This window comes from Podarcis gaigeae, assembly GCF_964106915.1.
Source record: "Podarcis gaigeae genome assembly, chromosome: 7".
Classification (NCBI taxonomy): Eukaryota; Metazoa; Chordata; class Lepidosauria; order Squamata; family Lacertidae; genus Podarcis; species Podarcis gaigeae.
The window spans coordinates 11543046-11803276 of record NC_139683.1 but is presented as its reverse complement, the minus strand read 5'-3'; the positions used below and the strand labels follow the sequence as shown (position 1 = coordinate 11803276).

The 260231-nt window shown below is 45.8% G+C and overlaps 1 protein-coding gene and 1 long non-coding RNA gene across 3 annotated transcripts; one reads left to right on the top strand and one right to left on the bottom strand.

Annotated features, from left to right (window-relative positions):
• Window positions 1-107810: 107810 nt before the first annotated feature.
• Window positions 107811-244926, bottom strand: ADCY8 (adenylate cyclase 8). Of its 2 annotated transcripts, XM_083749011.1 has the most exons (18): window positions 243139-244926; window positions 202770-202919; window positions 198124-198254; window positions 193862-193973; window positions 178623-178750; window positions 175162-175320; window positions 165073-165343; window positions 156341-156538; window positions 147480-147580; window positions 144186-144387; window positions 140567-140656; window positions 137941-138113; window positions 132668-132749; window positions 127495-127653; window positions 124930-125076; window positions 113958-114050; window positions 112866-112980; window positions 107811-108398 (listed from the first exon to the last, which is right to left on the bottom strand). In XM_083749011.1, the coding sequence occupies exons 1-18, from the start codon at window positions 244009-244011 to the stop codon at window positions 107911-107913; spliced, it is 3672 nt and encodes a 1223-aa protein (XP_083605137.1). In that variant the 5' UTR covers window positions 244012-244926; the 3' UTR covers window positions 107811-107910. The 2 variants fall into 2 exon arrangements, with proteins under 2 accessions (XP_083605137.1, XP_083605138.1); XM_083749012.1 differs by lacking the exon at window positions 156341-156538.
• LOC310849347 lies at window positions 243269-245648 on the top strand. Its single transcript, XR_014566883.1, has 2 exons — window positions 243269-243375; window positions 244920-245648. It is a non-coding gene; the product is annotated as an uncharacterized lncRNA (long non-coding RNA).
• The last annotated feature ends 14583 nt before the right edge of the window (window positions 245649-260231 follow it).

Here is a 260231-nt window from a genome sequence, read left to right as displayed (position 1 = left end):
TTATTTTCTTTTTTTGTAGTTTTTAAAAGTAATAAATATTATTTAAAAAATAATAATAATTAGTTTCTGGGTCACCTTCAAAGGTAGCCCCATGTAAAGCACATTGCAGTAGTTCAAGCGGGAGATAACTAGAGCATGAACCACTCTGGCAAGACAGTCTGTGGGCAGGTAGGGTCTCAGCCTGCGTACCAGGTGGAGCTGGTAGACAGCTTCCCTGGACACAGAATTAACCTGCGCCTCATGGACAGCTGTTAGTCCAAAATGACTCCCAGGCTGTGCACCTGGTCCTTCAGGGGCACAGGTACCCCATTCAGGACCAGGGAGTCCCCCACACCAGCCCACCCCCTGTCCCCCCAAAACAGTACTTCTGTCTTGTCAGAATGCAACCTCAATCTGTTAGCCGCCATCCATCCTCCAACCGCCTCCAGGCACTCACACAGGACCTTCACCGCTTTCACTGGTTCTGATTTGATAGAGAGGTAGAGCTTCCAGGAACGTTTATCTGTTTCTTAAAGAATGCTTTCCTAACATGGTGCACCAAAACATTCTTAGTTTCACCAAGTTTCACTTTAACTCTTCTTAATGCTTTCTTCCTAAAAAGCTCATTGTCTATTTCCTGCCATTAACCATTCATTCATTCCTCACATTTACAATGCATTTTCCTGTCGCTCTACTAACTGCACAAAGTAAGGTTCTCTTTCAAAGTGGATGTGTTCTGCTTGGGTGGACAAAGCAATTTAATTCACTTTTGTGGCATGAAACCTAATATTTCCTGCTATGCACTTGAATCCCTCCTGCACAACACTGACACAGCCTGGAAGGGACCCCTTGATCTGCTTCTCTTCACCATCGAAACCTGCTTGATCTCCTTTGCTTCTTGCTCTCAAACAGAAAGCCTTGAGACTGTAGACAGAAGAAGCACCCATAGCTCCCACCGCCTGCTTGCTGATTGGCTCTCTCTGCCTGGCAAGCAAGCCAATAGCAGTGAGGAGGAAGAGAAGGAGCAACTTCCTGGAGTCATGGCAGGGAGGAGCAGGAGGCAAAAGGTTCACTGGGTTTTGCTCTGCCTCTTCTCTTTGCCTGTCCATCATTTATTACAAGCTTTGCCTACCGGTACCTATTGAATGCAAGCTGCCTTCAATTTATTCCATTTCATGGTGATTCATGACATTATATTCGAGCTTCTGCACTATGTTACAACCACTTCTGGAACTATAGTAGAATACCATGGAACTCTAGTGAAATATAGCGCAATTTCCACATTATTTGAAACATTTCCCCCCGCCCCCCCCCGGAAGCCAATACCATGGAAACGAGCGCTAAACTTGCATTCTTCATCAGATGAAGGACCCGCCCTTCACCCTAAGGACCCAGGGTGTGTGTGTGTGTTACAACATTAAAACACAAGATTAAAAACAATTTGAAATGCAACATTAAAAACAATTTAAAGCAACTAAATAGCTTTAGAAATGGCTTTTACCTGCTGTGAAAGCTCAAATGCAATGCAGACCATAATAGGGAAAATGGAATAAACTCTGGTGTGAATGTAGCCAGTCTCTATGTTGTTTTGAGACAAGACACCCTTGTTTTCAGGTGCTTTGCAGAACTAAGCTCCATCTTGGAGCTGCGTGTATTTTTAGACTGTATACCTGCAGGCAGAGTTGGCTGGTTTTAATTTTGCTTTGTGCCTCACCTAGGTTCTTAGGCCCTTAAGAAACTGCTGCGAACCCAGAGCTAGGACTCAACTTCCCAGACGATTGCATCAGCTGATCCTTCTTAATGTGTAGCTTGGCATCGTGGTCTTCCAAGGAGTTGAACCTCAAATGTTTCAGTCCCACCTCTCAGCTAATTGCAATGGCCGCAATCCAAGGCAGAGTTAAGCACGCATAAGCCCGTCAATTTCAATGGGCTTAAGCGTGCTCAAGTCTGCCTTGGATCGTGGCCAACGTCTGCTTCTGCCATCGAGCTATTTTCTCCTCCCGCCCATCTGCTGTTTCCGTCTTCAGGCCAAGCCAGGAAGAGAGCCAACATCATTAGCTACTCCTTTGCAGATCAGCGGGGAAGCAATCCCAGAAATCACAGCGGTAGAGATTTTGTGCCACAAAGAATTGGCATTCGGCTAAACTGATCTAAGGCGCAGGGCTGCGAAGGCATTGATACATTTATATTTTAAAAGCCATTAGGAAGATATGCAAGGAGGAAGTCCAGGAAAGGAGCATCTAGGGAAGTTCGGTTGATACAAAGCATCTCTCGGGTGTTTCCAGAGGGCTTGAAAACATTTTTCAAAGAATCAGAATCCCTTGCTGTACAGAGCAAACAACAGGATGGTCCTGGGAACTGAACTTTGACCCAACAGTCTGCTGTTACAGCTACTTTGGATGCTGATGTTGCCATTCCTTTCTTTTTGCCTCCAGCTGGGTTAGATCCCAGTTGGAAATGTAAGTTATCTCCACACTGGAAAAGGAATGGGGGAGAAATATGCTTGTAATATGTAACTCCCTCTAATAGAAAACTCAAGTGCTGAGTGCCAATGGCTATGTAACTAAAACAGGGCTACTGAGAAATACAGTGGTACCTCGGGTTACAGACGCTTCAGGTTACAGATGCTTCAGGTTACAGACACCGCTAACCCAGAAATAGTACCTCGGGTTAAGAACTTTGCTTCAGGATCAGAACAGAAATTGCATGGCGGCGGCGCGGCAGCAGTGGGAGAACCCATTAGCTATAATAATAATAATTATTATTATTATTATTATTATAATTAGACTGGCGGCTCCCAGTCAAGTGTTAAAAACAGTACAGCTTTAATATTAAAATTTCCCTGAACAGGGCTGACTTCAGATGTCTTTTAAAGATAGGATAGCTGCTTATTTCCTTCACATCTGAAGGGAGGGTGTTCCACAGGGTGGGCACCACTACCGAGAAGGCCCTCTGTCTGGTTCCCTGTAACCTCACTTCTCACAATCAGGGAACTGCCAGAAGGCCCTCAGTGCTGGACCTCAGTGTCTAGGCTGAACGATGGGGGTGGAGATGCTCCTACAGGTATACAGGACCGAGGCCAAGACTAAAGTGGTACTTCAGGTTAAGAACAGTTTCAGGTTAAGAACAGACCTCTAAAACAAACTACCGTAAATTTCGCTCTATAACACGCAGATTTTTTCTCCTAAAAAGGAAGGGGAAATGTCTGTGCGTGTTATAGAGCGAATGTGTGGTCCCTGGAGCCGAAAAATCAAGCAAAAATCAAATCGCGGGGCTGCACGCTGCACAGAGAAGCGAAACTTGAAAAGAGGAAGCGGCTGCTTTCCTGCATTCTGCCTCAGGGTCTTACTGCCCACCCTTCTCTGTTTCCTTGCTGTGTTTGCTGAAACGGAACAAAGAGCAGGGAAAGCCCCTCCCCTCCAGGCAAGCTCCGGTGCTGCTGGGGGAGAGGGAGAGAGAGGGGGGGAGGGAGGGAGGGAGGGAGGGAGGGAGAGAGAGAGAGAGAGAGAGAGAGAGAGAGAGAGAGAGAGAGAGAGATGGCTGGCTGGCTTGGGTGGGGGAAAACTTTTGCCTTCCTTTCCTCCCTACCCCTCTCCTGCATTCTTAGCCAGCTGCTTCTCTGCACACCCCTCTCCTGCTCCTTGTCCCTTCTGTGTTTTTCCTTCCCTCCCCACTTAAAATGTGGTTACAAAGCATAGATCCTCAGGATCTTTGCATTGGGTCACCCCAAATTCACCATCAGATCACATAGCATGTCCATGGCTACAGCCTGCCCCCCCAAAATCACGCACCCACTGTTGCCTGGGGCTGCAATGGTGCAGAAATGTGGTTAAAAAGCATGGATCCACATGGATCCTCAGGATCTTTGCATTGGGTCACCCCAAATTCACCATCAGATCACATAGCATGTCCATGGCTACAGCCTGCACCAAAAAAATCACGCACCCACTGTTGCCTGGGGCTGCAATGGTGCAAAAACGTGGTTAAAAAGCATGGATCCACAGGGATTCTCAGGATCCTTGCATTGGGTCACCCCAAATTCACCATCAGATCACATAGCATGTCCATGGCTACAGCCTGCCCCCCCAAAATCACGCACCCACTGTTGCATGGGGCTGCAATGGTGCAAAAACGTGGTTAAAAAGCATAGATCCACAGGGATTCTCAGGATCTTTGCATTGGGTCACCCCAAATTCACCATCAGATCACATAGCATGTCCATGGCTACAGCCTGCACCAAAAAATCACGCACCCACTGTTGCCTGGGGCTGCAGTGGTGCAAAAATGTGGTTAAAAAGCATGGATCCACAGGGATTCTCAGGATCCTTGCATTGGGTCACCCCAAATTCACCATCAGATCACATAGCATGTCCATGGCTACAGCCTGCCCCCCCAAAATCACGCACCCACTGTTGCATGGGGCTGCAATGGTGCAAAAACGTGGTTAAAAAGCATAGATCCACAGGGATTCTCAGGATCTTTGCATTGGGTCACCCCAAATTCAACATCAGATCACATAGCATGTCCATGGCTACAGCCTGCACCAAAAAAATCACGCACCCACTGTTGCCTGGGGCTGCAATGGTGCAAAAACGTGGTTACAGAGCATGGATCCACAGGGATTCTCAGGATCTTTGCATTGGGTCATCCCAAATTCACCATCAGATCACATGTCTGTGGCCACAGCATGAAGCCCAAAAATGATACATCCACTGTTTCATTCAGAATGTTTTTTCCCTTGTTTTCCTCCTCTAAAAACAATGTGCGTGTTATGGTCAGGTGCGTGTTATAGAGCGAAAAATACGGTAAGTTCTTAACCCAAGGTACCACTGTATGGGGGAGCCATTGATATGCTTGAGGGGACCCTAAGCTTTGCAGAAGTATAGTGGGTTGTGGGGGAAATGAACTAAAACCAAACCCTAAACAGCACTATCTTATTATCAGTGGACATAGGAAGCTTAGGGTCTTTTGGGGAGGGGGGTGGAGCAGAAATCCTGATGGTGCGATGGAACATCTTGGTTTGCTCCCCGTAACATTTTGTTGAAGTTCCCACTTGTCTAGACCTATACTGCATTGGTACGGAGACTCTTTTCTTCAGTGCCTGTGCAATATAGACAGACTGCATCTTTCTTGGCAGCTTTCAGAGGCAAGTGGGAAGGTATCAATGAATCCTGTCATTCTGTAGCAAGTTGCATCTGATATGTGGGAAAGGAGGAATAGGAGAAAGAAGCTGCGCGTTTGCCAATGTCTTGAGGTTATGTGCTGCAGAGGAAGGCTCTTGGAGGTAACTGTTCTTCGTGGGAGCGCTACCATCATCTGCAAGTACAGCTGCCTCTTGGAAGTTGTTAGAATTCCTGCTCGATGATTGCAGTCATGGGATTGTTGTCTATCACATGATGGTGTATGTTTTGACTCCACAGAGTGGAAAGTGATGGAGACAGGATGTTTATGTTACAGTGTTTCGTGAAGTGGGACTATTGTCCTTTGTTCTTTTTCTCTTTGCTGTCTGATGCTAGAGAGAGAGGGAGCCATGTTGCACTGCTCCGTGTGTCTTCATATGTAAATAAAGTAGATTAGCCAAAATGCTGAGTTGCTGAGGTCTGTTATGCAAGCTGCGAAGACTCTGCGGATCCCTAAGTGTGCCGATGTCTGTTGGCATCGGTCGCTGTGATGTTCGGGCAGAAGAAAGCTTTTGAAGCTTCCGAACGATCTACCAAGAGGGAGGGAACATGCCAGTCGGGCATGTGTCTCTGCCAGGGTCCTACTTGAGTGAAGGACAAGCTCTTGACAGAAGCTACCAATAGACAAGCAACCTTCTACCCTTTCTGGGATGCAAGCCTAGGCAGTGTATATGGAGGCCCTGGGCTGCCCAACTGACAAGATCCCCTCCCAGCCTTGCTGATGTGGTCCAAAGGAAAGCAGAGCAAGACGTTTGGCACCAGCTTGGCTGTAGGAGTTGCCTGAAGGGGGCATACAATATGCCACCCAACCATCTTAGGGAATCCACTCCAGATTTGTGTCGGGTTTACTCCTTAGTCTTTTCTGCTCCTGAAGACGTCCCACAAGGCAGTAGGTACTGATTGTTTCTCAGGGTTTAATCCTGAAGTCTTTCTCACAGATGAGTACAGCCACAAGGCAGTGGAGACTTAGGATCAGAGTTTTCCTTCTCCCTTCCAAACTTAGAAAACAAACTTGAAAGCCTGATTAACTTCACCTACACTTAGGGTTGCCATATACCCCAAAGTGAAAACCCAGACAAAAAAAAAATACATTTTCGAATGCTTTTTTTGTTGTTGGCATTTTTAAATTTTTTAAAAAACATACCCCCCCTTGGCATTTTGCTGATTCTGCGAAAATCCATGCGGACACCAAAATGCTGCCTGATTCCCGGATACGTCTGGGAGAATCCAGATGTTTGGCAGCCCTACCTACACAAGATTGTGTTCTTGGTGCAGTTGCTCAAGGGTTGGAGATTCTTGGGCAGCTTCTGAGAAATTCCTAAGCATCATCCTGAGCTGCAGCATCATGCAGATCTTTTTATTATTATTTGACGCTTATATTTTAGTTTTTCTATTTCTGGCACCTACGAGGGGAATTCTAATTATTTAGACTTACCCAACATCAACCTACAAAGTCATTTTCCTTCCAGCTAATCATCTCATCCGTCCTCGTAAACAGACATAAATTTAGACAAGACTTCAACTAACCTCATCTGTTCCTAAAGTACTTGATTCTATGCCCCTTTTTCATTCACTTTTTTTTTTAATGGCTATTAACTGGAACATTGGCAGCAATCCATTCTCCCCAATGACATCATTGGATGAGATCATCTCTCACTTGCTAGTTACAGTTCATCAGACTCATTGAAAAATAGGATCAGACTCTAAATGGGAAGAAAGACAACAAAAGATAAAGTAGTGGATAGAATATTAGATTTGAATCCAGGATTAAGGCCCTTATGGGTTTGTTTCCATCATCCGGTTATCCAAGGTATATTTCCCCTTAATATGGAGTATCAATTGACAGATATGGTGGATAATAGTCATTAATAGACCAATCTTTTATGTTGGGTGTAGGGAAACAGGAGCTCTCTAGATCGATGTTGCCTAAACCGTTTTGGTTGTTGTGGACCAGTTGGATGCAGAGGAATGAAGGGAGGAACCAGCTGGGGAACCCCCAAGGCAAGAAGGCTCAGAGCCAGGGAAGTGGTGGTGAGACAACAGTAAGTGGAGGATGAGAAGACTGGGAAGAGGAAGTGTTGGAAGATGAAGAGGTAACACAGATTAGTGAGCTGGGAGAGTCTGTGGCAGAGAAAAGTCCAGAATAAGAGGCAGAAGCTGACACAGGAAAGGAGGGAGGCCAAGAGGCAGAGATGATTCAGGCTGGTGAAAAATTACAGGCGTCTCTCCCTCCTTCTGCATCAGGTTCCCCTCCCTGCTAGTCTCGCAGAACCAGAAGAGGCATGAAAAGGGCAGAGAAGATGTTGGCTGCATGCAGGCCCAGTCTCTGATTGCTTTGGAAAACCCAAGCAATGCCTGACATGCCGCCAAGTCTGTGCAGATGATGTTTTTGCTAATAAAGACTTGACTCCAATTTACATGGTGTGATTTACTGCTGGCTCACTCCTGACATCGGGCTACCACCTCCTTGGTTCCAAAAAACTCATCCCAGTGCCCCCCACCCTATAAAAAGCATTATTCAAAACAGTGGTTTGCACAGCCCACTAAGGAAGATTGCACAGCAAAATTCAGAACAGTAACAATTAATTGCACCTTCATTCAAAATCAAATTTAAACCATTTAGTTAAATTAATTCAACAAAGTTGATCAACTTGATTCGGTGGTACCAGCTTTTCAGAGCACAATAACCTATTGAGCAAGAGTCTTAGATAACACAATTAGTTAACGGGTACACAAAATTCTTAATGCAATGAATAGGCTGGATGAAGTGATTCCAGCGTCCCGGTTTCTGGGTTTGAAGTCATTTAGCAGGAGTTTTAAATTGCCATCTCCACTGCTCCCTTAAGGAAACCCACCATCCCACCCACTTTGGAAACCACTGCCTTAGGCCTTATTGGACGACCGCTCTCATCAGCCCCAGCCAGCACGGCCAACGATCAGGAATGATGGGAGTTGTGGCAAAGCAACATCTGGAGAGCCAAAGGTTTCCCATCCCTGTTTTATGTAATCATCTTTTTTTAAGCCAACTAATAAACTCCATAAGGTCCAAAGCAGGAAAGCAAATCAAAAAAATTCAGAAGTGAGCAAGACAAAATTGGCAGCTGGGATTAAGAAGACAAAAGCCTCTGCCAAAGAAGCAAGCAAGTCGCAATGCCAGCCTATGTGTGTTTTCCGAGAAGCAAATGCCATTGCGTTCAACTAGGCTCACTCCCAGATAAGTGCATGTTAGGACTGCAGCTGCTGTAGCCCAAATGTGCAGAGGCCTGCTGAGAGTAAGCCCCATTATTTCTGGCTGAACATGCCTAGGACAGTGCTATTGAGCCAGGAACAAAGCACCAGCCAGATAATGAAGGTCAGAGCAGGATACTCTCAGGAAGCAGAAGAGCAAGATTAGAGAACTTGTAAAAGGGTAAAAGGGACGCGGGTGGCACTGTGGGTTAAACCACAGAGCCCAGGACTTGCAGATCAGAAGGTTGGCGGTTCGAATCCCCGCGACGGGGTGAGCTCCCGTTGCTTGGTCCCTGCTCCTGCCAACCTAGCAGTTCGAAAACACGTCAAAGTGCAAGTAGATAAATAGGTACCGCTCCAGCAGGAAGGTAAACGGTGTTTCCGTTTGCTGCTCTGGTTTGCCAGAAGCGGCTTAGTCATGCTGGCCACCTGAACCGGAAGCTGTACACCGGCTCCGTTGGCCAATAAAGCGAGATGAGCGCCGCAACTCCAGAGTTGGCCACGACTGGACCTAATGGTCAGGGTTCCCTGACCATTTACCTAAAAGGGTAAAAGAGTATTGGGAAATGATCCATAATGAATTGATATATTTTTTAAAATACTCCCCCCCCCAACCAGAGTCTTTCCAGGGTGGTGGTATCATCAACATCAGCCGAAAGTTCACCCCCCCTTCCTTCCTGCTCTCCCTCCATCATCCTGACATTCGCCACAAGTGCAGCAAAATTGCTATAAAGCAAGAACTCAGTGGGCCTGGAAGGAAAGCCTTCGGCCACAAAGCACAGCCACTGCCGAAAAATGCTGGAGGACAATGCAAACGACTCTGGGGTTTTACTTGGTGCACGGACGAGAAAATGGCAAACCTCCCCGCTGAAGCATCTGTATCTGGCTGCGTGCAGAAAACTCGATTACACAAGCCCTCCGCTGATTAGACTGCAATTGCAAACACATTTACCGTATTTTCCCCTCTATAACACGCAGATTTTTTCTCCTAAAAAGGAAGGGGAAATGTCTGTGCGTGTTATTGAGCGAATGTGTGGTCCCTGGAGCCGAAAAATCAGGCAAAAATCAAATCGCGCTTCACGGAGAAGGGAAAACTGAAAAGAGGAAGCAGCTGCTTTCCTGCATTCTGCCTCAGGGTCTTACTGCCCACCCTCCTCTGTTTCGTTGCTCTGTTTGCTGAAACGGAACAAAGAGCAGGGAAAGCCCCTCCCCTCCAGGCAAGCAGAGGGGAAAGCAGAGTGCTCCGGTGCTGCTGGGGGAGAGGGAGAGAGAGAGGGGAAGGGAGAGAGAGAAGGGGGGGGGGGGAGAGAGAGAGAGAGAGAGAGAGAGAGAGAGAGAGAGATATGGCTTGGGTGGGGGGAAACTTTTGCCTTTCTTTCCTCCCTCCCATTAAATCCCTCTCCTGCATTCTTAGCCAGCTGTTTCTCTGCACACCCCTCTCATGTCCCTTCTTTGTTTTTCCTTCGCTCCCCACTTAAAATGTGGTTACAAAGCATAGATCCACATGGATCCTCAGGATCTTTGCATTGGGTCACCCCAAATTCACCATCAGATCAAATAGCATGTCCATGGCTACAGCCTGCACCAGAAAAATCACGCACCCACTGTTGCCTGGGGCTGCAATGGTGCAAAAATGTGGTTACAAAGCATGGATCCACAGGAATTCTCAGGATTTTTGCATTGGGTCACCCCAAATTCACCATCAGATCACATGTCTGTGGCCACAGCATGAAGCACAAAAATGATACATCCACTGTTTCATTCAGAATGTTTTTCCCCTTGTTTTCCTCCTCTAAAAACAATGTGCGTGTTATGGTCAGGTGCGTGTTATAGAGCGAAAAATACGGTACTTGGAAGGGGGCCTTATTGAAATCCAAAGTCTTCTCCACCACTCTTTCCCCCAAATCACAGTGCTGAGAATCTGGCTATATTTCTAATTACCTTGCCACCTCCTTTTTCTACACTTGCAGGGCCTCTCCAGTTCTATATCGAGGAAGGTATCTTCAAGAGTCTGAAGAGGCTAAAAGGCAACGCCAGAATGTAAATGTACAAATGTTTGCATTATTTACAAATGCAGAGTGTTTCTGATGGGCTTCAGAGTGGCACAGTTTGCAGAATGCGGCACCACTTTAAGATTCCATCTTTCAGGCTACCGAAGTTGCAATATGCTCCTGGCAAGCAGTTTGAGACGCTGTAGAGACCGCAGAATTGTTGCAGCACTATATATTCAAGAACTGCAGGAGCCAGCCAATGTATCCATCATTATCACCTGTGGGCAGAGGATCCCACAACAGAAATAACAACAACAACAACAACAACAACAACAACAACAACAACAACAACAATTTATTATTTATACCCTGCCCTCCCCAGCCAAGGCCGGGCTCAGAGCGGCTTACAAGCAATAATAAAAACAAGTTGAATGATTACAACTTAAAAACAAAATTAAAATACAACATTAAAATATTTAAACATTAAAATATTAAAATATAACCTCATCGTAGGAGGAGAAGGAAGGAAAGGAAAAAAGAAAGAGAGGGAGGGAATCAAATTGGCTCCAAGCCAAAGGCCAGGCGGAACAACTCCGTCTTACAGGCCCTGTGGAAAGAAATCAGATCCTGCAGGGCCCTGGTCTCATGAGGCAGAGAGTTCCACCAGGCCAGAGTTGAAAAGGCCCTGGCTCTGGTTGAAGCCAATCTAACTTCCTTAGGGCCCGGGACCACTAGGGTGTTGCTATTTATGGACCTTAAGGTCCTCCGTGGGGCATACCAGGAGAGGCGGTCCCGGAAGTACGAGGGTCCTAGGCCGTGAAGGGCTTTAAAGGTCAAAAGCAGCACCTTAAATGTGACCCTGTACTCCACCGGGAGCCAGTGCAGCTGGTAAAGCACTGGGTGAATATGCTCCCATGGCAGAGACCCCGTGAGGAGCCTCGCTGCAGCATTCTGCACCCGCTGGAGTTTCTGGGTCAGCTTCAAGGGCAGCCCTGCGTAGAGCGAATTACAGTAGTCAAGCCTGGAGATGACCATTGCATGGATCACTGTGGCCAGGTCGGGGCGGGAAAGGTAAGGGACCAACTGCTTGATGTGGTGAAGGTGGAAAAATGTCGCCTTGGCTGGGGAAATAATTCAGGAAACCTTACACAAATCCAGAATGGAGTCCTTAAGATGGTTGGATGGTGCCTTGTACACCTCCTTCTGGCAACTTCTGCATCCAGGCTGGTGCCAAACGTATTGCTCATCTTTGGAGCACATCAGCAAGGCTGAAGGGGGGGGGGGCTCTTGTCTGGATGACTCAGGACCTCCATGCACACTGTCCAGGCTTGTGCCTTGGGGAGGTCACTTTGCAATGGTTTGACTTGGCCCCCAAAGGTGGTGAAGATGGATGCCAGCAACAAACAGTATGATGATATCTCTTCTGGCCAGGGGAAGGCAAAGTTCCAAGACCAGAAGCCAATCCATGCAAGCCAAGACCAAAGATCAGGAAACGCAGTCCTGGGCCAGTCCAAGTAAGCCAAGATAGGAGTTCAGCAGTCAGGATACAGTCCAGAGCAGGATTCCTCAACCTTGGCCCTCCAGATGTTTTTGACTTACAACTCCCATAATCCCTAGCTAGCAGGACCAGTGGTCAGATGTTTTTGACTTACAACTCCCATGATCCCTAGCTAGCAGGACCAGTGGTCAGGGATGATGGGAATTGTAGTCTCAAACATCTGGAGGGCTGACGTTGAGGAAGCCTGGTCCAGAGTCAAAGTAGAAACCCATGAAGGTACAAAGAGAATCCCAGGTGAGGTCCCTCAACATGGGCAGTTGAGCAGACACAGCTCTGCTTTCTTCTTATACTATGCCTGCTGATTGCAGCATCTGGGCTTGATGAGGCAAGTGACCCTCACCTGCTCTCAACTTGCCCCAGCTGAGGAATCGCATGCCTCCTTCCCCACCTGGCCACCTAGTGAACGAGGCTGCAGGCCCTGGTCTGTGTCTGCTTCTTGGAGTGCCCCACTTGCTGTTCCCTATGTCTTAGGACCTGCTGTGTTCATGGGGGTGGGGGCCACTCTGGCGAGGGTTCCTGTTGCTTGGCTTCCTGTGCACTAGCCCCTGCCCCCTCATCATCCATGAGTATTGTCTACAACAACCTCTTCTTCCCCAGTGTGCTCCCTTGTGTCCCACTCCCAGCTGCACCTCTCGCCAGGATCTTCTTCCTTCTCCCAGAAATCCTGTCAGTTCATGATGGGGGAAGGAAAGAAAGGCACATGCCCTTCCTAAAGGATCTCCATCTACTTACTTTCTTTGGCAACATATCACCTGTACTTGACCATTTATTATATGTGTGGGAATGTTAAGGAGTGTAGGAAAGGATATATTGAATAAATATTATTCTTCCTTCACTCACACTAGTGAGTGATGTAGCAGAGCAAATTCCCCTCAATATAGCAGGAAGCTAGTTTGCAGATCCATTTTGAATTTCCTATTAAGTTTATTCCTGGTGTCCTCTCTTAAAAGAATAAAGACACAAGAGTCTTTCTGAGTAAAGTAACAAAAAGTTTACTCACATTTCAGTTCATGATATGATCCTTGAAAGGCATGCTTTTCTTAGTAGTTACATAATAAACAGAGTGTGAGTTCATCTCACATGGAGACTGAACTCATGCGCTGCTGGCTGAGGGCCAGCAGACAGCAAAATTACATTAAGAGAACAAAATGGCTGCAGAAGAGCAGCATGGCAGCAAGAAAGAGATGAGAGCAAGAGAGAGATCAAGAAAGAGGAGAATGGCTGTGTGACTTGGCTCTTTTATGGAGTCAGCCAGAGCCATGTCCATCTCCCAGGTTACATTCCGCTCCTCCACATGCAGCTGCTGGGTGACCTTGGGCCAGTCACACTTCTCTGGAGTCTCTCAGCCCCACTCACCTCACAGAGTGTTTGTTGTGGGGGAGGAAGGGAAAGGAGAATGTTAGCCGCTTTGAGACTCCTGAAGGGGAGTGAAAGGCGGGATATCAAATCCAAACTCTTCTTCTTCTTCTTCTTCTACATGCAGGGGGAGGATGCTCCAGACCAGTGGAAAAGGAAGTTACACTGACTGGATGCCCCCCTGCCTGTGTCCACTCTAGGGAAATCAGGAATGCTGCATTTGACTGTACTAACAGATTACATCCCACAGAATGACTGCCTGTTCTTTCAACAGAAGGGGTTCCTCAGGGATAAATTGACCATCCCACCCAACCTCTTTAGTAAAAGGTAAAGGGACCCCTGACCATTAGGTCCAGTCGTGGCCGACTCTGGGGTTGCGGCGCTCATCTCTCTTTATTGGCCAAGGGAGCCAGCATACAGCTTCCGGGTCATGTGGCCGGCATGACTAAGCCGCTTCTGGCAAACCAGAGCACCGCACAGAAACGCTGTTTACCTTCCTGCCGGAGCGGTACCTATTTATCTACTTGCACTTTGACATGCTTTCGAACTGCTAGGTTGGCAGGAGCAGGGACCGAGCAAAGGGAGCTCACCCTGTCATGGGGATTCTGATCAGCAAGTCCTAGGCTCTGTGGTTTAACCCACAGTGCCACCCGCGTCCCTTACCTCTTTAGTAGCCTCTTTCTTTACAACCAAAGGTACAGGGCTGGAAGAGTACCCCCAAACTCATTTAGTCCAACCAGAGTGTTACGGCCATGGATTCACTGAATTGGTGGGGCTGAGGTTCATGAGAGCTGCAGTCCCTCTGGAGGGCACCAGGTTGGGAAAGGCTGATCTAGCTGAATCCCAGGCATTTACAGCTCTGTAGGAACATAGGAACATAGTTAAAGCTATGTAGGAACATAGTTAAAGCTATGGTTTTCCCAGTAGCGATGTAAGGAAGTGAGAGCTGGACCATAAAGAAGGCTGGTTGCCAAAGAATTGATGATATGAGTTATGGTGCTGGAGGAGACTCTTGAGAGTCCCATGGACTGCAAGAAGATCAAACCTATCCATTCCTAAGGAAATCAGCCCTGAGTGCTCACTGGAAGGACAGATCGTGAAGCTGAGGCTCCAATACTTTGGCCACCTCATGAGAAGAGAAGACTCCCTGGAAAAGACCCTGATGTTGGGAAAGATGGAGGGCACAAGGAGAAGGGGACGACAGAGGACGAGCTGGTTGGACAGTGTTCTTGAAGCTACAAACATGAATTTGACCAAACTGTGGGAGGCAGTGGAAAACAGGAGGGCCTGGCGTGCTGGGGTCTATGGAGTCACGAAGAGTCAGACACGACTAAACGACTAAACAACAACAACAACAGGAACATAGGAATCTGCCTTACATGGAGTCAGTCCATTGGTGCATCTAGCTCTGTTTCCCTGCATTTACTGGCAGAAGCTCTCTAGGTGAAAACCTAGAGAAGGATCTTCTCCAGGAAGGCACCAGAAAATGCCAGGAATGGAATCTGGGACCACCTGCATTCAGTGCAGCTGCTCTGCCACTGAGTATCAGCTCTTGGCCAGCTGCAGTTCTTCCTTCTCCCTATAACAAATCTCTCTTTCTCTCTCTCCCTTGAAGGAAGCTCAATGTTTTAAAAATAAAAACACAGCTTGGTAAGCAGCCAGCGACAAACGTTTGTGCAGGTATCAATCTTCCTCACCCTGCCCGTTTTCACAGCATAGGTGATCTGAGCCAACAAACGTTAATCAAGCTAAGTGCTCCGTCTCCATCATCGTTCTTTGCCTTTTTCACCCTTCCTCTCTCTCAACCCATTTAGCCAGAACAAAGGTGAAAAGTTAAAATAGCAGAGTTATGTTGTAGCCGCCCTGAGCAGTGCATCTGGCAGGGGTTGATAGATGGGATGTGGCTTTTTTATTGTTGTTGCCCCGGTTACATCATTCCGGTTTTAACATGAAGCAACTCAGCTTCAACATCTACCATTGATCTCAAGGGTCAATCACACCTCTTAAAGGTCAGCCTCACAGTTTGCCTACACTGAAATTGGTGGTGGACAAAAATGTCCAGTTCAGTTCTTTAGGTTTACAAATTTTCCAGTCTTAAACCCACTATTAACTCAACATTTCCGCTGCAATCTGCAAAACATAATAATTTTCTTTTGTGAAACTTTGTCACCATGTTAGAGTGAAACCTATTTTTATTCATTCTTTTATGCCTGATGCATTTGCCTCACTCTGTCTAATTCTAGGGCTGGCCCTGGCAATGAACAGGATATGTACTCAATGTAGTACAGGACTCACTGTGTCAACCAGCCCAGACCCTGCGATCATCATCCGAGGTCCTTCTTCGTGAGAGGTCCAGAGGGTACAACACAAGAACAGGCCTTTTCTGCGGTGGCTCCCCATTTGTGGAATGCTCTCCCCAGGGAGGCTTGCCTGACACCTTCATTATACATCTTTAGGTGCCTGGCAAAAACGTTCCTCTTCAAGCCAGGTCATGGACTGATTAACGTTCTATGTCCTTTTAAATATATGTGAGTTTTTTGGGAGGGATGGTTATGATTTTGTTTTTGTTTTTATTCTGTGTTTCTATTTTGAATTTTTATGCTGTGAACCATCCTGAGATCTTCAGTACAGTGGTACCTCGCGATTTACCGCTTCTGCGCATGCGCCTGATGTAATTTTGAGTGTCTGCGCATGCGCAAGCGGCGAAACCTGGAAGTAACCCTTTCTGGTACTTCTGGTCACCGCAGGACGCAGCCTGAAAAGAGGTAACCTGAACCAAACGTAAGAAGAGGTATGACTGTATATAAATTTAATAAAGGAAAGGAAAAGTCATTTTTTGTTATTGTTGTTCCTAAAGCTCTCTCAACATCAAAAAAACGAAGATCATGGCCACTGGTCCCATCACCTCCTGGCAAATAGAAGGGGAAGAAATGGAGGCAGTGAGAGATTTTACTTTCTTGGGCTCCATGATCACTGCAGATGGTGACAGCAGTCACAAAATTAAAAGACGCCTGCTCCTTGGGAGAAAGGCGATGGCAAACCTAGACAGCATCTTAAAAAGCAGAGACATCAACTTGCCAACAAAGGGCCATATAGTGAAAGCCATGGTTTTCCCAGTAGTGATGTATGGAAGTGAAAGCTGGACCATAAAGAAGGCTGATCGCCAAAGAATTGATGCTTTTGAATTGTGGTGCTGGAGGAGACTCTTGAGAGATCCATAGACTGCAAGAAGATCAAACGCATCCATTCTTAAGGAAATTAGCCCTGAGTGCTCACTGGAAGGACAGATAGTGAAGCTGAGGCTCCAAGACTTTGGCCACCTCATGAGAAGAGAAGACTCCCTGGAAAAGACCCTGATGTTGGGAAAGATGGAGGGCACAAGGAGAAGGGGACGACAGAGGACGAGATGGTTGGACAGTGTTCTCGAAGCTACCAGCATGAGTTTGACCAAACTGCGGGAGGCAGTGGAATACAGGTGTGCCTGGCGTGCCCTGGTCCATGGGGTCACGAAGAGTCGGACACGACTAAATGACTGAAGAAGAAGAAGAAGAAGAAGAAGAAGAAGAAGCAATTAGCATTGACCATGGGACTTGTCTGTTCACATAGGTGAACATCACCAGTGCAAAAGGGAAAATTGCCACGGTTAAGTCTGATTTGGAGGATTCTGCTGAACTCCAGATTCTAAGCATATTACTTGCTGTGAAGCCCAATGGGATCAATTGGCTACTTCACATTAAGCAAGGCTACGGATCAAGCTGACAAGTGGGTTTCTCTTAAGTGTTCATTATTTGCCTAGACGATACCCCTTTGTAACTGATGTGTCATTAGAGAAATGTGCCTTGCTCACCACCACCACCCCTTGAGATGCTCACTGTAGATAGATGCTGAGGCTGGCTCATTTAAATTTTAATTTCCTGCGAGTCGCTGATCTCAGCAAGGCAATCCTTGAAGCTGGAACAATTTGCATCTTCTTCTCCCATCTCTAGGTTAGTTGAAGCTACAGCAAGGGAGGCGCGGGGAATAAAAAATAGCGAATTGATCCAATATTCATGCAGGCACGCCCCCTTTTCTGCTGAGATGCTGGCTCTCTCCAGCAGAGTAACCTCAGCAGGTTCTGCAAAATCAATTGGTTTGTGCAGCAAGGAGCCCCAAAGCCTCTCCTTACGCCCAGAGATGTTAAGTTGCATCAGGAGCACAAACTGGAGCAGACTCAGGCTGCATACAGATAGGCTTTAATCCTGCCTCACTAGCAAATGCCCCCCCCCCGAACGTTTGCAGTTGGGTGCTTCCTTCTTCCTTCCTCTGAAGAGCTTCCTTCGAATGGGCCCAGTTGGAGAGGTTTGAATTTAAATGAAGTGCAGTCATTGCAGCAGAAGCCTTTTAGAGCCAGAGCTGGAACTTCAAGATGCATGAAGGACTGGTAACTGCTGTTCAGAGGGCAATACCTGGGAGCTCTTGGTTCATTTATCGGCAGGAAGAGGATATACTTCTAATTTTTCCCCTGCTGGGTATTTAACAAATGCTTCCCCTCTGGGTTGTACCTTCCTTACAAGGAGTCTAGATCTCAGTTTGCTGTTCTAATGGGATTAAGGTGTGGGCATAGAACATACATTATAGACTCAGCTGGGCCCTCTAAGTAACTGCGTGTTTCTAAGTCTTAAACCAGGGGTCAGCAATTTTTTTTTCAGCAGGGGGCCGGACCACTGTCCCTCAGACCTTGTGGAGGGGGGCTGGACTATATTTTGAAAAAGAAAAGAATGAATTCCTGTGCCCCACAAATAACCCAGAGATGCATTTTAAATAAAAGCACACATTCTACTCATGTAAAAACACACTGATTCCCGGACCGTCCACAGGCCGCATTAAGAAGGCGATTGGGTCAGATCCAGACCCCGGTCCTTAGTTTGCCTATCCATGTCATAAACCCGTCTTTTCCCATGAACTGGGGATTCCGCCCCCCCCCCGACTGCCACACTCCTGCTATTCCCAAAGTCAAGGGCAGTTGAGACACCTGACCAAAAGAATTGTTGTTACAGCTAATATTTACAATAATTACAGCAGAAGTATGAAATGCATGGTTTTCCTCTTCCCTCATCATCCATTTATCCTTTTGTGTGGTGCCTTTTAGATTGGTATGGGGAACCCATTCTTTCCTTGGCCCACATGCGGATGGTGGGTGGACCCAAAGGCAAAAGTGAGCAGAGCAATAAATACAAGTGTTTACCTTTGAACCATAGGCTAGTTCCAACTCATTCACACACACCCTCCCTATTCTCCATTCGGACAAGTTAGAAGCATTATCAGGGTCCAAGACACAATCTACTCAGGCAAAAACACTCAAGGAGGATGTAAGGCATTGTTAGGGAGGGGCGTGGCTTGGGGAAAGAGGGTGTGGCCTGGAAAAGAGGGTGTGGCTTGGGGGTCAGAGAGAGAGATGCCTGGAGGACTGTGTTTGGTCCCCATATCTGAGGTTCCCCCACACCTGTTTTAGGTAGTTCTTGCCCTAATATATGGCTCATTATTGACCTTATGGGAGCCTTTCTTGGCATGAGAGTACAGTAAAAATGCTTACTGTATTTTTCGCTCTATAAGACGCACCAGACCACAAGACGCACCTAGTTTTTGGAGGAGGAAAAAAAGAAAAAAAAATTCTGTGAAAGCAGCAATCCCTCTTGCTGTTCTGGCTTCTGGGTTAGCTGCGCAGCCTGCACTCGCTCCATAAGACACACACACACTTCCCCTTACTTTTTAGGAGGCAAAAAGTGAGTCTTATAGAGCAAAAAATACAGTAAATAAAATGCCAAGAGGATCAAAATAGGGGAAAGGGCCAACTTGAACTTGCCCTTACTTTTTTTTTAAAAAAACCATATATATTTTATTTCCGATTTTTCCATGTTACAACATTCAACAATAATTCTACACAAATCAAATAATGTTTTCTGCGACTTGCCCTTACTTGGCAGTAGAGATCATTTTCTGAATTGGCTGCTCAAGTAATGAAGTGGATTCTGATCAACGCAATGAAATCACCTCCAGGACCTGCTCTCAATTCTTAAATTCATCCACTACTAAGCCAGTCTTCTCTGGGTGGTTTTGGACTACAACTCCTATCATATTGACTAGGGTTGGTGGGATTCACAACACAACATATCAGGAGTCAGACCAGCAAGTCTCACTAGCCCGGTGGGACTTTCTCTCCCACTCCTGGCCCCATGCACCCTGCAAATAGGCTCTGAGGATGGGTGAGGAGAACCCCCAAAATAGCAAAGGGGAGGAGTGGTTTCACCTGGAAAGCTGAAATAATAGAACAATAACAAGAGCCCAGTGTTGGATTTCTCCCCTGGAGGGCACCAGTTTGACAAAGGTTATACTAAACCCTCTTCTAACAGTGTTAGACGATATCTCGATTTGTAGTTGCCAGCAGCTCAGCACATCGAAAGAAACACTGTCCAAGAACAAACTGAAAAAGACTTCTCATTGTTGGTCCACTATCTGAACTCAGGTCTCCTAACGTTACAAGGCAGTCCAGGACAACCTCCATACAACTGGGATTCATGGAATGGAATATCCTCCAAAGCAAAATCATTCTACACAGACATCTAAGATATCAGACGATTGGGCTAGAACTCATCACCCGACATAAATCCCTAGCACATCATGTTTGGTGTTTCATGAAACCAATCCTATTCAGCTTCAGAGAGAGAATTACATTGGTACCTCTGGTTACGTACTTAATTCGTTCTGGAGGTCTGTTCTAGGTTGAAACTGTTCTTAACCTGAAGCACCACTTTAGCTAATGGGGCCTCCCACTGTTGCCGCACAATTTCTGTTCTCATCCTGAAGCAAAGTTCTTAACCCGAGGTACTATTTCTGGGTTAGCGGAGTCTGTAATCTGAAGCGTCTGTAACCTGAGGTACCACTGTATATTGGTTCTCTTTTGGATACAATTTCAAAAAAACCTTCCTGAGTAATATACATGATTGCTCATGGGGAAAAACAGCTGAAATATTTACAATATATTCAACTTCTTTTATCAGAGTTCGTATCATTTTTCTTTTAAAAAATATCCCATTACCCATCCTGCTGCAAGCATTAAGAACAGAAAAAGACCCCTGCAGGATCAGGCCCATGCCCCAACTAGTCCAGCATTCTGTTCTCACAGTGGCCAACTAGGTGCCATCAAGAGAAACCCAAAAGCAGAACCCAAGCTCAGGAACAGGGGTCAGCAAAACTTTTTCAGCAGAGGACCGGTCCACTGTCACTCAGACCTTGTGGGGGGGGGGCAGACTATATTTTGAAAATATATATATGAACAAATTCCTATGCCCCACAAATAACCCAGAGATGCATTTTAAATAAAAGCACACATTCTACTCATCTAAAAACACGCTGATTCCCAGACCGTCCACGGGCCAGATTTAGAAGGCGATTGGGCCGCATCCAGCCCCCGGGCCTTAGTTTGCCTACCCATGCTCAAGAACATTTGCCTCTTCTGTGGCTTCCAGCAACTGGTATTCAGAAGCATTGCTGCAACTGGCAGTTGGCGGGAGAGAATAGCTAGCACATCATGGCTAGCACAGCCACCAAAAGCCTTTATCCCTACACGAATCTGTCTAATCCCCTTTTATAGCCATCCACGCTGGTGTCACACGGTGCCATAAACGTGGCACTTTGGAAGAAGATTGGAAAAAAATTAAAGTATATCTTCAAAAATATTGTAAAATTAAGGACTGTTAGAAAGATGTTGGAAAAAGAAAATTAGGTGGTTTTGGTAGAAATGATATAAAGGATTAAGTAAAAATGAGTTGATGAAATTGATGAAAGAAAGGACGTTAACTATAAATATATTAAATTAAATTATTTAAATGAAAATAAGGTTGGAAGGATTTGCTGAAAAAACGATTTGAACTAGAATACAAAATTGGGAGGTGTGAGGAGGTCAAGGAAATAAGTAAAGGAAGAAAGTTATGTAAAGGTTTAATCTGCTCTTTTTCTTTTTTAAGTGAATGTATTTTTATTTTTTATTTCTTTTTTCTTTGTTGTTGTATTCTTTTTTTTGTATTTTGTATTATTTTCTTTTTTCTTTTTGTAACTCTTAAACTCTGAATAAATATTATATATATATAAAAAATAAACGTGGCACTTTGCAGCATAAGCACGAATGGGATTCCAAATCTGTGAACTCCCACAGGAAGGGGAGAAACAGAGAGGGGGGAGTGGAAAGGCAACAGGAACAGGAGACAGGTTATAGGTTTAAATTGTAAACAAACGCAGCGCCAAAACCTTTGCATTTTGACTGTCCTCTAAGAAGCGTCTGTTTCAAACACGACTCTGGATTGTTATTAGTTTCCCCCCTTCTTTTTAAAAAAAGAGCTCCTTGACTGAATTGTCATTTCACACTGGGTGAGAGTCACCAGAGGACTTGGAAGCCAGGCAGTGCTCAAAAATGCAAAACATTGACGTTTCCCTTCCCACTTCTAATAAAACCATTTCCCAGCTAGAGACTTACTTTACGCAGGTGCCAGGATCCAGCATCCCCTTGGCTTCTAGCTTGATGCAATGCATCACGATCTCCTCACATCCAGGGTACCAGAAACCAGCAGCCTTTGTCTCAGAACCAACACACTCGCTTGCAGGATGGGTGTTTTAGATTTGGGGGTGGGGGGGTGGGCGGAATACCACCCACCCACCCACCCACTGCATCATGGCTTGGTTTCAAGTTCTCTGTGGTTCAGATCCCGTGTTCTCCAGGCTCCTTGGAAGCTTCTGTAGCAGCCTTCCCAGACATGCTCCCTCCAGATGTTTTGACTGTGCTGTCTGTGGCTGACGAGAGCTGTCCTTCAAAATATGTGGAGGGCACCAGGTTGGGGAAAGCTGCTCAAAGCAAGGGTATGGGTGCTTTTCTAGGACTGAGGGATACATTCCCTTCTGAGCAACCCTCTAGGGATGGCCTGTCTCATTTTGCCACCTGAGGTGAACCTGTGCATTCAAGTATCTCCTCACATGCCATGGTCCTAACAAAAATTGACCCCACAAAGCTGCTATTTGCACAGAGGACAGCTTCCATTGGCACCAACAAGAGATTTCCTCCTAGTGTAAATAGCATCTTTAAAGCCCTATAGGGCCTAGGACCCTCGTACCTACAGGACCGCCTCTCCTGGTATGTCCCATGGAGGACCTTACGGTCTTCAAACCAAAACATCTTGGAGGTCCCGGGCCACAGGGAGGTTAGGCTGGCCTCAACCAGACCCAGGGCTTTTTCGGCTGTGGCTCCAATCTGGTGGAATGCTCTGTCACAAGAGACTAGGGCCCTGCGGGACTTGACATCTTTCCGCAGGGCCTGCAAGACAGAGCTGTTCCACCAGGCCTTTGGCCAGGGCACAGCCTGACCCCCTCCTTTGGCAAGCCTCACAGAACTCTAGCCCAATGGTTGCCATTAATTTTTTTGAATTGATTTTATAATGATTTTAGGATGTTGTGTTATTTTACTGTTGTTAGCCGCTCTGAGCCCGGCTTCGTTTGGGGAGGGTGGGATATAAATAAAATTTATTATTATTATTATTATTATTATTATTATTATTATTATTATCTTCAAATAAGTGACTTTCACTAGGACTGGATAGTTCAATCAGAAGAGCATGAGACTTTTCTGATATTCCAGAGTTGTGGGTTTGAACCCCATCTTGGGGTTTGAACCCCATGTTGGGTGAAAGATTCCTGCATTGCAGGGGGTTGGACTAGATTACTCTCATGATCCCTTTCAACTTTACAATTCTATGATTCTATGACTATAAAGGAAGAGGAAATGAAAGTGTTAAATCTCTCCTCTCCCCCCTCCCCCCCCCGGTTGTAACCTGGCAGTTGCTCTTTGCATTTTGTCTTTGTCTTATATGGAATTCAACTTCAAATTTAGCTAGGACCTAAATTACTACAGTGACATGCAATTGCATTTGAAAAATTATCAAAAGAAGGGTGGAAACGGATGAAATTCTTATGAGAGGGGTGCAGGGATTTTGTTGCGCTTAGCGAATATACGGGGTGGTTGGGCATGTTGATTTTTTTCATTCTACTATCCCATTTCTTTGGTAGTCTGCACTCTGCAGCCTTCCTGGGTGCCTTGGCTTCCTGGGAAACCTAGGCCATGGGCTGTCCCATAAAGGCAGGAATGCTGCATATCCTGGCAGCTTGGGAGGCTGCAGATAGTTGGAGAAACGTTTAATTGGAGTGGGGTGGAGCCCCACAATAACCACAGGCATTAATCGGTGATAAATTAAGGTGCGCCCGCTAGAAAGCATAAATAAACTCCTCGAGAAAGAGGCAGAAAAATGCAAGTGTCTTTTGCAGGTGGACAAGGCCATCTTACCCATAGGCGCTAGGGGTGTGGGGCACCTGGGTGCCGGGTTTTCAGGGGCACCAGGGACTGGCCAACCTGGGGGGGAGGGGGGCCGGGCGGATCTTTGCATCCCAGCGCCGCATATGCTTAAGACAGCCCTGCAGTTGGAAAAAGATTTTGAGAAATTGGAGGACAGGTTTCAGCACAGCACTTGTAATTAGCAGATTATCGTGTTTTGCACCATGCTATGAAAAACATCGCCTGCTGATTCTTGCAGATCAACCCTGTTAAAGGCACAGCAACAAGGCAGACTGCACTCTGTCTGCCCTCTGTTCTAAGTTGACAACCCTGACATTGCCATGATAAGATATATATTTTAAATGCAAGGGCTCCGTCATTCAAGCAGTCCGCAGCATGTCTGTAAAAAATACAGTTAGAATGTGTGGTGATCACACAGGGTCCCCAGACGTTTAATGTTCTATCCCTGTGCCACCACTGTGCTCGCTTCCCAGCTGCCACCAACCCGTTACTCTCGAGTAAAACACTGAGTCCAGACAGTTGTTAAAATTGAACCAAATAAACAAGTTTATTTTATAAGCATTAAACTGTATGGTTTCTCAGATAATATTCCTGTCAGTTTCTTAACTTTAGTTTCTTTACCGGCCTATACCTTCCTAATACCTTCTGACTGATTATACCAACTGTTTGACTGACCCTCTTAACAGATTTTCTCACTCTCCCACATCAGACTAGCTCAACCCACAGACTTATCCTCTCTGTCTCTTCTAACTCCAGACTGTCTTCTCAACCACCCTAACTCTAACTCCTCCCCTTGGGTTCCCCTTGGTTAGTCATTTTACAATTAGTTAACCCTTTCCTTATGAACCCAGTATGATGTCATTCACCTAGGAGGGCAAACGCCACAGAATGATACAACACCTAGCATACATTAACATTGTTATAACAGGCAGGAAAATGGCGGTCCCTTGGCAATCGTTGATTGGTCTGCAAACCTGTGATATGGCCTTCTTGGTGGTGATTCCCATTTATGTAATGCCCTCCCAGGTGAGGTGCGTCTGTCTCATTATTGACTTTCAGGAGAAATTTAAAAACATTCCTTTTTACCCAGACATTTGACAGCTGATACATACTGGCCACAGCAACCTTAAACTTACTAACTATGAGAGAATTTGTTTGCTTTTAAATGTTTTTAGACATTCCAAGTGCCTTAAAATGTTTTTTGAGTGTTTTAAAATTATTTCAAAATCGGTTTTGTTTTATTTTAAATTGTGGCGTTTTAATATATGGATGTTTGTCACCCTTTGGGAGGAAGGGCGGAAATTTTTTTGTTTTTTAAAAAAATACATTTAAAAATTACTGGTTTCTATGCAGAACATTCTTCCATTCCTTGTGAAAATTTGCCAGCATGTTTCCTCTAACTTACACACATTTTAAAAGCAATTTCCCATATATAACGCATTTTATTTTTTTGAAAAACTAATATATGCATGGTTGCAGATGCTTCCCTTATATGCACAATGCACACTTGGTTGAAGAACTGCATTACAAAATCTGGAGAAGTGAGAATTTCAAAGGCTTGCTGCATTTCGGTTCGTTTACGAAACTTCAAATCTGGGAGTTTCACATTAAAAGGTGAACCAGAACAAATTCTGCCCCTATGCCTAGCTGGCTGGCATTCTTGGTTAAAAAGCAGTAACAGTTAGCTATTGAGGCTTTTCATTTCCGGAGCCCTGTTTGCAGGAAAGGGTCTATGTTCTGTCATCATTTTTCCTTGCGTGGTGGCACTGGGCTCTTTTACTAATGAGGATGAGGTCAAAGAGGCCTTCGTCCTTGGAGGGGAGATGGATTCTGAGCAAGCTCTTTGTAGCTGTTTGAAAGAGCTCTGCGGCCGAGTCCTGAATTTTAAGTGTTGAAAGTTGAAACTTGCCATACAAACGCACACAAAACACACACTCAGATGCACTGCCAGCCTCTTCATTTATACAGCAAGCTCTTGTTAGGAGACACAGCGAAGGAACAGCAACAAATGCTCTTAAAGTCCCCTGTCATGCATTAAAATGCTTTAATTCTCACCACATTCAAGAGCAGGCCTTTTGTGTTCAAAAATATTCCTCTCCCAGCACCCTAAAGCACTCCCCTCTGCCCAAATTTGAAATGCTTTCCTCTGTAATAAACAAAAATCTGCCCTTATTCTCTTATGGGGAACACAAGAGCCCTTATAGAGTGCTTTGTAGGTTCTCCATCGGTCAGAGAAAATAACAGAGGCCAACCAGAGAATGTTGAGAAGCAAAGCAGCTCGTAAGCTGATCTTTATTGATCTGTTGCAACAGGGTGCTCCCCTCACACGCAGGAAAGGAGGAGGAACCCCGAACAAAAGTGTGCCTGCCCTTATATAGACATTTTAAATTCCCTCCCTGGAATCCAAGACCACCCCCAGAAACATCATACCTACATCACAAAAGGGGTGTAGCTCAAGACCACCACCCCAGATACATCATACCTACATCACAGAAAGGGCGGTCTACAGCAGAAATCTGAGTGCTTTCTTTACCTCCTGGCTGCCAGGTTACCTGTTTAATGGTCACTTGATTGGATACCCTGGGGAGCCTGGCCAGTCTTTTGTAATGACCAATACTTAGTTCCTGAGCCAGGTCACAGGCTCACACCCTATTCATACACAGACATACCCTTAAGACAGGATTTGTGAACGAAAAGACAATGGGGAGGCTTTTCCATTTTCCTTGGACATTGCAGAGAAATATTTGAGGTCAATTTGGGAGGGACAAAATGGTTTCAGGACTTTTTCTGTGGGGTTTCAGACATGTGGTTTATATATGCAGTTATGAACATTTAATACATACAGCAGTACCTCTAGATATGAATGGAATCTGTTCCGGAGCCCCGTTCGCATCTAGAAACAAACGTAACTAGCGATGGCATGTCTGCGCATGTGCACGTCGCTTTTCACTGCTTCTGCACATGAGCATGACATCATTTTGATCATGCGCAAGTGGCGAAACCCGGAAATTGCGGAGCGCAACTCGAACACGCTCAACCAGAAACGCATTCAACCCGAGGTATGACTGTGTGTGTGTGTGTGTATTAGAGACATCACCTTGCCAACAAAGGTCCTTATAGTAAAAGCTATGGTTTCCCAGTAGTGATGTATGGAAGTGAGAGCTGGACCATAAAGAAGGCTGATCGCCGAAGAATTGATGCTTTTGAATTATGGTGCTGGAGGAGACTCTTGAGAGTCCCATGGACTGCAAGAAGAACAAACCTCTCCATTCTTAAGGAAATCAGCCCTGAGTGCTCACTGGAAGGACAGATCCTGAAGCTGAGGCTCCAATACTCATGAGAAGAGAAGACTCCCTGGAAAAGACCCTGATGTTGGGAAAGATGGAGGGCACAAGGAGAAGGGGATGACAGAGGACAAGATGGTTGGATAGTGTTCTCGAAGCTACCAGCATGAGTTTGACCAAACTGCGGGAGGCAGTGGAAGACAGGAGTGCCTGGCGTGCTCTGGTCCATGGGGTCACGAAGAGTCGGACACGACTAAACGACTAAACAACAACAACAAATATATATATATATATGGCCTTAACTTTTTTATTTCACCTCCATTCTATCATTCTGTCTAACTCTCTTGAAAGTTCCAGATCAAGATTAGCAACGGGGTGGGTCGGATGTATTGCCCCTCCAAAAACAGCCTCATTGCTGAACGATCACATCCTTTCCTGCCACTATTTACGTTAAACAACAACAGCAACCCTCTGAGATAAGAGAGTACCTTCCCCATTGTCTTGCTTGCAAACATTTTTGAAAGCCTTTTGCGAAGTTGACACATTCCAGGGAGACTCACTAATTAATTTGTGAAGCGGTGGAAAACATTGTTTGCTACAAAGAACCCAGAGAACCACATTCTCTCCGGGCTCCTCCACACACCCTGTTTGCTTAGCATTCATCCTGATCCGCTTGCACAAAGCTCATGCAGATGTTAGACGATGCCAGGTCTCTAGTGAGCGTTCATTCTGATTTTGTTTTCGGTGATGCGCCAATGAGCATTAATGCTGATTTGCTTGTGGGACATTTACACATCTCCCCAACAATCATACGCTAATTCGACACCTCAGTGCCTTTCCCTGTCACTTTCAAACTACAAAAGTCTTTTTATATATAAAAAAGTGGATTAGTTGTTCCAGGGCAACGGAGCAATTTAACCCACTTTCATTGAACAAACCTAAGTTTCTGGTATGGGCTTGAAACCTTCAAAGCAGTGACAGTCTGGAGACCCCCCCTTCCCCTTCCCTGCTCAACCAGTTGAACTTACTGACATTCAATGAAGCTGAATGGTAGGAGTTCTGGGCAGCAAAATTTCAGAAGGATATCGACAAGCTGGAATGGATGCAGACAGTGCCGGATTTATGTATAAGCTAAACGAACTATAGCTTAGGGCCCCACTCTCTTGGGGGCCCCAAAATAATTAAAGAAAAAAACTGTGGACGTACATTTCCAAAATACAGTGGTACCTCAGGTTACATACGCTTCAGGTTATATACACTTCAGGTTACAGCCTCTGCTAACCCAGAAACAGTGCTTCAGGTTAAGAACTTTGCTTCAGGATAAGAACAGAAATCGGGCTCCACAGCGCGGCAGCAGCAGGAGGCCCCATTAGCTAAAGTGGTGCTTAAGGTAAGAACAGTTTCAGGTTAAGAACAGACCTCCAGAACGAATTAAACCTGAGTGTTAGGGAAAAATCTAGGTGCGAGGCTGCTCAGTCACCCAGCTCGTCGGGCAGAGCCCGCGGGTCCCCGTGGAATAAAGGAAGGAGTCCAGCCAACCGGAGCAAATAGCTGTAGACCAAAGTTTATTGTGCAGTAGGTTCAAAGAGCAAATTTTCAACCCTGAGGATGGGGTGACAAAGACTTTTAAACTTTCCCACCATATCCCAGAATACAGTTCGTACAGCATCATTGCTACATCACTGACATGTCACAAAAGGGGAAGGGTAGACAGGGGTTACACTAGTTCAACCTTGGAAAACATGTCCAGACAAGTCCTTGGTACAAGATTAGCATAAGCAGACACGACAGGGCAAGACTCAGGTATAAGATTAGCATAGACAAATATGTCTTAAGTATCCACCACCCAAAAGTACAATAGAAGTTCCTTTGCATGTCTGGAGCCTGAGGCGAGTCCGGTGATGAGATTTGGCTTCCTTTGGCTAACAATGAGCCCAGCAATTGTCACCTATGAGAACTTCCTGGAGTCCTTTTGCAAGGGGAAAATAGCTTTGGAATGGGGGGAACTGGGAAAGGAGATGATTCTATATTATTTTTAAAGCTAGGTGACTTCCCTGAGCTTTCAAGTTGAAAGGATATATTCAGGCATAATATTTGTAATATTTAACTTTAAAGATGTGCCCCCCCTAATTTCCGTAACACTGAGGTACCACTGTATAAGATAAAAAACAAATAAAACCTACATATAGCAACAGTGTTTTGTGTTGTGTAGGCTCCTATGATGTATTATGTTATGTGCAAATGGCTTTAGATACCTATTAGGTCCATAAATCACCATATAGCATATATTCAACACAAAAACAGCGACGATTTGTTGTTGACAAAGGACAGCTAGACATATAAAGGGCCTCATTACCTTCAGTAGCTTAGGGCCTCATTAAGCCTAAATCCTGTCACGGCTAAAACTTGGCCGCTGTTTCTTTAATGCTAAAAGAATTAAGTCAGTATGAGTCAGTGGCCTACAATGACTCATGCAACCTTTAACCAAATTGTACCTGTATATATAGAGTGGTCAATGTTGGTGTTGGGTGTGGGTTGGTTGGATGGTAGAAAGCTGGTTGCGTTTGGTGTGTGTAAAAGCTGTTGGTCGTGGTTGGAGAAGAAGACTTTTTAAGATAAAAGCAGAAATACTCTGCAAGAATACTCTTTCTCAAAGACTCTTTTGTGCCAACTAAGGTCTGAGGACTACTAAGACTCTTGAGAGTCCCATGGACTGCAAGAAGATCAAACTGATCCATTCTGAAGGAAATCAGCCCTGAGTGCTCACTGGAAGGACAGATCCTGAAGCTGAGGCTCCAATACTTTGGCCACCTCATGAAAAGAGAAGACTCCCTGGAAAAGACCCTGATGTTGGGAAAGATCAGGAGAAGGGGACGACAGAGGACGAGATGGTTGGACAGTGTTCTTGAAGCTACCGACTTGAGTTTGACCAAACTGTGGGAGGCAGTGGAAGACAGGAGTGCCTGGCATGCTCTGGTCCATGGGGTCACGAAGAGTCGGACACGACTAAATGACTAAACAACAACTACAAAGGTCTGAGGACTAGGCAAAGGAGTAAAAAGGAGGTCAGAACACTTTCCCTTTTCAAACACTGACAAATCCGCCCCTGGATGCAGAGGAGGGCAACCAAGATGGTTGAGGGTCTGGAATGGTTAGGGAAATTAGGTGAAGTCAACCAGCGATGGCTGCTGTGACCAGGAGGCGGGAGGAGAGGGACATTGCCCAGAGCTTTGCCGCTTACTTTCTTTTCTGCCATCCCTTCTCCCTCCCTCCCACCCGGCCTCCCATATCACCATCCTTGACTTGGCACCCCCAATATTTTCCTTAAGCTGGCACCACCAACTTCAAGCATCTCCTGTGAAATTGGACCAGCGCTTGGACAGGGCCTGAGAGCATCAAAGTGAAAAGCAAGATTGCTGAGCAAGCCACCTTTCTTCCACTCATCCACAAAATGGGAGCAGCTCGCAAGGGGGCCGCTGGCATTTCTTATCACCAAACCAATGGGCACCCTGGTGATTTTTCAGCCTGTGAACACCTAGCCCTTAATTTCACGTAAGTGAGGTTGGTTAATTGAAAAGCATTTCTCTCCCCGTGCAAAACCCAATGAATTACAGCTAATGGGGCACTGTGGAGCATTTGTTTCAAATAATATATGTTTATCTTCCTCTGTTGTTCTAAGCGCTTTAGAAAGGAAATTGCTTTTTGTTGTTGTTGGGAATTATTTTCCAATTAGCCAGCCCTGATTCTTAATCTCTGTGTGATTCCACTGGAACTGCTGTGAATCTCCCCCCCCCCACTTAAAAAAAAGGAGAAAGTTTCAGGGCTGATCCATCAATCGCTCCAGACACACACAGCTTCTGTTCTTCTCCCAGGGGAAGGCGGTGTAGAGATAACCATCACAGCTTTCGCCAGGACATGCCAGATCCCGCAATAACACAAGCATTGCTATCGGGTTCGGCATGTTCTCCTAAATTGAATTTTAATGGCAGCAGATTTGTGGTTTTAATGGCACAGCATCTCTCCCCTGGCTGGAAGGAAAACAATCTTTCTGTTGTATTCAGGCACAGTGAATTAACTGTGTGCTGCGTGCTTTAGACTCCATCTTTTCTGCCTGCCCTTGGCCTGGGGAGAAACTGATGCAGGCCTGCGTCAAGAGCCCTGCCAGGGATTTGCACAGAACACCGTTAATAATAGAGTCAAGTTAGCCAACATGTGCAGCCTATGAATTCAGTTGTTAAGGCTCAACACACCACACCGCCTTGCGACTGTAAACAGAGAATCTGTATTGGAGCTGGATCTGGAATGAAGGTGACATACCCTCCAACATTCTGAAACAAAAGCCAGGAAGCCATTTTCTTGGATGCCATTTTTCCTTTTTTCTTTATTGCAGTCATTTTGGTTGCCATGATTTCAGACCCTCCAAGTGCCCCTGTTTTCCAGGGACAGTCCTGGATTTACAGAAGCCATCCCAGTTTCTGATTTGATCAAGGGATGTTCTGCTTTTCCATAGGACGTCCCCATTTCCCTCAGATAAATGTTGGAGGGTAAAGGTAAAAAAAGGTGAAGGACTCTGGACCGATAAGTCCAGTCAAAGGCGACTATGGGGTTGCAGCGCTCATCTCGCTTTCAGGCCGAGGGAGCCAGCGTTTGTCCCCAGACATCTTTTTGGGTCAAGTGGCCAGCAGGACTAAACCGTGTCTGGCACAACGGGGCACTGTGATGGAAGCCAGAGCTCACAGAAACGCCGTTTACGTTCCTGCCATAGCAGTATCTATTTATCTATTTTCACTGGTGTGCTTTCGAACTGCTAGGTTGGCAAAAGCTGGGACAGAGCAACAGGAGCTCACTCCGTCATGGGGATTCGAACTGCTGACCTTCTGATCAGAAAGCCCAAGAGGCTCAGTGGTTTAGAGCACTGCACCACCCTTGTCCCATCTTGGAGAGTATGGAGTTATCCAACCCCCAAGAGAAAGAGATAAGTAACTATACAACCTTTAAGGTAAAGGTAAAGGGACCCCTGACCATTAGGTCCAGTCGTGACCGACTCTGGGGTTGTGGCGCTCATCTCACTTTGTTGGCTGAGGGAGCCGGCGTACAGCTTCTGGGTCATGTGGACAGCATGACAAAGCCGCTTCTGGCGAACCAGAGCAGCGCACAGAAACGCCGTTTACCTTCCCGCTGGAGCGGTACCTATTTATCTACTTGCACTGGCGTGCTTTCAAACTGCTAGGTTGGCAGGAGCTGGGACCAAGCAATGGGAGCTCACCCCAGCACGGGGATTTGTACCGCCAACCTTCTGATCAGCAAGTCCTAGGCTCTGTGGTTTAATCCACAGTGCCACCCGCGTCCCATACAACCTGTAGAAGGCATCTAAAAGGCAGCCCTTTGCAGGGAAGTTTTTTTTTTAAAAAAATGTTTAATGCTTAATCTCAGATGGGCAGGGTATAAATAGGAAATAATACCAATACTAATGATGATAATAATTGAATAGGACATCCCTAGGTTCATCGGAGAAATATTGGAGGGTATGTGATCTCACACAATTTCACACTTTGATTCCCTCTTCCCAAAAAGTGGCACAGTGCCCCAAAGTGTGCTATGAAGGGGAGGAATTCACACTGTGGAATCGTGTAAGATCACAGCACTGCAGTTGTTCCCTTGCAATAAAAAATGGGATGTCCCAGTTTTTCCAGGACACTTGCGGGGTATAAAGTGACTTGGGGGAGTTTGGGTTATGGGTTTTAGGTGCTGTATGACCGACATGAAATCTCAAGGTTTGCTTGGCTCCCTCTAGGTGACTGGTAAAGGGCCTGAATCTCCAGGTGGGTAAGAGTGCCTTTCATAAGACAAAATGATAAAGAAGACTTTGCATGCAGCTTACAGGCTGGCTGCAAATTACAACACAGGTGAGCTAGGGAATCCATCCTCCTCCCCTCCCCATTGCAACCCATCTCCAGGGGCCTGCCCCTAGAGCTCAGGTTTGGGGCCTGAAAACCTACTGGTAGGACTCATTAGTTGAATCCTGCTCCAGATTGCTCCAGATTTTGCAAATAACAAATGTAATAAATACCCCCCAACAGTGGTGTATGAAGGGAGGGGGCTGTGCTGGGCCCAGGGGTAAACCCGAGCAACGCGGTCCAGTTCTGGTCCAGTCCTGAATCCAGGAATTCCACAAGGAGACAGTCCGACAAGGTCAAGGCAAGAAACCAGGCTAGGGCAGGCACAGTATCTCAGGCAGGTTCTAGCATACAGCAATGTAACTCCCACAACCTGGGGCAGGGTCCGACAGCCTTTTATCTTTGTCGGGGTAGTGGCCAGTCCTGATCCCCCGGTGACTCACCTCCCTGTCTTGCCCAAAGGCGAGCACTCCTCCTGCGAGGACTCAGGTCTCTCCTTCTCTCAGACCTTGGTCTCTGCAGCTCGGGAGACGTCGGTGGGTTACTAGACCTCCTCTGACCCAATCGGTAGTGGAGCAGCTGTAAGTGATGGCCCAGCTGGAGGCAACCAGGTAATCCCTGCATCTGGAGCCAGGGCAGGCTCAGCTGACTCGGCCCAGCTGGTGCTTGTTGCAGGGGAACCTGTGCAGACTGGGGCTCTTCAGAATCCAGCCCCACACTTGGTCCAGATGCCACCTGAGGCAAAGGATCCGGTGTGGACTGAGGCTCCTCTGGTTCCGAGTCCGAGCCTGAGTCCCAGGCCATCACCGGGGCGGAGGGGGTGGTATGCCCTGGGTGCCACCCCAGGGTATGTGTGTGACAAGATGGGCTGCTGCCTCCCCCCAGCTGTGGAGCAGTGAAGGGCGTGCGTGCAGTCACTTTGGGCGCCGCTCACACGGCGTCCATATGGGCTGTCGCGCATGTGTCCGATCGGGCTGCTGGGCAGTTTGCCCCGCCCCTTGGCATACCACCCTGGGTGACGGAGAAGGTTCCTCCGCCACTGCCCCCCCAAAACCATACACCCCCAAACAAAACCCACAACACACAGCTTAAGCCTCTCTCATCAAATCAGGCTCACCGTTTTGTTGATTGCAAGTCAAAACTCCAGACTTTTTTTTCTTTTTTCAAAAAACTTTATTCCATTGCTATTACTTTGCAAAAGTTCTAGCGGCGGTTCATAGAATCATAGAATCATAGAATCATAGAATCATAGAGTTGGAAGAGACCACAAGGGCCACCTGTCTCCTTGATCCTTGCCCATCCTGGCTGATAAAAGCGAGCCGGGAAGGGCTGGGCGATGGGCTTTGCGGGGTGGTGAATGCTTCCCTCTGTGAGGGAGCCTTCCCAGACCCGCTGAAAGAGGCGGTTATTAAACCGCTTCTTAAAAAAACATCTTTAGACCCGGCCAATTTGGCCAACTATCGCCCAGTCTCAAATCTGCCATTCTTGGGCAAGGTGATTGAGCGGGTGGTTGCTGAACAACTCCAAGCACGCCTGGAAGAAACGGACCATTTGGATCCCTTCCAATCGGGATTCAGGCCTCACCATGGGACTGAAACTGCCTTGGTCGCGCTGGTTGATGATCTCCGGCGGGCTAGGGACAAAGGTGAGAGCTGTTTCCTAGTTCTGCTGGATCTCTCAGCGGCCTTTGACACCATCGACCATAACATCCTTCTGGACCGTCTAGAGGGGCTGGGAGCTGGGGGCACTGTCATACAGTGGTTCCGCTCCTTCCTCCTGGGCCGTGTCCAGAAAGTGGTGGTGGGGGGTGAGTGTTCAGACCCCTGGGCTCTCACTTGTGGAGTGCCTCAGGGTTCTGTCCTCTCCCCCATGCTTTTTAATATCTATATGAAGCCGCTGGGAGAGATCATCAGGGGGTTTGGACTGGGTGTTCATCAGTATGCAGATGACACCCAGCTCTACCTCTCCTTTAAATCAGAACCAGTGAAGGCGGTGAAGGTCCTGTGTGAGTGCCTGGAGGCGGTTGGAGGTTGGATGGCGGCTAACAGATTGAGGTTGAATCCTGACAAGACAGAAGTACTGTTTTTGGGGGACAGGAGGCGGGCAGGTGTGGAGGATTCCCTGGTCCTGAATGGGGTAACTGTGCCCCTGAAGGACCAGGTGCGCAGCCTGGGAGTCATTTTGGACTCACAGCTGTCCATGGAGGCGCAGATTAACTCTGTGTCCAGGGCAGCTGTCTACCAGCTCCACCTGGTACGCAGGCTAAGACCCTACCTCCCCGCGGACTGTCTCGCCAGAGTGGTGCATGCTCTAGTTATCTCACGCTTGTACTACTCCAACGCGCTCTACGTGGGGCTACCTTTGAAGGTGACCCGGAAACTGCAATTAATCCAGAATGCGGCAGCTAGACTGGTGACTGGGAGTGGCCGCCGGGACCACATAACACCGGTTCTGAGAGATCTGCATTGGCTCCCAGTACGTTTCCGAGCACGATTCAAAGTGTTGGTGCTGACCTTTAAAGCCCTAAACGGCCTCGGCCCTGTATACCTGAAGGAGCGTCTCCACCCCCATCGTTCAGCCCGGACTCTGAGATCCAGCGCCGAGGGCCTTCTGGCGGTTCCCTCATTGCGAGAAGTGAGGCTACAGGGAACCAGACAGAGGGCCTTCTCGGTAGCGGCGCCCGCCCTGTGGAACGCCCTCCCATCAGATGTCAAAGAGATAAAGAATTACCTGACGTTCAGAAGACATCTTAAGGCAGCCCTGTTCAGGGAAGTTTTTAATATGTAATGCTGTACGGTTTTTAACACTGATTGGGAGCCGCCCAGAGTGGCTGGGGAAAACTCAGCCAGATGGGCGGGGTATAAATAATAAATTATTATTATTATTATTATTATTATTATTATTATTATTATTATCGAGTCCAACCCCCTGCCAAGCAGGAAACACCATCAGAGCACTCCTGACATATGGTTGTCAAGCCTCTGCTTAAAGACCTCCAAAGAAGGAAACTCCACCACACTCCTTGGCAGCAAATTCCACTGTCGAACAGCTCTTACTGCCAGGAAGTTCTTCCTAATGTTTAGGTGGAATCTTCTTTCTTGTAGTTTGGATCCATTGCTCCGTGTCCGCTTCTCTGGAGCAGCAGAAAACAACCTTTCTCCCTCCTCTATGTGACATCCTTTTATATATTTGAACATGGCTATCATATCACCCCTTAACCTCCTCTTCTCCAGGCTAAACATGCCCAGCTCCCTTAGCCGTTCCTCATAAGGCATCGTTTCCAGGTCTTTGACCATTTTGGTTGCCCTCCTCTGGACACGTTCCAGTTTGTCAGGTTCCTATAGAAAGCCCTGCATTTCCCTGAGGCTGAATCACTGAAAGGAAACTTATAGGAGCAGTGGGGTATTTGGGAAGGCGCTTCCAAACGACAGCTATTGAGTCATTGGAAGCCGTTTCCGGTGCAGGAACCACAGCTGGGGAATGAGGACTCTTTTCCACGCAGAAATAATGTGGGCAAAAAAAGAAAAGAAAAAGGGGGAAAGAAAGAGGATGACTCAGCACTTGGAACTCCTCCCTGCTCAGGATATCAAAGTCAAGGGAAAACTGAACTGGAGGGAGTCTGTGGCATTTTGCCGCTTATGCAGATGGCAGAACGCAGGGAGGGACAAGGGACTTAGCTAAGGAACGGAAAAAGTATTGGCTCCAGGCAACGGCTAAACCGAAATTACTGGGTTTTCTCTTTTCCTGAAAAAAGAAAGAAAGAAGGTACCAGTTTCTTCTCATGTTTTAAAATGCATCATGGTGCCTCTCATCACACACCCATTTCTCCAGTCCTCCCAGCCAAAGGGTGGATCTAAATTGTGCCACGCAATCGTGTTAATATGGATTTCAAGGCCACATGCAGGCCACATTGCATTTAAAGCAGGAGCACACCACTTTAAACAGTCATGGCTTCACAGAGTCACAAAGCTGGAAGGGACCCCAAGCCCAATCCAGTCCAATAATATTATTATATTATTATATTATTTATACCCCGCCCATCCGGCTGGGTTTCCCTAGCCGCTCTGTGCGGCTTCCAAATAAAGATTAAAAATACATTAAAACATCAGTCATTAAAAACTTCCCTAAACAGGGCTACCTTCAGATGTCTTCTAAATGTTAAATAGTTGTTTATTTCTTTGACATCTGATGGGAGGGTATTCTACAGGGTGGGTATCACCACTGAGAAGGTCCTCTGCCTGATTCCCTGTAACCTCACTTCTTGCAGTGAAGTAACCACCAGAAGGCCCTCAGAGCTGAACCTCACGATGGGGGTGGAGATGCTCCTTTAGGTATACTGGACTGAGGCTGTTTAGGGCTTTAAAGGTCAGCACCAACACTTTGAATTTTGCTCAGAAACATACTGGGAGTGGTCTCGTCGGCTGCTCCCAGTTGCCAGTCTAGCTGCCACATTCTGGTCCAACCCACTGCAATGCCGGAATATTTTGCCCAATGCAGAGATTGAACCCATGGCCCTGAGATTAAGAGTCCTATGCTCCACCAACTGATCTATCCAGCAAATGGAAATGTAGTCTGTTCAAGGTTCTAAGAGTTGTTGTTGTTTAGTCGTTTAGTCATGTCCGACTCTTCGTGACCCCATGGACGAGAGCACGCCAGGCACTCCTGTCTTCCACTGCCTCCCGCAGTTTGGTCAAACTCATGCTGGTAGCTTCGCGAACACTGTCCAACCATCTTGTCCCCTTCTCCTTGTGCCCTCCGTCTTTTCCAGGGAGTTTTCTCTTCTCATGAGGTGGCCAAAGTATTGGAGCCTCACCTTTAGGATCTGTCCTTCCAGTGAGCACTCAGGGCTGATTTCCTTAAGGATGGATGGGTTTGATCTTCTTGCAGTCCATGGGACTCTCAAGAGTCTCCTCCAGCACCATAATTCTAAAGCATCAATTCTTCGGCGATCAGCCTTCTTTATGGTCCAGCTCTCACTTCCATACATCACTACTGGGAAAACCATAGCTTTTACTATACGGACGTTTGTTGGCAAGGTGATGTCTCTGCTTTTTAAGAAGCTGTCTAGGTTTGTCATTGCTTTTCTCCCAAGAAGCAGGCGCCTCTCAATTTAGTGACTGCTGTCACCATCTGCAGTGATCATGGAGCCCAAGAAAGTAAAATCTCTCACTGCCTCCATTTCTTCCCCTTCTATTTGCCAGGAGGTGATGGGCCCAGTGGGCATGATCTTAGTTTTTTTGATGTTGAGCTTCAGACCATATTTACTGGAGTGGCTTGCCGGTTCCTGCTCCAGGTGGATCACGTTTAGTCAAAACTCTCCCCTATGACCTGTCCATCTTGGGTGACCCTGCGCAGCATAGCTCATAGCTTCTCTGAGTTATCTAAGCCCCTTCGCCACGACAAGGCAGTGATCCATGAAGGAGCTGAGAATTGTTAAGAGGTCCCTATTCCTTTCCTAGAACTGCAGTTCCCACTGTGGTTTAAAAGTCAACATCTCTTCCCAGGGAACTCTGGAATTGTTGCTCTGTGAGGGGGACAGCAGCCTTGACAAACTACAACTCCCAGGATTCATTGGGAAGAAGCCATTGCAGTTTCAAGTGCTATCAGCTGGTATTTCCTTAAAATAAAATAAAACGAATGACGAGAAAGAGAGAGTAAAATATTGTCTCTAATTTGCTTAAGAACAGTTGGCATATTAAATCACAACGTTTTGCCTTTTCTCTCCTCCTGCTTGGTTGTGCTTGGTCTCGTTCCAAGCCGGCTTCCTCTTTCTCCCTGCGTGGGCTGCTTGCTCCATTTACTCCCTGGCTGTCCTTGTCCTTCGGCTGCTTCCTCGTCGCATAATAACAGCTTATGGGGATCTATCATAAAGCAAATTACCAGCTGTGGGGTACAGTTGCTCAGCTGCGAAAGGATGGAAACTTCCTAACTGCTCTCGTTACCTGCAAGCGTTTAAAAATCTGAAGGAACCAAAACCACCAGCAGCAAACTGACCACATAAGGTGGGTGCAGCCCCACAAGTGTCTCTGTTTTCCAAGGACAGTCCTGAATTTACAGAAGCCGTCCTGGGTTCAATCCCAGAATGTCCTGCTTTCCTTAGGACACCCATTTTCATTGGAGAAATGTTAGAGGGTATGAGTTAAGTGACCCCAGAGCCAAGGAGAATTTTGCACTGTGAAATTCAGAGAAGGGTGAGTTTCAAAGAATGGCAGCAACTTGGTTCATATACTGTTCTGGAAAGTACAATGGTACCTCCAGTTAGGTACTTAATTCATTCCGGAGGTCCGTTCATAACCTGAAACTGTCCTCAACCTGAATCACCACTTTAGCTAATGGGGCCTCCGGCTGCCACCACGCCGCAAGAGCATGATTTCTGTTCTCATCCTGAAGCAAAGTTCTTAACCCGAGGTACTATTTCTGGGTTAGCGGAGTCTGTAACCTGAAGCATATGTAACCCAAGGTACCACTGTATGAGCCTTCAATGGAAACTGAATCAAATTTCTACCTAGCTATGTAGGAGAAGGGACGCGGGTGGCGCTGTGGTCTAAACCACTGAGCCTCTGGGCTTGCTGATCGGAAGGTCGGTAGTTGGAATCCCCGTGACAGGCTGAGCTCCTGTTGCTCGGTCCCTGCTCCTGCCCACCTAGCAGTTTAAAAGCACACCAAAGTACATAAATAGGTACCACTCTGGCAGGAAGGTAAATGGCATTTCTGTGCACTGGTTCAGAAACCAAAGTGCAGCTTCTGATTGGCTGCAGGAAGCTCGAAGAGTCAGACACGACTAAATGACTAAACAACAACAACAAACTACAACTCCCTGGAAGCATGACTGCTTAAATGCATTTTAAATGTACTTATAGTGTGAATGTGGCTTCAATCTACTTTTCTCCTTGTCCCTTCTGAGATATACAAAGGGAAAACTGAGGCTCAGAAGGAGGAAGCTGATGAGCAGGACCACCTCCTGGGCTGGTAGAAGGTGGCAGGCAGGTGAGGGCTGGCTGAGGGCAGACTGAGGTTGGCAGGGATGTGCCCCTCTCAACCCAACAGACCCGCCTCCCCTGCTTTTGGAGAAGCGTCATTGGTTCATTGGAAGTAATGGGCACATGCTTCCATCACTGTCCCACTGAAATGAAGCAGACTTCAGCAAAAGGAGGTTGGCTGGTGTATAACTCTTATTCATGGTGGTGATATATCTTGGAAGCGAGTGAGACTTTTGCAAGAAAAAGAAGAAAAGAACCTTGAACTCCAGCCTTGGATTTGGACATGTGGAGAATGAGGAGAGGAATAATGGGGATGGAGGAAGGGGAGAGATTCTGCTATTTAAGGTATTCAGCAGCTAGTAAGTGTGCCTGTGTGAGCAGTTGCTGGTTAATCCTTCAAAGCTAGAAGTTAGGACAGGCTTTTTTTTGTAAGCACTCATCTGCCTGGCATCTTCGGACACTTAATCCATAAATTACAATCGCATGCTTGTAGCCAAATTGCATCCTTTAAAGTGTCTCCTCCCGCAAGGCACAAGAGCACAGCTTCGCTTATCTTCCGGGTCATCTGCGTTTTGCTAATTTTATCCTTTGAAAAGGAGAGATGGACCTGGAAGGGGGCGCTTCAAAGGAAGGAATCTAGTTAGACTCGATCCTGCATTTTAATCACCCCATTTCCAGCTCACAGAACAAGCCTCCGTGTTTTGCCCTTGGAAATTCTTGCTGTGCTGTTTGCAAAATGCAGTGTGTGTGTGTGTGTGTGTGTGTGTGTGTGTGTGTGTGTATCTTGAGAAAATTGCAGGCTGTGGACAAATGCTCTAGGGCCTTGTCGAGGCTGAAGGCTAGCCAAAAATAAATAAATAGCTGCTTCCTAGCAAGACCTTTTCAGATAGTGGCATTTTGCGGCTTCCCACTTCCACGGGCAGTAGGAGCTCAGAAGTTCCAGGGGCCGTCTTCAACACAGTCATTTCCTTGTGATGAGAGAGCACTGGAGTCTTTTGGTGCTGCTGTAACATCTGCTAGTTTACAAATGTGCAAACTGAGCAGGAGCTAAGCTGGAAGGTCCATATACCTGCATGTGTTTTGTGATTTAGCAGTATATAAATAAGGGACGTGGGTGGCACTGTGGGTTAAACCACAGAGCCTAGGACTTGCCGATCAGAAGGTCAGCGGTTCGAATCCTGCCCACCTAGCAGTTCTAAAGCACGTCAAAGTGCAAGTAGATAAATAGGTACTGCTCTGGTGGGAATGTAATCAGCGTTTCCGTGCGCTGCTCTGGTTCGCCAGAAGCGGCTTAGTCATGCTGGCCACATGACCTGGAAGCTGTACGCCGGCTCCCTCGGCCAATAAAGCAAGATGAGCACCGCAACCCCAGAATCAGCCATGACTGAACCTAATGGTCAGGGGTCCCTTTACCTTTAGTATATAAATACTTTTATAAATAAATAAGCAAAGCACCTTCCAGCATCCCCAGATCAGCTACAGAGGGTTTGTGTGTGTGTGGATTCAGAACATATTTAGGGTGTGCAGGAGGAGATGGTCCCATTGCACAAGGAGAAATCATAGAATTGTAGAGTTGGAAAGAATGTCTCTAATCCAACTCCCTGCAATGCAGGAATCTCAACGAAAGCATCCACGACAGATGGCCATCCGACCTATGCTTAAAAACCTTCAATGAAAGAGAACCTGCCACTTAACTAAGGGAGTTTATTTATTTCAAATCAGTTCTTTATTTCAAATATTTCTGACTCATCTCTCCATCACAAGGTTGCCCGAGCTGGCTAATAACAATGATGATGATGACGATAATGATAATAAAATAATAAAATAAATTATTTATACCCCACCCTCCCCAGCCAAGGCCAGGCTCAGGGCGGCTAACAACCAATAATAAAAACAAGTTGAATGAATACAACTTAAAAAACAAGATTAAAATACAACATTACAACATTAAAATGCAGCCTCTTCACAGGAGGAGAAAAGAAAAAAGAAAGAGGGGGAGGGAATCAAATTGACTCCAAGCCAAAGGCCAGGCGGAACAACTCTGTCTTACAGGCCCTGTGGAAAGAAATCAGATCCTGCAGGGCCCTGGTCTCATGAGGCAGAGCGTTCCACCAGGCCAGAGCCAGTGTTGAAAAGGCCCTGGCTCTGGTTGAGGCTAATCTGACTTCCTTAGGGCCCGGGACCTCTAGGGTGTTGCTATTTATGCACCATAAGGTCCTCTGTGGGGCATACCAGGAGAGGTGGTCCCATAGGTACGAGGGTCCTATAAGTCTCATTTCGCCAAATCTCTAGTTTTCCAGTTTTCAGCAGGTATTGCTCCCAAGCTCTCCAATGCAGAGTCACAACCATATTGTCTGGAAACCTGAAAGGAATACGATATTCTAAAAAGAAAAAAAAGGGGAGTTCTGGATACAGAGCCATGTCCTACGCAGTTTCTTTGCTGCAATGGAATCATAGCATAGAGACATACCCCAGCCCCATGGCCCAGGAAGGAGAAAGTGAGGTGGGGGGCCGTGAGGCGCAATGCACTACCTTCCCAGCTATTAAACATGAAAGCAAGAAGTCTCTGTTTCGTTTGGCAGCAGTGACCAGAACAGCTAGTAACTCATTGACTGGCAGGCTTAACTGGGTTGGCAGCTCGACTGCTCAAATTCTACACACGAGCAGCAAATAAATCCTAGGGCCAAGTCTGGCATGCTCTCAAAACTCAGGGGGTGGTGGTAAATTCTTGAGCAAGTCATTTTCTCCCAGAGTATCCTTTCAGCAGCTGGATGGGGGATCTAAGTGGCTTGGGAGGCTATTCTGAGCTTGACAGACACCCAGAGCAAAAGGCTGCAGCACCCCAGAGGGGTTTGCAAAGCCCGGGTTTATTATCTCCTTTCCTTTTCCTGCTTCCAGAGCCCGGTCATATGCACAGAAATGAACGTGCCCTAAGGCAAAATTTAGCTTCCCTTTCCAAGGGTGCTTCCAGACTATTTTGTGGGTGGGATTTGATTGCACGCCAGCAAGTTCGACTTGCAAAATTCAAGTTTCATTTGGCAACTGTGCACAATAATAATAATCAGAATTTTTGCTGTAAAAAAATGATGGGGACATGCTCTGGAAAAGGTGCAATAGCAATTGCTTGATTATTATAACCTATTTTATTATTTGTTTGTTTGTTTATGATTATTATTTATTAAATTTGATGTGACATTGCATGACCTCCCCACAAACAAATCAGAATGAATGCACAATAAGTAGTTGACATCATCTAATTTTCCCCAAAACTAACTGATCAGGAAGACTCTTCAACCAGGTCATCTGGAAATGAGCTAAGCCTGATATTGCACAATTCATTTCGTCCCACCAACTCTGCTACAAAGATGTCAGCAGTCATGAGATTAAGGCTGGCAACATCAACTCTGCTGTGTGGCAATCCTTCACAAATGACCGCAGTGCCTGGTCGTGCATCCATTGCAGTGACCAGAAGAGGGTGTTCCACAGGGTGGGCGCCACTACCGAGAAGGCCCTGTTCCCTGCAACCTCACTTCTTGCAGTGAAGGAGCCACCAAAAGGCCATCAGAGCTGGACCTCAGTGTCCGGGCTGAACGATGGGGTTGGAGACGTTCCTTCAGGTATACAGGAGGACTGAGGCCGTTTAGGGCTTTAAAGATCAGACCAACACTTTGAATTGTGCTCGGATACGTACTGGGAGCCAGTGAAGATCCTTTAGGACCAGTGTTTTATAGTCCCAGCAACCGCTCCCACTCACCAGTCTGGAATCTGCATTCTGGATTAGTTGTAGTTTCTGAGTCACCTTCAAAGCTAGCCCCACGTAGAGAGTGTGGACCTGACATCCCTTTCAAGTAGAAAAGGATACTTTACCGCTTCTTCCAGTCAAAACTCACACCAACCAGCCCCACAAGGAGAAATCCCTTATCTGAAAATAACCACCTGCCTCTGACTATGGCTAATTTTTGAATGGCAAAGCAGAGCGATAAATCCCAAAGAAGGGCATGCATGCATGATGGGAGACTTCCAACCTTTTGAATAATGAGCAGATTATTTAGGATAGATGCATCTCAATAATAGATGTGTCTAATACAGCCTAAAGGACAGAGCGGGCATTCGGGCAATATTCTATCCCGCCTGAATTTAAAGCACCACTTAGAGCCATCAGGGGGTTAGAACCATAGAGAGCCCATTACAAGTCTTTTTCTGGCTTCCGGCCAATGCCTTTCCTCTGCTGCTGTTCTCAATGTAGTTACCTCTAAGCATACGCAAGGGAGAATGAAAATGGGATGAGCGCTAAGGGCAGGGGGAACCCCCTACAGAAATAATGTGATTTCATGGTTCACGCAAAGGGGACTTCTATACACTCCGAACATCCGAACACGGATATTATGCTATAACTGAATTAACTTCAGTTAATTTCATTGCACGTGGGTTGTACATTGATAATAAAGGTATTATTATTACTATTATTAACTGAAACACAAATTGCACTCATTGACATCTGTGTGTGCTGCAAGATGCTTTAGCATTTGCAGTGGTACCTCAGATTACAGACGCTTCAGGTTACAGACTCCGCTAACCCAGAAATATTACCTCAGGTTAAGAACTTTGCTTCAGGATGAGAACAGAAATCGTGTTCTGGCGGCACGGCAGCAGCAGGAGGCCCCATTAGCTAAAGTGGTGCTTCAGGGTAAGAACAGTTTCAGGTTAAGTACGGACCTCCGGAATGAATTACCGTAAGTACTTAACCTGAGGTACCACTGTATGTGCACATATTTACCTGCCAAATTCACCCACTCATCTACTCAAAGGTTTACTTCATCACCTCCGACATTTCTCTGATGAAAATAGGGACCATCCTCTTCTACGTCGGGGAAGCTTCTCCTGCATTTGATCTCAGCGCACACATAAACGTGTGCTTATGAAGTAGACAGTGTAACTGGAAGGACCGATCGTGAAGCTGAGGCTCCAAGACTTTGGCCACCTCATGAGAAGAGACGACTCCCTGGAAAAGACCCTGATGTTGGGAAAGACTGAGGGCACAAGAAGAAGGGGGCAAGAGAGGACGAGATGGTTGGACAGTGTTCTCGAAGCTACAAACATGAGTCTGACCAAACTGCAGGAGGCAGTGGAAGACAGGAGTGCCTGGTGTGCTCTGGTCCATGGGGTCACGAAGAGTCGGACACGACTAAACGACTAAGCAACAACAACAGACAGTGTAAGGCTCCATTTGCAATAAAGGAATAAGCACTCCACACACTTCCTAAGAAATGGCCGGCTGCGGAAGCATAGCAGCGAAAGAATTTAAAGTGGACTGGTGACCTTTCCCTTCAAAATTATAGAAAGGGCTTTGTATGTGAGCTTTACCATTTCCTACATTTGGCTCAGGTGTTTTATTTTCAGGATAAACAGGACTCTGTTTTTGCACCCACACAAACCATTATTAATCGCTATCTAAGACATGGAGGAAAAAGGAAAAGTGGGGCATTCCAGGGTCAAGTCAAAACCAGGACAGCTTCTGTAAGTCCAGGACTGTCCCTGGAAAATCGGGACACTTGGAGGGTATGTTATTTGTCTCAGAGGGAGCTACCAAGTGCAGTTTGATGCATCTGAATTGGCCAGGCTTGATATACTCTTCTGAATGTTTTTCTCACTGATATGAAAGCATTGATGCCACCAGGACTGGAGTTTTGGGCAGAAGTCGAGGGCCCCACTCAGCAGAACGAACAGGAAGGGTCCCTGAGTGCAGCTGGGCTGTGGAAAGGGTGAAATAAGTGAATAAGCCTGTTACCATTAAATGCCAAAGTTCATATATCCATGGAATATCTGCACAGCTAGAACATATTTGGACAATATTCACTATGTTTGTATGTACTGAGACCCCCCCTCAGTTGGCTTGACAGACGATCAGGGATTAAACATGAGTCATTATGCCTGATAGCATAATGGGTCACGAAAACAAGATGTTTTCATGCATGGGGCTTAAATCATTTTCCGCATTTCCTGTTTTGGCAACGTGGACGAGATGTGCTGCTTGCTTCCTGCCAGCTCGCTGGAGTTCGCTGGTGCTCCCTAGTGGCTTGGCAATGGGAAATGCGCAAGAGGTCTTCCAGCATCTAACCTTCTTTGACCGACATGAAAAAGTTAAGCTGGCATCTCCCACCCATGTGTCTACGCTGCTTTGAGATGCGTTGCCAAACCACTTGCTCTGGGGTGGGACTGCCTTGGCAAATACAGGACACAAATCCATCGTTCACGGTCCAGCCAGCCTTGCCTGGAAGGTCATAAGAAGAGTTGGGACTGAGTTTAGAAGTTTATTCTCAAGCAAAAACATCTCAGGAATTTTGTGGGAAGCCAAAAGAGTTTTGATAAGGTTTGCAAAATTCCTAAGGACTGGGCTGGAAGGCTTTGCAACAGCCTTAAATTGCGCCAGATTCTGCCCAAAGCAAAATTGGAGGTTCCCGCTTGAGCTAAACATCTGTGGAATTTTGAGGGAAATGTAAAGTCTCTTGATAAGGCCACCATAGTAAGTTAAAGACTAAAGGTAAAGAACCCCTGGATGGTTAATCCAGACAAAGGTGACTATGGGGTTGCGGCACTCATCTCACTTTCAGGCTGAGGGAGTGGGCGTTTATCCACAGACAGCTTTCCCGGTCATGTGGCCAGCACGACTAAACTGATTCTGGTGCAACGGGACACTGTGATGGAAGCCAAAGAGCACAGAAATGCCATTTACCTTCCCTCTGCAGTGGTACCTATTTATCTATTTACACTGGCGTGCTTTCGAACTGCTAGGTTGGCAGGAGCCGGGACAGAGCAACGGGAGCTCACCCCGTTGTGGGGATTCGAACCACCAACCTTCTGATCGGCAAGCCCAAGAGGCTCAGTGGTTTAGACCACAGCGCCACCCGCCACCGTAGTGCAGGGGTTGCGCTCATAGTTACAGAACAGAAAGTTGGGCACTTGAAAGCTGGCGTTCCCATCCTGACAACCATGTGAAATAATCTATCCGGAATGGTTTCCTTTGCCCAGCCATGGACATCTGGGTCTCCTGAGTTGTTCCAAATATACCCGCTGAGCCGCATCAGGAACTGAAGGCATTGTCCTTGTGTAGAATCATTCTTTGTCAGCTGTCAGAGGCAGGAAAATCAACGTGACAGATACATCCTCTGGCTCGGCTGAAAACTGTGAGTCACTTTAGTAATCCAGCTTAAAGTGATGGACGACTTTCCAGTTCTGCCGTAAGGCAGAGTTGGCTGACGCAGATACTTCCTTCTCGGAGAGCAGAGAAAGAGGCAGGGCTGGAATCTGCTACCCTATGTGATGCCCAATGACCCTATCCTGATAAAAACTGCTTGGACTCTGACATTAATGGAGTGGTGGGCTATACCACTAGGGCAGGGTTTCCCAAACTTCGGTCTCCATCTGTTTTTGGACTACAATCCCCATCATCCCTGACCATCAGGGATGATGGGAGTTGTAGTCCCCCCAAAAAACAGACCCAAATTTGGCAGACCCTGCTCTAAGGGAACCAAATAGAAGCCCATAGCAGATGCAAAGCTAGGAGAAGACTGCTGAATTAGGCCAATACGCCACATACTCCCAATGGCTTCAAATTACAAGGAAGGAGATTCCGGCTGAAGATCAGGAAGAACTTTCTGACAAAAAGAGCTGTTCAGCAGTGGAATGGACTCCCTGAGGAGATTGTGAGCTCTCTTTCCTTGGAGGTTTATAAGCAGTGGTTGGATGGCCACCTGTCATGGATGCTTCAGTTGAGAATCCTGCACTACAGGGGGCAGGATTAGGCCCTTAGGATCCCTTCCAACCCGACAATTCTATCATTATGATTTGTTCATATCTCATGTGGGTTCCATCATGGTGTCATGGAACCCACCAGTCAGAAAGCTGGACAAGAACTTTATTGCTTTTCCTCAAGAAGAGCAACAGGAAACTTTGTAGTGCCACCTAGTGTGCAAAAATATGATGACACTACCTGCCTAGAGTTAGCCTTGCCATCCAGACCTGAACCTCTTTAGGTGCCCCCATTCACCCCAAGCCTTGAGGCTATATCATATGTCCTGAGGCATGTTTTATAAAACTGAAAAGCCCTCAAAGCTGTAACTTTTCCTTATGATGAGGCTGCTCTTTAATAAATGAAAATGACACCCTCTCGATGCATATGACTCTGCTTTTTAAATACGGTATATAAGGAGAAAGGAAGGAAAGAATCCTATTTATTGTTAGGGCAGGGTTTCCCAACACTGGGTCTCCAGCTGTTTTTGGACTACAACTCCCATCATCCCTAGCTAGCAGGACCAGTGGTCAGGGATGATGGGATTTGTAGTTCAAAAACAGCTGGAGACCCAAGGTTGGGAAACACTGTGTTAGGGAATGGGTAGAGGATTCAACGTTCAGGAGGCTAGGAAATAATTTTATTTTCTTTCTCCTGCAAGAACAGGGTCCTCTTGACTCCACCCAGATAAAATTAAGTCCAGTGCCACCTAGTGTCTAACTACAGAATGACACCACCTACACGTTTATTTATTTAATAATTATTTTTTTACGGCGACCTTTCAGTTCACAAAATGAGCTCATGGCTATCATATGGTGACTTGCAAGCAACCACCCTGTTCCAACATTCGTTAGTACTGACAGGTGTGCTGGTTGGCTATTCCCCTCCCCCACCTTTTTAAACCTGCTATGTGGTTTCTATCTTTAATTTATATTTCTTTTGATATATCTGAACACTTTAGGACAAAAAAAATCCTCCTCTTTGAGCTTGGTGGCAGCAGCACCGGCAGAAGAAACTGGGACGTTCCCGGATCAAATCAGAAGCTGGGGTGGCTTTTGTGATTTTGGGACTGTCCCTGGAAAATAGGGGCACTGAAGGATACAATAGGTGCCAAGACAACTGGTAGTTGCTTGACAACTCCCTGATCCTTTAATATGTGTGTGTGTGTGTGTGTGTGTGTGTGTACACACTGTTGTGCCAAGTTACCCTAACTCAAGGTTTGACTTAGCGTATCACCTGACCCTATTGAGAGTGTATTGACTTATGGTCTCTGTGTGTGGTTTGGGAGCTGCACGGTCAGGGAGAAAACAATGCTGTCCAGGGTTGTAAAGACTGCGGAGAGAATAATTGGGTGCACTCTTCCCACCTTGGATCAAATCTATGCTTCCAGGTGCCATACGAAAGCTGCAGAGATAGCGCAGGATAGTGCGCACCCCGGAAATGATCTCTTTCAGCTTCTGCCTTCTGGAAGAAGGTACTGGGTTATAAAGACGAGGACTGTTTATAAAGACGAGAAACAGTTTCTATCCAAATGTGATTTTGGTTTTAAACGCAGTGTAAGGTAGTCTCTGGAAGGGATGTGGGTGGCACTGTGGGTTAAACCACAGAGCCTAGGACTTGCCTATCAGAAGGTTGGTGGTTCGAATCCCCACGATGGGGTGAGCTCCCGTTGCTCGGTCCCTGCTCCTGCCAACCTAGCAGTTCAAAAGCACGCCAGTGCAAGTAGATAAATAGGTACCACTCCAGCAGGAAGGTAAATGGCGTTTCCGTGTGCTGCTCTGGTTTGCCAGAAGCGGCTTATTCATGTTGGCCACATGAGCTGTATGCCGGCTCCCTTGGCCAATAAAGCGAGATGAGCGCCGCAACCCCAGAGTCTGTCACAACTGGACCTAATGGTCAGGGGTCCCTTTACCTTTTAAGGTAGTCTCTATGGGAGCATATTGTATTTAATTATGGGGTATCAGAGTTTTTAGGGGGTTAACCAGGCTGGGATAGCTGGGATAGCAGGCTTGTTGGTTTTTGAATGTCTGATGTAGATTTTTTCAATTTCGTTGTTCTGTATGGGACAATGACAATAAAGATTACCGTATTGTATCAAATCGTATCGACTTGCGGCAAAGTTGTTTCTGGCGAACCCTCGCACCAGACCCTACCTGGGATCTGCCTTTTGCATCTTGCTTTGCCCGCATCTCGTGACTGCCCCTGCTCTTGTACCTTGGCTCTCCACAATTATTCAGGTGGTGCTTCCCCCTTCGTGGCTGATTTCCGCGCCAAGGAAAGCCGAATTGTTGCACTTGAGGCTGTTGTTTCAAAGGCTGGAGCAGAGCCAGAGAAGGGAAAGAAATTGGCAGCCTTTCCCCCCATCGTAGCACATGATGGGGCTTTCGAACTGGTCATTACCACCCAGAGAGACGGAGCTGGCAGTTGGTACCACAGCGCGCAGGCTGAATTACAGAACCAGGGTGAACAGAACTAGCGTGGAAAGTGACGGCGCGCAGACCACCTACATGCTTGCTGGACTGGAGAATGTTATGCTTCAGGCGCTCTGAAAGCTGCCTGGTTGCCATATGTCGGCTGAGTATTCCCTTCCACAGAACGGCCTAGGTAATCCAACAGCCTGGGCCCAGCTCATATTTCATCTCGGGCTGCTGCTGTGTTTATAAGAAACAGAACTAAAGCAATGGCTCGATGTCGGAGGATGATAGATAGCTTTTTTTGCTGAAGGAGCACGGAGGAAAATACGGCTTCCTGGCAGGTGACTGCATCCTTTTCGGCGATTTCCACTCTGGTAGTGAGCCGAGAGAGCAGCCCTGTCTGAGTTTTCCATTTAGGAAAGGGGTTGGGCGCACGCCAGCTCTTTCAAAACGCCTGCCCTCTGCGCAAAGAGCCCACAGCGCAAGGAAAGCATTTCCTAAAGCCCTTTAAAATGGAATATTGCTTGCAAGTACACGCCGTTCTCTGCAGCGAGCTTGTCTTTCAGAAGGACATTCCTGGATCTCCACCAGGAGAGAGACAAAGCAAAATCTTTAGTTCGGGGGAAAGCAACAACAAACCTCAACTTTAAAAAAAGGAGAAGGGGCAAGTTCCGAACTGTCTGCGAGGGCAGCTGGCTAAATTATCTGATTTACAAATGCAAAAACAAACAAACCCCTCTAGCATTACAAGTTCCTTAAGGCACATATTCGGAGGCAGCTAAGTCCTAACAGCCAGAAGCAGGGATTTTAATTAACTCAGGGCCAAGCCACGTGGTTTGGAGAATCAAATGGTGCAGGTCTAGAACAGGGGTCAGCAAACTTTTTCAGCAGGGTTCTGGTCCACTGTCCCTCAGACCATGTGGAGGGCCGGACTGTATTTTGGGGAAAAAAATAAAATGAACGAATTCCTATGCCCCACAAATAACCCAGAGATGCATTTTAAATAAAAGGACACATTCTACTCATGTAAAAACACACAGATTCCTGGTGTTATGTACTGAGGTTCTCACCCTGGGCCAGCAGGAGGATACTGTAGATAGTTTTCACCCAGGTCCACATATGCAAATAAGGGGTTGAAAGTGACGTTCTGTGATTGGATAGTTACAGAAAGTGGTTACAGTTGCATTGTACTGGAGCTCTATATAAGCAGGCTGGCTGAACCCTTCAGTTCAGTTCTGTTCTGGCCTGTGAATAAACAAGAGCTGTTTGAAGAATCGCTGTGTCGTCTGATATGTTCATCCACAACTTAACACCCAGACCGCCGCAGGCCGGATTTAGAAGGCGATTGGGCCGAATCCGGCCCCTGGGCCTTAGTTTGCCTACCCATGCTCTAGAAGTACATCACTTCAGACTACAGGTGTGGGTGCTGCGTTTTTTAAACACCTCTCCATTGTTATCATTTTTAAAGCAAACTCTAGCACACGGGTCTTCAACTGGTGATTCACTAAGGACCCACAATCACATCATGGCCTGATCTAAGGTGGGTCGCAGTACTGGGGTTTCAACTTCTTCGCATGCAATTTTGGGGTGAAAGTGGTTCACATGTCAGAAACGGCTGGAAACTTCTGCTCCAGCACATTAGAAAGTTGGTATGCCAGGGGGAAACCTCTTTCCTGAGCGTGATAGTTTTCCATGTGTGTAAACCTTTACAGTCGTGCCTTGGTTGTCAAATGCCTTGGTACTCATCCATTTTGGCTCCCAAACGCCACAAACCCGGAAGTGAGTGTTCTGGTTTGTGAACATTTTCTGGAAGCCGGACATCCGACGTGGCTTCCGCGGCTTTCAGTTTAGTTCAGGAAGCTCCTGCAGCCAATCGGAAGCTGCACCTCGGTTGTCGAACATTTTCGGAAGTCGAACGGACTTCCGGAATGGATTCCGTTCGACAACCAAGGCACGACTGTATTGATGTATTCCTTGGGCAACATTCAAACATCCCTGCCTGTACCCAGCAATCTAAATCCAGCCAGGTCTCGGGTTCAACCCCTGGCATTTCTAGGTAGGGCTGGGGAATAACTCCCTGAAACCCTGGAAGGCTGCTGCCAGCCAGTGTAGGCAATATGGAGCAAGGTGGAAGCCATAGTTGTTGTTGTTTAGTCATTTAGTCGTGTCCGACTCTTCATGACCCCATGGACCAGAGCATGCCAGGCACTCCTGTCTTCCACTGCCTCCCGCAGTTTAGTCAAACTCATGCTGGTAGCTCCGAGAACACTGTCCAACCATCTCGTCCTCTGTCGTCCCCTTCTCCTTGTGCCCTCCATCTTTCTCAACATCAGGGTCTTTTCCAGGGAGTCTTCTCTTCTCATGAGGTGGCCAAAGTATTGGAGCCTCAGCTTCAGGATCTGTCCTTCCAGTGAGCACTCAGGGCTGATTTCCTTCAGAATGGATAGGTTTGATCTTCTTGCAGTCCATGGGACTCTCAAGAGTCTCCTCCAGCACCATAATTCAAAAGCATCCATTCTTCGGCGATCAGCCTTCTTTATGGTCCAGCTCTCACTTCCATACATCACTACTGGGAAAACCATAGCTTTAACTATATGGACCTTTGTTGGCAAGGTGATGTCTCTGCTTTTTAAGATGCTGTCATTGCTTTTCTCCCAAGAAGCAGACATCTTAATTTCGTGACTGCTGTCACCATCTGCAGTGATCATGGATCCCAGGAAAGTTAAATCTCTCGCTGCCTCCATTTCTTCCCCTTCTATTTGCCAGGATGTGATGGGACCAGTGGCCATGATCTTGGTTTTTTTGATATTGAGCTTTAGACCATATTTTGCGCTCTCCTCTTTTACCCTCATTAAAAGGTTCTTTAATTCCTCCTCACTTTCTGCCATCAAGGTTGTGTCATCTGCATATCTGAGGTTGTTGATATTTCTTCCGGCAATCTTAATTCCGGCTTGGGATTCATCCAGCCCAGCCTTTCGCATGATGAATTCTGCATATAAGTTAAATAAGCAGGGAGACAATATACAGCCTTGTCGTACTCCTTTCCCAATTTTGAACCAATCAGTTCTTCCATGTCCAGTTCTAACTGTAGCTTCTTGTCCCACATAGGGAAGTCATAGTACTGTTACACAAATTGATGCAGCAGATCCTAGTGCTACTTTATGTAAGCCCCCCCCGATTTCCTTCCCTACACCACCCACTGTATTTAAGACTTTGCTTTCTTCTGAGCCCATTTCTCTTTTTTCCCTTCCAAAGTTTATATATCTATTTTTATTTAAAAAATGCTTCTGGCTGACATGAAAAAAGATAAAACTGTAAGCTGGGAAAGAACGCTGTTCTTCCCTTCCTGCTAGATATTTCTAGATCTCCAGAAATACTTTTCTGAGGTTCAGACTTCAGCCACAGAGCTTGGCCACAGCACACCAGGGGTTTGGAATGCACAAGCTGAGACAGCTCTTTAATTTTCAAAACAGAAATGTAGGCAATCGTTACATAAAGCAGCCTAGATTACCCTCCCTCCTCCCCTTCAGGAGATTTGTCTTTCAGTGGAAAAAGGCTGAGTCATTTTTGCCTGAAAAATCACTTTGCTGGGTGAGATTATTCCTTTGCTGTTGCTGGCTTTGCTTATTTATTTTTAGTGCTAACGCTTGTTTAATTTATTTTTTTAAAAAGAGAAGAAAAAACCGTGCATGCCACCAACTGAGGAAATGCAATTTTTCTTCAGAGGGTTGTGAGTTGCTCTGATGATTTTAGCAAGCAGCTGGAATGGTGACAACACAAAGTCAGAATTCACAAAGGAAAGCATTCATTGTTGTGGAGGAGAAAGGCTAGGCATCAGTTGTGGCCCACGATTCCTCTCTGTCTGGCCCCCAGAACCCTTCACAGTTGTTATGTACTGAATTGAATAGGATCCAAACTGCAGCAGTCTGATTGGTCCTAGAACAATAGGATCCAAAAGGCAGCAGTCTGATTGGTCTTAGAACAATGCAGCAGTATGATTGGTTGGCAGGAACCACCCAGTCATGCTCCAGATAGAAGTGAATCCACAACCTGATTGGCTTACAGTAGAATTCCAGAATTAGCCAATCATGGGCAGCCCATTGTGTAAATAATGTATATAAAGCAGATACTTTGAGGGGACTTTCATTCATTCCTCTTCACCACTATGAGCTGAATAAAGAGCATGAAATCACTTTGTGACTCTGAGTATATTTCAACGGTCAAACCCCTTCTCCCCTGACAGCACACCTTGCTCTGTGTCTTAGATGGTCCATTGGCCTAATCCAGAAAGCTAATGTTCTTATAACTCCCAAGGGAAACTTTTACAGCAGCAATTATGGTGGTATCAGTTTTGCAGTCCCAGTTAGAATTCCCACCATTTCCAGATAGAGCAGGGGAAGTTAAAACAGAAGGTGCCAAAATCTTCCACAAGACTGGACTGGTTACACCAGAGGCTCAGTTTCTTGCTGCTGTCAAATGCACCTCACCAACTTGGGGAGCAAATCCTGGAGGAGGAGAAGAAGAAGAGTTTGGATTTGATATTCCGCTTTATCACTACCTGAAGGAGTCTCAAAGTGGCTAACATTCTCCTTTCCCTTCCTCCTCAACAACAAACACCCTGTGAGGTGAGTGGGGCTGAGAGACTTCAGAGAAGTGTGACTGGCCCAAGGTCACCCAGCAGCTGCATGTGGAGGAGCGGAGACGCGAACCCGGTTCCCCAGATTACGAGTCTACCGCTCTTGACCATTACACCACGCTGGCCACTGCCACTACAGAGTGGCAGCTTTCCCCAACCTTGCGCCCTCCAGATGTTCTGAGCTACATCTCCCATCACCCCAGACAGAACGCCCAGTGGCCAGGGATTTGGGAAATTTAGTCTAACAGAATCTGGAGGGCACTACGTTGGGTGAGATGGATAAAGTGAGCTAGATGGATTGGTTAAGTACAGCAGGGGAGCGGAATAAAAATCTGTTTTCTTTTTACTGCCAGCAAAAAACAAAACAATGGCTTTTGTTTAATATTTAAGACGAAACACAGTCTTATTGTTTCTGTTTGCTGCTTAATATTTTATGGTTAACTTTGGGGTGTGTGTGGAAAAGGGGAGGAATATTTAACTGTTCTGGCTGTTACCTTGGGTCCCGTTATGCATTTTGAGATGGCTCTGATACACACACATTCAATAGGCATTCTTGGGCCTTCAGCTTTCTATGGGGAAGCAGCTACAGAAATGATGATGATGATGATGATGAAGTTATTTATTCCCCACCCATCTGGCTGGGTTTCCCCAGCTACTCTGGGCAGCTCCCAACAGAATATTAAAAACATAATAAAACATCAAACATTAAAAACTTCCCTAAACAGGGCTGCCTTCAGATGTCTTCTAAAAGTCAGGTAGTTGTTTATTTCCTTGACATCTGACGGGAGGGTGTTCCACAGGGCGGGTGCCACTACCGAGAAGGCCCTCTGCCTGGTTCCCTGTAACCCCACTTCTTGCAGGGAGGGAAGTGCCAGGAGGCCCTCGGAGCTGGATGTCCAGGCTGAACGACAGGGGTGGAGACACTCCTTCAGGCCTGCCATGGCAGCTTCTGAATTCAATACAAGAAAATTGGGGTGGCAAAAAAACTGAAGAAGAAACTTTGCCATAATCCTTTGGAGGTGCTCACTGGAAGCAGCGGTGGAGCTAGCCGCTCAGGCACCCGCAGCGTGATCTGCCTGTGGGGCGATCGGCGCGGCGGTGATCCGCCCAGGGGGATTTTGTCTCCACCCTTTTGGATGACACCTGGTGCGGACCACCCCCTGCCCCTCCTTCCTACGCCCCTGACTGGAAGCTGTCAGAAGCTGCTTTCTGAAGGGCTGGAAGTCAGTCAGAACAAATGATAACAGCAATAGTGTAAGCAAGGCCATCGGCACCTTTAGGCAGAGTGTGCTGGTCCTGGGGGCTAACCGAGAGGCGAGGTCCGAGGTCTGAGTCCAGTCCAAGGTCAAGGGTGCGGTATGGAGGCTGCCCATCAAAGCTGTGGCTGGGTCCAAGGCAGGGAGTCGGGTGGGGTCAGGAACTCTGGCAGAAGAGCAGACAGGGTGCAGGCAGGAACAGGCTACCAACAACATTGCTCCCACAACCTGGGACTGGGGCTGACTGGCTTTTATCTGCCCTGAGGCATAGGGTGGCCCCGGTGACTCGCCTCTCCTGACTTGGAGGCGAGCACTCCTCCTGTGGGAACTTAGTTCCCTCCACCTCTCTGCCCTGAGCCTCTGCAGCTCAGGAGAGGCTGGAGGGTCACCAGACCCAGAGGCAACCTCAGCTTCCTCTGGCGGGGCTGAGAGTGGAGCAACTGCAGGCAATGGGTCCTCCATCAGGAGCCAGAGCAGACCCAGCTGGTGCCTGCACCTGAGGATCCAGCACAGGTGAGGACCCTTCAGGCTCATGCCCCAGCCCCGGCTCAGCTGGTTCTGGAGGCAGGGACTCCTGTGCAGGCTGGGATTCCTCAGGTTCAGCCTCCGAGTCCGAGTCCCAGGCCATCACACTGTTTATGCAAGAGGACTTCCCTTCTAGGGCTGCTATTTTTCTAGAAAAAGAGGTGCCGGAACTCACCACAAATGAGGCCCACCTGAGAGGTGCCAGAACTGAGTTCTGGCAAGTTCTGGCTGGAAAAAAAGCCTTGTTTCCTTTTGCAACCCACACCCTCCCTAAAACTGCTCCGGAGAACTGGGGGCACTGATGGACGAAGATGGGGGGGGGGACAGAAGCGGTCCGTCCTGGATGCTATCGGGGGGGGGGTTGCCATCATGGCCACCCCCGGGACGCACACTGCTTGCTGCGCACCCCCGTGATGCTCGCCGCGCATTGCGCCACACATTGCGCACACTTTCGATGCATGCCATGCCTCCCGCGATGCGCGCCATGCACCCTGCACCCCGCGGCGTGCTCCAGCCACCCCCCTGCCTGTTTGCCGCCGTGGGTGCCAGAGCCTGACGCTCCGCCACTGGCACGGGAAACCCCTAGAACACATTTAAGGTTCAACTGCCACTCCAGTCTGTTTCTGTTTTGGAATGTATTTCAATTAATTGGCTGTGATTTTATGTAAACTGTGCTATTTTTACTGTTGTTAGCCGCCCTGAGCCCTGCTTTGGCTAGGGAGGGAGGGATATAAATAAAATTTTTATTTATTTATTTAGTTGTTGTTGTTATTTTATTATTTGCTTGGAATTAAGGGGGGGCATCATCTTGTCCTTGAGTAGAAGCAGCAAAGTGCCCTGCCTAAGAAAGCTGTGTTCTGGAAAGCAAAGAATTTCTCAAAGCATTTTCCTCTCTCTTAAAAAACCCCTGATGGTTTGTTTCCAGCTTGGGTTAATCAATGCCTCAGGTTTTATTATACTGGACTCGTTTCCTCCTTCATTAACTTCCCTCCCCATCAGTCCTCTAGGTGTGCATATTCTGGCACTGAAGTGAGACTGAAAATAATCAGAATTTTTGCTGACTCGTTCATTCGAGTAGGTGCATGATGTGATTTTGCACATCCGGCGCTTTTATTCTGGCAGGTGTGCTTGGCTGCTGGATGACTGCTCTCCTCCTTGAACACCGTGATGGGGTCTTAGATCTCTCTGGCTTCAATATCAGTCACTACAGCAAACCCCCCCCCCCCACCAACGCTAACTGCAAGATTAGCAATCGCAGGAATTGCTCAACATTACATTATGGGCACGTGACATCATTATCTCGTTGGCTGCCAGCCATTCCCTCCTTGTGGAGCAATGCAGAGTTCTTACTTCTTGTTCATATTGGCTGGCAAGGTCAGGAAAATCAATGGGAAAATATGCGACTTTCAGAGACAGCCGAACCTGAAAGCCATCTTCAGGTGTGTTGTGTATTGAGTCAAAGGATTTTATATCTGTATTATTATTGTCTGTATTTGCATTAGGGTAAAGTAACTGCCTTTTGGTTCCAGAGGGTACAGCTACTATTGGTTCATTTAAGCTGCTGTATTTGGATCCTCTGTGTTATTGGTTGCCTCCAAAAGGCAGGACTGTGATTGCCTGATATTGTTCCCTCCAAAATGTATCCTTTCTAGCTAGTTCCCTGTCCCTATAAATGTAGCTCTTCCCTCCTCAGGCCCCAGTCTTGTTGCTTTAATAAAGAAGTGTTACTAGAGAACTGTCTCCAGCATATTATGTCAAGAGAGCTGAAATCTCAAACCCCACGTCACAACAAGGTGCGCTTGCTATCGATGAGCTAATGTAACTTTGAGAGGCAGCCCCTTCACCATTTTCACATCGCAGCTAATATTGGTTGATGTGCAAGCAACGGAGCCTTGAATCTACCCTTTCCCCAGGTCTGCATTTAGCAATGTTTGAAAAAAATAAGAATCGGTTTATGCTATTTATGTTGGAGAGGGAAACTACGTTCAAAGCTGTAAGCAACTACAAAGCACGAAGGAACAGGAGGAAGAGGAAATCATGAGTTACAGATGATACACAGTCGATATAAGAACTTACAAAGAGCATTGCTGGATCAGACCAATGGTTCATCTTGTCAAATCCTGACACACGCACGGTGAGGCCGTGAAGCCTACAATTTCACCTCCTCCAAAGGGCAGAAGTGGCTTTATCACAGCTTAAAGCCTCCAGAGTTCACAGGCTAGCAGCAGCGTCATACTACAGAAAATGGCCACGGTGGGTTAAAGCTGAAGGTCACCTTTTACATCATTATAAGGTTCAGAGCCACAGTTTTCACGGTAACTCTTCTGAAAAAAGAAAAGAACTGGGGTTAAGGTTTCTGTCGTTATCACAGAACACATCCAGATCCATCGTAGCAGCGAATGTAATCAATAGAGACGAGAGATGAATTAATAAATCAGCTGGTGTTCTCCTCCATACTTATGCAGATGACACCCAGCTCTACCTCTCCTTTAAATCAGAACCAGTGAAGGCGGTGAAGGTCCTGTGTGAGTGCCTGGAGGCGGTTGGAGGTTGGATGACGGCTAACAGATTGAGGTTGAATCCTGACAAGACAGAAGTACTGTTTTTGGGGGACAGGAGGCGGGCAGGTGTGGAGGATTCCCTGGTCCTGAATCAGGTAACTGTGCCCTTGAAGGACCAGGTGCACAGCCTGGGAGTCATTTTGGACTCACAGCTGTCCATGGAGGCGCAGGTTAACTCTGTGTCCAGGGCAGCTGTCTACCATCTCCACCTGGTACGCAGGCTAAGACCCTACCTCCCCGCGGACTGTCTCGCCAGAGTGGTGCATGCTCTAGTTATCTCACGCTTGGACTACTGCAACGCGCTCTATGTGGGGCTACCTTTGAAGGTGACCCGGAAACTGCAATTAATCCAGAACGCGGCAGCTAGACTGGTGACTGGGAGTGGCCGCCGGGACCACATAACACCGGTTCTGAGAGATCTGCATTGGCTCCCAGTACGTTTCCGAGCACGATTCAAAGTGTTGGTGCTGACCTTTAAAGCCCTAAACGGCCTCGGTCCTGTATACCTGAAGGAGCGTCTCCACCCCCATCGTTCAGCCCGGACACTGAGATCCAGCGCCGAGGGCCTTCTGACGGTTCCCTCATTGCGAGAAGTGAGGCTACAGGGAACCAGACAGAGGGCCTTCTCGGTAGTGGCGCCCGCCCTGTGGAACGCCCTCCCATCAGATGTCAAAGAGATAAAGAATTACCTGACATTCAGAAGACATCTTAAGGCAGCCCTGTTCAGGGAAGTTTTTAATATGTAATGCTGTACTGTTTTTAACACTGATTAGGAGCCGCCCAGAGTGGCTGGGGAAACTCAGCCAGATGGGCGGGGTATAAATAATAAATTATTATTATTATTATTATTATTATTATTATTATTATTATTAAGGAGTATTTTTTTAAAAACAAACAAACAAACCCTCCACAGCATAAAGTATTCATTTGATCTGGATCCAACACAGAATATGTTATTGTGGGCACTGCTGAAATGCTTGCAGGAAGCTCTCCAGCTCTTAATGTCTGGAGTAGCTGAGTCTTGATTTTATATTGCCTTTATGGCAATGTTTGGCAGGCCTTCGATGTCTTAATTAGCTCCATTGTATACAGCATTCATCCTCTGTGCTGTCATTCTCATGACAGATAAATGGGGATCTGCTTAGAGAAACTCCCACAGTGGGGCCAGGGATGTACAGAGGAATTAATCCCAGTCCGTCCCATTTCCATGTGCATTCTTTAAAGAAGAAATCTTCGAAAATCTGTAGGGAAATAGGAATCCAGATGAAAACCAGCGTTTCGAAAAGCAAAAAACAACAACTAAGAACAACAATGTGCAAAGCAGTCTGTGCTCCAAGAGATTTGCAAAATGGCTCCTTTCCATTCTCGGAAGTGGCTGAGAAGCTGTTTTGCCTTCTACACCCCTGGCATCTCCAAGTAGGGCTGGGAATGTCTCCAGTCTGATTTTCTGGTCCATCGGTGTGGACATTTATGAGCTAGATGGAGCTTCCCTGCCATCTAAGGTGTCCAGCATGGAGAGTCCTCTCCTCCCCCCGGTAACTTCACAGACAAGAATTAACGAACAGTTTACATTTTGTTGTCCTTTTTATTCAGTCATCTGGTTGCAAGCGAAAATCCACATCTCTCCACAAGGAGAGCACTTGGCTACGCTAAACCCTCCGCCTTCCGTCCCCCGCAACATCCTGGGCACCAATGGGCATTTCCTCCTCCTCTTTGCATTCTTTGTTCTCTAATACGGACGGATCTCCTAGTTTGTGGGGAGGGAGGATCCCCCACATTCTCTAATGAAATCTCTGCTATCTGTTCCCTCCCTTCTGTTTCTCTTGACATTATCTCACAGCTAGGTAACTCCTGTCTAAGCTGCTGGAAGTTGAGCAGTTGAGGGAGTGGTGCAGAAAGAACAACTTACTCCTTAACTTAAAGAAAACAAAAGAGATTATTGTGGACTTTAGGAAATGTAAATTGAATATTCAGCCACTTATTGTTGAGGGGAAGTGTGTGGAACAGGTTTCGGTGTTTCGATTTCTGGGAATGGAGTTGAGAGATGACCTAACCTGGAGAGAAAACAGCAAAGACCTGATGAAGAGAGCACAGCAGAGGTTATATTTTCTTTTTTTTTTTTTTTTTAAAGATATTTATTAAAGTTTTCAAGAAATTATATAAAGTAAAAACAAAAAAAGGAAAATAACAGAAAAAGCAATAAGACATACATACATACAAAACATATACAATAACAAGTATAATTTCAATCCCTTATATTCATATGACTTACTTTCCCGACCTCCTCATACCTCCCCTCTCTGTATTCCAATCTCTAATTAAATCAATTCAGCAAATCCTTCCCCTAATTTCTGTTTAATTTTTGATCTTTCTTTTCTTAATTACATAATCATTACAGCTAAAAACCCCTTAATTTCTAAATCAACATCGTTCTAACATTCAATAATCTTACAATGTTTCTTAAGATAGTCCTTAAATTTCTTCCAATCTTCTTCTGCCGTCTCTTTTCCCTGGTCTCGGATTCTGTCGGTCATTTCTGCCAGTCCCATATAGTCTATAACCTTCATCTGCCATTCTTCCACGGTGGGTAAATCTTCTGTCTTCCAATACTTTGCGATAAGTATTCTTGCTGCTGTAGTAGCATACATAAAAAATGTTCTATCCTTCTTTGACACCAATTGGCCAACCATACCCAGGAGAAAGGCCTCTGGTTTCTTTAAAAAGGTATATTTAAGTACCTTTTTCATTTCGTTATAAATCATTTCCCAGAAAGCCTTAATCCTTGGGCATGTCCACCAAAGGTGAAAGAATGTACCTTCATTCTCTTTACATTTCCAGCACTTATTATCAGGCAAGTGGAAATTTTTGCAAGCTTGACTGGGGTAATGTACCACCTATAAATCATTTTCATAATACTTTCTTTCTTTTCTTTCATAATATTTTCTTCATATTGCATGCCGTAAATTTCATACCGGTGGTCCACAGAGAATCCTCTGTGTGTGTGATTTGGGAACTGCACGGCCAGGGAAAAACAATGCTGTCCAAGGTTGTAAAGACTGAGGAGAGAATAATTGGGTGCACTCTTCCCACCTTGGATCAAATCTGGTGTTATGTACTGAGTTGAATAGGATCCAAATTGCAGCAGTCTGATTGGTCTGCAGGAGCTACCCAATCCAACTCCAGGTGGAAGTGAATCCACAACCTGATTGGCCTACAGGAGAATCCCAGAATTAGCCAATCACGTGGGGCCCATTGTGTAAATAATGTATATAAAGCAGATACTTTGAGGGGACTTCCATTCCTCCTCACTACTATGAGCTGAATAAAGAGCATGAAATCCACACTAGACTCCGAGTATATTTCATCTATGCTTCCAAGTGCCATAAGAAAGCTGCAGAGATAGTGCAAGGATAGTGCGCACACCGGAAATAATCTCTTTCAGTTTTGGAAGACATGTCCAGCTGAATTTAAACCCATCACAAACTAAAATAGGAGAGGATATTGTCCTTCCGATGTAGGACAAGTCAAGGCCATTGAACATGTCTTCCTCTACTGCCCATTTTATGCAGCAACCCATAACAAATGTTTAAGCCCCATGCTGAAGGAGAGGTTAAATTGTTCTGACTCCTACAGGGTTTCCTTTTTATTGAATAGCTGTGGGCATGACAGAATGGATAAAGTAGCAGAATACCTGAGGAACACCATGAAACTGTTGAAGTTTCCTGCTCCATGATTGCAGTCATGGGATTGTTGTCTATCACATGACGGTGTATGTTTTGACTCCACAGAGTGGGAAGTGACGGAAACAGGATGTTTGTGTTACTGTGTTCCATAAAGTGGGACTATTGTCCTTTGTTCTTTCTCTCTTTGCTGTCTGATGCTAGAGAGACAGGGAGCCATGTTGCAGTGCTCCGTGTGTGTTTATAAGTAAATAAAGTAGATTAGTCAAAATGCTGAGTTGCTGAGTTCTGTTACGCAAGCTGCAAAGACTCTGTGGATTCCTAAGTGTGCCGATGTCTGTGGGCATCAGTTGCTGTGATGTTCGGGCAGAAGAAAGCTTTTGAAGCTCCTGAATGATCGACCAGGAGGGAGAGAACATGCCAGTTGGGCATGTGTCTCTGCCAGGGTCCTAATCGAGTGTAGGACAAGCTCCTGACAGAAACTACATTGTCATAAGACTCGAGTAGTACCTTTTAACCTTCTTAGGTCTGTATAGTTTTATCTCAAAGCATCTCCTCCTGTGAACAGATGCCAATTCTATGCTTAGATTCATCTATTCCTGTCTTCTCTGTATGCCAGTAAAGGTTGATTGATTGATTGATTGAAGTGAAAATTGCTTAAAAAGGGAATGGATATTTCAATGGACGAAAATGCACTTTGTGCCAAAAACTTCCTCATGTGGTAGGTCGTTCTGTGGTTAGCCCTAATCAGCCCTAATTTGTGGGCAAGCGCAAGCTATAAAAGTGACAGCCATGGGCTGTTCTTGCTGTCTTGCCCCTGATAAAGAGAACTCCCTCCTCAAAGCACCCTCACCCCCAAATCAGATCTAGGAGCTGAGCATGCGACAACGTCCAGGCCAGGTGTTCTGATTTTTCAAGATGTGGCCTGGATGTTGCTGAAGAGCTAGGCAATGAATTATCATTCTAAGGTGCACACAAATTTAAATACCCAAACTTATTTCCCCCCCACATCTGAAATAACACCTTCTATTTTTAATTCAGTATGAACTGCCCAGATACTGCTGACATGTCTGGGTGAGATATTCATCTTCCTTCCCAGAGCTTGCCTCGAGACAAATTCCCCTGCGCTGAGCAAACGTGACATAAATCTTCTTTATATCCAGTTTTGTGGGCACTCTTTGCCGTTTTACAGCTTTGCAGCTTGGGCAGTACGCCTTTCAGTCATTTTACCTGCAAGGTGTGTGTTACAGATAGGTAGCCGTGTTGGTCTGCCATAGTCAAATAAAAAAAAAATTCCTTCCAGTAGCACCTTAAAGACCAACTAAGTTAGTTCTTGGTATGAGCTTTCGTGTGCATGCACACTTTCGTGTGCACGCACACAGTGTATCTGAAGAAGTGTGCATGCACATGAAAGCTCATACCAAGAACTAACTTAGTTGGTCTTTAAGGTGCTACTGGAAGGAATTTTTTTTGTTTCGGTATGTGTGTGTGTGTGAATGGATACATTATACCCAATGCATAGGTCTGGAAAAACGCAGGCAGTTGCCCCAGACTGAATCAGACCGTTGGTCCACCGAGCTCAATATCATTTGGTTTGCTGTAGCTCGCAGGGCAGCATCTTAAAAAGCAGAGACATCACCTTGCCGACAAAGGTCTGTATAGTTAAAGCTATGGTTTTCCCAGTAGCGATGTACGGAAGTGAGAGCTGGACCATAAAGAAGGCTGATCGCCAAAGAATTGATGCTTTTGAATTATGGTGCTGGAGGAGACTCTTGAGAGTCCCATGGAGGACTGCAAGAAGATCAAACCGATCCATTCTGAAGGAAATCAGCCCTGAGTGCTCACTGGAAGGACGGACCCTGAAGCTGAGGCTCCAATACTTTGGCCACCTCATGAGAAGAGAAGACTCCATGGAAAAGACCCTGATGTTCAGAAAGATGGAGGGCACAAGGAGAAGGGGACGACAGAGGACGAGATGGCTGGCCAGTGTTCTCGAAGCCACCAGCATGAGTTTGACCAAACTGTGGGAGGCAGTGGAAGACAGGAGTGCCTGGCGTGCTCTGATCCATGGGGTAACGAAGAGTCAGACATGACTAAAAGACTAAACAACAACAACAAGCTCATAGGGGCTTCAGACAGAGTTTTCCTCCAGCTGGAGATGCAGGAACTGAACCTAGAACCTTCTGTGTCCAATGTAGGCGTTGTACCACTGAGTTATGGGTCTTCCCCATGGTGTAAGGGGGGGGGGGGACAAGGTATTTGAGGTTTTATGAGGACCCCGTGCTCATGGCACTGCACTCCTGTTCAGCATCATTTGCTGAACAGCATTCAGTTGACCTTCGTTTGTCTGAACACACACCTGCATATGTATTTATTCAAAGAGGTGATTAACAGCTGAGCCGCTGTGTTTTTAGCCGTTTCTGCTGTTAATGACTGTTTTCGTCTGTGGCTTCATATTGTTTCTTCTTGTTTTCATGCACTGTTGTTTCCTTTTTCTCCCAGCCTTTGTAAGCAGCTCTGCGGGCCCATTGAGCAGAAGAGCTTGGCAAATATTAACAACAACCGCGGCATCAAACAATAGAGGCTGAGATGACCGATGTGTTCAGCTCTCCCTGTCTGCTCATCACATCATTAACCCTACTTTTTATGTTGGTTTCCTGGATAACTTATGCAACAAAGAAAAAGAAAAAAGGGTGACAGAGAATAAGAAACTTTGTAGAGTTGGAAGGGACCATGAGGGTCATCTAGTCCAACCCCCTGCAATGCAGTAATATTTTGTCCAAAGTGGAGTTTGATCCCTGGAGGGGAGAGCTGGATATAGTAATAGTAATAATAATAATAATAATAATAATAATAATAATAATAATTCTACCCCACCCATTTGGCTAGGTTTCTCCAGCCACTCTGGGAGGCTTCCAACAAAATATTATTATTGTTGTTGTTGTTGTTGTTGTTATTGTTGTTGTTGTTATTGTTGTTGTTGTTGTTGTTATTATTATTATTATTATTATTATTATTATTATTATTAATATACCGCCCTATACCCAGGGGTCTCAGGGCGGTTCACAGAATAAAATTAAGATATAAAACCATAAAATACCTCATAAAAATAAAAATCAACCACCCAATAGCCTCCCCCCCATTTATTTTTTTTAAAGGGCATAGGATGTAAATCAGATCAACCAAAGGCCTGGTTAAAAAGGAACGTTTTTGCCTGGTGCCTAAAGATGTATAATGAAGGCGACAGGCAAACTTCCCTGGGGAGAGCATTCCACAGACAGGGAGCCACTGCAGAGAAGGCCCTGGTCTCGTGTTGCCACTCTTTGGACTTCCCGAGGAAGAGGCACACAAAGGAGGGCCTCAGAAGATGATCTCGGGATCTGGGTAGGTTCATATGGACAGAGGCGGTCCTTGAGGTATTGTGGTCCTGAGATGTTTAAGGCTTTACAGGTCAAAATCAGCACAAAATCAGAGAAGGGCAACACCTGAGAGACTTCAGTTTTGTGTTTCCCCACCTCCTACCTCTTAGGTTTTTAGCTGGGAGCTAAAGGGCTTTTGACCATCAGATGAGTCAGAAGAACATAAGACAAGGTCTGCTGAATCAGTCCAAAGACCAGCATTGAGTCCAGCACCCTGTTCTCACAGATGCCTGTGGGAAACCTGCAAACAGGTCCCAAGCACAATACCCTGTTCAAGTTAGCATCTACGATTACCACACATCCCTTGCTCAAAACATCGGAACGTTTTTCGTGCTGTTATTGATGGAAATCCCTGGTGCTGGTACAGTGGTACCTCGGGTTACATACTGTCAGGGGCTCAGGAGCAGAGGCACAGGGGAGAGAGGAAATGGAGAGCGAAGGGGAAGAATCTGAGGGCAGCGTAGGGGAGTATGATAGTGGCACGAGAGATTCCATGAGCTTCTCCAGCCAATCAGAAGATTCCCAGAGGGGGGCGCCGAGGGCCAGGGCAAGGGGGGTCCCAGGGGGGATGCACCAGAAGCAAGGGTCAGCGGGGACTCCCAAAGCAGCAGCGGGAGATCAGGACCAGTTCCCCCACCAGAGGGAAGAGTCCCATGTATCAGGGCCAGCATCTCCTCCAGCAGGGAGAGAAGATGAGTCAGGGCTTACCACGCCTCTATCGGAGAGTGAGGGAACGGAGGGGAAGTCAGGTCCAGCTAGCCTCCCCGAAGGGGGAAGCAGTGACAGGAGCAGTGTAACAGTCAGGAGGAAGGTTGCCGGCTGGGCGCGCGCGCCAAGTTCGAATGTACAGGCGCGCGGGACAGCAGAAAACCCGGATTGGGAACCAGGTCCTAAAGCCCGCCGGAGGCGGGGGGAAGACTCAGGGGACTCGGCGTCAGAAGAGTCTAGAAAGGGGAAGACCCTAGCGGACAGGCGGACCCAGAGGAGGAAAGAGCAAAGGAAGAGGTGGAGCAAGGCTAGAGTCTTAAACTGGTGTCTGGGGGGAGGAGATTCAGACGGAGCTTCAGCGGTCTAGAGTTTGAGACGTAGAGCTGCGCGCCACGGCTTTGAAATCGAAACTGAACTTCAATAAAGACTTTTGTATATAACAACGAACTGGCGTTGGTCCTTTGTGAGCTGGGACCTCGGGCAGCTCTGCCACATATGCTTCAGGTTACATACGCTTCAGGTTACAGACTCCGCTAACCCAGAAATATTGCTTCAGGTTAAGAACTTTGCTTCAGGATGAGAACAGAAATTGTGCTCTGGCGGCGTGGCAGCAGCAGGAGGCCCCATTAGCTAAAGTGGTGCTTCAGGTTAAGAACAGTTTCAGGTTAAGTACGGACCTCTGAACAAATTGAGTACTTAACCCGAGGTACCACTGTATTGTCCATTTAACGGAGCCTTACGACCTTCAACCAGTGATGGTAATTGCTTATTGCATGACGGAGGCTCCGCCATTCATAACCACAGACCTTCAGCAACAAAGAAATAGCCATTTCTCTGTGCTTATGTTGCATTCCTCAGTTTATCTCATAAGCATGACAGGTGCTTTGCGATAAAACTCAGCTACATACAGAATTGTTGCCATTTTCTATCCATTTATCATATGGGACAATATCTCGGAAAACATGTGCGAGCACTTTCCGCTTTGGGTTGACGTGCTGGAGGTAGGAAGAAGATATATGTCTGGAAGCCAACGAAAGAAAGCTGATGCAATCAACATAAATTCTGGGGTTCTGGTTGCCTCAGCTCAAAAAGGATATTGTAGAGTAGGAAAAGGTTCAGAAAAGGGGCAACTTCCCTATGAAGAATGCTTACCACATTTGAAAGCCTCAACGGTACTTATGTATGTGACCACTTTGGCAAGAATACTCTATGCACAGAAATGGAAGAAGAACACCTTCAAAGGAAGATGGTTGATGAAAACCTTGGAATACAGTGGTACCTCTGGTTACGTACTTAATTCATTCTGGAGGTCCATTCTTAACCTGAAACTGTTCTTAACCTGGAGCACCACTTTAGCTAATAGGGCTTCCCGCTGCCGCCATGCCGCCGGAGCACAATTTCTGTTCACATCCTGAGGTAAAGTTCTTAACACAAGGTACTATTTCTGGGTTAGCGGAGTCTGTAGCCTGAAGCGTCTGTAACCCGAGGTACCACTGTATGCAGAAATGTTGACATTGACAGCAGTGATAAGAGACACAAATTTAGAATCTTTTAAAGAAGACTGGAAACCCTTTTCCTGAAATCCACTCAACCTGGAGGGTAGGACTTGAAACCTCCAAGTTACAAGAAAGTCAATTCCAGCTAAGCAGACAATAAAAGAAGTTTGACAGTGGAACAGACTCCCTCAGGAGGTGGTGGGTTCTCCTTCCTTGGAGGTTTTTAAGCAGAGGTTGGATGGCCATCTTATCAGGGATGCTTTAGTTGAAATTCCTGCATTGCAGGGGGATGAACTAGATCAGGGGTTGGCAACTTGCGGCCCATGGGCCGGATGCGGACCACGAAGACCATTTTACCGGCCCACAAGCTGCCCCCAAATCGAGCAGCCTGCTTAGAAAGTCCCCCCACGTGCACGGGGACTCGCCAAGCAGCAGCCGAAATCATATCTGCGCACGTGCAGATACCGGAAATCGCATCTGCGCATGGCCAGAGGCCGAAAATCGCACCTGCGCAGGCGCGATTTCCGGCATCTGGCCATGCGCAGAAACAATTTCCGGCGTCATGCTGCGCCAGCCCGGCCCATGGACGATCTCCACGGGAGTGGTCCAGCCCATGGCCGGTAAGCCTTGCTGACCCCTGGACTAGATGACTCTCAGGTCCCTTCCAAGATTTTATGATTCTATGAACCACCTTGGATAGACATGAATACTTTTTAAATTCTGCATCTCATACTTACCAGTCCTTTCTCCCCAGTGAGTCCCACTCACTTTTCTGCCTAGACAAAGGAAGTTCCTCCGCTGCATTTAATATTTCATTTCGTGTATGCATCGGAGCCTTTCTCTGACTGATGGCTTTAATATTCATCATTCTCGCCTTTGCATATCTTTTGTCTTAGCTGGTCCACGTGGGACTTGTGTCAGGTGGCAGCAATTTCTCTCTTTGATACAGCTGTTGTTAAGTGACAGGACTTAATAAGATTTGATGAGTGGGTTTCATTTGTTTCAAAGAGCAACGGTGTGGTGATCGACTGCGCTCCCATTTCAACACCTCTGTTGGGTGGAGCGCATGTAAGATCTAATATTTAGGCTACTGGCATGATGGAGGGCTCCGTCCCTCAGAAGGGTATGAATTACTCCTTCTTCTCTTCTTAAAGCATTCTCCTTTTCATCCTATCCAAATACAGCTGATTTCTAAGAGATTAATCACTGGTTTTATTTGCACTTAATGGGAAGCAGAGTGAACGGCTATAGCAGGCTGTCAGCATCAAGTATCTCAGATGCCTTCTAGGGTCTCTGATGAAACATGGCCAGCTCCATGGGGACATTGGTTTCCAGGCGGGAGTTGATCATGGTGTGGATTTGCCAAGCGTGCCTTCCTCTTAGCACGTTTCTCCCTTGCGTCCTGAGTTCAAGTATCTCCAAAGCCCATGACACCTTTGGCAAAGGCTGTTCTCCAACTGGAGCGCTCACAGGCCAGTGTTTCCCAGTTGTCAGTGTTTATACTACATTTTTAAAAAGATTTGCCTTGAGACCTCTTTTGGATGTTGAGCGATAGGCCAAGCTTTTCGTAAGCTTCTGCAAAGATATTTAGGATGGTTTGAGGTCATCCTCTGAGCGTGCACACACTACATTGCCATCAGCATACTGAAGCTCTATGACAGAAGTTATGGTAACCTTACTCTTTGCTTTCAGCCTGCTCAATCTCCTTCATTATACCTTTCCCAGCTCTTTAAGGTCCTTTTTTGAGATCTCAGGCAGGCAGGGTCTCACAGGAAGGGATGTAAGAAGAGAAGAAGAAGAGTTTGGGTTTGATATCCCGCTTTATCACTACCCGAAGGAGTCTCAAAGCGGCTGACATTCTCCTTTACCTTCCTCCCCCACAACAAACACTCTGTGAGGTGAGTGGGGCTGAGAGACTTCAGAGAAGTATGACTAGCCCAAGGTCACCCAGCAGCTGCATGTGGAGGAGCGGAGATGCGAACCCAGTTCCCCAGATTACGAATCTAGCACTCTTAACCACTACACCACACTGGCTCTTGGTGTGGCCATGCAGAATGAAGGTCCCATATTCAATCCAGGTAAGGCTGACAGAGTCTCCTGCCCAAAATCCTGGAGAGCTGTTGCCAGCCAGTGTAGACAATAATGAGCTAGATGAACCAATGGTCTGATTTAGTATAAGGCAGCTTATGTTGTTCAGTGTTCCAGGCAGTCCTCTCCTGATCCCTCTAACCCAGCACCTTCTTCATGCTACCTGCGATAGCTCAGCTGTTACAGCATGAGGCTGTTAATCTTAGGGCTGTGGGTTCAAGTCCCACATTGGGTGAAAGATTCCTGCATTGCAGGGGGTTGGACTAGATGACCCTCATGGTCCCTTCCAACTCTACAATTATATGATTCTGTGTGATGACCTTCTCCTGGATCTCACAGCATCTATCTAGTTGGGTGGGTCTAGACTTGAAACAAAGAAATATAGCTTGCAGCGAAGTTTACGGTAGAACCTCTTGCCACCATCCATTGTGGGCATCTTGGCAGCTCCACAGAACATGGAATTCTTTGCCCCATACAGAATTTCACATCAACAAAGAACCGTGAGATGAACCTTCCCCCTCTTGCAGCTTCGGAGGTTTGTTTTAGATGTGAGACAAACACATAAACGGAAATACAATGGAATTGGCTTTGGTCCGGCCAATAAAAGGATGTCCGTGGCCTAAAAATTGCACACCGACTGCTTTTGGCTGCTCTCCCAGGACTGCTCTTCACAGCACACCCACAGCATTAGCGATTCCTGTAGAGACTCCATTTTTATTTCCTTGCACATAGTTGCATAGACTTCAACTCCACAAGCTCTGCCAGGGCACCTTCTGTGTCCACAAGGGTGACCGACTCCTGGTCTGCACTCAGCTTCCATGAGGCATCTGCCTCGGGCAGCTGAAACTAAGTGTCCTGGAGCAGCAACAAATTGTCATGCAAATTATTATTGCTGTGTATTTCCCTGCCTCCTCCCTACAAGACACGATGCTGAGACGAAGGAGGACAAAGTGGACAGCCAGGGCCACACCTTGCACTGATGTCAGGTGTGTGACAGGTGTTCATGGCTACTAATGAAAACACTTAGTGTGCTCCTGATTGTGCATTGGCAAAGGAAAGCAAGCTTTGGCTTTCCTGCCCATCAGCTGATGCTCAGTCACTCCAAAGTCTCAGGTGTTTTAAAGTACCACACAGGGCAATTTGCAAACTGTGTGCTGCTTTGACGTCCCAACCTCAGGACGTTGAGGCTGTCAGGGCATCGTTGAGATGTCAGGTGACTGACAGCTGGGCGGGTGGCAAATGATGGGCAGAGCTAACTAATTTCAGTGTTGTTACCATCCTCCTCTCTGCTGAGTCCTCCAAGGAGAAGAGCCAAGGAGGAGGAAGCTGGCAAGCAGGACCCCTCCCTTGTGTGCTTGGGTAAGCAAGATGGCTGACAAGTGGGGGCTGACTGAGAGCAGACTTGGGTTGGTGGGGCAGTACCCCATTTTCACCAATGGGCCAGCTCCCACTGAAGGTAACCTTGCTCAAATCATGGACCGCTTATAAACGCCATCTCCAACTCCTCGAAAGATTCCATCAGCGGTGTCTCTGAAAAATTTTACACATCACTTGGGAAGACGGGCAAACTAATACCAGTGTACAGGAAGAAGCAAAGATCACCAGTGTCAAAGCATTGATTCTTCAACATCAACTTCGTCGGACTGGTCATGTTGTGCAGATGCCTGATGATCGTCTTCCAAAGCAACTACTCTACTCCAAACTTAAAAACGGAAAGCGTAATGCTGGTGGTCAACAAAAGAGGTTTAAAGACTGCCTCAAGGCAAATCTTTAAACATGTAGTATAAACACTGACAACTGGGAAACACTGGCCTGTGTGCGCTCCAGTTGGAGAACAGCCTTTACCAAAGGTGTCATGGGCTTTGAAGACACTTGAACTCAGGACACAAGGGAGAAACGTGCTAAGAGGAAGGCACGCTTGGCAAATCCACACCATGTTCAACTCCCGCCCGGAAACCAATGTCCCCACTGTGGAAGGATGTGTGGATCCAGAATTGGCCTCCACAATCACTTACGGACTCATTGTTAAAACCGTGTTTATGGAAGACAATCTTACTCGACTACGAGTGATCGCCAAAGAAGAAGAATGAAGGAGAACCAAAATGTTTGGGGAGTTTGGGTGGAGCAACTACAAGGAAAGGGTAGGACATTTGGGGCTTTTTTAGTTTAGATGAAAGGTGAGTGGGGAGGGGACATAGGAGAGGTGTATAAAATATGCATGGTGTAGAAAAAAATGGGTCTCCCTCTCCCATAATATTAGAACCTGGAGTCACCTAATGAAGGCAATTGCCCCCACACCTGGTTTGTGGCCTTCACACAGGCATCTGGTGGGCCACTGTGAGAATGCTAGACGTATTAATATTGCACAGCATGAAGCAATTGGATGCTTAAAGTTGCCTCCTTTTGGAATAAAAATTACCCAGACTTGTAAGTATTCTTCAAAGCTTTACTAACCAAACCTTATTCAAAACAGGTACAAAAGGATCCATGATACTTCTGAAGGTTTTATAAATCCTATGCCTATTCAAACATAGGTTCTTCTTCTTACATTATGATTAGAGCAAAAATACAAGCTCCATGTCTCCCATAGCCTGCATTAGCTTGCATCTAGCCTAAGAGCTGTGCAGCTCCTGTAGAGGCATCTTATTATATCCCTTTCTCACTGTGGTTGGGGAAAAAAGACAAAGGCAATGGCAAATTTGCAATTTAATACCTTACTTGCATGATCTAAGGTTAAACACTTACACGAGAGCTAGCAGAGAATCACAACAGTCAACTCAGCTAAATGCTCAGAGAGCTTCTTTCTAGCTTAGTATACTCCAATGGAGTTTTCCGATGTTAAATCCTTAGCAACATATATACAGGCATTCTCTGTTTTGGTGTGCAATTAAACAATTATACTTGACAAAATGGGCTGTTAGTCTGATCCAGCAGAACTCTCCTCATGGAGTGATTTATTTATTTGTTGCATTTATATCTCACCTTCTCCAAGGAGCTTAATGTGGCTTACATGGTTCTCTCCCTTCTCACTGAATCTCCACAACAACCCTGTGAGGTCGATTAGACCGAAAGGCAGTGACTGGCTCAGGGTCACCCAGTGAGCTTCATGGTCCAGTGGGGATTTGAACCCTGGTCCCCCAGGTCCAGGTCCGACACTCTAACCACTACACCACACTGGTTTTCCTGTCTTCCATGGACTCCTGCAGTTTGGTCAGACTCATGCTGGTAGCTTCGAGAATACTGTCCAACCATCTCGTCCTCTGTCGTCCCCTTCTCCTTGTGCCCTCCATCTTCCCCAAAATCAGGGTCTTTTCCAAGGATTCTTCTCTTCTCATGAGGTGGCCAAAGTATTGGAGCCTCAGCTTCACGATCTGACCTTCCAGTGAGGACTCAGGGCTGATTTCCTTCAGAATGGATAGGTTTGATCTTCTTGCAGTCCATGGGACTTTAGTACCACCTAAATCGGTCCATAGTTTCTACTGTGTTCGCCAAATGGAGAAATTTCAAAATATTGCTTAGCAAAAACAAAACTCATTCAGCCTGACTTCTGAGATTCCTCTTGCCAGCATCGTCAAGCAGCAATTGTCACAATGCATTGGGTTATTTTGGGGTAGTTGGGTTAAATCTTCAAGCCACAGCAGAGAAAGACATTTTCTTTGCTGCACAAAGAGTGAGCTGGGATTTGCGTGTGTTTTTCGTGGCAAGTACACTAAATCCACCAAGCTACTTTTGGAAATGTTTTCTGTTGTTCTTGGGGAAGAAAAGAGGAGGAAAAGCCTGGCTTTTCTATCAAAGTTGGAGAATAATGGAGCTAATCAGGCCAGGGAGCCAATTTTGAATTTGGTGCTACGTTCTTGCATTGGGGGAAGGTGTTGAAAGATACACCGGAAAGTGGTCTTGTCTTTGAAGCAGAACCAATGCATTAGCAATTTTCCACTGTTCTGTTATTTTAATTCAGGAACTAGTAGTGCATGGGTCTATTGATACAACACAGCAGGAAAACAGGAACATGATATGTTCATACCCATTATTATATCAATAATAATAATAATAATAATAATAATAATAATAATAATAATTTGACATTATTAGTTAGAACTCAAAGCAACTTAGAAAAAAATAGCACATGCATGAAAACTAACTTAAAACTGAAACAGAGTGAAAGATGTAAACACATCCGTATTCATAAATATGTCAGGACTAAGACATCCCGCCCATTGGAACAAGTAATTAAAGGCTAAATGCCTGGCAGAAAAGATAAAGGTAAAGGTAAAGGTACCCCTGCCCGTACGGGCCAGTCTTGCCAGACTCTGGGGTTGTGCGCCCATCTCACTCAAGAGGCCAGGGGCCAGCGCTGTCCGGAGACACTTCCGGGTCACGTGGCCAGCGTGACATCGCTGCTCTGGCGAGCCAGAGCTGCACATGGAAACGCCGTTTACCTTCCCGCTGGTAAGCGGTCCCTATTTATCTACTTGCACCCGGAGGTGCTTTTTCTTATGTTTCTTATGTTGACACCACCTGCACATCCCTCAGATGTTGAATGCAGGTTCCGGTTTGGTTTATCTAAGATATTATGAATGCGTACATTCAAAGGTGCAACTTCATAGAAGCAGCACCATGCCTCCGACTCTCATGTTTGTAAGGGCAGTGAGCAAAATCACTAAATAACAATGAGCAAACCCTACTTGTCCTACAGGGAGGCAACCCCAAGACCCAATCCCCTCACAAACACACACACACACACACAGTGGTACCTTGGGTTACATACGCTTCAGGTTACATACGCTTCAGGTTACAGACTCCGCTAAGCCAGAAATAGTACCTCGGGTTAAGAACTTTGCTTCAGGATGAGAACAGAAATTGTGCTCCAACGGCGTACGGCAGCAGCAGGAGGCCCCATTAGCTAAAGTGGTGCTTCAGGTTAAGAACAGTTTCAGGTTAAAAATGGACCTCTGGAACAAATTAAGTACTTAACCCGAGGTACCACTGTATACACGCGCGCGCACACACACACACACACAGAATGGGATGTACACGACCTTCTACCCTTCACAACCTCCAAACAGATTGATATCCAGATAGCTTGAGAGATAAACTTGATCAATCTGTATAGAGTTCATCTATAATAGGGGTCAGCAAACTTTTTCAGCAGGGGGCCTGTCCACTGTCCCTCAGACATTGTGGGGACCGGACTATATTTTGAAAAGGAAGAAAGAATTCCTATGCCCCCCAAATAACCCAGAGATGCATTTTAAATAAAAGGACACATTCTACTCATGTAAAAACACGCTGATTCCTGGACCGTCTGTGGGCCGGATTTAGAATGCGACTGGGCCACATCCGGCCCCTGGACCTTAGGTTGCCTGCCCATGATCTAGAGCTTCTCCATCCATACTAGACAGTGGATACACCTTTAAGCTTATATTTGAATGAACTCTGAGCAAAAGGTTTGTTCTCTTGGCTCTGTTCGACAATCAGATTTGGAACAGGCTTGGTGTAGTGCATCTAGGTTCTAAATTCTGTGGTCTTCCCAAATTCACTTCCCAACACAGGGAGTGCTACAGGAGGGGCGACCGAAGCTGGTGTTTTCCCTCGGTGATGGAGAGGATGAGCTGGCAATCTGTTGACTGAGGAGTCCTTTGCGAGGTACAAATGGACCTGATAGGTATTCTAGGGGCTGAGATACAAGCATAGTACATAATGGCCTGACTTGCTTTGGAACCAGAGTGTTGCCTGCAAACCAGAAAAAGTCCTTTCAGATAATTAGTTTCTGGAGATGTTGTCACTGATGCAGATAAGCACGGTTTCTCCTTTGCAATGTAATTGAAGTTGAAAAGGTGGCAGCGTGGAGCTTACCTTTTTCCTTACCTTCATTAGTCCTAGAGAATTAACTGCTCAAACAGCACCAGTCATATGTTTATGGAGAATTCGGCAGCGGATCTTTGCAAAATACCCAAAGCCACTGCAGCAATGATGAGCTCATTCCAAACAACCCTGTGGAACCTGGCTCTGGCTGTAATTAATTGCTCTCATAGCAGCAAACCTGACGGCTGATTTTTCCCTTGACTCTGAGATGCACGAGACCTCAGAAAAGTCATGCTGTGGGAATGAAGAGAAAGTCCTGCTCACCTGGATATGGTAACTGCCTGTCAACATAATGTAACTACCAAACTTTTAGAATACATGTGAAGGCAGCCCTGCTTAGGGAAGCTTCTAATGTGTAATAGGTTATTGTATTTTAGTATTGTGTTGGAAGCCACCCAGAGTGGCTGGGGAAACCCAGTCAGATGGGTGGGGTATAAATAAATTATTATTATTATTATTATTATTATTATTATTATTATTATTTACTCATCAGGGTTGTATTCAGTAGGGTTGCCGTACGTCTGGAACTTCCTGGACACAGATGGGATTAGGTAGTCAGAAACTGTGTCTGGGCAGAAATCACAGAAATGTCTGGGAAAATCCAGACGTACGGCAAAATAATAATAATAATAATAATAATAATAATAATAATAATAATAATAATAATTCCCCACCCCCCCCAGTTTTGGCAGATGCCCAATTTTCACTGAAGCACCCCCTAAAAATGCTCCCTTTTCAGTGGTTAAAATGGCAGCGCCCACTGGTGGCTGCCTTAAAAAACAAATCCTGTCTATATGGCAGGTTTAAAGAAATAAAGCATTTAAAGAGGAACGCCCCACCCCCATAAAGACACATTATACTAGGCGGAGAAAGAGGTGGTAGCCATTTCTACCCCACCAGAGTGCATTGCATCCTGGGAGAAAAGGATGTCAGCTACCAGCCAAGCAGAATTGTGGGGGAGCCCTGGGATATCTCTCCCCCCCCCAAATTTAACACCTTTTACCAGTGAAAGCTGCCAAAATCTCTCTCCCCCCCCCCCAATTTCATGGGTTTCAGCCGAACCGGAAGGGTCCTTCCCAGCCACAGACTCTCAGCTTCCAGCCAGGTCACCTGCTTACTGCTTGTGCATGTTATACAAGAGGGGTTCACGGCTATTTCTGCTGGCTGCTTTTCAGTTTTCTGGAACAGACAATGAAATTCTGCCACTCAGTAGTACCGGCAAGAGAGATTCATGTGCGTAAGCAACCCCTCCATCATGCCTGGATTCCGATTTACGAAGCACATCGCATCACAATGCTTGTAGGCAGTGGCGTAGCGTGGGGGGTGCAGGGGGGCCCGGCCGCACCGGCCGCAACATCTGGGGGTTAGGGTTAGGGGGCGCAAATCCACGGGTTAGGGGGTGCAAATTACTTGCCTTGCCCCGGGTGCTGACAACCCACGCTACACCACTGCTTGTAGGAGCCGTAAAGAATTGGGCGGATGCTTTTGAGGTGTGTGTGTTTTGCCAGTGATGAAGCATAATGATTCCGAGGACCTCCGCTCATCGCTCGCGATGTTGCCAAAATTGAGAGCGCAAGATTAATAACTTGGCTGAATGATCACCAGGGAGGTTGCAGTAGAGTATTTCCTGCATCAGCAGTTAGGTGTGTCCCTTCCAAGCCTATGATTCTTTCAAAACTGAATCTGTTACAGATGTGGGTCATGGAGACCTGGCCCATGCTCACTACTAGGTTACCAACTCTCGGGAAATGATTATTCTGGGGACAAACTCCAAGTGAGGTCTATGCCACGGGATCACATTCATCCAGTGCTTTACCAACTGCACTGGCTCCCAGTGGAGTACAGGGTCAGGTTTAAGGTGCTGGTTTTGACCTTTAAAGCCCTATGTGGTCTAGGACCCACGTACCTACGGGACCGTCTCTCCTGGTATGCCCCGCGGAGGACATTGAGGTCCACAAATGACAACACTTTGGAGGTCCCGAGCCTCAAGGATGTTAGATTGGTTTCAACTAGGGCCAGGGCCTTTTCAGCACTGGCCCCGACTTGGTGGAACGCTCTGTCACAAAAGACTAGGGCCCTGTGGGACTTGACATCTTTCCGCAGGGCCCGCAAGACAGAGCTGTTCCACCTGGCCTTTGGTTTGGACTCGGTCTGACCCTTATGTTTCCCTCCCCTTATGGTCTTGATTTATCAGCTACTTTAAAATGAGGCTGCATTTTAAATTGAATTTTAACCTGTATTTTAAATTTTTCCCCTCCCCCCCCCTTTCCTCCTATTCTGTTTTTACTGTGATTTTATTGGTGTTAGCTGCCTTGAGCCTGGCTCTGACCAGGGAGGGTGGGGTATAAATAAAAATTATTATTATTATTATTATTATTATTATTATTATTATTATTATTATTATTATGTTTTTGGGGTGGGCTTCTGGGCAAAGAGTATCTAGGTGGACCAAGGTGTGAAGCAACACACACTTTGCTTTTCTGTCAAATACCCCAGAGATTTTGTGCATAGATCTGCCCTGACAATAGCAGCTTTGCTTCATGCTGGTTAAAATTGTGCAGCGTTTTGGATGCTTCTGCTGTAAAGAAATCCAGAACGAGTGACCTCTTGTGGCAGAATGCACACATAGCAGGTGAGCCCAAAGTTCATCCAGAATTTGAGCATTCATCCCAGAAGTTTGGAAGCTGCTCTGCAGCACCATTGGGGAAATAAAAACCTCCACTGATTTATTTAGGCTGAGGGCTCCTCCAGACATCCTTTTAAAATTTTGCATTCATGACTATTTGTGCTCACAATGGGATTGGGGTGGTTATACTATTGCACATTCAATACTTGCGCCTGCAAAGGTTTTGAGCTGAAGCTACTGCTTCGCTTCTGATCGGTGCATGTCTCATAAAGGTAAAGGGACTCCTGACCATTAGGTCCAGTCACGGATGACTCCGGGGTTGCGGCACTCATCTCGCTTTATTGGCCGAGGGAGCCGGCGTACAGCTTCCAGGTCATGTGGCCAGCATGACTAAGCTGCTTCTGGCGAACCAGAGCAGCACACGGAAATGCCGTTTACTTTCCCGCTGGAGTGGTACCTATTTATCTACTTGCACTTTGACGTGCTTTCGAGCTGCTAGGTGGGCAGGAGCAGGGACCGAGCAACGGGAGATCAACCCATCGCGGGGATTCGAACTGCCGACCTTCTGATCAGCAAGCCCTAGGCTCAGCATACCATGAATGTTCCCGGTGTGTGTGTGTGTGTGCAGCCCCACTTCTATTGCTGTAGTGCAAAGAGTTCCTTCTGAACAGCGGTGATGGAATAAGAATGGGGAAGCATCTCAGAGAAACTGCTAAAAAGGAATGATATGTGGATAGTTCAGCATAAACTGATGTGCTATTTTGTTGCATCAATGGTATGCTGCAGAAGGCACAAGTCTGGAGGGACCCTAGCAGTGCCCTCCCTTCTTAAGGTTTGGACCTGGATCAGACATACCTTCAAATAGAGGACCGCCCACTGTAAAGGAGGCCACAAGGCCACTCTCTTTGTTCTTCCACCTTCCCTGCCTATTTGCCCATCCAGCTCAGGGCGTCTCCCCTGCCTGGCAGCAGTTCTCTAGTACCTTGGGCAGAAGGCCCTTCTCACCAGGTGCTCCCTGAACTTCTCAGGTGGAGACATCAGGAATAATAATAATAATAATAATAATAATAATAATAATAATAATAATTTATTTGTACCCCGCCCATCTGGCTGGGCTTCCCCAGCCACTCTGGGCGACTTCCACAGAAACCAAAAATACACTAAAATGTCACACATTAAAAACTTCCTGTCTTCTGAATGTCAGGTAGTTGTTTATTGCTTTGACATCTGATGGGAGGGCGTTCCACAGGGCGGGCGCCACTACTGAGAAGGCCCTCTGCCTGGTTCCCTGTAGCTTTGCTTCTTGCCATGAGGGAACTGCTAGAAGGCCCTCAGTGCTGGACCTCAGCGTCCGGGCAGAACGATGGGGGTGGAGATGCTCCTTCAGGTATACTGGGCCGAGGCCGTTTAGGGCTTTAAAGGTCAACACCAACACTTTGAATTGTGCTCGGAAACGTACTGGGAGCCAATGTAGGTCTTTCAAGACCGGTGTCATGTGGTCTCGGTGGCCGCCCCTAGTCACCAGTCTAGCTTTCGCATTTTGGATTAGTTGTAGTTTCCGGGTCACCTTCAAAGGTAGCCCCATGTAGAGCGCATTGCAGTAGTCCAAGCAGGAGATAACTAGAGCATGCACTACTCTAGTGAGACAGTCCACAGGCTGAACCTGGGACCGTCTGCCTGCAAAGCAGAGACGGAGCTCTGCAACTGAGCCAATGGGTCCATTTCCCATTAAATGTGTGACGCTGAGCTACCTAGACGCAACCAAGCAAAGGGTGCGATATCATTGAGATGAGTTGTTTTCCTTCTGTCAGATGATGTGCTTGGATGGGACGCAGTTCTAATTCCGGCTGCAGGCGATTAGTCTGGACTGTCTGCATTAAGGGAGCCTAGTTAAGGGATCCTTATATAACCTTAGCAGCTTTGATGTGGCTATGGTTTATTTATATCAGCTTGCTCTTTGTGAATAATAATTGCTGCTCCAGAGAGCATTTTGCAGCTTGCGGAACTTTCTCTTTCCTGTTCTTGTTTGCCCTTCGGAAACCGAGACAGTGGGGCAGTGGAGAGATGGACTGTTTGCTTGAGCTAGGCTTTGTTAAAAGGTTCCGGGAACAACTTCAGAGTGACAACAGCAGGTATCTCCCTCCTGGCTCGCTGGCTCGCTGTCCATTGGCCAAGGCTCTGAACAATACAGCCAATCACTGAAGAAGCTCACAGCAGGCTGTTCCCTTCTGAGGATGCATCAATGATGTCCAGAATGACCTTTTCTGTTCTCTTCTGTATATTTTTAGTGGCTCTTCCCGACGGCGCTTGGGATGTGTTTATAGATGAATTTCATAGAATTGTAGAACCGTCAAGTTGGAAGGGACCGCAAATGTCATCTAGTTCAAACCCCTGCAACTCAGCCCTGACAGACGGCCCCCCAACTTCTGCTGAAAAGCCTCCAATCTGATGACTCCCTGCTAGGTAAAATGATTGAAGGGGGAAGCAAGACCCAAGTTAGTTTTACCAAAAAAGGAGGTGTAAGGGGCACAGCGTTTCTGAATGCCATAGGGAGAGTAGCCCTGAGAATGTCAGTGCAGGCATCAGATGCTGGGGTCTTGGTTGTCTTCCCATCTTGGTTGGAGGGACTTTGCGGGTGGAAACTTTATACATGTAACTCTGCTCTTTAAGCTCACACCCGTTCACCCAAATGCATGCCCAGGGACTGGAGAATGTGAGTGTTCAGGGTAGATCAGAGGCACAACCCAGCAAACACAATACCATAGTCACAACCTCATTCCCTCCAACATTTCTCTGATGAAAATAGGGACATCCCATTCCATAATAATAATAATAATAATAATAATAATAATAATAAATATCCCACCCATCTGAATGGGTTGCCCCAGCCACTCTGGGCAGCTTCCAACATATATAAAAACACAATAAAACATTAAATGTTTTTTAAAAAACTTCCCCACACAGGGCTGCCGTCAGATGAATTCTAAAGGTTGTATAGTTACTGTGATGAACTATGGGGCTACTTGTGTGTAAGCGCTTGCACTCTTAGAGTTTAGTAATCAGTTTCAAAACTGTCCCTCTCCGTGCAGCCATCGGTGCATGGCTGCCTTAATCGCTGGCAGAATCCGTCAGTGGGCGTTTCCGGAATTTCCTCCAACATAAGAGTTCTTTGACAGAAACTCTACGCCTAGATTCTGTACGTGACAGCTTCCTGCGCAAAGTGGGTGTCCCAAGAGGAGGTCCTGAGCTCTCCCCGCTGTTCTCACTGGAAGCGTCTCGGAGCTGTTCCTCCGACTCTGTTTCTGCTGAAACTCCCCCTCTCCCCCTGCTGGTTCCCTCCTCAGCATCCGAGGGTCTCCCAGCATCCTGGAGCCCCTCCACCACTTGGAGCTCCGATGGCAGTTCCCTGACAATTACTTATCTCCTTGGTTCAGAGGTTGCTTAACTCCATACCCTCCAACATGCATCCAGTGAAAATAGGGACGTCCTAAGGAAAAATGGGACATTCCAGGATCAAATCAGAAACTGTGACAGTTTCTGTAAATCTGGGACTGTCCTTGGAGGGTCTGCAACCTTTGACTTAGCTCTGTGGTTGCATTCCACTATCAAAAGTATTCACCGTGCTATCCCTTCTTCAGTTTTGCTACAATACATTTAAAAAGAGAGGTCAGAATCTGATGTTATTGTCTTTGCTATAGCCATGGGTAGGCAAACTAAGGCCCGGGAGCCAGATCCAGCCCAATCGGCTTCTAAATCCAGCCCGTGGACGGTCTGGGAATCAGCGTGTTTTTACATGAGTAGATTGTACCCTTTTATTTAAAATGCATCTCTGGGTTATTTGTGGGGCCTGCCTGGTGTTTTTATATGAGTAGAATGTGTTCTTTTATTTAAAATGCATCTCTGGGTTATTTGTGGGGCATAGGAATTTGTTCATCTCCCCCCCCCCCAATATAGTCTCCCCCTCCAAGGTCTGAGGGACAGTGGACTGGCTCCCTGCTGAAAAAGTTTGGTGACCCCTGCAGTATAGGTCTTGCTTTCTCCTACATAGGCAGGTAGAAATTTGATTCAGTTTCCATTGAAAGGTGAGCTCACACTTTGCAGACCAATATATGAACAAAGATGCCGCCATTCTTCGAAATTCACCCTACTCTGAATTTTGCAGTGCAGCTCCCTGGGAAAGTAATTTGTACGGAAATGCATATACTTCAGCAAAGCTTACATGCAAATCCATGCATTGTTGAAGAGGAGATTTAGCCTTGATGACAGGTAAACACGAAGGAACTTATCCAGGTCTGGTTGGCCTTGCTAAGTCACATCATGCACGGAAATGACACGTCCCTAAGGGCAGAGATTGGCTTGGGAGCCTTGTTGGCGATGCTTTTATTAGAATACCCAGAGTTACATAAACGTATGCTTGCAGTTCATTGTGTTCGGTGTTAGGTAATGTATAAGAATAGTGACAAAGGGACCTCACAGGACCAAGGTCTCTGCATGAAATGCTATGAATTACCTGCACACTGAATCAGCACTTGCATAACTCCACAAGAACCACACTTCCCTTGCCCTCTAATCCAACAGAGCCCAAAGTTCTGTTATGAAACATGGTGAAGCAATGAACAAATCCATGGAAAAAATCCCAGTGGATTGCAGTATCTGCTGTGGCACAAAGAGACCTAGTGGCCATTCTTAGAGGACTCCCTTATAAGTCCAGGCTGATAATGATATTGTTAGACCCTTGGGACAGTGGACAACTTGCTGCTTTAGGATATGCCATGGCTGGGCTTTTACTGTGTAGAAGGGCTCTGTTCCCTCACTTTTATGTGAAATTTGCATGTTGTCATAACCATTACCTCTGCCAATTAGTTTTTGGGCCCTGTTCAAAGTGCTAGTGCTGACCAAAAAGCCTTACACAGCTCAGGACCTTCATACCTTAAGGACTCCCTCTCCCCCTACGAACTGACCTGGACCCTGCACTTGTCATCCAAGGTCCTTCTCCAAACCCTCCCCCTACACGAGAGGTTTCGAGGGTGGCAGCACAGAATGGGCCTTTTCTGTGGTGTTTCCCCATCTGTGGAACGCTCTCCCCAGAGAAACGTGCATGGTGCTATCATTACAGGTCTTTAGGTGCCAGGAAAAAACAACAACATTCCTCTTGATCCAGGCCTTTGGCCATTAAATACAGTGGTATTTACAGACTCTGCTAACCCAGAAATAGTACCTCAGGTTAAGAACTTTGCTTCAGGATGAGAACAGAAATCATGCGGCGGCAGCGTGGCGGCAGCGGGAGGCCCCATTAGCTAAAGTGGTCTTCAGGTTAAGAACAGTTTCATGTTAAGAACGGACCTCCAAAACGAATTAAGTTCTTAACCCGAGGTACCACTGTAATATGTGGCGTGTTAAAGGTCTGTGTATGGGGGGGGGGGTGTTATTATGATTATTTTTCGTATTATGCTGTTTATTACTTTGCTTTGTTTTATGTTTTCATTGTGATGCTCTGTAAAATATGTTTTTTAATGTTGTATACTGACCTGAGAGCTTTTGATAAAGGGTGGTATATAAATTGAACTCATCATCATCATCATCATCATCATCATCATCACCATCAAATAATATACTCCCCACGCCTCATTTAGCTTCTGTCCCCCCCGTCCCTGAGCTCAGAAAATTCAACTCTTTATATACAAAAAACCCCATATTGAAACAATTGGGTTTATTCATCCATTTTTTAGATTTATATTCTGCCCTTCTTCATAAGATCTGAGAGCAGTTCACAGAATAAAATACAGGATAAATACAAGTAATAACTAAAATTAAACAGCAACTGCTTCCCACAGACACATTTAAAAGGCTGTAGAGTATTAGTGAGCCAAAGGCCTGGTTGAAGAGGAATGCTTTTCCCGGTGCCTAAAGATATATAATGAAAGTGCCAGGTGAACTTCCCTGGGGAGCGCATTCCACAGACGGGGAGGCACTGCAGAGAAGGGCCTCAGAGGTGTGGGATGTGGTACATAAGAAGCAGTCAAGTACAACATCCTTGGTTTTCCTAGAGTGGACATGCCGGGGAATGTTTGGTCCAGCCAGTCGAAAAGTTCCTGTTTCCTCCTGGCTGGAGCATCCTTCCTTTGCATGTGACTGAATGTGGGCAGGATCTTACCTGTCCAGGTAACAAAAGGACAAGACACACAGCACGTTCACTCTCTTTTTGACTTCCTCTGTCGGAGCAGCTTTTTAGCTAGAAATGGCTTCCCGCCAACAGGACACTGGGATTATCCCCATATAGGATAGGGCCACATATACATAACTAAGTCTGCCTTCAGGGATCCCACTGTGAACTGATGTGAGTAAACTTCTTTTATATACCTTAAACAAGACTGTGGCATGTTTATTCTTTTAAGGGGGATATAAGGGAACTTACCAGGAACCTAATAGTAAGAGGCTTACACAAGCCTGCAACCAGCTATCCACTGTGCGTTTGAAAGGGGAAGTTAGGAAGGATTTTAATAAACAACATATCCTCTCCTGCCTCCCTGAACATTCCCACAACACAGAGCCTGGGGTGGTTTATATGGGGAGAGACAGTCCTTGAGTTATTGAAGGATTTGCCCAGATGTAGATTACAGGTTTCATGGTGTTGTTCAGTAGTTTTCTTGGCCAGGTATGGTGTGCGTAGGTTGCTCTGGTCATTTCTGTGAGATCACTGGAAGAGCCTTCAGGTGAAAGGCCTCTTTAATCCAGCAGTCTGCTTTCATAGTGGCCTGCTAGATATCTATGGGACACCCACAAGCAACACCTGAGTGCAACTGCACATCTCCCCCTTGTGATTCTCTGTCAATGGAATGTTTAGATTGGTTAGGAACTGGGGATCGTTTGGCGCCAACAGAGACGAGCTTCACCTGAAGTAATAAGATCTTGCTGGCCGTTAACACAGAAAAAGGTTGTCAAGTGGCTTTTAAGATGGGTTCTGAGGAAAGCCTTACAGGGGAGCAGGTAGTTCAGGATGACTCATCCCTTAGAGATGCCGGAACAAATGCTTCAGGTCAGCTAGGGTAGAACTTGAGGATGAGCAGGTAGAAACAAATGGTAGCAGATAAAGGAAGGAAATCACACAGAGGGAAGACATAAGGAGAGGGATGAGAGGGATGCAACCTGCAGTTTATCCACCACGAGCTACAATTCCCAGCGCCCTTAACAAACTGCAGTTCCCAAGAATCTTTTGGGGGAAGTCACAGTGCTTTAGATGTGCACACAGCCCTGACATGGATCAAACAGTCCTTCAAACAGAGGATACCATCCAAAAGAAGACTGTGTTCTGATAGCCCTTCAAACAGAGGACTATAGGATTCACGGCCACCCTGTAGTTTGGGATGAGGGGCACTGGAGTCCAACACATCTGGAAAGCCACAGGTTTCTCATCCCTGGTCCCCATCCTTCCATGATTTGGACACACACACACACACACACACACACACACACAATGTCATGAAGGCAGTCAAAATCCAAGGTGTCTTTTGTTCATAGAGAAAACAAAACAAGAACCCCCTATGTCCTATTTGGAGAGAGAATGAAGGCAGGATCTTAGGCAAATGCCTGAGCTCTTTGGGTGCATTCGCTGCTGCGATACTTTCCCGAATTTGGATTGCAAGCAAATGATGTGTCTTTGAAAGCCCGTGGGAAGGGGGAAATAGGCCAGGATGTAAGAAGACATGCCCCCTGCGGTTCTCTTTCTCCTTGGCTCCAAAGGGTGGCGAGTGAGAGTCTTCCGAAGCAATGATTCAGGTGGCCTTAACCAACCAAGGCTTTGCTAAACGATGACATAACAGTGGCATGTTCATCTCTCCTGCAGTCCTCAGGATAATGGCCAGGACTGTCACAACGCATGTTCTAAAAATACTGGATCTGATCTCCCAGCTCCTTTGAGGAGACAGAAAAATTCCACTGCGGGAAGCAAGAGAAGAGAGTTGGATATCATCAAAAGAGGTTGGCTGAACGTTGCCCGTGTACTCTGGCTCCCCACGTCGCTGGCAGATCATTTGCTGATTTTCGGATGCAAATCAAAAGGCAGGACGAACTAATTTGTCCTTCCTGAAGGTGGGTGTAGATGAAAGAAACAAAACAAAACAAAAGGCTCCCAGATTCTGCTGCCTCCTCATTTATGCAAACTTTGATCTCCTATCTTTTATCCATTATTTTAATGTTGTATTTTATTTTTGTTTTTAAGTTGTAATCATTCATCTTGTTTTTATTATTGCTTGTAAGCCGCTCTGAGCCCGGCCTTGGCTGGGGAGGGCGGGGTATAAATAAAAAATTATTATTATTATTATTATTATTATTATTATTATTATTATTATTATTATCTGCCTTCTGATGCCCAAAGGCACAATCTACCAAGTGCTATTCCTCTACCGCTTAACTTCCATTTGCTTCAACGCAGCTGGAAAGTCTGCAACCTGAAAATCGCACCCAAAAAGTTTCCTTCCCTGGTTGGAACACCTACACACACACACACACACACACACACAAACACACATGTGTGCTTTTATAATCATCACCTGCTTTTCCTCCACAGAGCTCAGGGTGACATGATAATGATAATGATAATGATAATGATAATGATAATGATAATGATAATGATAATGATAATGATAATAATAATAATAATAATAATAATAAATAATAATAATAATAATAATAATAATAATAATAATAATAATAATAATTTATTATGTATACGCTGCCCATCTGACTGGGTTTCCCCAGCCACTCTGGGCAGCTCCCAACAGAATATTAAAAAGATCAAACCTCCCTAAACAGGGCTGCCTTCAGATGTCTTCTAAAAGTCAGATAGTCATTTATTTCCTTAACATCTGATGGGAGGGTGTTGCCATTACCTAGAAGGCCTTCTGCCTGGTTCCCTGTAACCTCCCTGTAACCTCACTTCTCTCAGGGAGGGAACCGCCAGAAGGCCCTTGGAGCTGGACCTCAACGTCCGGGCTGGATGATGGGGGTGGAGATGCTCCTTCAGGTATACTCTGCTGAGGCCATTTAGGGCTTTAAAGGTCAGCACCAACACTTTGAATTGTACTTGGAAACGTACTGGGAGCCAATGCATGGTTGAGTGAGGACTTGAACCTTGGCCTCCCAGGTCCCAGTCCACTTCACATCAGCATACAACCGGAAACAGTTCCTTGTTTTCCATCATGTATGGCTTAGTGTTTAAGGGATCCAGGAAGTCCCTGGATCAAATTTCTTCTCTGCTATTGACTCAATGGAAGTCCTTTGCCAGGTAAGGAACTTCTCAGTTTCTCAGTCTTGTCCTTATCCCATCCATTAACACAGCTAGGGATGGGGGAAGAGATTTGGCTTGGTTTGCATTTTAACCTGAATTTACCTAAATCTAGTTACAGATAGGTAGCCGTGTTGGTCTGCCATAGTCAAAACAAAAAAAATTCCTTCCAGTAGCACCTTAAAGACCAACTAAGTCTTTTATACCAAGAACTAACTTAGTTGGTCTTTAAGGTGCTACTGGAAGGAATTTTTTTTTTTGTTTTTACCTAAATCTGCACTCCTTGAGACAATATGCAAACCAAAACACAGCTGTCATTCAACATATAGTATTCTGTGCATTTTTGGACAGTTTTCCACCCCCACAAAAAAACCCCACCACCACATCCCTGTGTGTATTAGAGGAAAGTGTGTACATGAAAGCACATATTAGTGCAAACAGCATACAAATTTTCCTTGCGTTAGGACAGTCTCAGGACCCACTTTTAAACCAAAACATGCATTTGGGGACCCATTTCTTAATGTGGGTACTGTTTGTGCTGTGAATGAATTCAGCCTGGAGGGAATGAGAAAGACCAAAAGTGGCAGATCCATCCAACCCCACCAGCAGTATCATCCATATTCCTTCATCCAAACTTTTAAGTGAGGAAAACTTGTCAATAGTATCAAGAAGCTTTCCTTCCTACAGTGAATGATAAAGGTACAAGTAAAGGGACCCCTGACCATTAGGTCCAGTCGTGGCCAACTCTGGGGTTGCGGCGCTCATCTCACTTTATTGGCCGAGGGAGCCGGCGTACAGCTTCCAGATCATGTGGCCAGCATGACTAAGCCGCTTCTGGCAAACCAGAGCAGCGCACGGAAACGCTGTTTACCTTCCCGCAGGAGTGGTACCTATTTATCTACTCGCACTTTAACATGCTTTCGAACTGCTAGGTTGGCAGGAGCAGGGACCAAGCAACGGGAGCTCACCCCATTGTGGGGATTTGAACCACCAACCTTCTGACTGGAAAGCCTGAGACTCTGTGGTTTAACCCACAGCACCACCCGTGTCCCACAACGAATGATAGCTTTCCAAAAAGCATCCATGCTGAAGTTTTGGGATGCAAACGTGTTTACATTGAGCCTGTTCATTATCAATTGACTAATCAGTTTAAAAGTTAATGATTGTGCGAGGGCCAGGGCGGCAGCTGGCTTTGGCCCAGCCAGATGTAAATACTGGATGCAAAGGACTAAATTTCCCTCTCCCCTCTGAACCAGGGTAGTACTGTAGAATAATAATATTGTAGAGTTGGAAGGAATCTCAAGGGTTATCTAGTCCAATCTCCTGCAATGGTCCTGATTAGATTTGCCACCCATGGCTGCTATTTATTTATTTACTTTAACAGTGAGAGAACAGATTGCAATTCCAGTTTTGCCCTGTGTGCAGCTTCCCCCTGGATCGAGATGCCATAGTAAGGAAAGCTTTACCTGACCAACGTCTGCCTGTCAGATAGTCAGCAATAGCACAGGAGTCCGTCCATGGAAGAGAGAGAGAGAAAAAAGGAGATGTCAATCCTAATCTGAAAAGGGAGGGGAAATGGAATGGAAAGTTCCACAACAAAACTAGTTTGCCATCTCTGAAAAATCACAGCAGCATTTAACATTCTTCAGAGACGGCAGATGTCAAGGTATTCTCTGAGAACAGGTGTGCTTTTGAAACATGCTTTTGAAAGCAGACTTTTGCGTCGGAACAATTTCTCCGCATCCTCTAAACCCTGCAGAAACCATCGCAGATGGAAATAGCTGCAGATGTGCTTTTGCAAATGGCAGCTGGCTGCCTCTCCACCCCTAACCCTCTCTCACTGTCCTAGGTACAATATCAATTATGGTCATTGTTGATATTTAATTGGAAGGATTTCATTTATATTTTTTTTTAAAAGAATGATAAAAAGGGGGGGGGACCGCGAATTAAAAGAAAAACACTCAATTACATTTCCATACACCTATACAAATGTTGGGACGCGGGTGGTGCTGTGGGTTAAACCACAGAGCCTAGGACTTGCCGATCAGAAGGTCGGCGGTTTGAATCTCCACGACGGGGTGAGCTCCTGTTGCTCGGTCCCTGCTCCTGCCAGCCTAGCAGTTCGAAAGCACGTCAAAGTGCAAGTAGATAAATAGGTACCACTCCGGCAGGAAGGTAAATGGTGTTTCCGTGTACTGCTCTGGTTTGCCAGAAGTGGCTTAGTCATGCTGGTCACATGACCTGGAAGCTGTATGCCGGCTCCGTCGGCCAATAAAGCGAGATGAGCGCCGCAACCCCAGAGTCACAACTGGACCTAATGGTCAGGGGTTCCTTTACCTTTATACAAATGTTACAAATCAATACCTTTATCAATAACCTAATATATTCTCTTTAAAGTCACTCCAAATATAATTGTACTTATCCAAAGAAAATCTGCATCTACAAGCAGTCCGTTCATATGTTGCTAATATTATCATGTTGCCAAGCCATGGATTAAGGGAAATCATATCTATGTTCTTCCAATTCATCAGTTTCAGCCTCTTAGCCACCATTACGGCACGTAGAATCTATTTTTGCTGTCCCATTAATTTAGATCTGCCAACACACAGCTAAAAAAACGTGTTGACACTTCTTTCAGGGGTGCCAACACCTTCAGTAGCTAAGGGTGGATAAGAGGCTGGTCTTCAGAATACATTTCCCCATATTTTTCTAAAAATTCCCAGGCAGCTAAACTACCTAGCAGGCTTAAGTCTCTTATTACAAACAAATGAAGCTCTTGGAGGAGACTTTTGCCTTTCAATTTAAGAGGTGCAACAGGTTTTCAGCATTCAACTTTTTCCCCTGGGCAGGTATGTGTAAATCTGCAATAAAATGCAAGGGGCGGAGGAAATAACCCTCCTCTTCATAATTCCAGAGAAGATCTTAATCTGTCCCATATGAAGCAGAGAGGCAAAGTAACTGAAGTTTTCTTGATTGGATAGGAAGGAGGTTAATTGCTGTGGAGTCTTTTTGTGTGTGAGTCGCTGGCTCTGCAGATGGCTGGAGTGAGTGTCTGAACAATACAGTGGTACCTTGGTTCTCAAACTTAATCCGTTCCGGTGTTACGATATAGAAGCAATGCAGCTGCAAGCTGCTAGCTTGAAAACATCACATGATGGAATGTTGGGACTGCTCCGTGGGAAACAGAGGGACAGTCAATTCACAGTGTGAAGCACCGGAATTAGCTCAGAGTGTAATATGAGCTCTTCCTCTTGTTCCAGTACAGGAAGTGTTTGTCACTCGACTGCTGGAGCTTGAAGAGAGCAGTCATGTTTTCTGTACTGCTGCAAAGACAGAAATAAAGGCATGTAAAAACGTTACTGTCTATCTCTTTCCCCTGCTGGGGGGGCAGGAAAGAGGGGGGGTGTTCTTCTCACGCTGAGAAGAATCGCCTATCGCGACCTAGCCTGAATCTTGCTGGGGAATGCAGACAGGGAGGTCAACAGGAGATCAAGCCGGGTGCCTGGAGAGTTGCCAGTTACTACTGATATAGGCTTGAATTCCGACACCAAGCCTATTCCAAAACCAAAGGGTTCCAAAACCAAGGCATGCTTTCCCATAGAAAGTAATGCAAAATGGATAAATCCGTTCCAGACAACAACAACAATTTATTATTTATACCTCACCCATCTGGCTGGGTTTCCCCAGCCACTCTGGGAGGCAACCAACAGAGTATTAAAATACAGTGGTCTGTTAAACATTAAAAGCTTCTCTAAAGAGGGCTGCCTTCAGATGTCTTCTAAAAGTCTGGTAGTTGTTTATTGCTTTGACATCTGGTGGGAGGGCGTTCCACAGGGCAGGTGCCACTACCGAGAAGGCCCTCTGCCTGGTTCCTTGTAACCTCACTTCTCACAGGGAGGGAACCACCAGAAGGCCCTCAGCACTGGACCTTAGTGTCTGGGCTGAACGATGGGGGTGGAGATGCTCCTTCAGCTGAGGCTGTTTTGGACTGAGGCCGTTTAGGGCTTTAAAGGTCAGCACCAATACTTTGAATTGTGCTTGGAAACGTACTGGGAGCCAGTGTAGGTTTTTCAAGACCAGTGTTATGTGGTCTAGGCGGCTGCTCCCAGTCACCAGTCTAGCTGCTGCATTCTGGATTAGTTTTAGTTTCCGGGTCACCTTCAAACCCCCACAACAGCAATTTAACAGGAATTTCACTACCTAACAAGACCATTGATCCATAAAATGAAAGCAATAATCAATGCAAAAAGGTAAAGGGACCCCTGACCAATGTACTGTACTATAAAATAAATAAGACAGTACTGTAGATGATAAAAACTAAAATTATTAATTTTTTTCTTACATGCACTGATGATAGTCCTTGTTTGGATGGAAGGCTTTTATCCATTTCTGCAATCACATGATCAATCAATCAATCAGTAGCTGAACTGGGTTCCACACAGTCACAAAAACAAGTCACAAAAATGACGTCACAAGTCAGTCCCATAAAATGAAGAACAAATCACAGTCAAAAAAAGCCGCACAAACAAACACACACACAAAAGCAAAAACGAAAGCTCCAAATATCACCTCTATGTTGCGTGGGTGCTCGGGACTCAGCAGCCGACAGACTCAACAGGAAGCCTCTGTTTAGCAGCGGGGAACTCAATTTACAAACTGAACACACTCAACAGAAAACAGAACATGTTCAGCTTCCAAGGCAAAGTTCACAAACCGGAACACCTACTTCCAGGTTTGCGGCGTTCTATTTCCAAGTTGTTCATAAACCAAGCTGTTCTAAAACCAGGGTACCACTGTACTCTCTAGACAACTTACCTTTTTTGCAGCTTTCGAACCTTCGGAGAAGGAGAGATGACTTTGTATCTTCTTAACTTTTGTAATGTAGTATGTTGAGGAGCGCCACCCAATGTCTGCAGATGTAGTTTTTAGAGGAGGAAAACAAGAAAAAAAAAATTCTAAACAAAATAGTGGATATATGATTTTTGCGGTTCATGCTGTGGCCACAGACATGTGATCTGACAGTGAGTTTGGAGTAGCCCAATGCAAAAATCCTGAGGATCCATGTGGATCCATGCTTTGTAACCATGGAGGAGGGAAGGAAGGGGAACCATGGATCCTCTGCTCACGACTGCAGCAGATCCCACCCGCCACACGCAGGCATTCGCTCCATAACACGCACAGACATTTCCCCTTACTTTCTAGGAGGAAAAAAGTGAGTGTTATGGTGCAAAAAATACGGTAAGTACTTAACCCGAGGTACCACTGTATCTGATTTAGAGTTCGTACTGTAGTCATTTTGTCGGGAACGCCACAAGATGGCAGTCAAGGAAAATCTAAAGCACACACAAATAGGGCATCTGAGGATATAGAGCTTCCCAGCTGTGATTAAGAAGCTGAAAATAGTGATGTGTGAGAATCTGGCACACTTCTAAAAAGCCACCTGGCGAGAAAGGAATCCATATATATATAAAAGGGCATTCTCAAGCTGTCGTGAGTTTATGGGCAGCTTAATATAATTGAACGTATGATGTTGCTTCATCCAGAGTTAGTCCTTGGCTCTGGATTAGCTCTGCAAGGTATCAGGCAGAGGCCTTCAAACTGAAGATGCTGGATCATAGAACTGTAGAGTTGGAAGGGACCCCGAGGGTCATCTAGTCCAACCCCACACAATGCAGGATTCTCAGCTAAAGCACCCATGAAAAGATGGCCATCCAACCTCTGGTGAACAACCTCCAAGGAAGGAAAGCCCAAAACAGTGGCATGCGGTCCATGGACTAGTGGGCCTAGCCTAGTCCCCTTAATGTTCCCGGCAGGACTTTTCTGTGTACCTGCTTAGTCAGTGTCTCCAGGCTCATTGTATGTGTGTGCATGTCTGTCTGTCTGTCTGTCTGTCTGTCTGTCTGTCTGTCTCTGTCTGATTACCTCCATAAAGGCTGCAAAACTCTACAAGTCACATGAGTAGAAAGCAGCTGCTTCAGGCAAAACTGTGGTCCCTTCTCCATTTTTATTTTTAAGGAAGAGCTGTCAGAAAGCCTGAAGAGCCTATGGGGTGGGGGACAAGATCTCTGCAACCATAATATCCTCCCTCCCTCCTCTCCTTCAGCCACTGTGTTTGTGTGTGTGTGTTTTGAAAGTGTTACGGAAATTACGGGGGGGGGGCACATCTTTAAAGTTGTGAAATGTTACAAATATTATGCATAAATGTACCCTTTTGACTAGCAGCACAGGGAAGTTACCTAGCTTTAAAAATCATATAAAATCAACTCCTTTGCCAGTTTCCTTCATTCCACCGCCAATTTGCTTCATTGGCCAAGGACTTGGAAACCACTTGGTCCCCGCCATAATCCCTCAAGCGGGAGGTCACATACTCACAGGAAGGTACTCATAGGTGTCAATCGCTGGGCAAAGGCACTCCTCCGGACTTGCCCAGGTGGCAGACTATGCAAACCAAAGTTCTGTTGTCCCTTTGTAGTAGGTACTTCCCAATACATATCCTGTATCTGTCCATTGCCCCAACACATTGCTCCTATGTTAATCCCCTTTTCTGATGTAGCAATGATGTAGTGATGATGCTTAATGAACTGTATGCTGGGATAAGATGAGGCATCTGATCAAGGCCTGTATTTTAAAATGAGCTTAAAGATTTGCAAATGTTTCATGCCAGGCAGAAAACCAGCTGGTTAAGTACTTTCCCCCCCAGTTGTTTATCTTTCTGCTCTCCTGGACAAGGGCCCCCCTGTTTTATAGCAGTAGCAGGAGACAGGTTTCTCAAAGTTGTAAAAGGGAAATACAGGCTGGGAGCAAAGGTTACACTGACCCTACATATTACAGAATACAATCAAGCTGCAAAGAGTTGGTAAATAGTAAGATTTATTGTTTAACAAAAATTTAATACCATGAGCCATCTGTTTTAGCCATCTATTTTGGAATGTAGGGGCAACAGGGAAAAAGGGGCAAAAGGTGATCTGGTAATTAAGGTGCCTTGTTGAGGCAAATGTAAGATATATGGCTACTTGTTTGCCATTTATAGATATAGAAGGAAATATAGCTCTTTGCTCCCATAAAAGGTTATGATTGGTTCTAGCAAACAGCCAATAGGAATTTCAACCAGGCTGATTGGACAGAGGCAGCCAAAGGAGGAGCAAGGGGACTGGGCTGAGGAAATATAAGTGCTGGCCATCAGGGCTGGAGTGGGCAGAGCTTTGGTAACCATATACCACTGTGTCTCTCATTTATTTGTCTGACAAATAAATTATTATTTTAATTTCTCTATTGCTGCGTTGGATATCTCATTCCAGCTAAGCGTTAACCACAAGCAGGGTGCTACAAACATAGAAACTTTTAAAAGTCCTTGTCACCTCATCCTTGGGGTTCAAAATTCCTCTTTGACCTGTTGCACGGTAACTTTGGTCTACAGCTATTTGCTCCGGTTGGTGGCTGGACTCCTTCCTTTATTCCGCAGGGACCCACGGGCTCTGCCCAATGAGCTGGGTGACTGAGCACCTAGATTTTTCCATTTAAAAAGCATGGTGCTTTAATAAGAGAAACCCCCAGCCAGAACCTGAAGGATCAGCAGCAACATGCAACAGCCCACAACAACAGGTATCTATTTAGGTATCTAGAACCTAAACAGCTGCACACCAAACTGGGGAAGAACCCCACACAATTTAAGTGTTCCTTGAGGAAAGTAAAGTAGGCAGAAAAGGGAAAAGGAAACAAATGCATAAACTGTTGCAACACCCTTATAGTGAAGTGTTGCTGCAGCTCTTCTTTCTACAAAGGCTTTGACAAGTAGGCCTTTAATGGTGAAGTGGGAGTTCTGTTGTCTAGGCAAACAGGCACTAAGTGCCGCTCTCAGTTATTCAAGGCTTGTGAGATAATGAAGGAATCAATCAGATCTATATAAGGGTGACACAACATAGATAAATAGCCTCGAAACTGTGGGGGCTCTTTTTCATCTTCTGGGAATCTGGGAGGAAAATAGACTCTTGAAGACAGGAAACTCTCTTTACAGAGACTTACCACACAACTGACAGGTGGAAATAATTAAGTGCATTTTACCCAAACGAAGCAGCATGCATGCATGAAAATAGGTAAACCCAGTGCTCCCCCCCCCGAAAAAAAATGTTTAGGGGTACTCTCCATAGCTGTCAACTTTCAGATTTGAAAATAAGGGATCAGCAGCCTCGAAAATAAGGGATCAGCAGCCTCACCTGTCCCGGGGACAGTCTACAGCATATCTAACAATCCGGGATAGCAGCAGGAAACAATGGAAAACGGCGCTGGAATAAGGGAATTTCCCGCAAAAAAAGGAAAGGTTGACAGCTATGGTACTCTCATTTTCCTACTCATATTGAAATACTTCTGCTCAATGAGGCCAAACTTAGATTCACAAAATGTTTAGGGGAATGCTTACTCCTGCGTCGTCGTCCCCGAAAAAAGCACTGGGTAAGCCTGCAGTCTGAAAGAGTCCACGTCCAGCAGTATACTATCATGTTGTTGTTTAGTCGTGCCCGACTCTTTGTGACCCCATGGACCAGAGCACGCCAGGCACTCCTGTCTTCCACTGCCTCCCGCAGCTTGGTCAAGCTATCATACCCTCCAACATTTCTCCGATCAACATAGGGATGTCCCATTCCATAATGATAATTTTACTATTTATGCCCCACACAACTTATTGTGTTGCCTCAGCCACTCTGGGCAGCTTCCAATGTATATAAAAACAATGAAACATTAAACAAACCTCCCTATACAAGATTACCTTCAGACGGCTTGCGGGTCGGATAACTCCATACCCTCCAACATTTCTCCATACAGGGGATATGTACTGGAGATACAAAAGAAGAACAAACAAACTGTTTTGCATTCTAAAAATACATGGTCTTCAGGGGGACAGGTGATGCCAAAGGATTTGGGGGATGTGAAGTCCCCTCTCTCCTAAATGCAACCTGTCAGCTGACAGTGAAGGTGAGAGAAGGGGGAGAGAGATGCGTTAGTTTGGCAGCAGGAAAAGAGGACTCTATATTTTCACTGTTTGATGATGAAAGATGAGAGGCCAGAAGCAGCCTCTGGGGCTCACTTGTTGATGCAAAAGTTATTATGGCTGTCACTCTGAAGCTCTGGCTTCCGAATGTGAAAAGTGTTTGGTGTCTGAATTTCTGGTTCCCTGTGCAAACATTTCACAGCTCTGTTGCTAAGGGGGAAAGTTAACTTTCGGGAACTTGAAATTACTGAATTTGGTGAGAGCTGTGCTCTGAATGTTTTTTGGAAGCCTTGTCTTGTAGAGTCAGCAATGCTGATGATAAATATTATATGGTTATGTCATTATATATAAATATATATATATTTACTTTTCTGGTAAATCTCTTAGGAGTGAGGTTTTGGTTCTGCAAAGCAATAAACACTTCTCATTTGAGAGGAGACTGAGAGGAGATATGATAGCCACCTTTAAAGATCTCAGTGGCTGCCACATGGAAGATGGAGCAAGCTTGTTTTCTCCTGCTCTGGAAAGGAGGACTTAAACCAAGTTATAAGAAACGAGATTCCGGCTAAACACCAGGAAAAACTTTCTGACAGTAAGAGCTGCTAGACAGTCAAACACTCTCCTTCCTTGGAGGTTTTTAAGCAAAGGTTGGATAGTCATCTGTCATGGATGTTTCAGCTGAGAGTCCTGAAATGCAGAGTGTTGGAATAGATGACCCTTTGGGATCTATGATGTTGGGAAACTGTGTACGTGCAGCTACTCACACAGAGTCAATTAAGGTTTGGCAGACAACCAGAAGGCAATCTGAAGGAGTAAGTCTGCCTGGTGATAACAGAGACGTGGAGACCGCTCCCTGATTGGTCAAGCTCTCTCAAAGGAGTGATAATTGGTCTACTAACTGTTAGTTCAGAAGTTCGTGAGTTCAGAGTTCAGTCTGTCAGTGTAAGAGTTGTGTGAGAGAGAGCTAGCAAAAGATCTGTGTTCTGTTCCTGTAAATAGTCCACTGTATATAATAAACACCTAACTACTAACTACTAGTTCCTGGTTCCTGCTTCATCTATCCTGTCTGCAGCCAAGTTGCCAATTGATTCTGCGTGTACTCTGCTAGGTCTGGCTAAAGTCCTGCAACTAGTCGGAAAGTTGCGAAACACCAATAGGTTTTGCCAATAGTAAGAGCTGCTAAACAGTCAAACACTCTCCTTACTTGTAAGTTTTTAAGCAAAGGTTGGATAGTCATCTGTCATGGATGCTTTATCTGAGAGTCCTGCAATGCAGAGGGTTGAAATAGATGACCCTTTGGGATCTATGATTCTATTATTCTAATTTACCTGCTTAATAATAATAGTGTTACAAGCCACCCCAATTTTTGCCATGTGATAGCAAGATCCTAGGGATCTTGGCCCTTGACCAGGGTTTGTGCTCCTTTGAAGTGAGGCACTGTGGAGACTGCAGTGTCTTTAATAAATATGGTTTATTCACACATATTTACACTGTGGTTTTATGGAGTCAAAGTTCACAGCATTTACATCTGAAGAGGGGCTCTTCCTTCCCAGCAGCACAGTATTGAATTCAGAGGCATCCTAAGTGCCATCCCTATGTTTCTCTGTAACAGCATGCTTCTGCCAGCCAGCATTGCAGCTGCCTATCAAATCCTGCATCAAGTTCTGCCCCCTTCCTCCTCCTCCTTCCCAGCAGCCTTTGCAGAAAACAACTTTTCCCCTTCTGCTTGCAGCCTCCCGCCCACACCAGTCACCCTGGTTACCTCTGTTTCTCAAACCCATTGCAAAAGCATCTCCCCCCTGCTGCTCTGTTGCATACATCAGGCCAATGGTAGTCCTATCCCAAAAGCTACTGGGCAGAGGGTCTTATACTTGGCCAAAGGCTTACCCTTATCAAACAACCAGGCCATTGTCAGTGAGCCTTTGCCAGGCTGGCCTCAAGAGGAAGCTAGCTGGTCTCCAGTTTCCAACCCTTACTAAATTCACGAGTTTATGTGTTTGCTCAAATTCTATCCCTTTGCTGAATGTAGAGATTATTGGGGGGTCTGCTCCCCACCAATCTCATAACATCAATAATGTTGTTGTTGTTGTTTAGTTGTTTAGTCGTGTCTGACTCTTCGTGACCCCATGGACCAGAGCACGCCAGGCACTCCTGTCTTCCACTGCCTCCCGCAGTTTGGTCAGACTCATGTTTGTAGCTTCGAGAACACTGTCCAACCATCTCATCCTCTGTCGTCCCCTTCTCCTTGTGCCCTCCATCTTTCCCAACATCAGGGTCTTTTCCAGGGAGTCTTCTCTTCTCATGAGGTGGCCAAAGTATTGGAGCCTCAGCTTCGGGAACTGTCCTTCCACTGAGCACTCAGGGCTGATTTCCTTAAGAATGGATACGTTTGATCTTTTTGCAGTCCATGGGACTCTCAAGAGCCTCCTCCAGCACCAGAATTCAAAACATCAATAATCTAACATCAAACATCATAATTCAAAACATCAATAATAATAAATTGCAATTATATAGTGCATTTTAAGCATTCAGAACACCTCACCTGTGTACCTAAATCAGCTCTGTCAGACAGTCCTGCATTATTCTTACCAGAGACTGTGATTGCCTAGTCAACGGGGAAGAGAGTCAATTGAAATTTGGACTAGGGAACTCTTTCTTTAAGATTCATACACTGATTGCTGGTTTGCACATGCACTTATATATCATTTGGTTTGATCGTTGCTCATGTAATGACTGGCATTCGGATGAACGGCACTGAAAACCCCTGCCTCAGGGGTTAGATGTTCCACCTGCGGTGTGTTATCTAGGACAGGGCTATCTTAAGCATATCCGCCCCCCATTTCCCAGAGTTTTTTTAGGGAGGACGGCACTGCCGGCGGGGCGGAGGAGGCGGGCAATGGCTGGAGGGCGGCTTCTCTGGTGGGGAGGAGGCGAAGGCTGGATGCAGGGCCTCCCAGCTCAGCTGGATGCTTTGTGCCACAGTGGCCACGACAGATGGAGGCTCCGGGTGTGGCACTGCTTCGGCGTGGCATGGCTGAGGCAGGCGAGGGCGGTGAGCTGATGCCGGGAGGCACTGCTTCCAGCCACCACCTCTTTCCTGGCACCCTCTAGAACTTGGCACCCTGGCTCCCTGTTTCACTAACTTCTATGGGTAAGATGCCACTGATCTAGGATGGACAATTCACACACCCATGAACCCTCACTTGATATTGACTTCCTTCCTTTATTTACCACATCCCACTTTTCCTCCAAAGAGCTCCAGGTGGCATCAGTGGGGCCAACTCCCTGGGGCCCTGGGTGCCCTAGCACCCACAAAATTCCCCATGAAGGGGCCAGGCACCCAAAAATATCAGTGCCAGAGTACACTGCATGGCACCCATGACCCTGGGCACTCATGGTTGTGGGGCCAAGATGGCACTCCTGCCAGGTGGCACACATAGTTCTCCCCCTCCCCATTTTATCCCCACAACATGGTACTCTGTCAGGAGCTCAGCCTACACTCAAGTAGGACCCAGGCAGAGACACATGCCCGACTGGCATGTTCTCTCCCTCCTGGTCGATCGTTCAGGAGCTTCAAAAGCTTTCTTCAGCCTGAACATCACAGCGACTGATGTCAACAGACATCGGCACACTTAGGGATCTGCAGAGTCTGCGCAGTTCACATGACAGGCCTCAGCAACTCAGCATTTTGGCTAATCTACTTTATTTACATGTAAACACACATGGAGCACTGCAACATGGCTCCCTCTCTCTCTAGCATCAGACAGGAAAGAGAAAAAGAACAAAGGACAAAAATCCCACTTCACGGAACACAGTAACACAAACATCCTGTTTCCGTCACTTCCCACTTTGTGGAGTCAAAACACACACCGTCATGTGATAGACAACAATCCCATGACTGCAATCATGGAGCAGGAATTCTAACATACTCATGGTAACCCAGTGTGATTGAGCACTGGTCTCCCACATGCTAGCCTGATATTGGTCTGTCTTCCAGGCTTGAAGGCATCTCCAGACCCTCCAAATGTCCCTATTTTCCAGGGACAGTCCAGGATTTACAGAATCCATCTCGGTTTCTGATTTGATCCTGGGATGTCCCACTTTTCCTCAGGACGTCCCGATTTTCATTGGAGAAATGTTGAAAGGTATGGAGTTATGTGACCCTGACCCCCAAGCCAAGGAGATAAGTAAGTACAGTACACAAGCTTTAGAAGGCATATGAAGGCAGCCTTGTATAGGGAAGTGTTGTTTTTTTTAACATTCAATGTTTTATTAGGTTTTTGTATATGTTGGAAGCCACCCAGAGTGGCTGGGGCAACCCAGTCAGGTGGGCGGGGTATGAATAATAAAATGCTGCTGCTGCTGGAATAGGACACCCCTATTTTCTGTTGTTGCTGTTGTTGTTGTTGCTGCTGCTGCTGTTGTTTTACAAATTTATTTATTTGGTTTTTCAAATTACAGATTTAACAGAGATATATCTGTTGGCTTTTTGCAGTATAGTAGCGCTGCAGAGAGCTTGCTGGGGAGACCATGCATTAAAAAAGGGGACTCAAAAATAACTCAAACAAGGTTTTAATAAGAAGAACAAAAACTCCTTTTACACTAAATACATTAACAAACAAACCAGACCCAACCACCAACCCATCCCCCAGGGTAATGGGAGAGCTAGGTGCTGCTCCTTATATACTACACCCAAATGCTGACACACCTTAATCAAATACAACTCAGCAGCACCTGCTATGTTTCACAGCTGTAAAGCTGGGTCTCGTTATCTTGCTCTGGCCCTTCCTCTGGCCCCTTAAAGACATACACATCGGGTGGAACAATGATGAACCTTTACATTTAAAGAAACCATTCAACAATATCAAACATAAATAATAAAAACAGGATTCCAAGGAATCTCCTGGACTTCCATCCTCCTGTATGTGGGTTCTATTATTAATCATTTCCTCCTGCATCTTTTATGATACTCCATATCCTTTACCTCTTCCATTATGTCCAGGATTCAACCTTAAACTACAAGTGATATTCCAGTCCTACTAATGATTTAACTGTTTACAATGGTCTTAAGATAAGTTATAAATTTTCCCCATTCCTTATTAAAATTTTGGTCTTCCTGATTTTTTTTACTCTTCTGGCCATTTTAGCCATTTCAGCATAGTCCATTAACTTCATCTGCCATTTTTCTCTGGTAGGAACGTCATCTTCTTTCCACCTCTTAGCCAGTAACATCCATGCAGCTGTGGTCACATACATCAATAGTCTTTTCTGCTCCTTTGGGATTTCGGCAACTAGAATTCCTAAAAGGAAGGCTTCAGGCTTTTTAACAAAGGTTGTTTCAAACATTTTTTTTCAACTCATCACATATCATTTCCCAAAATCCTTTTACTACCTTACAATTCCACCACATATGATAATAGGTGCCTTCTTTTCCCTTACATTTCCAGCATTCATTAAAGCATGTTTTATACATTTTTGCTAATTTACTAGGAGTAAATAACTAGGATTCCCTATTTTCACTGGAGAGGTGTTGGAGGGTACGCATCTCCGGACCCAGCAAATGCATCCTTATGTTCTGAGCGCATCTTAGGTTTAGCTGTTACAGGATTACTGTAATTAAGGCAATTAAGTGGCCATGGAGACTGACAGCACCACCTTCGCTGGAATTTCACTTCCTTCCTTCCTTCTTGAAGAAGGCAAGGCAAAACAAATGTGATTTATGTTGTGTGTTGAGATGATAACCTATTAATAATTCAAAGTAGTGGAGGCTTTTCGGCTGCTTCGCCCTGTTTCATCCATCAATAAAATATCCCGCCTCCATTGTTTGGCGGCTGCTGCTAAGCCTAGGGAAATATTAGGAGTTAGAAAAGGCAGCATCTGTCTTGAGACGGAAGCAGGCAGCCAATGCGGATCAGAAATTTGGAGGGGGAGATGAGGCCCCGAAGGGAAATAAATTCCCTTTTCCTCCTAATTAGTCTTCATCTAAAGCACAGGAAAGGCATTTTGACTTCTGTGCTGCTGTTGCATGATGCAGTTATTTCAGAACAGCCCGCCCGACTTCTAAAAATAAATCTCTCTCAAATTCCAGAGTGTGACTCTCAATTTGTGTCAAACCAAAAGCACTGGAACTATGTGTGTGTGTGTAAAGGTTAAGGAACCCCTGACCATTAGGTCCAGTCGTGGACGACTCTGGGGTTGTGGTACTTATCTTGCTCTATAGGCCGAGGGAGCCGGCGTTTGTCTGCCAGACAGCTTCTGGGTCATGTGGCCAGCATAACTAAGCTGCTTATGGTGAACCAGAGCAGCACACAGAAACGCCGTTTACCTTCCCGCCGGTGAGGTACCTATTTATCTACTTGCACTTTGACGTGCCTTCAAACTGCTAGGTGGGGAGGAGCTGGGACTGAGCAATGGGAGCTCACCCCATCGTGGGGATTCGAATCACCGATCTTCTGATTGGCAAGCCCTAGGCTCCGTGGTTTAGACTACAGCACACCCGTGTCCCGTGTGTGTGTGTGTGTGTGTGTGTAGCCCTGTGCAAACTTCCATTCTATGTAGAACTGAATATGCATATATTGTACAGTGGTACCTCGGGTTAAGTACTTAATTCGTTCTGGAGGTCCCTTCTTAACTTGAAACTGTTCTTAACCTGAAGCACCACTTTAGCTAATGGGGCCTCCTGCTGCCGCCGCGCTTCCGGAGCACGATTTCTGTTCTCATCCTGAAGCAAAGTTCTTAACCCGAGGTACTATTTCTGGGTTAGTGGAGTCTGTAACCTGAAGCGTCTGTAACCCGAGGTACCACTGTACTACCAACCTTATTGTATGCTAGTGAAACGTGGACCGCTTATAAACACCATCTCCAACTCCACAAAGTGGCTTGCTTAGCATCCTCATTTTGCATCCTTAGGCACCAGGCAAAAACCAGACCTTTGGTCTTTTCAATGCGTTTGTGGGAGAGAGGTTATTGCTTTGTTTCTGTTTCATTGTGTACCGTATTTTTCCCCTGACCCCAGCCCCCAGAACAGGCTGCTATCTGCAAGCCTTGGGAGCCCAGCAGGAACTCCAGCGGGCTCCCAAGGCTTGCGGATAGCTTCCTGAAGCCTGGAAAGTGAGAGGGGTTGGTGCGCACCGACCCTTCTCGCTCTCCAGGCTTCATCGAAAGCCTGCATTCGCCCCATAGGACACACACACATTTCCCCTTCATTTTTGGAGGGGAAAATGTGCCTCCTATAGGGTGAAAAACACAGTATTTTGTGTTCTCATTTTTTGTTACTATGTTGTGAACCACCCTGCGATCTTCAGATGAAGGGTGGTATAAAATTTTAATAAATAAGAATAAGAATAAATGACCTGAGACTCAACCAGATCTGAGCTAGCTAGCTGGACCAATTTAAGACAGTTCTGTATAATCACGAAGAAATTTTCTCCCCGTGAAATCATCCCATGAAACAATTTTCACTTGCCTGTCTCCTTTCCACAAGGAGAGCGTCTCCTTTTTAAAAATCCCCCCTCCAGCGCTTTCTCTCTCAAGGTGAAGTGGGGCTGAATCTCCTCTTCTTTAAGCTGAAGGCAGATCTGCTTAGAAGTTCTTCAAAGGCGCGATACGCTGTAAATCGGCAAGCCTGCCAACCCGTCAACATTAGCATATTTATTAGGCAGCCCCGGCTACCTCCAGCAGAATGAGAGCTGCTAGGTCAGGAGGAGCAAGCGTGAGGAGCATTCTCAAGGCAAGCTCCCGCCGTGCGGATTCAGAGTGGGCTGTTCCACACCATGGATCTGGATAAATGTAAGGTAAAAAATAGGGACGTAGGTGGCGCTCTGGTGTAAACCACTGAGCCTTGGGCTTGCTGATCAGAAGGTTGGTGGTTTGAATCCCCACGATGGTGTGAGCTCCCGTTGCTCCGCCCCTGCTCCTGCCAACCTAGCAGTTCGAAAGCACGTCAAAGTAGATAAATAGGTACCGCTCCAGCGGGAGGGTAAATGGTGTTTCCGTGTGCTGCTCTGGTTTTGCCTAAGTGGCTTAGTCATGCTGGCCACATGACCCGGAAAAACTGTCTGCGGACAAACGCCGGCTCCCTCAGCTAGTAAAGCAAGATGAGTGCTGTAACCCCAGAGTGGTTTGTGACTGGACCTAACTGTTAGGGGTCCTTTACCTTTTTTAAAAAAAGATAAAAAAATGGGTAAAGGACCCCTGGACAGTTAAGTACAGTCAAAGGTGACTCTGGGGTTGTGGTGCTCATCTTGCTTTCAGGCTGAGGGAGTGGGCGTTTGTTCGTAGACATCTTTCTGGGTCATGTGGCCAGCATGACTAAACTGCTTCTGGTGCAACCAGACACCGTGACGGAAACCAGAGCGCACGGAAACATGGCTTACCTTCCCGCCACAGGCTACTGCCCAGCAAGAACTGGAGTATTTCGGGGGAAGTTTTGTTGGGAGTTTTTGCTGTTGTTACTGATATTAACTGGTACTACTGATAGTAACTTTTTGTATCTTTATTTTTATGCGGAAATTGTTTCATTTGGTTATGTAGTTTTTAATGTGTTTTATTTATTTTTGGCTACTTTGCTATGTATGTAATCATGTAAATCTTTTCATATTGTAAGCCGCCTTGAGCATTGCTTTAAGTGTGGAAAGGTGGCATACAAATACAAAATGATGATGATGATGATGATGGTACCTATTTATCTACTTGCACTGGTGTGCTTTTGAACTGCTAGGTTGGCAGGAGCTGGGACAAAGCAAAGGGAGCTCACCCTGTTGCCGGGATTCAAACTCCAACCTTCTGATCAGCAAGCCCAAGAGTCTCAGTGGTTTAGACCATAGTGCCACCTGCATCCCTAAACCCCACTTAGGAGCGGTGGAATACAAGAAGCTGCAGTAGTGGCTGGCAGGGCAGGCTGATGACACTTCCTTGACCACCTTGCAGTGGAGTCACAGATGTTTAGGTGGAGAATTAAGGACAAAGTGGTGGGGAGGTCAGCACAGGGCAAAGGAACTCTGCTGGTGCACTTGCATGGTGCTGATGCCATGGACTGGCTGGATGCAGAAGAACGGTGGGAGGTACCAGCTGGGGAGTCCCCAAGGGAAGAAGTCTCAGAGCCCAGGGATTGGTGGTGGGATGATGATGAGTGGTCAGAGGGAGAAAGAAGCCTGGGAGGAAGCTGAAGCAGTGACAGGGTTTAGTGAACAGGGAGAATCTGTGGCAGAAGCAGAAGCAGGAGAGAAGGGAGGCCAAGGTGCCTTCCCCTCCTGACGTGACAAGCTCTCCTCTCTGGTCTCCCAGAACCAAGAGAGGCATGAAGAAGGAAGAGCAAAGGCTGGTGTAGTCTCAGCTTGCTTAGAAAGGACCTTGGGGAGAAGGAGATTTAGGCAGTTGTGAGAAGGTGGGGACCTTCAGTCTCCACAACATAGGGGCAAGACCTACCGAGGAGAGTTGCTGTGCTCATTGGGCTTGGCACTCTTGAGCCGATTATATTTCTCTAATAAAGAGCTAACTTCTCTCAGTGTGATTTATTGCTGACCTGTTCCTGTCGGCTTACCTCCTACCAACTCGCCTTTCTTGGTAAGCAGCCCAAGAACATAAAAAGAGTCCCACAGGATCCGACCAGTCACTTATCTAGTTCAGCATCCTGTTCTCACAGCGGCCGACCAGATGTCTATGGGGAAACTTCAAAGAAGGACTTGACCACAAGAGCGCTCTCCTCACCTGTGTTTCCCGGTGACTGGCCTTCAGAGGCACCCTGCCTCCAACAGTGCAAGGTAGAACATTGCCACCTTATAGCCGGTTTCAGCTGCTTCATCTTTGCACGCGAACAACACGCTGAAAGAGAGTGGAAGTGTTATGTACTGAGTGGAATAGGATTCAGAATGCAGCAGCCTGATTGGTCCTAGAACAATAGGATCCAGAATGCAGCAGTCTGATTGGTCCACAGGAGCCAACCAATCCAGCTCCAGGTCGAAATGAATCCGCGACTTGATTGGCCTACAGGAGAATCCCAGAATTAGCCAATCACGTGGGGCCCACTGTGTAAATAATGTATATAAAGCAGACATTCTGGGGGAACTTCCATTCCTCCTGAACACTATGAGCTGAATAAAGAGCATGAAATCCACTCTTGACTCCGAGTATTGTAGGGATATCGCCGAGTGGACAGTGGGGTCCGGAGGGAGCATACTTTCCACCAGCAGGCAGCCACAGTCTGCCTGCACATGTGACCCTGGGGTGCAGGAAAACGCCCCCTCAGACAAGCCACGGCTGTCGGAACATCGTCCCCTGTGTCTGACCTTTCTCAGCAGTGTCCTGTCTGTAACCTTTTGTCCCTGAGACTATTTGTCTCCATTTGTCATACACTGTGCAAGGGGAAAATGACGCTGTGGAACAGGTGCCAAAATAGCTTTGTACCACCCCACGATCTCGGGACGGAAGATGTGTAAAGGTCACAGCCCAAAGTGTATTTGCCTGGCTTGCATATTTGTCTCAATAAAAGGAGGCTCCACAGGAATGGTGGTAGCTCGCTTCGGACCACCTGTGCGCAGCTCACATGATGATCAACACCTGTCTTGGGCCTTCACTTCAGAGTATATTTCAGGAAGGTTTGTGTGCGTCTCTGTGCATGCCTGTGTCTAAAAATAAGCAAACAAAGCAGCCCCGATCTTAAAAAAAATTAAACCATATTTTTATTTATATATTTATTTTTTTTCATATAGAAAAAGAAATTAAAAAATGAAGAGGACGACGAAGAAAAAATGCAGGCCTATGGCAGTTCAGTCTTGTCAGCCCCCTCCGCTTGGGCCGCGGATTCCGATCCTCCGGAAGTGAGCAAAGTCCTCCGGTTGTAGTGTCCTTTGATGATGCCGGAATTGTTGTTCTCGTTCAAGATCTGCTTCTGCTTCTGCCTGTTGAGGGACTGCACCAGCCCCAACACGACAGCCGCCAAGGAATACTGCCCCGTCAGTTTTCTCGGTTGCAAGGTCAAAGGGTTTGGCTGTACTCTTCCCAGAAGAAAATAGGTCTTGATCTTCCCTTCTTGTTCGCTGATGCCCTTGACGTAGATCTCCCCCCGGTAGTCGAAGGCAAACCCCCGGTCCTTGAGGATGAGATACGTTTCCTCGGGCACCTGCATTCGGCCGCTAATGCCGGTGCTATCCATTCGGCTTGCTAAGTTGACTGTTTTGCCCCAGATGTCGTACTGGGGTTTCTTAGCACCAATGACGCCCGCGACGACAGAGCCATGGCTGATCCCTAGGAAGGGGAAAAGAGAAAAGATCAGGCTAGAAGAATAGTCATGCTAGTCTGCTGCAGCACAAACAACAAAGAAGGACTGTTTTTGGATCTAACATGGCTGGGGTACCAGATATACTGGGGTCAGTATATCAGAAGGAGCGTCTCGACCCCCATCGTTCTGCCCGGACATTGAGGTACAGCTCTGAGGGCCTTCTGGTGGTTCCCTCATTGCGAGAAGCCAAGTTACAGGGAATCAGGCAGAGGGCCTTCTTGGTGGTGGCACCCGCCCTGTGGAATGCCCTCCCATCAGATGTCAAAGAGAACAACTACTACCAGATTTTTAGAAGACATCTGAAAGCAGCCTTGTTTAGGGAAGCTTTTAATGTTTGATGCATTACTGTATTTTAATATTTTGTTGGAAGTCGCCCAGAGTGGCTGGGGAAGTCCAGCCAAATGGGCGGGGAATGAATGAATGAATGAATGAATGAATGAATGAATCAATCAATCAATCAATCAATCAATCAATTTTTCACCGCAGTAATCACATTCCCCTTCATAGGTCAGCCTTGCTTACTTGCAGGATAGACTTAACCCATCCATGTCTGCAGAACTGCCTCATAATACAGTCATATCTTGGATCCCAAACGCTTTGCGAGTCGGAAGTTTTGGCTCCCGAATGCCACAAAGTGACTGTTCCAGTTTGCAAACATTCTTTGGAACCCGAACGTCTGACGGGGCTTCTTTTTTGTGTGTGTCCTTTTATTTAAAATGCATCTCTGGGTTATTTGTGAGACATAGGAATTTGTTCATTCCCCCCCCCCCAAAAAAATATAATCCGGCCCCCCACAAAGTCTGAGGGACAGTGGACCGGCCCTCTGCTTTTTTTTTTCTGGTGGGAAAAGTCACTTTATTGAGGCTTTCTTTGCTTATACATTGTGAGGAGGTAAAAAAATAAATAAATCTGAAAGGAATGGTTTGGATGATCCTTCCGGTCCAATTCTCTCCCATTCTTAGGGTGAAAGATATCAGTAGATCCTCCTTTTTCCAAGTTCTATTTTGTTAGACAAAGATCATTTGTGGAAACAGACTTTGTGACTGAATTTGTTGACTGTATAATAGTATTTGTTAAACTGTATCAAATTTGATTTCTTAAGAATACAGTAGTAGTAAAATTGTGATTAAAGGTGCAGTGCAGTACAGGTTTGCAGGAGAATACTGATAAGGTGAAAGTGTCGCACCCCTGCCAGTAAAGTACTTTATTCAGAGTCGCTTCTATCAGACTCAACTTTACTATACTGTATTCTGTTTTTTTAAAAAATATTTTTTATTAAGGATTTTCTTGTTTTACAGAAGTGTAGTGCCTCGTTTTCTTCTTCTTCTTCTTCTTCTTCTTCTTCTTCTTCTTCTTCTTCCATGTAACGTTTTTACAAATCCGTTTCATTTGTTGAGGCATTAGGGGGAGAAGAAAAAAGAAAGAAAAAAGAAAGGGGGGTGGGGAGAGGGAAGATGGATGGGGGTGGGGTCGGGTGGCAGTGTTTCTATTATGTTTAATGTATGTAGAGTTTGGTGTCAGCGTTGCTTGTGTTGTTCACTTGTGTTCCTTTGGTGGTGAGAGAGGTTGGGGTTGGCTTAGGGTGTGATTGTTTGCTTGTGATTGGCTGTGGTGATCTTTGTTTTCGTGTGTGAGTGAGGTGGGTGGGTGTTTTGGATCAGGTTAGCCATATTGATTTGTATGCTGTTGGTGGATTATTGTCATTGTCCGGTTGGGCTGTGTATGTGATAAAGGGGAACCATACCGGGGTGAAGACGCCTTCTTCTGTTTGTCCCCGTGTCAGTTTCAGTTTATTAGTTAATTTTTCTAGTAGGGCTGTTTCCCATACTATTTGGTACCATTGGTCCATGCTTACTCCTGACAGGTCTCTCCAGTGTCTGGTTATGATGTTTCTGGCTGCTGAGAGCAGGTGGGTTATGAGTTCTTTGTGGTGTAAATGGGCATTGTTGTCTTGGAAGATGTTTAGTAGGGCCAATTCTGGGGTGATGTCTATTACTTGCTTAGTTATTTTACATATTTCTTGTATGGCTGTTGTCCAGAATAGTTGAATTTTGGGACACTCCCACCACATGTGGAGGTATGTGCCTGTGGAGGTGCACCCTCTCCAGCATTTTGGCGAGGTTCCTGGGTGTATTAGCGCTAGTTTCCTTGGTGTTAGGTACCACCTGTAGGTGAGTTTCAGTGTGAGTTCTTTTCTTTTCGTTGATATGGATTTAAAGGGGGGTTTAGACCACATTCTGGTCCATTGAGTGGGGTTAATCTCATAGCCTATGTCATTCTCCCATTGTTTTTTGATTGTGTCTAGGGGATTTGCGGGATTTTGGAGTAGTATTTTGTATATTGCGGATACCGTCCCTTTACCGTTTCCCTTTGTTGTTAGGAGGAGGTTTTTGAAGGTTGTCAGGGGCCTAGTTGCTGCTGATTTTACTGTTGGGTTGTTTAAGAAGGCATGTAGTTGGTGTTGTGTTAACCAGGTCATTTGGGTGTCTTCTAGTTTGTCTTGTATTTCTTGTGTTGACAAGGGTTTGTTATTTTTATAAAAGTCTATTAGGCGATATAAGCCTTTCGTTCGCCAGGTTTTTGTCTGGAGGTTTTGTGCTGCATGGTAGAATAATGGGTGGTACGCCAGGGGGATTAGTGGGGATGGGGTTGGGTTATAGTTTCCCTATTTGTGTTTTCCATGCTTTGAGCATGGTCTGTGTGTACCTGTTAAGTGTTGTGGGAATTTTCTTTAGTTTGTTTGGGAGGAGTGGGTATGTTGTGGTGCAGGTGTTTTCAATTGTGTCCCTCTCTAGGTGTACCCATTGTTTTGTCTCATCTTCTAGTATATATGGGATTATATGGCGTATTTGGTTGGCATTGTAATATGCTTCTATGTTGGGGATTCCCCATCCTCCTTCTGAGGTGGGGAGGTGCAGGTATTTGGGGCTTATTCTTGGTTTTTTATGTGAGAAGATGAAAGAGTGTAGTTTTCTCTGCCAACTGCGAAGTTGGGTTGAGGGGATCCAGATTGGGAGGGTTTGGAATAGGTAGGTTAGCTTTGGGAGTGTGATCATTTTGATCATGGCTATTTTGTCTGAGAGAGTGAAATTCATGTTATTCCATCTCTTTAGGTCTTTGTTAATTTGTCGCCACAGGGGCTTGTAGTTGTGGAGGTACAATTTATTGAGGTTTCTGGTTATTTGTACCCCTAGGTATCTGAACTTGGTGTGGCAAAGTTTTATTTTGGTGACCTTCGTGAGTTCTTTTTGGGTGTGAGGAGGGGTGTTGAAGCACATAGCTTCTGACTTTGTAAAATTTACCTGTAGGCCCGACACCATTGCAAATGTGTTGAGTTCTCTGATTAGGGAGGTTGCTGTGCTTATGGGGTCTGGTGTTGTGACCATTAGGTCATCTGCAAAGAGCCCTAATTTATAGGTTCTGCCTTTTATTTCCACTCCCTTGATGTCTGTGGCTGCTCGGATACGGAATGCTAAGGGTTCCAGAGCTTCCTGCAGCCAATCAGAAGCCGTGCTTTGGTTTCCAAACCATGCGCTCTGGCACTCGTCTGGTTGCAGCAGTAGCAGTTTAGTCATGCTGGCCACCCGACCTAGAAAGCTTAAGAACTTAATTCATTCTGGAGGTCCGTTGTTAACCTGAAACTGTTCTTAACCTGCTAATGGGGCATCTCGCTGCCGCCGCATGATTTCTGTTCTCATCCTGAGGTAAAGTTCTTAACCTCAGGTACTATTTCTGGGTTAGTGGAGTCTGTAACCTGAAGCGTCTGTAACCCGAGGTAGTACTGTATATGGACAAATGACATCTCCCTTGGCCTGAAAATCAAGATGAGCACCAAACCCCATAGTCACCTTTCACTGGAGTCCAGGGGTCATTTACCTTTACCTCTACCTGGCTTTAGGCACTAGGCCTGTTGACAGACTAACTCTGTGCTACAGAGATGTCAGCAAACATGACATAGCAACATCAACACACTATGTGGGAATCCCTTGCAGATGACCACACTGTCTAGAAACAGACAAGTTGTGCATCCACAGCCATGACCAGAGGAGGAATGACCGCTGGGAGGGATGCAGAGGGAAGTAATGCCATTGTGCATTTACACCAGCAGAACCAGATGCTTTCGTCTGTCCCCAGGTGCTGCAGCCTTCCAACAGTTTGACTTCACACCCAAAGGTGCACTCCTGCAATGTACCTGAGACAAATGGATGGCAGCTCCTAGCTCCCAGGATTATATTGCACATGGCTTCAGCGTAGAGATGCTTGCAAAGGCTTTCTCATTTCCTCCAGGGAAGAATCAGCCTCAAGCCTTCAAAGAGAAGCCCGTGCAGTGGTACCTTTTCTACTGATGTGAAGCCTACTCACCTGGGAGCGGTAGATGCACCTGAAACTCTACATTCGGGTGACTAATGTTAAAGGGCTCAGCCCATACATACCAATGCGGAGTTCAAAGTTGTTGAACGAATGCTTGTTGATCTCTTGGATGCTTTCGTTCAGCGCTATGGAGAAATCCGCTAGGGCACATAAGTGCCCCCATTTATCTTCACATTGCTGGGGAGGGAATGAAAAGAAGAAAATCCATTGCACAAGTCAGGCATATAAAACCAGTCCTGAGATGACCTGCATTGGCTCCCAGTACATTTCCAAGCACAATTTAAAGTGTTGGTGCTGAGCTTTAAAGCCCTAAACGGCCTCGGTCCTGTATACCTGAAGGAGCGTCTCCACCCCCATTGTTCAGCCCGGACACTGAGGTCCAGCTCCGAGGGCCTTCTGGAGGTTCCCTCCCTGTGAGAAGTGAGGTTACAGGGAACCAGGCAGAGGGCCTTCTCAGTAGTGGCACCTGCCCTGTAAAACGTCCTCCCTTCAGATGTCAAGGAAATAAACAACTATCTGACTTTCAGAAGACATCTGAAGGCAGCCCTCTTTAGGCAAGTTTTAAATGTTTGAAGTTTTATCGTGTTTTTAATATTCTGTTGGGAGCCACCCAGAGTGGTTGGGAGGCCTGGCCAGATGGGCGGGGTATACATAATAAATTATTATTATTATTATTATTATTATTATTATTATTATTAGGCATAGGTCAGCTGCCCTCCACTCACATTTCATACAATTGGGATCTTACTCCCTGTCCCACTAGAGATTAATTTTATTTTTCACTTGTTTTATTTAACAGAATTTGTCTGCCACTTAATTGCAAATAAACACCCAGAGAAAAGATTTCTATATCACCAGGCCTCTGGCTGATTAACATTCTAAAGCCTTTTACATGTAATTTGTGGGAGGGGTTTTTAAAATTTATTTTTAATGCAGTTTGTGTGTGTGTGTGTGTGTGTATTTGCACACATACACACACCAATATTGTTCAACCAGCATGTAGGCCATGACAGGTGAGAACAAATGTCTGTTTTGTTCCAGGAAATGCCACACTGCATATATTTAAAAGCGACTCCAATGTCCTGTACTTTAGACTATGACAAGTGCATTAGAAAATACAAGCTCTCTTTGTTAGGCAACAGAAAACTCCTTACCTGCTTTTCAGGTGACAACCCGGACACGGCCATGTAGGTGCTGCCAATGGTTTTGATTTTTTCAATATCTTGAAACCTTTCTTCACCTAGCAACTAACAAAGAAGAGAGTTCATTGAATCACGTTTTATTGGATGCACAGCTCCCAAACGGTTTTTTATTTTTATTTTTCATCACTTGCGATTTGGAAGGTGTCAATTCAGTGGCACTTTGCAGAAGGGCTAATGACCTGTGGTTTGTTTTTTTAAAAAAAGCATAACTGATAGGAAACATTTAAGAATGTTTCAATCCATGGATGGAATAATATGCTGCAACTCGCCAGGTTTGCCCCAGTATGTGATTATCTGAATATGCATTTATGCAGTTGCGGATGGGACAGAATGAAGATGTTGGCATTTTTGTGTTAATATTTGTGCATTTCCACACACCTGCACTACCAGAGAAGCTGAACTGGCCTTCCTTCCCTGGCAGACTGAGGAGGTTGTAACTCTCTGCTATTTACACAGAACATTTGTATCCTGACCCCATAACCAGAGTTCTCTGGGCACCGAACCATGGAATTGGCAGCATGCAACCCAAGCATATTAACACAAATACAGCATAAAACAAAATGACCCAAAAAACCCTGTTTAGGCCATAACATCATGTTGGAAGATTGGGAAAGGTTACGGGAAATTGATTTAAAATTCACAGATTGTTCTCTGTTGAAAGAAAACTATATGGAAATGATGTATAGATGGTATATGACACCAGTTCAGTTAGGAAGAATGTATAAAACAGGTTCAAATCTGTGTTGGAAATGCAAGGAAAAAGAAGGGACTTTTTATCATACGTGGTGGGATTGTAGTAAAATTTTAAAAAATTGGGAAATGATGTATGATGAGTTGAAGAAAATGTTCCAATGCTTTCTTGTTAGGGATTGTAGGAAAAGACCTGCCAAGGAAATTTAAAAACATATTCATGTACGCGACAACGGCGGCAAGAGTCTTAATAGCACAAGGATGGAAGAATGAGGAAATCCTGACTAAAGAACTGTGGCAAGAGAAACTGATGGATTATGCGGAATTGGCAAAACTGACACATAAACTGCGACTTTAAAGAAGAATGGGAACATTTTACGAAGTACTTAAAGAAACAACTAAATGAACTGGACTCCTTGGCAGGTATTGAATAAACATTCACAAACTCTTTATTGGTAATATACCGATAGACAAATTGAGGATCTTTACAACTTTATAACATGCAGAGAATAATATGTGCTGAGAAACCAGAGAGAGGAGCTGAGGGAAGTCTGGGTGGGGTGGGGTGGAAGGGGGGGGTCTTCTTTTTAGGGGAGGGGGAGGGGAAAATGGGGGGGAATGAGGATGATGTATCTTTGATGAATTGTTATGTCAAAATTCCTAATAAAAAATACTTATACCCCGCCCCCTGTTTTTGCACAAACCAGCTTACCCTAGCGACTGTTTCCTGACATGAGCCACACCATATTCCTTTCCCACTGTAATGGAAAACCTCTCCCAGCAACCAGTTGTGCTAGCAGAAGGGTTTCTATACATTTTATTGGTTTTTTTGACATATAATTTCCAACAGTCATATAACATAACTTTTCATCTTATACAATGTTTTAGGCTTCCATCAACGCCTCTGATGATTTTTGTTCTTTATCACTTATTCTGCATTTCTTAATTTCACCATTACTCTTAATTGTCATTACCGGTGACTAATAATTCTCCTCATAGTCTTCCCTGCAATATTTCGAATAATCCTCCTTACAAAACTTCTTGCAGTCCTACTAGTGTAATCTGTTCAGTGCAATTACTTTCCAAATAGTTCGTATATTTACTCCAATCTTCTAAGAATCTCTGATCCTGCAGGTTTTGAATCCTTCCAGTTAATTTATCAAGTTCTGCATAGTCCATCAATTTCATCCTGCATTCTTCTTTTGTCGGTAATTCTTCTTGCTTCCATTTTTGTGCCAATAATATTCTTGCTGCCGTCATTGCATATAAAAACAACTTACAATCCTGTCTATTAATCCCATCACCTACATTGCCAAGTAAAAATGCTTCTGGTTTCTTGACAAATGCATATTTCAACATATTTTTCATCTCATTATATATCATTTCCTAAGTCCTGTTTCATATTTTAACTATCATTTTAGTTTTCTTTTTCTTCAATTAAAACCTGCTACATGTCCGAATTGTTCTATCTCTTCTAATACTTCCTTGGCACTAATTAATGGTTCTTCTATTGTTAATACCAAGTCATCAGCAAAGGCTTTCACTTTATGTTCCTATCATAGCAGAGGGGTTTCTGGCTTGAGTTCTGTAGGGATTCAAGCTTCTCAGATGCCACCTCCCATGTTTGGGAAAAACGCAACGCAACACTCTGATTTCGCATGAAGTGAAAGATTGCATTTTTATGACTCTCTCGATCAGTTTGTCATCTCTGCACCCAACAGCAATTGATGACTAGATAGCACGCTGTTTGCCACACACTCTGTAAATCCAAACTGTGCTTCAAAATCTTCTGTTGGCATGATACTGCAGTCCTGTCTACGCTCAAGGTCACTGCAGCCGTGCCCAGAATACAGGACCTGGGCTTCTTAAAGTGTGCTTTACAGAACGGCACAAATCTACAGACTGCTTGGAAACTTGACATGCCCTGCAAATGAGGCTTAATTCCCCCCCATCATCATCATCATCATTATTATTAATAATAATAATAAATGTTGCAATGACCGTAATCTGCATTTTGCACCTGGATAATAGATGCCGTGTAAAGCAGTTTGATTTCACACTCCCTGCACACAAATCTTTGCAGGATCGAAAGGAGTGAGAAATGATCCCTGTAATGAGGGGAAAACTTAAAGCATTTCATGACAATATCGATATTGGTATTACCTGCACTGCGGGAGAGAGGAGGAAATGGAGCAATTAAGATTGGATGGGATAAGCTCAACAGATAAATGAGAGCAAAACTGTGACTGTGTGCGAGTTTGAGAGAGAGGGTGCGAAGAAAGGGAGGGAGAGGAATCACACTGTTTGATTCTTAAGAAAGCCACCTCTGCCCTAAGGAGGAGGTGGGGTTGTGGGCTCCATGGCCCCTCCACGCACATGGTGGGTGGAGGCCAACCCCCATGCGATTGGGGAGATTCCCGGCCACGTCACCCCCTGGCCAGCCAATCGGCTGGCTCAGGGGTGTGGCCTGCCCTATAAAGGCAGGATGCGGCCGGAGATCTCCCTCTTTGCTGCCGGTCAGCTGTTCCTGCTTTTCCCACCCTCCCGCCCTATAAGTTTTTTCGTTCCTTGACCTTGCTATGGACCTTGGTTGGTCGCCGTTGAGGGGCCTGGTAGGAATTTTTCCACTTGGCAAATTGGCACCAGCCACTTGGTTTTCGCCTACCTCGTAGCAAATCGCCACAACTTTCTGGGTATTGGCGGTTAGGCATTGGTATTGTTCTATAGATGGAAGACGGGTGGTAGCGCCATCACCTGCCGCACATATTGAAGGGTAGTCCGGTAAAGGATTCTGGGGGGGGGGGGGGGGCGTGGCCTTGTCCGAAGCCTAAGGAGGTGAGGGCCTAAGGCACACCCCCTAGTGGTCACCCCGGGGGGAGTTCCTAGTTGACGTGCATCAGCAGGTCTCCCCCTACTGGTGGTTAACCCTTCCCGGACTTCGAGCAGACGGGCTGAAGTCAGATATAGTCAGTTAGGACCAATGCCTAAGCCAATACCGCTCATCACCTGTAACCAATAATGTTGTGGCCCCTTTTTTAGTCCATTGACCTTAATAATTGTGTCATGTGCGATTATATTCACCGGGGGGGGGGGGGGGGGAGGGCTCGCCATGCAAATATAAGCCCAGCTGGATCAGGCCAAAGTCCCATATGGTTGAGCATCCTTATCTCACAGTGGCCAGCAGGATATCTATGGGAAGTTCACAAGCAGGACCTGGGTGCAACAACCATCTCCCATTTGTTTTGGAAGCAGCAAATGATTCTGGATATAAGTTGCTGGAAACTGCAGGAGGGGAGGGTGGGTTTGTGCTTGGGTCCTATTTGCTGGTTCCCTGTTGGCATCAGGGGACGCGGGTGGCGCCGTGGGTTGTTGTTGTTTTTTTTTAAAAGAGATACAGAAAAAAGAAAGGAAAAAGCGAACAAAGAAAAAAAAGGAAAATTTAAAAAAGGAAAAATATTCACCTTTTAAGCCTTATTTTCAATGACATATTTCCATGACTTCCCCACACCTCCCCTTCTTGTATTCCAATTCCATTTATTTAATTCAACAAGTTCTTATCCCCAATTTTGACCTTATTATATTTAGTTCATTATTATATTTAGTTCATTTTGTATAACCAATTCTACCTTATAGTCCTCATTCTTTATACATTAAAATCTTTTTCTAAGATCGACCCCTGTTCTCTTCCACGATTTCCCCATTTTTATACTCATAACAAAACAAAATAAAATAAAAGGAAGAATAAATCAAAATATAGTTATACACCCTTTGGATTTCCAAACTCCCCCCCACTTTCCCGGTTTCAATCCCCAATGTTTATCAGTCTATCTGCTCTCAGCCTGGAGACCTTACATCCAAGGCTCTCAATTCTCTCTCAGTTCCTCTTTGCCAGTTTTTTTTGGTAGTCCTTTATGTAAAACCTCAAATCTCGGAGAAGCCCTGTCTCGATAATGTCCATTTTTCTTCCAGCCAGGCCTCTATATTCATAAGTGGAGCTCAAATCTTGTTTCTTAATCCTTTTGAATCTAAATGTCCCAAAAGCTCCAACTTCCTTCTTGATCAAATTTGTAATCCATAGGTCTTCAGGTCTCCACATAGGGAGGTCTCTCCGTTCTTCATTTTCCAATTCAAACCAAATTTTCATCATCCAGTTCTTATTTTCCTTCATGTCCTTCCTGCCAGGCCTCTGGCCTTCCTTAGCCTTCTGCAGCATTGTAGCTCCTCCTTCATTTCCCTCCAGATCATCATATATCTCTTGTTCCACTTTCTCAGATTTATCAAATTTCTTTTCCTGCTCAGCTGCAAAGACTTTTATTTCTGCTACAGGGGCTTTTTGTTCAGCAACAAAGACTTGAGTCAAGTCCCTTCCAGTTTCAGTGAAATTATTTACTATTTCATTCATTGTAATTACCCTCGTAGCCAAAATATCACTCTGTTCTCGAAGCTTTCCCAGGAGATAAAAAGTCCTGTTCAGCTCAATGAGTATTTTTCCACTTGCAGCCATTCTTGCAGTGTCCCAAAACCCCCTCTAGAGGGATTATGGTTACTTACTATCCTTCTAGTTCCAGTCCCAAAGTCAAAATAACTTGTTTCTCTTTATTTTCAACAGTTTATATCCGAATTGTAACAAATCCAACTGGCAAAGGCAGCAGAAACAATGTTTCTTTTTATTCCCCAACTTTGTCAAAGTCCTCTGTATCTTTTCAACAGGCTCTCTCGAGGATCACTCCCGGGTCCCGGGGGGTTACACTTCAGCTCTCAGAATCAACTCTTATCCTCCAGCAAAATTATTTGTACTGTCCAATCGTGAAATTAATTACTTTTATCCAGTAAAGGAGAAGATATTCTCTCAACCTTAGTTAATTAGTCCTTGCTTTAAGTTGTTTACAAGGCGGGGAGACGGACTTCCTTTTTGCGTCTTCCCCGATCGTGCCAAATTCAAAAAGAAGATTTATCTTTTTAGTCCAAATTCCATATTACTCACGGGTTGTTGCTTTTGATTCAGATGTTCAAAGGAAAAAGTCAGCGCTCTCCGTCCATGGCATGCGGCTTCACTCAGCAGGGGAAGCAGAGGGCTCTCAGCACCATGCCACTCCCCGTCCCCCGTTCCGTAGCCTTTAAAAAGGCTCCTTCGCGGGTCGGGGGGCGCAAATGGTGCCCACCGAGTCACCAAGTCCACAGGCTTCTGCGCCTGTGGTTTTTTAGGGTCCCCGCGTCGCTGCCGCGGCAGAACCCGACCCCTGCTGAGCAGATTCCCTCCGGAGATCGGAGGGAGCCCGCCATTAGGCGATGGCGCTAACCCGGAAGTCCCCTGGTGCTGTGGGTTAAACCACAGAGCCTAGGACTTGCTGATCAGAAGGTTGGCGGTTCGAATCAGGGTGAGCTCCCGTTGCTCGGTCCCTGCTCCTGCCAACCTAGCAGTTCGAAAGCACGTCAAAGTGCAAGTAGATAAATAGGTACCGCTCTGGCGGGAAGGTAAACGGTGTTTCCGTGCGCTGCTCTGGTTCTCCAGAAGCGGCTTAGTCATGCTGGCCACATGGCCCGGAAGCTGTACACCGGCTCCCTTGGCCAATAAAGCGAGATGAGTGCCACAACCCCAGAGTCATCTGCGACTGGACCTAATGGTCAGGGGTTCCTTTACCTTTACCTTGTTGGCATCAGGGCGGCTGCTGTGAGTAGAAGATGCTGGCTTAGATGGACCACTGGCTTTACCCCCCCCCATACTATCCTTATCTTCTTATTGGCTCAGGAACATAAGGCCAGACACTTCATTCGCTGTGCGAGGTCACAGCTGCGGCACTTAATTGAACTGTCTCAGCTCCTTTCCTGCTGAAAGAGGCTTCTGGTGGAAGTCAATCAACTGTGTTTCCAAATCAAAAACAGATTAACAACTGGCAAAGGACTGCATCACCTCCTCTTGCTTCCCAAAGTGATCGTTATATATACCTAACGATGTCCGGAGTCGCCCCTAATTGGATCCTTTATAAATTAAGCGGTCAGTGCAAGAATAGAAGGTTAAGTTTCTCAATGAGACTGATGCTTTCTGACTTTCTTGGCTCCATGGGAAAATCCTAGCCAGTGTTGCGCTTATGTGCTGTTGCAGGAATTTTTGTATAGGTTGGGGGGAAGGGGTTTGCCCCTCCAGCAGATATCATGCACATGCAGCCCACTACCAAAACCAGCACAATCGCTTTTGTGATTTGTCCCCACAAAACACTTCGTCACAGTTTCTTCTTATCTATTCAAAGGGCCTTTGCTGCACGATACCAAATGTAAGAATTCACTGATCAATGCATCTATGTACTGGCTCACTGGGAAAACTTCAGAAATTCGTAGACATGTGAGCTCAGCTACTCAGCAGCCCCTCTGCCTGAGTGATAATTCTTGGCATCCTGATACCTGAGTGCCAGACAGGTAGCCATTCCAGAAATAACAAACCCAGATGAAGACAAAAGCGTGTGATTAACTTGGCTGGGAAACAGGGAAATGTAAATTTTTTTTTGTTACACTTGATGGGTGTTTGGTGGAGGGCAAGGAGAACCATGGGGCAGGGTCCAGGATGCTCAGATTACTGCCCCTAGACCTCCCCTTTCATGATGTAATCATGATGTATTAGTGATGTAGTTTGGGGGAGTGTAACATGGGGATTAGCAGCTAATAAAAGTTTGGGGGCTCTTTTGTTCGGGGTTTCCATCTTGTTCCACTTTGTGGCAGGTGGGAGTCCTGTCGCGACAGTCTTCAATAAAGACTAAGCCTACTGGCTGCTGTTTTGCTCTGGTATTCCTGGCTGGTGTCCTTATATTTTTGTCCAAGGGAGCCCTCAGATTTCTCCATTAACAGTGCTCAAATGGAATAAGGGCCAGATCAGGACCAGGTAATTTGAGAAGTCACCCTACCCCTTAAATATCCAGTAGGCAGCTGCCTTCTTCAAGAGATATTCTTCTTGAAGTCCCCCCAAAATATCTGAGATATAAGGGGAGGACATTGTCTGTACCCCCTCTTGAAACATTTGAAGTTGTTTTTGTCTTAGGTTTAAAAACAATGCAAAATGAACACTATTTCCAGTTGTTCTTTGCACTGTTTAAAAGAACTATTTTAGCTGTTTTTGTTATATGTTCGCATTTCACCTTAAAGCACATGTAAAACGCATTTCATGATTATTTAATATAATTACTAATATTGTTGGATATGACGGGACCTGCTTCGTTTTGAAAGCGTGCTGTTTTGCTCCAGCTGCAGCATGAAAAACAAAGCCATTAATAAATACACCGATAGCTTGGACAGGAACTTGGGCATAAAATTGAGTTTTTATATCGATGGACACAGTGGGAGAGGATTGCCGGCAGTGTTTGAAAAGCTGAACACCTCTTTGAAATGTCTCTGAGCTGCATTACAACACAAGCTATTGAACGTTCCCGTCTTAAAGGCTACCTCTGTCATGCCCTCGGCTTGTCGATCTATACAGATTTGTACAATTGCTCAAAATGTCACCTTGAAATGAGGGGGGGGGGGGAGAGTCAGAGTTTCAGGGAGCATTATTTCCTTCAGCTTGAAATGGCAAGCTGGCAAAGATGGCCAGGTAGAGGCTCCAGAGTGTGAAGAGCCAAGCTGGAACAACCATCCCATCTCTACTGTCTGAAATGGCTCGCTGGCTTTCCCGAGGAATTGCACTTTGAAGTACCGGTAGCTGGCACGCTTGTTCCTTGATACATCCTTTGATCTGCATTTCCTGACATTTGTGCACATGTAACCAAGACACAGACAGCATCTTAAAAAGCACAGACATCACCTTGCCAACAAAGGTCCGTATAGTTAAAGCTATGGTTTTCCCAGTATTGATGTATGGAAGTGAGAGCTGGACCATAAAGAAGGCTGATCGGCTAAGAATTGATGCTTTTGAATTATGGTGCTGGAGGAGACTCTTGAGAGTCCCATGGACTGCAAGAAGATCAAACCTCTCACTGGAAGGACAGATCCTGAAGCTGAGGCTCCAATACTTTGGCCACCTCATGGGAAGAGAAGACTCCCTGGAAAAGACCCTGATGTTGGGAAAGATGGAGGGCACAAGGAGAAGGGGACGACAGAGGACGAGATGGTTGGACAGTGTTCTCGAAGCTACCAGCATGAGTTTGACCAAACTTCGGGAGGCTGTGGAAGACAGGAGTGCCTGGCGTGCTCTGGCCCATGGGGTCACGAAGAGTTGGACATGACTAAACGACTAAACAACAACAACAACCAAGACACACAGCAGCCCAGAATCCATGAGGGGGAGCCCAATGAGAGAGAAACTCAAAAAATGCAACAAAAGTTGGTGAAATGCAACAACGGAGACCTAGCAGAAGTTTTATCTCAGGACTCCGAGGCACAAACTGTATTTTGAGAAGCACTGCCATATGCCAGCACTGGACACCTGTGTCATTTCAAGCACAGGGAAGACATATTGCAGAAATGAGGAGCCTGGGGCCTGGGAAGCAAATGTGGCCCCTTAGCTCTCTCTATCTGGCCCCTAGGAGGGCCCCAGGCCACATAACCTCTCCCTGGGCCACATCGCTCCCTGCCCTGCTTCTGTCCTGGATAGAATTCACCCTTCAGCTCTTCTGATGCTCAGAGCCGTCTTTCCCATACGGCTTAGTGGTTCGTTGCGCCAGGGCGCCGGCCTCTCAGGGGTGCCCCAGTGAGTGGGGGAGCTGCGCGTCTTTGCTGCCAGCCTCCCCTTTCCCTGCACACCTGCCAGCTGCTCCCCGTCAAACATATGGCTGGCGGGCATGTAGCTTCCCTCCCAAGCCTTTCCCGCAGCAGCATGGGGGAGAGTTGCGCACCCCCTCCCATGGCTGGCAGTGTACAACTTCACCCCTCCCCACTATCTGTGGTAATTTGGGGGTGCAGAGCGGATATTTGCACCCCGGCGCCGCATCTGCTAAATATGGCCCTGCTGATGCTTCTTACTAGCCTGGATGGAAGGCAGAGAGGGGCATGTATGGAAACTAGCCAATTGCACATGGTGAAATTTACATTTGTTGCTCTGCCCACTTCTATCCCTGTCCACTACTGATCCGTGGCCCCTGCAGAGATGCCGGGAAGGGAATGTGGCCCTTGGTATGCCAAAGAGTCATCTCCCTTGCCTCATTGTTACCAGAATAAGCAGTTGTGTTGGGTGCTATATACACTGAGGGGGGGGGGAGTATTTGATCCCCTGCTAAATTTGCCCATTTGCCCTCTGACGAAGAAATGACCAGTATATAATTTTAATGGTAGGTTTATTGTAGCTGTGTGAGAGAGAATAACAACAGGAAAAAGCCCAGAAACCCAGAAGACAAAAGTCAGGGTTTTCCTGTTGTTATTCTGTCTCTCACAGCTACGGTCAAATACTTCCCCCCCGACTGTATATATATATACAGTAGCACCTCGGCTTACGTTGCCCTCGGGTAACGTAAACTTCAGGTTGTGAAAGTGGCAAACCCGGAAGAGTTTTGGCGCGTGTGCATGTGCAGAAGCACTCTACCATACCGCGTGTATATGCGCCGAAGCAAGTGGAGATACCACTGTATATATTTACATCACTGGAGTCTGGCAGCCAAAGGTTAGGCTATGTGTCAGGGATTCTTTAGTTGTGATTTCTGCACTGCAGGGGGTTGGTCTAGAGGACCTTTGGGGGCTCCCTTCCATCTCTACAATTTTATTTCAAATTAATATACAGACTTTCACGACTATGAGTCTCCTGCTTGCATGTTTTTTCTTCTGGCTGTCCCTCTCACATATCCTTCTCCTACGGCTTCTTTTCCAACCTTCGCTTCCCAAATATCCCAGCTTCCCTTGCTGTTCTGTTTTCTTGGGCTTTTCTTGGACTTTTTCTTTCCTCTGCCCTTCTGTCTGTTCCGTGGGACGCACGCGACTGAGCCAATGGCAACGGGAGTCCTTTCGGAGGAGAGCAGCTGAGCCAATCGGAGTGAGGAAATCTTTCACCTGCCTTCTGTGCCACCGGGGCAGCTCAGCCAATCATTGCCCGAGAACTCATTATCAACCCCCGCCTCCCCAAACCCCCTCAGCACATTACCATATAGATTGAAATAAAAGCAGCAGAAATCACTGCATGGAGGTTAAACTAATGTAATGACTGAGCTGGTGCAAATGCCAGGCCTCCCGACCCTGACTGCCTGTTTCCTTAAATTTCATTCCACTGTGCGCGCGCGCGCACACACACGCCCAAAAACGCCATCAAGGGCTGCGAAATTACCTCATCGAAGTCTGCAATGATTTCGTTCAGCAGACGCAGACATTCCACTCCTTGGTTGTTCATTTCAGTCTGGGAATAGAAGTCGGCAAAGCCCGGGATGGAAGCAAACATGACGCCGACAGCATCGTAGGACTGAGAATACAGTTCCTAGGGATAAACGAAGAGCAAAAAGACAGAGAGGCGAAAAATGCACATCAGTGACATATTGTAGGTAGCAGACTGAAGGGGGCGGGCAGTGAGTTTCTTTGCCCGCAATTAACACGCCATAGAGTGTTAAGCAAGAGGAATGTCTTGTGAGCAAGAGGAATGTCTTGTGAGCAACAGGTGTCTGATACTTGCTCATCAATTAACCCTAGAGGTAGATCAATAATAATAATAATAATAATAATAATAATAATAATAATAATAATAATATCTTTATTGTCATTGCCCCCTCTCGGGGACAACGAAATTACTTGGCTGCTCCATCCACCCAGGTAGGGCACTCCACACAAAATCAAAACAACTATAAAAACACTAATTAAAACAATACAGTATAATACAGCAAGGAAGATTAGATGACTTTCAAAGTCCAGGCTTCCCATTCAGGACCGAGATCGCTCTGGAGAAGAAGCTGTTCTGAAGACGGCTCGTTCTTGTCTTCATCGTCCTGTATCTCTGTCCCGACGGCAGGAGCTCGAAGAGACAGTGACCAGGATGCGATGGATCTTTTACTATGTCCAGTGCCTCCCTATGGCACCTTGTGGCATAAATCTGCTCTAAGGTGGAGAGTGGGCAGCCAACAATGCTCTCTGCTGCCTTAACAACTCTGCACAAATACTCTGCACAGAGTATTTATACTCTGGGCAGCTTCCAACAAAATATTAAAAAGTAGTAGTTCCCAGACTTGACATATACATACACTGGACCACTTGAAAATTGCAGAGGTTCTTGGCTGACCACTTAATTGTTTTTCTGCCTGTTGTAGTAATGTGCTGTGCTAGAAGCTGTATGATTGCTAGCTATACTTTTGCCACTGCGAGACAAGTGGCCCACACATGCAGGCTCTTGCTTGTATCAAGTGGCCTTGCTATATTGGTGGCTTCTAAATAAATTAAACACATCTTACATACATTAAACCTTGCAGCCCTTTCATGGCAGCCAAAGCCAGTTGCCAGAGGCCAGCCTTGCATACTAGGGATAGATTTAAACAGCTATAAGAAACACTCTGAATACGCTCTGCCAAAACAACAACAACAAAAAAAAACCGTTGTAAAGCTCACCATTGAAAATATAATTGAGTTGTGATTTCAGCTCACAGCGCCATCTGGAGTCACAGTGTTACAACGCATTTATAACACTGTGTAATGGTTGTAAGGGGTTACTTGTGCGTAAGTTGCCTGCTAGTTGTGTCCGATTGCCTGGTTCACCATGCCTTGGCTGACAGCCCACACTCCGTGGCCGGTCAGTCGCTTGCAGAATCTGTCAGTGGGCGTTTCTTGAACCTTTTCCAGCATAAGAGCTGTTTGACCCCAAGTCTCCTCCTATTTTCCCTGCGCGGAACTCGTCTGCGCAAGTAAGGGGAAGGCAGGGGTGTGCCAGCGCTCTCTCCACTAGTCTCTGATGCAGGGTCTTGGAGACCAGTCTCCAATTCCTCCATCTCCCTCCCTTCTCTACTGGTGTTGCGCTGAATTCCTTCTCCCCTGCTGGTTCCCTCTCCGGCATCGCTCTGGAGCCCTGCCTCCGCCTCTCGCTCTCATGTCAGTTCCCTGACACTGTATTTTGACTAATGCGGCTGAGTTCTTCATCTACCATTATATATCATGGAATCATAAAATCGTAGATCCCAAGGGACATTGAGCCCAACCCCCTGCAGTGCAGGAATTTCAACTAAACAGCATCCAGATGTCAAGGAAATAAACAAGTACCTGACTTTTAGAAGACATCTGAAGGCAGCCCTGTTTAGGGCAGTTTTTAATGTTTGTTTTATTGCGTTGTTAATATTCTGTTGGGAGCCCCCCACTAGCTTAGGGATTATGCATGAAAAAGTGTTCACTCTTCCATTCCCCTTTCCTGGAGAGCACTGAAGCTCACATATTACATAGATGAGCATTTTCTGCATTAAAGCACGAAAAAGCCAGTGAGCTGATTCACAAATCTTCAGCAGGCATGATAATGAAAGAGGCTGAGAGAGAGAGAAAAGGGATTATTATGCTGAGAGATCAGAGTCTGAAAATAACAGGCATAAATGGCAAACTATGCAGAGAGTGCTCTCTGCACAGCAAGAACAGATGTAGTTTAGCATAACAATGGCCTGGTTCCCAAGTCGCATTAAACCATAGTTCAAAACAAACTATGGGTTGAATGTTCTTGGGTCACCTGGCTAACATATTTGCCCTGCGCATGCCCCTCAATTTGCAGGCGATGAAAATAAGGCAGGGGGCATTTTATTGCCCTTTTCAGCAGCTTGTCTCTTCAGCAGCAGGAATTTCACTAGCTGTGAAGGCAATCACAAGAGAAGTCCCAACTGTACAAGATTTTAAAACAGATGAAACCAGGTGAAACCAGAGCCAAAATATTACATACTTCATTATCTCGGTCCTTTTCCAAGAAGTGACGGGCAACGTGGCTCGGAAGGATATTGCGCAGCATGTTTTCGTTGTGCTCTCTTAACTCCTTCATCTCGTTGATTTCTTCTTTGGCTTGGCCACGCCACAGGAAGTCCAACCTGGCTGTGTATTCAAGCTGTAGAGGTGAGGAGAGGAAGGGGAAATGAATTAAATGTTAAGCCACTTAGGGTTTTAATTACATGAGCCAATGCATGTAAGTCAGGCACCGTGAATCAGACACCAGTCTCACTTGGAGATGGGCCTTCCCTTCCCCATTTCATCCTCACAACAGCCCTGTGAGGTAGGTTAGGTAGGGTTGCCATATTTTGAAGAACAAAAAAGAGAACACATTTGCCAACTTCTACTTTTAACTGCAGGTCACTGACGACTCTCATTTCAATACCCCTACAAATACGTAGGCTATAGAAGTTGGGATATATTGCTGGTAGCAATGTTCTTAACTTTCAACAAAATAATAATAACAATAATAATACATATTTCTCCCTCACTTGCCACATGAAAATATTTGGCCCCCTGTTCCCTTCTTTGTGAACACAAACGTGCACAGAACAATTGATTAAACTCTTTAAAATGTACATTCCATTCATTAAAAACAGCGAGGAGTCGGAGTGCAACGTGTGGGGCTTTAAAAATTGTTTTTATTAAATATACAGTGGTACCTTGGTTGACAACCTTAATCCGTTCCGGAAGTCTGTTCTTAAACTAAAGCGTTCTTAAACCAAGGCATGCTTTCCCATAGCAGCGGGGGACTCAATTTACAAATGGAAAACTCAACAGGAAGCGAAACATGTTCTTATTCCAAGGCAAAGTTCACAAACCAAAACACCTACTTTTGCAGCGTTCTTAATCCAAGTTGTTCACAAACTAAGCTGTTCTTAAACCAAGGCACCACTGTAAGTGTGTGTGTGTGTGTGTGTGTGTCTGTGTGTGTGGACAAAGCTCCTAGCCAAGATGGCTCTGTTCTGCCTCCATAGTCTGAATACCAGTTGCTGGAAGCTACAGGAGAGTAGAGTGCGTTTATGCTCGAGTTCTGGCTATGGGTGTCCTACAAGCATTTCGTTGGCCAATGTGAGAACAGGATGCTGTACTAGATGGGACATTGACCTGCTCCAGCAGATCCTCTTCTCAGCTGATGCCCTATTTATGCAGAGAGGCCTCATTTATGTGGGTACCTGCCATGGCAGGATTGGGGGTCCTGTGGCGCTGTGGGTTAAACCACAGAGCCTAGGACTTATTGATCAGAAGGTCGGCGGTTCGAATCCCCGCAACGGGGTGAGCTCCCATTGCTCGGCCCCTGCTCCTGCCAACCTAGCAGTTCGAAAGCACGTCAAAGTGCAAGTAGATAAAATAGGTACCGCTCTGGCGGGAAGGTAAACGGCGTTTCCGTGCGCTGCTCTGGTTCGCCAGAAGCGGCTTAGTCATGCTGGCCACATGACCCGGAAGCTCTACGCCGGCTCCCTCGGCCAGTAAAGCGAGATGAGCACCGCAACCTCAGAGTCGGCCACGACTGGACCTAATGGTCAGGGGTCCCTTTACAACATGCATGTATAATAACCAGTGTTATATCTGAACATTCCACACCAGCTTTGAAAATACACGTGCTCCAGACCACTCAGGGGACAAGGTAAAAAAAGGAATGGGATTGCTTTAAAAACTGCCTGACAAAATATGGTTTCAAAAACAATACTTGGTTGTGCTTAGATTAATCTCACAGATATAATGGGGGGGGGGGGAAACTGATGTTAATAAATGAATACAGAATATTTGTCACTTAAGTGCTGAAGCCGCAAAGAGATAGAGGGAAGTCAACTAAGATAGCAGGGATTCAAACTAGTTTTCCAGGACAGAAAGAAAGTGATTGTAAAGAAAGAAAGGAAAGAAGGATCACAAATGTATTTCTTTCTGAGAACCTGGCTTATAGAATATTCAAACTATTGTTTGTACCCTTTGAACAATTTTGGTTTCTGGACTAATTCTTTTTCTTCTTTTTATTTATAATTTCCCCCCTTTTTCTTTTTTTCTTTTTCTTTAATTTTTATTTTTATTTTTGGATACTTGGATGTAATGTTAAATTCATGCTTTCCATGTAATTTTTTTAAAGCGCAACGAGGATAACTTTAAAAAAGAAAAAAGAAAATACACTTGCTCTGCCCTTGTTTAAACTGATGTTTACTTGCTTTCCTTATTTCTTTCTTTTTTTGCACGGAACAAATACTCATAGCAGATTGATGGGCTGCCTTTCCTTTTAATGCTGTTTTAACGTAACTCTGAAAGCCAGAGCGCAATGAAATCATTGTAAGGGCATATTGTATTCAGCTCCAGAAATCGTTGCTTTTATGTTGCGTCAAGTCTCTGCTCCAAAAACATCTGATTTATACTAATGCCAAAGACGGCTAATGGAACTCTTTTTTTTATGATTGTTATTTCAAATTTAGGGCTTAGCAGAACTCATCCTCCAGACATATTGACTATGTGAGATATGTATCTAGGAGAAACCTTATTAGGAGCAAACAGTCTTGTCTTGGGAAAACCTGAAATGACCAAATTAAGTTAAAGGCATGCCTGCTTAGCGTTCGGATTGGGCCTTGAACAAAAAGGAGAGGAGAAGCGGACTCTTCATAAAGAATTGCTGGTGGACTATAGCTCAAGAATGGGAAGTATTTGATGCTTGCTTGCTGTTAATCCCCATTGGTGCAGGGTTTGCTAGAACTTTATTCTAGCAAAATACAGGACAGGGAGGGTTGGCTGGGAGACATTCCCCACCCCACTCCAAATCTGGTGCTGAAATGACTTCAAAGCAATCCATTACAATCTACTGCAGCCTAGCTGAATGGTCCTTCTGGAATTTGCCACGCACACACATACTCATGAGTTTGTAAATCTCTCTGTGCCTAAAAACCCAGAGCTTAAATATATGACCTTTCACACACCTTTCACACACATGCATTTGGAAAGGATCCCTAACTTGGCAGAGAGAGAGAGAGAGAGAGAGAGAGATCTGAAATACAGGACAAAACTCTATCAATACAGGATGTAGCATTTTATGTAGAAATACAGGACAATCTTGTTATACAGGGCAGGTGGCAACCCTACGGCACTGTGGATTACAGTCATATCTCGGGATGAATACACTTCAGCTTAAATATTTGTGGGTTGTGCTCCGTGGCGACCCGGAAGTAATGGGGTGCGTTACTTCCGGGTTTCACCGCTCGCGCATGCGCAGACGCTCAAAATGACATCATGCGCATGCGCGGAAGCAACAAAATGTGACCTGCGCACGCGCAGACGCACAGTCATGTCTTACGTTTGCTTCAGGATGTGAACGGGGCTCCAGAACGGATACCGTTCGCATCCAGAGGTACCACTGTATTGGATTATGGATATGATTCGGCTCTTGCTGTCCCAAGCACTTGCTAACCTTCACCTTCCAGAAAGAACACTTTCTGGATCACAGAATGGCTTGCAGGCACATGGCACAGCTCAGCATCTGAAGCTCAGAGCCGTCTTGAGACTGAAAAATGCCTGGATGGGTGATTGTATAGCACAGTCCTCTTCAACATGCTACCTTCCCGATGTTGTTGGACTACAACTCTCATCATCCTTGATCATGGCTGGGGCTGATGGGTCTTACAGTCCAACAATATCTGAACTAGGCATGATGATCTAGGAGACCCGGCCCCCGAGCTGTTTTACATAACGTCAGCTCCACAACAACAACATGCATGTGATTTAGAACAGAAAAAGCAGCCAGAGGGGAAAGTATCAAGAAGACTATCTTCCTAATTGTCCTTAAGCATAGTGCTTCATCCTTTCCCACAAGAGGGAATGGTCACCACCCATTAGCGCAGGGGCTGCTAATTCTTTTAGGCTCCTGGGCACATTTGGATTTTTGACATTTGGATGCCACTCTCTGGAAGGACAGATCATGAAGCTGAGGCTCCAGTACTCATGAGAAGAGAAGACTCCCTGGAAAAGACCCTGATGTTGGGAAAGATGGAGGGCACAAGGAGAAGGGGACGACAGAGGACGAGATGGTTGGACAGTGTTCTCGAAGCTACCAGCATGAGTTTGACCAAACTGCGGGGGCAGTGAAGACAGGAGTGCCTGGCTTGCTCTGGTCCATGGGGTCACAAAGAGTCGGACATGACTAAACAACTAAACAACAACAACTCTCTGGTCACTTCTCTTCTTTCTCTCCAAGACCAGCCCTTCCAAGGGAAAAGAGGGAGAGAGAAACACACACATGCACACACTTCCAAGGGATCTGGAAAGATGCTAGATTTAAGTAGAATTCATCTGAGTCTTGGCAAGCACATAGATCTGAAACAGGAAGTGGGGAAGAGTGTCAGTCTTCTAACTTCCTCCTTCACCTCTACGCACTTTTCAAGGGAGAGGAAAGCAACCGGCATCACAACTTCATGACCAAGGAGGCAGTGTGTGTGGGTTGTGGGCACCACACCCCTGCCTTAACAAAGTGATGCAAACACAGACACCACTGGGATAAATTACCCTGTCTCTGCTGAACTCAACATCTGGGGCACAGATAACCCCCCCAAATTGTGTCTCACAATAAAGTCTATTTACATCCACCTCTGCTTTGGGATTTGATTAATTTGGAATGTGTTGCAACACTTCCAGGTCGAAGGAGCACCGGAAATAGCTTGCGCGCATGTGCAAGCATTATTTTCGGTGCACATCCGGGTCGGAGAAGGCCTGCGCACATGCGCGCAAGCTATTTCCAATGCTCCTCCAACCCAGAAGTGCGCTGGAAATAGTGTGTGCGCACGCATATGGGCACTCATTCCCCCGCGCTCTGGCCCATTGCGCGATCGACACTTGAGACAATGGCCCGAGACACAGTAAGTTTGCTGACCCCTGACCTAGATTATAGAGAGAGAAATAGAGAGAGAACAAAACTGCATAGAGAAATATACTTTTTCTCCCTAATCAGTCTTTCTTTAAGGTTAATTAGACATCCAATTATTGAAGGTCATAAAATTCTCCTGGTTGATATTTCATTATTCGCTCCAAATGGCAGCCATTAGTCGGAAGGTAATTGCTAAGGAGCCACTGTGGATATTTTGCACTTTTGGGGGAAATGTGAAATAAAGAATAACCCTTTGCCTTACCTGTTGGCCGTGGTAAAATACAGCAAGCAGAAACATGGCCATGAGGAGCAAGGAGGCTTCCTTTGTCCCCAAAAAGTCTGTGCTAGAAAAAAGGTGGGGGAAAAAAGAAAGAGTAGGAATCGCAAAGGTTCAAATACAAAGAAATTAAATAAAAGACCCGCCTTGTAGGGTCCATGTGCAGGGAAAAGGTTAACCTTTATCACAGTGAAAGCATCTATCTTGAACTAAGGCTGCCTGGGCCAAACCCACTGTCCAGATTAACTGCATAGTGTGAAGCTATTATTAGTTATTAAATTTGTATCCCACACTTCAGCTGAAGATTACAGGCCAGTCGGCAATATAAAAATACAAAATTAGAACACAAAATGCATAATAAAACCAAACAACACCTCCAAACACAGGGGAGCCCAATTCTTACTGGGAAGGCAGCATGCAAAGCTAATCTCTTCATTCCTCCACTGTGGCTAGAACAGAGATTCCTGCACAGTGCTCGATTTACGTATAAGCTAAACAAGCTATAGCATAGGGCCCCACTCTCTTGGGGGTCCCCAAAAAATTAAAGGGAAAAACCTGGATGTACATTTCCAAAATATAAGATAAAAAACTAATAAAACAAAACCTACATACAGCAACAGTGTTTTGTGTTGTGTAGGCTCCTATGGTGTAAGCAATGGGCCCCGCCTGCTAGCCTGCTCTCTAAAATATCACTGGTTTGCTCATTTCTATATATAGGGTGCCTATATTCTGCATGGACTGATTGCATGGCAACATGGGCAAATGGCTTGAGATACCTATGAGGTCCATAAATTACCATATAGCAAATATTCAACACAAAAAACAGAGACAATTTGTTGTTGACAAAGGACAGCCAGACATATAAAGAGCCCCATTGCCTTCAGTAGCTTAGGGCCTCATCAAACCTAAATCTGGCCCTGCTCCTGCACTAGGTATGCATAGGAGCTTTAGGGGATAAACTCTCACTGGTGCCATTATAGCATTTAATCCCCAAACCTCTAAGTGGTTGGCATCAAATGTCCTATCAATATTAAAGTAGGGTTACCAGATGTTATGTACTGAAGTTCTCACCCTGGGCCAGCAGGGGGATACTGTAGATAATTTTCACTTAGGTCCACATATGCAAATAAGGGATTGAAAGTGACGTTCAGTGATTGGATAGTTACAGAAAATGGTTACAGTTGCATGGTAGTGGAGCTCTATATAAGCAGGCTGGCTGAACCCTTCAGTTCTGTTCTGACCCGTGAATAAACAAGAGCTGTTTGAAGAATTGCTGTGTCGTCTGATATGTTCACCCTCTATTTAACACCAGACATCCCCGTTTCCCGGGGACACTCCCCAGATTTGCGAATAAGTCCCTAGACAAATTCCATCCCTGGAATGTCCCCAGATTTCATGTAATGTCCCCGGGAAACGCAGCAGTGGCAGTCTCAGCAGCCCGGAGCAGTTGGCTCTGGCTGGCTTCAGGAGCTGCACGGAAGTCCCGATATGATGGTGGTGCAGGGGGTCTAAGATGCAGTTTCTGGGCTGCCTCCACCCTCCCTCCGAAAGGCAGTGTGAAGCCTCACTTCCCAGCTGAGGGATCCCTGCCCCCTCCTGCTTGCACACAAGTAGGAATGGGATTGGGGCTTGATATGTACCGAGTTGAATAGGATCCAAAATGCAGTGGTCTGATTGGTCCTAGAACAATAGGATTCAGAATACAGCAGTCTGATTGCTCCTAGAACAATAGGATTCAGAATGCAGCAGTCTGGTTGCTCCTAGAACAATAGGATTCAGAATGCAGCAGTCGGATTGGTCCTAGAACAATAGGATTCAGAATGCAGCAGTCGGATGGTCCACTGGAGCCACCCAATCCAGCTCCAGGTAGAAGTGAATCCATAATCTGATTGGCTTACAGGAGAATCCCAGAATTAGCCAATCACGTGGGGCCCATTGTATAAATAATGTATATAAAGCAGACATTTCGGGGGAACTTCCATTCCTCCTCACTACTATGAGCTGAATAAAGAGCATGAAATCCACACTCGACTCCGAGTATATTTCAGGGCTGCTCCGATGGAAAGGGAGGCATTGCGCCTCATCACTGCCACTGCTCTTGGCCCTCCTTCTCCACATTCCCCATGCCTGACCCACTGCACACAGCTTCCCCACCACCAACACCGAAGAACTCAGGGGATGCCCAGGCTCATGGAGAAAGGCGATAGAAGCCTTGGAGGGAGGGGAAATGTGGCGGTTGAGGACAAGGCAACGGTGGCCCCTCTGCCACCGCCATCGCTGCAGCATCAACATCCCGAATGTGGAGTGATTAATTAATTAATTAACTAAAGTGTCCCTGGATTCATTGAAAAAAAATCTGGTAAAGGTAAAGGGACCCCTGACCATTAGGTCCAGTCGTGACCGACTCTGGGGTTGCGGCGCTCATCTTGCTTTATTGGCCGAGGGCGCCGGCGTACAGCTTCCGGGTCATGTGGCCAGCATGATTAAGTCACTTCTGGCGAACCAGAGCAGCGCACGGATATGCTGTTTACCTTCCCATTGGAGCGGTACCTATTTATCTACTTGCACTTTGACATGCTTTTGAACTGCTAGGTGGGCAGGAGCAGGGACCGAGCAATGGGAGCTCACCCCGTCGCGGGGATTTGATCCGCCGACCTTCTGATCGGCAAGTCCTAGGCTCTGTGGTTTAACCCACAGCGCCACCCGCGTCCCACGGATTCACTGAAAAAAAACCTGGTAACCTTATATTAAAGGCCCCAGGTAGTTCTATGCAGGACTCTAAAATTCTTGTGCATGAGTGTTTCATTGACAGTCACACTCCAACATGGGTTTTGTAGTCTTCAGTTCCTCAGGAGGCTGTGTTTGTGAGGCTCCTACCTGTGAGAGGGGTAGGGGAGTAAGGATTGCAGGGGGATGTGAAGAGATAAGCCTCCCCTTCCTACACATTGCCTTCCCAATAAGAATTGGGTTCCCTTCTGCTTGTGATTATTTCAGGAAAAGCAAGGCCTGAAGCTGCCTGCTACATAATTAAGGCAATTTCTCGTTCTGCCCTAACTTTTCTGCGTTCAGAAAAGTGAGAGAGGGAGGGAAATACAGCTTTAGCTTCTCTCAGACATTCACACCTGATGCCTGCACCCCATCCTCATTTCCATGCGACAGCCTAGCCGGCAACTGACAAGAGAGCTGCATTTTTTGACAGTAATAGGAGTAAAAGATTGACACCTCAAACCATCCGTGGTATTGCTTTCCTATTTGTGGATCCATAATAAGGACACCCTCTTTCATTTCTGATGAATCCGTTTCCCAGCTGATGAGATATTCCCAGCACCACTAAGGAATTATCTTGTCTAGATATGAGATGACTCGGGTAAGACTCTCTATTTCTCAAGGCTATTTTTATTTTCGATATTTGAAGAAACGAAAGGATGTTGTGTAAGGATCTGTTTATATACCCAGCAGAAATGGCAAAGCTTCCCCCCCCCTTCCCCTGAACTGCAGCACTTCAGTCAGCACAATATGTTCACGAGTGCTGGAGAGGGTCAGGGGGAATTCCAGACTTGAAAAGACCCTGGTAGAGAAAATCCCTGAGTGTAGAAAGCTAGCTTACCAGGGATAAACCCAAGTTGAGCCCTTCTCCCTGACATGCTAGATTTCCAATAGCAGGAAGTTTGGGGCAAGGGAAGCAGTCAAAGCAAGGGCTTCCCATCTTGATCGTCTGCAGTAGTTTCCTCCAGAAAAGGTTGAATGTAGAAACTAGTGCTAAGTCATGACAATGGGAAAAGTAAAAAAAATGGAGTGTATAGTCATGGACCAAAAAACAAATGGACCAAAAAACAAATGAATCATGTAACATGAAAAAGAGATGTCTCAGAGAAAAGAAAATTGCCTTTCCCCCCTAAGGCCCCAAAATACTATTTATTTTATTTTATTTTATTTTGGAGGTGGGGAGCAAATCTAGTCCAACATACTTACAAGATTGTTACTGTCTTGATGAATACTTTATGTAATTAGTAACAAATTTGGCAGGTTTGCTCCTAACGCCATCCATTTACATGGAGCTTTGATCTGACACAGCAAAACAAATTTTAAGTTTCTTAAGCCAGGAGGCTCAACTCCTGATTGAAATCCACCGCAAAGTGTAAATATTCCCAAGCATGATTTGCATGTTGTTCCCCAAAGTTGTTGCAGATCCCTCAATTCCGCTTTCAGTAGTTGGGAGACAAACTCATGCCAAGGTACAAAGGCCTGTTCTTGGATCTGTTGCAAAGTACACTGCCCAAACTGTACCGTATACTGAAACACAGGAAACTACCTTAAACCAAGTCATCCTGCTGGTCTATCTAGCTCAGTACTGTCTACACGGACAGGCAGCAGCTATGAAGCTTTTCCAGCCCTAACTGGACATGCCAGGGACTGAACCCAGGACATTCTGCATTCAAAACCTGTGCTCTGGTGTGTTATGGAGGTGAAATAAAAAAAATTAAGGTCTTATATATATAATAAATGTTCATAAATGTACCAAGCAAACACGTACATAAATATATAAACCACATGTCTGAAGCAGCACAGGAAAACAGCCCTGAAACCATTTTGACTCCCAAACTGACCAAATGATTTATCTGCAAGGTCAAGGGAAATGGAAAAGCCTCCCCATTGCCTTTTCATTCACAAATCCTGTCTTAAGGGTATGTCTGTGTATGAATAGGGTGAGCCTGTGACCTGTATTTATCATTACAAAAGACTGGCCAGGCTCCCCAGGGTATCCAATCAAGTTAGCATTAACAGGTAACCTGCCAGACAGGAGGTAAACAACGCACTCAGATTTCTGCTATAGACCGCCTTTTCTGTGATGTAGGTATGATGTGTCTGGGGGGTGGTCTTGAGCTACACCCCTTCTGTGATGGATGTATGATGTTTCTGGGGGTGGTCTTGGACTCCAGGCATGGCAATTTAAAATGTCTATATAAGGGCGGGCACACCTTGGTTCGGGGTCCTCCTCTTGCGTGTGAAGGGGACACCCTGTTGCAACAGTTCAATAAAGATCAGGCTTACTAGCTGCTTTGCTTCTCAGTATTCCCTGGTTGGCCTCTGTTGTTTTCTCCAACCGATAGAGAACCTACAAAGGACTCTATAAGGGCTCTTGTGTCCCCCATAAGGGAATAAGGGCAGATTTCAGTCTATTATAGAGGGAAGAGGGGTAATTCAATGTCATCAAAGATCCCGGGCTGCAAGCATTTAAAGCTGTGTTAAACACTTACTCTCCATTGTGATTGATGTCGTCGTATCGCAGGAACAGCGAAGCGTAAATGGTCTCTGTCAGGAAGCAGTAGATGGCAATCATAATGAGCAGCACCGCGAGCTTGAGGACGGAATTGAGACGGAGGAACACGGCGCAGGTCACCATCGCCAGGATTCCGGTGAAGACGAAATACTTTGGAAAGGAGATTGGGATAGGAATTTGTTTCAGCTTCCAGCGCTCATGAATCTGCATTTCGTTCCCCCCAACTCTGGCTGTCTATTTCCAGGCTGCTACTGTTGGCCATACTTGCAGCCTGGGTTGGAAAGCCCTCTGGGAAGGATTCTTCATTAAATTATCTTTCTGTTGATATATAATTTTATGGTATTACTCTGAAAAAAACCTGGTGTTATGAGCCATCAAGCCTCAGAAATACACTTTTTCCAAAAAGTTTCCACAATTTTGGCCACTGGTGTAGAATTGTAGCCTCTGATCATTATCACATGTCTGTATATCACCTGTCTGCATATATGGTCACTCAGCTCCACTTTGGACTTTGTGAGGCAGGTTACCCAGGTTACTGGGCTACCCAGTGAGCTTGACGGCTGATACTTCCCTACTCAAAGGCCAATAGTCTATTAAACCACACTGGTTCCAATCAGTAAGGAGGCAGTCCTATAGCAAGATCTGCAGTTTGGACATGGCAGAACTTTGGTTGAGCTTGAGCTGGGGCCTGTGTAAGTCCCCAGTGTGGTGTAGTGGTTAAGAGCGGTAGACTCATAATCTGGTGAACCGGGTTCGATTCCCCGCTCCTTCACATGCAGCTGCTGGGTGACCTTGGGCCAGTCACACTTCTCTGAAGTCTCTCAGCCCCACTGACCTCACAGAGTGTTTGTTGTGGGGGAGGAAGGGAAAGAAGAATGTTAGCCGCTTTGAGGCTCCTTTGGGTAGTGATAAAGCAGGATATCAAATCCAAACTCTTCTTCTTCTTCCCCCCAAAGTGGTGTTCTGAGACTTAAGCTGGATCCTAACTCTGTTCAGCTCAGCCACGCGACCTGAGGGTAAAAGGTGGTGCAAGCCAACCTCTATTTTAAAGGCCTGCTTTGTGTCTGACAGGTTTGGAGCTCCTGAGCAGGGTTTGGATCTAGTGAACAGTGGTACCTCTGGTTAAGAACTTAATTTGTTCCGGAGGTCCGTTCTTAACCTGAAATTGTTCTGAACCTGAGGCACCACTTTTCCTGGACGCTGTCTCTGATCGCGCACTAGCTGCAGCAATTTGGAATAATTAATTACAAAAGAAGCAAATGCACATATTTCAAGTGAAGAAGGGGAGTGAAGTCTGCTAATTTAAGTGTCCTCTGCGAAAGAAGACGACGGGTTGGAGAAACAGGAATATTTTACAATGAAGATACACCAAAGGTGGGGTATGTTGACCACGGGACTGAATGGGGGGGGGACCTTTTTTACTTTTCTTCTATGTGATTTACAAGAACCCCTCCTCATTAGAATCGTCGGTTGAACTGACCCAAGCAGGATGATTAAGGTCTGAGTGGAGATAAACTTTAACCAAAAGTATGCTTTATGGAGACCGAGAAGCAATAAGAGCTTTTGGGAATGGCGCAGCAATTAATTTGGAGTCGCCATCTTGGCAAAGTATTTATAGCCGGGAGGAGGAACAGACTCATTTTCAGACTGCATTCCTGGTGAATCTACTCAGAGGTTTTGAGAAAGGAGGCAGACTGGTGAAGATTAATGACACTAAGACTGTTTTGATGTATGGAAGTGATGTTATATGGAAAACATCTGGATATGGCTACTGGATAAAAATAATAATATCCACGCAGGATTACAAACTGTTCTAACCAGCTTGTGGAGACTATCAGAGGTCACAAAGAGAAAGGAAAAATATATGAAAATAACAACAAGAGATGTGGAAAAACAATAAGAAAGGACTGGATAGTACTGTGAACATCATAAGGTTAGATTTGTGGACATTAAAACAGCAGTAAGAAGCAAGAAGTTGATTGGATCCCCTTCGGAACTTGAAATATGGGTACCCCCTACAAAAATTTAAAATTTGGTTGTGTAATTTGGAATTTATGTAATTTGGTTTGATTTGATGTGATTGGTCGGTTAATAAAAAATTATTCTTAAAAAAAAATAACCTGAGACACCACTTTAGCTAATGGGGCTTCCCGCTGCCGCTGCACTGCCAGAGCACGATTTCTGTTCTCATCCTGAAGCAAAGTTCTTAACCCGAGGTATTATTTCTGGGTTAGGTGAGTCTGTAACCTGAAGCGTCTGTAACCCGAGGTACCACTGTAACTTTATGCTGGCTTAATTTACTCCAGCTTTCTCCCTGAATTGTTTGTATTTGTAACAAGAACAACCAATGTGATCGAGTTAGATGTAGCTCAACGACTAACAACAGCTCTTCAGGATTTCAGCCAGGGGGCGTATTTCCCAGTCCTATCTGAGATATTCTGCATGCAAAGTGGTTGCTGACTTCAGTGACTGGAGGGGTGGGGTGGGGAGGCCTTGGCAGTGACAGTCTTTATTGCATAAGCACTCTCTTGCGGAGCCTTGGAACGGGAAGGTTAGTTGTGAATAAATGCTCTGCCTTTCTAAAACAGTCCGCTCAGAATTACCTCTGGGTAGGAGCAAAGGTCCGTCAAATACACAGAAGAGTTGAAAGTCTGGTTCTTAAAGGGCATCGGTATGTCAAAATCACACCATAGCTGTGGACACAGAAGGAGAATAATTTTTATTGCAAAAAATCAAGTCATTTATACGTCAACCATATGAGGGTGATTAAATACTGGCTTTGGGTAACATCTGATGTTAGAGTAGACTCACTCAAATCAATGGTTCAACATTGACAAGGGATATTATCTTGTGTGTGTATGTGAGTTTCAGTTGATAGGTCCGTTTTTGCCTATCAAAAATTTCTCAAAGTAGCTTAAACAGTAAAGATAAAGGGACCCCTGACCATTAGGTCCAGTTGTGCCCAACTCTGGGGTTGCGGCGCTCATCTCGCTTTATTGGCCGAGGGAGCCGGCGTACAGCTTCCGGGTCATGTGGCCAGCATGACTAAGCTGCTTCTGGTGAACCAGAGCAGTGCATGGAAATGCCATTTACGTTCCCGCCAGAGCGGTACCTATTTATCTACTTGCACTTTGATGTGCTTTCGAACTGCTAGGTGGGCAGGAGCAGAGACCGAGCAACAGGAGCTCACCCCGTTGCGGGGATTCGAACCGCTGACCTTCTGATCGGCAAGTCCTAGGCTCTGTGGTTTAACCCACAGCACCACCTGCCTCCCCAACAAAATAGCTTACAACAGAATAATAACAAATTAAGAAAATAATGAAGCATCACTAGCAAATCTCACTGACAAGATTAAAAATATTAAAATGGCAGGTAAAATAAAAATTCTCATAAGGTTTTCGGCAAAAAATCTGGGAACAGCACAGGCCAAGAACAATGGGCGAGTGTCACCAGCAGGGTAATGAATCAGAATTGGTGTGGGAAGAGAATTAAAGGATTGCTATGATATTACTATTAGAATTAATTTATTAATTGCCTTCTACACCAACATTTCAAGGTGATTAGCACGAGTGTTCATTTCTTAGGGTTTCAGTTTTATCTTAACTGTATCCGCTGGTTTTGTTGTCTTCAACTGTTTTTAATTATTTTATGTGTAATAAACCCTTTTATCCAGGCAGACCCTGTTTGGGTTTGTGGAGCTAAGCCTATACAGTGGTACCTTGGTTTATAACCATAATCCGTTCCAGAGGTCCGGCTGTAAACCAAAACAGGTTGTAACCCAAGGCGTGCTTTCGCCAGTTGGGCCTCTCTCCCAAAATTGGTTGTAATAATAAAAAAGAGGATTACAATCCAAAAAAAAGGGGACACACACTTCCGGGTTTGACGTAGTTGTAATCCAAAACAGTTGTAATCCAAAGCAGTTGCAAACCAAGGTACCACTGTATGGCTTACCTAAAAGATGGAGAACTTCCGGAACGAAACAGTGAGAACCAATTTCCTGGTCATGAACAGTTTAGATGTCTGAGAAACAGGAACGTGTCAAAGAATTAAGACTCTTTGCTAATTTAGTCAAATCTGAGTTTGAGTTATATTTATACATCTTAGTCTATGGGAAGCTAAATTATCACAGCTGATTATATGTAGTTGGAAGATAGATTGGTACTTTATTTGCATTAGCCACTAGACGTAGCAATAAGATAAAATATACCAGGGATAGAGCTAAGCAGTTAGCTGTACAAAATACATATTTTTATTTTTTTTAAAAAAGGTAAAGGACCCCCGGACTGTTCAGTCAAGTCAAAGGGACTATGGGGTGCGGAGCTCATCTTGCTTTCACGCCGAGGGAGCTGGCATTTGTCCGCAGACAGCTTTCCAGGTCATGTGGCCAGCATGACTAAACTGCTTCTGGCACAACGGGACACCGTGATGGAAGCCAGAGCACATGGAAACGCCATTTACCCTCCCGCCGCAGTGGTACCTATTTATCTACTTGTACTGGCGTGCTTTCAAATTGCTAGGTTGGCGGCTAACAGATTGAGGTTGAATCCTGACAAGACAGAAGTACTGTTTCTGGGGGACAGGAGGCAGGCAGATGTGGAGGATTCCCTGGTCTTGAATGGGGTAACTGTACCCCTGAAGGACCAGGTGCGCAGCCTGGGAGTCATTTTGGACTCACAGCTGTCCATGGAGGCACAGGTCAAATCTGTGTCCAGGGCAGCTGTTTACCAGCTCCATCTGGTACGTAGGCTGAGACCCTATCTGCCTGCGGACTGTCTCGCCAGAGTGGTGCATGCTCTGGTTATCTCCCGCTTGGACTACTGCAATGCACTCTACGTGGGGCTACCTTTGAAGGTGACTCGGAAACTACAACTAATCCAGAATGCGGCAGCTAGACTGGTGACTGGGAGCGGCCGCCGAGACCATATAACACCGGTCTTGAAAGACCTACATTGGCTCCCAGTATGTTTCCGAGCACAATTCAAAGTGTTGGTGCTGACCTTTAAAGCCCTAAACGGCCTCGGTCCAGTATACCTGAAGGAGCGTCTCCACCCCCATCATTCTGCCCGGATGCTGAGGTCCAGCGCCGAGGGCCTTCTGGCGGTTCCCTCATTGCGAGAAGCAAAGCTACAGGGAACCAGGCAGAGGGCCTTCTCGGTAGTGGCGCCCACCCTGTGGAACGCCCTTCCAGCAGATGTCAAAGCGATAAACAACTACCTGACATTCAGAAGACATCTTAAGGCAGCCCTGTTCAGGGAAATTTTTAACATGTGATATTTTACTGTATTTTTGGTTTTTATGGAAGCCGCCCAGAGTGGCTGGGGAGGCCCAGCCAGATGGGCGGGGTATAAATAATAAATTATTATTATTATTATTATTATTAGGTTGGCAGCAACTGGGACAGAACAACAGGAGCTCACCCCGTTGCGGGGATTCGAACCGCCGACCTTCTGATCGGTAAGCCCAAGAGGCTCAGTGGTTTAGACGACCCGCATCCCTACAAAATACTTTTACTTCAATACAAATGACAGAATTCATATACGTTCCTTCAGCAGATCAAACATATGAGCCAATAGGTTTTCTTTTGATTTCTTTTCTTAAAAAGAAAATGTTAGAAAGTTAATCAAATAATAGATCTCATTCTAATTGCCCCTGCTAAAAAATTTGCAGTTTTTGCTGTCGCTTGGTTATCTTAATCTGCCAAAAGAAAGGACAAGCAACCTGATATGAATAGTAGAAGAGGGGTAAGGAATAACCTCACTCCTCAAATCTTTATAAAGAGTACAGTCTAGCAGTACATGAGCTACTGATTTGATACTGCCATCTCCACACGGACATGAACTGTTTTCAGTGGATTTTTTTTTTTAATTCAGCCCTCCAGTATGAGTCTATATGTAGCTGGAAATAGCAACATATACTGAGCAGAATAAAGCAGGAGGATTTTCTTTTTCTTTTAAAAAAGATTATCTTCGCAAGGGACAAATCAGGCTCCATGTAATCCCGCACTACAGCAGACTGATTTCCCCTGATGTTCGACAGCTCTGACTTGTCTGTGTGACAACATTAAAATCCTCCCTTGTACACATGCATTAGAAGGTCCTGCGGCTGAAAAAACAAAACAAAAAGCTATCCGCTGAAATAATTCATAAATCTTCTTCCTCTCCCCCAGCCTTGCTCTGCCCCCTGCCCATCATCAGACCCTTCTCGACCCCCTTGGGGGCTTACGATGTTGATGATGGCTCCCAGGAAATTAATCATAATCGAGGCAAAGATGATGACGTTCCTGGCCAAGTAAGTCTCGTTGATCCAGCAGCACGTTTTCCGGAGCACGAGGGGCAAGCATTTATAATCCTCGGCGGTTGTGATTAAGACGAGAGCCGAGTGCAGCATAATCAGGATGGAAAACTGGACGATCATCGGTACCATCCTGAGGAAGGGGAGGAAAAAGAGGATATCGTGAGAATCCATGCGGAGGTGTCTTGAAAGAGGAAGGAGAAGAAGAGTGCTTGGAGGACACCATTTTGGGATATGTGGGAGCAGGGAGTTCAAGGGAGCATGGGAGGCAAAAGATGGAAGAGGGATAGGGAAGAGGGTGGAGGGCAGAGGAAAATAGCTGGGCGGGAATAAGAATTTAAGGAGAGTTTGCTGGGTCAGGCCAATGACCCATCTGGCCCAGCATCCTGGGGGAATGACTGGGGGAAACCTGGAAGCTGGACATGAGCACAACAGTACTCTGGCCACTTCTGATTCCCAGCAACTGGTATTTGGAGGAACGGGTTTAGGACAAGTGGTTCTCAATTGGTGCGGGACTTGACATCTTTCTGCAGGGCCTGCAAGACAGAGATGTTCCGCCTGGCCTTTGGTTTGGACTGAGTCTGACCCTTATGTTTTCCCTCCCCTTATGGTTTTGATTTATTAAAATGAGGCTGCATTTTAAATTGTATTTTAACCCATATTTTAATAAACTGGTTTTGTTTGTTTGTTAGTTTGTTCCCCCCATTATGTTTTAATGTAATTTTAATTGGTGTTAGCTGCCCTGAGCCCAGCTCTGGCCGGGGAGGGCGGGGTATAAATACTAATACTAATAATAATTTATTACCTATATCCCGCACATCTGGCTGGGCCTCCCCAGCCACTCTGGGTGGCTTCGAACAAAGTATTAAAATACAGTAATACATCAAACATTAAAAGCTTCCCTAAACAGGGCTGCCTTCAGATGTCTTCTGAAAGTCTGGTAGTTGTTCTCTTTGACATCTGGTGGGAGGGTGTTCCACAGGGCGGGTGCCACCACTGAGAAGGCCCCCTGCCTGGTTCCCTGTAACTTGGCTTCTCACAGCGAAGGAACCACCAGAAGGCCCTCAGCATTGGACCTCAGTGTCTGGGTAGAACGATGGGGGTGGAGACACTCCTTCAGGTCTACTGGACCAAGGCTGTTTAGGGCTCTAAAGGTCAGCACCAACACTTTGATTTATTATTATTATTATTCCGCAGAACCCAGGGGGTCCACAAAACCCACCCCAGAGGTCTGTGGCACAGATGTGTCAACTGCCTGGGGCATCTCATTTTGCGGGCCCGTTGCTCTTGGATGAGAGCATGGTGCCCCAAAGCACGTGAGATAGTGGCCAGGCACATACCTCGTGTGAGACTTGTCAGAAATCAAGCCTTTATCAGGAGAAACTGGCAACTCTCCAAGGCAACAGGCATGATTCCCTGTTGACCTCCCTGGCTGCATTCCCCAGCAAGTTCCAGGCGAGGTCTCGATAGGCGATTCTTCTCAAACGTGAGAAGAACACCCCCCCTCTTTCCTGCCCCCCTGGCAGGGGAAAGAGATAGACAGAAACGTATTTACATGCCTTTATTCCTGTCTTTGCAGCATTACAAAAAACATGACTGCTCTCTTCAAGCTCCAGCAGTGTAGTGACAAACACTTCCTGGACAGGAATAAACGGAAGAGCTCATATTATACTCTGAGCTAATTCCGGTGCTTCGCACTGTGAACTGACTGTCCCTCTGTTTCCCACGGGCAGTCCCAACATTCCCATCATGTTTACTTTTCAAGCTAGCAGTTTGCAGCTGCATTGCTTCAATATCGTAACAAGACTGTGGTGCTGTGTTCTCTTGCAAGTCATGTGACTCACACGAGAGGATGGCCTGGTTTTGTGCTGGGATGTGCTGGAAGGCACGGTGGCACTATTCACACGACAAAAACTACCACAGAAAGCAGGAGTCCATGGTCAGGCTTTTGAGATACAGGTCCATGGTACTTAGTTAATTGGGGACCACTGGTTTAGTAGATTGCTAGTTCTAATTGTATTCAGTTTACTGAGGATTTGTTTTGATTTTTCCTCAAATAAAAACACTGTTTTTAGCCCTGTTCAGGGAAGTTTTTAATGTTTGATGTTGTATTGTGTTTTAATTTGTTGGAAGCCACCCAAAATGGCCGGACCAACCCGGTCAGATAAATAATAAATCATTCTTATTATAAACCCTAGGCAATTGCCAGTGAGATTCACAGGTTCCCTCCAAAGAGGGATAGATTCCTGAACAGCTCTGAGAATTGCAGCTCTGTGAACGGAAGGATGGGAATCTCCTAACAAAGCCACTTCCAACCTAAGGAGGAGGTGGTGTTGCGGGCTTCCTGCCCCCAACACTTGTGCGGTGGTTGAAACCAGGGGAATCCTCTGTCGCGTCATTCCCTGGCCAGCCAATCGGCTGGCTCGGGGGGTGGGGTGGCTTGCCCCCATTTAAGGGCAAGCGCGGCAGAGGAGGGTCCTCTTTTGCCGCCGATCAGCTGGGGAATTCCCCACCCACCCTTCAAGGTTCTTTTGACCTTGCTATGGACTTCGGTTGGTCGCCATTAAGGGGCCTGGTAGGAATTTTTCCACTTGGCAAATTGGCAACAGCCATTTGTTTTTTTCGCCTACCTTGTAGCAAATCGCCACAACTTCCACGGTTTGACGGTTAGGCATTGATAGGGGTATTGTTATGTAGATGAATGGGGGAGGAGGAGTGCCATCACATCCCCCAGATAGTGAAGGGTAGTCCGGTAAAGGACTCCGGGGTGTGTGGCCCTGTCCGAAGCCTATGGAGGCCAGGGCCCAAGGCACGCCCCCGAGTGGTGACCCCGGGGGAGTTCCTAGTTGATGTGCATCAGCAGGGCTTCCCCTGCTGGTGTTAACCCTTCCCGGCCTCTCAAGCAGACAGACTGAAGCTGGATAGTTGATTAGGAGCAATGCCTAAGCCAATACCGCTCATCACCTGTAACCAATAAAGTTGTGGCCAATTTTAGCCCATTAACCTAAATAATGTCGTCCAGTGTCTTTATTTCTACTGGTGGGAGGGGGAAACCCACCACGCAACTCCCAGCACCCTTAACAAATTACATTTCCCAGGATGCTTTGGGGAAGCCATCACTGTTTAAAATGGAACGATACTCCTTCAAATGTACTGTGCATATGAGGCCTGAAACTAGTCAGATGGCTGCCTGCAATACCGTTCAAGAGAAGTCTCTGCCTTTACCTCGAAGAAGGAAGCAAGCTTTGGATCGCTGTGATAAAGACGAGGACCATGAACGCACACACCAAATTCGACTTGAACACTTCGTCCCTCATTTGGGAATACTGCAATAGAAAAGGGAACACAGAGGGGAAAGAAATAACTTTAGTCTGCTTTGACAGCTCTGCGAAGAGAGCAAGACAGCTTTGCGAGGCTTCTGGGAAATTAGCAAGGCGATCCGGTAAATTAATTAGCTTCCTAGGGTGAGATTTTTTTTTTTTTTTTAAAAGGAATTATATATATAGAAAAATCCCCTCAGAAGAAATATGCAGTGGAAGAGATTGTAAATCACCGTCACCAGGGAAGCAAAAGCCGACCGCTCCATCTTGCAACGAACTTTTCCTCGCCTGCTTTTTTCTTTTCATATAATGAGTCACATTAAAGATGTTTTTTGAAAAGGCAACTTCTACCACTTAAGCCAGAGGAAGATTCTGCAGCCAAAAGGCCGGGGTTGATGGATCGAACGCAAAATGAGCAGCAAGGAGGGAATCCATTTGGTGAGGTATCTAGAGAGCAGAGGGGTGTATGTGTTTGAGCTTACGTGATGCAGCCACTGCTCACTGGAATGCAGGGAGCTCAGGATTGTACCTTCTGTGTGTGAGGCATGTGTTTGACCCCTTCCTTCAGAAGATAGGTAGCTTCTAGAGCAAATGGAGGTGATTCACTCCAACAGGTAAAGGGGGCTTACCAGGTATGGATTTAGGTTTGATGAGGCCCTAAGCTACTGAAGGTAATGGGGCCCTTTATATGTCCAGCTGTCCTTTGTCAACAACTAATTGTCGCTGTTTCTTGTGTTGAATATATGCTATATAGTAATTTATGGACCTAACAGGTATCTAAAGCCATTCACACATGCAGAATGTAGGCACCCTATATATAGAAATGAGCAAACCAGTGATATTTTTGGGAGCAGGCTAGCAGGTGTGGCCCATAAATTACATCATAGTAGCTTACACAACACAAAACACTGTTGCTGTATGTAGGTTTTATTTTATTAGTTTTTTTATCTTATATTTTGGAAATGTACATTCAGTGTTTTTTTTCTTTAAATTTTTTTGGGGCTCCCAAGAGAGTGGGGCCCCAAGATATAGCTTGTTTAGCTTATACATAAATCCGACACTGGTACTCTTTTCTATGATCGATCTGCCTGACTTGAACACTACCTGATGGCAGCAGCGACTGATAATAATAATAATAATAATAATAATAATAATAATAATAAATTTTATTTATATCCCGCTCTCCCCAGCCGAAGCCGGGCTCAGGGCGGCTAACAACAATCAAATAATCAAACAGTCAAATAATCACACATTCTAAAAATATTTCATTATAAAAATTAATTAAAATCAAATTGATGGCAACCGATTAAGCAAAATTCTGTGCAGGTTGCCAGAGGAGGGAGTCAGGCTGTGCCCTGACCAAAGGCCTGGTGGAACAACTCTGTCTTGCAGGCCCTGCGGAAAGATGTCAGGTCCCGCAGGGCCCTAGTCTCTTGTGACAGAGCGTTCCACCAGATTGGAGCCGCAGCCGAGAAGGCCCTGGCTCTAGTTGAAGCCAGCCTAACCTCTCTGTGGCCTGGGACCTTGAGGATGTTATTATTTGCAGACCGTAGGTTTCTCTGTGGGGCATACCAGGAGAGGCGGTCCCGTAGGTACGAGGGTCCTAGGCCGTATAGGGCTTTAAAGGTTAAAACCAGCACCTTAAACCTGATCCTGTACTCCACCGGGAGCCAGTGCAGCTGGTATAGTACCGGGTGAATGTGATCTCGCAGCGAAGACCCCGTAAGGAGTCTCGCTGCGGCATTCTGCACCCGCTGGAGTTTCTGGGTCAGTCTCAAGGGCAGCCCCACGTAGAGTGAGTTACAATATGATCTGGAAGTCCTCTGCTTTGGACTTCTGTAACTTACATTTCATGTTGGGTCACATTATCCCAACTTGACCCAGTCTTGGAAAAAATAGTTTTTAAACCTTCCAGGCTGAGCTGAATTAGGCCTGCCAGGCATCCTACCAGGTTGTTTTGGTTTTGAGCAGGGCCCACCTGCCCCACACCTGAGGCCAAAGGGGGTTGGCAAACAGCTGATAGCTGTGGCAAAGTGCCACAGGTGGAGCTATGCAAGCCCTGACCACCTTGGGAGGTTGTGGACTCTCCTTCCTTGGAGGTTTTGAAGCAGAGGTTGGATGGCCATCTGTCATGGGTGGCTTAGCTGAGATTCCTGCATTGCAGGGAGTCAAACGAGATGACTCTCAGGGTCCTTTCCAACTCGACCATTCTATGATTCTATGATCAGTTGATTGCTGGGGCTTGTATCTTCAACACTTTGCGAGCCCCAAAGATCAACTGATCATGTGCACGGACAAAAGTGGGTCACTTGATGTCATTGTGATATCCAGCGACTGACAGGTGGACAGCTCCACCCATCTGTCAAACTTGGGCCATGGGGGAGGTAAGGATTTAGAACTCTAAGGCCTTTTCAGAAAGATGGCCCAGGCTTGGAAGCAGGAACAGCTGGGTTGGTGTTGTGTACTAGGTGTTTTATTTGCTCCTCAGCCTCAGGGCTGAGGACTGGACAGGTTCTGGTCCTAATGGATTGGACTGGAGTACACCTATGTTAAAATTTCTGTTTCCAACATTGGTTTGGTTCCAAATATGGATCCTCTTCAGACTCTCATCTGTGCAAGTTAAATCATGGTATCTCCACCCCTCATCCCTGCCACCTTCTCTGTGTTCATCAGGGATGGTCTACAGAGGTTCCAAAACATCTAGGAGCCTCCACAAGTGCAGAATCTTGCCCTGCAGTACTTTTGAGTATACGGAGGGTGTGAGGATGAGGGGTCAGAATGCGCACATTCATGTACACTCTACCTTCCTTGCACCCCAGTATAATCCTTCTAAATGATTGTGTTTATAGGGCTATAGGTACAAACAATGCATGACTTGAGACCAGCTTCTTACATTGATTTCTAGGGGACCTAGATTACTCTGGAGTCAACTCACTGTTGAATTATTTACTTATCAAAACTATCTAGATGATATACAATATCTAGAAAACACAGAAAACACGGATCCATATCAGAAGCACCCTTCAAAACCAGAACAGAACTGTTATTAAACCTCAAGTCAGGGCATGAACAGAAGAAGGACTATTAGCTCAGTGGCAAAATATTGGCTCTGCATGCAGAAGCTCTGCAGGTTCCATTCCTGGCATATCCAGATTGGGCTAGGAATATCTGCAGTCTAAAACCCTGGAGAGCCACTGCTAGACAGTATGGTAGGCAATACTAAGCTACATGGACCAGTGGTTTGGCTCCAAGTAAGGAACCTTTCTATGCTTCTAAGACTCTCTTGTGTTTGTCAACTGGCTTTCAGCATGATGCCACTTCAGAGTGTGAAGCTTTTGTCTAACTACCAAACCATCATGAACCTGTCCAAAAGTCCTCCTCCTGCACAAGGTATCTCAGCTACTAGTAATTTCCATACCTTGTGGCAATGAATTCAATACATTAACCATGTGTTATGTGCAATGCTTCTTTTCACCTGTCCTAAACCTACTGGCAATAAGTTGCACCAGATGACCCTACATTTGTGAAACGCCACTTTCATCAACATCAAAAAAGGGGACGAAGGAGGAGGCAGATTTGCATAACATTTTGAAATAATTAGCATAAGTTATATAGAAGTACAATGAGTGGTATCCAACTCAGACGCCCCATCAGTGCAATGGGACTTCCCCTCCTCTTCTGCACTCTGTTCCTTCCCCCAATCTGCTCTGGAGGGCTGGGGGAACCCCCAGAACAGATTTAGGGGTGGGGTGAGGAGAGGGTGAGAATTCTGTTGGGCAAGCAGAAATCCTTGCTAGCGATGGATACAACCCATTCACCAAGTGGGGAAGGCTACAACCAAATGACGAGTGTCTCTATTCACTCCATCTTCCACATGCTATTGATGGGCAACTCTCCTGCTTTGTATTCTTTATCTTTAAAATAATTATGGACCTTCAAATAGAGGATGCTTTTGAGAAACAGCTGTTCCCAGTAGGATATATGGGTACCCGACGCAACACTCTAAATGTTCTGAGAGATGGATGGGTGATACCTGCACCTACTTTCTGTACACAGTTCATAATTCTACAATAAAATCTCTGGCACATCATAATCCTACGCAGTGTTTAAATTGCAAACTGCCTTGGGTACCTTCACAGGAAGGTAGTACATAAAGACAATAAATATAGAATCTATAAATATTCAGATGGCTGTTCATGAATGATTATTAGGAAAACAACAAAACAACAACAAAAACCCATCGCTGTTGGGAAATTAATCGTGTTAACATACCCCAAACACACTGAATGATGACCTCTGTTTTAGTGGCAGCTGCTATGCTGGAACGGGAAAAATCTCTAAGATCCCAAGGTGTAAGGAAACAAATTCTGTCAAATAGTAAAGTTCAGCCAACTAACTAGAGCCAGTGCATGAAGGGACAACCAAAAGATTAGACAGAAATCTAATTTTATGGCTGAGTGGCAACCTTTGGAGGGCCAGACATAATTTTAATAGCAATTGTTTTGCTGCATTGTAATACACTGCACTATAATGCACTGTAATACACTGGGACACGGGTGGCGCTGTGGGTTAAACCGCAGAGCCTAGGGCTAGCCAATCAGAAGGTCGGCGTTCGAATCCCTGTGATGGGGTGAGCTCCCATTGCTCGGTCCCTGCTCCTGCCAACCTAGCAGTTCGAAAGCACATCAAAGTGCAAGTAGATAAATAGGTACTGCTCCGGTGGAAAGGTAAACGGCATTTCCGTGTGCTGCTCTGGTTTGCCAGATGCCGCTTAGTTATGCTGTCCACATGACCCGAAAGCTGTCTACAGACAAACACTGGCTCCCTTGGCCTATAAAGCAAGATGAGCGCCGCAACCCCAGAGTCGTCCACGACTGGACCTAATGGTCAGGGGTACCTTTACCTTTACCTAGTCTGAGAGTGAAGGGAGAACCCAGCTCCCATCCTCTCTGAACAATGGTTAATAATAACAACAACAACAACAACAACAACAACAACAACAACAACAACAATTTATTATTTGTACCCCGCCCATCTGGCTGGGTTTCCATTTGTGCAGGTTAGGGTGAATAACCCAGGAATCATGGGAACTGTTGTCCAACAGCCTCAAGAAGGATACAATATCCCCACCCCCAGAGCTAGGGGAACAAACTTTTTCCTGGCTGTGGTGCATATAAATTGACTAGGAGATGCTTCCCCCACCATTTAGCTCTTTGGGCAGATCCAATGCACATATAAAAAACGTGACTTTCCCCTGCCCTGAAGAATCCTGGGAACTGCAGTTTTCTTCCTTACGGGGGTTCAATTCCTAGCTTCCTTAATAAACTACAGTTCCTAGGTTTCTTTGGGGGGGAAGTCATGTGCATTGGATGTGCTTTAAACATATGGTGTGCCAGAGAAAACTGCATTTTTTTATGTGCCAGCAGGCTCCTGTTTAGCTACAGAAGCTAGAGGGGGAAAGCTGGTGACCTTAGGACAGGCACTCCCCACCCCTAGGAAAAAATAGCATTGTTAGGCAATGAAAACTTAATGCAGCCAGTTTACAACGTGGTTCAGCATTAAGTGGTTTGAAGCCTTATCTTTTCTGATGGGCAAGTACTGGACTGATGCCAAAATAACTTGGCTCCCAAGAAAGCTCTTCTATTATAGACATTTAACCCAGCTAAGCTTTCAATTGCTATTTACGGTTTGTCCTTCTTCTTAAAAAAGAAAAGAAAAAAGTATCATCATTATGATCTGGCCACTGCAAATTGAATTGCAGTCATACAAGGAAACGGAGAAATTAGATGAGCTGACATGTTTGCAGGTCTGCGGTTATTATCCATTTCCCGAAAAGAAGAAGAAGAAAAGAAAGCGCCGTTATTTGATTTTCTTCAAGGTTGCTTTCCCTATTCAGCTTGTTTCCAGTATTTCGGAAAATAATGGGATTAAGTGGGCAGGGGGCACTTCCGACCGTGGAGAGTGAGACGCCTTCCGACAAGGAACGCGTATCGGAAACCCCCACCGAAGCCAATGGGAGCTGTGTTCAGCTGGAAGATGCTTGGGCAAGCGATGGGGGAGATGCAACTCTATGAGTCTCCCTACATCAGTCTCACAAGCCCTAAATTAAAGGTGTGTTGCTTCTCATGCTAGGAGGCATTCATGTTTGGAGCAAGGCCTGGAGAAAGATGCTCTGGTGTGAAAGGATTGTGAGCTTCATCCAGTTCCGCTACTAAAAAGCAAACTCCTAGGCTCAGCATACAGTCACGGAAGCACCACATTCAAACTAAGCCCTACCCACTGAAATAAACAGGCCTGAGTCCACGTATGACCATTGTTGGATATCACCCTATCCCCATTGCTCCTAGCTTGGGATTCTAATAATCTGCCAGCAAAATAGACCCAACATCATACACAACACACAGTTCTATATACTAATCACGGGAAGGAGTGATGAGAGGCAGAGGACTGGAACAACAATTCATTAATGAGAAGAAGTTTACAATAAAATAGAGAAATATATATATATTATAATCCTGTTTCAAATATCTTTCTCAAGTCTAGCCTGCCTGTAATTTTGGACTCCTTATTAAGCTTTTGGAATTGAGTCACCTCCTTGGATAAAATCAATTTTTCCTCATTCTCCTGACCTCGATGACATAGTTCCTCCTATTCCTAGAGCTAGGGCCTGTCATTTCAATCTCAAACTTTTATTGGCATATAGACAAAATTCTGAAAGTTGCAGTGCAAAAGCAACCATTCCACAAAATCTTCATCTAAGAATTAAAATTCTGTAATTTGCGTCATAGGCTGTCACACTCAATCTGCATTGCCCTTTTATTATTATCACCATTACAGGTGATTTATTCATCACCTTCTAAACCACCACCTCAAGGAGATTTGCACATACAAGTACAGTGGTACCTCGGTTTACAAACTTAATCCATTCCGGAAGTTCGTTCTTAAACTGAAACCGTTCTGAAACCAAGGTGTGCTTTCCCTAATGAGGCCTCCCACTGCCGATGCCCTTCCACTGTTCGGATTCTGTTCTTAGACCGAGGTAAAGTTTTCAAACCGGGACACTACTTCCGGTTTTGCGGAGTTCGTAAACTGAATAGTTCGTAAACAGGGCTGTTCTTAAACCGAGGTACCGCTGTATTACAAATTGTTAAAAATACAAACCCAACAGATACATTTAAAACAACATTAAAACCCTACCCAAAACCCAATAAATGCACATGTGTGGTAAAGACTCATTTACTCAGCTGGGAACGCGCACTGGGGGGAAAATGTATTTAACAGACTGTAGTGATTTACTCAGCACTTAGGACCCTAACATAAAGACTTTGGGGTAATGGCTCAGAGGGGGCATTAAGAACATAGAGAACTGCCTTATACCCAGTCATACTATTGGTCCATCTAGTTCTGTATTGCCCACACTGACTGGACATGGTTCTCCAAGGATTCAGGCCTTATCTAGAGAAGCCAGAGATCTTTTTTGCATGTAAAGCATGTGCTCTAACCACTGAATCACAGCCCTTTCCCAAATCATCAGGGCACTTCCCCAAATCAGGAGCTGATTATCACCAAGTAAGGAGGGCCTGTCATTTCCCAGCTTTAAATCATATACTTGTTGAGTATAATTGATTAATTGACGCTGAAATGGGGAATGCCTAAATGTGAATTACTCAATGTTTAACATGGGAAAATTCCACTGGATTATACTAAGTGGTCTCTGAACTCCTTGATGGGTTGATAATTAACTGTTGTTGTTTTCTAGTAGCTAACATGTGAGTGTTTAACCTCAGATCATATGGGAGGCTATTGAATTGCAAATTTGCGACCATGGAACGGTGGTGGTTGAATCTTCATTCCTTGGGTTTGTGGAAGTCAGGATGTGTAAACGACCATCCCCAGTGAGTGAATACAACTCCAGTCAAAATGGAAGCAGTAGGGAGAGACAGACCTCTGATTTTACATCTGCTGGGAGTATTTCATATTTTATAAGAAGCTGAGCCTGTGTTGGACTTGTACATGATCTTATGCATATTTTGCATGTACCATTTACTCGTCCTGTTTTGAAGAAAGCTCTGCAAGTAAAGCGTTAATCAAAATTATGGGCCTTGACAATGTTTTATTCCCCAAAGGAGTCTGTTTTTATGCATCCTGTTGCTTTAAGCTGCACAATATTAATATCTGAAATAATTCTCAAGTGGCTTATTTGCAATGCCTCTTTGCTTTTATGCTCCTGCTCACCCTTCCAAAAGAGGGTTCTGAATCCTCTCTCCACCCTTTAAAAATGGCCACCAGACTACAGTTTCATACATTTGTGGTAAATATATGGTTATGGCCCATTGACTGTTGGTGAACATTCCTAGGCAGCCAGCTGTCACAAAACCCCTTAGCACATTGTTACAATAAAGGTGTCTCCTGACTTTAGAGCAGAAAAGCAGAGATTTGTTTGTTGGTTGGTTGGTTGGTTGGTTTAAGCCAATCTTTGTCCCTCCTCCCCCCTTTTTTATATCACAGTGCCTTGGTTGTCTTGCAAAGCTTAGTCACTTCTTCCAGAAGGGATTTCCTGGCTCTTAAACTGAGTCATCACACTTATGCAACTACAAGAAATGCAGTGCTTTTGAATTGCTCTCAGATCACTCTGGGGGAGAGGGCAGGGAGAGAGAAAAATCAGAAAAGAAAACCCAAAGCAATGTCATCTTATTCACTAATTCCAAGACAGTTTTGAGTTGGCAAAAAACGAAAAGAAAAAAGCATCTATCAAGACCCAGCTACCTTATGCTCCAGGCTAGAGTCTTTAAACATCAGGGAGAAAGGCTTGATATGCTCTCTTCGCAATTTATCGCCACTCCGCAAGTCGATGGTGTGCTCTATTCGCTTGTTAATTTCCTCGGGCCCAGACTGGACATGCAAAGCTTGTGCAAGATGGTTTGGAAGCAGATTTATTGAATTTCTTGTTAGGGCAGCCAGAGTCTAGGGGAAAGCACATGCAAAAAGAATAAACTTGCTAGTCCCCTTTGGATTAAAAATGCAATCTTTATTTTATTTTTTATTTTTTGCTGCTGCTTTTTTTTTAATGACAGCATCCCATGCAATTCATTCACCCCCAAGGTTTTAAATGTAAAGGTCCGAACCACAAAATCCACACAAGTAAAATAGGCAGAACTGCTTTGATGGCATGTTTTCAATGGGTTTTGAAGCTGGCAATTCCATTCATCCATCAGTCATCTGTCCATCTATTATTATTATTATTTGCTGTTAATAATTTTTGAAGGAATACAAATGTGCATCATCCAATAACAAGTCAAACCCATCAAAACAATTTCCAAAGCAGGGGAGTGGGGAAAGATCATGTGCTGCATGGAATATATGGTCTGACCTGGTATAAGGAAGCTACCTATGTTCTTATTCCTTTTGGAATAAGACAACATCTAGCTTGGTGTTGTCTGCACTAACAACAGCTCTCCAGCATTTCTGAAAGCAGTCTTTTCCCAGCCTTACCTGGAGATGCTGGGGATTGAACCTGGATCAAGGGAGAACAAGGTGATAACCCTCAGACCATCTCATGATCATGGAGGAAGTGGGAAAGGGCTCAGGTGCTTCATGGGCAACAGGGGAGAACCTCATTGGCACCACTTCACCCAGGAGCACCAGGTTGGTGACCCTTGTGCTGAAGTCTCCACATGGATTGCTATTGTAGCTACAGCCATATGGAACGGGAAATGTATAAACCAGCAAGTTTGCATGGCTGCCCAGTTGGAATTTGCTTGTACACAGAGATCCGAGTTTCTCCTCCCCCATTTACAATAATATTTTCTAGGAAGATGTGGGGTCCCAGCCATTCAAACATTACTTCGTTCACAGGGCTGTGTTCACAGTAAGGCACTCTGGTTTGGGGATTTGACAGTGCACGATGAACCAGGTCTACAGAATTCATTTACAGATAGGTAGCCGTGTTGGTCTGCCATAGTCAAAACAAAAAAAATTCCTTCCAGTAGCACCTTAAAGACCAACTAAGTCAGTTCTTGGTATGAGCTTTCGTGTGCATGCACACTTCTTCAGATACACTGAAACAGAAGTTTCCAGACCCTTCGATATAGTGAGAAGGTGGGTAATACCCCTCCCCACCTTCTCACTATATAGAAGGGTCTGGAAACTTCTGTTTCAGTGTATCTGAAGAAGTGTGCATGCACACGAAAGCTCATACCAAGAACTGACTTAGTTGGTCTTTAAGGTGCTACTGGAAGGAATTTTTTTTGTACAGAATTCATGTATACTTATCAATTTCATACTTATCACCACAGCCATATCTATCTCTACTGCTCAGATGTAAGTCTAGCACTGAGGACCTACTCCTAAACAAGTGTGTGTAGGGTTTCAGCATATGAATGCTGCTATTACAGAACACACACACACACACACACACACACACACACACACACCATACATTTAAAAATTATTACAGTAGTAGCATTAAAAAGATAAATTGCTACAATATATGTATTTGAAGCTGAATCTCAGACATGAGAGTTTGGATTTAGATTTGATATCCCGCTTTATCACTCCCCTTCAGGAGTCTCAAAGCGGCTAACATTCTCCTTTCCCTTCCTCCCCCACAACAAACACTCTGTGAGGTGAGTGGGGCTGAGAGAAGTGTGACTAGCCCAAGGTCACCCAGCAGCTGCATGTGGAGGAGTGGAGATGTGAACCCGGTTCACCAGACTACAAGTCTACCACTCTTAACCACTACACCACACTAGCTCTATTACCTATATAAACACATAGTGTCCTGCTGGTTCAAAAAATGATGCCATCAAGTTCAGCATCCTGTACCACGTGGTCACTTTACAGAGAGCTTTCCAGTCCACGTCTTGTTTAAAGAGATACAGAATTCTATGAAGGGGCATCAACAGGGTCCTCAAAGTCATCCAGGTGCCCACCTGCTCACCAGGATAGAAGGCTGAGCAGGCAGAAAGGCCACCTGGTCACCATCTTCCCACCACAGTGAGATGCATCATATTTCTATTTCAATAATAGCCATTGTTTCTAAATCTGCATCTCCGTGTATAAAATTAGCACGTGCCAATTTCATGCAAACCAACATCCTTTCTGAAGGACGCATTGCAGCGAGTAAGGAGCTACCCTAATTCTGTTCTCAGAGGCAGTCTCTGGTGGACCGAGAATCTATGGAACTTTTCCTCCAGTCTTTGTCCCTTCCTTCCAGCCATTGATATTTAAAGCTACACTCTCTCTGAACATGGAGACTTATTTTGGTTATCATGGCCAAAGCTGCTCATAGACCCAACTCCCCAGTCTATCAGTCCCCACGCATTAAATGGTAGTGAATTGTATTACTTAGTGTACGATAGGAAAGCATCTAACAAATTTTTTTTTCATGGTTTCTGCTCTCATCGAGGGTCTGCCCTCTACGTACCATTGTATGTGTACTATTGTATGTGCTGCATCTTCACCTTTGAGCAAATTCTTGTGTGGGTTTGTGGGTGGGGGGAATATACGGAATTGTAGTTCCCATCATACACATTGGCAGAACATCTGAAAAAGGTGCAGCTTGAATCTTTTCAAGGGCTGTAGATCAGCAGTAAAGTATCTGCTTTGCATGCAGAAGGTCTCAATTTCAATACCCGGCATCTCCAGGTAAGTTTCGGAAAGATGCTTGTCTGTAATCCTGGGGAGATCTGCGCTAGATGGATGAATGGTCAGTATAAGGCAGCATTATTATTTTTGGTTCCTATGAACCCACCTCACAGGGCTGTTGTGAGGACAAATGGGGGGGAGTCCATATTTTTCACCCTCGGACAACAGGGGGGAATACAAATGTAATAAGTAAATAAGGAAGGCTGTAGCTGGGTTTTCACACAATGGGAAGAATAGCAGCTGTGTGTTACTTTTCCATGTGATTTATTGCAACTGGGAAGCATGTGGAGCCAAAGAGCACAGCTGCTAACAGGTATGTTCTCTACTACAGCTACTATCATGACATTGGCATGGAGCATGCTAAAATGGAGGGAGAGTACAAAAAATTAATTAAAAATAACTGCATATGCTCAGAATGAACACACACACAAACTGTAAAACTGTAAGACAGAAGTTTTGAAGAAAGAGAACCCTGGTGTCATGCTCAAAAGGCCAGAGGTATTTCCCTCCAAAAGCAGAGACATCACCGTGCCAACAAAGGTCCATATAGTTAAAGCTATGGTTTTCCCTGTAGTGATGCATCAAAGTGAGAACTGGACCCTAAAGAAGGCTGATCGCCAAAGAATTGATGCTTTTGAATTATGGTGTTGGAGGAGACTCTTGAGAGTCCCATGGACTGCAAGAAGATCAAACCTCTCCATTCTGAAGGAAATCAGCCCTGAGTGCTCACTGGAAGGACAGATCGTGAAGCTGAGGCTCCAATACTTTGGCCACCTCATGAGAAGAGAAGACTCCCTGTAAAAGACCCTGATGTTGGGAAAGATGGAGGGCACAAGGAGAAGGGGACGACAGAGGACAAGACGGTTGGACAGTGTTCTCGAAGCTACCAGCATGAGTTTGACCAAACTGCGGGAGGCAGTGGAAGACAGGAGTGCCTGGCGTGCTCTGGTCCATGGGGTCACGAAGAGTCGGACACGACTAAACAACTAAACAACAACAACATTTCCCTCCATCAATGACTCGTGGGGTTTTCTTATTCCCAGTCATAAGCCTGAGATGCAAGGGGCACAGTTGGCAAAGCAAGATCTCTAGGTAACAAAGCAATTGTGTTAGACATGTGGATGTTTGGGACGAGGAGGACTAAGCATGAGCAGAAACAAGAATGAGGTATAGTGTCATTACGGATCTAGCCAGCAAAGAGGGAAAGACGACTCAAGCTGACCTTCTTCTGCAGTGACTCATCAATCTTTTAAATGTGGTAGAAAGACTGGTATCTTAAGGCACTTTAACCTTTTCCTCTTTAATTTCTTTAAGCAGACAGCCTTCACAAGGGATCTTTTGACAGCTAAAAATTCAGATCCTACAAGCCTTGAGGCAATGGCTGCTGAAGAAGGAATGCAGGCAGTGGTCCAACAAAGTCAGAAACCAGTGTTTTCCAGGGTTCGGCAATCTATGTATACAAGTGAGACCTGCAACAAATTGTTGCAGCTGTGGGTTCAACCACAGAGCCTAGGACTTGCCGATCAGAAGGTCAGCAGTTTGAATCCCCATGACGGGGTGAGCTCCCGTTGCTCAGTCCCTGCTCCTGCCAACCTACAAGTTCAAAAGCACGTCAAAGTGCAAGTAGATAAATAGGTACCACTCCAGCAGGAAGGTAAATGGCATTTCCGTGCACTGCTCTGGTTCGCCAGAAGTGGCTTAGTCCTGCTGGCCACATGACCCAGAAGCTGTACGCCAGCTCTCTTGGCCAATAAAGCAAGATGAGCGCCGCAACCCCAGAGTCGGCCACGACTGGACCTAATGGTCGGGGTCCCTTTACCTTTACCTTTAGACTGATCCTATTCAGGGTTCCAGTCACCCACCCATGCCGTCATCCATTCTTCTCCCTGACCCTGTTTTCCATTTCCCTCAGCTCCCAACAGGTAGACTATAAGACTGCCTGTAGGATCAGGCCGGTGGCCCTTCTAGCCCAGCATCCTCTTCTCACAGAGGCCAACAAGATGACTACTCCTACTGGAAGCATTCTCCTCACCTCTGGATTCCACCAATTCAGAAACATGCTGCCCGCAACAGTGGAGGCAAAGCATAGCCAATCAGGGTTAATAGCCCCTGATATAGACTTACGCTCCATGAATTTGTCCAATCCCTTTTTTAAAGCTATCCAAGCTGGTGGCCATCACTGCCTCCTTGGGGAGCAAGTTCCATAGTTTGACAAGGTGTTGCAAGAAGAAGTGTGCCCTCTTTTGTCTGCCCTGACTCTTCCAACATTCAGCTTCATTGGAGGGAGGTCCCTGGGTTCTAACACTAAGGGAGAGGGAGAAGAACCGTTCTCTGTCTCCTTCTTCCATAGCATGCATTTTGGAAACCCTTCTGTTACATAGTCCAAAGGATGGGGAAATTCTATTCAGCTAAAGGTCAGATTCCCTTCTGGGCAACTTTAAGGGCCCAATGTGTCATTGGTGGCAGGACCATAGGCAAAAGCGGGAAGAGCAACAAACATGAATTATACTTTTGTACAATAGGCCAGCTTCCACACACACTCCCAAATCTCTCTTGTCCACCATGCAGGCAAGGAAACGGCATTTTCATAGTGCAATGACTCATTCCAGCCATGCAAAGATACTCAATGGCAGTGCAAAGCAGGGCAGGCAAGGGGTGTGGCCTAGCATGAGGGGCATGGCGGGGGAGGGGGGTTGCTAGATGTAGTATTTGGCCCTAAGCCTGAAGTTTTCCCTGCCCAGCCCTAATGAGACCGAGAAACAGATGGGACATATGCAGATACAAGCAGCCTCGATTTACAATGTCCAAGGAAGCTGTTGGTCAACCGGGATTTAGCCTAAACCCAATGGGTACCACCATATTTCAAGCCTTATGAGGAGCGGTTGAAGGAGCTGGGTATGTTTAGCCTGGAAAAGAGGAGGCTGAGAGGAGATATGATAGCCATCTTCAAATATCTCAAGGACTGTCACATGGAAGGGGGAACCAAATTGTTTTCTCTCGCTCCGGAGGGTAGGGCTCAAACCAAGGCTTGAGGTTGCAAGTAGATTCCAACTAAACATACAGAAAAAAACTTTCTGATAGTAAGAGTTGTTTGACAGTGGAACAGCCTCCCTTAGGAGGTTGTGAACTGTCCTTCACTGGAGGTGTTTAAGCAAAGGCTGGATGGCCATCTGTCATGGATACTTTAGCTGAGATTCCTGCATTGCAGAGGGTTAGACTACAGCAGGCATGGCCAAACCTGGCCCTCCAGCTGTTATGGGACTACAACTCCCATCATCCCTAGCTAACAGGACCAGTGGTCAGGGATGATGGGAATTGTAGTCCCAAAACAGCTGGAGGGCCACGCTTGGCCATGCCTGGACTAGAGGATCCTTGGGATTCCCTTCCAACTCTAGGATTCTCTGAGTTCAGCTATATAGTTCCCCCGAAGCAATTCTAAGGAATGCTTACAATGTACACAAAGTCCCTGTAAAATCATCCCACCTGTTATCATGACAGCCATTTGGTAGTTAATCTGGGTTCCATCTAAGCTTCTTTCTTTGGCCAGGGTGGGGGGACCCTGTGAACAAGGGCAAAGTCTCCCGCTTATTATACTGCTTGCTCTGATCGCCTTCAACTAATAATTGCAATAATCATCATGATGTTGCTTTCATCACAAAAGGGACCCAAAGCACCTTACAAAAGCAATACAAGCACTCAAACCAATTATAACAAACAAACCAATAACCACCGCCCCCAAACATCTGTACAGGCCTTGCAGATCCCACCCCAATAAAAGGTGCCACAAGACCTCAAACCCCTTCCAATCAAGGGCCAAAAGCCCCAGGAAAAAAGAAAGCTTTTGCCTGGAGCCTAAACATAGATTAAGATGTGTCCTTGAGGAGAGCATTTCACAAGCAAGGAGCCATCAGAACATTCTGCTCACTCTGACTTGGCTTCATGACAACGCACAGCCAATGCGATTTGGCTATACGTTGTGGATGAAGCCAATTCAAAGAGCGGGCCAACAGCAAGGGGGAGTGAGCCATCACCATTAAGACCACAAATGGTGGGCAAAAGGTGGTGAGTCACGGAAGCAATGTGGGAGAGCCTTGACCCTACTTGAGACAGCACATTCCAGCCCATGTGTATCAGGTGTGTTTATTCCACACACTCAATGAGATGTGCATTAGAGATAGGAACTGCAGTTGCCTTATGCTGGGCCAGGCTATTTCACACACAGCCACGCTGCTTACTCTGAGTAACAGCAGCTCCCCAAAGTCTCCCACCATCTGCTATCTCAGAACCGTTCACAAGAGACATGAAAGATTTGAACCTGGAATCTTTTGCATGTGAACTGGTACTCCACTATTGATCTATGACTTCTCCTTAAATGTTGTCTACATTATCACTTCATGAGAAGAGCTCTGCTGGATCAGACTAATAGCCCATCTTGTTAAGTATAATTGTTCAACTGCACACTGAAATGGAGAATAAGATAATCTATTATTTATACCCCACCCATCTGGCTGGGTTTCCCCAGCCACTCTACCTGTATGTATGTTTTTAGGGATTTAGCATTGGAAAATTGCATTGGAGTATACTAAACTAGAAAGGGCTCTCTAAGCCTCAAGCTGAGTTGATAATTAACTATTGTCTCTGCTGGCCCTCACACTGAGTGTTTAACTTTAGATCATGTGTTTAAGGCATTCAATTGCAAATTCGCCATTTTGAGTGGTGCCTTTGCCTTTTGTACCCCAGCACAGTGAGAGAAGAATGTGATAATGATGCCTCTTCAGGAGCTGCAAAACCTTAGTCTGGATGCAGGCTAATGTAGGCAATGGGAGAGTCAGAGCTTGGATTTCAGCTCTGGTCATAATTGAGTAATATATTTAAGAAGAAGAACCTGTGCATATGCTTTATACACCTTTCTGGATGTATCATTGATTACTTTGTACCTGTTTTGAAGAAGCTCTGGTTAGTAAAGCTTTGAAGAATACTTACGAGTCTGGAATCCCCCCCCCCCCCCAAAAAAAGGACTAAGCTTTTATGCATTCAATTGCTTCATGCTGCACAATACTAAGATATGCAATATTTTAACATTACCCTGTGGTTTGTAGAAAGTTTTGCATCCTTTATTTGCAATACTGAGCCACCAACACAGCATGTTCCATCTCACATATTGGAGACTAAGTGGTAAACCTGTCTCCTGACTGCGCAACTTCAGAATAGGGGGCTACATTGCTGAGTTCTCTTGCATACAAAATAAAATAAAATACATCCTTGCACATAGCAAATCAGAAGTCCAGAAATCAAGACCCCAACCTAGCCTTCACCCATCATGTTGTTTTCTATGTGTAGATGGGTTTTTTTAAAAAATAAAATAAAATAAAAACATTTTACAGAGGATGATTCTCCTCCCACAACACCTGCAACAAGAAGTGGTGCATTCCAGACACAACCCTTCCGTGTCGCCTGCTGTTTGTGAGAACTAAGTCCCGGGCTGAACACACTGCGCTGATAACTAGCAAAATCTTAGCTGCCTGATGGTTGCTTGCAGCAATTTAAGCAGCTTTCAGGTCTTCTTCTCATACCCATAATGAACTTGTCTGAGGCTCTGATTCAATTAACACTCAGCTGTGTGCAACATTTAATTTTGGCAGGGAGATGGGAGGGGAGACCTTAGCACTTCCCGAGATTCTGATGCATAGGTTAATTCTGACCTGTGGGGGTTTGTTTAATCATCTGCGGTTCGTGTTAGAGGGAAAAGGTTAGAGAGAAATTTGTTTTCCACCAAGGCTTTTGTTATGGAGATGCATTAAAGGAGCATGAGCGTAAAGAGGAGGACAGGAAGGAAGGAAGCTGGGACTTACATGCTGCTTCCCCACAATGTTATCAAAAGGAAGCTCCGGGCTCCACGATCCTTCGGTGAGCATCACCCCACTATTCCTCCTGTCCGCAGCCACCACTGACTCCTTGACAATGTCCTCAGGCAAGGTCAACAGGCTCTCCTCGGGCTGCTTGATCAAGTACGTTTCGATGTTGTGCTTCCTCAAGAATTCGTTGCGTTCCTTGCCGTGCCCTTCTTCCACTTTGTAATCCCCGTTGAGGCAATCAAGCGTAGCTTTGGATATGTGGATTCTCCTGCGGAAGTATAAAGCAGTGGAAAGAATCAACACACATGGTGCCTGGGTAAAACCAACAAACCAACAAGCCAACCAAGAAAAAAACACACCCAAAAGATGCAAGGGGGAAACCCTCAACAAAACGCTGCAGTATAGGAGTGCTTCAGTTCAGAGTCCCAGTAAAAGGTAAAGGGACCCCTGACCATTAGGTCCAGTCGTGGCTGACTCTGGGGTTGCGGCACTCATCTCGCTTTATTGGCCAAGGGAGCCGGCGTACAGCTTCCGGGTCATGTGGCCAGCATGACTAAGCCACTTCTGGCAAACCAGAGCAGCGCACGGAAGCGCCGTTTACCTTCCCGCCAGAGTGGTACCTGTTTATCTACTTGCACTCTGACGTGCTTTCAAACTGCTAGGTTGGCAGGAGCAGGGACCGAGCAACGGGAGCTCACCCCGTCGCGGGGATTCAAACCACCGACCTTCTGATCAGCAAGTCCTAGGCTCTGTGGTTTAACCCACAGCACCACCCACATCCCAGTAGGCTGGCCATAATACCCTGCCCCAGGTTACTCCTTTCCATCCCTGCTGTTCTTTTTCACCACAGGTTATGCTCAGCAGTCTTTGGCTAGCAGGGGGGGCAACTTGAATTAAATATTGGAGAGGGGGGCCAGGTAAGCCCCGCCCAACATAGCTGATCACAAGACACAGCACACACAGACCCATTTGAATGGCAACGTTTATCTCAAATATTTTATTGGGGAGCCCGAAGGGACCTTGGCCCCTAGGAGTTGGCTCCTATGGTGGCTAAAAATGAGCATACTCAGTCCTCATTGGCTATTTTTTTTTGGGGGGGGTCTTCAGTCTCTTTAGTCTTTATAAATAGCTTTTGTATTTTACTTATTTGACCACCTTTAGTTACATCTATAGCAATCAATAGCAATCTAAGATTATCTGTAACATCCACAGTATAAGATTACAGTATCTGTAACATTCACAGCCCAGTAAAATTACAACCGAAATCCTCAGGCTTACCCTGAACATCACAGTATCTCCCTTTAATTTCTCAGTGGCTACATAACTGTTGGCCCTCACCATGTGAGTTCGCTTCTAGAGACATTCCCCCAAGAGAGATGATAAAACTTAATTCTCAGCCCTGTTATATTTCAGCCCAGTAACTTAACTCCTGTGAAGAGAAACCAGCTTTTGCACTGATAGTTAACCCTCATGAAATGGTTCACAAGGACATGGGGGCTAACATTAACTCAGGGCATTTGAGGGAAGGGGTTAAGATTTTCAGAGGCACACCTAAAGCTACCATGCTTGACTGAGCAAACCTGTGTCTGAAAATGCATGCGTCGGGCCACTGAGAGCCCCGTTTAGTTGCAGATCTGTCAAGCATATAATTGCCGCTGTCATGCAATGTCTGGAATAGCTTTTATTGTCTGGTCTGGAGACACTTGCTTTGCTTAGGGTTTCTGTTTGCTTAAGCCATAGGGACAATTTATCTTCTGTGTTTTCCAACCCGTATCTGTAATGATTAAACGTTAATGCTAAACGTCTTAAACGAATGCCTACAAAAGGAATCCACAATGGAGGATCATCTTGTTGATAAAACATGCCATCTGCCTACATGCTAATCACTTTTGAGCGCAGCAGCTGCAGTTGTGGCTTCCTTTGCCAGATTCACTGAACAACTCATGACGTTGTTGATGATGAAGAAGATTGGTAAGATTCTTTGACCTGTCCTTCACCACGAGGTCCCAGGACCTCATGCAATTTAGAAGCACAGTATTAAAATCCCTTTAAAACAAATCACAGTCCAGAGAATGGTGTGGGACCCCCAAAATATATATCCTGGGTGTCAAAAGCCAAGGTCAAGACGCTCATCTTTAGACAAAGATACATCATGAAGTTAGCAGAACACACCTCTGTGAGGAAGTGTGGTCTAGATTCTTCTGCTGAGGAGTTAATGAAAGAAACAAAAGGAGACCAGTCATCGTACTCTTCAATATTGTGCTAGCTGGTCTACAAGAGAAACCTGGCAAAGCGTATCACACCAGTTTTGCGGAGGTTGCATTCTGAGTTATTGAATACTTGCGTGAAATTGTGCGCAATTGAAACACCCCATTCTGCCGCTGCTCCACCCCATTCCACGCCCCACTCTGCCCTGCCCTTTTAGTGACATTTTTGTTACATTTCCAGGTTTAGCGCTGCACGTGTGTCTGCAATTATGCACCCATTTAGGCATGCCTAAAGCGAGGGTTGCCTGTAGTACATTCACTTCTCCATAATAACACAATCTCTATCTGGGCTTCTAAGAGACAGTGGATTATTAATGGCTTAAAATATAATCATTTGCTCCTCAAAATAATGAGAGCAAGACCAAGCCTGGGTCTTCAACCAATGTAATATTGCCCCATTATGAGCAGAAAATGTGTGAAATCCTTTATTTATTTGTGCCATTAATTTGTGTTCATCCTTCACAATTTCCAGTGACTGGTTTTCAGCCTTGTAGGCCTACTATATAGTGGGGCATTTGAAGCAATGAAGAACAGGTGGGTTTCAAATGGGTAATTCAAAGCAGAATATTGCATGAGATTCTGTGGTGCAACAGATGACATGTGTGACAAAATGTGATGGGAACTCGGAGCACACAAACAGCAGCCAGATGCCAGAAACCTTCTTTCCTTCTGCCTGCCTCTATTTAATGATGGCGTTGAAACTTGTAATTAGTTGGTATGTACCACAAGTCTAGCTTGTTAATAATTCTTGCAGGTATAACGACTCCCGACTCCGATGCCCCAGAATGTTAATATTTTTGTAACTGGAACCTAGATTGATCACAGGTGCCCTTGTTATTACTGCTTCTGTGGCTTGTTCACTCACAGCCGCTATACCTCCGCCTTTCGACTCCTCCATTTGTAATCAAAGTATACATGACGCTGACCAATGACAGGTTGACAACCCAAGATGTCATTGTGCCACACAGAGTCACAAAAGGACCACTGCACTAAACGTGCCACAAACCCAAGAGACATTTCAGTGGTGTGCATGTGCTCAAATTTGGCCATTCTTCAAGAGCTTGGGATATGGAAGACCTTTCATCCAAATTTTCAGTCAGATGCTCCATAGCCACATGCTCTTTTCCAAATCACAATGGAAGAAGAAGAGTTTGGATTTGATATCCCGCTTTATCACTACCTTAAGGAGTCTCAAAGTGGCTAACATTCTCCTTTCCCTTCCTCCCCCACACCGAACACTCTGTGAGGTGAGTGGGGCTGAGAGACTTCAAAGAAGTGTGAATGGCCCAAGTTCACCCAGCTGCTGCATGTGGAGGAGCGGAGACGTGAACCCAGTTCACCAGATTACGAGTCTACCGCTTTTAACCACTATACCACACTGGCTCTCAATGGAGTCACTTTGTCCCTCACTGGCCCTATTTACTCCTACAGGAAGAAGAGGTAACTGATCTTCCATTTTCTGGGGACCCAGCAGAAGCCAGAGATGAACTCTGATCCTTCTGGAAATCTGACAAGATAAGAGTCCACCTTCCAGGATACAGAAGTGAGAATGAGGCAGCTGTATTCGGTATGCCTCTGAATACCATTTGCTGGAAATAAGAAAGTAAGGAATGTTCTGTTGCACTGAAATCCTGCTTGAAGGTTTCCCATAGGCATTCCCATTGGCCATTGTTTCAGATTAGATGGGCCTTTGGCCTGATCCAGCAGAACTCAATTTAAGTTCTAATAATGATCCTTCTTACCACATCTGATTTTCAGTGATGGAGGCCCAGGGAGTTGCTGAGATGTTTGTCTTTTGCTTTCACCCAGAATATTTTACACCTACTTTAATTTTCAAGAGGGATTCAAATGAAGTTGAAACCAGGGGACTTCCGGGTTAGCGCCATCGTCTAATGGCGGATTCCCTCCGAGCTCCGGAGGGAATCGGCTCAGTGGGGGTTGGGTCCTGCCGCCGCGGTGATGCGGGGACCCTTAGAAACCACAGGTGCGGAAGCCTGTGGACCTGGTGACTTGGCAGGCACCATTTGCGCCCCCCCCGACCAGTGAAGGAGCCTTTTTAAAGGCTACGGAACTGGGGACGGGGGTGGCGTGGTGCTGAGAGTCGACTGCTTCCCCTACTGAGTGCAGTCGCATGCCATGGTCGGAGAGCACTGACTTCTTCCTTTGAACATTTGGACCAAAAGTAAAAGCCCGTGAGTAATATGGAATTTGGATTTACAAAAGAAATATTTTTTTTCGTTTGAATTCGGCACGATCGGGGAAGATGCAAAGAGGAAGTCTGTCTCCCCGCCTTGTAAATAATTTGAAGCAAGGACTAAATAACCAAGGTCAAAAGATCTCTTTCTTATTGGACAAAGTTATTAATTGCACGGATTGATAGTATAAGTAATTGTGCTGGAGGATAAGAGCTAACTTTGTGAGCTAAAGGACCACCCCCCCGGGACCCGGGAGTGATCCACGAGAGGAGCCTGCTGAGGAGATATAGAAGATTTTGACAGCTGTCAAATTAGCTGTCAAAGTCGGAAAAAAATAGAGAACTTTGTTTCTGATGTTCTTGCTGGTTACATTAGATATGGAAATAGGTTGAAAAATACTAGCTGACCTGGATGAGGTTATTTTTCTCGTGAGAAAGTTGCGTAAGTTGCAAGAGCAAGTGCCATAACTTTGAAGCCAACAGTAAAGGAATCTACTGAGTTGGAAAAGGACTCGATGTACAAAACCCAGGCAGCTGAACAAGAAAAGAAACTTGAGAAAATTGAGGAAGTGGAGAAAGAGATATATGTTGAACAGGAGGAGCAGGAAGGAGGGGCTGCAATGCTGCAGAAGGCAAAGGAGAGCCGGAGGCCTGTCAAGATGGACATAAAAGAAAATAAGGACTGGATGATAAGAACTGGGTTTGAATTGGAAAATGAGGAATGGAAAGATCTCCTTTTGTGGAGATCTGAAGATCTATGGACTATAAATCTGATCAAGGTGGAAGTTGGAGCCTTTGGGCTATTTGGACTTAAAAGGATTGAGAAACAAGACTTGAGCTCCACCTTTAAATATGGAGGTCTGGCTGGAAAGAACATGGACATTATAGGGACAGTGCCCCTCCGAGACTTGGTGTTTAATATAAAGGACTTTCAAAGAAACCGGCAGAGAGGGACTGAGAGAGATTTAAGGGCCTCAGACGTGAGGTTGCCAGGCTGATAATAGATGGACTAATGGACAATGGTTCGGGGATCGAAACCGGGGAAGGGAGGGTGGGGTTTGGAGATCCAAAGGGTGTACAAAAATATTTTGATTTCTTCTATCTTTTTTTTCTTTTTGTGTTGTTATTAGTATTAAAATGGGGAATCCGTGCAAGGGAAACTAGGTCGATCTTAGAAAAAGTCTTTAAGTATAATGATTGATGTACATAAGCTAAAAGTTGATATATAAATTGAATTAAACATAACAACAAACTAAGGTTAAAAATTTAGGGATAAGAACTTGTTGAACAAATTTTTGGACATGGAATACAAGAAGGGGAGGCGAGGGGAAGTTGTGGAAAAAAGGTATTGAAAATATGGATTGCAAATGTTGAATTTTTCTTTTTTCCTTTTTTTTGTTTTACTTTTTTGTTTTTATGTACTATTTGAAATTCTAATAAATATTATTTTTTAAAAAACAAATGAAGTTGAAACCAGAGTCCATTTCAATAAAATCAAAGTTTTGTTTTAACTCTGTAGACCTCACTTAGGTTTGCATGTTAATGGGGAAAAAAATCAAACAGCAACGTTAATTGGTTCCATCCATTTGATTAGATAGAGGCAGTGAAAGAAAGACATTGACTTCCATTAAAATGCAAATGTACAGTCAATCCATGACCCAGTTGAGCTGCCGAGTTTGGATATACCTAAGTTTCAGCGGGCAATGGCAGGGGAGGAAACAATCTGCTGAAACCTATGTATGCTGCAGATGGGCTATAAGGACCAAAATACATCTGATATAGAAGTCCCGTGATCAGATCTCCAGACCTTGTTTCTGTTTGCTTTAAAGATGGATATGTGTGTGCTCTCAGCCTCTTAAAAAGCAGAGACATCACCTTGCCAACAAAGGTCTGTATAGTTAAAGCTATGGTTTTCCCAGTAGTGATGTATGGAAGTGAGAGCTGGACCATAAAGAAGGCTGATCGCCGAAGAATTGATGCTTTTGAATTATGGTGCTGGAGGAGACTCTTGAGAGTCCCATGGACTGCGAGAAGATCAAACCTTTCCATTCTGAAAGAAATCAGCCCTGAGTGCTCACTGGAAGGACAGATCCTGAAGCTGAGGCTCCAATACTTTGGCCACCTCATGAGAAGAGAAGACTCCTTGGAAAAGACCCTGATGTTGGGGAAGATGAAGGGCACAAGGAGAAGGGGACGACAGAGGATTTTATGGTTGGACAGTGTTCTTGAAGCTACCAGCATGAGTTTGACCAAACTGCGGGTGGCAATGGAAGACAGGGGTCACAAAGAGTCGGACACGACTAAGCGACTAAACAACAACAACATGTGTGTGTTCTGGATTTGATCAGAGTAATCACAGGTTGGAAAGCGTAAGGCAGTGACCTTGTTCCCACCATGGAGAGGAGATGTTGGAAGCTTCTCCTTGGAAGGAAAACAATACTGAAGAGATGCAGAACATCCCTCTCCCTCTGAGGAGTTGAAGCTTGGTTTTGGAGTCCTGGCAACTCCTCCCAGTGGAGGGAAAGTGGTGGGTGTTGAGACACAGCAGCTGCTGCCCCTGCAACGGCCTTGACAGTGGTGCCCGTTTGAACAGGTAGGGACCCCAAAGGTAGGCAGAACTGGAGCCAATGACAGGCAGAATCAACTAATACTAGGTTTGTCTCCATCCTCTTGTCAGGAGTTCAGCCTACACTTGAGTAGGACCCTGGCAGAGACACATGCCCGACTGGGAGGTTCCCTCCCTCCTGGTCGATCGTTCAGGAGCTTCATAAGCTTTCTTCAGCCCGAACATCACAGCGACCAATGCCAACCAACACCGGCATACTTAGGTATCCGCAGAGTTTGCGCATTTTGTGAGTGACAGACCTCAGCAACTTATCATTTTGGCTAATCTACTTTATTTACATATAAACACACGCAGAGCACTGCAACATGGCTCCCTCTCTCTCTAGCATCAGACAGCAAAGAGAAAAAGAACAAAGGACAATAGTCCCACTTCATGGAACACAGTAACACAAACATCCTGTCTCCTTCACCTCCCACTTTGTGGAGTCAAAACATTTACAGTCATGTGATATACAAAAATCCCATGACTGCAATCATGGAGCAGGAATTCTAACATGCCAACTTCAGCAATAATGTGATTATGGAGAAGGAAGCTGATAGTCATAGCCTCCTCCTGGATTGATGGTATGTCAGAAGATAGGCAAGTCAGGGTCATTGAGATGAGGTTCGTAGAGAAGTGCCCCATTTGCCTTAGGGCACCAACCTTCACTTGTCTGTTGTGTGAGCGTGGGGAACAGGAGAAGGGGAGGGCAATAATGGTTGTGGGCAGCTGATGTGCAGGTTAACTGGGCTCTGCCTCTGATTTTGTTCCTAAATACAGGTGGAACCAGAAGCCATGACTTTCCAGGAGCAAAGAATGTGCTCCCAGTGTTCCTAGAGCATCTCTGTTTCATGCAAGTAGAGGAAACATACCAGTCAAAATTGGCCGATAAGTAGCTGATATATGGGCTGGGAGGACGAGGCCTTGACTGGTAGGTTTCCCTCCCTCTTGCAAGCTGTCAACGTCACTGTTGAGAAACGGCAATTGCCTTACCCTGTCAAAGGAACAAGCTGTGCTTCTCGGAATGTGTTGAAAAATAGGCCATGTCAGGTAGAAACAACATTTGTACCCAGCAGTTAGTGCAGCCACTTTGGATGAAGAAACAACTGGGCAGATGGGTGGAAAGAAACTGTGCACATCTCACCTTAGATGCAGTGATGCAAAGGTTATACATGTTAGCAACCCACAACCTCATATTAGTGTGAAGATCTCCTGCAGGGCATGTTTTGCAAAGCGCCATGTCATTATGTTGGCAGATGATAAAAGAAGCAAGCATACATTTGAAATATACATTTAAAAAAAACCCAGAAGCATTTTTACTTGGTATTTATAGGTCAGGACATTAATAGGCAAGATGTTAAATTGTTTTTATATGCAACAACTGCGGCAAGAGTGTTGTTAGCCCAGAAATGGAAACAAGAAGAAATTCCGACGAAAGAAGAATGGCAGACGAAATTTATGGACTATGCAGAATTGGACAAAATGACAGGAAGGATTTGAAACCTGCAGGACCAGAGATTTACAGAAGATTGGAAGAAGTATATGAATTATTTGAAGAGCAACTGTAATCAACAAATTACGCTAGTAGGACTACAAGAAGTTTTGTAAGGAGAAATATACGAAGTGTTACAAAGTAGAAAAAGATAGCGATATTGGTTATGAGTTTGAAATGTAATAGGGAAGATAAGAAAAGCATACTGAGAGATTAGATTGGTAAATTTTCAGACAGGATTGATGGAAGTCAAAAATTTGAATAAGATGTAAAAGTATGTTTAATTACTGTTGAAAATGATATGTTAAAAAAACTAGTAAAAATATATATACAAAAAAAAAAAGAAGCAAGCAAGTTTATCTAAGGAAGTATAGCAGGTGGAGCCAGTGTGGAGCCCTCCAAAAGTTGTTGGGCTCCATTCAGTCCCAGACGGCATGGCAAATGGTCAGGGACAAAGTTAAACTATGGAACATGCTCCCATGGTAGGCAGTGATGGCCAACAACTCGGATGGCTTTAAAAGAGGGTGTGATGGCCTGGGAATCTGATTCAGAGGCTGAACCAGAGGAATCCCAGCCTGCACAGGAGCCCCCGCCTCCAGGGCCAGCTGAGCCGGGGCAGGGCCTTGAATCTGAAGCACCTGCACCTGTGCTGGATCTTCAGGAGCAGACACCAGATGTATCCACTCTGGCTCCGGAGGTGATTGAGGACCCATTGCCTGCAGGTGCGCCTCTCCCAGCCCTGTCAGGGGAAGGTGAGCCTCCCCCTGGGTCCAGTAACCCTCCAGCCTCTCCTGAGCTGCAGAGGCTCAGGGCAGAGAGGTGGAGGGAACTGGGTTCTCTCAGGAGGAGTGCTCGCCTTAAGGCCAGGAGAGGCGGGTCACCTGTGGGCCGGGACCACCCCTGGCCTCAGAGGAGATAAAGGCCAGTCAGCCCGGTCCCAGGTTGCGGGAGCAACATCGTTGGAAACCTGTTTCTGCTGGCACCCAGACCTGTTCTTCCAGAGTTCCCAACCTTGCCCGGCTCCTCGCTTTGGACCCCACTTTGCCCTTGGTGGACAGTCTCCAGACCCTCAACCCAGGACCGGACTCTGACCACGCCTCACGGTAACCTCCCCCCGGGACCAGCACAGAGGGTTAGATAAATTCTACATGGACAAGGCTTTTAATGGCTACTAACAACAATGACTGTGTTCTGTGTCTTTTTCACTTTTAAAGCTATACATGTTGGGCTGTCAGGCTGTCTTAGGCACTTCCTTTGGAGACATCAGCCTGCCCACATTGCTGGCCCTCAGTGACAGTGGTGGCATAAAGCACCGGTTCAGGCAGTAAGCAGACAAACAAGCCCAATACCATTTTGCCTCTTTCCAATGGATGTAATGGAGGCAGCCATCTTGATTCCACGTGGATATGACTGAGCAGAATTCAAAATGGCGGCATTTATGCCATGGTGCTTCAAGGATACATGACTCAAAACAAATTGCTCCAGCCCTAGAACGCGGTATTTTAGACTAATGCAAGCAGACACTTACCCAGGGATTCCACCTGACTCGAGTTTGTTTGCAATATCAACATCCCAGGACCAGACATCAAACTGCCACTTTCGTAGACCCAACACACCACATAGCACGGATCCAGAGTGTATTCCAATCCGCATGTCGACATCGTGCTTCGTTCTTGACCTAACATACCTGAAAAAGAAACTTAACTTAATATTTATCTGAAAGATCGAAGAGTCATGTTCCATCATGACATGGGATGCCCTCTGAAGGCCATTTATGTGCTAAGCCAGGATTCCAAGGGTGATGATTGCTCCTCAGTCCTGGAATTAATTCCCTTGAGGAATTACCAAGTGTGGTATGGGTAATTCAACTGCCCTTGCACCTGTGTTTCAGTCATAACAATGAGGAAAAGAATCCTTGATACCCTAAATGACTGTTCCTGTGCTGGTCATGGAACTGACCGCAGTGTATGTGTGTTGTAGTATGGGGCAGAATTAAAACTGAAGTGTATATCTGATAGCAGTAAAGGGGACTTTAAATCACACACCTTTTTTTGCTAGGTTCATACAATTAGCACCTTACACTATTAGCGGAACATATAAGCAGCAGTAAAATAACTCTGCAATGTGGATTATCACAGGAACACTTAATTGCATTGCACGGTCTGGTGGTACACACATTACTGCTATTAAACAGGAGCATAAAAGAAAAGAAAAAAGACTGATGGAGGACATTTGAATGGAAGAAGCTACAAGCTCCATTAAGCTTGCTGAACTTTTCCCCATAGAAACCAGAGCAGGGATATTTATTATAGCACCCACAATTGGTTTAATTAAGAAGTTCCCTCAACCTACCTCCTGTTTCAAGCAATTAATAGTTTTGTACAAAAGTTTCTATTTTTTAAGAAAACATTTTCATAATATTACTTGCTGGAATATATTTTGTTTTGCAAACTTCTAATCATAAATAATAGAGGCAGGAGGATAAAAATGTGGTTGTGAGAATATGAGGTGAGCTTCAGAAAGCTGTTTTGTAGATCAAGGCCTAGCCCTGAAGTGTGTCAAGTAGCAATGAAGAAGAGCATGTGGAAAGAGCCTTTCTCCAACTATGAAGTTGTGGCAACCAGTCTCAAAGCATCCTCCATCTTTCTGTTATTTGGGTAAGTTCATCAAGTGTCTCCAAGACTTTGGCCACCTCATGAGAAGAGAAGACTTCCTGGAAAAGACTCTGATGTTGGGAAAGATTGAGGGCACAAGGAGAAGGGGAAGACAGAGGACGAGATGGTTGGACAGTGTTCTCAAAGCTACAAACATGAGTTTGACCAGACTGCGGGAGGCAGTGGAAGACAGGAGTGCCTGGCGTGCTCTGGTCCATGGGTCACGAAGAGTTGGACACGACTAAATGACTAAACAACAACATCAAGTGTCAAAGCAAGGCCTTGTTAGCGTTGAACCACAGCTATGGAAATCACATTGCTTTCCATGGGGGGAATCCCTGCTTACCTGGGGGAAGAGCAGACATAGAATAAACAGCTCCGCTTGTCTCCCGTGACCTTACTAATGAGTCTCAAATTACTTAGGGTACAAATACCTGGAGGATCAACTGTTTGCATCTGAACCTGCCATGCTTAAGTGATACCTGCTGAGTCCCTCACCTATAACCTCCAACATTTCTCCAATGAAAACAGGGACGTCCCATTCCCTAATGATGATTTTACTATTGATACCCCACCCATCTTACTAGGTTGCCCCAGCCACTCTGGGCAGCTTCCAACATAGAGAAAAAACATAATAAAACATGGAACATTTTAAAAAAACCTTCTCTGTACAGGACTTCCTTCAGAAGGCTCTGGGGTCAGATAACTCCATAAGGTAAAGGTAAAGGGACCCCTGACCATTAGGTCCAGTCGTGACCGACTCTGGGGTTGCGGCACTCATCTCGCTTTATTGGCCGAGGCAGCCGGCGTACAGCTTCTGGGTCATGTGGCCAGCATGTCTAAGCCGCTTTTGGCGAACGAGAGCAGCGCACGGAAACGCCATGTACCTTCCCGCCGGAGTGGTACCTATTTATCTACTTGCACTTTGATGTGCTTTTGAACTGCTAGGTTGGCAGGAGCAGGGACTCTGCAACATTTCTCTGATGGAAATAGGGACAGCGTGGGTGGCGCTGTGGTATAAACAACAGAGCCCAGGGCTTGCCAATCAGAAGGTCGGTGGTTCAAATCCCTGCGACGGGGTGAGCTCCCATTGCTCGGTCCCAGTTCCTGCCAACCTAGCAGTTCGAAAGAGCGTCAAAGTGCAAGTAGATAATGTTGGGATTTTGCCTACGTGCTATCTGATGCAGCTTCCCACAGAAGCAATTAAGGAGTTGGCCGAAGAGATGTTCTGCCTAGAGATATGGAACCTTCGATATAACTCTGCTATTGGTCGAGGTCTTCACATAGGCATGATGACTCATGACCTTCCTGCTTGGTTGGTTAGTTGGTTGGTCAGTGTGTGGTTTGAGAGTTTGTTCTGTGAGAGAGTTAAGATCCGTGTCTGTATCCTGTATATAGTAACTTGTGATTCTGCTGTAAATAATAAACCTATAAGTAACCAAGTTACTAGTAGCAATGTCTTGTTCCTGCTTCATCCTGCCTGCAACTGACTGATTCTGGACTGTCTGCATATGCTCTGCTATATTCAACAGGTTCTGGCTAATATGCCTCAACAGATAAACAGGTACCGCTCCGGCGGGAAGGTAAATGACATTTCCGTGTGCTGCTCTGGTTCGCCAGAAGTGGCTTAGTCATGCTGGCCACGTGACCCAGAAGCTGTATGTTGGCTCCCTTGGCCAGTAAAGCGAGATGAGCGCCGCAACCCCAGAGTCGTCAGCAACTGGACCTAACAGTCAGGGGGTCCCTTTACCGTTAAGGAAAAGTGGGACATTCTGGGATCAAATCAGAAACTGGGACAGCTTCTCCAAATCAGGGACATCCCTGGAAAATAGCGTCACTTGGAGGGTTTGCCTCATCTAGGAAACATCACTGGCCTGGTTCACACTTCAAAGTGAATGACCCGTGTCTTGATGCACACTGTTGATATCATGGGTGCCTTGCTTCTCTCTCATACCAGGAGGAAACAAACCAGAGACTGCCTTCTGTGTGTTGTTTGCTTGGAGAAAAACAAACCACGAGCGCTGCACTGTCTCTTCCCCGGTGCAACAGGAGCAGGAATGGGGAAAAAGCAATTTCAGGAACCTCTGCCCCACCATCAAGCCAAATTTGTCCTCTCTCTCTCTCTCTCTCTCTCTCTGTGTGTGTGTGTGTGATGAATAGTCCATTGAAAATGGGGAGAGAATCTCAGCTCACTGGTACCCAAAAGAACACAACAAAGCAGCATGAGAGACTTTGAGGCTATTCTGCTGTCTTGCAACAAGGAGCCAGCGCATCACAGACTGAGGCACAGTGTGATGGCGGCAGAAGAAATGAGAGAAGGAGGAAAACAAATTACCTGATTGTTTTGATCATGCTGAGTCCCATTTCAACGCAACAATGAGCATGGTCTTGGCGAGGTTCCGGGAGCCCGGATACACAGTAGTAGCAGTCCCCTAGGATCTTAATTCTAAGGCAGTGATGTTCCTGTAACCAAAAGGAGAATGATTAGAAGCAATGAGATTGGGTGTGATGGAGCAGGATGGTTATAAAAATGAGCAGGGTGGAAAATATGGAAAGCAAAACCTGAAAGCTCTTTGGGAAAGAGATGTTTGTGTGTGTAAAGGACAAGCAATATCTTGATTTTGTTCTGATCTGTGACAAACATTCGTTTTATATATATATTGCATCCTGAAAGGGTCAGTGATTCCCTGGAAAGAAAGAAAAAGCATCAAAGAAATACTACAAAGATCTGAGCACTGCAGGCAAGCTTGGCTGTGCTTGCCAAATTACCTAAATCAGAAGACAAGGCAAGACGTTTCCATTTACTGGAGACTACAGTCAGAGGAACGCGGGTGGCGCTGTGGGTTAAACCCCAGAGCCTAGGACTTGCCGATCAGAAGGTCGCAGTTCGAATCCCTGTGACGGGGTGAGCTCCCGTTGCTCGGTCTGCCAACCTAGCAGTTCGAAAGCACATCAAAGTGCAAGTAGATAAATAGGTACCGCTCCGGCGGGAAGGTAAACGGTGTTTCCGTGCGCTGCTCTGGTTTGCCACAAGCGGCTTAGTCATGCTGGCCACATGACCTGGAAGGTGTACTCTAGCTCCCTTGGCCAATAAAGTGAGATGAGCGTCACAACCCCAGAGTCAGCCATGACTGGAGCTAATGGTCAGGGGTCCCTTTACCTTTTTAGAGTCAGAGGAGGGATATATGTTAATGGGGTCATGCCTTGGCATTCAGGACGAACGCTGGAACTTCATTCAGAGAGATATTGGAAGCCTGAGCAATGGGTAGCAGCTATAGCGATATCACTCTCCTCTGGTGCCCTCTGGCGGGTCTGCCCCCTAGATGTTGTGACTTAAAATCCCCAACATCTCTGAGCATTGGCCATGCTAGATGGGGCTGGCTTGCATCAGAGGCCAAAAACACCTAGAGCGCCACATGCCAGTTATTCCTTCTCTATATATTCAGAGGTAGACCACATCTCCTAGATCAGGGGGAGAGGGTGCAGAAAGACCTCCATATGTTATTGGATAATGAAATTTGTAAAAAAAGATGTGAAATTAGTTTTGTATGCAGTAACAGCAGCCAGAATTTTGCTGGCACAGAAATGGAAACAGGAAGAGATGCCCACGAAAGAAGAATGGAGGATGAAACTGATGGAATACGCAGAAATGGACAGATTGACGGGGAGAATTAGGAACCAACGTGACCAGAGATTCTCCGAGGACTGGAAGAAATTTACAGAGTATATCAAAAATTTCTGTGATAAGCAAATAACGTTCGTTGGCTTTCAAGAAGCTCTGTGAAATTACTGTTAGAAATATTGTTTAAAAATATGATGTGATTAAGAGTATTTGAGTGCAATATAATATTGGGAAATGTGAGACGAGGATAAAAAATAAACGGAAAATTATCAGACAAGCTGAGGGAAGTTCTGGAAAAAAGGGTTTAAGTTAAAAATGGATGTATAATTTTGTAAAAATGTTTTTTTTTAATGAAAAATCTAATAAAAAAATATTTATTTTAAAAAAATATGTGTTATTGGACCAACATGACCAGTGATCATGGGGGAGTTGAAACCCAACATCTGGAAGGACACAGGCTCTGCATCTCTGCCCTATATGCTCATGTCCTAAGATTTGGGGGAAAAGGAGGACAGCTGAGATAGCTTCCCTTTCCTGTCTCCTGCATCATGCATTGGCTGTTGAGGTAGCAGAAACTGAGAACTTGAACTTGTCTTTGCTAATTTCCTCCTCCCTCCCAAACCTAGCCTTTTTGTTAATCTGCAGCCCCAACTTCTGACTTGCTAACTGTTGCTGCTAGAGACTTGTTCTTTGGTGCTGAACTGAATTCTGGATCCCAGTTCCCTGTTCACCTAAGCCTCATCTGTGCTCTATATACATTTAAAGCACTATTTATCAGCCTTGATGGCGCAGCTGGCTAGAGCATGGTGCTGATAATGCCAAGGTTGCAGGTTTGATCCCCATATGGGACAGCTGCATATTCCTGCACTGCAGGGGGTAATTAATAATAATAATAATAATAATAATAATAATAATAATAATAATAATAATTTATTTATACCCCGCCCATCTGACTGAGCCTCCCCAGCCACTCTGGGCGGCTCCCAATCGATTGTTAAAAACAATACAGCATTAAATATGAAAAACTTCCCTAAACAGGGCTGCCTTCAGATGTCTTTTAAAGATAAGATAGCTGCTTATTTCCTTCACATCTGCAGGGAGGGTGTTCCACAGGGTGGGCGCCACCACCAAGAAGGCCCTCTGCCTGGTTCCCTGTAACCTCACTTCTCGCAATGAGGGAACCACCAGAAGGCCCTCGGAGCTGGACCTCATTGTCCAGGCTGAACGATGGGGGTGGAGACGCTCCTTCGGGTATACAGGACCGAGGCTGTTTAAGGCTTTAAAAGTCACCACCACCACTTTGAATTGTGCTCGGAAATGTTGGACTACAAGACCCCCAGGGTCCCTTCCAACTCTACAGTTCTATGATTCTATGATTCTATACTGCTTTAAACAGTCATGGCTTCGCTCAAAGAATCCTGAGTGCAATGTCAGAAGGGAACTGCAGTACTGTGAGTTGTTAGGAGAACACAATTCCCCTCATAGAGCTGCAATTCCCAGAGTGGTTTAACAGTCAATCCGTATTCCCATGGAACTCTGGGAATTGCAGTTTTGTGAGGGGAATATGCAACTTTAAACAACTCTCAAGCGTGCTGAGAGTTGTTAGGAGTCCTCTATTCTCCTCACAGAATGACAATTCCCATAGTTCATACTGTGTTCCTAGGACTTCAAAGCACCCTGCACCTGACATCATTGTGACGTCAAGTGATTGACAGGTGTATAACCCAGCCCACCTGCCATATTTGGCATGCTGATCCTCAGAGGTATTTGGCTGGTGGAGCCAAAAAGATTCTCTACCTCTGTGGCAGACAGAACCATCGGGGTGGATTTCAGCCTGTTTGTCTGGATGGGTGCTTGAAATGGGGCAGGGAGATGAGGAAGATGCACTGGAAGAAAGAAAGAAAGAAAGAAAGAAAGAAAGAAAGAAAGAAAGAGAGAGAGAGAGAGAGAGAGAGAGAGAGAGAGGGGCAGGCCCTTCATTTTCAGGTCTTGGTTCCACAATGAGCTCTTGGGAATATTCTGAAAAACTAGAGGAAGCCACAACGGCTTGGATCTTGATGCCTCATTAAATGCTGCATGCCAAACCATCTGCTTAAGAAAATTGCCAGAAAGAATAAGAGCAATGCAGAAGGTTGCCAGGAGATAAACATTTCTAACTAGGACGTCACAAAAAAAAAAAAAAAGTACTGCAAGCAAAGGATTGGTTGTAGGCAACTGTTGAGATATTTTTGCCAGGATGAACATTCCAAAGAAATACCGTATTTTTTGCTCTATAAGACTCACTTTTTCCCTCCTAAAAAGTAAGGGGAAATGTGTGTGCGTCTTATGGAGCGAATGCAGGCTGCGCAGCTATCCCAGAAGCCAGAACAGCAAGAGGGATTGCTGCTTTCACTGCGCAGCGGTCCCTCTTGCTGTTCTGGCTTCTGAGATTCAGAATATTTTTTTCCTTCTTTTCTTCCTCCAAAAACTAGGTGCATCTTGTGGTCTGGTGCATCTTATAGAGCGAAAAATACGGTACCTATCTATGATGGGATAATGAGCTGCTTGTGCGTAAAAGCTTGATCCCGCTGGGGTTTGGCCGGTCATCCAAACCCAGGCACTAACGGAGCCCCCAAAAGCATGACTCCGTCAGTCGCTGGTAGAATCTGACAGTGGGCGTCTACGGAATTTACGCCAACATAAAAGCTGTTTGACGGACATGCGCTTTCGTGACTCTCTGCGTGACAGTTTCCGGCGAAGGGAGGGAATTCCTAAAGGGGGTCTAGTTACCTCTTCACTATTCTCACTAGAAGCGTCTGAGAGCCTCCCCTCCGCTGTAACTCCTGCACTCCCCCTGCTGGTTCCTGCTTCTGCTGCAGAGTCTCTCCTACTCTGCTGGAGCCTGTCCAGCACCTCTAACTCCGATGGCAGTTCCCTGACATCCACCTCCCCCCCAGGCCCCCCTTCACCCCCTCCCGCCTCCTCTCCCACTGGCGGTGAGGGCGGAAAGCCCCTGAAAGAGCAATCCTCGTCATCAGAGGATTCAAACACTTCTAGCCACGGCGTCCCGTCTCTCTCCCCGTCTTCTTCTTCTTCGTCGGAGGCAGCTTCCTCACCCACCCCTGACTCTGGGAACCCTTCAAACTCTCCCTCCTCATCGGTGGTCCCAAAGTGTTCCCTTCTAAATCGTGCCACGGGTTGCGGTTTTCTTGGGAAACGCTGATGAAATGTTTCTATTAAGATCTCGTCATTCACTACCTCTGCTGGCACCCAAGTGTTTTCCGACTCTACTTCCCCCTCCCATTCTACCAGATATTCCACCTGATTCCCCTTCCACCTGGAATCAATGATTCCTGCCACGTTCATGTCGCGCTCTCTCTCTTCTATCACGAGCGTTTGGGTGGCCTCTCTCTCACGCTCCCCCCACTCACGTCCCTCTCGGTACGGCGACAGTAATGACCTGTGAAATACTGGGTGTAATTTCATGTGACTGGGCAGTCTGAGTTTGAATGCTACTGGGTTGACCTGCTGTATGACCTCAAAGGGTCCCAATTTCTTGGGTCTCAATTTCTTACTCCCACCCTTGAACGGTAGTCCTTGGGTGGACAACCACACTCGGTCTCCCACCCTTATGATTTCACCTTCCCTCCTATTTCTGTCTGCTTGCTTCTTATATTCTTCCTTGGCTCTCTCTAAGTTAAGTTGAAGCTGACGGTGGATCGCTTCCATCTCTTCAAAAAAATGTTCCGCTGCCGGCACGCTCCACCTCTCCCCCCCCTCTCCTGGGAATGCCCGGGGATGGCACCCATAGTTTGCCAGGAAAGGACTCATCCCTGTGGACACATTCTCCGCGTTGTTGTAGGCAAATTCGGCCAGCGGTAGCTTATCTACCCAATCATTTTCTCTGTCCTTTACATAACACCTCAGGTATTGTTGCAAAATGCCGTTTGCCCTTTCTGCTTGCCCATTAGTTTCTGGGTGTCGGGCAGTGGAGAAATTGAGTTCTACTTGCAGTAAGCTCATAAGTTTCCTCCAGAACCTGGAAGTAAATTGTTTGCCTCTGTCACTGACCACCCTCAAGGGGGCGCCATGCAACCTGAAAATATGCTCTACAAACAACTTGGCGGTCTCCTCCGCTGTAACCGCATGTGAACAGGCTATAAAATGACACATTTTGGTTAATAGATCTACCACCACCATGACAGCTGTTTTGCCTTTGGATTTTGGCAGGTCCGTCATAAAATCTATGGATACTGCCTCCCAAGGCCTTTCTGGCGTGGGTAAGGGTTGTAATAGCCCCGCTGGCGCCACCCTCTCTCCTTTTGCTCGCTGACACCTGTCGCAACCCCTAACATATTCCCGCACGTCCTCCCTCACCTTGGGCCACCAAAACTCCCTGGTAACCAACCACATGGTTTTGTGCTGTCCAAAATGTCCCGCTGTGGGGCTGTCATGCAACTGCTTGAGTACTCTGCCCCTCAGTTCCCCATCTGGTATGTACAGTGCCCCTTTGTAATACAACGCCCCGTTCTTTTCTTCAAATCCCCCTGTGTTCTCTTCTGTCCTCCTGAGTTCTCTGAGTTTCTCTTGGGCGTATTCATCGTTCTCCGTACCTTCCATCAGTTCCCTTTGCCCCACCAATGCCGCCCCACACACCCAGCGGTCTTCGGAGATTACATGCCTTGCCTCAGGCGCTCCCTCCCCCTCTAAGTACTCAGGTTTCCTGGAAAGGGCATCCGCTCTCACGTTCTCTGAACCTGGCACGTAACGAATCTCAAAGTGGAATTTGGAGAACTCCTGGGCCCATCGCACTTGTCTCTGGTTCAGGACACGGGCTGTTCTCCAATATTCCAGATTTTTGTGGTCAGTTCGGACTTGAACCTTGTGTTGCGCCCCAATCAGCAAGTGCCGCCATTTCCGGAATGCTTCATGAATGGCGAGCAGTTCTCTGTCGTACACTGTGTAGTTCCTCTCGGATTTGTTCAATTTCCGCGAAAAGAATGCACACGGTCTCCATTCCGACGTATCCTTTCCCGGCTGGAGAAGCACGGCCCCCACTGCTCGGTCTGACGCGTCAGTCTCCACTCTCATTGGTTGTTGTAGATCCACGTGCAGAAGCTGTTCTTCCGACGCAAACGCCTGCTTTAGGCGTTCGAACGCCCGCTGCGCTTCTTCCGTCCAAACAAATTTCTTTTTGCTACTAAGACAATCTGTGATGGGCGCGGTCAAATGGGCAAAGTTTTTGATGAACTTCCTATAGAAGTTTCCGAACCCCAGGAACCTTTGCACGTCCTTCTTGGTCTTTGGTGTTTTCCATTCCAGTACCGCTTGAACCTTGCTGGGATCCATGGCCAATCCCTTGTCAGACAACCGGTACCCCAGGAATTCCACCTCCCTAGTATGAAACTGACACTTCTCCAGTTTCACCCACAGCCGGTTTTCTCGCAGTTTGCTCAGTACCTCTCTTACATCTCGCACATGCTGCTCCTCATTCTCTGAGTACACCAGGACGTCATCTAAGAACGCTACGCAGTTCTTGTAGAGCAATGGCCCCAGGACGTGATTCATGAATGATTGAAAACAGGCGGAGCCTCCTTGTAATCCGAAAGGCATAACGAGGTACTCAAACGCCCCCAAGGGGGTGAACATAGTGGTCTTCCACTCATCCCCCTTCCTCACACGTATCAAGTTATATGCCCCCCTAAGGTCCAGCTTGGTAAAAATCTTCCCTTTTCTCACCTGTGTCAGAATGTCATCAATTCTAGGCATAGGAAAAGTCACTGGTTCTGACACTGCATTCAGGGACCTGAAATCACACACAAGTCTGGGCTTGCCCGTGTTTTTTTTGTCCACAAAGAACACTGGACTGCCCCCCACCGCTCGTGACTCTCTGATGAAACCTCTCTTGAGATTCTTGTCAATGAACTCCCTTAACTCCTGCATCTCACTGTCTGACATTGCATACAGCTTCCCCACTGGCAATTGTGCTCCTGGGAGTAAGGTAATTTGACAGTCAAAGGGTCTGTGCGGGGGCAATTTATCCGCTTCCTTTTCGCTGAATACGTCAATCAAGTCAGCGTATTGTGGTGGCACCTTCCCCTTGTCCATCACTTCCACCCCTGCTAGAGTGGCCCTGCTGCCTGCCTGGGCCTCTCCCTCCTTGCAGTGTTCTAGGCAATGTGCTGATCCAAAGGAAACCACGCGCTGATGCCAGCCTACTAGCGGATCATGTAGTGCCAGCCAGCTCATTCCCAAGATAATAGGGGCTCCTCCCAGGGTGGCTACGTTAAACGCTATCAGTTCTGTGTGCCGTGCCACCCTCATTATCATTGGTACAGTCTGTTGGCTCACTTCTCCTCCCAACAGCTCCCTCCCATCAATCGTGGTAACCTGCAAAGGCTTACTTAATGGGATAGTCTGTATCTGGTGCTCAGCTGCAAACTCCTTACTCATGAAATTACATGAGCTACCTGAGTCCAATAGCGCTCTTATCTTTAGTGGGTGTCCGTTTGCCAGTTCCAGCAACACCTCTATCACAAGTGCTGGTCTTGGGGGTTCCGGCGTGGGCACGTTCACTACTCCCTGGCCTGGCTGCTGTGCCCCGATGTTGGCAACCAGGCGTTGGCTTTTACTTGCTCCTTCATTTCATCCTCCTCCTTCCCCCCAACAGTTCCTGCCATCCCTTGCCATTCCTTCCTTTGCGGACAGACTCTGGCAAAGTGACCTGGCTGTTGGCAGAGATAGCATCTCTTGCCGCTCTTTCCCTCCTTCTTCCGCCCTTCACTGGTGTTTGAAACTGTGTGCGCGCGCGCTGCTCCAAGTTCCATCGGCTCTGCTGGCGGGAAAGGCTGCTCCGGAATCTCTGGAATGCGGAAGTCCTTCCAACGTTCCCCCTTTCCTTCCCGCTTTTCCAAAGCTCTAGCCTCCTGGCGTGCTCCTATGGACAGCGCTGATTTAGTCAGCTGGTCCATAGACTCCGCCCTAGGTGCCCGGGAAAGTTCATCTTTCACTGCCGGAGAGAGACCTTCTTCAAATAGCATTTGAATAGGTTCACTAGCAAGGTTCCACCCCAGTCTATGAATCAGCATGGTGAACTCAGTCCAGTACTCACGTACAGATCGGCTCCCCTGTTTACAAGCCATCAACTCCCTGCGCACCATCCCCTGCTCAATCTCGCTGGAAAACATCAAGTCCATGGCGCGAAAAAACTTCATTGTGTCCTTTAAGATTTCATTATTGGCTGCCATCAGGGGGCGAACCCAGTCCCTCGCCCCTCCCTCTAGATGGCCAATCACGTACGCCACTCTAGAGTTCTCATCGGGGAAGTCATCAAACAGTAGATTGAGAGCATATTGCATCTCTGTTCTAAAGGCTTGATAGTTCCTGGGATTCCCCCCAAATTTCTGCACCAATCCAGGCACCCTTCTGGCAAGTGGGGTGGTTTTCCCCTTATCTGCATCTTGAGCCCTCCTCTCCTCCAGCCTCGCCGTTTGCAGTGCGAGCTGGACCTCCAACGCCCTGTACCTTTCTTCCAGGCTTGGATCTGCTCCAGCTCCAGCTGCCCCGGTTCCTGCTGGTTCACTCATGATGCCCTCTGCTTGCACAAACAGCTTTCGGAGCACTGTCAGATTGCTATGATGGGATAATGAGCTGCTTGTGCGTAAAAGCTTGATCCCGCTGGGGTTTGGCCGGTCATCCAAACCCAGGCACTAACGGAGCCCCCAAAAGCATGACTCCGTCAGTCGCTGGTAGAATCTGACAGTGGGCGTCTACGGAATTTACGCCAACATAAAAGCTGTTTGACGGACATGCGCTTTCGTGACTCTCTGCGTGACAGTTTCCGGCGAAGGGAGGGAATTCCTAAAGGGGGTCTAGTTACCTCTTCACTATTCTCACTAGAAGCGTCTGAGAGCCTCCCCTCCGCTGTAACTCCTGCACTCCCCCTGCTGGTTCCTGCTTCTGCTGCAGAGTCTCTCCTACTCTGCTGGAGCCTGTCCAGCACCTCTAACTCCGATGGCAGTTCCCTGACACTATCCTTTCATATAGCCTTGCTCTGCAGTGAAAAGCCCAAAGTAGCCAGATTGCCTAAGAGCTTTGAGAACCTGGTACACTCACAACACCACAACTCTATGCCAGGGGTCAGCAACCTAAGGCCCATGGGCCAGAAGCACGGAGGTCGTTTGACCAGCCCCCAAACCAAGTTGCCTGCTCACGCGCTACGCTAAACTAGTGCAGTGCGGTGCAGGGACTCGCTTCCGTGGCACCAGAAATCGTGTATGATCCAGCCCATGGAGGGATCTCCACAGAACCGATCCGGCCCAGACAAGATAAACCTTGCTGACCCCTGCTCTATGCCGTCTGCTTTCCCGTGGATCAAGAGAGCTTGTATTAAGATTCACCTGACTTTCCAAAGAACATTTCTGCAATGGGTACTGTCAGAGCCACCCGAGGTCCCAGCTCACAAGAGACCAAAATCCAGTCCAAGTTATATACAAAAGGTTTTATTGAAGAACATTGTTGTCGTTACATCCAAGCTCCGTGGCTCAGCATCTGTTACCCTTAGATGTTAGAAGTCCCCTCTGAGTCAGTCCCGCCCCTGCACCAGCTTAAGAGGCTTGTACTGCTCCACCTTTTCCTCTCCTTCCTTTTCCGCAGGGTCTTCCTGCCCCCCTGTGCTCCCTCCCTCCGGGACTCCCCCGAGGCTGAGTCTTCTGACGCCTGCTCCCCCCTCCTTCGTGCTTTGGGACCAGGCTCCTCCTCAGGGCTCTCCTCATTTCCGCGCGCCTCCACATTTGAACTTGGCGCGCGTACGTTGCTTCTGACCTTCCTTTCGACCGTTACGCTACTCTCGGTACTACACTCCTCCCCTTTCGGCAGGACGTTCTGCTCCGAACTCCTTCCCCTCTCTGCTTCCTGTTCTGCTCTTTCTGACACACTGGCAACTCCACCCCCTTCACTCCGTTCTGACGGAGAGGCCGGTCCCGATCTCCAACCCCCACTGGGGATTCCCTCTTTGTTCCCCTGCTTCTGACTGCTTCCCTCTCTACTGCCCCTTGGCCTGACCAGGGGGGCTCCCTTTTGGGAATCCTCGGATTCACTTGACGGACTCACTGACAACCTCGGGTCGTCGTCGTCCTCTTCCTGGTCGCCCTGGGACCCCTCCCCCTCGCTCTCTGTCCCTGAAACCCTGACAGGTGTGATTGCAGCCAACACGTTAGACGGAGATCAAGCCACTGTCATGGACTATCAGGGCTCTGATAAGTGTGTGGCAGGGGGGTTGGAGGCTGACCCAGGAGATGGGGGACAGCTATTTATGGGATTGTGTGCCGCCCACGAGGCTGGTGGATGGGGAAGAGCCTGAGCAGTCAGAAGTGGGGAAAGGGGTACAGGATGTATTGGAAGTGGAGGAAGAAGCTGCTCAGGTGACAAGAGCGAGCCAGCAATAAATCACACTATTCAAGGTGGAATAAACTCTTTATTAGCAAGAACATGATGTGCACAGACTTGGCAGAGTGTTAGGCCTAAGGAGTGCAGTGGCTCATAATATCAGAACTGATATTATGGACACCTCTTTGGGGGATCGAAACCTGGAAAGAGGGGGGGGGGTGAGAGTTCTTTTATAAGGTTATGATTTTTATGTCTAGTTATTATGTTCAGTTAATAATATGATAATTGAGAAATTGTTGGAAGGGAATTCAGGTCGACCTTTGGAAAGGATGTAATGATTATAATGGATCTGTATAAGTTAAAATTGGATAACTAAGAAGAACTAAGTTTTTTTTTAAAAATGACACTAATATTGTAAAGAAAGGCGATAAGAACTTGCTGAACTAACTATTGGAACTAGGATGCATGAAGGGGGGACGCGGGGAAGTCAGAGAATGTGGTTATGAAAGTAAGAATTTGAAATTGTACATGTTTGTCTGTGTCTTTGTGTGTTTGTCATGTCTATATAAAATGTGAAAACTCAATAAAAAATTTATAAAAAAAAGGAGTGCAGTGGCTCAGACTTGGTAGGTCTCGCCCCATGGATTGGTTACCGAGACTGAAAGTCCTTGACTTCCCACAGCCTTCTAAGTTCCCCCCTCTCCAGAACTTTCCTCAAAGAATCGGAGACTGCACCTCCATGAAGCCAACCTCTCCTCTGCCCTTTTCACACCTCTTCTGGTTCTGGGAGACAAGCAGGGAGGAGAGCTTTAGAGCACAAACAATGATCAGATGAGACTCTCCATAGTATGTGTGGTATGAAATCCTTTAGTTTGTCTGGCCAAGCTTAAAGAGGCTTCTTGGCTCAACTTAGCTAAAGGTTAGGCAGAATTTCATGATATGTCCTCTGGATATATCCCCACTCAGCAGCTGTTTGGTTAAAAGAGATCATAGTATTGTATGGATTTGCTTTACACTGCCAGTCCTCAAGCAGCCCTCTCAGGCAGACTGTAGTACCAGCCTTGCCTGAAGTTTTTTAAACTGGAGAACCTGAATATTTAGATGGCATAACTCTGTCCTTTGCTTGCAGAAAAATCTTAGGTTCAATCCCTGGCATCTCCAACTAAAGGAGAGGGCACTAACTTCCACCTGAGGTACTGGAGAACTACTGTTAGAGTAGACCAGTGTTCCCCATACCAGGGGACCCCCAATGATGTTGGAATACAAATCCCACCATCCAAAGCCAGCCATAGTCAAGGCTGATGGGAGTTGTAGTCCAATAATATCTGGGGATCAATGGCTGGGGGAATAATAATAATAATAATAATAATAATAATAATAATAATAATATATTATTTGTACACCGCTCATCTGGCTGGGTTTCCCCAGCCACTCTGGGCAGCTTCCACAGAGACCAAAAATACACTAAAATGTCACACATTAAAAACTTCCCTGAACAGGGCTGCCTTAAGATGTCTTCTGAATATCAGGTCGTTGTTTATTGCTTTGACATCTGAAGGGAGGGCGTTCCACAGGGCAGGCGCCACTACCGAGAAGGCCCTCTGCCTGGTTCCTTGTAACTTGGCTTCTCACAGTGAGGGAACCGCCAGAAGGCCCTCAGCATTGGACCTCAGTGTCTGGGCAGAATGATGGGTTTGGAGGCGCTCCTTCAGATATACTGGGCCGAGGCCGTTTAGAGTTTTAAAGGTCAACACCAACACTTTGAATTGTGCTCAGATATGTACTGGGAGCCAATGTAGGTCTTTCAAGACTGGTGTTATGTGGTCTCAGTGGCCGCCCCCAGCCACCAGTCTAGCTGCTGACTTCTGGATTAGTTGTAGTTTCCGGGTCACCTTCAAAGGTAGCCCCACGTAGAGCGCATTGCAGTAGTCCAAGCGGGAATGCTAGGGTAGACATAGGTAGGGTAGATGGTCTGAAGCAGATTCATATACACTCAAGGCCTTCTGAGTGCAAAGCAGAATTCTGTCACTGAGCTATGACTACTCTGCACAGAACGACATTTGACTGAAGCTTTTGAGAAAGATTTATGCATGAGTTACTTTACAAAAACAACACACCATGGTGACCCAAAGCACAAAAAAATTGGCACGAGAAAGCGCTAAAGAAATGAGCTGCTCAAATACCCATCCACCAAAAGGCACCAAACAGAAACTTCATTAAGGTCCCCCCCCCCCACTTCCCAGGGCAGGGAAATGATGGATTGTGTTTTCTAAGACCCATGCTGTGCTATCAATTCCACCCACTCTTCAAATAAGACCGATATGCTGTGTGCCTAGCAGAAGTTTGGAGCTTGCTATTCATCTCAGTTTGGAAAAAAGGTTTTGGAAACAGATGGAGGATGCAAAATCCCAGCAGGAACTAGGGAGAGGGACCTTAGCTTATGCTCTTCTCGAGACTGCTAAGACCCGAGCTGGTATATTCCATGTTTCTGTGCAACCAAGGCACACAAGCATAAGTGGACAGTAATGTGAGACTCCAGCATTTCTAGAATCTCAGTTTTACTACCCATTTCTATTTCTATTTCATTTTAATTAATGGTCCTGAAGCAATAAGCTTGAACACGCGTGGGCAATGCCTGCTGATATCTCCTAAGCCCAGGACAGAACTTGGGAGGCTGAATAAGATTCCCAGTGGGCAGGAATTGGGGGCTAGAGCACCTGTCAGTGGTGAGATGGATGGAGACAACCTTACAGGTACTTCATGGATCCCAATTCTCCCTACAGAGAAGGAACTTATCAAAGTAAGCCTCTCTCCCTCACCTCCCCAGATTTATGATCAGGCAGAACAAAAAACATTAGCAAAGCTTCTGACATTTGAGGAGCTCCCTCCTTTGGCTCTGCATCCTACCAATTTGTTTTCCTCCCTCTCCAGCCATGCCTGTTGCTAAGGACCACGGAAGTATTTCAGGCATGAGTGGTTGGGGGAGGAGAGTTTCGCAATCACACATTACAGATAGATAGATATACATCTGAATACAGATGGCACCCAAGGGAGAAGTTGAAGGGGTGTGTGTGTGTGTGTTTCCTGTGAATATCCACTTCCACAGGAAAGAGCGTGTTTTAACAAATGCAGATAACTGCCCTGAACGGTCATGTATGTGTATGTGTCTGAATGTTATCACTAGATCTATGCCAGGGCCGGATTTAGGTTTGATGAGGCCCTAAGCTACTGAAGGTAATGGGGCCCTTTATATGTCCAGCTGTCCTTTGTCAACAACAAATTGTCACTGTTTTTTGTGTTAAATATATGCTGTATAATAGTTTATGAACCTAATAGGAATCTAAAGCCATTTGCACATAACAAAATATGTCTTTTATCAAAGTACATCCAGTTTTTTCCCTTTAGATTTTTTTGGGGCCCCCAAGAGAGTGGGGCCCTAAGCTATAGCTTGTTTAGCTTATATGTAAACTCTGCACTGATCTATGCAGGAAGAAAGAGCCAGAATTAACTGTGCTAGTTATGGGAACAATCCCATGCTCTACCAACACTAATAACATACATTTTAAGTGCAGATGTATCACTGTGACAATCACAGCTTCCGCCAACGAATCCTGGGAATCTTATTTTGTTATGGGCTCTGGTATTGTGGCTCTGAACGATGGGGGTGGAGACACTCCATCAGGTATACTGGGCCAAGGCTGTTTAAGGCTTTAAAGTTTAGCACCAACACTTTTAATTGTGCTCCGAAAAGTACTGGGAGCCAATTTTCAGGACCAGTGTTATATGGTCTCGGTGGCCACTCCCAGTCCCCAGTCTAGCTGCCACATTCTGGATTAGCTGCAGTTTCCGGGTCACCTTCAAAGGCAGCCCCACGTAAAGCGCATTGCAGTAGTCCAAGCGGGAGGTAACTACAGCTTCCACCACTCTGGCGAGACAGTTTGCAGACAGGTAGGGTCTCAACCTGCATACCAGGTGGAGCTGGTAGACAGCTGCCCTGGACACAGAATTGACCTGCACCACCATGGACAGCTGTGAGTCCAAAATGACCCCCAGGCTGCGGACCTGGTCATTCAGGGGCACAGTTACCTCATTCAGGACCAGGGAGTCCCACATGCCTGCCCACCCACCCTCCCCCCAAAACAGTACTTCTGTCTTGTCAGGATTCAACCTCAATCTGTTAGCAGCCATCCATCTGTCTGTGAAATAGTAGGGGAACCAAACACCTGTCTTTTTAAGAAAATGTTGCCATGTCAAGAACAACAGGACAAGTATAAGTAAGGTTAGGTTATGTAGAATCTCTTATAGACTTGAAAAACTGGTGAACTACCAAACCCAACACAATCTACCAGCCATGGCCCTCCAGTGACATAATAAGTTTTGCTTACCTGGGACTACAATGACAGGGATGTTGTGAAGCTCCTACCAAGCCACAATTCAAGGCAGGTAGACTGCATACAGCATGGTGGGTCACAAATCAGATCTAACACAACAAATTCCCACCCTTCACAGGGTTTTTGAAGCACCAAAAATGAACAGGCAGCTTGACTCTTGCGTGCTAAATGAAACAAATAAGCCTCTTGACTCACATGTGCTAGGCGATCAAATCTGGCAAAGAGTTCATTCAGCATTCGGACTAGTTCCTGGGCTGATAGTGTTGTGGAGAGGTTGGTGAACCCTTTCACATCTGCAAAAAGAATGCTGGACACCAAATGGAGAAGAGAAAGAAAATCAGGACTCCTGACGTATAGGTAACAATGGTGACAGTAATACTTTGCAGAAAAAACATGCCACAGTCCACCTTCCATTTTAGGTGGAACCTCCAATAGATAAATAGAAATTCAACAATATAATAATAATAATAATAATAATAATAATAATAATAATAATAATAATATATTTATACCCCACCCATCTGGCTGGGCTTCCCTAGCCATTCTGGGCAGCTTCCAACAAAATATTAAAATACAGTAATGCATCAAACATTAAAAGCTCCCTAAACAGGGCTGCTTTCAGATGTCTTCTAAAAGTCTGGTAGTTGTTGTTCTCTTTGACATCTGGTGGGAGTGCGTTCCACAGGGCGGGGTGCCACTACTGAGAAGGCCCTCTGCCTGGTTTCCTGTAACTTGGCTTCTCGCATTGAGGGAACCCTTGGAGCTGGACCTCAGTGTCCTGGCAGAACGATGGGGGTGGAGATGCTCCTTCAGATATACTGGACCGAGGCCGTTTAGGGCTTTAAAGGTCAGCACTAACACTTTGAATTGTGCTCAGAAACGTACTGGCTATTGACTGTCTGGCTCCGAAGCGCCCTCTCCGATTGCATGGAGCCCGGACAGCCCCGTGGTTTTCCCCGGAGCTGAGGGTGATGAAACAATCGTTGAGACGGCTAGAGCGCCGGTGGCGGAAAACTCATTCTGAATCAGACCGGACACGGGTTAGAGCTCAACGTCGAGCCTACCAAGTGGCAATGGCGACGGCGAAGAGGGCCTTCTTCGCTGCCTCCATTGCATCTGCAGAAAACAGCAGCAGGAGACTTTTTCAGGTGGTTCGCAATCTATCGGAACCACCTGTTCCACCGGGGCCTGGTAGGGACCCCAAGATCTCCTGCAATGCTTTTGCAAAGTTTTTTGCAGATAAAATCGCTCAGATTCAGAAGGAGGTAGACTCCACCGTGGGAGTAGGGCCAGGGCAGGAGAGTGCTAGAGTTCTGTCTGGTCCTGTTACATGGGATCAATTCCAATCTGTTACCTCCGAGGATGTGGACAGGCTGCTTGGACGAGTGAAACCGACCACCTGTCTCCTTGATCCTTGCCCATCCTGGCTGATAAAAGCGAGCCGGGAAGGGCTGGGCGATGGGCTTTGCCGGGTGGTGAATGCTTCCCTCTGTGAGGGAGCCTTCCCAGATCCGCTGAAAGAGGCGGTCATCAAACCGCTTCTTAAAAAAACATCTTTAGACCCAGCCAATTTGGCCAACTATCGCCCAGTCTCAAATCTGCCATTCTTGGGCAAGGTGATTGAGCGGGTGGTTGCTGAACAACTCCAAGCACGCCTGGAGGAAACGGACCATTTGGATCCTTTCCAATCGGGATTCAGGCCTCACCATGGGACTGAAACTGCCTTGGTCGCGCTGGTTGATGATCTCCGGCGGGCTAGGGACAAAGGTGAGAGCTGTTTCCTAGTTCTGCTGGATCTCTCAGCGGCCTTTGACACCATCGACCATAACATTCTTCTGGACCGTCTAGAGGGGCTGGGAGCTGGGGGCACTGTCATACAGTGGTTCCGCTCCTTCCTCCTGGGCCGTGTCCAGAAAGTGGTGGTGGGGGGTGAGTGTTCAGACCCCTGGGCTCTCACTTGTGGAGTGCCTCAGGGTTCTGTCCTCTCTCCCATGCTTTTTAATATCTATATGAAGCCGCTGGGAGAGATCATCAGGGGGTTTGGACTGGGTGTTCATCAGTATGCAGATGACACCCAGCTCTACCTCTCCTTTAAATCAGAACCAGTGAAGGCGGTGAAGGTCCTGTGTGAGTGCCTGGAGGCGGTTGGAGGTTGGATGGCGGCTAACAGATTGAGGTTGAATCCTGACAAGACAGAAGTACTGTTTCTGGGGGACAGGAGGCGGGCTGGTGTGGAGGATTCCCTGGTCCTGAATGGGGTAACTGTGCCCCTGAAGGACCAGGTGCGCAGCCTGGGAGTCATTTTGGACTCACAGCTGTCCATGGAGGCGCAGGTTAACTCTGTGTCCAGGGCAGCTGTCTACCAGCTCCACCTGGTACGTACGCAGGCTAAGACCCTACCTCCCCGTGGACTGTCTCGCCAGAGTGGTGCATGCTCTAGTTATCTCACGCTTGTACTACTCCAACGCGCTCTACGTGGGGCTACCTTTGAAGGTGACCCGGAAACTGCAATTAATCCAGAATGCGGCAGCTAGACTGGTGACTGGGAGTGGCCGCCGGGACCACATAACACCGGTTCTGAGAGATCTGCATTGGCTCCCAGTACGTTTCCGAGCACGATTCAAAGTGTTGGTGCTGACCTTTAAAGCCCTAAACGGCCTCGGTCCTGTATACCTGAAGGAGCGTCTCCACCCCCATCGTTCAGCCCGGACACTGAGATCCAGCGCCGAGGGCCTTCTGGCGGTTCCCTCATTGCGAGAAGTGAGGCTACAGGGAACCAGACAGAGGGCCTTCTCGGTAGTGGCACCCGCCCTGTGGAACGCCCTCCCATCAGATGTCAAAGAGATAAAGAATTACCTGACATTCAGAAGACATCTGAAGGCAGCCCTGTTCAGGGAAGTTTTTAATATGTAATGCTGTACTGTTTTTAACACTGACTGGGAGCCGCCCAGAGTGGCTGGGGAAACTCAGCCAGATGGGCGGGGTATAAATAATAAATTATTATTATTATTATTATTATTATTATTATTATTATTATTATTATTACTGGGAGCCAATGTAGGTCTTTCAAGGCTGGTGTTATGTGGTCTCGGTGGCTGGTCCCAGTCACCAGTCTAGCTGCTGCATTCTGGATTAGTTGTAGTTTCCAGGTCACCTTCAAAGGTAGCCCCACATAGAGCACATTGCAGTAGTTCAGCCATCAGAAGTCCCCATGACAGGGATGGGGAACCTATGGCTCTCCAGATGTTGTTGGACTCCTATTCTCATAGGTGTTTCTCCTTCAAATAATCTTCCAATGAAGCTGAAGGTCTGGCTCACACATATATATTCATCACTCCATTTGCTGGAAGTGCAAGCTGTGATTTTAGTGTGTGAATGACCCAACGGAGATTATGAATTGATGTCAGTGCATCAACGTCAATGGAGGTATTTCATACTTTGAGTTGAAGGTCATTCTACTGAACGTATGTTTGATCCAGCCCATACACTTTTAATGAATGAAAACAAGAAGATGTTGTGCTATGATGGACAATGTATCTATATCAATATCAGCAGTTGAGACAAGGCAAGCTCTAGTTGAGAGACATCACCCAGAACACTTGGACCATTGTTGGGTTTTCAGTACCTGGTAATGGTGATCCCTGACTCTTGCATTTTGATTTGCATATTGCTGTGGGAAATGCAAATTAAGTCATTTGCCTTTAAATGCAAACTGGATCATATTTATTCCCCATCTTTCAAGGTACAGAACACCTGCTGCTGCTTCCTGCCCCCCTTCCTCTGTTGCTGGGTTCAGGTGGCTCCCTCTGCCTAATGATATTTTTGGGTCCTCATTCAAGAAGATTGTTCTTTTCCCTTTGGATGTTGGCTGCGTTTCTTACATGGACACTGGCCAGGAAGGAATAGATTGGTTTCCCCCCCACGTCATGAATAATGCTACCCTAGATGGTTGTTTGAACTGCCTATGCAGCATGACAGATGCTGCCTGTATCAGAAAGATTACACTCTAATCCTAATCATGTTTGCATGGAAGAAAGTCCCATTAATTCCAATGGGATGTACTTCAAAAGTCAGTACGCTTGAGATGGTGGCCTGGGTGGATTGCGGTGAGAAGCTGGAGCATTGTGTGTGTGTGTGTGTGTGTGTGTGTGTGTGTGTGTGTGTGTTGGAGGGAAAATCCTACCCCCTGTTTGCATGCACTCTAGCAAGCCGACTCAGAAATACCGCGGTGAAAGAGCAGTCGCCAAGGAGCTTTGATGAATTAAGGGAGAAAAAACGCTACTGTGAAATGTTTGTCTGCTAAAAGGGTGTGGAGAGAGAACAGCAACATCTCCCAACATTTCAAACCCGTGATGAATGAAGTGATCAAAAGACTCCACACAAAAGCCCCCAGCTGACATTCAGCAGAGGAACAAATCGTTAAGAGAAAGAGAGAAAATTGGAATGCATGCTCTCACCTGACATTTTCATAGCGGTGAATATAGATCTTGTGGAACTGGTGTTGAAGGTGCTCGTCTTCTACGTTGGTCATGTCATTAATCATTTCTAGGACTACAAATCGAGGTAACACAGACAGAACCAGACGTTCCTGAAACAACAACAACAACAGGAGATTGGAGAGGCAGGTACAGGAGGAGAAGAAGAAGAGTCTGGATTTGATATCCCGCTTTATCACTACCCGAAGGAGTCTCAAAGTGGCTAACATTCTCCTTTCCCTTCCTCCCCCACAACAAACACTCTGTGAGGTGAGTGGGGCTGAGAGACTCCAGAGAAGTGTGACTGGCCCAAGGTCACCCAGCAGCTGCATGTGGAGGAGCGGAGATGTGAACTCGGTTCACCAAATTACGAGTCTACCGCTCTAAACCACTGCACCACACTGGCTCTCAAGAGGTCCTTGGCATGCTTTCTTCATGGTGAAACAATGACAGCAAACTGCAACAGCTCACCCTCTTGGGGCCACTTCCAAAACACTCAGTCTTAGGTCCTTAAACACTAATGTGAACACTTTAAATTGGGTCTGGAGGTGTAACAGTAGTTCCAAGTGGAACCCCAGCCAACAATGGCGACCACCTGAGAGGTGGCCAAACACACCAGAGAAGTGATGGAACTGAGTTCCAGCTAGAAAAAAAAAGCCCCGATTATAATGTATCATATATGATTTCACGTTCAATAATTGTCCATCACATATCTATACAGTGGTACCTCAGGTTACAGACGCTTCAGGTTACAGATGCTTCAGGTTACAGACTCCGCTAACCGAGAAATAGTACCTCAGGTTAAGAACTTTGCTTCAGGATGAGAACAGAAATTGTGCTCCAGCAGCGCGGCAGCAGCAGGAGGCCCCATTAGCTAAAGTGGTGCTTCAGGGTAAGAACAGTTTCAGGTTAAGAACAGATCTCCAGAACGAATTAAGTTCTTAACCCAAGGTACCACTGTACAGTCATACCTTAGAAGTTGAACGGAATCCGTTCCGGAAGTCCATTCTACTTCCAAAATATTTGAAAACCAGGGTGCAGCTTTCAATTGGTTGCAGGAAGCTCCTGCAGCCAATCAGAACCCATCAAAGCCCCATTGGACATTCAGCTTCCAAAGAACGTTCGCAAACTGGAACACTCACTTCTGGGTTTGCGGCATTTGGGAGCCAAAATATTTGAGTTGCAAGGCGTTAGACTTCTAAGGTATGACTGTATATACCTGTGTATTATCATATCTGATAATTACATCATATCCAATTGTTATATGTTAATTTGGGTTTCATTTCATTTCATTTTTCTCTGAGACAAAATACTTTATGTTTTATTCTTTTTCTTTTTCTCAGAACAATACTTCATCTCCAATCTGAAGGTTGGAGATACAAGTGTATAATCAAACCAAACCAATCAGAAGGTTGGAGATACAAGTGTATAATCAAACCAAATTAGTCCACAAACACACATACACAAAGCACAAAGTCTATAATAAAGTATCACCAAAGTATGAACTTCCTCTGAAGTTTAGCTCCTTAAGGAAAGATCATAATAAGTAAATATGTGTGACCAGTCCTTTTTACCAGCTTTCCTCTCTTACACCTCTGAAGTGCAAAATCCATTTCATGCCCTCTCCTATAGGCACTTGCCTTCTGGTTTATGAACCTATGCACACATCACTTTTGACTCCAGAGAGAGAGAAACCACTTCACACATGAAGGACTTTATCTGTCAAGATCCATTTTGTTCATCTCAGCAAACTTTGCCTAGAAAAGTATAGACTCAATTATCTCTGAGGAGAGGGTGAAGTTAAAACTTCCTGCTCTGTGCCTGACTGGCAGAATATAAATAGCTTTATATGGCCCTGCATTTTAGTTCCAAGTGACATGTCTCATATTCCAGCACCTAGAAGTCTTCAGTTCAATGACTAGTTGTGGCAGCTGTCAAGCATATAAAAGAATGCTCAGAAGAGATTACCTATCTCCTCAAGAATCCATTTTCCTTCAGGATTTTTCATTAAAAAAAATAGAATAATCAACTCAGGAGGTATCAAATCCCTACATTAATTACAAAGGATTCTGGAGAAAACAACAGCAGCAAAAATGATATCACTTCTTACTTAATTTAGTGCAGCCAACTCCTTTATTTTCCCCATTTTGAAACCATTTCACCTAGAGCAGTGGCTGTAGGAGATAATCTCAGATTCCTCCACAGATTGGGGTCTTTTGGGAAAGGGGGGCGGCCTTATCTATTTATGGATGGATCTGTCTATTTTTCATGTGGCACCTGTAAGTTCATTTCATCCTGTTTCAAGTATCAACCTGTGACCCCCCCCACATGCACAAAAATTCAAATTATTTTCACTGTTTCTTCACAAAATAGTCATTGTCATACATTAAAAATGTACTTTATTCACTTTCTCCCAAAATGCATGTTCCTACTGAGTTTGAATGGATTGGAAAGATCTGGCCCAGTATGACCATGATCAAACTAACCTACTATAAGAGAACACATGTAAATCAACCCAAAAGTTTTATAGAGAGATGGGAGGTTTTTGTGATCTGGAATAATAGCTTCAGTGACGATGTACAACCATGTGCTGTCTTTAACTTATTGCAATGTTATTAGTTTATTGCAATTAGTTTTTGGTTTTGTTGTTGATGTACCAGTACTTAAAAAAATTGTATGTGTTTTAACAAAAATATGCATTTTAATAATAATAGTAATAGTAATTTATTATTATTTATACCCCGCCCATGGCGCTGTGGGTTAAACCACAGAACCTAGGACTTGCCAATTAGAAGGTCAGCGGTTCGAATCCCTGCGATGGGGTGAGCTCCTGTTGCTCGGTCCCTGCTCCTGCCAACCTAGCAGTTCGAAAGCATGTCAATGTGCAAGTAGATAAATAGGTACCGCTCCGGCGGGAAGGTTAAACGATGTTTCCGTGCGCTGCTCTGGTTCACCAGAAGTGGCTTAGTCATGCTGTATGCCGGCTCCCTCAGCCAGTAAAGCAAGATGAGTGCTGCAACCCCAGAGTCGGTCATGATTGGACCTAATGGTCAGGGGTCCCTTTACCTTTTATACCCCGCCCATCTGGCTGAATTTCCCCAGCCACTCTGGGTGGCTCCCAATTGAGTGTTTAAAAACAATACAGCATTAAAATATTAAAAACTTCCCTAAACAGGGCTGCCTTCAGATGTAATAATCTGCTCCATTCTGCTCCACTTCTTGAGCCAAGAACTGTATCACAAAATCTGGAAAAGTGCAGAAATGTAAGGGTACCTATGCTCAGATCTAGGGTATTAGTCTACGGAATGCAAATCAGGTTGGCACACTTTAAGATGTGGACTAAGTCAAATCCTTGAGTGCCCCATGCAATATAACACTTTGACAAACATGTGGGCTATAAACCCTGTTAGGATCTGTAGCTTGCAAATTGTTGAGCGTTTTGCCCCTGATCGGCTCCTTATCCTCCCACACAGGTAACATACTTTTCATATTCTTGGTGACTTTGTTTAGATGAGTTGAAACAAACTTTTGATTTAAAGCTAGCTCCCATTGCTGGCTCCTGATTAAAAAGGAAAGATGTGAGGTCTTGATAAATATGGATAAGCAATTTTTTCCAATCTTTTCCACTTAGGGACGGCTTGATTATACAGCCTACAGAAAATGTGAGATTGCTGGAGAGGGAATGAGAACATTCCTGAGAAATCAGGAGTGATAGTCTAGACCTGGAAATCACCTAAAGGAGATGAGGGAGTGACTGATTCTGAGAACTGTAACTCTGCAAGATGAATGGTTGGGATCGTCTCTGAACAACTCTCAGCATCCTTAACAAACTACAGTCTCCGGGATTCTGTCCAGAGTGGTGCAATCTCTAGTTATCTCCCGCTTGGACTACTGCAACGCACTTTGTGGGGCTACCTTTGAAGGTGACTCAGAAACTGCAATTAATCCAGAATGCGGCAGCTAGACTGGTGAATGGGAGTGGCCGCCGGGATCACATAACACTGGTCCTGAGAAATCTGCATTGGCTCCCAGTATGTTTCCGAGCACAATTCAAAGTGTTGGTGCTGACCTTTAAAGCCCTAAACGGCCTCGGTCCTGTATACCTGAAGGAGCGTCTCCACCCCCATTGTTCTGCCCGGACACTGAGATCCAGCGCTGAGGGCCTTCTGGCGGTTCCCTCATTGCGAGACGTGAGGTTACAGGGAACCAGACTGAGGGCCTTCTTGGTAGTGGCGCCCACCCTGTGGAACACCCTCCCTTCAGATGTGAAGGAAATAAGCAGCTATCCTATCTTTAAAAGACATCTGAAGGCAGCCCTGTTCAGGGAAGTTTTAAATATTTAACTCTGTACTGTTTTTAACACTTGATTGGGAGCCACCCAGAGTGGCTAGAAAAACAGCCAGATGGGCGGGGTATAAATAATAAATTATTGTTATTGTTATTGTTTTGTTGTTGTTGTTGTTGTTATGACCATTTAAAGTGGAATAAGACCATTTTCAATTTGTAGTGCAGATGAGGCTTCTGCTGGAAATCAACCTCATTCTTTAATGTACAATTCATGTGTTTGGTTTTGTTGCAACAGATTGACACGGCTTCATTTCACAACTTCATTTCTTCCATTACCCTACCTGCCTCTGGTTTTCGGTTTCCAGCCTCAACCGAGCTTCTACACATCTCCGGGTCTCTAAGAAGGCTTGGCGTTGAGCACGGTCTGATAAGTAGCTAATGAAGATCCCAGCGGTATTCATGCACATAAATAAAACCGCCTGAGCTGCTGTCTGAAAGAAAGAAGAATGAGGAACATTAACGGCATGGCTGTATCGTAGAAATAGAGGCATGCACATACCGATAGACAACAGAGCTGTGAAGTGATAAAAATGCTGATATACACTGCAGTCCCCAATGTGTTAAATGGAACTTACTTCCAGGAAAATGTGCATCTGATTGCAACCTCAGCTGATGAATTATCTTCCCACTAACCAATCCATTTGAATAAATCTATGCAACCAAAAAGTACTACATGGAACGTACTGAGATGCTGAAGAAACTGTATGATAATAGCATAATAAATGATACCTAGCAATCTTTTTTTTTTACATAGTTACCATTTAATAACACCTTCGTTTGGTAGCATACCAGAAATGCAACAACAAAGAAAGCCAAAATCAAGCCTGCTTTTAAATGATAGTTGCACTGCATAAAGCTGACATTCTGCTGATGAAAACTGAATTTTTAGTTGATTAATCTACCCAGTGGAGAAGGATAGAATTCTAAAGATAAAGGCAAACTGCTTCTTGAATTCAAATATATAAGTATAAATATAGCAAAACTATGGACAATAGTTTTTCTATGTAGTAAAATATTGTGTATAGTATAATTATAATGATTTTTTAACATGCATTTTGCTGTGTGTGTTTTTGTGTGTATAAAAAGTAAAGGGATTTAATCAAGGTTGTTTTGAACTTTTAAAACAAAGAAAGAAATATGATGATCAGGATCTCAAAGGCATTGAAACATACAATACTTTCTTTGCCAGGAAAAAGAAATAGACAGTGTTTGGGGGCACTCCAGTGAACCACAGATGATGCTTGCTAGAGCTGAGTCACAGCAGTGGAGTCAGGAATGATTACAAACATAATTAGCCATTTTTTTATTTTTACTTTTTGGGGGCACAATGTCTCCTGAAGCAAATGAGGTTGTTGTGACTCACTGAACAGTCTAGTGTGTAAGGAGAAGAAGATATGGGGAAAGTATGGATTGCAATCGGCATTTGTCATTATTATTGTTGTTGTTTGCCACCATCGGATTGTTTTGGGTGATAATGAACGTCTTGAACGAAATCACAGAGCAAGTTTGCATGGATTTGTTCCTTCTCAAAGTGCTTATGTCTCACTCTGTTTCTTTACTCAGAGATTCTCCTTCCTTCTAATGCTGACACTATCAGGGCTGTGTGTCCTGTGTTTACACAAGTAGGGCAGAAAAGTCAAAGCAACTGGTATCACCCTTAATATCATGAGTATTTTTGCTCTCTATATTTAAAGCAATTTTTAGACCCTCCTGCAAAGGTTGATTTACATTGTGAAATATCCAAAGCTGGAGGATTTCTGGTGCTCAGGGATTTCATACACTGTCTGTCTTCATTCCCTAATATTTTAAATTTCCATCACATATCCCTGGTAAATCGCTCTCACTTTGCTGTCTGTTTTTGCCTTGGAGGGGAGGAGTGCGCCCTGCTAAAATGCAGATAACTGTGATTCCTACCGTAGCAATCCTTACTTATTTTAATTCCATTTCTGAATCGCTTCCCATAAAATATCTCTGTGCGATTTCACTGTCAAAAGCCCAACTAATAAAACCAATCCCATATGCCCAAAAAACCAGCAACAATTAAAACCAATTTCATACGTAAACACCGTTACAAATCCAATGCAGATATAGGATGGGAGAAAGTATTTCACTTAAGTACCTTGGTGGGGAAAGAAAGGTCATCAACAGGCGACAAAAACACTGTATAGACAGTGCCTGGTTGACACACAACAAAAGAGAGTTTCAAAGAGTTGGTGACTCCACACTAAAGTCCAGATTCCATATTGCATGGAAGGGATCATTTGATGACCATAGTAATGAATAGGGGGCTATTGCACAACCCTTCACTGCCCTGGTCTCTAGAAGTTTTTTACTAACAACTCAGACCCATTGGTTGATCTAGCCTACTTCCTAGGTGCACTCCTGTCTGTTAAAAAGGAATGGGCCAGATCACATATGGTTGGCTGCCAATACGATCTAGAGCAAAGAAAGTGGGCCGCTGGTTGCCAATTCTGAGTGGAAAGTACTGGGACAAATTGTTGAATAATTAAGCGTGACTAATTGGTTTACGACCCCACTTAGGTGCAGTTTATAGCGGTCCGGCACGTTTCCCTCAAGCTGCGCCGATCTGCTTCGCTCCGTCACGCCTTGCAGAGTAAACCACAGCGGGGAAAAAACTGTTGCTAGTTGCTTACTTAGATCCATGCAAACACACCAGGCATGTGTGTGTTCATTTATTAGCCTTTTATTACAGCAGAATATTTACAGCTCAACATTTCTCAGATTCTCCTGGGCTGCTATCACTCATGGCTGCCCTTCTCTTTCGAAGACAAAGAGACAATGAATAAAACTCCTCCCTTCTTCCAAACCTGACGTCAGAATGTGAGACGTCACTCAGAACATCTTAACCCTGTAGGTTCTGAATCTCCACACAAATTACAAATATATGTAGAAATATACTTTCTTTTTCTAATGCACTGTTGTCTGTGAGGGGTGTTAGGGGAGCAGTTGGAGGGTGGATGGCGGCTAACAGACTGAGGTTGAATCCTGACAAGACAAATGTACTGTTTTGGGGGGACAGGAGGCGGGCAGGTGTGGAGGACTCCCTGGTCCTGAATAGGGTAACTGTGCCCCTGAAGGACTGGATGCACAGACTGGGAGTTATTTTGGATTTACAGTTGTGAATGAAGGCACAGGTTAATTCTGTGTCCAGGGCAGCTGTCCACTTGTTCCATCTGGTACGCAGGCTGAGACCTTACCTGCCCGCAGACTGTCTCACCAGAGTGGTGCATGCTCTAGTTATCTCCCGCTGGGACTACTGTAATGCGCTCTATGTGGGGCTACCTTTGCAGTTGACCTGGAAGCTACAACTAATCCAAAATGCAGCAGCTAGACTGGTGACTGGGAGTGGCCGCCGAGACCATATAGCACCGGTCCTGAAAGACCTTCATTGGCTCCCAGTATGTTTCTGAGCACAATTCAAAGTGTTGGTGCTGACCTTTAAAGCCCTAAATGGCCTTGGCCCAGTATACCTGAGGGAGCGTCTCCACCCCCATCATTCAGCCCAGACACTGAGGTCCAGCTCCAAGGGCCTTCTGTTTGTTCTCTCCCTGTGAGAAGTGAGGTTACAGGAAGCCAGGCAGAGGGCCTTCTCGGTAGTGGCGCCCACCCTGTGGAACGCCCTCCCATATGATGTCAAGGAAATAAACAACTATCTGACTTTTAGAAAACATCTGAAGGCAGCCCTGTTTAGGGAGGTTTTAAATGTTTGATGTTTTATTGTGTTTGTAATATTCTATTGAGAGCTGCCCAGAGAGGCTGGGGAGGCCCGGCCAGATGGGTGGGGTATAAGTAAATAATAATAATAATAATAATAATAATAATAATAATAATAATAGGATGGGGACACGTTGTGCTTCTTCTGGAGTAGTTTGGCCACCTTTGGTCCCCACCTTGCACTCAACTCTCTTAAAAAAAAATATAATAATTTTTATTAACCAGCCAATCAAATTAAATCACATCACATAAATTCCGAATTACAAAGCCGAATTTAAAATTTTGTTGGGGGGACCCATATTTCAAGATCCGAAGGGGGATTCTGATCATCTTCTTGCTACTGCGTTAATGTCCAAATCAATCCAAATCAGTCCAAACAGAGTTCATAATTCTATCCAGTCTTATCTTGCTGTTTCCACATCACATCTTGTTCATATATTTTCTCTTTTTTCTTTATGATCTCTTCTGATAGTCTCCTTAAGCCGATAAACACCAATAATAATCCTGTGTGAATTTTCCGTTCTTCCAATCCTCAAATCGAGATGGTTTCCATATATCATCACTTTCATAGATAACAGCGCTCTTTCCATCATTAATTACAGAACTGTCATTCTTAAGTCCCACTGAGGAGTTTCACCCACAATATAAAAACAGCTCTATTTCTCTATTTCTCCTCTCAGACTTAAGTCCTCCGACAGAACTTCCCAATATGGTGACAGCATTTTTAACTGCGTCATTCCAAAGCTCTTATACATTCCACGCTCTTCTTAAAACATGCTTTGGTTCGAAGGTTTATCTCCACACTGCCTTAAATCCACAGCTTAAGTCCTTATAATGACAATTCTGACTTGTTAGGGGAGGGGATTCTTGTTTAATCACATAAGGCCCTGCACTCAACTCTCACCTTTGTCTCCTAGAAGCTGTAAACATGTGACAGCAGCCACACCCCAGGAAATGGCTTTGACAGGCCAGCTAAACCAGGTGACTGTTGGGTCTCCAAACCCTTGGTGAGTTAGGGACTTCCCCTGCAGGCAAAAGACAGGCTACGGCGCAACTGAGTAGATGAGACCAAGAGTGGGTCCAACAGTCAAGAATGTGGTTTCTGCACATGTGGTAGAGTCAAGTGAGGGGCAGATGGGGTTCATCAGCCTGGGAAGTTGGGCCATCTAGGAGAAGGAAAGCTCTGATCCTAAACTCCCGCTGCCTTTCCAGACATCTTTGGGAGAAGAAAAGGCTAAGGAGTAAACTGTACACAAATCCAGAGGGGAGTCTCTAAGACAGTTGGGTGGAACCCTACCCAATCTCTACGTCTCACAGGGACTTTCCTACTGCCTCATTTCTCCCAGATTCCAATAATGCTAAAGCTCAGAAGCCTGCAACACTTTCCTTGCGAGGCTTACCCCGCTCCCCTGAGTGCAAGCTATTAGAACATAAAGAAATATTGCATGATGAGATCATTGTATAATTGGGTGGACCACTTTAGGGACCCTAGGGAGGCTACAAAAAATTAAATACAGTTGTCTGGGTGGTTTCAGTGGCTTCCGGCTGGTTGCCCAAGAAGGTATAAAGACAAGGAAAAGTTTCTTACAATCCTTTTTTTTTATTTCAGACTTTACAGAGAGAGGCTATAGAACCCAGCCTCTTGGATAATGGTTTTGTGCCGAGTGACTCTCCACCTCCAATCTCTCCCACTTCCTCATTTGTCATCATCATCTCCTCTATGGGTGCTGCCTTCTGTCTTGGAGCTCTTTGCTCTCCTACTTTTAAGGCTCGCTGGGTTCTGGGAGATGGTGGATCTAGAATGCTTTCTAGTGACACTGTGTCCATCAGCTGCTGCTCTGGCTCTGCCTGCTCCTCCTCTCCCATTATTTCCCAACTTCCCCCTCATCTGCCTCTGAGCTGAGACCTTCCACAAACCACTGTTGTAAATCTATACTGTCTTCCTCTTCCTCCTCCCTGAAACGGTCAGGACGTGGAGGCAGTCTCCACCACTCCTCCCCCTCTGCCCAGTCCCTGACAACAGTATTAAATTTTTTAATAAACTGTGCAGAACACAGAGGAACTGTGGCATCAGACGTTCCGCTGCTGAGGGTTATTCTGTTTTATCATGTTCCAGGTTTATGCTCTCCTCATTAAAACTAAAATTGGTTCATCACCCCCTCTCTCAAGCATCTTTGCTGTACGCCTCCTTTGCCTCTCCCACCTCCAAATTGGTAAAATAAATATTAACTTGTTCCTTTCCCCCTAATTTAGTGCTCTGACACATACATGGAGATGCATATCATATAAATAGCTCTTTATTACGGCATGTCTGAGATTTTGCTCTGTGCTTGTGACTGGAACATTTGCTGTGCATTCATCAGGCCAGGAGGAAGGCAATGAATGGAATATTGGATTTTACTCAGGACAGAAGAGCCTGCACACCCACTAGCAAAGGGGTCATAGCTCAGTGGTAGAACATCTGCTTCGCATGCTGAAGGTCCCAGGTTCAATATTTGGCACCTCCAGGTAGGAATAAAAGAGGCTCTTGTCTGAAACCTGATTCAGTATAAGGCAGTTAGCACATTTGGAAGCTAAGCAGGGGCTGCTATGGTTTCAAAGTGGATGGGAGACCACATGTTGAGATCCCTGCATTGCAGAGAGTTGGACTAGATGACTCTTGAGGTTCATTCCAAATCTATGATTCTATGTCCCAAGGACTATTAGATTTTAGATCCTTAGTGTTTCTGGGGCTCCTCAACCACCAAAGAAGCTCACAAATGTTGAGGAAAGAGCATGGCGGCCACACGCCGTACTTTTACAGTCTTCTATTTGGTAGGTAAAAGTGACGCAGGTGGCGCTGTGGGTTAAACCACCGAGCCTACGGCTTGCCAATCAGAAGGTCAGTGGTTTGAATCCCCATGACAGGGTGAGCTCCCGTTGCTCGGTCCCTGCTCCTGCCAACCTAGCAGTTTGAAAGCTTGTAAAAGTGCAAGTAGATAAATAGGTACCACTCCAGCGGGAAGGTAAACGGTGTTTCCGTGTGCTTAGTTTGCCAGAAGTGGCTTAGTCATGATGGCCACATGACCCAGAAGCTGTACGCGGCTCCCTCGGCCAGTAAAGCAAGATGCAAAGCACCGCATCCCCAGAGCCGTCCACGACTGGACCTAATGGTCAGGGGTCCCTTTACCTTTACCTTTATTTGGTAGGTTGTCCTCTGTTTGAAGGACTAAGGCTAATACAAGACTTCAGATTAGGAGCTCAAAGGGCAAACACTTCCTGTTCAAAAATCCAGATCCCGTTTTCAAGGTGGCTCAGGCAGGGGCGGAGGAAAGGGGGTGTGGTGGGTGTGGCTGCCCCAGGTGTCACCACTGAGGGGGGTGACAAAATTCCAGGCAGAACTCACTGCAGGGACTGCAACTCGCCTGAGTCACACATCTCTCCTGGGAGAGCTGCAGTGGCTTGGGCGCACAGAAGCTCCATGCTGTCCAAACAGTCCCCCCCTTGCCTCCCCCCCAGCTGAAGGGCGACTGAGTGGGAGGAGGCAGGCAGACTCTGGAGGCCCCACGGTGTGCCCTATCCCTGGGCGTGCCACCCCAGAAGCCCAAGTGGCTTCCTCCGCCACGGGGCTCACATTGTTTTGAGCTGGTCTGGACACCCTTTCTCAGCCTTCAACTTCCTCAGGTAAGAACATAAGAACATAAAAAGAGCTCTGCTGGAGCATATCAGCGACCCATCTAGACCAAAATCTGATTCTCACAGTGGCCAATCAGTTGCCCAAGGCAAGCTCACCAGCAGGACCTGGTTATAGCAACCCTTAATCTGGGTACCAGCTTATTTTTGAGAATGGCTGCAGCATAACTGTGTGCCCTACTTTACAGAGGACAGTCCTCTATTTGAAAGCATCTGGGCTGTTCAGTTTAAAAACAAAGAAGTGTCAGAATGAAGAGCAAGGATGTTGAAGGTGCCCATCAACAGTTGGTACCTACCTAGACGGAAGACTAAGAGGCACACAGATCCGCTACTAACAGTCCTCACCACTTGGGCGAGATGTCCTGTTTTCGATTTAAATTATAGTATTTATTTCCAAATTTGAATGTATGCATGTGAATTAACATATGTAATTTCGATGAAAACCTGAACCCTGTTTTGTCCTCCTTTTTAGTGATGTGTAAGCAGACACTAATACTTATCAAAATTGGTTTGCATGAGCCAAGAGATAGAATGTTCTACCTCCACTTCAAAGTTACCTCCGGCTATATATCTACTGTATCCTGATACAGTCACACTGAAATAATTATTTGCAAATTATTTTGCTTCCCCCCCAAAAAAGCCTTCAAGTTCTTTTAGGGCTGGTATGTAGTACAGTGGACAGTGTCAAATTATGAAGTCCCCCCCCCCATTCAAAAGTTGTCTCTGCAACCTAAACTCACTACATGCTGCACCAGTAATGGAGACTGGCCACCCTTAAATCTTTAGCCCCCATTAAAAATTAATAAAATAAATTTATACAAGCCTGAAAAATGAATTTTAAAATCAGAACTCGAAATTTGACATCCAAAATTTGATATTAAAATACTTTTAAAATGCCTGAACTTTTAAAATATGATTTTCTTGTTGCAATTAAGCATTGGGGGGGGGGGAATTCAATTCAATTCAATGAAAAATGCCTAATTTGCAGTTCTCAAACCAATATGCAGAATGAAGCACAAATATCTTTCAAAATTCACACGCCTCTGAATTGTGCAATGCTGTTCTTGAACCACATAAGGATAACAAAAATGCAAATATTAGGGAAAGTGTGATTAAAAATACAGATATCAGGGGAAAGAACACACACAAATTATGCAAGCAAATTGCTTGCAAGATGTGTATATGAAGAGAAAATCACATTAAAATGTTGATGGGTATTTTCATGAATTTTCAAGATTTTTTATGTAATTGCAAACTTCTAAAAGGTGGAAAACTGAATTTAAGATTGGAAATTGTGAGAAACGGCAATTGATAGATTTGTCCAAACCTAGCTGTAATTTTCTATTATGAAAACTATTCCCTCCCCAATCATCATTACCATTATGCATAAATCTTGGACTGCCTTTTCAAAGACCACAGAATGCAAGAGAGCCATCTTCTTGCCAGACTCATTTGACCTTCATGCGTCTATTTCAGACAAAATCAGACACTTTCAATACTTTTCATTCTTTTGCCATATACTTGGGGAGGCATTAACTATTTGAGAAATGCTTGCCCTCTCTAGAGGATTAATGGAAACTAACCAGATCGATCGTATCAAGTCCTGTTATCAATTTCCTGGAAGCTAAGAGCTCTTATCTCCTTTGAATCCACATAGAAACCAAATGTCAGATCAAATCAAATTTACATTTACAAGATATCCTACACACTGGGACCTTGAGGCACTTGCCAGAGTCAATATTAAAAACAGACTACAATAAAATAAAATAAAAATCCACACCGAAGTCAATGAAGCATGGGTGAGCCACAGTCAAGCAGGTAAGATAATTTCATATTTGAAAATGGACCTTAATGCAATGCAATTCATTTTTATCTGCCTCCTGTCATGCAGCATAAATAGTAAGAGGTATTGCTAGCTGAGATCACAGGAAGAAAAAGATGGAGGTGGTGGCAGGGCTTTGGATAGATCAAAAAGCAGCAACTCTCTGGCATTATGTGAGCTCACACAAGGATTCGTCTGGCTTGGTTCAAACTGAGACATTAGCTCCAGATTCAGAAACTAGTTTTCCTCCTCCTCTTCCATCACCGCCACACGAAAGTTGAGTTCAAAAAACAGAGAAGATCTGCTGTGCTCCTGATGGCATCTTCACAAGAAAAATGGAACCTGAATGTGTTTTCCACCTCTAGAATCCACCTACTCAGGATGGAGGAGATATCTGTTTCAGACAGATTTCTACACGGGTTTTGGTGGTTCCAACCCAATCCCGTCAAATCAACTCTTGCACTGAGCAACTTCTTATTAAGTCTGATCTGCTGGTACATTCTTGGGTTTTCTTTTATAGACTTCTCCTCACACTCAATCATCATATTTAGGTAGCTCCATCCATCTCCATCATCATCATCATCATCATCATCGAAATCTCTTTATGAAAGGAGTCTATATGTTTTAGATGCTCCTAGAAAAGAAACCGGTCCAATATATAACTGTGCATTTCTTCCTGATGGGTGTCTGTCTTAGTCTCTTGAAGCAAAACAACAACAACACAGAGTCTTTCATCATCATCATCACCACATATTTCTATTATTATTATTATTATTATTATTATTATTATTATTATTATTATTATTATTGCTTTTGCATATACAGTGGTACCTCGGGTTACAAACACTTCAGGTTACAAACACTTCAGGTTACAGACTCTGCTAACCCGGAAGTTGTACCTCGGGTCAAGAACTTTACCTCAGGATGAGAGCAAAAATAGCAGAAGGCAACATTAGTTAAAGTGGTACTTCAGGTTAAGAACGGTTTCAGGTTAAGAACGGACCTCCGGAACAAATTAAGTACAAAACCAGAGGTACCACTGTAGAGCTCTGTTCCACTTTGTTGGAAGCATCACACCTGGAATCATCTCACCTGGCAGAGACCTAGAGATAAATCTTAGAGAGATGGTGTAGGGGTTTGGACCAGGGCAGGTACGAATTCCAGTCAGATCACTGGGTGGTCTTGAGCCAGTTACCTAGCCTACTTCACAGTGTGGTTGAGTAGGAGCAGGGCCATAGCCTTAGGGATGCTGGGGGGCCATAACCCTGGGCGCACAATTTTTGAGAGGGTGCAAACCTGGCGCTCCAGTGCTCCTCTCCACCAACTGGCTGGGCTCTCTCTTGTGTGGGCAGGCAGGCGGCACAGTCGAGCCCCGCAGTGCTCGGGTGGTGGTGGTGATATCACTCCAGTGGCATTGGTGGCAAGGGCGCATTCCCCCATGCCAACCCCACACGCTGGCAACTGATGCTACGCCGCTGTGTGGGAAAACCATGTCTTTCACCTTACACTTCCTGGAGGAAATGCAATTTTATTTCTGAATCCAGTTGGCAGAAGCTTATACCCCGAGAAATCACTTTGTCTTTAAGGTACTCCTTGCTGTGAAAACAAAAAATTCCTTCCAGTAGCACCTTAAAGACCAACTAAGTTAGTTCTAGGTATGAGCTTTCGTGTGCATGCACACTTCTTCAGATACTTCAAGATACTCGTGCGCGTGCATGCACACGAAAGCTCATACCTAGAACTAACTTAGTTGGTCTTTAAGGTGCTACTGGAAGGAATTTTTTGTTTTGACTATGGCAGACCAACACGGCTACCTATCTGTAACTTGCTGTGAAAAATACCTGTGACAAGCCTTGGCCACTTGGCATTCAGCCCATGTTCCCTGGCAATACTGTGAAATTTACATCACCACCAGCCAGGTTGCTTCGGTGCAATTTTGTCTGTCTGATAAGGAAATGCCTCTTGTATTTCATAATCAAATAATTTGATTAGGCACCTGTGATTACACCGTGGTTGCAACAAGGCTCCTTCTCTCCTGCTTGATTGCCCCCATGGACCTTAGCCCGCTTCAGAAATGATACCCAAGTGTTCAATCAGAACATGAGGACATCTGGGCTGGTTAGCGCCACTCTGTGGTATCTGATGCAAGCTTCTATGGAAACGAAGCCTTCTTGTGCACCTCTGTTATACAAAGCCTTCCCTGCTCAGGCCACTTTCATTGTATGTGTGGATGCCAGAGGTGGGGCTAGCTATTAAAGCTGATCCACCTCTACCCCCTGCTCAGGTGACGATTGGATGCCTAGGCATCATTTGTAAAGTGAGCTCTTGCTGAATCCCCTTTAATTTACCAGAGTGAGGTGAGATCCTTATTTATACCCCACCCACCTGGCTGGGTTTTCCCAGCCACTCTGGCAGGCTTACGGCATATATAAAACATAGTGGAATATCAAGCATTAAAAACTTTCTGATACAGGGCTGTAGATGTCTTCTAAAAGTTATGTAGTTCTTTATCTCCTTGACATCTGAAGGGTGGGCATTCCACAGGGCAGGCGCCACTACTGAGAAGGCCCTCTGCCTGGTTCCCTGTAACCTCACTTCTCACAGTGAGGGAACTGCCAGAAGGCCCTTGGAGCTGGACCTCAGTGTCCGGGCAGAATGATGGAGGTGGAGACACTCCATCAAGTATACTGGGCTGAGGCCATTTAGGGCTTTAAAGGTCAGCACCAACACTTTGAATTGTGCTCAGAAACATACATGGGGGTGGTGATGTTCCTTCAGGTACAGTGGTACCTCAGGTTACAGACGCTTCAGGTTACACACACTTCAGGTTACAGACTCCGCTAACCCAGAAATAGCACCTCAGGTTAAGAACTTTGCTTCAGGATGAGAACAGAAATCGCCCGGCGGCAGTGTGGCAGTAGCAGAAGGCCCCATTAGCTAAAGTGGTACCTCAGGTTAAGAACAGTTTCAGGTTAAGAACGGACCTCCAGAATGAATTAAGTTCTTAACCCAAGGTACCACTGTATACTAGGCCGCGGCTGTTTAGGGCTTTAAAGATCAGCACCAACACTTTGAATTGTGCTTGGAAACATACTGTTAAACCATGCCTGAGATTGCAAATACGAGGGATTGACTCAGAAACACAGAAGGGAGAAATTTCAAAATGCTATGTTGTTGTTGTTGTTGTTGTTGACCTGCCCTTCCCCCTAAAGTCCCATGGCAGATAACAACAATTAACACAAAATATTTTAAAAAGTTGACTGAAACTTAAAACCAATAAAATAAGGTGAGCCCTAAAAATGCACATCTCAAGTGTCAAAAGCTACAGCAAAGAGGTACGATGTCAGCATTTGCCAAAAGCTTTATAAAGAAGGTGCTTGTTGTACCTCTTTGTAAGAAAATGCCCTCTCCCAGGCCACCACCCTGAGCTTCTGAGGCAGTGAAACAACAAGCAGGGCTGATCTTAAGACGCAAGAGTTCTTTTGCTGTTTCTGTTTAAAGGTAAAGGGACCCCTGATCATTAGGTCCAGTCATGGCTGACTCTGGGATTGCGGTGCTCATCTCGCTTTATTGGCCAAGGGAGCCGGCATACGGCTTCCGGGTCATATGGCCAGCATGACTAAGCCACTTTTGGTGAACCAGAGCAGCACACGGAAATGCCGTTTACATTTCCGCTGGAGCGGCACCTATTTATCTACTTGCACTTGATGTGCTTTTGAACTGCTAGGTTGGCAGGAGCAGGGACCGAGCAACGGGAGCTCACCCCGTCACGGGGATTCGAACTGCTGACCTTCTGATTGGCAAGTCCTAGGCTCTATGGTTTAACCCACAGAGCTTTTATCTTATGTTTTTATCTTGTGAGCTACTGCAAGACTGGAGAGTAAACGTCTCAAAGTTGGCCACCACTGGTATACATGGTAGTCCCATTGCATTTAACAAATCTGTTTCTCTTTCTTGATGAGAGTTGCTTTAGGCGACAATGAGTGTTGGAAAAGCAGGATAAAGTATGTTTTTGATGTGTTTTTCTTTTGATTTTGTTTATCATGTGTTTTTTCTTTTTTCTTTTTATTGGTGTTTGATAACTAATTTAAATTGTAAACTAATTTAAAAAAAAGGAAAAGCAGGATAAAGAATACAACAGGTAAATAAGTCCCAAGCCCCATGGATTTCAATGTGTCTGCTCTAAGTCTGGATCCAACAAAATATATTGAAATAAATGCCACCAGTTTCAATGTGCGTTAATGAAATTTGCTGAAGGCTGTAATATTAAAATTGGCATGCGAATGAGAAATATATCTGCCATACACAATTCAAATCAAAATATGCAATTACTTGGATCAGACACAACAGGAGAGGGGGAGATGTAAGGCGATATACCTGTCCTTGGGGAGCTAAATGAAGCAGCTCCATTAAAGAGAAGAAAAGAACAAGGAACTGATTACATTCGGTAACAATCTGCAGATTTATCTTACATAGGGTTGACATATTTCAAAAAGTGAAAATCTGGACACAAATGTTGTTGAGCTTTCTTTGCAAAATCTAAAAAGAGAGAGAAGTTTTGGGGCTATTTTTAATGAAATTTGCCAAAATCAACACTTCCGACTTGGGTGATATACATCTGGATTTTCCTGGACATTTCAGCAATTTTCACCCAGACACTGTTTCTGACAGCCTAATCCTGGCTGGATTAGGGTTGGAAGGAGCTAACTCTAATCACTTGCACTGATCCTCTTTGGCCAATGACAATACAGCATTTTTTTAGCAGCAGGATTTAGTCCAAACCATAGGGAATATGAAGTTGTGATATTCCTCCATACAGCATATTCAATATGTGTTGCCCAAAGCACTGGTTGCCATGGGAATTATTAGTTAATTAGGCTTGAATAACAATTTTGAATCATCATTAGCTATTAAGCTAAAAATATCAGCTTGTTTTCTTTAATAAGTTGAACATGCACATTTTCTTTTGCGCAGATTTGAAGGGAGCGGGGAGAGCAAAAATAATTCATTTGTGCTAATTCTTTAACAGCTCAGATAATGGCTAGCTCATTATTCACTCACTAGCAAATTGATTCCATAGGGCTGTGATGGAAAGATGCCTGCTTAGTCGTAGAACCTGAAAGTTCTCATTTGTAGGAAATAAGAACTTTTTGAAATACTCAGAGAGAAAGGAGTCCAAGATGGATGGGAGTTTCTTAAAGGTGAAATATCGAAGGTACAAAATGCAGACAATTCCAACAAGAAAGAAAAGTGGAAAGCATCTAAAGAATTGATGCAATAAGGCGGGCACGTCCAACCCCCAAGAGACTGCGATCTACTCCCAAGATAAAAATACTGGCAGTGATCTACCCATTGTCATTGAGGAGTTGCTGAGCTTCTTGGAGGGAGACCAGAATTCTTCGGGGTTTTTTAGCGGGGGGGGGGCAGAGTTGCTGAGCTTTTTTATGGGGGAAAGGCTAACCATTAACTACAACATTAACAAGCGCACACAACTAACATTGTCAGCAGACTATCAAAGATCACCATTTTGATGCTGCGTTGGGACAGCGCGAGGGGGGCGATGGAAAAATAATAATTTTACATTGCTTTTAATCCCACAATCAATAAGGGTCCCACGATCGACAGCGATCATCCACCTATCGACCAGTTGGACATTGCTGCAATAAGGGAACTGCAGCCCAAGATAGAAAAATAGGTGGTAAGGGATCACCTAGCTACTTTAAATGAATTCAGATCCCCAGGCCCTGATTTGCTGCACCGAAGGGTACTATAGGAGACTTCAGATGTAATCGCAGAGCTGCTGTCTATAATCTTTAAGAATTCTTGGGGAACACATGAGGTCCCTGCAGACCAGATGGTGGAAATGTTCTTTCCACCTCAAGGTGATTTGCCTATAAAATAATTAAAAGCAATTCAACTCACAAAGGCACTTAAAATAAGACTGAAACCCTAAGAAGTGGACACTCATGATAAAGGCTCTGTTTAAAGATAAAGGTAAAGGGACCCATGACCATTAGGTCCAGTCGCGGATGACTCTGGGGTTGCGGCGCTCATCTCGCTTTATTGGCCGAGGGAGCCGGCGTACAGCTTCTGGGTCATGTGGCCAGCATGACTAAGCTGCTTCTGATGAGCAGAGCAGCGCACAGAAATGCCGTTTACCTTCCCGCCAGAGTGGTACCTATTTATCTACTTGCACTTTGATGTGCTTTTGAACTGCTAGGTGGGCAGGAGCAGGGACCGAGCAATGGGAGCTCACCCCGTCGTGGGGATTCGAACCGCCGACCTTCTGATCGGCAAGTCCTAGGCTCTGTGGTTTAACCCACAGTGCCACCCGAGTCCCTGTTTAGGCTCTGTTTAGCCAGCTGGGAAATAAAAAGTAATTAATCAGTTAACCAATTAACACCCTTTACATTTGGGGGGGATCTAGTGAGTGGTCCAAGATCCTTCAGTGAGCTTCATAGTTGAGTGGGGATTTGAACTTAGGTCTCCCCAGTGCAAGTCCAGCATGTCAATCACTCCTTCATACTGACATTCAAGGATAAAAGCCTGACCTTGGCTAGAAACAACGGATGTAATTTTCAGCAGAGATGATGCTCATCAAATAAGAGGCAGTATCAGGCAATTACAATAGAACAAAGCCAAACTTTGACATCCCTTTCCCTCCGAAATAGCCTTTATGCTATTTCTGGAAACATAAAAAGCAGCTTAAAGGGTGTGATGTTTCATTGAGAGCGTAGAAAAATAAAATCACTCTCTTCCCCCTTCACCAGAATAATGTCATCTGCATATATATAAAAGTGTCTCATCTCAACACAGAAATGTGTTAGGCTGTTTATTTTTCACAATCACACGGGGGGGGGGGGATCCATATTGCATTAAGAAGACGACAGCTATTCCCCTCCCTTCCCGCACAATTAAATGTCAGAACAAAAATGTTCATAGGTGATTGCAAACATATAATTTAGTACACCAGCCCTCCATTTTGGCCTGGGTATCTGTGACTCACTGCGGCACACCAGAACTTACAGCAAATTATGGTACATCAGAGACAAAGTGACAACCAGAAAAGGCCATTGAGAAATGCAAGCAGGAAAACTGAAAATGTTACCTATTAGTGCCACTGGTCAACTCTCAAAGTGCCAAGCAGTTTCCCCCAAATCACCACTTACATATCTTGAGCAGGTCTGAGGCTTGCAATGTATCCTCACCGAAACACAAAATGCAAAATCAGGATGGGGAGAAATTTGATTTTGTTTGCATTGAAAGGCAAATCTACTTAATTCACACATTCCAAAACTATACAAGAACTGAAACGCAGCTATCCTTCAAAATTCCCACTTATCCAAATTTTGCAATTCAGTTTTCCAACTGAACAGGATTTACAAAAATGCCTAGGGGAATTGTGCATAAAAATGAATACGTTAGTGAGAATAACATACAGAAAGCGTGTTCTCCTTCATGGAGAGCACGTGTTGCGGTGGGGTCTGCTGAGCCACCCCTCTGTTACCAGGCAGGATCTCTAAAGATGGCCTGGGGCAGTGATTGGTTCACTGGGTTGCTGGGGTAAAAGTTATGTTGCAGTTTTGGTGGGAGGGGTAAAATGTTTAAATACTCTGCACGCAGCCTGGAGCTTTCTCTTTGCTGCATGCAACGGATCACCCGCCCACCTGCCCTTGAGTAAGGGGTTGTTGCATTGACCTTGCTATGCCTGTCATGGGGTCGTCTGCTGTTGGGGCAGGGGCCTGGTAGGAATTTTGTCCATCTGGCTGATTGGCTGGGCCATTTGGTTTTTGCCTACTGCGTAGCAAATCATCACAACTTGTAAGGTTGCAGTTAGGCATTGGTTATAAATTGGTGGAGGAGGGGTTAGGATAGGCTGGGCCTGCCCCTCCATGGTTGCTGCGGAAAGGGAATTCCGTTAAAGGAATCCTGGGGCTTGCCATCTTTTCGTCCAATCCCTGGAATGGGACTAGGGCCGGCAAGCGTTCGGGGAGCATAAGGATGAGAATTGAGGGTCTGTGACTCAGCTCCATTTCTCCCCAACTTGCTTTCCCTCGCACCGTCTTTCGGTGGTGCCCGGAAGTCAGTTCTGTCCCCAGGCGGGGGGACAGATAGTCTTAACCAATGCCTAAACAACCACTCACGTTTTTGTATTTAAATAAAGTTGTGGCCAAAATTATGCCAAAAACCTTAAACAAAAATTAAGTGTGCGTTGTGAGTTATTTGGGGGGTGGCTTGGGGACCTCGACACGCAAATGCATTATGATGGGGGGAATTGCTGTCAAAAGCATGTGCCTTAGTCAAAAGGTGCATGCAAAAATGTGTTTATTTGGAAAGTCACACTAAAGTGCTAACACATTTTCATAAGGATTTCTTTAAAAAAAAAAAAAATTGCAAATTGCTGCACAAATGTGGGGAACTGAAGAGAGAAATCAGCATTGACAAATCATTTGATCCCATATTTAAATTTAGGACTGAGCAACATTTCACTGTGGATCAGAGTATATGAATACAACATATATTATAACATGCCCTCCAATATTTCTCTGATTAAAATAGGGACGTCCCATTACATAATGATAATTTTACTATTTCTACCCCACCTATGTGACTGAGTTGCCCCAGCCACTCTGGGTGGCGTCCAACACATATAAAAACACAATAAAACACTAAACATTAAAAAAAAAAAAAACTTTCCATATACAGGGCTACCTTCAGATGACTCAGAGGTCGGATGACTCCATACCCTCCAACATTTCTCCAATGAAAATAGGGATATCCTAAGAAAAAGTGTGACAATCCAGAATCAAATCAGAAACCAGGATGGCTTCTCTAAATCAGGGATGTCCCTGGAAAATAGGGACACTTGGAGGGTCTAGTATAGCATACAATATGAGCTTAAGAGACCCTACTTGTAAAGTTGATTTGATTAGCAGGTACGAGAGACAGGGTAGCATCATAGTTCTTCCAATTCTGCAACCTAACCTCAGCATCATTTCTAGACGTAGAGGGCAATCTTAGAGCAATCTCTTCTGGGATGAGCAGTTTAGGATTCAGCAGCTCTCTTGCTCAGCCAAGCTGGTTCCTGGTTCAGCTGGAATTAAGTGCCCAACCCCAACCCAGCCAAAGATATGGCCACAGAATATGTTCAACTCAGCTCAGCTGGAGCTCAGACATGCTGGCTGAGTCATGCCCAGTGTAAGTCCCCCCCCCCAAAGTAGAGTGGTGGAGCAGGACCACGCTGGGGTGACTTACGATGGATCTGAACTTAGTCCAGCTCGGTCACGTGACTTGGCAAAAAAAAGGTAGTGTTAAAAGGTAAAGGGACCCCTGACCATTAGGTCGAGTCGTGGCCGAATCTGGGGTTGCGGCGCTCATCACGCTTTATTGGCCGAGGGAGCCGGCGTACAGCTTCCGGGTCATGTGGCTGGCATGACTAAGCTGCTTCTGGCGAACCACAGCAGCGTATGGAAATGCCGTTTACCTTCCAGCTGGAGCGGTACCTATTTATCTACTTGCATTTTGATGTGCTTTCGAACTGCTAGGTTGGCAGGAGCAGGGACTGAGCAACGGGAGCTCACCAAGTCACGGGGATTTGAACCGCCGATCTTCTGATCGGCAAATCCTAGGCTCTGTGTTTTAACCCACAGCACCACCCATATCCCTTAAAAGGTAGTGTTAGTCACTCCCTATTTTAATGGCTTCTTTTGCTTCTGACGGGCTTGCTCAGCCAGCATAAGCCTTGCTCCTCAACAGGGTTTGGATGTGGAGTAACCTTCTGCCATCTTAATGCCAGCTGGCTTTACATCTGTTTCTTGTGTATAGGATTCCTCCCACTAGCAGTTAAGGCTCCTGAGTGAAAACTCGTTGTCCACTATCCACAACATTCTGGAGCCAAGCCTAGGTAATGGAACTTTTTCTTTCACAATCTAAGAACCTCATCTCCAAGTTTTAGAGTTTGCAAGGAGAAGCTTGACCTCTAGGGAGTTTATTCCATTTACCTTTGTTTGGGAGGTAACCTCATTTGGAAACTGTTTAGTATTCCAGGCAAATACAAGTGTAATTACATGAAGCAGAAGGCACCTGCCATTGAAAGCCACAGGGGGGGGGGGGAGGAGGAAAACATTGCTTATAATATTATAATAGAGGTGATCTTCTGAAAATAAGGACATGTATGACAAGTGTGTCCAGACTTTGAGATCGGGAGACAGAGCAGAAAGTGATTGTCAAAAGGACATTTGGGGGGAAAAAATAAGGTCCTTGATCATTTGTTGAAGATTTAGGGGCATGGATTCCAGGGAGGTACATTCAAAGCCTTTCTCAACCATGAAGCTCACTAGATGATTTTGGCCAAACCACAATATCTCCATCCAACCTACTCCATAGGGCAGTTGTGAGGATAAAACAGGATCATCTCAACAGACCTTCCCCTAGATCCTTGGAAACAGTGCTGGATTTTGGGTGGTGTGGGTGGTTCCCCTTCCCCCGGACATTGAGACAAGGGGGCACAAAATTGAGAGGATCCATAATTGAGAAGATCCATTTGGGGAACCAAATTTTGGCCTCACAGAGGGCACCATATTATGAAAGATTGCCAAAGTCTATTCCGGCTTGGAAGAACTAATGCCACCTGTAGCGATTAGGAGTCCAACTGAGACAATTGAATGGCCAGATTGTGATCAATGTATCCTGGCAAAAGGACGCGGTCACAGCCATCTTGAAAGAGGCAGAGATCTGACCACTCCTGAAAAAGCCCACTCTGGACACACTGGTTTATGACAACTAGCAGCCTGTCTCAAGCAGGGAAGATCATCAGTAGGGTCCTGCTCTATCAATTTCAAGTTTTCTTCATCAGATTATCTTGTTCCATTTCAATCCGGGTTCAGGCCTGGTTATGAGACTGAATTGGCCTTGGTTGCTCTGGCGGATGACCAGGGCAGGTTTCAACAATTTTAAAATACAATTTTAAAATATGACAGTGAAGAGAATATATACCATAGGCCTGCCCTATGTCCAGAATTTCCCAGACATAGATGGGATTTGACCATCGGAAATAGTGTCCGAACAGAAATCACTGAAACATCTGGCTCAACAACCTTGGGTAAAACTTTAAAAAAACTCAACAAATACTTTGTGTCCAGATTTTCACACTTTGAAATATAGCAACCCTACCATAGGTGTCAAAGGCCAGGGTAATATGTCTTCAGAATATGACGAAAGCTATATAATGAAGGGGCCAGAACTACTCTGTGGGGAGGGAATTCTGCAGCTTAGTGGCTGCCACCATTCAAATTTGTCATGGTGGTAGAACTACCAAGATGCTCCTCTCTACCAATCTGAATGCCCAAGAGGATCTATTGGGAAGGAGGTGGTCTTTCAGATATTTTGGATCAGAATTTGTTTATCCATGACCTGGACTACCGCTAGCCTTCATGGCTGCACACCACAGGCTCTCAAAAACCATTTTGATTTAGAAACCATAAATAAATGGCTACCCTTTGTGCCATTAGGAACTATTCATATCCATTAGAAGCCATTTATAAGTTTGAAAACATTAGCATGCTGTAAGCCAACAATTTCCAGGAATGCATCATCTTCCCATCTGGGCCCTGGGCCAAAAAAACCAGACCATGTCCTGCCAACGTAATATGTGGCCATTTTCAATTTTATTTTGGGTCTTGCTTTCAACCATGAAAATGGGATTTCCAGTAAAAAATAATTGCCACAGCAGGTCTGCCAATTGCACGCAGTCTGTCTTACAGTGCGTGTTTCCACGGAGTATTACTGTATTTGTTTTCCCACACCTCTGTACGGTCAATCCAGGAGTGGCTCCAGCTATAAATGCCCCCTTGGCATCTATGGTGGTAACAGCAGCAGCAATGTATCCAACGTAGTGGTTTATTCTAGGGCAGGGGTATTCCCTCCAACATTTCTCAGGTGTAAATAGGGACATCCTATTGCATCCCCTCCAACATTTTTCTGATGAAAAGAGGAACACCCTTCAAAAAAGACAAGCAGGAAAGTTTGGGATCAAATCATAAACTGGGACGGCTTCGGTAGTGCGATAAGCCAAGTTACAGGGAAGCAGGCAGAGGGCCTTTTCAGTAGTGGCACCCGCCCTGTGGAATGCCCTCCCACCAGATGTCAAAGAGAACAACTACCAGACTTTTAGAAGACATCTGAAGGCAGCCCTCTTTAGGGAAGCTTTTAATGTTTAACAGACTACTGTATTTTACTACTTTGTTGGAAGCCGCCAGAGTGGCTGGGGAAACCCAGCCAGATGGGCAGGGATATAAATAAATTATTATTATTATTATTATTATTATTATTATTATTATTAGTTCTGGAACAGTCCCTGGGAAATCATGACACTTGGAGGGCCTGCAGGAGTTCCCAAGCTTTTTCAGACCAACACCTCTTTAGATCTATAAATTCATCCGTAGTGCCTCCTCCCCTATAAAAAAACATTATTCAGAATAGCAGTTTGCATGGCCCACTACGGAAGATAACCACACAATAAAAGTCAAAACAGTAAGAATTATTTGCACATTTCTTCAAAATTCAATTAAAACTATTTAGTTTATTTCAACAAAATGGATGAACATGATCTAGTGATGCCAGCTTTTCAAAGTCTGATAGTCATTGGCACCGCCATGCCGCCCCCATGTCTCTTAGCACCCCTCCCCAGGTAATCCAGCCGCCCCCAGGTTGTAGTTCCACCCCCTTTTGGAACCACTGTTCTAGGGCATTATGAGAAATGAAAATGATGGCTTTTAGGTACCACCAAAAGTGGGGCAGTGAGAGATTTTACTTTCTTGGGCTCCATGATCACTGCAGATGGTGACAGCAGTCACGAAATTAAAAGATGCCTGCTCCTTGGGAGAAAGGTGATGGCAAACCTAGACAGCATCTTAAAAAGCAGAGACATCACCTTGCCAACAAAGGTCCGTATAGTAAAAGCTATGGTTTTCCCAGTAGTGATGTATGGAAGTGAGAGCTGGACCATAAAGAAGGCTGATCGCCAAAGAATGGATGCTTTTGAATTATGGTGCTGGAGGAGACTCTTGAGAGTCCCATGGACTGCAAGAAGATCAAACACATCCATTCTGAAGGAAATCAGCCCTGAGTGGTCACTGGAAGGACAGATCCTGAAGCTGAGGCTCCAATACTTTGGCCACCTCATGAGAAGAGAAGACTCCCTGGAAAAGACCCTGATGTTGGGAAAGATGGAGGGTACAAGAAGAAGGGGACAACAGAGGACGAGATGGTTGGACAGTGTTCTCAAAGCTACCAACATGAGTTTGACCAATCTGCGGGAGGCAGTGGAAGACAGGAGTGCCTGGTGTGCTCTGGTCCATGGGGTCACGAAGAGTCGGACACGACTAAATGACTAAACAACAACAAACGTGGGGCAAGAGAGCCATGTATTCCGCTATGAGCTCTTTTGGGGAAGGGTGCCACAAACATGCATTTTTTAATATATAAAAAAGACTGTTCTCAAAACAATAGCAGACAGTAAGAGCACAGCAAAAAAGGCAACGCGTCCAGCAGCCAAAATATAGCTATCAGGTCAGCCTTATGCACCCTGTAAGTGGGTCCTAGGGGGTGGAGCTAGTCCCCACCTTCATAGAAAGGCCATCCCAGAGCTCACTTTCAATAAAGGCCCTGCTCCTACAACATACACTCCAACATTTCTCCAATGAAAACAGGGAGAATAACAACAACAATAATTTCATTATTTATACCCCGCCCCATCTGACTGGGTTTCTCCAGCCGCTCTGGGCAGCTTCCCACATACAGTGGTACCTTGGGTTACAAATGCTTCAGGTTCCAGACTCCACTAACCCAGAAATAGTACCTCCGGTTAAGAACTTTGCTTCAGGATGAGAACAGAAATCATGCTCCGGCAGCACAGCAGCAGCAGGAGGCCCCATTAGCTAAAGTGGTGCTTCAGGTTAATAACAGTTTCAGGTTAAGAATGGACCTCCGGAAGGAATTAAGTACTTAACCCGAGGTACCACTGTATATAAAAGCAGAATAAAGCATCAAACATTTTAAAACTTCCCTATACAGGGCTGTCTTCAGATGTCTTCTAAAGGTTGCATAATTACTTATATTCCACCCAGTATGAAGGTCTGTAGCACAGACTTCTGTAGCATGAACATCTTCCAGGATATTGACAAATCATGGGCTAGAAAGTTTTGGGTCAATTGCCAGCTTCTGCCAATAAGCATCATTGAATGCGGGTGTCACAAATGAGTGGAAAATGCACTAGCATTGGTGCCCCAACTTTATGCATTGCAGGAGATTGTACTATATGACCCTCAAGGTCACTTCCACCTCTACAATTTATGTTTCTTTGATGCTATACATTTTTGGCTCAACCTTTCAAGCCAGCAGCCTGCACACATTTCAGTGTCCGACATCTTAAAAAAAGTGTGTGTCTCTCTCTGTGTGTGTATTCCTGTACACACTCCCCAGTGCTGTATAAAAGCCAATGCATGCACAGCAAACAGTTATATCTTCCTCATTGCCTCAGCAATTAACTGCATCAGTTGAATTACACCAGCAATTAATTTGTCACTTACATCTATTAGCCGAAAGCAGTTCTGTTGCAAAACAAGAGGCTTGGCATATCACAACATATCTCGGCATTTAAAAAAACAAACAAAAAACCACACGTTTCATCCAACACAGAAAGGATCTAAAGAAGTCAAGCTGTAATAAGAAACGAAAGAATCGGTTCAATAAGTTGTCAGCTCTGAATAGATGGTCATCCTGGCAAGGTTCTGCAATTGAATGCACACATTCGTTTTCAGCTGCAACAGAAAACCTCAATATTTTATGGACTGTATAATCATCCAAGTTGGCCAGTAAGAAATAAATCTTAACCAGGATCTGTAAAGTCAGCAGAAGCAGGAATATTTGTGGTAATGGTGTTCACTGCCTTCCACCACTGTTTGGGGGGAAAGGAGGATGCAAAATTAAGGGTGGGGGAAAATCAAAATCAAATGCAAGCATCTCTCTCTGATTGCTGTATGTAAAAGACAATATAGAATGCAATGCCTTGCATCTTTAGTTATAGCAACAGAAGTATATCGTCCAGATCAAGGGACGTAATAGTATTACTCTATTCTGCCTTGGTCAGACCACACCTGGAAGACTGTGTCCAATTCTTGGCACCACAATTTAGTAAGGATATTGACAACTGGAAGGTGTACAGAGGAAGGCAACAAAGATGATCAAGGGCCTGGAAGCCAAGCCTTATGAGGAACGGTTGAAGGAACTGGGTATGTTTAGCCTGGAATGACCATCCAGAACTGCTCTTTCATGTACATGTGATTTTATTTTTTTTTACTTTGTCTTGAGCTTTGAAATTTATAAGATGGTATATAAATTCAATAAATAATAATAATTGGTGTTTTTCATTTTGATACTGGTCATTGACTGTAAAGAAAAAGAACTTGACATGACTTGTTGGATTTTAGCTCCACTCATCTCTGGCCATTGACCATGTTGGCTGGGACTGATGAGAGTTGGAGTCTGACAACATCTAGAAGACCACCGTTTCATCATCCCTGGTGCAGAGAAAGTGTTGAGTTAGATTGACTAACAGGTCGTCTCTGCATCGAGACTGGTTTATCCAGCAGTCAATTGCTTAATGCTGCAATTAAATTATCAGCATCAATTATTCAGCTCTTGGCTGAACTGGACTTTGAACCCAAATGTTTTCTCGGCACTGGAATCAATTTTCACTTTGACACGTTGACACTTTGACACTTCTTACGGAAGCTTCCTCCTTCTCAGCCAACTTAAATAGCATTTTCTACAAGAGGGGAAATCGCTTTCAGATCTCGAGTGATATTAATGGAGGCAAAGGATGGCTGGCATTCTAGAGAAATGCCAAGCCCCTTCCATGATGACAGCGAGGGGAAAGTCTTCTGAGTCATAGCCATGCCCAATTTATTTATGCGCTGCATTTTCTACAGATCCCTTGGACCTCAAAGAGGGTCACAGGAAACCAACAGTCTACATACAAAAACCACATTAAGTAATAAAAATAAGATTACTGCAGCATTTCAGCAATTATCAGTTCATTTAAAATACATAAAACACTGGAGTATAAAACTTACTTATAGATCAGTTAGCGATATCCACACTCCAAAGCATTGGTGCCAACTCTATAGGACTGAGGTGTCTTCAGCCTCCCCTAAGTCTGTTGGGATGGGGCTGAGTCCCATTCCCCCCCCCCCACAATCTTGAGGGGCCAGGCCTCATGGCAGCGGTCTCCTCCTGCCATTGGCCTCCTCCTAATGCACGTCAAGTGATGCGTGTCACATCGTGCATGTGTGATGGGCCCCCTCAATGTTGGGATTCGGACTCAGATGCTGAATCTGAGGGATCCCAGCCTGTACAGGATTCCCTGCCTCCAGGACCAGCTGAGCTGGGGCAGGGGCATGAGCCTGAAGGGTCCTCACCTGTGCTGGGTCCTCAGGTGCAGGCATCAGCTGAGTCTGCTCTGGCTCCTGAGGTGATGGAGGACCCATTGCCTGCAGGTGCTCCACTCTCAGCCCCGTCAGAGGAAGCTGAGGTCCGGTAACCCTCCAGCCTCTCCTGAGGCTCAGGGCAGAGAGGCAGAGGGAACTAAGTTCCCGCAGGAGGAGTGCTCGCCTCCAGGCCAGGAGAGGCGACTCACCAGAGGATCAGGGCCGCCCTATGCCTCAGGGCAGATAAAAGCTGGCCAGCCCCAGTCCCAAGTTGCGGGAGCAACATTGTTGGTTGTTAGTTCCTGCCTGAGCTCCTGACCTGCCCTGGCTCCCTGCTTGCAAGCCTGTTCCTGACTTCACCCGACTCCCTGCACCCAGTTCCAGATACTACAAACTATCTCCATGTTGCACCTTTGACCACGGACCGGACTTGGACCTCACCTCTTGGGTAACCCACGGGACCAGCACACCTTTGCTCCAAAGTAGCTCTGAAAACAGCATATCTCTCTCTCTCTCTGCCTCTAACTTCTTCCTAATTCAGAGGCAGGAGACGCCAGGCAGCTGTAATCAAGTATACAATCTGTTCCCACATATCATTTCCCTGGTGATCCATGGGAACTTATGGCAGGCCAGTGTCAGGTAGCAGAGGAACCAACCTCCATGGCAGGTTGCCAGGAACGGATAAGACAAGGAAAAGTTCTTACCATCTCTTTTTTATTCAATATTCACACAGAGAGGCTTGGGAATGCAGCATCTTGAAATAATGGTGTTGTTCCGAGTGACTCTCCAAACCCTTTTATCCCTCTTCCTTATTTGTCACCCTTTCCCCTATGGGTGGCGCTGAAGGCTCTTTGCGTCTGAGCCCATTGCTCTCCTACTTTCAAGGCTTGTCGGGTTCTGGGAGAGGAGGGTGGGTCTGGAATGCTTTCTAAAGACACTGTGTTTCCCCCTCATCTGCCTTGGAGCTGTGATCTCCCTTAACCCCCTGTTGTATTTCTGAACTGTCTTCCTCTTCTCTGGAAGGGTCAGGCTGGGGAGGTGGTCTCCACCATTCTTCCTCTGTCCAGTCCCTGACAGCCAGAGTAAATGTGGATCCAACCTATCTTCTCTCTCTGACTGCAGCTCTCTAAGATCTTAAGCAAAGGCTCTTTTGCATCACTGGTACCTGGTTCTTGAGTTGGAAGTGCCTGAGATTGCACCCAGGACCTTCTGCATTCAAAGCATGTCAACTACTACTTCTACTACAGTTATTCATTTCTTTTTTCACAGACTGACCCCAAAACATCAATGAAGAACAAACAAAAAAACCCCAAAGCGCAGCCATACAAAGCCTAGGTAAAGACAAAGGTTGTTGTCTGGTGCCTAAAGGTGAATGAAGATGGGTTCAAATTGCCACCCGGCCATGAAACTCACATGGGGTGAGAACCTTGGGCCAGTCACTGTCTCTTAGCCCAACCTACCTCACAGGGCTGTTGCTAGGGTGAAATATAGACATAGGAGAACCACTTATGCCACCATGAGCTCCTTGGAGGAACAGTGGAATACAACTGTGATAAAAATAGTAATACTAGATTCTGTAGACTTCACACAACCTAGCAAAACCAACTGTCATAGGCAAGGAGCACTGAGCCATGCCCGTTCCCCACCACAGGAAGAAAACGTTCAGTTAAAGCTGAGACACACTGAATGCTCAAAATTTTCAGTTAATCATGATGCGGACAGACAGCTCCTAGTAATGAACACTGTTCTCCAAGAAAGGAGGTCTTATTCATCACATTTGCTGAATAAGGAGAGGCACCTGTGATGCTAAACTCTTCTTTCTGACAAAGAGACAAGTACCTACAAATTGAACAGATGTAGATGTCAGCATTGCCCTTGAGCCAGTGCACCAACTGGACTCATGCACCTCAACCCCTGACTGGGCTAGGCTAGCTGGGTAGCACTGCCAGAGACCACCTTTCTCGCAGGAACAGGTCACAGTGCTGTGGACTCACAGCTTAGAGCTGAGAGCACCGGATTCACTGTCTCAATAATACAGTCGTTGCACAGCAGAGTTTTGCAGAGTCTTGCAGAGTATAAACCACTCGGAGAGCAGCTCTGTAGAATATCTTCCTTTTATTCTGTAACTACAACTATGATACAAAACTATATACAGAGCTGAATATTCTAAGCATAAATCAATGCTACACTGAGAGTCTGCAGCTGCTCTTAGCAGCAACCTTATCTCTAGATACAATCTCTAACACTCTCTCTCTCTCCGATACACTGACTGACTGACTCTCTCACACATTGATGTGGTGCTGAGGCAGAATAAGTAGATAGCAGGACACGCCTCCTCCTCTCTGGAGAGTCAGCAGAGACCATCAGGAGATCATCAGGAGATTCTTGGGTATGGGAGGGGTGAAATCTCCTCAGTAAAATCCTGTGTGAGTAATGAACTTCTCCCCAAATATAAACACATTTCGTTTAGAGCCCCTTTTTTTTGCATTTCTCATTCTCTCCACTGAGCATGCCACCTTAACACCTAATCCCTCTGAAACAGTTGTTTATTTTACATCCATGTATTTTTGCTTCCAAAAAGCTTGATCCTTGAGAGGCTTGACTCAGCTGCCTCTATACTGGGGGTTCCCAAATGTGGGTCTCCAGCTGTTTTTGGACTACAAATCCCATCATCCCTAGCTAGCAGGATTGGTGGATGATGGGAATTGTAGTCCAGAAACAGCTGGAGATCCAAGTTTGGGAAATCTAAACAGACTATACCAGGGACAAAGAGTTCTATGCTGTGCGTTGAAGTCCTGTCCAACAGCTGATAATTGGTGTGTCAGAAGCCTAGCAATTGGCTGGTCTTTGTGTTTCAAATGCTTGCAGAAGCACAGCACATGAGCCTTACGAAGTGCTGATGATCAGCTGATTGACAGCAGTTCAGGAGCTCCTTTTGGCTCAGCTTGGCTGCCTTTTTACCTGCCCATACCTGGTGTCATATATGACACGAGGTGATTGGCGGGCGGGGGGGGGTAGGTATGGCTTGGGCAAAATGGCTTGGCAAATCCAAGTCAGCCCACGGGCCAGAGGTTGTATTTCACATTATATTTATCACATGTGAAGAAGCAAATACAGTGGTACCTCGGGTTAAGTACTTAATTCGTTCCGGAGGTCCGTTCTTAACCTGAAACTGTTCTTGACCTGAAGCACCATTTTAGCTAATGGGGCCTCCTGCTGCTGCGCCACCGGAGCACGATTTCTGTTCTCATCCTGAAGCAAAGTTCTTAACCTGAACTTAACCCTCTGGGTTAGCTGAGTCTGTAACCTGAAGCGTATGTAACTTGAAGCGTATGTAACCTGAGGTACCACTGTATATATGGAGAGAAGTGTGTCTGTTCTTTCCTATGGCAAACTTCACCTTTAAGCCAAAGTCTTCAGTGGGTAGAATTTGACATTTTCAATTAGTTCTGTCCAAGCAGAACCCCAAATATGGCACAATATGCAGTTTTCTGTGGGATTTTACACCATTTGTCTTCAGAGCCATGCTACCATTGTCTTAAATAGGGAAACCGCATATTAAAATGTCACACACACACACACACACAAATGGAAGGGCATGCCATTTATGTAAACAATCTCATGAATGCATGCAAACAAATGGATAGCATATTATGGTCACTATGGGAGTGGCAGTAACAGAAGCCAAGAATTGCATGGCCCAGCCACTTTCCCATTGCTAGGACTTTGTAACACATGCAATAAATACACACAGAGGGATTCCTGATTTATTGCAAGCCAGAATTCAATACAGCATACTGGTTGGGAAATGTGATCTGAAATATGAGCCATTATTTCTTTACAATGTCCTTCATTGCAAACAACAGGGAAGGAACAGAAAACTAGTCTTTGTAAACATTTGTCAAGTTAGACCACACTGAGCTTGGTTTCCTAGGAGCTGCTGCTATGGATAAAATCTACTCTTTAGACTTTCTACGTAGCAAAATATTTTCAGGTAAGGACTAGTTCAGACCAATTGTCCATATAGATCAATTCCAACCCTCCTACCCAAGATGCTCTTGACTGGACAGAACAGGTACTGATCTCCCACCCCCCCTCTTTTGCCTGCAAAGCCCTTCAGAAACTTTGCTTCTTCTCAATTTTCCTTGATGCAGAAACATCTGAGTACAAAGAATGTGGTCTAGAACCAAGGAATGAAACTTTCAGTCCCCAGGTCCCAATATCTATACACCTTTAAGTAATGCTCTAGATACCTATTTTTGAATGAAGGAAACACTCAGACATTTCACACACTGGTTCCCTCAAAACAAACAAACAAACGAAAAAGATTCCATGAAGAGCTTCCTTTTGCTTCAAATAGAACAGATCCTATCTAATATTTCCCTTCTGTGAGACATCTGCTCTTCAGATTAATTGAAAAAAAGATCTAGAATCAAAGCTAAACAGAGAATTCAAAGACTGTGCTTGTGAGAAGTGTAAAGGTTTCCACTAGAGGGAGCCAAATGAAAATGCTGCAAGTCTAACAACTTGCACATTAACTTTGGAATAGAAAACATTTCAGAACCATGACATGTGGACAGCTCCCCCTGGATTTACAGGTTATAGCTTGCTTTTCCACCTCCCTTTCATTTCTCTAAGTATATATAGTTTTGATTTTTCTACTCTTTAGTAAAGACCGGCTTCCTCGGCCTGGAAAGTGAGATGAGCACCACAACCTCATAGTCGCCTTTGATTGGACTTAACCGTCCAGGGGTCCTTTACCTTTACCTGACTCTAGCAGTAAAGGTAAAGGTAAAGAGACCCCTGACCATTAGGTCCAGTCATGGCCGACTTTGGGGTTGCAGCGCTCATCTTGCTTTATTGGCTGAGGGAGCCGGCGTACAGCTTCTGGGTCATGTGGCCAGCATGACTAAGCCACTTCTGGCAAACCAGAGCAGCGCACGGAAATGCCGTTTACCTTCCCGCTGCCACCACTGCACGATTTCTGTTCTCATCCTGAAGCAAAGTTCTTAATCCGTGGTACTATTTCTGGGTTAGCGGAGTCTGTAACCTGAAGCGTCTGTAACCCAAGGTACCACTGTATTAAAGTAATTGTATGTATCTATTTATTTAAAAATCAGCTGCTTGTTTAAATGGGGACCCCTGTCTAGTTAATCAAAGTTTAAGTTATTAAATCAGCCCACTGATTGACTAAGCCAGGGATGGGGATTCTGTCGCCCTCCAGACGTTGTTGGATTCCAACTTCCATAATCCTCAGCCAGCATGGCCAATGGTCAGGGGTGATCAGGAGCTGAAGTTTAGCAACATCTGGAGGGTCAAGACTTTACCATCCATTCTGTAGTCCAACAAGACCTGGAGGGATGCAGGATCCCCATCCCTGGTCTAACCGTTGCAGACACACATCTCCTTTAGCATGAACCCCCAGTGTTGCACTGCAATTATGCTAGTTGTTCAGAATTGCAGGTGAGGGGGATGCTGGGACACTCATGTCCAGTTTACCGACTTCCCATCTGGTCAGGCCCTGTGAGAGGAGGAGGATGGTCTTGGTGCGCCATGGACCTGATCCATCAGGCTTGTCTTGTGTTCTTATTTTAGGCATGTCTGTCCCACTCAGTTCACTGGGCTTTACTCCCAGGTAATTGTGCACAAGATTAAAAATTACGGTAATTCCACACCATGCCTGCCTGCTTGCCTGCCTTCTTCCCTTCTATGTGTTTATTTTCATCTTATTTATCTCTCTTCCATTTTGTCCCATTTCTCTTTTTACCTTCTCTTAAACAAACAAGCAAGGGATAGGGATGGTGGCCATGCCAAAGGAAAGGCTCACCTGATGTGGTTGTTGAAAAAAGCATTTCTTTTCTTTTTATTAATGATCTGCAGGTTTATTTGCATCAAATAAGATGCAAGCACTTTGACAAATATACAGAAAAAGGTAGGATCAACACAGAACAGAAATCTAGCTTAAATGGAGGGAAAGCTTAAGACAACATACTCCCAAGAGGAACTTTCTTCTGCAGTTAAGTTACTTATGTCAACAAAATAGAGAGCAATAGGTGTAAGAAGGTACTCAGTTTGTTAATGTTAATATATGCCAGTTAAACACTACAACTAAAATTTACAAGTAAGCATGACGGGGAGTTGAGTTTGTTAGTTACCTTTCCTCTTTGAATAATCCAAAATAAAACAATTACTATAGTTGCAACTGTCTGTTGGACTGGTTGATAAAGGATTGAGTAGTGTGTTGAAAAAGGGATGCAGGTGGCGCTGTGGTCTAAACCACTGAGCCTAGGGCTTGCTGATCGTAAGATTGGCGGTTCGAATCCCTGCAACGGAGTGAGCTCCCGTTGCTTGGTCCCAGCTCCTGCCAACCTAGCAGTTCGAAAGCATGTCAAAGTGCAAGTAGATAAATACCATATTTTTCGCTGTCTAAGATGCACCAGACCACAAGACGCACCTGGTTTTTGGAGGAGGAAAACAAGAAAAATTATTCTGAATCTCAGAAGCCAGAACAGCAAGAGGGATGGCTGCACAGCAGCCATTCCTCTTGCTGTTCTGGCTTCTGGCTTAGCCGCACAGCCTGCATTCACTCCATAAGATGCACACACATTTCCCCTTACTTTTTAGGAGGGAAAAAATGAGTCTTATAGAGCAAAAAATACGGTAGGTACCGCTCAGGTGGGAAGGTAAACAGCATTTCTGTGTGCTGCTCTGGTTTTGCCAGAAGTGGCTTAGTCATGCTGGCCACATGACCTGGAGAACTGTCTGTGGACAAACGTCGGCTCCCTTGGCCTGTAAAGCGAGATGAGCGCCACAACCCCAGGATCATTTGCAAATGGACTTAACTGTCAGGGGTCCTTTACCTTTACCTTTAGTGTGTTGAAGTCCATCTGAAGTTGTGACCACTGGCATTTAGAGTGCTGCCAGCTTTCAAGAAGCAGTGGTCATACACAAAGCTGGAGTGTCAAAGCCATTCTAAGTGTCGAACTTAATATTCAACACAACCCCCTTTAAGACTGTTCATTTCAGATATTTCCGAAGTGCCTTTCCAGACTACAGCCCACCCAAGGTGGCTCACATGAATAGCAAATACGTAATTTCATTAAGAAGAGAAGCATCGAAACATGCAGCTCAAACCGCTACAAAAACATCGCACTGCAATACAAGTCAGTAAATGCTAACAACCCACCAGCAGTAGCAGCCCATGCAAAAAAACACGCCTCTAAATTAAAAGGCAAGGAAAACAGATGAGTTTGTAAAGCAGGCTTCCTCAACCTCAGCCCTCCAGATGTTTTGGGACTACAACTCCCACGATCCCTAACTAGCAGGGCCAGTGGTCAGGGATGATGGGAATTGTAGTTTTAAAACATCTGGAGGGCCAAGGTTGAGGAAGCCTGTTGTAAAGCTTTCATAAATACTTGAAGAAGACTGAGGAACCCGAACAGAAATCTTGCCAAGGAAATGTACCAGTGTCACAAACTGTTTTGTCCAGTGGGGGCAGGTGGGATGAGGGACCATGCTCTAAAATTAGGAGTCTGTGACCCCAAATACTAGGATGGATGGGCACTAAAGCTCAGCAGCTTATTGAAAGGGTACAGGAATATAAGAACTTCCGTGCAGGGTGAGATCGACCATGTGGTGAGTTGTTTTGTTTCCATCCACTGCCAACCAAATGCCTTTAAAGCATCACTTTGGACTTTCCCTGTTGTTTCTTCCCAGCAGCTAATATCCAGAGGCATACCACCTCTGTACCTCTTGGTGTGGGTGGACAACCTAAGCTACTGACCGCCTCTGCATCTTAGGAACATTAGAAGAGTCCTTCTGGATCTGAACAAGGGTCTGTCTGGTCCAGCCTCCCATTTCCAACAGTGGCCAAGAAGATGCCTCTGGGAAGGCTACGAATCTGACTTGTGTGCAAAAGCAATCACGATACCCAGCACCTTGCAATTCAGATGTGTGTGGCCTCTGACACCAGAGGTATAACCCTCCCATCTCTGCTGATAGCCATTAACCGCCATGAATTTAAAGCCATCCAAGTTGGTGGTCATTCCTATGTCATGTGGTATTGCATTCACTATGCACTGTGTGAAGAAGAACTTCCTATTGTCTCTCCTGAACCTTCATTTTCACTGGATGACCCTGGGTTTCTAGTATTACAAGAGAGGGATATATATATATATTTGGAGGGGAAACCCTATGAGAGTAAATTCCGTAAGTTACTTACATAGTCTGTGTGCAGGAATGCACACCCACCAGATCTACTGCCTGGAGAAGATGGGTTGAAATCTAGAAGCTAAGAGTTATCAGGAAACCAATATGTACAAATTACTCTGGGACTGAATCATCACTTACTTTTCCTTGGGAAATGTCTGAGCTGTGGGTGTGGGAAGACATTGAATTCAGACACACCGAGACAGCTATCTACACCAGTCTAGTCATAATAAGATAATCCTTTTAAGGTTTATGGGAGTCACAACAGCTGCAGGGTGGAGCAGAGGCTCCCAGCGCCGCCTCCTGAAATCAGATCTAGCCTGATCAAATCTGCTGAGTGGTCCGGGAAAATAAGCTGGGATGAAACACAGCTTGCTTGTGCAGTTCTTGGTGCAAGCAACTATGAGGATAGCCCAAGCTGTATTGCTATGAAAACCAGGTTTGGCATCAGGTGGATAAGAAACCAGTTGTAGCAAATTGGCTAGAAGATACTAAAATTTGTGGCATGGTGGAGGTGTTTCCTAAGAAATGGCCTTGCTCCATCAAGGACATGGGGGCCTCCACCCCCTGCATGACTTAGCCCTAGATGACTTCGGCCCCAAATACCTGAGAGACCTCATCCTACCCTACAGACCCTCCTGGGTTTTAAATCAGCAGACAGCAGACTTGGTTCAGGTGGTGGCAGCCCAGGAGAGGACATTTGCTCTGGCAGCCCCTTAGTTGTGGAATTCCCTCCCAGCATAAGTGCATCTGGCATCTTCATTATATAGAACTTATTTACCAGGGCCTTTGGCACAAATACTAATAACATCTCACATCACCTTGGCTACCCATGTTTTGTTATCTTCATCACTCAGCAGCCAATCCCACTCTGGCAACTTCCAGCAGCCAGAAAGGGCAATGTTTGCACCTGCAAATCCTCTCCAAAGAGCCTGTCCACATCCTGCACAACCCTAAAGCATTTAACAGAACAAGAAAGACTAGGCACTTCCAGTAAAGGTAAAGGGAAAGGGAACCCTGACCATTAGGTCCAGTCATGGCCGACTCTGGGGATGCGGCGCTCATCTCGCTTTATTGGTCGAGGGAGCCGGTGTACAGCATCCGAGTCATGTGGCCAGCATGACTAGGCCGCTTCTGGCGAACCAGAGCAGTGCACGGAAACGCCGTTTACCTTCCTGCCGGAGTGGTACCTATTTATCTACTTTCACTTTGACATGCTTTCGAATTGCTAGGTTGGCAGGAGCAGGGACCGAGCAACGAGTGCTCAGTCCGTCGCGAGGATCTGAACCGCCGGCCTTCTGATCGGCAAGTCCCAGGCTCTGTGGTTTAACCCACAGTGCCACCCGCGTCCCGCACTTCCAGTACTTCACAACGTATCATCCAAGCTTGATTGGAGCCATGTGCTTTCACTCAGGCAATCCAGAGTTACAGCAGGTGAGGGACACGAGGTGTTGAAATCCCCCAGAATAACCAGGATATATTCAAGACCACATTTGATACCACCTCTGCCAGCTCAAAGGGTGGAAGGTACACTATAAGAACTTTAGCAGCGCCTGCTGGATCAGGCCAACGGCCCATCAAGGCTGAGGTCCTGAACTCACAGTAGCCACCCAGATACCCATGGGAAGCCTGATAACAGGACCTGAACACAACAGCACTCTCTGCTTTTGTGTTTCTCAGCAACTGGGATCCATAGGTGTACTGCCTCTAACAGAGGAGGAAGGTCGTCTGTTCAGGATTCCACCAGCCATTCCTTCCAGTGGGGTTTTTCTGATCGCCCCTCTATAATAATAATAATAATAATAATAATAATAATAATAATAATAATAATAATAATATTTATATCCCGCCCTCCCCAGCCAAAGCTGGGCTCAGAGCTGCTAACAACAATAAAAGTAACACAGCATTCTAAAATCAATTCATTTTAAAATCAATTCAAAATCAAATTAATGGCAACCATTGGGCTAGAGCCCTGGCCAAAGGCCTGGTGGAACAGCTCCATCCTGTAGGCCCTGCAGAAAGATGCCAAGTCCCTCAGGGCCCTAGTCTCTTGTGACAGAGTGTACCACCAGATCGGGGCCACAGCCGAAAAAGCCCTGGCTCTGGTTGAGGCCAGCCTAACCTCCCTGTGGCCCAGGACCTCCAAGATGTTTTTGTTTGAAGACTGTAAGGTCCTCCATGGGACATACCAGGAGAGGCGGTCCCGTAGGTATGAGGGTCCTAGGCCGTACAGGGCTTTAAAGGTTAAAACCAGCACCTTAAACCTGATCCTGTACTCCACCAGGAGCCAGTGCAGCTGGTATAGCACCGGGTGAATGTGATCCCACGGCGAGGACCCCGTAAGAAGTCTCGCCACGGCATTCTGCACCCACTGGAGTTTCTGGGTCTGTCTCAAGGGCAGCCACAAACAAAATCAAAACGAATGCCCTTTTAGACACACAAGAAGAGCATGCTGTTCTCAACATAGCCAACCGTATTCCTGTAAGAGGGACCCAAATGCAACAGAAGTTTCCCACTTGTGATCCGAGCAACTGATATGGAGAAGTATAATTCCTCTGACAGCAGAGATACTGTAAGCACTCACTTCTCTCTTGCTGGACAGAGAGATGTTCCAATCGTCCGTGCCGCACCACCCAAAAAGAGAGGGCGAGTAAGCAATGGTTTCTGTGCTGGGGGGGGTTTACTGGTCAAACAGCAGCCACCACTGCTTCTCTGAGCCCCATCACTGCATCCCAGCAGTGGCAGGGTATCTGCCTTACAATTTAGAAGGTCCCTGGTTCATTCCCCAGCCTGTCCTCTGCTAGCTAGCTAGAGAAGGAGTCAGGTGAGATGTATGGCAGATCCCTGCATCCCTGTGCTTGCCCTCTCTCTGTGCAGCAAGCAGAAGTCTAGGATCATAAGAAGAGCCTGCTGCTTCAGGCCAAAGGCATATCTAATCCAGAACTCTCTTCTTGCAGTGGCCAATCTGGCGTCTGTGGAAAACCTGCAAGCAGGACTTGTGTGCATCAGTACTCTCCTCCCTCTTAAGGTCACCCATGTTGGTGTTCATCACTGCCTCCGGTGGCGGTGAGTTCCATATTTTATCCATGCACTGCAAAAGCAATAAGTGCTTCCTTTTGTATTTCAGATCCATTGGATGTTTGTGAGTTCCTGTCTTCAGATGCCAGGTAAAAAGGTAAAGGGACGCCTGACCATTAGGTCCAGTCATGGCCAACTCTTTATTGGCCGAGGGAGCCGGCGTACAGCTTCCGGGTCATGTGGCCAGCATGACTAAGCCGCTTCTGGTGAACCAGAGCAGCGCACGGAAACAGCGTTTACCTTCCCGCCAGAGTGGTACCTATTTATCTACTTGCACTTTGACGTGCTTTTGAACTGCTAGGTTGGCAGGAGCAGGGACTGAGCAACGGGAGCTCATCCTGTTGTGGAGATTCGAACCACCAACCTTCTGATCAGCAGGTCCTAGGCTTTGTGGTTTAACCCACAGTGCCACCCACACCCCCAGACGCCAGGTACAGACACTCAAAATTTGTACTGCTAAAACGAGGTTATCGGACCACAACAAAAATAGGCAAGGGCTTCCCTGACCCATCAGTCAAGTCTGGACTATTGTGGACTGAAAGACCAGGTGGTCAGTCTAATGCCATCCAGCTCACCCGCTTTGCATCCCGCCTTTGGCATTTGCCTGACTTGGTCAGCTTCTGCTGCCAGCCCTGGCTATAACCATCACAGAGTGCACAAATGCTATGGAAAAACGACTGTGAAGGAGTAGAACCAAGGGAACTAGAAATGAGAATAGGGGAGTAAAGTCTCAAAATGATATTCTTATTCTTCTGTTCTAAAGAAGGGGCTATACCAAACTGATTCCTAAAAGGCTGCCGAGTTATTGCAAGCTGCTGTGTTTGGTGGAAATGAGAGTTAAATAAGACATAGGAGAGATGGATCTGCAGGTACCAGCTTTTATTTGAGAGGTTGCTAGAGCATAAGAAAGTTAGTCCTATTTCTGATCCAGTTTGTAAAAATGGCAGAAATGGGATCACAATCCTAATGAAAATGCCTTTTCCCTCTGAGCTGTACTGGACTCCGTTCTCTCATATGTTTGTAGGCTTCCAGGACTCAGTGGTAAAATACACTCTGAACTTGCTCAGAGGTGCTTTCTTCAAAACAGCTGCCAACACATATCCCATTGCTGAGCCCTTGGCACTGAAAACAGGATCTAGGATCGGAGCTCTAGCAATCTTAGGTGTCAATAAACCATTAGTCCATAAATCATTTCCGTCTCCCCTTCCTCCAATGCTTCCTAAACCAAATGAACTGTTCTGTGTTCTCTCTTCTGACTAAAAGGCATGTGTCAAAAGGGCTGCCAACTATGTCTTACAACAGGTGATGAGGTTTTCTCATGATTGTAAAAAACAACAACACCTTTGTTTGTCAATTCCTGCTACAGGTCAAGCTGCTACTAGAGTCTTTTGAAAAAAATGGGGACTGTGAACCTAAAATAATCTGAAATTGTGTATTAAAAGGCAATTGCTAAGTATTTAAGGGCTCACCCCACCCGCAAAGTATTAAGTGCACAAAACATTTCTCTTGGATTTTTAATAAATAAATAAATAAATAAATAAATAAATAAATAAAGTCAATTCCTATCAGCAAGACAATTTCTAAAGCAGATGAGAGTTTCCACTTTTTAGATCGCATGCCCCTGTAAAATGTTGGGTTGCATTGTGTCACACAGCAAAATAATCCTTAGACCTGCAAGCTTTCCAGTTTGTTTATTTTATAAATACAGCTGGCATTATTTATTTACTTGAGGGAAGAGGCTTTTTTTTTAAAGTACCACGTATATCTTGAAGCTTGTAATAAAAGAAAATGGATTTTTGTTTCATTTTTTAATATATTTCTGCCTTCAGAAAACAAATTTAGGAATAGGTAAAACTGATTCATTTATGTATTATATTGTTGCATTAATATCCCACCTTTTTTCCAAGTAGCTCAAGGTGGTGAATGCGGCTCTTCTCTCTAATTTTTTACTCACAACAACCCTGTGAGGTAGGTTAGTCAGAGAGGCTGTGACCATCCCTAAATCAGTCAGTAACTTTCATGGCTGAGTGGGGATTTGAGAGTCCAGCACTGTGACCAAGCTGACTCTCTCGTGTATGCCAAATAAATGACAAAAGTGACTGATCTCTCCCTGTTCACCATTATTAATCCCTGATAAATTAGAAACTGGCAGGAGCCAAAACCGACATAACAATTACTTCTTTCGAGACCTCATCACTCAAAACCTTTGTGCAGGTGGCAGAGAACCGGACCCCCAGCAAAAGCCATTTGGCATGATCTGCATTTTTTTTTTTTTTTTTTGAGATTGAATACTGTTTTGCGGTGGGTTGGGGAAACAAAACACCTCAGCGACAGCAGCCCACAAACTAAGAAACCAGCACTGCTCAGTGAACACTGTCATTTAATGGAGAGATGATCTGATTTACTTCTCAGAAACTAAGGTTCGATGCTAATTTGACCACAGACCCATCAGGTGGCTCCAAGCATATATTGCTACATTCCCTGCATCATCCATCATGATATGCAATCAGGACAGATTTGAAGGTGTCAAATGCAGATTGTCAAGCCCACTGAAAAGTGTGATATGCACAAGTGCTAGGGATCTGCGAACTGACACCTCACCCACTGCAAGGTGAGGTGGTATTCCAATATGCTCCATATTAGCATGATACAGACAGAAACCAAGAATCCAAAAATAAGAACAGGTACAGTATATCCAACTGAAACTGTTCTCCTTCTTTATTAACCTTGTCCACTGAATGGTTGCCAAAATAGCTCCAGGAATTGAAAGCAGCATTTTAGGGTTGCAATGAGCTTGTGTGTGTGTTTTGCAAAACATTCAGGTGCATCAATATATCTACCGCCTTCTAAATTCTGCTTCCAGGTAGATTCTTTTAACTCCAAATCCACTCCAGATCACCACTTGGTACAAGTATCAAGTGGAGGAGAATATGGAGGACCCACTAGGGAATGTTGCAGTGGACACAGCTGGTCTTGGACCAGGAGTGCAGTGGTGGACTTGGGACAGGAGACCTGCATTCAGACTCCTCAGACCTGGATAATTTTGGACCAGCTGCTGCCTCTCTGCCTAACCTACTACACAGAGATGTGGTGAGGATGACATGAGACAAGCTCATGAGCAATGAACGTCCTGAGGTCCTTGGGAAGAGTGGGATACATATGTGAGAGGTTGGGATGCAGATGGGAGTTGCAATCCAACATCTGGGTGCCAGATGTTGCATTGCAGCTGAACATAAAGATTAAGGATGGGTGCTCTTCAAAATAGCCTTCCATTTGCATCTCCATCTGAGTGACTAAAATATGGATATGAGGAGGACATTAGATTTCCATGACACGGGTTGTTTGATCATGACAAAAACCCAACTTTTATGTGTCGTTCCTCATAAGGTCTCACTGCCTCCTCCCTCTCCCCACCCTAAACAGAGCTAGATGTCTGAACCTGTAATTCCTCTTGCATTAATCATGAATGTACCAGCACATCCTTGCTAGGATATAATCAACCCATTATGAGAAAGGATAGCTTTACTCAATGATGATGTCTAGCTGTCTTAGTAACCCAGCTCATGGAGGAGATGAACATGTGTCCTTACAAGTTGCCCCACTAAAGGTGACTTTGGAGAGAAAGAAGGATGAACCCACAGGAAATACCTGGTTGATGGAGGTCATGGTTTGCCTTGGGATCACCATCTGCATGACGAGCTGCAGAACGGAGGTGACTAAGCCGGCCAGGATAGCCCAGGTGAGGGGCAGAGGCAGCATGCTGTAGGTGGCAAAGAGCGTGAAGAGCACATAGCCAATTCCATCTCCAAGAAGACCACAGCCAAGGCCGGCAGCCAAGATCTGTGTGGCCATGGCCACCCAAGTGACCACCCCACTGTACTGCAGGTAGGTGTAGGAGGTCGTATCCTTCCTGACCACCACTAAGGCACAGATGACCACCTCAATGCCCGTGAAGAAGCCCAGTAGGATGCCCTTGATGGGGTCCATAGGGGCCGAGGCCAAGGTGAGGTGGAGCAGCAGGAGGGTCAGCTTGGTGAGCACATCCAGGATGTTCACCACCACCTCGGATTTGCGCCTCTGGCCCAGGAAGTAGCGTTGGTAGAGGCGCTCCAAGTCCCGGGACTTGAAGGAGTTGCGCAAGGTAGGGAAGATCACGCCGCGGTATGTGTAGCCCCAGTTGAGGAAGAAGTCCGAGTTGCTGGGAGCGCAGTCGAGGTGCAGGAAGCCCAGGTCCCCACTGCTGCTCGTGCGCTCCGGGAAGACTTTGGTTCCCCCATTGTTGTGGCCACCAAGGCTCTTGCCTGCCGACCGCGGATGGTGGGAATGGTTGGAGCAGAAAGACTCCTCCGAGCCCAGCACTTTCCCTCCGCTGTGCTCCTGGATGAAGCGCTGCTCAGTGATGTGGCGGACCGCCGTCTGCCACAGCAGGCGCTGGGAGCGAGCGCCGCTGCTAGGGGGCGTCTGGTTGATGGTGTACAACTCGTCGCTGTCGCTCAGGCAGCGCACCTCAGATAGCTCCATCGTGTGGCTTGGGGTGGCGGCGGCAGGAGCGGCAGGAGAGGGAGGGTGTATCACATTGAAAGGCGGTGGCTGCCCCCTACCCCCTTGGCCAGCGGGGTGGGGGGGATCAAGGGTCAGTCAATTATTGCAGAAGAAAGGGGACTCCCCATGCCTTTTTGGCACCGGATAGACCTTTGCATGGGGGGTTGGCTTTTTAAAGTGCATCTGACCTTGCCCCCCAGGTTATTATTACAGCTGGCGGTGGGGGGGGGGAGAGCAGATTGAGAAACAGAAGGCCCTTCTTACTAACAGCGTGGTCAAAAGTCCAGTCCAGTGCAATCAAAGCCACATCCTTGTGGGCCCCTGCTTGGCACTGCAGAATCCAAAGGCAAAGAGGGGAAAGATACCCACAGAGAGGCAAAAAGTGCCCTTCAGACTGAGCCAGCGAAAGGAGGGCAGGTTGGTGGCTCCCATCCTACATTCAGAAAACATGGCGTACTGCTGGATATTGGAAGTTGCCTTAGGACGAGCCAGACCATTGGTCCATAAAGCTGAGGACTCCCTCCTCTGATTGGCTCTCTGAGGTTCCAGGTTCAAACTCTTCCCAGTCCTGCTGCGGAGATCCTTGCAACTGGAAATGGCAGGGACTGAATTCAGAGCATGTGGTCTATCAATTGGATATGACTTCTTGCAGAAGAAAAATGAGAGCCCTGTGCAATAGTGATATAGGTGGGTGGTTGTTTTCCTTAAATATACATATATTTGTATATATTGTAGAATATTAAAGGTGCATTAATAACAGCAACAACAACATCATGCAACTTCTTAGGAGAGGGAGAGGGAAGTGACCACCTGGAGGCTTCTAGGAGCTTGATGGAAGATCTGTTCCTTTCACACGGGTACTTGTATTTATATATATATCTGTACAGCTGCAGCTGAGAGGGCGAGAGAGAGGTGATCGCTGGTTTGCTATAATCCGCGGCGCAGTCGCCTATCAGGATCAGCCATCCGTGCCACAAAGAGGAAGAACCGAGAGGATTGAAACGGGAAGGAGGTTAGAAAGCGAAAGGGAGAGAAATGCCCAAGGAGACCCCAACCGGGGCGCTGGTCTCACTCCTGAAATTGACAAGGCTGCCGGTGGTCCAAGCGGGAGGCGAGGTGCGAAGCTGACAAGGTCAAGGGAGCTGGAGCTGGCGGCTGGCCCGGAGTCGCCTCTTCCCAAGCGCGCGCCGAGAGCGATCCAGGGAAACTCCAGCCGCGCAGGAAGATGCAAAGAGTTTTCCTTTTCTTTCGGGAGATCGGAGACTTGCAGCAGCGAGACATGGCCGGCTTGGCGATGGGAAGGGAAGCAGTCGGGGTGGGGGATGCAGTGGCTGGCGGCTCGGCTCACGGCTCGGCGACTTCAAGTTTCCCCGCAGGAGGAGAGAGGAGCCGTCGGCGGGATGCCTGGCTGGACATCTCTTTGGCGCGCGGCGCGTAATGGTTAGGCGACGGTCCTCATTGCGCTTCCCACGCCGCTTTAAACCGATCTCCCTCCCTCTCCAGCCTTCCTCCTTCTCCCTCTTCCCCTTCCCCAAAGCCTAACCAGAGCCTTCAGTCTAACATGCCGCTTCCTCGAGGGGAGGGGATGCTTTATGAGATCCAAGGAGCGCCCCCCCCCCAAAAGAAAGAAAGAAAGAACGAGAGGCGAAGGGGCTGCACTTCAGAGCAGCTGCCCCGGGATGGCAGGAGTTTGGGGCACCCAGAAAGTCAGAGCGCTCCTCCTACCCCACCCGAGGGGGCTGTTTACTCCTTGCTGCTCCGCGCGCCCCCCATCCGTCCATCCGCCCCTTTGGCAGCTGCTGGGCTAACAGCAGCTCCGCCGATTGGGCATTTCCGGCGCCCTCGGGTCCTGCTCTGGCCCACCGCAGCCGCGATTTCCTGTTAGCCCTCCGAGAGTGGAATCAGAGCAAGCGAGCGAGGGAAAAGATAATCCGGAGCGCGGGAGAGCTGGTGCCGCGGCGGGCGCTCCTCTTGCCGCCACCGCCGCCGCCTCTACTGGGAAAGGCAGAGCCCGGCTCGGTCAGCTGATGGCCCAGTGACGTCAGGCTCTACTGCTCCCGCTCCCCTGGGCGCCCACTTAAAGAAGTACCATCTCTCCCCCCCCCCTCCCCAACAACAGCAGCCCCAAGACACGCGCATTGTCCCCAAAGGGATGGGTCCGAATGAGCCAGGAGCCAGGGGGTTCCTGTTGGATTCTACTCACCCTGCTTATCACCACCTTCACAGGCAAACAGTGCGAGCTCCCTTGGAAGCAAAGTCCGCTTTCCATTAGCTAAAGTGGTGCTTCAGGTTAAGAACAGTTTCAGGTTAAGAACGGACCTCCAGAACGAATTAAGTACTTAACCCGAGGTACCACTATATCAATATTAGTACTACAAACATCAGCACACCTGGCTTATAGCTTGCTTGCAGAAAACAAAAAAGAAGTCTTCTTTGTTTTTGGATTCCATTTGTTCTCCCTGCCCCCAGACTTCAGGGTGCGTTATAGGGCCTCATCCTGTCCACCATGCCACACATACAGAGGAGGTCAGCTGTTCACTCTTTCTAGCTAGGTAGCTCTGTTGGCTGTAAGAACTTACAAAGAACCAACTAGATCAGGCAATGGCCAGTGGAGTAGCATGGGGGGTGCAGGGGGGGCGGCCGCACCGGGCGCAACATGGGGGGGCGCGCTCGCACTCACAGCTCTCTGCCCCTACCTGGCTCACTCACTCTCTCTCACTGCAGTGCTGGCTGTGCGAATTCTATCTGAGCCGCCGGGTCGCTGCCCACTGTGGAGGGGAGAGAGAGCGAGGGACTATCTGGGGGAGGGACAGTGCAGCGGCCGCGCAGCGCTGAGCGCGGGAGAGAACCACACCAGACCAGACCAGGCAGCAGCAAGAAGAAGCTGGCAGGTTAGGGGTTAGGGGGCGCAAATTACTTGCCCTGCCCCGGGTTAGGGGGCGCAAATTACTTGCCTTGCCCCGGGTGCTGACAACCCACGCTATGCTGCTGGCAATGGCCCACCTAGTCCAGCAGTTCTTACAGTGGCCAACCCCTGGGAAACCTACAAGCCAGACCTGAGCCCAGGTCCCCTCCTGTGGTTTCTAGCAACTGGTATTTGGAAAGACTACTGCCTCCTATTGCCTCCATTGTTGGAAATAATGTGTGTTAAGTTTTAATTCAAAGGATGAAAATATGCTGAGGTTTTGGGGTCACTGCTACTGTGCAAGACATCTCACAGTCATTCCTCTTGGCACTTAGAAAAAGGCAAGCATCCATGGGGGAGGGAAACATTTCCTAGGCTAACAGCATCTGTGGAATTGACTTCTTCTGACTTTGAATGGTCACTCATGATCCACTAATATGGGGATCAGTAAACACAGAACTGTGCTTTAAAAAAGGACAGAATGTGCTTGGGTACAAAGAGTAATAGTGCTACAGCCTGTGATGACAGAGATCACATTATAAGGTACATAGCCTCCACGCTTTATGAGATACATGGTTTTTATTCATGTATACAAGGAACATGGGGAGGGACTAGAGAGCAATGGTACAGCATGTGCTTTTCATGCAGAAAGTCCGAGGTTCAGTACTCGGCCATTCAACTGGAACAGGGATGTGGGAACCTGTGGAACTTCATAAATTGTTGGACTCTAACTTCCACCAGCCTCAGTCAACATGGACAGTGGTCAGGGATAGTGGGAGCTGTGGTCCAACAGCATCTTGAAGGCCACAGATTCCCTGTCCTTGAACTAAAGGAACTCCAGATGCAGGAGATGTCTCCAGCCTTTGATCTTGGGGAACAACTACAACACCACCACAAATACCTCCTTTTCAAACAAGTTGCTAGGGAGAATACAGTCATACCTTGGGTTACAGATGCTTCAGGTTGTGTTTTTTCGGGTTACAGACCCGCGAAACCCGGAAGTACCAGAACGGGTTACTTCTGGGTTTTGGTGGTTGCGCATGCGCAGAAGTGTTGAATCACAACCTGCTCGTGCGCAGATGCAGCGCTGCAGGTTGCGAACACTGCGGGTTGCGAATGTGCCTCCCGCACGGATCACGTTCACAACCTGAGCGTCCACTGTACAGTAATTGGTGATGAGCTGCAAGCATTTCTGGAGGAAACTGAGCATCTAGATCCATTCCAATCTGGGTTAAGGACTGAATCTTCCTTGGTCTCCTTCTCTCAGGAGAGGAAATTGTGACCCTTTTGCTCTTACTAGACCTGTTATCTATCCTCCGGGACAGTTTATGAAAGATGTGTACTGAGGACACAGTTCCTTTTGGGAACATGGCACAGCAGAAACTGTGGTGTCTTTATGATATATGGTTTCATTTACACATACTGTATATAGAACCTGCAGCTAAATTACAGAGCTTTCACATCCTATGAGGGTCTGGATTCTCCCACAAGGACAGCATTGGACAGGCAGATTTCATCCCTTGAGTGCCCTCTTCGTTGGAAAATATCTTACATGTTTTTGTGTGGGACTCACAGGTCAGATAAGCAGCCCAAGATAGGAAAATAAGTAGTAAGGGAACACCTAGCTACTTTAAATGAATTCAAATCTCCAGGGCCTGATGAGCTGCATCCAAGGGTACTAAAGGAGCTTGTGGATGTAATTTCAGAGCCTTTGCCTATTATCTTTGAGAATTCTTGAGAAATAGGTGAGGTTCCTACAGACTGGAGGTGGGCAAATGTTGGCCCCATATTCAAAAAGGTGAAGAAGGAAGACCCAGGTAACTACCGACCAGTGAGCTTGACATTGATACCAGGGAAGGTCCTAGAACAGCTAAATCAACCATCGGTCTGTGAGCATTTAGAAAAGGATATTGTTATTACTAAGACCCAGCATGGATCATAAGTCATGCCAGACCAATCTGATTTCATTTTTTGATGGAATTACAAACTTGGTGGATCAGGGGATAGTGTATCTTGATTTCAGTAAGGCTTTTGACAAACTCCCCCAGCAAGGAAGCTGGCAATATGCGGGTTGAATGAAGTAACTGTTGGGTGGATTTGTAGCTGATTGCCTGACCAAACCCAAAGAATGTTCATTAATGGTTCCTCGTCATCCTGGAAATAAGTGACAAGTGGGGTGCCACAGGGTTCTGTCCTGGGCCCATTGTTGTTCAACATCTTTATAAAAGACCTGGATGAAGGAATTGAGGGGGTGCTCATCAAATTTACAGATGATACCAAACAGGGAGGGGTAGCTAATGCCACAGAAGACAGAATCAGAATTCAAAATGACCTTAACAGATTGGTGAATTGGGTGCAAAGTAACAAAATGAATTTCAGTAGGGACAAATGTAAGGTTCTGCACTTAGGCAGGAAGAACCAGATGCACAAATATAGGATGGGGGACACCTGGCAATACATGTGAAAAGGGTCGAGGGGTCTTGGTGGACCACAAGCTTAACATGAGTCAACAGTGTGAGGCAGCAGCAAAAAAAGAGCTACTGCTATTCTAGGTTGCGTCAACAGAAGTATAGTGCTCAGATCAAGGGAAGTAATAGTACCACTCTATTCATCCTTAGTCAGACCACACTTGGAATACTGTGTCCAATTCTGGGCACCACAATTTAAGAAGGATGTTGACAAATTGGAATGGGTGTACAGGAAAGCAACCAAGATGATCAAGGGTCTGGAAACTAAGCCTTATGAGGAATGGTTGAAGGAGCTGGGTATGTTTAGCCTGGACAAGAGGAAACTGAGAGGCAATATGAGAGTCATCTTCAAATATCTGAAGGGCTGTCACATGGAGGAGGAAGCATGCTTGTTTTCTCCTGCTCTGGAGGGTAGGACTCAAACCAAGTTGTTAGAAAGGAGATTTGGAGAACCTTTCTGTCAGTAAGAGCTGTTCAGCAATGGAAAAGACTCCCACGAGAGGTGGAGGACTCTCCTTCCTTGGAGGCTTTTAAACAGAGGTTGGGTGGCCATCTGTCATGGATGCTTTAGCTGAGACTTCTGCATTGCAGGGGGCTGGACTAGATGACCCTTGGGGTCCCTTCCAATTCTATTTTTACCAATATTCATTCATTCATTCATTCATTCATTCATTCATTCATTCAAATATTTTAAAATATTATCCTTTTGCATTTATAGGTGCTGCTGCTGCTTTTTATCAGTATATCCAACACATGGCTCATTCTTTGTTGAATTACAGCTCCTTTTATGCCAAGCCCTTTCCATGTACATAGTGCAGAGACCACCCAGGAAGACTAAGGCTGAAATGTGTTTGTGCTTTGTGAAAGTCCATTGGTTATATAGCGGTACCTCGGGTTACATACGCTTCAGGTTACATACACTTCAGGTTACAGACTCCGCTAACCAGGAAATAGTACCTCGGGTTAAGAACTTTGCTTCAGGATGAGAACAGAAATTGTGCAGTGGTGGTGCAGCGGCAGCAGGAGGCCCCATTAGCTAAAGTGGTGCTTCAGGTTAAGAACAGTTTCAGGTTAAGAACAGACCTCCAGAATGGATTAAGTTCTTAACCCGAGGTACCACTGTATCTATTTAGTCTGGTGACCTTTTTGTGTTTTGCGATGTTTTATGATCTACATTTGTTCAGTCTGAAGATTGTTTGTTTGCTTTGGATATAAATAGCTATAGATCATTCATTCATAACTGCCATTAGATTTATTTAAATTATTTTTTAATATATTGCATGCATTTATACCAGGGGGCAATCCCGTAACAAGATCCACTGGGATGAGCAGATAAGGATCCAGCTGGTCTCTGGTTCAGTCAGCTGATTCCAAGCTCTGCTGTACTCAGCCAGCATTGAGACCCCCAACCCTTGCTCAGCCAAAGATACATTGACATAACTTGCTCATCCCAGGTCAGCTGGGGCTCAGATAGTACAAGTCTTCCAAAAGGGTCATGGCAAAGGTGTAGCACAGGGGTTAGCAACCTAAGGCCCATGGGTGGGAAGTGGCCCGCGGATGTCATTTGACCGACACAGGAGCCACCCCTGAACTGAGCTGCCCGCTGGTGCCCTGTGCTAAACCGGCGCAGGGCGGCGCAGGGACTCGCTTCTGCGGTGCCAGAAATTGCATCTGTGCAGATACCAAAAATCACATCTGCGCACACGCAGGGATCTCTGCAGGATCTCTGCAGGCAAGATAAGCCCTTCCAACCCCTGGTGTAGCAGAACCAGAGATTGGGAAATTAGCTTGGATTGCAAGCCTGTTGAGCTTGGTTACATGACCTGGCAAACTGGCATAGAACACTATTTTAAGACTTGTTTTCCTTCTGCCAGGTTTAGGCAGGGAAGCAACAGCAACAGCAACCCAGCTGCTGAACAGGGTTTGGATCTGGTGCAATTTTATGCTGGCTCAAATTATACCTGCTTGCTTTATGCCAGCTTCTAGTGCATAGGATTTCTCCCTTAGTTTGCCGTTGGCTTTTGATCCCAATCTTTTTCTTATGCCTTAATTTTGTTGAGGTTTATTTCCATTTTTGTACTGCATGGTAGTTCCTTATGTACCTGTTCAGTCTAGGATGGCACTCCTTCAATTATCAAGCAATTAATCTCTCTCTCTCTCTCTCTCTCTCTCTCTCTCTCTCTCTCTCTCTCTCTCTGTGTGTGTGTGTGTGTGTTGCAATATATCCTTCCTAGATTCCACCCTCCAGGCTAAAAGAGTTGGCAATAGCAGTTATGGAGAACATATACTCAGAGCGGTTAATTCAGAAGTTTAATATATTCTAACTTTCCTAAGAATGCCTTATTCCAGTCTTCCATCTTTTGAGACAGGAAGAGAGAATTGGGCAATGCATTCTGATGTCTTCTTATCTGAGTAATGAAGAAAATTAGCAAGTCAGTAAAGGAAAGACCGTAACGACTCTTTCTATATTAATGCTTTGTAATTGGATAGAGTATTCCTATCCATGTGATCCTTGATGAATCACAATGATTTCGGTTTGGTAGCTATCCTGCCAAAAAAATAATAATGACAGATTGTTCTGATGAAGGTGGCTTCATCCGACACTTACACAGAATGGCAGCGTTTAAAGCAAGCTTTTTTTGCCACACACCAGCTAGGCACTTAAACTTTGGAGTTACACCAATGCCAGCATTTAAGCAGTAGGAAGGATAAGAAGATGCTTGCTTATTGAGATGGAGGGCTGATCTAGTTCAGAATCTAATAATAATAATAATAATAATAATAATAATAATAATAATAATTTATACCCCGCCCATCCAGAAGGGTTTCTTCAGCTACTTGGGCAGCTCCCAACAGATTAAAAATGGAATAAAATATCAAACATTAAAAACTTCCCTAAACAGGGCTGCCTTCAGATGCCTTCTAATAGTCAGTTGTTTATTTCCTTGACATCTGATGGGAGGGTGTTCCACAGGGCGCCACCACTGAGAAGGCCCTCTGCCTGGTTCCCTGTAACCTCACACTTCGCAAAGAGGCAACCACCAGACTGATAGCAGCCAGACTGATGCCTCTGAAAAGGAAGCCCACATTGCAAGGCCCTTCCCTGTTATATGCCACTGGCATGTGGTGTTCAAAGGTTTAGTGCCTTTGAACATGGCATTTCCATTCAGCTGTTCTGGCTAATATTGATTGGCTGACCCAGCAAGGCAGTGGTTAAATTTTAGACTGCACGAGCTCATTGTGACAGCTCTCCTAGCCACATCCCCAAGGAGAGTCCAAAAATCCAAGACAATCCATTATGCTGGACCCACTAAAGATCAGCAGCGAATGATAGAAAGCCTGTTTATAGCCACCACGGTGACTGTGAGCCTATGTGCAATTTCCTGGGAATAAGAAAAGGAAACCAGCTCAGCGGATCTTTAAAAATTCTAAAATCAGGATGCATCACATAACAATCATCTGCTCGGCACGACAAATGAGAACTGGCATCAAGGATTGGTGTGGTTAGGGAACAGACAAAGCCCCCACACCAGCAGAGGGGGGCGGACATTGACAGGCACCTATTGCTCTTCTTCCCCATTGTGGCCTGCCTTCTTTTCCACCCATTTTCCCCTCTGGCCAAGATGTGGTGGTCAGAGGCAGGCAAGTAGGAGGTACCGTAGCTCCTTGGCTCTCTGCCTGATGAGCAAGCAGATGGGAGAATCATGAGGAAGAAGGTGAGCAACTTGGGCAGCTTGTAGTAAGGAGGTAGACATACCCAGGGAGAGGACCTCTTGCCCAAGGGCCCTCCAAAATCTGGAGCCAACTGTGATGGGATAATGAGCTGCTTGTGCGTAAAAGCTTGATCCCTCTGGGGTTTGGCTGGTCACCCAAACCTAGGCACTAACGGAGCCCCCAAAGCATGACTCCATCAGTCGCTGGTAGAATCCGACAGTGGGCGTCTACGGAACTTACTCCAACATAAAAGTTGTTTGACGGACATGCGCCTCCTGGACTCTCTGCGTGACAGCTTCCGGCGAGGGGTGGGGGTTGCTAAAGGGGGTCTTGTTACCTCCTCACTGTTCTCACTAGAAGTATCCCAGAGCCTCTCCCCCGATTCCCTTTCCGCTGGAACTCCTGCTCTCCCCCTACTGGTTCCTTCTTCTGCTGTAGAGTCTCTCCTATTCTCCTGGAGCCTCTCCACCACCTGTCCCTCCGATGGCAGTTCCCTGACACCAACCCTGAGACAAAGGCTTGCTAGAACAGGAAGGTTTTAATGAATTAGAGCAGTGTTCCTTCATGATAGTCACAGCCATGCTCCTTATAAGAATATGCAGCATCCTAAGGATGCGGGTGGCATTGTGGGTTAAACCACAGAGCCTAGGGCTTGCTGATCAGAAAGTCGGTGGTTCGAATCCCCATGATGGGGTGAGCTCCCGTTGCTCGGTCCCTGCTCCTGCCAACCTAGCAGTTCGAAAGCATGTCAAAGTGCAAGTAGATAAATAGGTACCGCTCCAGCAGGAAGGTAAATGGCGTTTCCGTGTGCTGCTCTGGTTCACCAGAAGTGGCTTAGTCATTGCTGGCTACATGACCCGGAAGCTGTACACCGGCTCCCTCAGCCAATAAAGCGAGATGAGCACCGCAACCCCAGAGTCGGCCACGACTGGACCTAATGGTCAGGGGTCCCTTTAGATTATACAATAAAAATAAATAGGGATGCACTGCAACAATCATTGCAGATCTCCATGGCTTTGCTTTTCAAATAGATCTACTATTTTCTGTGCACATACAAATTATTTGGAGTGCTCTACGGGACTGCCTCTCCTGGTATGTCCCATGGAGGACCTTACGGTCTTCAAACAAAAACATCTTGGAGGTCCCGGGCCACAGGGAGGTTAGGCTGGCCTCAACCAGAACCAGCGCTTTTTTGGCCATGGCACCGATCTGATGGAACACTCTGTCAGAAGAGACTAGGGCCCTGCAGGACTTGACATCTTTCTGCAGGGCCTGCAAGACAGAGCTGTTCCACCAGGGCTTTGGCCAAGGCGCAGTTTGACCCCCTCCTACTGTAATCCTCATAGCACTCTAGCCCAACGGTTGCCATTAATTTGATTTTGAATGGATTTTAAAATGAATTGATTTTAGAATGCTGTGTTACTTTCATTGTTGTTAGCCGCTCTGAGCCCGGCTTCGGCTGGGGAGGGCAGGATATTATTATTATTATTAATAATAATAATAATAATAATAATAATTCTTAATATCTTTTGGAACGACTTAAGTTGTGCTTTCTGAGAACTTGCACACTGCTCTTTTGAAACTGAAGCACTCTTTGCTTTTAGTGCCCCAAAGTGCTTAGCTTTGGAGAAGACAGAACAACAGCTCCTCTGTGTTCTTCCCATGAACCTCTTCACAATGACCCTAGAAGTCAATCCTTCGATGCCCATTCCTTTCACTCTGGTTGGCTCCAATCAGAAAAAAGGGGTGAGAATTACTTATTTTCAGTGGGAGAGAGACCAGCTCAGGATCTAGTGGATCTAGGACCATGCCAGCTGCTCCCCCCTTAGAGTGCATCATTTGGGGCCTTTTGGTTGGCTCCAGCTAATGGCGATCCCATGTGCCTGCCAATTGGGCAACCAGTGGGAGGTCATCTTAGCCACTCATTCCAATACTACCACACTCAGCCTGGCATAAGGTGGTGGTGGGGTTTTGACTTGATCTGCCCATGGGGTCATAAAGAGTCGGACACGACTAAACGACTAAACAACAACAAGCCCATTGTCTGCCCAACCCCATCTCTCTGTGACATAACAGCAGCTCAGCCCATCACTGCCAGAGAAGCCACCTCAAAAGGGCAGAGTAAATTCACATATAGGACAGAGAACATGCATGTGTGAATCACCCCATCTGTATATTGTTACACCATTAAAGTCAGACCAAGCATTGACACGATGAGTCAACTGAACTTCATTGCACATGCAAAACCCACTCATTATCTTAGATTCACGCTAGAGACGGGCTGCCTTCAGATTTTCCTGGGTGCCAGCTTACATTTTGTTTCCTTCCAATTACCTAAACTTCCCACTTCCTTAGCCTTTCTTTCTCTTCTCCTACCTACACCCTCAGAATACAAGCAGCTGTTTTGCAAACCTCCCCACCTGTCAGTTTTGATTGGGCCAAGTGATATCTATTTAATTCTCTCTCCCGCCACCCGCTTTGCTCCCAAGTCAAGCTCAACAGCTCTTTAATCATTTTGCTGCCCTTCTCTTTCAATTCCCACGTCTTCCCTTGGCTGCAGACTCTAGAAAACCTTCAAGCGGAGTCCCTGGACAGCGGAGAAGGCTGCAGAAAAAAATTAATGCACAAATCCATTCCGATTACTGAGTACAGGCCTTCTTTGGTTCTGGTCTTCTTTGCTATTTCACCAAAGTGTGACAGGAGGAGCCAAGGCAAAGCAGCAGGTCAATTGTGGTCAAGACTATGCTTTATTTATATCCCAGTTTTAAGAAGAATCAATGTAAAATCTGGGATGCATGTGCAAACATTTCCCAGAATGAGACTTAGAAGAAGAACACCATTTGAACTCAGGCTGGCATACCTGGTTCTTCTACATTGGCTTCCAGTACGTTTCTGAGCACAATTCAAAGTGTTGGTGTTGACCTTTAAAGCCCTAAACGGCCTTGGTCCAGTATACCTGAAGAAGCGTCTCCACCCCATCGTTCTGCCCGGATGCTGAGGTCCAGCGCCGAGGGTCTTCTGGTGGTTCCCTCACTGAGAGAAGCAAAGCTGCAGGGAACCAGGCGGAGGTTCCGCCCTGTGGAACGCCCTCCCACCAGATGTCAAAGAGATAAACAACTACCTGACATTTAGAAGACACCTGAAGGCAGCCCTGTTCAGGGAAGTTTTTAATGTGTGACATTTAATGTATTTTCAATCTTTGTTGGAAACCACCCAGAGTGGCTGGGGAGACCCAGCCAGATGGGCGGGGTACAAATAATAAATTATTATTATAATTGCAGCTCCTCCCACTTTATCCTCACCACAATCCTGTGAGGTAGGTTTAGAGCAGGCATGGCCAAACTTGACCCTCCAAATGTTTTGGGACTACAATTCCCAGCATCCCTATCTAACAGGACCAGTGGTCAGGGATGGTGGGAGTTGTAGTCCCAAAACATCTGGAGGGCTAAGTTTGGCTATGCCTGGTTTAGACAGTGGTATTTTAGGGCAAGGGTGGAGGAGTTGGTGGCACTCCAGATGTTGTTGGCTTCCAACTCCCATCAACCTTGACCATTAGGTCATGCTGGCTAGGGCTGGCAGGAATTGGGAGGCCAACCACATGTCTTAGCCATCCCTAGGCTAAGAGGCAGTGAATGGCCCGGAGTTGCCTAGTGAACATTCAGTGACTAGGGATTTGGGTCCGGACTTCCTCAGTCCTTGCCCAACACTCCAAGGAATGGGAACCTGCCTCATTCCAGATGTTGCTGAACCCCAAACTCCTCTGTGACCATTGGCCATGTTGTGTCAGGGAGCAGACAAGGAGAGCAGGTCGTTCACAGATCAGAGAAAGAGAGTAAAACACTTGGCTAACGTACAGCTAGTTTCTTTATTGAGGAAAGCAGAACAGAAAATACCGGAGACTTGGAAAGGTCACTCTTGTCTCAATGAACCATGGAAAGAAAAGAAGAGAAGTCATTTATATCTTAAGGATTTAAAAATGAGTACATACTTTAAATTGTAAAATGGAAAATTATATATATATGGAACCCTAAGAGCCATGGAAGACAGATACAAATGTTAAAAACAAAAAACCCTGTAACCACACTTATTTACTCATGTAAAAGGCTCATATAAAAAGCCTTTTACACGAGGAAGGAGATGGATTATTGCCCATTCTTCCTTGAAAAGGTATTGGATAGAGCAGACCTTCCAAATAAGCAACAGTAGCAATCTTCCAAGATGATGATGATTAATTTTCTTATTTATACCCCGTCCAACCTGCTGGGTAGCTCCAGCCACCGTGGGCAGCTTCTAATGCACATAAAAACATAATAAAAGATCATTAACTCAAGAAAAAAAACATATGCACACACACACACACACACAAATGAAAACAATGTTCTCTTTAAATTTAATTGATTGACATTGATTCAAGCTACGGCAGGGGTATTTCTCAACCTTTGTAGTACATTCCTATGCATGTCTTCACTGAGCAAGCCCATCTGAGTTAAGCAAAACTTCGGCCCAGCTAAGTGATAGGATTGCAGCAGTGATAATTACTCTTCAGCCTAATGGTGTAAAAGTGCAGATGAATGGGTGCTTTGAGGACGTGGCAGATTAATTAATCTGATCGTCCCCATCTCTAACACCACAGAGAAATTTCCAGCAATCAAATTTCCGACCTGCCTTTTCAGAGGCTTCCTTCTCATATATTTCAATTCGGTAAGTCCTTAATATGATCCCTTGGGGCCAATTATGTCAGATAAACACAAACTATTATGGCCATTTTATTACAGATTAATTGGCTGTGCCTTGGAAACAGACAGAGATCTTTCGTTCCCAGAGGCTTGCTTTCTACTCCTTCAGGTTCCAGCTGCAGACCTCAGTGTATTTGTCTGCACATTTAGTTCATGAGAAAGAATGCTGTTACATCCTTTCTATCAAAAAAATAAAGATAGCTGCATTGGCTCATTAAGAAATTTCCAAACCCAATAACTGGGCAATACTTATTAGTATTAGTATATAAGGGACGCAGGAGGCGCTGTGGGTAAAACCTCAGCGCCTAGGACTTGCCAATCATATGGTCGGCGGTTCGAATCCCCGCGGCGGGGTGAGCTCCCATCGTTCGGTCCCAGCTCCTGCCCACCTAGCAGTTCGAAAGCACTCCTAAGTGCAAGTAGATAAATAGGTACCGCTTTATAGCAGGAAGGTAAACGGCGTTTCCATGTGCTGGCTCACCAGCTGCAGCTTCGTCACACTGGCCATGTGAACCGGAAGTGTCTTCGGACGGCGCCGGCTCACGGCCTCTAGAGCGAGATGAGCACGCAACCCTAGAGTCGGACACGACTGGCCCGTATGGGCAGGGGTACCTTTACCTTTACTTACTTATTAGTCGTTTAGGTTTCTTACTCTGCATTCATCCATGAGGTCCCAGTTGATAGGGCGGGTCCTAAAAAAGAAAGTTCAACAACTTTTGTGTCCGGATTTACAATTTTTGAAATATGTCAACCCTATGCAAATGTCCTAGAAAAACTGGGACATCCCAATTTTTTCCTTGTGAGAGAACAGCTGCCATTTTGAATGCTATGACATTGTACGATTTTGCACCCAGATTTACAGAAGCAGTCCCGGTTTCTGATTTGATTCCAGAACGCTCCATTTTCCTTAGGAAGTCTCTGTTTTCAAAAGAGAAATGTTGGAGGCTATGGAGCTATCTGATCCCTGAGTCATTTGAAGGCAGCCCTGTATAGGGAAGGGTTTTTTTTTATTAATGTTTAATGTTTTATTATGTTTTCAGATATGTTGAAAGCCACCCAGAGTGGCTGGGGCAACCCAGTCAGATGGTTGGGGTATAATAGTAACATTATTATTATTATTATTATTATTATTATTATTATTATTATTCAATAGGACACCAGAGAAATGTTGGAGGGTGTGAGCTAGAAGCCACCAATAGCCGTCTCCTCCATGAATTTGTCTAATCCTCTTTTAAAGCTATCTAGATTGTGGTCATCAGTGCTTGCTGTGGGAGGGAGTTCCACAGTTTAACTACTTTCTTTTCTAGGTCCTGAATCTTTCTACAGCTAGTTGTGCATAAAATTGCTCCCTAAGGACTCATCCGGACTTCCTTTCCTGCTACACTGTCCAGGCACAAGTCTGGGCTTTCTAGGTCTAGGTCTGAGTGTTCCCCTCCGACCACTTTCCCTGGGAAAACCCGCCATTTGCAGGCTGAATCCATGGAAAACCCGATTGCTGTTTGTTCTGATTTAGCAGTAGTACAACTCATGCAACACGTTGGCGACTAATATACAAACAATAACTGCCAAAATAATTATACATTCTTTATCAATCTTCTGAGAAAAATACAAAACCTTATGCAAAGCCACAGAGACTTATGAACTACCTAACTTAAGATGAACTTATAATGTCTGGTTTCAATGGATTTTTTCAAATGCTTAACTCAGTCTTTTGTTTTCTTTATCTTTTTAGGTAAGTTCATGAAGATACCAACAAAGGGTAAGTTCGGTGTTGTTCATAATACAGAGAGATGCTAGTGAAGTTGTAAGGTAAAGGTAAAGGTAAAGGTAAAGGTAAAGGTAAAGGTAAAGGTAAAGGTAAAGGTAAAGGTAAAGGGACCCCTGACTGTTAGGTCCAGTCACGGACGACTCTGGGGTTGCGTACACATCTTGCTTTATTGGCTGAGGGAGCAGGCGTCTGTCCGCAGACAGCTTCTGGGTCATGTGGCCAGCATGACTAAGCTGCTTCTGGCGAACCAGAGCAGTGCACGGAAACGCCATTTACCTTCCCACCGGAGTGGTACCTATTTATCTACTTGCACTTTGACGTGCTTTCGAACTGCTAGGTTGGCAGGAGCTGGGACCGAACAACGGGAGCTGGGATTCAAACCACGACCTTCTGATCAGCAAGTCCTAGGCTCTGTGGTTTAGACCACAGCGCCATCTGCGTCCCTCAGTGAAGTTGTACGTGGATGTTAATGAAGTTGTAGACAGTGCCCTGGCAGTCCAAGTAAGGCTGCTGTTTGCCCTGATGGGGCCCTTTTACCGGGGCTTGCAGGTAGCACACTCCCAAGGTAGTTTCTGGGCTTCTTCAGTGGTCTAATCTCAAAGTCTTGA

Excerpts from the sequence above, each read along its gene's own strand:
- ADCY8 (XM_083749011.1), bottom strand. The coding sequence starts at position 244,011 with ATGGAGCTATCTGAGGTGCGCTGCCTGAGCGACAGCGACGAGTTGTAC. Across the intron at positions 178,751-193,861 it reads GATTTGATCGCCTAGCACAT|GAACATCACTGCCTTAGAAT; the intron begins GTGAGTCAAGAG and ends TTTTGGTTACAG. Across the intron at positions 112,981-113,957 it reads GGTTGTCACCTGAAAAGCAG|CAATGTGAAGATAAATGGGG; the intron begins GTAAGGAGTTTT and ends TTCCCTCCCCAG.